The 250,026-nt window shown below is 45.2% G+C and overlaps 1 protein-coding gene across 1 annotated transcript; it reads left to right on the top strand.

Moving 5' to 3' along the window:
* Positions 1–54,339: 54,339 nt before the first annotated feature.
* On the top strand, positions 54,340–207,506 carry KIF5C (kinesin family member 5C). The gene is made up of 26 exons (XM_059704528.1): positions 54,340–54,845; positions 104,726–104,816; positions 112,538–112,611; positions 118,846–118,950; positions 123,163–123,211; positions 123,494–123,549; positions 124,260–124,347; positions 128,834–128,958; positions 132,098–132,202; positions 132,557–132,705; positions 142,269–142,417; positions 152,067–152,254; positions 157,028–157,096; positions 159,268–159,474; positions 161,825–161,971; positions 168,948–169,136; positions 172,959–173,076; positions 175,123–175,199; positions 176,210–176,319; positions 178,514–178,615; positions 178,853–178,913; positions 181,592–181,663; positions 183,976–184,080; positions 185,564–185,780; positions 186,906–187,016; positions 203,791–207,506. Exons 1-25 carry the CDS (start codon positions 54,720–54,722, stop codon positions 187,010–187,012), a joined length of 2,886 nt encoding a protein of 961 aa, XP_059560511.1. The 5' UTR covers positions 54,340–54,719; the 3' UTR covers positions 187,013–187,016; positions 203,791–207,506.
* The last annotated feature ends 42,520 nt before the right edge of the window (positions 207,507–250,026 follow it).

Here is a 250,026-nt window from a genome sequence, read left to right as displayed (position 1 = left end):
AATTTGCCTTATGTGATATACATGTTAAAAAATAATTTAAGTAAAACAAGAGAACTATCCATTTGTACAGTTTCTGGATATGTGACAAATCCAGAATTTATCAGACTGATAACCCAATTTATTTGTTCCTTTTGAAGTAAAATAGAAAAATAAGCCTTCATTATTTTGGTGGTTGTAACTATTTCATGGATGGCATTTCAGTTACTTGGACACACATTTCAAAAACTTTCATGACAGATATTTCTTTTCACCTTATTACATTGAAGAATAGTTTAGGTTTGCATGGCCCTCCACTGGGCAATCTCTCTCTCTCTCTCTCTCTCTCTCTCTCTCTCTCTCTCTCTCTCTCTCTCTCTCTCGGTTTTCTGAGGGAACTAGTGTTGGTACTTGTAATTCAGTAAGTTCCTAGAGTCCTTGGAGGATGTTTTTTTTTATGGAGTAGTAGGTCTGTTTGTTTGTTTATGTGTTTTTAAACAAAGGGGTAACTCCTGTGCTTGGGATATCTTGTAATTCAGTATAGACAAAAGTATTCATAAACTAGTCTCCCACCTTCCTAAACAGAGTACCCTTCCTTCCTAGGAATTGAAGACCATCATTATGCCCAGTGATTATGATGGTAGCTGTACGTATATTTCACCACATGTTGCATATCTTTTGCAAAAGTCTGGGGGGGGGGGGGGGAAATAACCTGGAGGGCACATTTAAAATTACTACACACACACACGCGCGCGCATCATTCATACAGATTCTTTTTTAAAAATAGGGAATACAGTATTTGCAACTATGCATAGTGTTTTTTATTGCCAAGGTGGTTTTTTGGCGGAGAAGGAGAGGGCAGTAAGGAGGACTACCATTTCAGAAACTTCTCCCTAGTATATACTGCTGTATTTGAGTATAGTGCTCTATTTTGATCAAATTTTGTTGATCAGTAGTAATACACTTTTGACTGAAATGTTTTGTTGTCCCTTAACGTGGCAAATTAAATTTCAAACGGCTAAGGATATCTCAAGTAATTGTGACTACTTTATCCTGTAAGACTAGTGATGTTTTAGTCACTAACCACAGCACAATAGCTAGCATCATGGAGCATGTGGAGTTCTCTCCCAGTGACTTTTTCATTTAGTCCTAACAACAGTTGTAGAAAATGAAGTTTAGAGAAGTTAGATAACTTGCCCCAGGTCACATAGCTGGTAAGTTACTGAGCCAGAAATTAAACTTAGGTAGTCAACACTCAAGACACTGCATCCATCTTTAATGTGAAAAGAAATGCTCTTCAAAGAAGTACTGACTGTATCTTTCAGTCCACTTATTGGCAGCATCTGTAGCAGGGTTTTAAAATTCATTTAGGAAACACCCTCCCCCACTTCCACCACCAGGCACTTAATGTTGGCTTTTTACTTCCCAGACTGAGTGCATTCAATCCAACTGGCTCCTAGCCATCTGCCCGGCAAACCCAAACTAATTAGTTTCTGTTCTGTCAGACCTGGCGGTAAGTGTTCAATTGACACAAGGCACTGGGAGCTGGGTCTGGGCCAGGACGTGGCCGAGTTTTGCCCTTTCTGGACCTTGGTGTCCCTATCTGTAAAATAAGCAAATTTTCCTGGAACTCCAGAAAGGAGGCCACATGGACAAGCTTGGTGGAGGGGGAGGTATGGCCCTCGTGTCACTGGTTTCTCACCAAGGAAGTAAATGATGTGGGATCGAAGACAGATACAGTCTTGACAACTTTTTTTAGCCATTAATGTCATCAAGGCTGACTAGTGTGTGGACAGTTGTCTACGTGTAATGCCGCTGGGCTTGGGCAGAACTAATAATTCTAACCAACTCCAGTGACGACAAGTCTCAGAAGGACGCAAGAATTAATATTTTTTGGAGAAGGCATCAACGGGGAACAAGACAGACAACACAGGGTGCTAGACTAGCAGAGAATTTCTTGAGCTGGGTTTTAACACCTCTGCCATTTAATTGCCTGGTGATTTTTATCGCCTTCCTATCTCCAAACTTGTATCGTAGGACAGGTGGGTGGAATTAGGTAACCTCCAACATCGCTGCCAGCTCCAGTGCTGCAGGAATCCAGTTTCCCCTCCCCCTCCCACTCCCCTGCTAGCTCCCTTTTCAGAAAAATCTTGAAATGGAATCTTTTATGTCATATCAAGATTAAGAGTTCATGAAATCTTCCTTGTCAGAGCATTGCATATTTGAACAAAACTCCTACTTCCCTGGCTGACTGATCAGAGGAACATGGCAGGTCAAGAAGATGACAAGATACCTCAGAGCATTGACGCTGCCTCAGAATGAACACCTGTTATTCTCAAGGAATGCTAGGATTCTGCAGTTATGTTTCACTGCCAGAGCAAGAGACCAACCCCAATCACAAAAAGGAAATTCTTTCACCTTCAAACTATCGGTTTGATCATAGAGTACTGACATTTTACATTTATCGATGTTGAAAACCTTTCATTAGTGTATACAATGACATTATGTTCTTCCTCTGCTCAGTCCCAGGGCGGGCCACTGAAGGGCGTGGGCACACACAGCTCCTTGTCTTACTAATGCCTGTCTTTTATGTGCTCTTCTCACTGTCATGAGTAGATTTTGATCAGCCTAAGTGAGCCCAAATTAGGGGAAACCAAGATGCAGGATTTCAGCTTTTACGTGTTTTTGTTGTTTTGTTTTTTAAGATTTTTAATTATTAATTTCTTGGGAGAGTAAGAAAGAGAAATATCGATGTGAGCATGGAACATCGATAGGCTGCCTCCTTCACACCCCCTCCTGGGGATCAACCTGGGCATATGCTCTGGGAATTGAACTGGCAACCTTTCAGTGCACTAGACAGTGCCCAACCAACTGAGCCCCACCAGCCAGGACCAGGATTTTGGCTTTTAACATAAAGCATTATTAGTTATCTGCTGCTGAGTACTAAATTGGTACAACTTGTAATGTGGGTGAAGAGTCTAGCACAGCACAAGGCAGAAATCCAGGTGGCATGGGCTCTGTTCTCATCTGGAGGCTCAAGTAGGGAAGGATTCACTTCTAAACTCCCTCCGGTTGTAGACAATTCACCTCCTGTGGCTGTAGAATTTGTAGCAATTTGCTTCTTCAAAGCTAGCCATGGGAGAATGTTTCCACTGTGTGTGAAGTCTCTTGCTTCAGGGAAGACCTGGACCTCTAAGAGGGCTTATCTGATTAGGTCGGGCCCATGCAGCCTGATCTGCTATGATTGATATAGTCAACTGATTGAGGACCTTACATCTGTGAAATCCTTTTCTTTTTGCCCTATTTTATTAGAAACAAGTCACAGGCCTTAAACTCAAAGGGAGGGAAGGCATAGATACTAAGAGATGGGAATACCAGGGTTACTCCAGGGTGTGTCTGCCACATGGCAATGATTGGATCAACTCCATCCCACTACCACTCACCGGTCTTGCCCTATAGAGAAACAATTGAAGGTACTCTGTATAGTGCAAACACTGTGCTCCTTTGTGCATCATAAATTCCACAGTCCTGGATGTCAGGGAGGAAGTCAGGTCCAGTCTGAAGATAAGCCTGCCCATCATTAGCAGAAAAGCCATGTGGAAAGGAATGGATGAGATCAGCTAGAGCAAGAGTAGACCGGAAGGAAACTGAGCAACAGAACCTCAGCATTGATGTGGCCAGGGGAAGGGGGAGCAGAGAAGAGACAGGGTAGCCATCCAGGGGGAATCTGGAAACCCAGGGAGTTTTCTAATTCCCTTTGGAAGAACTCTGCAGAAGTACAGTGCCAGTGGGTAGAAATGAGTGGTTTTGGTTGGGAAGGAAATACAGGTGATGAGGGGTTAGCAGTGAGGTAAAAGTGGAGAATGACCTGATCAGAAATTCTGGGTTAAAGTCCTGTTGGGTGCTTCTCGCCATCACAGGTACAGATGTGTGAGTCTCATCCCAGGCTGGTTGAATCTCCAAAAGTGAGATTTTTTTTTACTTCTTTAAGATTTTTTAATTATTAATTTTAAACATTATTCTTTGTTTGTATTAGTCCTTTTGTTTATTTGCTGTAGGGTTGGTTGATTGTGTTTTTAAGTTCACCAGATTGTGTTTGTTTACTGCAGCTAAGGTTGGGAATGACTAGTCTGATCTTTCTATTTACTGGTTGTGACAGTGGACGAGTAGCTGTAGTGAGAAGTTCAGAATTTATTTCCTTAGCTGCAAAATAAGGAGGGATAAATTATTTCCCTGAGTCCCATTACAGAGAATGCCTCTCACTGAGAAAGCCCCATGGCTCCGTAGTACTGACTTTGAAGAATTGCTTGTAACAGTGATTTCCAACCAGTTTGGCTAAAGAATTTTTAAATCATGCAACATCTGACTATATAGATACTTTCCCTTAGATTGTCAAATTAAAAAATGACAACAGCCAACACAACAATGGCTGTCTGGGGTGAATGAATCAAAATTATACCTATTTTTTTTTTTTGTCAGATTGGCAAAATAATTATTTTTTGGTGTGCTACAGGATTTTAGTAATTAGTTTTTGTATGCCATGAGTTAAAAAAAAAAAAAAGGTTGAAAATTGCTGCCATATAACAAATGCAGTTCCCTGCTCTTTTAAGGTTTTGAGATCATATGCTTTAAAAAATTTGTCGTGCGGTTCATCAAGATTGAAATTGTGGTTATTCAAATTCTCTACAGCAATTTGTAAATATACCTCACACCTTCCTATTTCAAGCAATCTAAGTTCCCAAATCAAACATCAATCAGCTGCCTCCTGCTAACCCCCTACTGGGGATCAAGCCCGCAACCCGGGCATGTGCCCTTGACCAGAATCAAACTGGGGACCCTTCAGTCCGCAGGCAGACGCTCTATGCACTGAGGCAAATCAGCTAGGGCAACCTAAGAGTCATCTTGATTCTTCCCTTCCTCGCCCCCACCTCTACCCATTGCAATCCATCAACAAGTCTTTTGACATGAGCTCCAAAATATATGTTAGGCCCATCCATTTTTTCCCTTGTTCAGACGACCACCACCTTGTCCACACCATGGCCATCCTTTGCACTACAACAGCCTCATGACACTCCCCCCACCCACTTCCATTCTTGCTCATTTCCATCCATTCACATGGGAGCAAATAGCCCTTAACCGTCAGACTGTCTCAATGGTCTCCTAAAACCTTTCCCATTGCTTCCCATTTGCACTAAAAATCTGAATTCCGACCATGACTGCAAGATCTTCTGTGTCTTGCTCTGGCTTCCTCTCCAAACGCATCCTGTATTACCTCCTCACCTCAGCACTGGCAAGCCTCATTGGAGGACCTCGGTCCTGACTTTAACAACTGATTTCCTGCCTTGGTGCTTTTGTACGTGGACATCCTTTCTGCGTAGAATTCTCCTCTCTGCCTATTTCAGGCCTTGAGGACCCCTCCAGAGAGCTGCGGGTTCCCTGGCCTTGCCCCTGTTATTCTCTGTCCCGGCCCCTTATCTGTCAATGATATGAAGGAAATAATTTTTTTTTAATATATTTTATTGATTTTCCACAGAGAGGAAGGGAGAGAGATAGAGAGCTAGAAACATCGATGAGAGAGAAACATCGATCAGCTGCCTCCCGCACATCCCCTACTGGGGATGTGCCCGCAACCCAGGCACATGCCCTTGACCCGAATCAAACCTGCGACCCTTCAGTCCGCAGGCCGACGCTCTATCCACTGAGCCAAACCGGCCTCGGCTAGGAAATAATTTTAATTGTTTGTTGACTACTCCCTTCATGAGCCTCATGGTGACAGGGACTGTGTTCTGTTGTGTCTCCTGAGCTGGGCACAGGCCCTGGCACGTGGCAGTTGCTGAAATATGTGTTGAATAAATAAGGGAACAAATAGCAATTAGAGCCGTCAGACAGAGTCACGGGATTTCCTTGTTACATTTCATTTTTATTGTTATTTTAAACCAAAACATGATGATCACTACACACAGTGCTTCATTTCTCTTGGACTTATTAACCAAACAGACTTGAAATCTAAAATAGTTCAATTATGCTTAAAATGATGGACCTGTCGCTTCAGAAACTCGTTTCCTGGTGAAGCGTTCTCGGGAGGTCGCTGTCATCTGCTCTGAGCTGTAGTCTAGCAGATGGCTGTGGGTGGGTAGTAGCAGAAAATAGGTTTCGTTTTAAGATTCCCTAAAAGCTATTTTTTCTGCTTATATTTATACAGAATTAGCAGTTGTGCTCGAGTATAAGAAAATCTGGGAGCAGACTGGCTGGCTGCTGGTTTTGTCATCGTGTTTGTGAGCTAGAAATACTGCTTCATCAAAGATGGCTGAAAGATTCGTATCTGCGGTTTGTGACTAATCAATATTTCCTTATGCATTATGCTTTCTGGGTGTATTTTTGTCAAAAAAAATATCAGATTTCAACACACTTACCAGGAATGTAGTGAACTGGTGAAGCTTTCCACTTAACATTCACCATCTTGGTCCAACAAAGCTTAAGCAGTTTTTAGCTCTTAGTTTTAAGTTCTAAGTTTGAAAATATCGGGTGGCCGTGTTACTGGTGAACATTTAGAGAGTTTAGTAAACACATTTCATGGGTTTAGGGGCCATTAAAAACTGCGTGCCTTGAAATGAGTATTTTAAATGTCCATTTGCATTTAGGGTAATATTTAAGATTATTACATGTAAGTAGAAATTTATCATATTAAACAAACGTTTTAATTGCCAGCCAACTTTTCAGAAATGTATATATTCATGAATTCAGCCTAATTTCATTGGATTAAAAATATTTGTTTGCAAGTATTTAAATTAGATATATCTTTCAAACTAGTAATTTCACTGGAAAATCATAAATTACTGGAGTAGTAAGCTCCTGCTAGTAATGCTCAAGAAATCTATAGCGATCGCATGGAAATCTGGATAAGGTGTCTTTTGATTTTAGTTACTAAGTTTTCAAAATATCTGAATTTATCATTTTAAGCAGCAACAACTGTTGACCACTCGCTTTCTTTAAGACACCCTTGGGCACTGTCGGGGATATAAAATGTAACGTTTTGGCCCCATGGGAAAAAATACATGCACATGTGCCAATGGGGAGGATGAGGATGGGAAACAGCCAGCGATGGGGGGGCTTGGTTCCAGCTCCTGCCTGGGCCAGAGGGGATGTTTAAATCCCCTAACAAACACGCTTGCCGGACTCCAGGGCTTCACCTTGCCCTTAAAGTAAAAATCCAGCTCTCTGCCCAGGCCTTCTCAGCCCTTCTTGACCCGCTGCCTGCTCAGCTCTTAGAGCGGGTTTGTCTCTGTCCTCTCCTGTGGCCACAATGGCCTCTGGTCTGCCGGGTCCCTCTCCAGCTGTTCCTGTCACAGCCTCGTGCTCTGCTTCCTCTGAAATTCTCTTCACACCGTCACCTGCCTGTAGCTCCTTCATACAGTTTCCAGCCGAAATACATCCCCAGGGGGCCTTTCCCGACCTTTTCTAAATTCTGCAGTGAAGCTCTCTATCACTGCACTTTTGTTGTACTTTTGTCGTAGCATATAATTCTACCTGAAATTATCAGTGTATTTGTCCATTTACTTGCTGGTTGCCTGCTTCTCCGCCTAGACTTCCAGTCTCATTAGAGCTGGAACAATGCCTGTCTTATTCCTGGCTCTGTCCTCCGTACCTCCTACAGCAGCCTGGAGTGTAAACAGAGGCTCAGTAAGTAGTCCTGAATAAATAAGTGAATGACTATGCCACGCTGATTCCATCAGGATTTCCTGAGAGCCTAAATAAATAAATAGATAGACTTCTAGCCATTCCTTCAGAGATACTAATTCATTCTAAATGAGTCCTGGAGATATGCTTTTTTGGGGGGTTTTATTTTTAAATGTTAGAAATTTATTATTGCTTATTAAGCACCAGCTTAATACTGCAGATAATTTCAAATCTGCTTTAAATTCTGCCCCCCCCAAAAAAAAAATCTGTCATATACCTTGGTTTAGGAATCAAAATACTAACAAGTGATCCCTTGGAATCTTCTACCGCCCGATGCAGTCTATTCCTGCTTTGACTGCTTTATTAGATTTTCCTGATGCTCTGCTCTTTAAGACCATACAGAATATGTCTCATTCATTCATTCATTCATTCATTCAATAAATATTCACTGAAGGCCTACCATTCATTCATTTAATAAGTATTCATTGAAGATCTATCAAATACCAGTGTTTTTAGGTGCAGGGATTGAGCAATTAAAACATTGCACAAAGTGGTTTCCCATGCTGTCCCCATCCACCTCTACAGATAGTCATATTCCCATATTTATTAGGTTCTGGTTTGTTCTCATAGTGTTTCTCAATGCAAATATAAGCAAAAAAACAAACAAAACAAAAGCCCACAAAACTCATTCTTTTTTATTATTAAATTTATCGGGGTACTATTGGTTATGATATGTTTCAAAAGTACAATATTATAATACATCATCTCTACGTTGCATTGTGTTGTCTGTGTCAATGAGTTTTTTGTTTGTTGCAATTTGAGTAGGTATTACCAGAATTCTGGAGGGGTTGGGATTTTTCACTCTCACTAGTCATGTCTGAGTGTCTATTTCCACTGAGCCTCACCAGTAGTGTTTTTAGACTTTGGGATTGACAATCTGAGAGTGAAAATACTATTTTATATGGAAAGAGATTATCTTTTCATAAACTTAAGGACCACTTATATGTTCCTTTACCATTTTTTTATTGGATTATTGGTCCTTTACTTAATTTCTAGCAACACTTTATAAAACAGAAAAAAATAGCACTTGATAGGTTTGCAAGTATATGTCTATGACTTGGCTTAATAAATTTATTATCACATAATTCTTTTTGTTTATGTAATCAAGTATATCAATTTTTAATGCCTTCGATTATTGAGGCATGGTTAAAAGGGCTTTTCCTACTCATAAATTATAAAGGATTTATCCCTTTGTTATCTTCTAAGACTTGTATGATTTCATTTTTTAAATATTTAAAGATTGATCCATTTGCAGTTTATCCTGGCAAAAGATATGAGATATAGGTTCAAGTTTATATTTATCCAAAGTTTTATCAAACTTTTATTAGTCAGTACACTTTTTTCTGCATTGATAATACCCTGCCTTTATCATATTCTAAATTCTTACATATATTTGGGTCTATTTCTGTTTGTTTTTTTCTGTTCTGTTGGTGTTATCTATTTATGTGCCAATATCTTATTGTTTTAATACTTGGGCTTTATAGTATTATAAATATCTGAGAGAGATATTGCTCCTCTTTTATAAATTACTCTATTTTTTCTATTTTATTTTTTAATATCAAGTTTAAATCATCTTAGTTAGGGTACCTTCCTTTGTCATGTTTAGTGATTTTTGGTCTAAATTCTGTCCCAACTGATATTAAGGCAGGACCTTTTCTTTTTTAATGTTTGGATTTTACAGACACACTTTTTTTTTTTTAGATAACATTCACATAACATAAAATTAATCATTTTAATGGGAACAATTCAGTGATATTTACTATACAATTCAGCGTTGTGCAACTACCACCTCTGTGTCGTTCAAAAACATTTCAAAATCCTAAAATGAAACCCCATAGCCATTAAACAGTTACTCACCATTTCCTTCTCCCTCCAGCCCCTGGCAACCATTAGTATGTTTCCTGTCTCTATGAATTTACCTATTCTGGATATTCTATATGACCTTTTGTGTTTGGCTTCTTTCACTTACCATAATGTTTTTTAAATATATTTGTATTGATTTCAGAAAGGAAGGGAGAGTGAGGGAGAGATAGAAACCTCAATGATGAGAGAGAATCATTGATCAGCTGCCTCCTGCCGGCCCCCTACTGAGGACTGAGCTCACAACCCAGGCATGTGCCCTTGTCTGGAATCAAACCCGGGACCCTTCAGTCTGCAGGCTGACGGTCTGTCCACTGAGCCAAACCCGCTAGGGCTACCATAATGTTTTTAATGTTTATCTATGTTGTGGTATATATACCAGTATTTCATTTCTTTTTGTGGCTGCATTAATACTGCATTGCATATATATACCACAGTGTATCCATTCACTCACTGATGTATTTATTTGGGGTTTTTCCTACTTTAGGCTATTATGAATAATGCTGCTATGAACATGTATTTGTTTAAGCACCTATTTTCAATGTTTTTGAGTATATAAGGAGTGAAATTGCTGGGTCACATGATAATTCTACACGTATTTAAGTTTTTGAGGAAGCCCCAAACTTTTTCACAGTGACTGAACCATTTACATTCCGACCAGCAAATTTCTCCAAATTCCTGCTAACATTTTTTTTTCTTTTTTTAAATTATAGCTATCCTAGTGTTTGTGAAGTGATATTTCATTGTTTTGATTTGCGTTTCCCTAACGACGAATGAAATTGAGCATATTTTCATGTGCTTTTTGGCCATTTGTATATTTGAAATGTCTATTCAAGTATTTTATTTATCTTTTAATTGAGTTCTTTGCCTTTTTATGTTGAGTTTTATGTTGAGCTTTATATCTTCTGGATACCAGACCCTTATAATTTACTAATTTTTTATTTGTGTTTTCGCTCTTTTATTCTTTGTCAATCTAGCTAAAGGTTTTTCAATTTTGTTGATCTTTTTATAGATCCAGCTTTTGGTTTCATTGATTCTCTCTATCATTTTTCTAGTCTGCATTTAATTTATCTCCATTCAAATCTTTATTTCCTTCCTTGCTAGCTTTGGGTTTAGTTTGATCTTTTTTTGTACTTCCTCAAAATGTAAAGTCAAAGTATTGATTTGACATCTTTATTCTTTTTTAATATAATATTTTATTGATAAAAATTTTGCTCTGAGAACTGCTTTTGCTACATCTGTAAGTTTTGGTGAATCGTATTTTTGTCTTCATTAATCTGAAAGTAGTTTCTAAATTCTTTTGTGATTTCTTTTTGAACCGTTGATTATTCATAAGTGTGTCATTCAATTTTCCCACATTTGTTAATTTTTCTGTTTTATTTCTGTTATTGACTTCTAGTTTCATTCTATTGTGGTCAGCAAAGAAACTGTATAATTTCAGTGTTTTTAAATTTATTGAAACTTGTTTTGTGACTTAACATATGGTCCATCCTGGTGAATGTTCATGTGCACTTCTGCTTTGGGGAGAGTGTCCCATAGGCGACTGTTAAATATAGTTGGTTTATAGTGTTGTTAAAGTCCTCTATTCCCTTATTGATCTTCTTTCTAGGTATTCTTTTTAAAAACAATATTTTTATTGAGTTTATTTCAGACAGGAAGGGAGAGGGAGGGAGAGAGAGAAACATCAATGATGAGAGAGAATCACTGATCGGCTACCTCCTGCACGCCCCACACTGGGGATCGAGCCCGCAACCCGGGCATGTGCCCTGACTGGGAATCAAACCCATGACCTCCAGGTTCATAGGTCGACATTCAACCACTGAGCCATGCCGGCCAGGCTCTAGGTATTCTTATAGAGAGAAAGGAGGGGGGAGGGAGAGAGAGATATATTGATGCAAGACTGACATATTGATGCTACCCCATCAGGGATAGAGCCCACAACCCAGGCTTGTGCCCTGACTAGGAATTGAACTGGCAACCCTTGAGCCACACCATCCAGAGCTCCCACATCAATTCTATCGATATTTGCTTTATATATTTTGGGGCTCTCTTGTTTGGTCTGTTCATGTTTATAATGTTACCAGTATATTTTTTTTTAACAAGTTGACCCTCTTATCAGTAAATATTCATCCTTGTTTCTTGTAACAGTTTTTGACTTCAAGTCTATTTTTTTTCTGATATTATCTTGCATTTTTCTCATATTTCTGATATAGCCAAGCCAGCATTCTTTTGGTGACCATTTGCTAAAAATTATTTTTTCCTTTCACTTTCAACCAATTTGTGTATTTAGATCTAAAGTGAGCCTCTTGCAGATAGCATATAGTTGAATTATTTGTTTTAATCCATTTTCCCAATCTCTGCCTTTTGATTGAAGAGCTCAATCCATTTATATTTAAAGTAATTACTGATATAGAAGGCCTAACTTCTGCTATTTTTCTGTTTTCTGTATGTAATACCTTTCCCCCTCCATTTTATCTATTACTGTCTTCATGTGTGTTTAACTGACTTTTTGTGGTTTACCATTTTGATTCCCTTTCCATTTACTTTTGTGTGTATCTTTTTAGAGGAGGCCTTCTGAGGAGCCTTCTCAGATGAAGCAACTTTCTCTTTACTTCCCTGGCACAACATTTGCACTTTAATCCACTGCAGCCTCCTCATCGGCCTCCCAGCTACTTTAGGGCAGGGAGGGACCTTGGTGCACATATTAGGCACAAAAAATAACTGTTGGATTGAATTGGATTGCTTCTTCTAATGCAGCGGTTCTCAACCTGTGGGTCGCGACCCCTTTGGCGGTGGAACGACCCTTTCACAGGGGTCGCCTAAGACCAGCCTGCATATCAGATATTTACATTACGATTCATAACAGTAGCAACATTACAGTTATGAAGTAGCAACAAAAATAATTTTATGGTTGGGTCACAACATGAGGAACTGTATTTAAAGGGCCAGAAGGTTGAGAACCACTGCTCTAATGGGAAAGAGCAAGTTGTCCCCTTTTCCAAGGTAGTCCTTACTTGGGCATCTGGGGTTCTCTTTCCCACCTGAGGAGAGCCCGTGTGGGTGCAGAGGGCTGCTGGCTGGGTACCTTGCCCTCTGGAGCTCTGTCAGGTCACCCTCTGTACCAGGCCCTGCTCAGACCAGGAGGGTGCCTATGGGTGAGCCTGGGAGCAACTCTGCCTCTGTCCTCGGCTCAGGAACCTTTGGCCCTGAACACCCATCCTCCACCACCCTCCCCACCCGCCTCCCAATTAGCTGAGAAGCTTTCTTGCAGCTGGCACAGGGCCAGGACTCCTGGATTCAGTGCCAAGAACCCTCTTGTACTAATTTATAACCGCAGTGCCCCCACGTCTAACCTTGAGGATGTCTGTGAGTCATGCTCTCTCCCCAGGGCTGGCAGCCAGGCAGCAACACCCAGGGCAGAGGCTGCTGGCAGTGTCACTTGGCACGGTGGGCAATGGCCATTCGAAATGCATAACCCGGTCCCTTCACTTGCTGTTCTTTGCTGTTTCCTTGCCTCTGCCAGACCGGCCATCCAGGGAGTGGTGAGCCTGGGGCGAGGAGGGGAGCTGGGGGCCTTAGAGAGGTTCTGGCAGCCCTCGTGCCTGTGCAGCCAGGATGGCTTCGGGCCTGAGGGCCATTGCTGGCTGCAGGAACTCGGGCGGATTCCTTTCTCTCTCTCAAGAAACTGCTTGTCAACATCCTGCCCACCCTACCGCTTCCCCCGAGCTTCTGGTGAGCCCAACAAGGGGAAGGCATGCACTGTGCTTGCTTGGTTAGCACCCACTGCTCAGGGAAAACCACTCTTTTCTTGTTGCTTTAGGATTTTGCTTCCAATCACTGATACGTGTACAGCAATGGCCGATAAACATCTAATGCAAGCCACAGCTGTAATGTAACGTGTCCTAGTAGCCACATTAAAAAATGTAAAAAGACACAGGTGGAATTAATTTTAATAGCATGTTTTATTTAACCCAATATGTTCTAGATATTCTCATTTCAACATGTAACCAATATTAAAATAGTTAGATATTTTACGCTCTTACTAAAGTTGTGTAATGGAAGACTATTTCGCATAGGCCACGGGAACAGAGTGGTGGGCTTGATAAGTGGGCGGGCTTTCTGGATCTTACTTTGCCATCCCTGTGCAGTAGCCATGTCTTTTATTTTCTGTGTTCTGAGGCTCTGACCCTGGAGGGACTTTCCCTCCCAGTTCCTGGAGATAGCAAGCAACTTGCTGCTAGCATGTCTTTCATACCCAAGCTACCCAACCCAGAACCCAGGGGCCACCACCTCCTCTGTGGGGCGCTCATACTCCAGCCATGATGGGCCCCGCCCACGAGGGACAGCCCGGGGCCCCAGAGCCCGCCAGAATGATTCAAACTAGCCCATTTCAGCCTGCGCACCCTGCTCACCAGTTCCTCCCCAGAAAACCACAATAAAGGCCTCACCTCACTCCCTCCACCTCCTGTACTCCAGGGCTTCTGGGCGAGGCTCTGTGTCTGGGCAGCATGGCCCTTCCTAGGGAACTGCGAGTGTAACACATGCTTCCCTCCCGACAGTCATTTCCGTGTCTGCACACCTTCCCACACCTAATGAAAACATGCAGGTACCCTGAAACCACCCTGTTCTGGGCTCAGCTTCCCTTCATTAGTTTCCTCCCCTCTCCAACTCTGGCACCCTTCTTCCTGTCTCTTCTTTGTCCTGAGCAAGAAACCCCTGCTTGTTAAGCTTTGTTTCCATAGCCAGCCGTGCAGGTTATAGACAGCGAGGAGCTAGGGCTGGTACCCAGCCTGCACTGGCGGGGCGAGGGGGCCCCTTTATCTGTGGACTGGAGAGACTGCCCCTGAGATCCTCCCTCCCTCTGTCCTACTCCCTAATGCACCCCTCCTGGAGCCCTTCCAGAGAGATTGCAGACCATGTGCCCCCTCAACTGCAGGGAGGATCCCACTCATGTGGCCGCTGTGTTGTTGCCGGGAGCATCCCCTCCCACAGGGAGAGTACCCCCCTCCACAGGGAGTCTGCAGGGAGAGGATCCCCTCCCACAGGGAGTCTGCAGGGAGAGTACCCCCCTCCACAGGGAGTCTGCAGGGAGAGGATCCCCTCCCACAGGGAGTCTGCAGGGAGAGTACCCCACTCCCACAGGGAGTCTGCAGGGAGAGGATCCCCTCCCACAGGGAGTCTGCAGGGAGAGTACCCCACTCCCACAGGGAGTCTGCTGGGAGAGTATCCCCCTCCACAGGGAGTATGCTGGGAGAGTACCCCCCTCCACAGGGAGTCTGCAGGGAGAGTACCCCCCTCCACAGGGAGTCTGCAGGGAGAGTACCCCCTCCACAGGGAGTCTGCAGGGAGAGTACCCCACTCCCACAGGGAGTCTGCAGGGAGAGGATCCCCTCCCACAGGGAGTCTGCAGGGAGAGTACCCCCCTCCACAGGGAGTCTGCAGGGAGAGTACCCCCTCCACAGGGAGTCTGCAGGGAGAGTACCCCCCTCCACAGGGAGTCTGCAGGGAGAGTACCCCACTCCCACAGGGAGTCTGCAGGGAGAGTACCCCACTCCCACAGGGAGTCTGCAGGGAGAGTACCCCCCTCCACAGGGAGTCTGCAGGGAGAGTACCCCCTCCACAGGGAGTCTGCAGGGAGAGTACCCCACTACACAGGGAGTCTGCAGGGAGAGTACCCCACTCCCACAGGGAGTCTGCAGGGAGAGTACCCCCCTCCACAGGGAGTCTGCAGGGAGAGTACCCCCTCCACAGGGAGTCTGCAGGGAGAGTACCCCCTCCACAGGGAGTCTGCAGGGAGAGTACCCCCTCCACAGGGAGTCTGCAGGGAGAGTACCCCCCTCCACAGGGAGTCTGCAGGGAGAGTACCCCCCTCCACAGGGAGTCTGCAGGGAGAGTACCCCACTCCCACAGGGAGTCTGCAGGGAGAGTACCCCCTCCCACAGGGAGTCTGCAGGGAGAGAACCCCCTCCACAGGGAGTCTGCAGGGAGAGTACCCCCCTCCCACAGGGAGTCTGCAGGGAGAGTACCCCCCTCCACAGGGAGTCTGCAGGGAGAGTATCCCCTCCACAGGGAGTCTGCAGGGAGAGTACCCCCCTCCACAGGGAGTCTGCAGGGAGAGTACCCCCTCCCACAGGGAGTCTGCAGGGAGAGAACCCCCTCCACAGGGAGTCTGCAGGGAGAGTACCCCCCTCCACAGGGAGTCTGCAGGGAGAGTACCCCCCTCCCACAGGGAGTCTGCAGGGAGCGTACCCCCCTCCACAGGGAGTCTGCAGGGAGAGTACCCCCCTCCACAGGGAGTCTGCAGGGAGAGTACCCCCTCCACAGGGAGTCTGCAGGGAGAGTACCCCCCTCCACAGGGAGTCTGCAGGGAGAGTATCCCCCTCCACAGGGAGTCTGCAGGGAGAGTACCCCCCTCCACAGGGAGTCTGCAGGAGAGTACCTTCTCCACAGGGAGTCTGCAGGGAGAGTACCCCCTCCCACAGGGAGTCTGCAGGGAGAGTACCCCCCTCCACAGGGAGTCTGCAGGGAGAGTATCCCCCTCCACAGGGAGTCTGCAGGAGAGTACCCCCTCCACAGGGAGTCTGCAGGGAGAGTATCCCCTCCACAGGGAGTCTGCAGGGAGAGTATCCCCCTCCACAGGGAGTCTGCAGGAGAGTACCCCCTCCACAGGGAGTCTGCAGGGAGAGTATCCCCTCCACAGGGAGTCTGCAGGAAGAGTACCCCCTCCACAGGGAGTCTGCAGGGAGAGTACCCCCCTCCACAGGGAGTCTGCAGGGAGAGTACTCCCTCCACAGGGAGTCTGCAGGGAGAGTACCCCCTCCACAGGGAGTCTGCAGGGAGAGTACCCCCTCCACAGGGAGTCTGCAGGGAGAGTACCCCCTCCACAGGGAGTCTGCAGGGAGAGTATCCCCTCCACAGGGAGTCTGCAGGGAGAGTACCCCCCTCCACAGGGAGTCTGCAGGAGAGTACCCCATCCACAGGGAGTCTGCAGGGAGAGTATCCCCTCCACAGGGAGTCTGCAGGGAGAGTACCCCCTCCACAGGGAGTCTGCAGGGAGAGTACCCCCCTCCCACAGGGAGTCTGCAGGGAGAGTACCCCCTCCCACAGGGAGTCTGCAGGAGAGTACCCCCTCCACAGGGAGTCTGCAGGAGAGTACCCCCTCCACAGGGAGTCTGCCGGGAGAGTATCCCCTCCACAGGGAGTCTGCAGGGAGAGTACCCCCTCCCACAGGGAGTCTGCAGGAGAGTACCCCCTCCACAGGGAGTCTGCAGGGAGAGTACCCCCCTCCACAGGGAGTCTGCAGGGAGAGTACCCCCTCCACAGGGAGTCTGCAGGGAGAGTACCCCCTCCCACAGGGAGTCTGCAGGAGAGTACCCCCTCCACAGGGAGTCTGCAGGGAGAGTACCCCCCTCCACAGGGAGTCTGCAGGGAGAGTACCCCCTCCACAGGGAGTCTGCAGGAGAGTACCCCCTCCACAGGGAGTCTGCAGGAGAGTACCCCCTCCACAGGGAGTCTGCCGGGAGAGTACCCCCTCCACAGGGAGTCTGCAGGGAGAGTACCCCCTCCACAGGGAGTCTGCAGGGAGAGTACCCCCTCCACAGGGAGTCTGCAGGGAGAGTACCCCCTCCACAGGGAGTCTGCAGGGAGAGTACCCCCTCCACAGGGAGTCTGCAGGGAGAGTACCCCCTCCACAGGGAGTCTGCAGGGAGAGTACCCCACTCCCACAGGGAGTCTGCAGGGAGAGTACCCCACTCCACAGGGAGTCTGCAGGGAGAGTACCCCCTCCACAGGGAGTCTGCAGGGAGAGTATCACCTCCACAGGGAGTCTGCAGGGAGAGTACCCCACTCCACAGGGAGTCTGCAGGGAGAGAACCCCCTCCACAGGGAGTCTGCAGGGAGAGTACCCCCCTCCCACAGGGAGTCTGCAGGGAGAGTACCCCCCTCCACAGGGAGTCTGCAGGGAGAGTATCCCCTCCACAGGGAGTCTGCAGGGAGAGTACCCCCCTCCCAAAGGGAGTCTGCAGGGAGAGTACCCCCTCCCACAGGGAGTCTGCAGGGAGAGAACCCCCTCCACAGGGAGTCGGCAGGGAGAGTACCCCCTCCACAGGGAGTCTGCAGGGAGAGTACCCCCCTCCACAGGGAGTCTGCAGGAGAGTACCTTCTCCACAGGGAGTCTGCAGGGAGAGTATCCCCTCCACAGGGAGTCTGCAGGGAGAGTACCCCCCTCCACAGGGAGTCTGCAGGGAGAGTACCCCCTCCACAGGGAGTCTGCAGGGAGAGTACCCCACTACACAGGGAGTGTGCAGGGAGAGTACCCCACTCCCACAGGGAGTCTGCAGGGAGAGTACCCCCCTCCACAGGGAGTCTGCAGGGAGAGTACCCCCTCCGCAGGGAGTCTGCAGGGAGAGTACCCCCCTCCACAGGGAGTCTGCAGGGAGAGTACCCCACTCCCACAGGGAGTCTGCAGGGAGAGTACCCCCCTCCCACAGGGAGTCTGCAGGGAGAGTACCCCCTCCACAGGGAGTCTGCAGGGAGAGTACCCCCTCCACAGGGAGTCTGCAGGGAGAGTACCCCACTCCCACAGGGAGTCTGCAGGGAGAGTATCCCCCTCCACAGGGATTCTGCAGGGAGAGTACCCCCTCCACAGGGAGTCTGCAGGGAGAGTACCCCCTCCACAGGGAGTCTGCAGGGAGAGTACCCCCTCCACAGGGAGTCTGCAGGGAGAGTACCCCCTCCACAGGGAGTCTGCAGGGAGAGTACCCCCTCCACAGGGAGTCTGCAGGGAGAGTACCCCCTCCACAGGGAGTCTGCAGGGAGAGTACCCCCCTCCACAGGGAGTCTGCAGGGAGAGTATCCCCTCCACAGGGAGTCTGCAGGGAGAGTACCCCCTCCACAGGGAGTCTGCAGGGAGAGTACCCCCCTCCACAGGGAGTCTGCAGGGAGAGTACCCCCCTCCACAGGGAGTCTGCAGGGAGAGTACCCCCCTCCACAGGGAGTCTGCAGGGAGAGTACCCCCCTCCACAGGGAGTTTGCAGGGAGCGTACCCCCCTCCCATAGGGAGTCTGCAGGGAGATTACCCCCCTCCACAGGGAGTTTGCAGGGAGAGTACCCCCTACACAGGGAGTCTGCAGGAGAGTACCCCCTCCACAGGGAGTCTGCAGGGAGAGTACCCCCCTCCCACAGGGATTCTGCAGGAGAGTACCCCCTCCACAGGGAGTCTGCAGGGAGAGTATCCCCTTCTACAAGAAGGGCACCCCCTTCCACTGCAGGGAAGTGGCCCCAGCTGCCCGAGGCCAGTGTGCAGGCAGGAAGGCTGCTCCTGGACCTCTAGGCCAGGCTGCTCTGCTTCTGCTTTTGTGTTCTCACCTCCAGCCACCCCACCCCCTCCCACCCCTCACCATGGAGCAGGCATGGAAAGCTGCTTGAAGCCGGCCATTCCCCACCTCTCCTGCCTGTACAGGAGGGCTCAGGTGTTCCAGGAATGGTTCTCAAGAGTCTGGGCTAGATGAACGGTTCTCAGACTTCAAGGTGCCTCAGAGCCGCTGGAGGGCTTGTTAAACGCTGATTGCCAGCCCCACCGCCTGAGTTTCTGACTCAGTAGGTCTGACAGGGGACCCATGACTGCCAACCAAGGCTGTTGGCCCCGGGGACCAACCTTGGAAAACCACTGCTCTGCATGTCGTCCTTCAGGTACCAGCCACCACCTGACACCGCCGGGAGCCAGTCTCCACTCCCCAACCTCAGCAATTCCTTGTTTTGCAAAGCAGGGCACCCGAGCTTTCTGGGAGAGAGTCTGTGCTGATGTGGGCCATTTTTGCTTCCCCTCAGTAAGTCTTAGATATTCTCTCAGAGAAAGCTTACTGGCCAGGGACAAATATCCAATATTGTTCCGCACACTCTGTTTTTCACACCCAATTTATGATAGTAATGTTAAAACTCCACAGAAGAATTATATTAAATGTCTTCTCTCCCTTACCCTCAGCTGAGTGACACCAGGGCTCTGATTCCAGGACAAATAAGGATTTCTGGGTTCGTTGCTCTGAGCTGTAAATATCACAGGGAGGAAAACCAAGAAGGGTCTTATTTTAGAGAAACCAATTTCTCCCTGACTCTCCTTTCCCAGGTGATTAAGATGTTGGCTTTTCAGGAATCCCACCTCGGCTTCTGAAAGCCACAGCAGCCATCAGTGGAATATTGAAAAGAAAAGCAGGGCCCCTCCCCCACTAACTACCAGCTTTCCTTGGAGAAGCAGGGAAGCCTCATTAAACGACAGCAAGTTGAAAATTGTCGGTTTGCATGCATCATTGAAACCCCTCTGCGATCGTCATTTCCGAGTTGTGATTGCCTGTCTGCAAGGACACCTTGGCTGCCTCCCCAGATGGCTGCAGCCTTCCAAATTGGACCTGGTTTTTGTGCACTGACGTCTGCATATGCTGCCTCCGGGGAAGGAGGGGGAGGAGGAGCGAGCAGGTTTTAAAGAGCTCCTTAAATTAAAACCCAAATCGTCTCCATTCTGCACAGCAGAAACCGCCTCAGCCGGGTATGCATTCTCTTTGCACTGCCTGTGAAGCCTGGAAATGAAGCAGAGAGATGGCTCCCACCACAGCCTGTCACTTAACTCTTTCCGCACTGGCGGGCAGGGCAGTCTTCAGGAGCCACACTGAGCAGCAGCAGGAAGCACAGAGCACATTTTGAGTGAGAGGTTCTGGAGAGTAGAATCACTTGGGGAAGCATTTTTTAAATACCCATGCCTGAGCTTCTTCCCAGACCAAATCAACCAAAATCCCTGAGGTTGGGGCCTGGACATCACTACCCACCTCCATCTCTAACGTGTAGCCAGCATAGAACACCATTGCTTTCAGGCCTTCCTGCCACTTCCTTCCTGGCTTGGTGATACTGAAAGGCTGTTCAAATTCATTTTCCCTAGGGATTCAGTGTGGTGGATGTTCTTCGCCTCCCAGAATTGTGGTCGGTAGCAGGGGAAGTCCATGGGCACAGAGAGTTCAGCAGAGTGAAGGGCTCAGTAAACGGTAAATTCTATTTTGAGCTTGGGTTAGCAATTGAGGAAAGATCCTGGAGTGTAGAGATGAAGTGAGAGATAAAATTAAAAACAAAATCTAAGGAAATGAAACAGCAAGCCATGGATTAGGAAAAAATTTTCATAATACGCATATCCAGTGGGGGACCCAGAATATCGAAAGAATCCCTACAAATCAGTAATAGGAAGATAACCCAATAGCAAAGGATCAAAAGACTTGAACAGACACTTCACAAAAAGAGATATAAGATCAACCAATAAGTGCATGAAAATATTCAACGCCATTTGTCATTAGGAAAATGCAGACTAAAATTGCAGTGAGAGATCACACCCATTGCAATAGCAGGAATTCAAAAGATTGATAACACCAAGTGTTGGTGAGGATGTGGAGCAATTGGAACATTGTGGGTAGGCATGTAAAATGGTACAATCATTTTGTACACCTGTTTGGTAGTAGTTCCTGAAGTTAAGCATATACTTACAATACAACTCCAATTCAAACCCAGGAGGAATGAAAAGATATGTCTACAACAAGACTTCCGCATGAATGTTGACTTCATTTATAGAAAAACACTGGGAACAACCCAGTGTCTACCAACTGGTGAAAGGATTGACAAACTGTGGTGTGCTACTCAGTCTTAAAAATGAATGAGCTACTGATACAACCTAGATAAAGTTCAAAATCATTATGTTGTGAGAAAGAATCCTGACACTGAAGATTTTATTCTGTTTGATTCCATTCATATGAAGTCCGAACCAAACAAATCTAAGCTATGTATGGTGATAGGAAACCAGTCGGTGGTTATGTCTGAGTGGATGGTTGGGAGTACCTAGAAAGAGGCATGATAAAATTTCTTGGGGATGGAAATGTTCTATTTCTCGTTGGGATGCTAGAGACATGAGATGGGCATTGGTCAACTTTTACAATTAAACCTGTGTGTTTTAATGTATGCAAGTTATACATCAATAAGAAAGAGTTGGAGGAAAAGAAACAATAAAATTTCATACCAGAGACCCTATGTGGATGGGTGCAAAGAATAAATACCGGAAGATAGATGAATGCGCGGCCAAGCTCACCACCAGCTGTTTTGCTTGAATCAGAGAAGGTGTCTGTGCCTAAGAGGAGGTGTAAAGCATATTTACTTTTCATATTAATCACGGATATGTGCCCTCCACAGAGGACTGTGATCTGCTTTCTATGCTTTCCATTCCCCAAGGGTTGTGTAAATAAAATCTTTGGACAAGGCCAAATGATTCCACATGGGTTTTCAACTTATATATTTACCAGAGGCTAACTATTAAAAAATGATGTCTTACCCCAGCCATCAAGTTAACTCACGAGCAAACCTGAAGAGATTCCAACTGGCCAAAGAATGGACAATTTGAGCCGCTGAGGATGATGACTACAGTGGACAGAAGCACATCAGCTCTGTGTAAATGCATGAGCACGCAATCATATTAATCCAGCAATGACAACAAAAGTAAATCTAATTGGTCACCATTGGAGGGTACTGGAAAACCAGACCATTATTTTGAAAAGTGTAAATAAAAAGAAGGAATTAATCATTTATCCTACCTTCTCTTTACTCACTGTACCACCACATAACACAAAGACAAGGAGACGTTTACTTTTAAAGAAATATTTCATGCCGAAACCGGTTTGGCTCAGTGGATAGAGCATCGGCTTGTGGACTGAAAGGTCCCAGGTTCGATTCCGGTCAAGGGCATGTACCTGGGTTGCGGGCACATCCCCAGTAGATGTGCAGGAGGCAGCTGATCGATGTTTCTCGCTCATCGATGTTTCTAACTCTCTATCTCTCTCCCTTCCTCTCTGTAAGAAATCAATAAAATATATTTTAAAAAAAAAAGAAGTATTTCAGCTAATAAATGAAGAAAGAATAGTGGATTTTGAATATCACAGTTTTGGACCTGAAAGCAGTGTTAGCTGTTAACATGACAAAAAGGACAACCAGACATCCTTTACCTCCTAATGGAAGCACACACTACCATCTAGCAGGTGCTCCTGCCAAAAATATCTAGCCTGAGCCTGATTAAATCTAGAGACCTAAGTACCCATACAGAAAAAGGAAGAACTTGTTAAATGACTCCCATGGGATGCAATCAGCATAATCCAGACTTGGAAAACTCTCGGACAATCTGTTTTTTTTTCAACAAACTAATTGTAAGAAAAAAACCTGGAAGGCAACTTATAGATTAAAAGAGATTGTAAACACATGTCAGCCAATTGCAATGTTTAAAATGTGGACTTTATTTGGAGTCCAATTCAAACAAGCTGTAGAAAAAAATGCCATTTATGAGACAATTGGAATTATGGATATTTATGAGATATTTGATAATATTAATCTATTGACATTGCAATTATATATAAAAGGAGTCCTTATATTTTTTGAGATTCATATTGAAAAATGTACAGATGAAATAATATTATATGTGGGATATGCTTCAACATAATATGGGAGGAGCAAGTGGATGGGGTTATAGATGAAATAAGATTGACCATGAGCTGGTACATACTCTTCATGTTTAAGTCGAGGTGGTCTACAGAGGAATTCATTATATCATTTGGCCAACTCTTGTCTGTATTGGAAATTCTCCTTAATAGACAGTTTTAAAAAGGGGTATGGGACAAAAGGTTTTGATAACAGTACTACCTTGTTTGAGTATAGTTGTTATGGATCCTGATTAATTCTCAGCATTGATAGGAAAAAATATGCTTAACTATCTCTGTCAAAATGTAAATGTAGCATTAGATACATAGAAATAAAATATATGGTTTTTAAGTAAGGGAGGCATTCTGCAGTCTGTTCTATGCTTCTTTGTCTCTGGATCTATTTTGTTCATTAGATTCCACATATGAGTGAGATCATGTGATAACTGAGGCAAAAGATATAGGATCCTTGAAAATCAAGTAAAAGAAAGAGGGAAATACAGGAACATCTCAGTGAGAAAGCTTTCTTGAGCTTAGTTAATTCCAGGTGATTATTTGTGTAAAGAGGACCCTGTATGTTTGTACATGCAAGAAAAATAGAAGCCCAGACTGTTGTCTCTGAGCAGGATTTCAGTGGGAATAAAGGCAGATTTCCATCTTATTTATTTGATCTCATTTGAATTTTTAATATAAATGTATTGGCTCATGGAACATTATTAAATATTTAAAAGACATGACAAATTTCAGCCATACATGGGGACTGGTGGGCCTTGAATTTTCTTTTTTTTTTTTTTTTTTTTTTTTTTTTTTTTTTATTGCTTAAAGTATTACAAAGGGTATTACATATGTATCCATTTTATCCCCCCGCCCTAGACAGTCCCCTAGCCTCCCCTATCACCCAGTGTCTTATGTCCATTGGTTATGCTTATATGCATGCATACAAGTCCTTTAGTTGATCTCTTACCCCCCTACCTCCTGCCCCCCAACCCTCCCCGGCCTTCCCGCTGCAGCTCGACAATCCGTTTGAGGCAGCTCTGCCTCTGTATCTATTATTGTTCAAAAGTTTATAATGGTCTCTATTGTCCACGAATGAGTGAGATCATGTGGTATTTTTCCTTTATTGACTGGCTTATTTCACTTAGCATAATGCTCTCCAGTTCCATCCATGACGTTGCAAATGGTAAGAGTTCCTTCCTTTTTATAGCAGCATAGTATTCCATCGTGTAGATGTACCACAGTTTTCTAATCCATTCATCTACTGATGGGCACTTAGGCTGTTTCCAGATCTTAGCTATGGTGAATTGTGCTGCTATGAACATAGGGGTGCATATATCCTTTCTGATTGGTGTTTCTGGTTTCTTGGGATATATTCCTAGAAGTGGGATCACAGGGTCAAATGGGAGTTCCATTTTCAGTTTTTTAAGGAAACTCCATACTGTCTTCCATAGTGGCTGCACCAGTCTGCATTCCCACCAGCAGTGCACAAGTGTTCCTTTTTCTCCACATCCTCTCCAGCACTTGTCGTTTGTTGATTTGTTGATGATAGCCAGTCTGACAGGTGTGAGATGGTACCTCATTGCTGTTTTGATTTGCATCTCTCGGATGATTAGTGACTTTGAGCATGTTTTCATATGTCTCTTGGCTTTCTGAATGTCCTCTTTTGAAAGGTGTCTATTTAGGTCCTTTGCCCATTTTTTGATTGGATTGTTTATCTTTCTTTTGTTAAGTTGTATGAGTTCCCTATAAATTTTGGAGATTAGGCCCTTATCAGATATGTCATTGGCAAATATGTTTTCCCACACAGTGGGTTTTCTCGTTGTTTTGTTGATGGTTTCTTTTGCTGTGCAGAAGCTTTTTATTTTGATGTAGTCCCATTTGTTCATTTTTTCTTTAGTTTCAAGTGCCCTAGGAGCTGTATCAGTGAAGAAATTGCTTCGGCATATGTCTGAGATTTTCTTGCCTTTGGATTCTTCTAGAATTTTTATGGTATCCTGTCGTACATTTAAGTCCTTTATCCATTTTGAGTTTATTTTTGTGTATGGTGTAAGTTGGTGGTCTAGTTTCATTTTCTTGCATATATCTGTCCAATTTTCCCAACACCATTTATTGAAGAGACTATCTTGGCTCCATTGTATGTTCTTGCCTCCTTTGTCAAATATTAATTGAGCATATTGGTTCGGGCCGATTTCTGGGCTCTCTATTCTATTCCATTGATCTATATGCCTATTCTTGTGCCAGTACCAGGCAGTTTTGAGAACAGTGGCTTTGTAATACAACTTGATATCTGGTATTGAGATCCCACCTACTTTGTTCTTTTTCAGGATTGCTGCAGCTATTCGGGGTCTTTTTTTATTCCAGATGAATTTTTGGAAAGTTCGTTCTAGATCTCTGAAGTATGCTGTTGGTACTTTAATGGGAAGTGCGTTGAATTTATAGATTGTTTTGGGTAGTATGGACATTTTGATGATGTTGATTCTACCAATCCATGAACACGGTATGTTCTTCCATCTGTTTATGTCTTCCTCTATGTCTTTTTTCAACGTCCTGTAGTTTTCTGAGTAGAGGTCTTTTACCTCTTTAGTTAAGTTTATTCCTAGGTAGCTTAGTTTTTTCGGTGCAATGGTAAACGGGATTGTTTTTATAATCTCTCTTTCTGAAAGTTCACTATTGGTGTATAGAAATGCCTCAGATTTCTTGGGGTTAATTTTGTATCCTGCTACATTGCCAAATTCATGTATTAAGTCTAGTAGCTTTTTGATGGACTCTCTAGGGTTTTGTATGTATAATATCATGTCGTCTGCAAATAAGGACAGTTTTACTTCCTCTTTTCCAATTTGGATGCCTTTTATTTCTTCTTCTTGCCGAATTGCAATGGCTAACACTTCCAGTACTATGTTGAACAGGAGTGGTGAGAGGGGGCATCCCTGTCTTGTTCCTGTTCTTAGGGGAAATGGTGTTAGTTTTTGTCCGTTGAGTATGATGTTGGCTGTGGGCCTGTCATATATGGCTTTTATTATGTTGAGGTATGATCCTTCTACTCCCACCTTGCTGAGAGTTTTTATCAAAAATGGGTGTTGAATTTTGTCAAATGCTTTTTCTGCATCAATTGATATGACCATGTGGTTTTTTTCTTTCAATTTGTTTATGTGATGTATCACGTTTATTGATTTGCGGATATTGTACCATCCTTGCATCCCTGGGATAAATCCTACTTGGTCATGGTGTATGATCTTTCTGATGTACTGCTGGATCCGATTTGCTAAGATTTTGTTGAGGATTTTGGCATCTATGTTCATGAGGGATATTGGCCTGTAATTCTCTTTCATTGTGTTGTCTTTACCTGGTTTTGGTATTAGGGTGATGCTGGCTTCATAGAATGAGCTTGGAAGTGTTCCTTCCTCTTGAATTTTTTGTAGTAGTCTGAGGAGGATAGGTTTTAGTTCTTCCTTGAATGTTTGGTAAAACTCCCCTGTGAAGCCGTCTGGTCCTGGGCTTTTGTTTGATGGAAGCTTTTTGATGACTGCTTCAATTTCTTCCATAGTTATTGGCCTGTTGAGATTTTTAGATTCTTCCTGATTGAGTTTTGGAATGCTGTATTTTTCTAGGAATTTGTCCATTTCCTCCAGGTTGTCTAGTTTGTTGGAGTAAAGCTGTCCATAGTATTTTTTAACAATCATTTGTATTTCTGTGGGGTCTGTTGTTATTTCGCCTCTATCGTTTCTGATTTTATTTATTTGGGTCCTCTCTCTCTGCTTCTTGGTGAGTCTGGCTAGAGGTTTATCAATCTTGTTTATCCTTTCAAAGAACCAGCTCTTGGTTTCATTGATTTTCTGTATTGTTTTTTTGGTCTCTACGTCATTTATTTCTGCTCTAATCTTTATTATCTCCTTCCTTCTGCTCACTCTGGGGTTTTCTTGTTGCTCTCTTTCTAATTCTTTGAGTTGTAGAGTTAGATGATTTACTACCATTTTTTCTTGTTTTTTGAGATAGGCCTGTAGAGCTATAAACTTCCCTCTCAGGACTGCTTTCAATGTGTCCCATAGGTTTTGGATTGTTGTGTTTTCATTGTCATTAGTTTCCAGGATGTTTTTAATTTCTTCTTTGATCTCATTGGTAACCCAATCAATATTTAATAGCATGCTATTCAGCTTCCAGGTGTTTGAGTATTTTGGGTTGTTTTTATTGTAGTTTATTTCTAATATTATGCCATCGTGGTCTGCGAAGACGCTTTTTATGATTTCAATCTTCTTGAATTTGGGGATACTTTGCTTGTGACCCAATATGTGGTCTATTTTTGAATATGTCCCATGAGCACCTGAGAAGAACGTATATTCTCTGGCTTTGGGGTGAAGTGTTCTGAAGATGTCTATTAAGTCCATCTGATCTAGTGAGTCATTTAGGATTGCTGTATCTTTGCTGATTGTTTGTCTATAGGACTTATCCAGTGCTGTCAATGGTGTATTAAAGTCCCCTACTATGATTGTATTGTTGTCGATCTCTCCTTTGATATTTTCCAGGAGTTTTTTTATGAATTTGGGTGCTCCTACATTGGGTGCATATATGTTTACCAGGGTTATATCTTCTTGTTGTATTGATCCCTTTAGTATTATGAAGTGGCCTTCCTTATCTCTTGTTAAGGCCTTCACTTTGAGGTCTATTTTGTCCGATATAAGTATTGCTACCCCAGCTTTCTTTTCCTTTCCATTTGCCTGAAAGATATTTTTCCATCCTTTCACTTTCAGTCTGTGTGAGTCCCTTCTAATGAGGTGGGTTTCTTGTAGACAGCAGATGTATGGGTCATGTTTTTTTATCCATTCAGCCACTCGATGTCTTTTGGTTGGAGCATTTAGTCCATTTACGTTTAAAGTTATTATTGAAAGGTACTTGTTTGTAGCCATTTCTTTTTGTGTGTGTGTGTGGCTGTTTTCTTTCTGAGCTTTTTATTTCTTCTTTTTATACCAGTCCCTTTAGCATTCCTTGCATTGCTGGCTTGGTGGTGACAAACTCCCTTAGTCTTTTTTTGTCTGTGAAGCTTCTTATTTCCCCTTCAAGTTTGAATGATAGCCTTGCTGGATAGAGTATTCTTGGATTCAGTCCTTTGCTTTGCATCACTTTGTAAATTTCAGTCCATTCTTTTCTGGCCTGATGTGTTTCTGTTGAGAAGTCATTTGACAATCTAATGGGAGATCCCTTGTATGTAACTTTCCGTCTCTCTCTTGCAGCCTGTAAGATTCTCTCTTTGTCCTGAACATTTGCCATGGTGATTATGATGTGTCTTGGTGTGGGTCTTTCCGGGTTCACCTTGTTTGGGACTCTCTGGGCTTGTGTGACTTTTTTCTTCCCCACCTCAGGAAAGTTTTCTGATATTATTTCTTCGAGTAGGTTTTCTAATCCTTGTTCATCTTTCTGTTGTTCTGGTACTCCTATTATTCGTATGTTGTTTCGTTTCATGTTGTCCCAAAGCTCCCTTAGGCTTTCCTCCTGTCTTTTAATTTTTTTCTCCAATTGCAGTACATTTTGGGTGTGTTTTGCTTCCTTGTCTTCTAATTCACTTATTCGGTCCTCCGCTTCTCCTAGTCTACTGTTGATACTTTCAATGGAGTTTTTCATTGCAGCTATATCACTCTTCATTTCTTCTTGGGTCTTACTTAGGTTGTTGATTTTTTCATCTGTTTCTTCTAGCTTCTTCCATATGTTATCGATTTTTTCATCTGTTTCTTCTAGCTTCTTCCATATGTTATCGATTTTTTCATCTGTTTCTTCTTGCTTCTTGAAGAGGTTGTCGATTTTTTCCTCCATCCGGTTTATGCACTCTAGGATCCTTATTCTGAATTCTTTATCTGTCATGTTGCATGCCTCTGTATTACTTAGCTGCTTTTCTGGAGAGTCCTCCTTCTCTTTCCTTTGGGGGTTTCTTTGTCTACCCATGTTTGATCTCACTGACATATCTAGATGTTGAGTTGTTCAGTGGTTGCTCCCTTGGTGGCAGTGACTCCTTGGTCTGTGGTTGCTCTTCGGGCGGTTGTGGTAGCAGCTGCTCTTCAGTTGGCAGCAGCTCCTCTGGTGGGTGCTGTTCACAGCTGTGGTGGCTCTTCCGGCTGGTGGGGCGAGGTTTCACGTACAGCTGCTGTTCCTCAGCAGAGGATGAGGTGCTCAGGAGGTTGCTGTTGCTTGGATCTGCTGCGTTGATTTAAAGGCACAAAATACAACACAACAAGGCACCACGTACCAGGCACTATACACAAATATATTCACGATATTGATAACCCCAATTAAAGGTGACCACCTGAATTAAGAGAATTAGGGGATAAGGAAGAAGGAAGAGAAAAAGATAAAAGAGAAAAAGGAAAAGAAAAGTAGGGACCAAAAAAAGGGAGTGCAAAAATGAAATTGGGAAAAAGGAAGGGGGAAAATAAAAGCGAGAAAAGAAAAGAAAAAAAAAAAAAGAGCGAAAAGAGAGAATGAAGTGGAAGAGGGAAGAGACTTTTTATATGAGGAGAATACTCCTATAGAACAGCCATTAATCCCAACAAATTCCAGCAACAGCTCCCTGGATATGAATGCAGACTAGAAACAACCAATAATATAACGATGAAAATAGAATGGTGAACACTAATCCCAAAATAAAATAAAGAAAAAATAAAATGGCACTTTAAAAAATGGTAAAATGGTAGCAGTAATAATACTGGTTAAAAATAAGAAGGTAGTAATTAAAAGGGTAAAATCAGGTGATGGAAAAAGAAGAAAAGAAAGAAAAAAAAAAAGAACAGAAAAAAAAAAGAATGAAAAAAAAAATTGGTTTCTTAGTTAAAAAGTGAAAAAAGAAAAAAAATTGCAGTAGTGAAGGTCCTTCGTTTCTTCTATTCTTCAGTGTGGCTCGCCTTAGACCTTCCAGGTATTCAGGAGAGTGTTGAGTTTCCCTGCGATATACTGTTCCTCTGTGTTGTAAACCACAGTCCTTATTTTAAAGCATGCCGCATTTATTTCCCAGACTGCCTTATTTTGTGTTTAGCAAAGAGTCAGTTTGTGGGTCAGCCTCTGGGTGGCAGTGTTCTGGGGTTGGCCTCTGAGGCTATAGGGCCTCTCTGTCCAGTGGAAGTTCACTGCCCAGAGCTGACTGCGTAATAGTTAGTTACCGGTGCTATGTTGTTGCTGGGATTGAAAATCCCTCTATAGGCCAGACCCTGTTAACTCCCAGGGACTGATCAGGTTATCTTAATCCTTGATCTCGTACAGGGTGGAATCTGGGTGTGGCTGTGCTCCTTGCCTGCGGGCTGGGGGGAGGAGACTCCCTCTCAGGAGCGGGTGGCTGCCCCAGTCCCGGGCTCTGGGGTGTCTCAGCACTCAATTCACTACCACCTCTCCCGGCTCCCCCTCTTTCCCCAGTCTCTCCCCAGATTCCACTCCCCAGCACACTCTCCCTCTCTTCAGCACAGGTGAGTGTCTGTATCCGAAATGTCCCATGAACAGGATTCAGTGAAAACAAACAAACAAATGCCGGCCGCGGAAACGGGGAAGGCTTGGTTTCTGTAAGCTTCTTCTCTTACCGGGACTGCATGGTCAGGTCAGCTCTTCAGGCTGCCCCCTTTAGGCTCAGTCCTCCGTAATCACAGAACCCAGCTCTCAATTTCCCTGGCGGCGCCAGGAATCCCGCGGTTCTCCTTTCCCCCGTCAGGGGCTGTGCCTGTCCCAAGGGACGCGGCTGTCTGCCACGCGGTCTCCCTCCGACTCTCTGGGCTCAGAGGTCTGGCAAACTTTCCTGCCCAAATCCCTGGTTTTTTTTTTACCTTACCAGGGGAGTTCTGCTCTTCCCGGCTGTAAACCCTCTCACCAGCTGAGCAATTTCGCCAATTCGGTGTGAGTGTTACTAGCTTCAGCTGCTCGTTCCATTTGCTCCGGGACACGACCTGGGACACGTCTGCCTATATCGCCGCCATCTTCTGAATTTTCAATTCCGTCCCCTGGGGCAGGGCCCAGCTGCCACCTGTTCACTTCTGCCCCAGGTGATTCCATGCAGGTAGATCAGGGATCACACTTGGGGAAACTGAGTCCCGGGGTTAGTGGGAAAGAGGGAGGAGCAAGGTGTCCGGATGACAGGCTATTGTCGGCAGAGAAGAATCTCCGGGCCCTCCGGCCCTGGGTCCCTGCCATCTCCTGGCTCAGCCTGGAACTTGGTAGATTCGACAGGCATTTCTTGCCGGTACAAATAAATGTGCAAGAGAACAAGTGGGTGGGAACTGGAGCAGTGGAAAGCGATTACAAGTTCCAGGATAAGGACAAGGAGGGCACTGCTGCGCGGAGTGCAGGGGAGTGTCCTGGAGTAGAGCAGATTCACATGGTGCAGGAATCACTGAGAAGACACAACCCCGCCAGCAGGATAGTCCTAAGCTTCCATTTCACCATCTCTGAAACACATAGGGACCAGATCCACATCATGGGCTTCATAAGGATAACACACGTGTTTCATACAGGGTCATGTATGTACTGCTCAGCAGGGTTAGCGCCCATTAACTTGCATTATTATTAATGTGTCGAATGGACTGTGCAGGCCCTCAGTAAATGTGCAGGAGCTCTGTAAGTGTTGGCAGTCAAGCAGGAAGAGGTGAGATCGCTGAATGACAACAGCTCAAAGATGAGGGATTTTAAATAAAGCCTGTCGACAGTGAGGGCCTGGAAGCCTCTGGGCAAAGTCAGGAGAAAGCCACCCACCTCCCAGCCCCAGAAACTCCTCAGGGAAGAACGCCCCTTCAGAGCATTCGGGGAAGTCAGGCTGGTTAGGCTTGGAGGTGGAGTCAGCGCTCTGGGAAAACAGAGACATGGTTCCCTTCCCCCTGCCCGTCTGCATCACCAATCTGACTCTCAGCGACACAGACGATCAAAATCCTCACTCTGGTCGTGCTTCCAGTGCTTGGAGAGCAGGATTATGGAGATTTGTTCTGGCCAGTGTGGCCCAGTTGGTTGGGCATTGTCCCATACACCAAAATGTAACAGGTTTGATTCCAGGTCAGGACACACATGTAGGTTACAGGTTCGATCCCTCGTTGGGACAAGTATGGGAGGTAACCAATCAATGTTTCTCTCTCTCTCTCTCTCTCTCTCTCTCTCTCTCTCTCTCTCTCTCTCTCTCATAAATAAACATATCTTTGGGTGAGGATTAAAATTTTTTTAATATTATGGAGATTTGCTGAAACCTATAATTTGGAATTTGAGATTCATACTCTGAGATGGCCAGTTTGGTTTTCATGAGAAAGACCCATGAGATGCTAAGGTTTGTCCGTTCATTTGATTTTTCCTTCAAAGAAATATTCCAAAGTCATAGTAATTTAGTTTACTTGCTTGGGCATCAAAATTTAGATTAGACTAACTTTTTTTAAAGCTTTACTAAGATATAATGGACAAGCAATAAACTGAACATATTCAAAGTGTACAATTTGGTACATTTTGACATACACATACTTGTGAAACTATTACAATAGCTAGGCTGACATTTTATAAAAAATTAAAGTGTAGTCATTGCCCCTTTAAACATATGCTCTCACACACACATAACACAGGCACACTCCAATGTTTTTATATGGTAGGAAGGACTACCCTGATAAGAATCCACCTTTAGGTACATAGGACACGCAGGACTCAAACTCTATTGGTTTACTGGTTTGTTTGTTTTTTAAATATATTTTTATTGATTTCAGAGAGGAAGGGAGAGTGGGAGAGAGAGATAGAAACATCAGTGATGAGAGAGAATCATTGATCATCTGCTTCCTGCACACCCCCTATTAGGGACCGAGTCTGCAACCCAGGCATGTGCCCTTGACTGGCATCAAACCCGGGACCTTTCAGTCTGCAGGCCGACGCTCTATCCACTGAGCCAGACCAGCTAGGGTGGTTGACTGGTTTTTGTTATAATAACTTTTACTCTTACAATGGTTTTAGATTTACTGAAAAGTTGCAAAGGCAGTGCAGAGTTCCTGTGTCCCCTGTTGGTAACATCTTATATTACTATGGTGTATTCGTCAGAGTTAATGAACCAGTACTTGAAACATTATTATTAACTAAAGTCCATATTCAGATGTCCTTAGTGTTCACCTCGTGTCGTTTTCTGTTTCAGGATCCCGTCAGGATACTGCATGATACTTGGGTAGCATGGTTTGTTAGACTCCTCTTGGCTTCTCTGTGTTGACCTTGACAGTTTGAGGAGTATTGATAAGTATTTTGTAAAATGTCCCATTATTTGGGCTTGTTTAGTGCTGTTTTCATGACTAGGCTGGGATTATAGGTCTTTGAGAGGCAGACCCTGGAGACGTGCCATTCTCATCACACCGTTTCAAGGGTACACACTATCAGCACAACTCATCGCAATGATGTTAAACTTGATTGTCAGTGGTGTTTCATATCATATAAAATGTCCAGAATATGTTTCCAAAAGAGATTCTTAAAAGTGTCTACTCGTAGAGGGTAGTGCCTTTTTACAAGACGCGATAAGGTAAATCAACATTTCATTAAGTCTGGTGGTTATGAGGCTTTGTGGCCTCCCTGAGCCTAGTAAGACACAGGAAAGCAAAGGGCCGCTGGGGTGGGAATTGTGCCCCTTAAATACCTGCACTGACCTAGCTACTTCCTGCACGTGGGCGTTCTCTTCTCCATTAGCTCACAGAATCCTCCAGAGTGGGGACTGTGTCTGTGGATTGGTTTGTCTGCACTCAGCACCAACCCTGAGCTGCTCAGTACTCCACACAGAAGGTGCCCATTTATGCTTGCGAAGTAGCTGAGCAGGTGCTAAATGGTTTGGGATGAGAGAGGACCTGTCTCCTGGCCTCACCTCCTCCTGGCCTTTCCTTCCTTTATGCTTCAGGCACATCTCTGCTGGCAGGAAGAAGGAGAGAATGAACCTGGGATAGATTGCCAGCAGCTTTCGTTGGGTTCTTCGGGGGAGGGTCAAGGGTCAACCATTTTTGTGGGGAAGGGAAGGAGGGAGAAGGACACAGGTAGGTGTTTAGTATTTTGTGGGTTGCACAGTGACCTTGTTTTGTCTCACTTTATCATAGTATCAGAGTGGCAGTGACTGCAATTGGTGTTCCATGAGATCATCCATGTCCTAATCTCGGTGTTCCATGAGATCATTCATGTCAACATCGGTGTTCCATGAGATCCTGCACGTCCTGACCTTGGTGTCCCATGAGATCCTGCATGTCCTGATGCTGGTGCTCTGAGATGGTTTCTGTCCAGCAGGATAACAAGGCGCCTTAACCATGAGCATCAGAAGAGCTCTGACAACCTGGAGGCCAGCCCTGAGAGTCAGACAAGAGCGCAGGAGTCAGGTGCTGCCTTTTTCTTTCTCAGTCACTTGGGTCTTCTTTTATTTCTCTTCCAAGAGCTTTGCATCGGTTTTCTCCTTTTGTCCTTACGGCCACCTCATGAGGAAGGCATCTGTCTCGGTTTGGCCTCTTTGGGATGCAGAGCCTGAGACCAGGAGGTGGCTGGAGCTTGTCGATAGGAAAGTTATCTCAGGAAGCAGGAGGGAGAAGGCAGGGACTAGAAGAGGAGGAGGAAAGTCGCCCCAGAGAATGTTATGGAGATTTCTGCTCTCGGCTAGAGAGCCTTTACTCCCAGGACCACCAGGAGCACACAAAACACTCCCTCCCCTCCCTGCCCAGATCTTCTGCCCAAGCCAGAGATGCTACTTGTCCCCCAGCGAGGCCATTGGCCCACTGGCTCCCAGCTGCCTTTGGTTGAGGGTTGCTGATGGGGACGTTGATTTCCCTGACTTCCAAAGCAGGGATCCTGCTTCTTCAGAGAAGGGCCTGAGGCACAGAGATGGAGGCCTGAGGCTGGGAAGCACCTGACCTGCTTCTCAACAGCAAAATGTTAGCAGGAGGGTAAGCCCCCAAAGAACCTTCGGCACCAGCTGGGGCTGAAACAGAGGCGGACACTGAAAGCATGAGCGAGAGACTTCATCACTGCTGATGTGCAGAGGAGGGAAGAGAGGCTTGGAGAGGTGAATTAACACGTCCAAGGGCACACAGCTACGATCACACAGGCAAGGTTGTCACTCAGGCCGTGTCTTTAATTCATCTTGTACCGTTTATGCTTTTCTGTCCCCGTTTGGCTGTGTCCTGCTCATGACTTATGGATTCCATTCAATACTCTCATCCTGATGCACTTGCTCCTGGCCCTGCGCCGGAACCCATCATTTTTCACTTGGCGAGGCCCTCAGGGTTCATTTCTCTCCCTTTCCCACTTTCCTCTGAGCCTCGTCATGACAGGCCCATGTCCTGAAGTGCTCCTTCCCACCACTCCTCCTCAGCCAGTTCTGTCTCCTAGCAGGTGAGTAATTGCTGATATTCCCGCTTGTGCTGTGAAGCTTGCCCGGATTGGGGGAGGGAGGGAGAATGTTGAGCCTGTGGTTGAGAGGAGCCATGGCTTTCCTCCACCCACATCACATTGCATATGGCGCTCCCGTGGCCTCACTTGTCGATGGTCCAGAGACTGGTCCGCACTGCGCCCCGCACACCCACTGACCTGTCTGTGGTGTCAGGCCTCATTAGCCACCTCGGTCTAATGGTTTCATCCAACTGGCCTTCATTAATCTTTCTATTTTAGGTCTCAAATCCCTAGAAGTCATGGACCATCTCTGTGCCTCTGTCTCAAGAGTCAAGTGGGAAGAAGTTTGCTGACTCTCCCTGCAGCTGCGTCAAATGTTCTGGGTCGGGTCAAGAATGAGTGGACAGAGGGGTACAGCAGCTGGGGCTGTGGTATTGTTGTGCCCAGATTTCAAAGTTCCCAAGACCTCCAGGGAGCCAGTCAGTCCGATGCAAAAGCAAAGAGTCATTTATTTTCAAACCCAGGTTTGGCTCCCCTGCCACTCTCACCGATGCAACGGTAAGCTCCAGTGGCCGAGAGAGAGAGAGGCCTGATGGGACAGGGGGTTTTATAGGGGGGTGGAATGAGGGCAGGAGAGGGGACTGTGGGCCGCGCCGATTGGCCAGGCGCGAGTCGGGTCACCTCTATGGCGCGCACGTACCTTGATTGTCATTGGTTAGTTTAAAGAAATCCTGGGCGTGGCCAGCAGGGGCCTGGGCTTCCGGGAAGAAGGCACTCTCCTGAGCACATGGCAGCCGCCCCAAAAATGGAGGACCCAGGGCAAGACGGAGGGCGAGCTGAGCCCGGGCTCCAGGGGCCAGCCCGGTTGCTGGGGGTCCAGTAGATCGACCAGTTCCAGCCCAGGCAGGAAGTCCACGTCCTCCGTCTCATTCCCGGGGGCGTCAACGATCGCCTCCTCCTCCATCTCCTCGGGCGAGGGCACGCGCCCCGCCCCGCCGCCGCTGCTGCCGCGTGGGTCCGGTCCGGGGGCGGCGGGCGGGTGGCAGCCTGCGCCGGGCTCCCACCGTGGGCTGGGGAGTCGGTGCCCCGAGACGACTCGCCCTTTCAGTATCAGATGATACACAGGACTGTCCCTGGTCCAGTGTCTATTTTACAGCTCCTTGAGCTGCATAACCATGGATGTGTTCTTTCCTTTCTGTCCCAAAGTGTGATTGCTGGTGAGGTCTGCATACATATGTGTCTGGGGACGTGTGGCAGCCTCCTGCGTCACTCACTGGCCGAGAAGGTGAACAGGGATGGATCATACCCACTGGGCTTGGACATGGGCAGTTAGTTAGTAAGGGGGACAACTGATGGCCTGAGTAATAAGGGTTGCTGTAGGAAAGCCTGGGAACTTAGACAATGATGGAGAAGCTCTGTAAGTCCAGGGAACTGAGTCCAGAATTTGAGATCAGAAAGGAGGCCACAGAAAAAAACCAGGGCTCCAGCCAGCAGCTGGAGTCAGCATCCAGAGCATTCTAGAGACAGCCAACAAGAGCAGCAATGAGGAATGGGGCTAGATCAGCCGTGGGCAAACTACGGCCTGCGGGCCGGATCCGGCCCGTTTGAAATGAATAAAACTAAAAAAAAAAAAAAGACCGTACCCTTTTATGTAATGATGTTTACTTTGAATTTATATTAGTTCACACAAACACTCCACCCATGCTTTTGTTCCGGCCCTCCGGTCCAGTTTAAGAACCCATTGTGGCCCTCGAGTCAAAAAGTTTGCCCACCCCTGGGCTAGATGCACGGGCAGAGCGCAAAGGGCCCTCATCATGGCTCCCTCCTCTGCAGGGGCGTGGAGGGGCTGGCCGGCACATGCCTGCAGCCAGAGACAGAGCTGGGGGACATTCCTGACTCAGGCAGAGAAGAGGGCGGCTGGGCCTGCGGCTCTGCAGGCCTTTGGGTCTTCTTGGCTTCTTCATCTCCTTGGACATCTTGGTCTGTCCTTCACTCCACGGAGACCTCTCCTGGGCAGCTCACTGTGTGCTGGCCGTGCTGTTTGTTGTCTGGAGGTGGGCAGAGTTTGCAAGGAGGCAGCTGGTAGGTGCCAGCAGCAGGTGGAAGCAGAGCCTGAGGTCAGGAGATGGAGAGGGCTGGACACTGGTGTCCAGCTGTGTCCAGAGAGAATTTTTGCTGATCCTCTAGGGCTCAGCTGCCCAATGTCCATTAGAGCTCAGAGCCAAAGTGCCTTGGCAGTTTCAGCAGAATTAATGGTACCGAAGAGAAAATGGGGTCAATGCAAGAGAGTAAAGTACTGGCACACTGACTAGCACTCCTGTTAAAGAATTTGGAAAAGTCCAAGCGTTGCTGAAGCAGTTTAATACTTTGTAATAAATATTGAAGGGAGGTCATTGGGAGAGTGAAAACTAGGGGAGGAAATGCCCCCGGGCAAATATGCAGGCTTCGTTTTCAGTTCACCACTTCTTGTTGGAGCCTCAATCCTTGCGTCAGTCTCCCACCCACGGGCGTCAGTGACATCAGCAAACATGGGTTGAGCACCTACTGTGTGCGCAGCATATAGGCGGGCACTTAAGATGCAAAGAAAGAAGTGAGAACATCCCTGCCCTCAAGGGACACAGGTGCGATAGGGAGGAGTCGATGTAACTCTTACAAGGGAGCCTAGACCAGGTCTAGGTGAGGGACTGGATGTTGTTGCTGCAGCTGCTGCCTTGTGTAACAGACGGAACAGTGTTTTGCCTTTCACTCCAGTATTGCTCTTGGCTGACCGCTTCCATCATGTGACTGCTTTTTCTGGCCACAGCAGCATGCTGGACAGGGTCCTTAGCGGCCCACACTGTCGTTAGAAGCGTCGAGGCAGGAACATTGGGCAACTTACTCATCCTCTCTGACCCTCAGTTTGCTCATCTGTAAAGCAAGACAGTTGGACTCTTGAGTGGATCTTATCAAAGGCCTTTTAAAGGCTAGGAGAGTGGTGCTTCTCATACTCTAACATGCAGTTGACTCACCTGGGGTTCATGTTAAAATGCAGGTTCTGCCCTGGCCAGTGGTGCTCAGTGGTTGGAGCATCTGCCCATGCACCAGAGGGTCGCAGGTTCAATCTCCAGCCCCAACTGGGGCGCTTGAGGGAGGCAACCAATGTGTCTCTCTCATCTCTCTCTCTCTCTCTCACTCTCTCTCTCTCTCCCTCCTTCCCCTTCTATTCTCTTTAAAACTCAATGGGAAAAAAATATCCTCAGGTGAGGATTAACAGAGAAAAGAAAAAGCAGTTTCTGACTCAGTAGGTCTGGTTGGGTCCGAGAGTCTGTGCTCTGGCTAAGGTCCCAGGCAATGCTGATGCTGCTGGTCCATGGACTGCACTTTGAGTAGCAGGAAAGATCACATCACACGATATAATGGGAAGATGCAGGGCTTTCCATTAAGCAGCCCTGAGTTTGAAGTCCAGTGCTGCTCTGTGTGGTCTTGGACACATTCGGAAACGTCTCTGAACCTCAGTTTTCTCATCTGTTAAATGGGGACAATACTACCCACCTGGTTGGAGCCTCATTCCTTGTGCAAATCTCTCCCACCCACCCTCCTGTGTGGTGGGATAAATTAGATCATGTTTGCAAAATGGGTCACATAATGTTCGTATGTAGAAAGCATCCAACAATCGACAGGCGCTCCCCGCCCCTCCCTCCCAGGAACCTCTCCACACCTTCACCACCACCACCATCACTGAACACACACAGCAACTATTCAGCTCTCAGGCCTCCCAGGGGAAGTCCCTGGGTCTGGGTGCATGGTGTTGACTTCGCATGTGTTTGGCTGCTACCGAGGAGCAGGATCTGCCCCGAGCTCTTTTGAATTAAACATCCCGATGGTGGCTCGGGCTGGCCTCGGGGAGAGTGTGGCTCGGGCTGGCCTCAGGTGAGTAAAATGCACAGGTTGCCCTTGCCCTGGCACTCCTGTAGGCGACCCTCCCAGCCTGTGACCCCTGCACCCCCAGGAGGCCTCCCACACTCCCTCACTTACTCCCTGACCCACACGCCCACACACCCTCACTCCCTGACCCACACGCCCACACACCCTCACTTACTCCCTGACCCAGCGTTTCCCAGTGGAGCTCCTGAGTGTCTGAAGACGAAGTGATGCTTGAGAGGCGAGTGTGTCAATGTGGTGTAGAGGCGAGTGTGTCAATGTGGTGTAAAGGTCGCCTGACCCTGACCCATTTCTTAGAGCTGCTTCACAGACACGGAGGCAAAGCACTGGGCCTCCGCTGCCCGCCTTGCTTATTCTTGTCTGCCCCCAAGTCCCCATGGCCATTGGGAAGTTTCACTGGTCCATCTGTTCCCTCCGAGATCCAGAATTTAAACACCATTGGTCTTGGCAGGCCTAGAAAACTGCTCCTCAAGTGTGTTTCTGGCCAACGAATTCCTCTCTTCTGCAACCGAGAGGATCAGCAAATCCTTGGCAGCTCTGCTGTCAGAACGTATCAGGAATCAGGTCCTCTCTCACACCTCCCCGCCCACGGGCCTGCCCCTCTCTCCTTCGGCCTCGGCACGGACCACCCAATCGGTTTCCCTGTGTGTGCGTTTGCTGGGGCTGCTGTAAGAAAGCAGCACAAACCGGTGGCTTCACGGCTCTGGAGGCGAGAAGGCTGGGATTCAGGGGTCAGCCCTGCTCCCTCTGAAAACTCCAGGGCAGGAGCCTTCTTTGCCAGTGTCACTGTCCGACAACCCAGGTGTGGACTGTGGCCTGGCAGCGAAATACCGTCTCTGCCTCCACCGTCACATGGCCGTCTTCCTCTGGGCATCGTGTCTTCACATCGCCCTTTCCCCGTGTGTCTCTGGACACATTTCTTTCCTTGCCTAAGGACACCCTAGTGACCTCACCATAACTTAATTATATTTGCAAAGACCCTATTTCCAAATAACGTCACAGGGGGTAGGACTTCTACATATCTTTTCTTTTTTTTGGGGGGGGGGGGCGGGTGGGGGAAGGGGTAGCACAATTCAAGCCATAACACCCTGCTTCCAGATTTACCTAATTCCTCTCATTTCCCACACATCGTTTTATAATTCGAATCAGATCATGTCGCTCCCTTGTTTAAACCTTCCATGGCTTCCCATTCCATTTAAAATAGACTCAACACTGAATACTTGTTACCCTAATGGCTAATGACCCTAAGGCGTGACCCTGCCCCTGCTGACCCCTTCAACTCCATCTCCTATGGCTCTCGGCCTGCTATCGCTCTGCGCCTAGCTCACCGCACCCCAGCTACTGGTCTTGCTGTTCCTCAAACTCCTGTGGTTGTTCCAGCCTCAAACAGCCTCTGAGCCTGAGGTGTTCTCCCTTCCCATAGCACAGGGCTCACACCTTTGCATCACTCAAGTCTCTAAACCTCAAGTGCCACTTCCTCAGAGTCATCTGCTTTATTTATACCGTCACTTACTTTCTTAACCGGCTTTTCCCCCACAGCACGCATCACTGGTTGATGGCATATATCACAGCTTTGTGCACTGCAGTCTGCTCCCCTACTGGACTGGGAGGGCGAGGTCTCAAGCATGTCTGTTTCCACAGAGCATGGATCATGGCAGATGCTCAGTCAGTACTTGGAGAATGGATTAACGAACACGCGCCTCAGTTGGTGATCTTCCTGTTTTCTTCAACAGGGCCATCTTTTCCTTTTCTTCATCCTGCTCCACCTCCCCCACTTTCCCCAGGGCCCTTCCAGTGTTGCCATGTGCCATGCAGTGAATTATTTTAAATGCATAGTGTGTGTGTGTATCCTTGACATTTTCTTCTATTTCCAACATGACTTTTGTGAAACAGTCTCCAGGAAGCTTCTTATACTTCCTTGACCTTTAAAATGCTGCCAGAGAAGGGTTTTAACTTCTGCCTTCTCAAGTATGCAGTGGTTCATCTTCTACTGCCCCAAGACCAGCATCTGGTCCCTCCTCTAGATTTCCATTCTCATTCTTCCCTCCAGTTCAGGTCTTCAGTCTCTTATTGGACCATTGCAATAGCCTCCCCACTTTCAGATTCTCCTTGCCAGGGGTCTTAATCCAGCATCTAGAAGGGTTCGGGAATCTGGAGAAGGCGCTGTGTGTACATTAATCAGAGTCCAGAGATGAAACATAATTTTAAAAGGCATTTTGGGGAGCCAGAGAAGACTTAGCTAAAGGAACTAAGTTCTCCTGAATCTCTGGACCCCTTGCTTTTTATTAACACAAATTATCCTAAAGCAAGGTAGATATACATATCAAAGGCCAGGGTTTAGTATACAGAATCTATTGTCAGATTGGGGAAAAACTGCCTACGGCTGTTCAAGTGTTTGACCAGTAGGAGGCAATAACATGTAGATTGAAATGCCCTCAGCTGTCTGGCAGCAAGCAATCATTTATGCATCCTTTTCAGGTTTGGGGAAATGCCCTCAGCCATTTCCAGATGATTCAGCTAGCTTCTGGCACTTGGGCAAAACCTCTGAGCCACGGCTCTGAGCATGGGTTGGTGTGGTAGCCTCTGGTCTTCTTGGCTTGCTTCTACCTTACAAATGAGCATGCTTGGGTGAAGGTAATTGAGGCCTCAGTGTTCTTGGTTTGTCATGCCTGGACTATAACTTCTATCCTATGCGTTAGGCTGGATGGAAGAAGAGAACTCGCCAGAAATGTAGCCTCTTTAGCTTGGAGGGAGCGGGGAGGAGAAATGCCGGTGGCCTGCCTCTCTTAGTGAGACGTAGTAACCATCGATGGGGAGGGGAGGTGAGGAAGCCCTGTCTTCCTGTCCACATCTGCTTGGAGTGTAGCTTCCCTGAAGCTGAGATGGGGTAAGGAGAGGGAGGAAGTGGGTCGTGGCTCAAATGCCACAGATGCTTGCTGTTCTTATCAAGTTTAATAGGTTTCCTTCAATAAATGTTTCTTCATCTGTTGTATGCCCTGAGAACAATTTCTAGAGACTTCAAATGCTTGTTTGTAAAATAGTTTCACCAGCTTTGCTTGTTTTATTGGGGAATGCACTGCAGAGAGCTCCTCATGCTACCATCTCGGAAGTGCAACTCCAGCCCAATTCATTTTTCACTGCACCGATCAGGTGGTTTTCTTCGGGGCATTTTAATTAATATCTTAATTGTTTAGAAACCTTCAAAATTCCCATGCGAGGGACCACTAGTTGAGATTTAATATCCACTATCCCCTTTCTCCTCAGGCACAGAACCCCAATGTTATTGCGGACAGCAATCCACCCAGCTAGAACACTGCAGCAATGAGGTGTGGTTGTGTGGTGAGTTCTGGTCAATGAGTTGTAAGTTGAAGTGTTACATAAAGGGAACTGTCTGGTCAGGACTGTGGCCCCTTGCCTTTCTTGTTTCCTAGAACATGGACTTGATGGCGGGCGTGCCAGCAGTCATCTTGGACAGTGAGGCGATCTCAAGAAGCCACACAGTGAGCATGGCAGAGTAGAAACAGAAAATCTTTTTGCTTTGGTTACTGGGTCTTTTGTCACATCCTGGAGCTGCCATAGCAGTTCTGGATTACCTTCTTACAAAGACTATAAATCCTGGTGTGTTTCAGCCACTGTTCTTTTTTTCTCAAGTGTCACCTCCCATGTCACCTCCCCTAGGAAGTCTTGCTTGACCTTTTGACAGCTAGAAATGGCTTCTCTTTCCTTTGAATTCTTTTTTTAAAAAATATATATTTTATTGATTTTTTTACAGCGAGGAAGGGAGAGGGATAGAGAGTTAGAAACATCAATGAGAGAGAAGCATCGATCAGATCAGCTGCCTCCTACACACCCCCTACTGGGGATGTGCCTGCAACCAAGGTACATGCCCTTGACTGGAATCGAACCTGGGACCCTTCAGTCCCCAGGCCGACACTCTATCCAGTGAGCCCAACCGGCTAGGGCTCCTTTGAATTCTTATAACACCTGCTTCTAACTCCCTGTGGCACTGAAACACGATGTAACCACACTCATTGTGCTAGTGTTATTTGGGTTCATTGTGAAAAGAACCAGATGGCTAGCCTAATGAAATCTAGCCCAGATTCTCTGAGGCTGGCAATGTGGGAGGGATCACCAGGTGAGGATTGCTGGCTGGACCTCAAAGCTTTCATTCCTGCTCTGAGATCCACTCCTCTCCTGGGGATCTCTCACTAATTGCTCCTCTCGCCCACAGGCTGACCTCGGGAACCTCTGCTTTACTTTTGAGAGTTCAGCCCACGTATGAGAACATACAAGATACAACGCTTCCCTTAATTCAGTGGTTCTCAACCTTCCTAATGCCGCGACCCTTTAATACAGTTCCTCTTGTTGTGGTGACCCCCAATTTCACTGTTACAAATTGAACATAATTAAAGCACAGTGATTAATCACAAAAACAATATGTAATTATATATGTGTTTTTCGATGGTCTTAGGCGACCCCGTGAAAGGGTCGTTCGACCCCCAAAGGGGTTGCGACCCACAGGTTGAGAACCGCTGCCTTAATTCCATTTAGCACAGCTAAAAACACAGGCTAGAAGATTTTTTAAAAAAGGTTCTTGAAAGCTGACAGTAACTAAGGGGAAATAAAGAAAAAGAGTAACATAACACTGGGTAATCTATCTTACTCCTCTGCAGCCTGGAGTCCCAGCTGCCTGCTTTGCTGCCTCCAGGTAGCAGATACTTTCAGTCCCTTATCATCTTTAGATCCAAGGCAAAACCATCCCACTCTATCCATTACATTATCTTAAAACCTTTGGAACATGAAGGTAAGTTGAACACTTGTATCTGGCATGCTCTAGCTGAGACCTGAATCCTAATATTTTTGGAACCTTGATAATTAAGAAGATAAAAAAAAAAAAAACAGCTCTTGCTATTTGTAAGCTGCTTTTTAGAGGCAATTCTTTTGGTCCTAGAGTTACTACCTCTGAGTAGAAATTTTAGTAATGCAAATATAAAGCAAAGATCCTCTTCTCAATGAGACCAGTTCCAAGGAGCTAAACATTTTTAGAATTTAAGATAGTAGAAATGTTGTCCTTGCTGGATGTTTAGTTGTATTTCTGCAGACTTCGATTGCTTTTGGACAAAATGCTGTTAGCTAAGGAGTGGTCATTAATCACGGGAAAGCTAACACAGTGCTTGAGTCTTGGACTTGCACCAAACCCCTATATTAATCAAAGAATGGAGGTTAGGAAATAATGGAATTGTTTTCATGGAAGAATATTTTAAATTTATTTTATTGATGAGAGAGAGAGAGAGAGAGAGAGAGAGAGAGAGAGAGAGAGAGAGAGAGAAAGGGAAAGACACACACACACACACACACACACACACACACACACACACAAAGAAACATCAAGTTGTTGTTCACTTATTTATGCTTTCATTGGTTGATACTTATATGACCCTGACTGGGGATCAAACCTGCAACCTTCCTATTTTGGGACAATGCTCTAACCAACTGAACCATCCAGCCAGGACTTCATGGAAGAATTTGTGAGATTCAGGGCTTAAGGCAAATTTTCAGGGCAAGTGACACAGTGTGACTAAGAGTTACTGATAATAAATTAAAACAATAGTAGCAAGCCCTTCTGTAGTGCTTATTCCATGCCAGACACTGTTCTACACTTTCTGTGTATTATCTCCTTAATCCACATATACCTCAGAGGCAATACAATCATCATCTCTATTTTGCCATTGAGAAAATTCAGGCCAGAGAGGTTAGGTAGCTTGTTCCAAATCCTTCAGGAATGAAAAAGTGGCCCTAGCTGGTTTGGTTCAGTGGATAGAGTGTTGGCCTGCGGACCAAAGGGTCCCAGGTTCGATTCTGGTCAAGGGCACGTACCTTGGTTGCAGGCTCCTACCCAGCTCAGGCTCTGGCTGGGGGCTCATGCAGGAGGCAACCAATGAATGTGCTTCTCTCACATCAAAGTTTCTCTTTGTCTTTCCGTCTCTCTTCCAGTCTCCCTAAAAATCAATGGAAAAATATCCTTGGGTGAGGATTAACAAAACAAACAAAAAAAGAATGAAAAAGTGAAATTGGGATGAAAACCCATGCAGTCCAGCTCTGCCATCCGGGCCTTTACTCTCCTCACTGTGCACTGAAAGAAAGTGTCCATTTCTCTCCACCTCTCCCTGAGCTCCTGCTCAGGGCCTTTCATCTCCCTATGAAGCTGAATGTTCCCGATGGACAGAAAAATGGGTGATTTCATCTATTTATTCTTCATCTGGTCACTTTACTGAACTGTCATAGTAAGTTTATTAGCTTTTTAGCTAACTGTTATGATTTAGGGCAGGGGTCCTCAAACTTTTTAAACAGGGGGCCAGTTCACTGTCCCTCAGACCGTTGGAGGGACAGACTATAGTTTTAAAAAAACTATGAACAAATTCCTATGCACACTGCACATATCTTATTTTGAAGTAAAAAAACAAAACGGGAACAAATACAATATTTGTATTTGCATGTGGCCCGCGGGCCGTAGTTTGAGGACCCCTGATTTAGGGGGATGGTAATCACCTTTCCTACAGTTATGTATAGTTTTGTTTCAAAGAAACAGGACACAAATGACAGAAATGGAGGAAAGCAAACTGCTGGATATAGAGTTCAAAACCACACTTTTAAGGTGTTTCAAGAACTGTCTAGAAGCCGCCCATAAATTCAGTAAGGCCCTCGAAAAGACTGGTGAGACCGCCGATAAATGTAGTGAGATCTTCAAGAAATCTAGTGAGACCCTCGATGTTGTGATAAAGGACCAACTAGAAATTAAGCATACACTGGCTGAAATAAAGAATATTATACAGACTCCCAACAGCAGACCAGAGGAGCGCAATAATCAAGTCAAAGATTTGAAATATGAAGAAGCAAAAAACACCCAACCGGAAAAGCAAAATGGAAAAAGAATCCAAAAATACGAAGATAGTGTAAGGAGCCTCTGGGACAGCTTCAAGCGTACCAACATCCACTTTTTTCCTACAGCTATGCCTCCCATTTCTGTTTCTGGCCTTCCCACATTGGCTATAGTTTGTGGAATAATACAAATGGAATTAGGTTTTAGAATGGCTATTGGAAAGATGAATACGAGATAAGAGTACATGGGGCAGAGTGAGCAGCTAAGAAGCTACTGCAGTAATTCAGGGGTGATGTCATAATGGCTTGGTCTAGAACGACATTAAGGACATGCAAAAAATATATATACAGGAACTATAGTTTAGACAAAGAATTCACTGGACTTAGTGAAGTGGGTGAGCAATAAAATAAATACTTCCTACCTGAAATCTCACGTTCTGCCTGCTGGTGACAGACGTTACTGTCTATTGGAGACACGTTTGACCACCTAAAAGGAGGTAAGAGGGAGGGAATGAGTTTCGCAAGAGCTTTTGTTTTTTAAATCTATTCCTAGAGCTGGCCTGACATTTGGAGATAGGGAGTGGGCTCCACTGAGAGTCCTCCAGGCGGAACCAGAATCTTTCACACAACAACGTGTTTTGTCCCAAGCGTGGAGAATCCCCACACCATTTCTATTTGTTTTCGGAAGAAAGTGAGCGGGTCCCACTCTCTACCTCCTCAATCCCAAGCCTCTTCACCTTCTTGACTGCCTTCTGCTCACAGATGGAGACTGCAGATAGTCACAACACACAATCCGCTTTCAGATGCAGGAGAGTGGAGTGTATTCAACAATCCACATTTTTAAAAATAGATAAACCTCTCTCTCTTCCTCCCTTCCTTCTTGTGGTAGTAAAAGGCCTCCATGTGCCCACACCTGCCTTGGCTTGGGCTTCCATAACAGAACACCACCAACTGGGAGGCTCACACAATAGAAATGTATTTCTCAGAGTTCTGGTAGCTGGAAAGTCCAAGATCCAGGTGCCAACAGGGGCAGGTTCTGATGGCAGCTCTCTACCTGGCTGCAGATGCAGCTGTCAGAGGGAGGGAATGGGGGTGGGGGATAGGGGGTGGGGGGGGGTGGAGGGGGGCTGAGGGCTGGGTGAAAAAGGTGAAGGGATTAAGCAAAAAACAACAACCCCCAAAACAAACCCATAGACAGACAACACTATGGTGATTACCAGAGGCAAAGGGGGTGGGGGAAGGTAGGAGAGGGTAAAGGGGGGATAAATGGTGATGGAAGGAGACTTGACTTGGAGTGGTGAACACACAATACAATATACAGATGATGTCTTGTAGAATTGTAACCCTGAAACCTATATAATTTCATTAATCAATGTCACCCCAATAAAGTCAATGAAAAAAAGAGAAGCACATGCACATTCTCACTTAATCTCTTGCACATTTGGGCTTGCTCATTCTCACACCTCTGCTTTGCCATGAGAATATGCCTGGGATTGTGCTGAGTCAGCCCTGAGAAGGGCAGGGGGCCTGCACCTCAGTACCCACCCACCCGGGCCTGGTGCCTGGAACCCACATGTTGCCCTGTGAATGCCAGTGCTCACTCACAGGTACCCCTTCCCCACCCCCAGAACAGAGTTCGGCTTTTCTTTTTCCTCTCTTCTCCCTCCTTAGACTCAGTTGTTCTCCGTCTTATTTGTCTAGAGCCTGGATATTTTTCCGTATTACCACTAAAGGTCCAATCCAGTAAAATGGATCTCAGCCCATGGGTCAGCTCTCCGAGAAAAGAAAGGGCTCCCTTGGTCAGACCAGCTAACGCCATGTCACAGGGCGTGACGGTCTTTGCCTCTCCCCACTGAGCTGGGTTACCTGGACATCTTGAACTGAGGAGATACATTTTAACAGACATCCAGATTTTCCATTCCATGGCACTAGATTATTTTTGCAAGTTTTAAAGGGATTTTTCAACATCTTTAAAAACATTTCGTCTGTTCATTTGGTTTTCAATCTTCACTAGAGCCAGATATTTTTTTGTTCTTATAGGAATGGAACTGCGCCCAGGCAATCAGAAATGATTAAACCCACACGGGACCTGCAGACCCCAGTGTTGGAGTTAAATGGCTATCCCAGTGACTGCTGAAGACGGGGAGCTGATGTGAAAATTGAAGCAATTACCTAGATCACTCAGGCAGAAGAATTTCTGAGGCTTTTTTCCTTGAACAATCCAGATAATTGCACCAATTTACACTTTTTACTGGCAGTAGAGACTGTGGCAGAAACTGCTCTCAAGGAGAGGGCTGAAGGGAGAGAAGCAGAGTGCTCAGAAAATGGTTCTGTTCGCTCAGGGGAGAAAATGGGATAATGGGGGGAAATGAACGTGCTTTGGCCCCGATTCCTGCCAGTCGCAAGCAAGTCAAAGTGAGACTGTTCATTGTTGGCTGAATGACCCAGATAATTGTCCATTTTCTCTCTCATCTCAACAATGAAGCCGCAGTGTTGCTCGCTGAAGCGTCAGAAGAAACCTTGGCCAGGGAAGTTGGCGTCTGTTTGAGGCCCTCACCCTGTGCTGGTGGGTAAATTCCTCAGTTCATTACTGATGACTGTCAGTTCCCGCTTGGAGAAGGCGCTGTCCTGGAAGAACCCACCACACCTGTTAGTTCAGCCGTGAGCAACGTGCTGGGCAGCAAATGACTCATTTCACATGGACCCTGGGGATTCATTTCCGGGACCGAAAATCCACAGTTGAACAAATGAATGAATGATGCATGAATGCATGAAACACATTTGTTGAGTTGCTATTTTGTGCCAGGCCTTGGAATAATTAACCCTATGATTTCTTTCTTTCTGTCATGCTTTTTTGGGAGGGGTGATTCCCTCCGTCTCTTCACAGCCTCTCCCAGATTTTATTTCCATAGTATTTTCTCACACGTTTCTCTTCCAATTCTCACTTATCTAGAATCCGTAATATTTTTAGCAACATTTCAACAGATGGGGTAAAAAGAAAATAGTTCAGAGAAGTTAAATAAATTTTCCGAAGTCACAGAACTTGTTAGCAGCAGAGCTGGGATGAAATATGTAGGATTCTGAGCCCAAGGCTCCATCGATAATGCAGTGTCATTATTTTCAGGTTCAAGTATTCACTGATTTGTTCTTGCCATTATTATGCTCATGATGGACTTGGATTGATCATGCAGAAAATACTTATCAAGAATGTAGATAATACAGGATCCCCACAACATAGAGAAAAGAGCAAGACATACACACAAGACAATCAGCATGAAGAAAAATACCATGATATGGAAAGCACTGGGGAACAGTACTGGACAACAATAGAAATGTCATTGCAAGGCAGCAAGTAGTCATGTGCCAAACCTGAAGGACCGTTAGTCTAAGAAGGCACAGAGAGCTGTGCAAGGAGGTGTTTTTTTAAATTCAGTTTCTTTTTCTTTCAATATTATATATTTTTACTTTATTTTATTTTTTAATATATATTTTATTGATTTTTTTACAGAGAGGAAGGGAGAGGGATAGAGAGTTAGAAACATCGATGAGAGAGAAACATCAATCAGCTGCCTCCTGCACACTCCCTACTGGGGATGTGCCCGCAACCAAGGTACATGCCCTTGACCGGAATCGAACCTGGGACCCTTGAGTCCACAGGCCAACGCTCTATCCACTGAGCCAAACCGGTTAGGGCCAATATTATATATTTTTAAAAATTGAGATATAATCGACATATAACATTGTATTAGTTTCAGATGTATAGCATAATGATTTGACATTTGTATATATTGTGAAGTGATGGATGTTAGTCAACATCCATCAACACACATGGTTACAAAATGCTTTTCTAATGATGAGAACTTCCAAATACTACTCTCTTTGCAATTTTCAAATATATAAAGTACTGTTATTAACTATAGTCACCACGCTGTTCATTACATCCCCATGGCTTATTTTTCTTATCGCTGGAAGTTTTTACCTTTAACCACCTAAACCCATTTTGCCCTAACTCGTCCCTGCCTCTTCCAAACACCAATCTGTATCTATAAGTTCTCTGTATCTATAAGTTCGGTTTGTATTTTTTTAGATTCCACATATATGAGATCATATGATATATGTTCTCTCTGTTTGACTTATTTCACTTAGCATACTGCCCTGAAGATCCATCCATGTTGTTGCAAATGATAGGATTTCATTCTTTTTTATGGCTTAATAATATTTATATGTATATATATATTCACATTATTATATAAGCATATATTATATATACTTAACAATATTCATATATATACATATCATTATATGAATATATATTAAGTATCACATTTTGTGTATTCACTCATCTGTCAGTGAATATGCAGGTTGTTTCCATGTCTTGGCTATTGTAAACAATGATGCAGTGAACATGGAGATGCAGATAATTCCATATTTTATTGTAGTAAAATACACATATAAAATTTTACTGTTTTAACCATCTTAATGTGTACAGTTCAGTGGGATTAAGTACATTCACAATGTTGTGCAACCATCACACTATCTAGTTTGAGAATTTTTTCATCACCAGAAATAGAAACCCTGTATTAGGAGGTTTTGTAGAAAGTCTTATAGACTCTTGAGGGATAGCTAGGATTTAAAGAGGCAGATGTGCCCTAGCCGGTTTGGCTCAGTAGATAGAGCATTGGCCTGCAGACTGAAGGGTCCTGGGTTTGATTCTGGTCAAGGGCATATGCCTGGGTTATGGGCTCAGTCCCAGTGGGGGGCATGCAGGAGGCAGCCAATCAATGATTCTCTCTCATCATTGGTGTTTCTATCTCTCTCTTCCCTCTCCCTTTCTTTCTGAAATCAACTATCTACACTAATAAAAGAGAAAAATGGTAATTGGCGCACAACGCTACCTTTTCATTGGCTAATCAGGGCTATATGCAAATTAACTGTCAACTAAGATTGGCGGTTAACTGCCAACAAGATGGCGTTTAATTTGCATATGTAGGCACAATGCAGGGAGGCGAAAGGGAAAGCAGGAAGAAGCCCCCTGCCACTGACAGTGATCGGAAACCCAGGGGGGAGCTAAGAGCTGGGGGGCAGGGCAAAGGCGGCCCCAGGGCCGCCTTTGCCCTGCCCCCCAGCCATGATCAGAGAATCAGGGTCCTTTGCCGCCCTGGCCAGTGATAGCAGGAAGTAGGGGTGGAGCCAGTGATGGGAGCTGGGCACGGTCGAAGCTGGCAGTCCCGGGAGCTAGGGGTCCCTTGCCTGGGCCTAAAGCGAAGCCCACGATCACGGGGCCGCTGCAGCTGCGGGTCTCCGCTGCCCGGGCCGGACGCCTAGGCCAGAGGCGTTAGGCCTGGGCAGGGGCGGAGCCTGCAACTGCGGGGAGCTGGGGGTCCCCTGCCCAGGCCTGACACCTCTGCCGGAGGCCTCAGGCCTGGTCAAGGGGCCGATCGGTGATTGGTGATCGGAGGGTGATGAGGGTCAACTCCTCTGGCCGAGGCATCAGGCCTGAGTGGGGGGCGGAGCCGGGGATTGGGGGGGATATGATGGTCCCCTTGCCCAGGCCTGAAGCCTGGGTCAGAGGCGTCAGGCTTGGGCGGGGGGTGGAGCAAGCGATCAGAGGGAGATGGGAGTCCCCTGCCCAGGCATGATTCCTGGGCCAGAGGCCTCAGGCCTGGGTGGGGGTCAGAGCCAGTGATTGGGGGGAGATGGGGATCCCCTGTCCAAGCCTGACACCTCTGGCGGAGGCGTAAGGCCTGGGCAAGGGGCAGAGCCAGCAATCGGAGGGGTCTGGGGGTCCCTTGCCCAGGCCTGACGCCTCTGATAGAGGCGTCAGGCCTGGGCAAGGGGCTGATCCTGCGATTGGAGGGTGATGGGGGTCAACGCCTGAGGGCTCCTAGTATGTGAGAGGGGGCAGGCTGGGCTGAGGGACACTCCCCCCCCCACACACACCCAGTGCACGAATTTCGTGCACTGGGCCCCTAGTGTATATATATATTTAAAGAGGCAGATGTGAGAGGAATCCACTGGGCATGTGTAAAGAGTCACAGCTGACAACGTGTCCAGTGCTTGGAGAATGGTGAGGAGTGGAGGTTTGTGAAGGACAGTACTGAGCTGAGCAGTAAGGTTGGGTGACTCGTGTGGCTCTTCCTTGTATAACAGCAGGATTTATCTTTCCCTTTTCCTTTTAGAGTCACCTTCCTCTAAGACCACCTTCCCTCAGTTGTTTCACTCCTAAGCTCCCTCTCAGCTCTGCTGTGGGGTCTCCACCCTCTCTGTTCTGGTCACCACCTGCATCTTCAGGATTCTGGTCCATCTGCAATGTGCTGCTGCAGCTGTTCCAGTCCGTGGGCCTCAGTCAGTAGCTGGCAGGGCAGGTGGCCCTTTTTGTGCCCACCCTGGGCTGCAATTCCTCCAAGCACCATTGACACAAGACTGTGGAGGGCAGAAACTTCACCGATGGAGATTACTGGAGGGAATGACATCCTCTTTATTTGGGAACCTTACAACCATGGATTCCCCTGATCTTACAGAGTTCCTGCCTCTGGTTGAGTGGTCTAGGGGGAAACACTAACCTAAGCCCAGGCCAATCACAGACTCCCTGGGATTTTAAAACTAAAACTCTGAAACAATATCTCTCCTTATGTAGTGGTGGAAATTGAAGAATGAAACCCAGAGGTTGTTGGCAGCTGGGTCTCCTGACATTTGGAATGGTGATCTAGAGCAGCGGTTCTCAACCTGTGGGTCGCGGCCCCTTTGGGGGTCGAACAACCCTTTCACAGGGGTCGCCTAAAACCATCGGAAAGCACATATATAATTGCATATTGTTTTTGTGATGAATCACTATGCTTTAATTATGTTCAATTTGTAACAATGAAAATACATCCTGCATATCAGATATTTACATTATGATTCATAACAGTAGCAAAATTACAGTTATGAAGTAGCGACGAAAATAATTTTATGGTTGGGGGTCACCACAACATGAGGAACTGTATTAAAGGGTGGCGGGATTAGGAAGGTTGAGAACCACTGATCTAGAGTTAGAATGAGTGAGGCCAACACAGAGAGAGAACAAGGACAAGAGAGAGAGAGAGGGAAACAGTGAGTCTAGGTAGCTTGCCCTTGCACTGACTCGGTTGTTTCATAGTTTTGTGAACATGCAAGATAAATCCGTATTCTTCTGATAAATACTCCTTTTGCCTCCATGGCTTCAGTTGGATTTCTAGCACTTTCACCATAAGAGCCCTAATATTTAGTAAGAAGCATGAATGGGTGACTCCAGGAGAACAAAGGGCTTAAATAAGATATCAGAAGCAAGCAGAGCAAGGGGTGAATGGAGGAAGCCACAAGTAATTTGGTATTTGTCAGAGTGTAAACATCCAGACAAGAAGTGGCAAGAGATGAGGCTAATAAGTAGGAAGAAATCTGATCACGGGACCTGAGTGTATTTTGTAACGGATTTTGGACTTCATTCTGTATGCATGCTGTACGTATTATAGGATTCTAAGTAGGCATTAGGCAGAGGTTCTTTAAACTGTACTATAATTAATAGTAATTAAGAGGTTCTTAACCTGGGAGTCACAGGCAGGCTCCCATTGTTCCCAACCCCTCTGAATGGTATGAAAAATCTGTGGGTGTGTATGAGGCTGTCTTCATGTTTTTGGTGTTTTTTTTTTTTTTGCAATGGAAAAGGTAGCTAACTTCATCAGATATTAAAGGAATCCCTGACCTCAAATCCAAAATATGTTACGAACCACTACTTATGTACAGGCATCTTCAGGAATAACTCGCTTAAAATACTCATCCAAATTTCATTTTCACCCTGAATTTCCTTTCAACTCTTGCACAATTGTTTAGCACAGAAAAATAATGTTCCATAACTGTTGTGTTGAGATGTAGAGATGATATAGACTTGGTTACTTATAGAGATTTTCACCGGGAGTAGTGGGTATGACCTCCATCCTGTGCTTGGCTTGGGCAGGCAGACCAGACCCGCAGGCTTTTGGAGATTGCACCGGGCACCCCAAAAGCCCACTCCAAGCATCCTTGTCCTTCCACCTGCGGGTGGAACGACTACAGGTCCCAGGATGCTCCGCGCTCAGAGCGGGCGGGTCTCAGCCTTGCGGCTCTCGCCCCGGGAGGGCCGGGGGAGGCGGGACCGGGCGGAGGGCGGGCCGGGAGCGCGCTGGTGCTGATGCGGGATGGCTGAGCGCGCAGGGGCCCGGGAGCTCTGAGCCGGGCGAGCCTCGCAGCCTGCGCATCGCCTGTCCGCCGGCCGCGTGGTCGCGGGCAGTCGGGCCGGGGCGCAGCGCGGGGCCGGCGCAGGGAGGTCTGCAGCCGGCGGGGCCGGAGGCTGAGAGGCTGCACCCACCCGGTCTCCGAGCGGCGGGAGCTGCCCATCCTCCGAATCCGCGATGACCTGCTGAGAAGCTCCGTGGCGGCTGCTGGAGGCGGCCTCGCTGCGGGCGGCGCGGTTCGCGGCCTCCTCCCTCGTCGCCGATCCCGGCCCCCCACCCTCCCCGCGCCCCCTCCCCGCCGCCGGCCGCGATGGCGGACCCAGCTGAATGCAGCATCAAAGTGATGTGCCGGTTCCGGCCCCTCAACGAAGCGGAGATCCTCCGCGGGGACAAATTCATCCCCAAATTTAAAGGCGACGAGACCGTGGTCATCGGGGTAAGTGGCCGGGGCGTCCGGTCTCCCCTCCTGCTTCGCGCCGCAGACCGGCTCCCCGACGCCCCAGACCGAGCCCAGAGGTGCTCGGGCAGCCCCTTCGGACACCCCCGCGGGCTGCCTTCTCGGGTGGACTAGACCGGAGACCCCCTGCCCTTGCACCGGAGTTCCCTCTTGGGCGGGTGGAGGGGCGTCGAGGCGGCGGGGCGGGCCCAGGTGGGGAGGATGGGGGTGGGGGGGGGGGGGAAGGGCTCGGCGTCGCCATTGTTAGCGGGGTGGGGGCCCGGGTGGGCCTTTTGTTCCCCTCCCTGTTCATGCCGCGTGGGGAGGGGAGGTCCAGGGTACCCCCAGGCCGGGATGTCCAGGCTCCCCTTCCAAGTATGAGCTCGGCAAACCCACAAATGATTCCAGGGGTCAGTTCGATTTATCGAACATTTTTTACCTTTTCTCACCATCTATGCAAAAGAAGGAGGAAAAAAGGTACTGGAAAAACCCGTGGCCTGGACGCGGAGCTCCCACGGCGTGTAGACGCGGCTCCCCGCGGCGTTTCACCTTGCTTTGCGCGCTGAAGGCGGGGTGCAGGGAACCCCGCGGCCTGGTGTCCTCGGGAGGCCTGCTGTGCCTCCTGCTTTTTCTCCAACCCGGCTGCCTCGGACGTGGAGCCCGGGTCTGACCCCTCCCTAAATGTGGCGACTCCCCTACACGGTGCCCACCTCCCCTCGGATGTGTTTGGTGCTGAGTGGAGAGGACTGTGTGCCCACATCTGTGGGGCGAGGCGGCCCAGGACGCAGGCCGGCAGCCCCACTGTGCGGAGAGCAGAAGTTACTTTGTGTGGCGAGGGCCCCCTCCCCTCTGGATCTCCCTCACTCTCCCCTTCCCCCGCCGACCCCCTCCCCTGCAGATGGGGCTGCTGGTGGGGGGAGGGAATACCCTGAGTTTTTAGTTCTTAGAGGAATATGTCAACTGAAATAAACTAGCTTTGTTTCTCACTCTTCTCCCCTCCCCCCGCCGCTCCCCTCCCCCCTCCCCGTCCCCAGCGTGTATAGCGGCGGGTGCCCTCTTTGTATGCGAGCCGCGTGGGGAGAGACCGAGTTAATGGGAGCCTCGCGATCCCCGCTGACACGCGTTCCTGGCAGCCCGCTCCGCTCGGGGCTGCTGATGCAGCCTTCCCGGCCAGGCATTGATTAAGTGATGTCATCCCGATCACTGAGCATGCTCCGACCAGCCCCCTCCCTGCCATTCCCCCAGTGGCTGGTGTATTTAGGTCAAGTGATGGACGGGTGACAATTTATAGAGGGTCTCAGGCAGAGTCAGCCAGGCCTTTCTCAAACCAGAGGCGACGCCTGCCTGCCTGCCCCGGCCCTTCCCTGCATCTTCGCCAAGGCTGCGGCGCCGCCCAGGGCCCCCTGGGACTGGCAGGTGCGAAGTGTACCAGGAGGCGGGCACTCTCCTCCGGAGGGTACCCCGGCAATGCTCTGACCTTGGCGCCTGGGCGTCATGTACCTCCCTGAGAAGGGCAGCTCCCCGGATGACCCTTTCTCAGTCCTCATTTTCAGTCACCAGGACACTGGCTGCTAACTAGTCGGTGGCCGGGGGTGCTTTCTGGGAAGTGACCTCTGAGGGTTGGAGAGAGGAATTTTCTCTGCTTCATGTTAAGCAGCTATGCTGCAGCTATGGATGAGGAGGAAAAGTCTGTAATTAACGGCAGATAGGGGATATTGATCTATCCATGGCCGGTGCATGGGGCAAATAGTAAGTTGTTTGGATTACACCCCTAAACTGGGATCAGCCTACAGTCTGGGCTTACAGTGGGAGTTACTGGGGACATCCAGTCCCTGCCCCTTGCCTTGTAACAATTTTTTAAAACAAATAATTGTGTAGCACTAGAACATGTCTGGTGACCCTTTTTTTTTCCCCTTTCTCAGAAGTTTTAAAGAATAGCTTGGAGAAGTTTCTTCTTTTTTTCCTCCTCCTCCTCCTCCTCCTCCTTCTCTTTGTTTCTGAAAGCGATAGACCAGGACTAAGAAAGTGGAGTAGTACAGGGCGGGGCAAAAATAGGTTTACAGTTGTGAGTACTCAAAACAAAGTTTATTCTTGTATTATTATTTTCCATACAAAAAATTGTAAATCTACTTTTGTCCCACACTGTATATCATCCTGTTTAATCTGTGTGCAAGCCAGAGATTAAACAGAGATCCTTAATTTTAGGGTTATATTTATTTAGTATTATGACATTACGGTGAGGGTGCATTTCCTATCTAAATGTATATGTTATTGACCAAATCAATGAAAGCAAATGATATAAAATAAATTTTACCATTAAAATGGTCACCATATAAAAGAAGTAATTTAAACAATTGTGTCTGTGAATACACATGTAGCTCTTCAACTATAAAGTTAAATTTTTGTATTAATCCTTTAATATAACAGTTTTCAGTTTTAAGATAAATTTCTTATTGAAGTAGCGCATTCCTATAGAAGGTGTAATCATAATTGTACAGCTTGATGAATTTTTATAAAATACACACTCCCTTGTAATCACCTCTCAAACTAAGAAACAGACATTTTCAGGACCCCAGAAGTCCCCCTCGTGTCCCTTCCTGGGCTACTTCCTCCTGCTTTAAGGCAACCACTGTTCTGATTTCTAATGCCATAGATTAGTTTTGCTTCCTTTTTTTAAAACTTTACATACATAAAACCAAACAATATGTTTGCTTTTGAGTGTGGCTTCTTGTGCTCAATGTTCTGCTTGTCAAATTCATCCATGCTGTGGCGTGTGGCAGTAGCTTGTTCATCCTCATTGTTCTGTAGTATCCCACATGAATGTAGCACAGTTTGTTTGTTCATTAACTGTTGGTAGCCATCTGGATAGTTTTCAATTTGGGGCTAATGTAGACAGAGCTGCTACGAACATTCTCTTACACACCTCTTTTGGTGAGTGTGGGTATAGAACAGAAAACTGCTGGATGCTGAAGGGTGTTGGGACTGGGGTTGCCACGTGCTAGGACCCTTGCCATTCCTCATTCATAACGTGTAACGAAGGGAAATGACAGTTCTGGCAGCCTGTGTCAGGTTTTGTACACCGAGTAGAGTAACGCCCCCATCAGTTCAGTTGGAACCAGCCCAGGTAGCTCAGTTTCAGGTGGAGACTGCCTAAGGTGGGTCTTCCCTTCCTTACTTGCAGGAGTGTAGTTTGTGGGGATGACCCAAGAAGCCCAGAACCATCCAGAAATGCCAGTAACCTTCACCCCCAACAGAGACCAGTAAATGAATTTCTGTGGAGTTAGCTGTTAGTCTAAATTCAGAATCCCAGAAATTTTTTGTTTTTGAAACTGGGGTAATTTGTTTTCCTCTTTAGAGTCCTTTTAAAATCTTAGGGAAATGTATGCTAACAGGGAGATTTTTGCAGGTAGAGTTTCTAGATTTCTCTTTTTGAGAAAAATGTCCTGTCTTGCAGGAATCATCTCTATTTTCCTGCATTTTTTTCAGCTCCTGTGCAAGGCTTTCTTCCCCTGATCTCCCCAGCCACTCTCTCTCCCCACTTTGAACTCCTGTGGCATTTATTTTGTATATGATCATGTAATCTTTTGCCTTAGGTTATTATTAATTTTGATCATCTGTCTGATGGCATTGTAAGCCATCTGCAGAGAGAAACAAGGACCTTCTGTGTGTTGCTTCTTTGTACTCCCAGAGCCTTCTCCATAGAAGACATTTAACAAATGTTTATTGATCTCTTTGTTGAGTCCAGCAGTCTTTACTTTGGCATATTTAACTTATTGTATGGACTTTTAATTAGCTGTAGACTGTGAGGAGTAGTTAAGAAACAATTTTAAAGAGAAGTGCTATTCCTTTGAGCAGGCCAGGTAAATAGCATCTACTATACTAAAAATGCTGTGAGAGAACTACGTTCAGCTTTGTTATAAAGTAGGAGACCTAAGGACACTGGCGGTGACCTAGATGTAGAGGGTGGGGTGGCCTAGTGATTAGCAAAGGGATGCCACGTTAATTCTCCAGAGAAATAGATTGGGTTTACGGCATTTCTCGGAGTACTCCTACATTATCTGCTGAAAATTCTGGCGAGTCATCCATTACTTTGGGCTCTGCCTGTTGGTTTTGATGCATCTTTGTTGATGGAAACGGTCTTGGAGAGTCCACGGTAAGGCTCTTTGAAATGGACTTGCTCACTTAAGTTTGGAGCTTTCCTTTCATTCTCTGGTTCCAAGTCCTGGGAAAGCGGGTCTTAAAGATGGGTGCTTCCTCCAGAGACCTGCACGTCCCCGCCTGTTTGAGAGCCAAAGCAAAGCATCAGCCACAGATCCTGAGCTGGTGAGTGGTGTGGAAAGGGGCCTCTGTCTGCAGGAGCTTCGCTTAGCTCTGGGCAGTGGATGGGCAAGGAAGGCAGGAGTTGGGACAGAGACAAAGTTCTAAACCTCAGTTACCTCTGTGGTGATTGAGGACTGAAGAAGTGAGGAAATATGGCTAGAACTTTTGTCTATAGTGATGGTCTTTAAAAGCAAGAGCATTAAAATTTTTTCTTTGTAAATTTATGCACCGTCAAATCTCTCTCTCTCTCTCTATCTCTATCTCTCTCTCTTTTGTAGGGAGTTTGACAAATACAGTGTTATGTAGTTATGCTGTATTAGTTTTCTGTTGCTGCTGTAACAAATTAACTTCACACTTGAAGCTTTAAACAACGTGAGTTTATTATCTACAGTTTCCATGGGTTAGAAGTGCATCAGCTCAGCTCTTTTCAGAGTATCATAAAGCCAAAGCCAAGGTGGTGTTGGCAGGGCTATGTTCTTTTCTGGGGGACTAAGGGAGAATCCATGCTTTTGCTCACTCAGGTTGGTGGCAGAATTCAGTTCTTAGGGTTGTAGCACTAAGGTCCCCATTTCCAAGCTGTCAGCCTGGGCTACTCTCAGGTTCTAGCCAATTTCTGCAACTTAAAAACCCAGCAACGGCTGAGTCCTTCTCATGCTTCACATTTCTCCTGTCTCTGCTTCCATGGCAAGTCTCTCTCATTAATTATTGCCTCCCTCTTCCACTTTTAAGGGCCCTTGTGATTATACTGAGCCTACACCGATAATCAGATAATCTCCCTATTTTAAGGTCAGCTGATTAGCAACCTTAATTCCATCTGCAAAGTACCTTTTACCCTTAATGTTCACATATTCACAGATTTCCAGGGTTTAGAGTATGAACGTGGTTTGGGCCCATTATTCTGTCTACCACATACCACCATTAAAAAAAAAAAAAAAAGTCCTCATGTAGTCAAACCTTCTCCTCTCTCTTAACCCCTGGCAACCACTTATCTGTTCTTCTGTAACTTTGCCTTTTCCAAATTGTCATGAAAATGGAATTATATATTAAGTATCTTTTTTAGTCTGGGTTCTTACACGTATCAACAGTTCTATTTTTTATTGCTTAGTGGTATTCCATTAGATTGGTGCACTACAGTTTGTTTATCCATTCATCTGTTGAAGGGCATTTGTGTTGTTTCCAGCGTGGGACGATGATACATAAAGCTGCTCTGTACCTATGTATATAGGTTTTTGTGTGAGAATGAAGTTTTGTATCTCTTGGATGAGTACTCAGGAGTGGGATTGCTAACTAGATCATACTTAACTCTATGTTTAATTCTAAGACAGTGCCAAACAGCTCTGGCCTGGTAGCTCAATTGGTTAGACTTAGAGCGTCATCCTGATCCTCCATTGTGGGTTGGATCCCGCCCTGGTCAGGGCACATACAAGAATTGAACCCATAAATAAGTAGAACAACAAATTAAGGTTTCTCTCTCTCTCTCTCAAATCAATCAATAAAAATTTAAAAAAAACCCCAACAAAACTGCCAAACAGTTTTCCAAGGTGGTTGTACCATTTTGCATTCCCATTTAAAAGCAGTAACATTTTAAGCTAGGGTTTAAAGAGTTTATTCAGTTGGCACTTTGAGTGAGTATTAATAGTGTTTAGTAGTGTTGAAATATATCAGTCCTTCACTCCTTGGTGCCCTAAATTCAGGGTTGTTTACATCACCTGAAACTGGATTAGTGGTTGCCTGTAAATATACCCTCTGAAACCCTGGAATGAGGGAACACATGAGAGTAGCCATAATCTGTCATGTGTCTCTGGAGGCTATTCACTGTGGTGCACACAGTCGGTGCTCCATAAATGAATGGAGTAGATGGAGGCATCAGGGAGAGTCAGACAGAAAGTATGGATTTACTAGCTGGCTGTAAGGCTTTTAAAAAGCTCCTTAGCTTCTCTGGGCTTCAACCCGCTCATTTAAAGTGGGGATAATTACTTTGGTCGTAGGGTCATTTGGATGAAATGAAATGAAGTGGTCAAAACGGAATCTGGCACAGAGAAAATGCTCAATACAGGCTAATTACCTCCCATGTTTCCTAATTCCCTCGTAATTTTCAGAGTTATCTTTGTCCCTCAAATTATTGGCTTTAACTCTGACTATCCCCTGAAAACCCTCGTACATCCTCATTTCTTAGGCATTTGTTCACCCAGCTCACTCAGAATAGACACTCTTCCGCTTATTTGTAGAATTTCTAACCATCCATGGGGGCAGAGCGCATCTCCCATTTCCTTATTTATAGACTTATCAGCTGTTCCTTTTATCTACAATGATCATATATAGGATTGTGTGTGTGGAGTGTGTGTGTGTGGAGTGTGTGTGTGTGGGTGGAGTGTGTGTGTGTGTGTGTGTGTGTGTGTCCATGTCCTCCTCATGTAAATTTTAAGTTTCTCAGGTACACAGAACTGTTTTGTGTTTTTTAAATATCTTTGTCTCCTTTATTGTAGTTGTTTAGTAAGTACAGTATATCTTGATTATTGAGGGTTCCTTTCCCTCCTGTTTCCTGCCTGGAATCAAGTCTCTGTAATTGCCAGTTTCTGAATTACCTTAAGTAACTTGGGCATCGCTGGGGAGTTCCCTCTGCCTCCACCTGTGCTTGTCTGGCCCAACTCCCCTGTTTAATGACTGTTTTCCACTCTCAGCTCTTCTCCCTCCTTCAAAATAGGAGGCCTCCTCCACCTTTGGGTCCCCTTTAGTCCCTGCCTCAGAATGATCACCTGTGTCTCCCTATTAAACAGACAAGGACAAAGCCACCTATCCCCTAATGCTTTCTCTCTAATTAAAGAAAAAGTAGCCCCTTGACAGATCCCATTTCACCTTATTTCTCTCAGGTTTTTCATGAAGTCCTATTTTTTTTTTTTTGGTGACGAAAGCTCCTCCTTTAACCCATTTGCTGCACATCAATCAAGTTCCTTTTAGTAGGAATTGAGTTGTTGAGTCTGTGGTTATTTGCAAATATTACATAGCCTGAGAGAAAGTGGAGTTTTAGATTCACTATAATGTACCTCCCCAGCACCCATCCTGGATACCAGTCAGGCAGCCCAAGACGAACTCCCAGCTCTGTGACTTCTTGGCTGTGTGAACATGGACAGATTGCTAACCCACACTGAGTTCCAGCTTCCTGGCCTGGGGAATGGGGAGAACAACACTCTCCGTGTCCTGGGGTTGTGGACGTTGACAGGAGATCCTGCTTGTAGAGTGCTGAGCACGGTGCTGGCACATCGCAGGCCTTCAGAAAATGTGCTGCTTGGGACCCACTAGTGGGGATTTCTCTGTACTCTTGTCAGACTTCCTAATCTGCGAAGGCCCAGACCCTTCACAGTTTCCCCGGTATCCTCAGGTTGTGTTAAGAGAAAATTATTGTGACAGTGGTAAACATAGTAAGGAGGTGATTGCCATTGGTGTCAACACTGTTGCAACAGGGGAGAGAAATCAGGCTCGACTCCAAATGCAAATACAAGTGGAGCAGGATGAGGGGTCGGTGGGTGGACAGTTAATCAGAGGGGACATATGGGGTGACGGGAATTCTTGCTGAACTGACCTAGCAGGATTCTTCCTGAAGGTAGGCCAGATAACCAAGGTATCAAGATGTTGGTACTGAGGTATCAAGGGTGATGAGATATTCGGGGTAAGGGTTCTCTCTACACTGCCTTAGCAGGGCTCTTGCTAAAACCAGACTCTGCACGGACAGACCTGGAAGTCCAAGGTTGAGGCCCAGTTGAGAAGAGATTCTCAGAGGAGCCTGACTCAAGTTTGATTAAGGAGCGAGTCTTTGTCAGAGGGAATCCAGATGCTTCTGTGGGGGGCATTCAAGGCCCTCCATATTCTGGGCCTGCCTATCTTACTAACTTCACCCAATGTTCCATCTGTACTGCCCTCTTCTGAAAAGATTAGGCATCTCAGTACCTCCCTACCAACAGCTGCTCACACCCCGCATGCCTAGGATGATGGTCCTCAGAGCGTACTGCATGGCAAGCATCCCTTTACCTTGAGAATCTCATCCCATGGTGCCCCCCTGATATTTTTCTGATCAGCCCCTCTTCCCTTCACCCCTGGCCAGGTTAGACCCTTCCTGCTGTGAACCCCTTGTACCATGCACAGCTCCTGGCTCAACTTCCCAAGAACTGCATTTCTTTGGGTGTGTCCTTTCCTCCAATTAGACTGAGAGCTAATGTGATTTTTAGCTATTATTTATTTAGTTCCATTTATTTCCATCTCCAATGCCTGGAACAGTGCCCGGAACAGAGTAGGTGCTCAGTACATGATGTCTTTTGAAAGAGATGGAAGAATGCTGTCTCTTCTAGGCTGTCAGATGTCAGAGCCTGGAGATATTTGGCATCTTTCCAGCTCTGGTAACTTGTTTTTCCTACTTGGGCATCTTCATGGCTTTATTGTTATTGCTTTAAAAATAATAGCTTTTTCAGGGGTCCTGATAGATTGCAAGCTCATTGGGGGGGGGGGGGGACTTAAACCATTCAGAAAGCATGAAGGCAAAAATCACTTTTAATTTTATGAGCTAGAAAACACCATTGTTAACATCCTATTGTTTATTCCAGCTCTTTTCTATTCATAAAACAACACATTTTGTTTTAAAACAAAGATATGACTTTACAAAATCTGTTTTGAAACCTACAGTATACTCAGACATCTGCATTTTTAAAGGTTACATGTCATTCCATCATATGTCTTGTCAGTACTTCATTGAATCATTCCCTACTGATAGCTATTTGGGTTTTTCTTTTCTGTTATAAACAAAAGGGTGATAAACATCAGTGCCCACATTTCTTTGTGCACTTGGCCCATTATTTTGTTAGAATACATTTGTAGAATTGGGGTGGCTGGTCAAAGGATACAGATGGTTTTAAGGCGTCCATTGTTTTTGAGAGGGAGCAGTTCAGAGATGATGAACTGTCTTCTGTTTTATACTCTCACTTCTTTGCTTATTACCCCATAGAATTGCTACCTTTTTGTCTCACAAGGCATCCCTCCCTTCATACCTGAGTTAAACTAAATTCTTACAGAAAGTGTGCGTCGTCACACACTTTAACCCACAGATAGAGAACATGGCAATGCCTTCAGACTTGTAATGTAAACCATAGGATTTTGTAGGCTGTTTCTTGTTCGTTTCAATATCCTGAAGGATGTTGTCTCTTGGTGGTGATCAAAAGCTAAATCTGTCTCTTGAGGCAGAGAGAGAGATAAGAGGCCAAGATTGTAATCTTCAAGAAAAGGAAGGTAGCTATGCCTTTCTTCTTGGCGCTGACATTGAATGGCCTGTGGTATCTTCTGGGCAGTGGTAAGTTGAGAAGGGATAAAATAGTCCCCCTCAAAAATGCCCTAAAAAGAGCTTTCCCCCTTGATTACTAGGTACTCTTTTAAAAAACTTATTATATAAAATTTTTAAATTATACCAAAAATAGAAAGAATAACAAAATATACCCCCCATGAGCTGGTTTTAACCATCATCAATAAATTGGCCAAACTTATTTTATTTTCCTAACCTTTCCCTCCAAAATCACTTGATTGTTTTAAAATGAAATCTCTTTTTAAAAATTGAATTTATTGGGGTGACATTGATTAGAGTGAAACATCTCAAATTATTTTATCCCTAAATTGTAATATGTATCTTTAAAAGATCAGGACTCTTAAGACCATACTAACATTATCAAATGAAAATATGAACAATTCCTTAATGCCAAATGTCCAAGTCCAACCCACCCCCCCCCCCTCATTGCCTCATAAATTCTTTTACATTTGGTTTGTTAACATCAGAATACCAGCTACTATTAATTGCAAGTGAGGAGAGGAAGGAATGCTCATACATTTACCTCTGGAAACAAGAAGGAGGCGTTGGTATAGACTCACAAACACACAAAGCAGTCAGGGCTAATGAAGATTTCCAGCCCATCTCCCTTAACCATGGGCACGTCCAGTTATCTTTTTAATAGACCAAGGCTGGCATTGCAGTGTCAGGCAGACAAGCTATTTAGAGAGCTTCATGTTTATAGCCTTTCTCCTGCTGCTGCTTTCCCTTGCTTTAGTCACCTTGCATCAGCTTCAGGAAAGCAGGCAGATACATCACTCATTTGTCTTCCAAGATCAGTGCCCACCCTTATTAGCTCGGTACCAACTACATTTAGAGCAATTCTTTTAGGTGTGTATGCGTATATTAGTATTTATTACCTTTTCAGTCAATGAATAAATGAATACCCATCCTCGATGTGAATTGAATACTAGAAAATAAGTTCACAGAGCTGACGGGAAAACATAGAGGTGAGTACAGAATTCAGTGTAACACAGCTCTTTAAGGAAGGAGGTTTGTAGTTCTGTTTTTATTTTTTCTTTCTTTACTCATAAAAAAAGAACAAACTTTTGCCCAGCTGGTGTGGCTCAAGTGGTTGAGCATCGAACTATGAGCCAAGCGGTCACAGGATCTATTCCTGATCAAGGCACATGCCCGGTTGCAGGATCGATCCCCAGTAGGGGACGTGCAGGAGGCAGCCTATCGATGTTTCTATCTCTATCCTTCTCCCTCCTCTCTTTAAAATAAATAAAAACATTTTCTTTTTTTAAAAAGAAAAAAAACTTTTGGAGGAGGATGTGAGTGTAGAAAAAGTGCAAACATCCCGATAATTTATGCTGTAACTTCCTTGACTGCAGGATATGGTATGGTCCGAAGAGCTGCAGATCAATAATATCATTTTAGAAGCATTTTATTTAAAGATCTTGGCCACACACTTTTGGGTTGACAAGTCCCAGGAACTCTTCCTTTCCCGGGATCTCTTTTAGAGCGATCTCTCCCATTCTTAACATCTCATTTTGCCTCATGAGGAAACGAAGAGCAGTCTGCTTCAATTGTCTGAGGAGGTCATATCATAGTTTTTTTTTCTGAACGAACTGTCTGGCACCTCACTCCTCAAAGGTTATTGATTTTCATCTGGGGACCTGGGGAAATAACTTCATCTGACATCAGAAACTTTGGCTTAGTCTTGGGGGTGGGGAGCTTGTATTTCCCTTTCATAGTCAGTCACCTCCTGCCCCACAGAGAGGAACAAATGCCAATCTGATTGGTCAGTGTCCAAACCTCTGTTGGTCCTGGTTGCTGGTGGGCGGGATCCCATGGGAGGCAGTTAGTTCCTTCCTGTGTCTGGCCTCTGTAAGCCAACCACAGCAGGATCTGGCTTCCTGGGCTGTCTTCCAGCGGCTGTTTTTTTGTTTTTTTCTTTTTAAGTCGCTCTGTCTGCTGCTGAGTGGACAAGTGAGGCTGGATGCACAGATTCAGGCCCAGGTGGGCTGGTCTGCAGGTTCAGAAGAGGATGGGCTGCAGGATGGTCTAGAGGTGAGGTGAGGAGAGTAGGAAGACCACATAAGCCTTTTTACCTGAGACGCTGGCCAGCTTCAGTATTGGGATGATATGGGCTGGCACCCTACCCAGGTGGGGCCTTATACCTGCTGTGCTGCGCCTGTGCAGAGCACACTTGCCCACCCAGTGAAGAGGAGGGGTGACTGTTAGGGGAGTCTGGGTTCCTGGCATTCTTGGGTCCCTGGTACTAGTGTCATCATGGTGGCATCAAAGCCTTCTCCTAACTACTAATAGTTTATTTACATATTTGTGAAAAGTAGACGTTAGAAGGAAAGTGTTTAGCTCTTCCGTAATAATTACTAAGCAACACAACCTACTAACTATCTGTTCAGACAAGTGGGAGAGTCATGTGTGGCAGTAGAAACACACAGAACAATCAAGGCTAATCAAGATTTCCAGCCCATCTCCCTTAACCATGGTCACCTACACCCAAAGTAGTATATGCAACTGGTGTGCTGTAAGAATTTTTAAAACGTGCAATATCTGACTATTTAGTCAGAGGTACTGACCATTCCCCCCTTAGATTGTCAAATAAAAAAATGATAACAGCCAACACAACAATAGCCATCCAATGTGAATGAATCAAAAGTATACCTTTTTTTTTTTTTTGGTTAGAGCGGCAAAAGATATATTTTGTGGTATGCCATAGAATTTTAGTAGTTTATGTGTGCCATAAGATGAAAAAAGTTGAAAATCACTCTTCTAGAGTAACGACGCTTGTTATGCGTGTTTGTTAAATGTTCCTTAATAAATATGGCTCTTGATAAAGATTGGCTTGAAGATGTATTTTAAGCAGTATTTTCTGGTCTAGACATTTATCCAAAAGAGCTTATAAAGGGGAAAATATACTCCTACTTAATACTTTGTTTCCTTAGTTCTATGGAACACAGATATGAAGAGGTAACATACAGATTAATGGAAAGCTTAAGTTAAACGAGTTCTTTATGACTAAGGAGTGGGCTTCACTGGAATAGTGTGCTGTAATACTGCCCAGAACAGTGGCCACTAGCCACCTGTGACTGTTACCCGGCACATTGTCTTTGAAAAATTAGTCCAAATTAGGATGTAAAGTAAATATAAAATGTACTCTGGTTTTTGAAGACAGTACAAAAGAAGGAATGTAAAGTATCTCAATGTTTTGTATTCATTGCATGTTGAAATGATAATACTTTGGATATATTGGGTTAAAAACATTAATAAAATGAGTTTTTCCCTTTTGAAAATTTAAAGTTACATGTGTGAGTTGCATTTTTGGCTGTTATTATTTTTTTATTGGACAGTGTTGCTTTTACATTAAGACGCTGGCATTCACATTGTTGTCGCATTTGTTAACTTCCATTCCATTTTGGTGTGTTGAGTGAGGGCTTATTAGGTGTTAAGCTCAGTGCTAAGCATTTTACTAGCGGACTTACTGTATGTGCTAATAAGATGAGATCCCTGCCATCAGTAACCATATACATAACTCAGTGGTAGAAAGCAAGTAAAAAAAGTATTATGCCGAGCGTCCAAAGAAAAGAGGAAACAAAGTCTTGTTGGAATTAAAAAGAGAGAGAGCAAGTCTAGTTGTGTCCATGGAAACAGACCTCAGGCAGAGGGGCCATTTGATCCTTACTTTGATGCACATTTAAAATTTGCTTTTTGATCTTCAGTCACTTTGCATTCCTAGGGAGCTGCTTTTGAATATTGTTGAGAAAAGATGTGAGAAGGGATGTGTGCCACAGCCTCCTCTGCCTCTCTTGTTGCTCCCCTCTCCCCCCTCAAATATTGTGACATTGAGGATTGCCACTGGGAGCTCCTGGGAGGAGCAGCCCGCCCCAGTCCTGTAATTAAGTACCAGCCATATGCGGCAGCCGGTTTGTGATGCATTTGTAGTGGTCGACATTGAAAACACCGAGAGGTGACGCTGTGCATTGTCTTTGAAAAATGTCAGGACGCCGCCCTGCTGCCTGAGTCCTACCGCAGCCCGCCTGGGGACAGGACACCAGGCCCGCGGGCACCTCCCTGCTCCCCACGCTTGGATCGGCCTCTCCGGGGCTGGTTGGTGGTTTTTCATTTTCAGGCAAGGAGCACCTCTGTGATTGCAAATCTGTCACTTACCTTCTGCCTCCATTCTGTCGCTAATGCTAGGAATGGCAACCCGCTAGTCCTGGGAATGCACTGCCTTTAGCACAGGCGCCTTCTACTGAGGTCCCTCCACCCTGCGCAACAAAGGCGCCCATTAGGAGGACCCGTGGTGGGAGGCGATGCCGTTGTGGGAAACCTAGGAAACGCTGCCTTTGTAGCTCGCAGGTGCCTTTGTCCTGGCTTCTGGGGGTGGGCTGCGGTGTGGGGAGGCTGCCTTGCAGGTGAAGGCCACACAGCCCTTTAGAGGAGTTGGTTCTGTGCTGGAAACTGCCTTCCACCCCCCACTCATGCCCCTGTTTGTGTTGATTGGCACAAAATTGATTTTTCCTCCTTTGCAAATGGCAAAAACGCCATGGTGCTAACATGAAAGCCCAGCAACATCAAAATCAGCCATAATCTCACCATCCTACATCATCCATTTTAATTTTTATACCCTCCCCTTTCCTCTCCTTTTTGATACAAAAATAATTTTTAAAAATTATTTATTGATTTTAGAGAGAGAGGAAGAGAGAGAAACATGGATTTGTTGTTCCATTTATTTATGCATTCATTGATTGGTTCTTGTATGTGCCCTGATAGGATGGAATCTGCAACCTTGGTGTATGGGGATGACACTCTAACCAGCTGAGCTACCCAGTCAGGGCCTGTTGGTTACTACTTAACTTTTTTTTTAAAAAAGTATAATTACAGACATACAGTTCTGCCTTTTTTCTTTCTCTTTACCTAAGTTTACTGTATATAAGCTCTTTAGTTCTGTGTTAGACCACCAACCAGGTTCAGCATCCTATGGGCATCACTGGCAAACCAAGGGCTAGGACAGAGAACCTGAATAAGATAAACTAAAAGAAAGACAACATGAAGAGGAAACCTGGGTCAAGCAGAAAAAAGAGAAAAGAGTGCTGTAGGTCCCCTTCCTTGATGTCTTTGTTCTCTTGACTTACTATAGAAAACATGACACATTTCCTTTCTTACACAATTTAATTTGAATACAAAGTACTGCTCTCTATTGCATAGTTTGTCACTCTTTTTTGATGCCTTAATTATTGTGTTGAGTACCATTTATTTAGGAAACTTATTGGTTTGTGAAAGTTTTACCTATGAGTCTGGTTAAATCATAGGTTTAAAAAATATGATAAACTTGTATACACTCATGGTATAAAAATTAAAGAACACAGAAAGAGATAAAGAGAAAAGGAAGGACGGGGTAGAATTTTTACCTGGGAGGAAAGATATGTAAGGTGATCACTGTGTGTTTGAGGGAGGGAGCAAGCCTGAGGGCCATGTTCAAGAGGCCTGAGTATAGAGGAGTAATAAGGTGGTCAGATTAGACTAGACAGGAAGGAATCAGATGTGGAGACTTTAAAGTGGACTAGAGGAATTGAAATTTGATTTGGTTGACTTCATACTCTAGCCTATAGCTGGTTCAGAAATGCTTCTACAATCATTTACCCTTAAGTGCACGTGACCCTTCCCCTCAAACAACCCTTTTCTGGGTCCCACAGAGGCAGGTACTATTGCAGTTTGCTTTTCACAGTTCTGGACCTGGTAGTTCAATATGCAGTTCTTGTCCATTCCAAACGATCCAACTGTTTTTGGCTCTTGATTTATCACCCAAAAGGGTTAATACCTTATATCTTATTTAACCCCAGTAGTTGGAAGAAGTTTTCCTTGCTACTGGTTATCATATATGATTCACCAAATTTTAAGGTATTTGATGCACAGTAAAGTAACATCACTTAAGCTGTATTTAACATAATGCTTTTTTTTTTTTTAACATAATGCTTTTCTGATGATATAGCTGTTTCTTGGAATTCTTTTGCATTACTGTTAACTGTCCAATTTTGAATATTGGGCATGTCCGAGGCCCCTCAGTGTACAATAGTAGTTTCATGTCTGTTGGTCTTGCTTATTTTATTTTATTTTTATTTTTTATTATTAGTTAAGGTATTACAAATGTGTCCTCATCCCCCCCATTAACCCCCAACCTCCCCGCCCCCCCGCCCCACACACTCATGCTCCCGGTCTTGCTTATTTTAAAGGTAGAGGTGATAGGAAACAACCATGTAGAGTGGCTTAATGCTGGGAGAAATTCTTTAGCACTAAATTTCCTTCCTGAAGATAGAATTTACTCTGGAAAGTGAGTGTGGGAAGTTGCAGACAGGTGCTTTTCAACTTAGATGCTTAGGAGGAGCATATTTGGAGAAAATGTATCAATTTTTTAAAATTATTATTTAAGATATTTAATATTGATTTTTTTGAGAGAGAGGAAGAGAGAGAGAGAGAGGAGAGAGAGAGAGAGAGAGAGAGAGAGAAGAAGAGGAGAGTAGAGGAGAGAGAGTCATCGAAGTGAGAACAAAACATCAATCGGCTACCTCTGACACCACCCTCTACTGGGGATTGAGCCCACAACCCAGCATGTGCCTGGATACCAGCAAACCTGTTGGTGCATGGGAGAACGCCCAACCAACCAAGTCACACTAGCCAGGCCTGTATTAATCTTTTTAAAGTTAAGGATAGCTTCTTCTTTATTTTCTATTTGCCTCACCACACCCCAAACACAACTCTAGGCATCAATGTGTTCAGTATAAATATTAGTTAATAGAGTGTCTTGATTAGCAGAACTACAGATAACATGTGTGTTACTGTTCTTCTCACAGACTATTTGATGAAGAGAAATTTTCTTCTCACACCAGTGAGGGTATATTCTTTCCTGATTGCTTGTAAAATATAATTCTAACGGAGTAGTGATAGCATCTAATGAAACCTGCTTGACTTAACATTTATGTAAGTGCTTTACATATATTCACCCATTTATTTTAATTATACCATCTGATGAGGTAGCTACTATTGTCACAACCCCTCTCCCCATTCCACAGATGAGGAATCTGGAGAACAGAAAGGTTAAGTAAATTTCCCAAAGTCACACAAAAGTAAGTTGTGGATCTGGGTTTCAAACGTAGGCAATGTAGCTCCAGAGTCCTGCTTTTAACTGTTTGCTATGTTGCATCTACATGTTTGTTAATGCCAGGAGTTGAGAATGTTCAGGTGCACCACATGTTCTAAATTAGAGTTCCTCTGGGCCACTAGTCTTTTGAGTTATTCCTTGATAAAAGGGTTTGATGTCAGTTTAATGTAGGGAGTGGCTCAGATTCCTTGCCTCTTGGAGACTCGCTCTGCGGCTGCATCAACAATCCTGCAGTAGATACGCACTTCTAGCATTGTTTAACTTGGTGTTTGCCATCAGCAACCCATTGTGCTGAGACGTAGTTTGGGAACTGCTGTAGGAGAAGGGAGCTGTAAACTTGGGCTACAGGAAATGGAGGATATTTTTCTCTCTGTTGATTGCTCTTGCATTGATTCCAAATTATGTACAAAGGTCAATTAGCTTCTCTTGTTGTTGCTATGATTTCCATATGAGAGACTCTTTAGGACACGGCATAGAACAGAATGCCAGTCCTCTCAGGGTGTGGTGCATTTGCTAGGGAACCTCTTAGGCTAGACTTCTGGATGTTTTAGTGCACTATAAACCTACCTGGATCTGTCCCCAGTGAAAAGGATTATGATGCTTTTCTTATAAAAACATGTGTTCACCCTGCTCTTCTGTGACTTAAAAGGGGAGAGGTTTATGTCTGCTTCTTGGATTTCTAAATCTATCTGTACATTCAATCATATTACTAAACTGTTTTCTAAAAATTGACAGATTTTAAAAGATACATCATGAAGATAATTTTTATCAACTTCAAATAATGACAGTTTTGTTTTCTTCTTTCCCAAAACATATACTTTTTATTTCTTATTTCTTTTCTTACTGTGTTGGATAGAACCTCCTGGACAATGTAAAATAACAAGGATGATAGCAGGAATCCTTGTCCTTTTCTTGCTCTTAAAGCAATGTTTGAGGTGCTTAGATATTCATTATCAAGGTAAGGGAAATACCATCTGTTTCTAGTTTTGTATGTTTTTTAAAATCATGAATAGGTGTTGAAGATATTGATTGCTTCTTGCTTTCATTGTAACTTGGAAAACATTCTCTGCTGGCTCTCCACTCCCTCTAGTCTCTTGAACACTTTAGCTAAAATCTTCCTTCTGAAGTGCTACTCAGGATATGTCAATTCTTTATTCACAAACTTTTAAGACACTCCTTTGCTCACTAAAATAAATTTGAAATTCTCAGCTTGGTTCCTGAGATTCAGTAAAACCCTCCACAATATATTCCCTTCAGTCTTTTGCCATGATCACTCTACTTCATTTCTCTACCTTTCTCAAGCCTAAATACATACTATATCCCAACATTAGTCTGTACCTTCATTCACTCTTTCAGCCTTTTGTTCATGAGGTTTCCACCTCTTGGCGTGCCATTCCCATTTGTCTCTGACTCCTGAAATGCTCACCCGTGAAACTCACTGTAAGGCATTTCCTTTTGCCTTAGCTCTTCCCTTTTTGGAATTGCCCCACTTAAGAGTATGAGTTCCTCTCTGGTAGGGGGTTTGATTTTCTTTCGTCCCTACCTCCCTTTTTCTTTCCTTCATAACTTTATTGAGCCATAATTGATATACATTATTTTTTTACGAAAATTTCTTCATTGTTGACAGTATTAAATGTCTTCCATTTTCTCCTTTTGCCTCCCCTCCACCCAACCCTGATATGCATTGTTTGATTTATTTGCATATTCTCACCATATGAATAATAATGGGTACACAATACATGATGGAATGAATGAGTGACTGAAAGAATATTTCTTGTGATACTTATTGCTCATTTTTGTAATTATTTTTTGTCCTATTGCCCCTCGCTTTCTCCCTCCTGTCAGTTCCACCTGAGGACTAAGGGAGCTGCTCACGCACATGTTTCTTTTGTGAAATTCATCATCATTGGACCAGATTGCATACAGGCATTCCTTATGGAGCACAATCCATTTATCCTATCCTCAGCCAACTCACTGTCTAGTGAGAGATAGACAGACACACACAAATAATGGCAATATAGCTGATAAGTGATTAAATAATACTGAAGACTTATTGAGCATAAACACATTTAAAGTTGGGGGAAATTTTATAAAGTGGCTCCATTTCCAAAGGATAAAATTTATTTTGTATTGATTATCCAAACTCTGTTTCATTCTACTCAGCTAGTCAGTTGGCAGCGCCAAAAAGGAAAGAAATTAGAGATTCATTAAGTATAGAAAATGGTTGTGTTGAAATGATTTCCTCTTCTACTAAATTGTAGAAGCCACACACAAAATACTTTTCTCTTGATTCACAACTTATAAAATTATTTTAATTTGAACTGAAAACCGGCATCACAAAGAAATTCAAAATTAAAGATATAAATATAAATGAACCACACTTAAAATTCTATTGATAGTCCTCATCTCTGAAAGGGAAATGTCTTTACATTTAAGCAGATGTAATTGCCTAAATTGCCTTGAAAGGAAAAGAAATAAGAGACTTCCTTCCTTGGATGTCTGTTTTCTGGTGTTTTCCTAATAACCAGGCTATATAGAGTGATTGAATTATTATAACCTGATAGCTATAATTTTCATTTCAAAAGAGTGTGGGTTAATTTTAGCTGAAGGTTACATGTCAAATACAGTAAGTAAGCATATGTGTAAAATATATAATAAATCAATACTGAGCCATCGGGTCTGAGGATCAAAATTATTTTAGATGAACCAATAAATTTGTCGTAAAGATGGTCAATTGTTCATCTGACTTTATTACTCAAGAAAATGAAACAGGGAAGGGATGATTAAAAAGACTGTGAAAGTAATCACAAATGTTCAGTAGCTTCTTTTTACTTCTTTTACTTTTTGACTTTTTTTTCTAAATATAACTATTATGTAGACACTTTAGGATAATCAATAAAATTTAAGGAGTTAACTTTGGAAAGTAGAAATGTCCCTCTCTCCAGAATAACCGCTGTTAAGTGATGGGTGTTCTATTACTCCAACACTTTATTTTTACAAATTCAATTGTAAATATTTAATACACATAAAATCCTATCTAATAAAAGAGAAACATGGTAATTAGCGTACAACCGCTACCCTTCCCATTGGCTAATCAGGGTGATATGCAAATTAACTGCCAGCCAAGATGGCGGCCGGCAGCCAGGCAGCTTAAACTGAACATGAGGCTTGCTTGCTTCAGTGACGGAGGACTGCAACGTTCCACACCTGCCTTGCCGGCCTCTGAGCCTGCAGTTTGAAACATTGTAACAAATATAGAAGCTAAACAAAACCCCAGAAACCAGCTTTCAGTGAGCTGGGATCTCAGAGCTGGAGTTGATACAGAGTTTCAATTATAGAACCTAAACAAACCAGATACTTGCTTTCAGCAGCTGAGGCCTCAGAGCTGGAGCCAGGCTAAAGCTGGCCCAGAATAAAAAATAGAAAAAGAAAAAAAGGAGCAGTTGGGAGCTTCAGTCCCAGCCTGAAAACAGCCCTCAGCCCCTCACCCAGACTGGCCAGGCACCCCAGTGGGGACCCCCACCCTAAAGGGTGTGTGACCAGCTACAAACAGCCATCATCCCCCCATCCAGGCTGGCCAGGCACCCCTGTGGGGACCCCCACCCTGATCCAGGACACCCTTCAGGGCAAACCAGCCAGCCCCCACCCATGCACCAGGCCTCTATTCTATATAGTAAAAGGGTAATATGCCTCCCAGCACCAGGATCAGCGGAGCCGCGAGGCCTCCTGGCACCAGGATCAGCATGACAGGGGGCAGCGTCCAAACCCCCTGACCGCCCTGCAGCTCTGTGTGTGACAGGGAGCGGGCCACAACCTCCCTATCTGCCCTGCGCTGTTCCTGACAGGGGAAGGCGCCCCAACCCCCTGATCAGCCCTGTTCTGTGCCTGATAGGGGAGAGCTCCCCAACCCCCTGATCGCCCTGCGGCTCTGTGTGTGACAGGGTGCAGCGCCCCAACACCCCCACCCCATGGGCCCTGCTCTGTGTGTGACGGGGTAGAGCCATAACCTCCCCATCGGCCCTGCCCTGAGTGTGAGAGTGGCGGCGCCCCAACCCCCTGATCGGCCCTGCTTTGTGTGTGACGGGGCAGTGCCCCAACTCCCCTATCGGCCCTGCTCTGTGTGTGACAGGGGGGAGCTCCCCTAACCCCTGATTGGCCCTGCTCTGTGCGTGACAGGGGGTGGCGCCGCAACCTCCCCATTGACCCTGCCTTGAGTGTGACAGGGGGCGGTGCCCCAACCCCCCAATCGGCCCTACCCTGAGCGTGACTGAGGGTGGCATCGCAACCTCCCAATCCGCCCTGCTCTGTGCATGACAGGGTGCGGCGCCCCAACTCCCCAATCAGCCCTGCTCTGAGCCCGACCAGGGGCTGCACCTAGGGATTGGGCCTGTCCTCTGCCACCCGGGAGCAGGCCTAAGCCAGCAGGTCGTTATCTCCCGAGGGGTCCCAGACTGAGAGAGAGCACAGGCCGGGCTGAGGGACCCCCCGCTCCCTCCCCCGAGTGCACAAATTTTTGTGCACTGGGCCTCTAGTAATATATATAACAAAATAAGTTGTGAGAGATGCTAAGAAAATGAATACTCTGAGGTCACTGTCCACCTGAAAGCACGTTACCTCTGTGTGACTCTCCCTTGGTCCCTGCAGTTACCCTCTCATTCCAGGAGGAGCCTCTAATATTCCTTAAGGTTTTACTGCAGATCTTTTTTTTAGTCCTAAATGATATATGGCTTAATTTTGCTCGGTCTTGAATCTATAAAATATTTATAAATATACTGTGTATATTTTTCTGTGACTAGCTCTTTTCTCGTAACATTTATATTTCAAAATAATTCCTTAAAGCTGCTGTGAATTCTGATGGTAGCAAAACATAGCTTGTTCAAATCCAATTTGGTATAGGTGGTGTATTAGTCTGCTTGGGTTGCCATAAGAAAATACCACACACAGAGTGGCTTAACCAACAGAAGTGCATTTTCTATAGTTGTAGAGGCTGGAAGTCCAAGATCAAGGTGCCAGCAGAGTTGGTTTCTGGTGAGGTCTCTCTTGCTGGCTTGTGTATGGCACCTTCTCACTGTATCTATCCTCATATGGCATTTTCTTGGTGCAAGCATGGAAGGAGAGATTTCTGGTTTCTCTCCTTTTTTCACAAGGACACCAGTCCTCTTGGATAAGGGCCCCACATTTATGACTTCATTTAACCTTCATGACTGCCTTGAAGGCCCTAGTTCCAAACGCTGCCACATTGGCGGTCAGAGCTTCAACCTATGAATTTGGGGGGGTGGGTAGATGTACTAAGGCCCTGTTCCACACTGCAGGGAGTTCAGGGATGACAACACTCAGACCTTTCCTCTGGAGGTTATAGCCTGTGGTGGGTTTCCTGGCTTTTTCCTAATTACAAGGCTAATATTCCCTAGAGCAGAGTTCTTGGGGGGGCCCTCCCAGAGAGTGAGCTTTGGGAGCATGAAGACAAGGGAATAGAGGGTCCAAGTATGAGGCATGCCAGCCTTTTGCAGTGGAGACTTTGTTGGGCTTTCAGTCCCGAGTACTGGATGTGGCTTCCCTGACAGCCAGGTGCTGCTGTCACAGTGAGGTGGATGGTTGTGTGAAGCGTTGCGTGGGATTCGGCGTTTGGATAATCAGAAACAGGAATCAGGTGAAGTAAAGCATATTAAAGGGATTTATTTTATTATCTTGAATGAAAACATCCTAGACATGCTTGTGTTTTGCATAAAAAGTGGCTGATTAATATTCTTCATTTACCTAGAGATTCCTTAAAAACTGGTTCAACAGATTAACACCACCAAGTAATAGGAATTTCTTCCTCCTGAATTCCGTGAGGTTGTGTCCCCACTTCCCCACTGTACCCTCATGTCCAGCTCCTGTGTTCATGGCTGAGGGTGAGATGGTCCTGGGGCTTGGAGGCAGCAGGATGAGCTCAGATCCCATAGAAAACTAGTGGTCCAACCAGGCCCTGCCTCAAGCTTGGCTGAGACCAGTACAGAAACAATTAAGGTTGGTAGCTGCCCCAGAATTTGGCTGCTCAGTCAGCTTTATTGAACCATTTTCCTGCTCTTCAGGTACCTTGTTTATTCCTTGGAAAGCTATTCTGCTGATTTGGTGATTTTTCCCATTTGCCTTCTCTGCAGCTCGATTTTCAGTATTCCCCAAAGTTCTCTATTTTGACAACACCTTCTACTTCTCAGGCCTCGAAGCAGATGGTTTTCCTGATAATTTATCTCCCCTCATTCCTACCCCACATTATTGTGGACACTCTATCCCAGCCGTGGGCAAACTACGGCCCGCGGGCCGGATCCTGCCCATTTGAAATGAATAAAACTAAAAAAAAAAAAAAAAAAAAAAGACCGTACCCTTTTATGTAATGATGTTTACTTTGAATTTATATTAGTTCACACAAACACTCCATCCATGCTTTTGTTCCGGCCCTCCAGTCCAGTTTAAGAACCCATTGTGGCCCTCGAGTCAAAAAGTTTGCCCACCCCTGCTCTATCCCATACCCCGCCTTGCCTCCCTTTTCTGTTTAAAATTTACAGTCCAGTGATGGGGGTGCAGGGAATGCCTTCTCTGTGAATATTTCATGCTAAGCCTAGTAAAGGCCTCTGATTTGTTTTCAAAATCTGGGAAATCAACTTTTAAATTGTCCCTCATTCTTTCCTTCATCAGCAAAGGCAGATAACTGACAGCAAGGCCTCTTCCCTGTCTGCTAACAAAATCCTGAGTGCCTCTTCTCCATCACAGGGCTGGCCTGCCTTTGCCTCATCACAAGCTTCCTGCCTCCTTTCTGACAGTCACTTTCATTGTGAAATGGAGTTTGCATTTAGTCACTTCCATAGCAACATGGGTCTGGGAATCGATACTTTAACTGTCTAATTACAAACTGCCTTGGGGAAAGGCTTTAACAAATATTTAGTTGGTGCTTTCTCAGTAGATACCAGAGTGTCACTGGTGACAAAGAATGAACCCCAGTCTTACGGACGGGGGAGAGAAAAATCTTTTCAGAGGCCATTGAGCAGTGTTGGAGGGAATACAGGTGTGGGACCACAGGGAGGGCACCTTGTCCAGAATGGGAGGTGGGGGGTGGGGGGGTGGGGTGGGGTGGGTGGTCAGGGAGCTGTATTGGAGGAGCCTTCCCGGAGGGGCGAAATATCTTGTGAAATTCATCACAAGTCTCTAACAGGAACAGGATATCATTATAGCCTTAGAACATGTATAAAAAAAATCATTCATCCTGGTGACAAATCAAAAGGGAGATTACTGAGGTGGGGTTGACAATGCAAATTTCTTATATATTATTTTAGGTCATGGTAACATAAGACTACATGATTTTCAAAATTATCTAGTAGAATACTTTATATTTATGTAAATAATATGTAAATTAAAGAAAACTTATGCAAAAGTTCTCTATGTAGTAATAGATGGAAAGATCATCAAGATATATTAAATGATGAAAGCAAGGTAGAGACAGGTGTGTATCACATGTCACTCTTTATGGCATAAAGGCGGAAACTAAGAGTCCGTGTCTGTCTGCTTCTGTGTGTACAAAGAACTCTGGAAAGATAGGCGTGGAACCAGCAGCAGTGGTTGGCTTGGGAGGTGGGGAGTAGCTGGCCGCTGGGGGAAGGGAGGACAGGGTTATAAGGGAGATTTCTCATTGTACACCCTTTTATGCTTTTGGTGTTGGAATCATATAAACATGTCTTATTCAAAAAATGAACAAGAAAACATTGAAATAGTACAAGGGAGGTTTTAAACTGAAGATATAAATGGTTTCATCCTTAATAGCAGGTTATTTACCAATTAAATGTTTTTAAAGCAACTTCCTCTCAGCACTGTCTGGCAACTAGCCAGGCATATGTGCCACCCCCGTGCCGTGCACACCCACAGCCGGCTCCGGCGCGCCTTCCCCCTGGGCCTTCCCAGCTCCCTCCTGCTCCTGGAAACCTCCTCCCATCCATCTCCTGGGCCATTCAGAGGAAACAGTATTTGTCCTGCCTTAGGAGTCTGGATAATGGCTTATGTGAGACATGGCCTCAGTCACAGCCTTTTTTTTAACGGGTCTGTTTCCTCTGTCTACAGAGACTAGAATACTTAGGACAAATGTGAACAAGGTATACTTTTAAAAAAACTTAGTTTTGTTTCAAATATCTTCACTGAGATATAATTGACATACAGTAAACTACACATATTTGAAGTGTACGATTTGGAAAGTTTTGATATATGCAACCATCATGACAGTTAAGATAATGAATAACATTTCCATCCCCCCAAAAAAGATTCCCAGTGTTCCTTTGTAATCATCCCCACTTCTCCCTCCCTCCCACCCTTACCCTACCCCCACCATTCTCAAACATACTAATCTGTCCTCTGTCACTAGAGACCAATTTGCTTTGTCTACAGTTTTACAAAAAATGAAATGCACATATCTTTTCAAATTAATGTTTTGAGTCTTTTTGGATATGTACACAGAATTAGGATTACTGAGTCCTCTGTCTTTTGTTATAGCTTTTGTTTTAAAGTCTATTTTATCTGGTATAAGTATTGATCCTGGCTATTTTTTTTCCTGTTTTCATTTTCATGAAACATCTTTTTCCTTCCCTTACTTTTAGTTTGTGTGTGTCTCTCCATCCGAAAAGTCTCTTATAGACAGCATATGTACTGGTCTTATTTTGTTATCCATTCAGCCACTAAATGTCTTTTGATTGGAGCATTTAAACTATTTACATTTAATGTAATTGCTGGTACATAAGCAGTTATTGCCATTTTATTATTCATGTTTTTTATCTTCTTAAGTATTTCTTGATTAACTTCTTTAACTTTTTCTTGTTTGGGAAGCTCTAGCTATCTGGTTCTAAATGATAGGTTTGCTGGGTAGTGTAATCTTGGTTGTAGGTCCTTGCTTTTCAACACTTTGAATATTTTGTGCCAAGCGAGGTATACTTTTAAACACTACTTTTTTACTTGAATTAAACAGGGTCTGTTACTTCTTGCCTCTTCAAAATGGGTGGACTGTACATAGAGGGGACCTACATCTTCACTGAGCTTACTCGCTCTTTCTTTAACAATATGTTTTTATTGATTTCATAGAGAGGGAGAGAGATGCTGCTATTTTTTCTGCTGGGATCTGGGGAGAATTAGAATGTTTCGGGAGTGCTTGTGTATTTTGACAAAGAGCCTTATAAAAAGAGCATCTCACATTGCTTATGTGTATTATCTCTTGGATGCTTTGAACCTTTCACTGCAGTACACATAAGATATATTTTGTATCCTTAGTGGTTTTAAATGCAACCATCTTATAAAAAGAATGTAAGTAAAAATAATTCTTGGCCTCCACTGAGTTTTAGTCCCGTGCGTCATTCTTGGGTGGCCTGCTTAAACCTTCATCCCCTAATACTCAATGCTTGTGTACTGGCAGTGGCTTTTGGAGCACCAGGTTAAGAAGAATTGTAAGGCTGTACTTGAGCTTTTTGGGCAAGTGTGCTGTGATGGATTAGTGATGTCTACCATGGTGTGCAAGAAAGAAGTGAGCGTAGTTCTAGGTATTTGCTAAGCTTGCCTTAGATATTGCTACCTAAATTTCTTTGTTTCTCATACAGCGTCTAGTGCTTTTTACAAAGTATATGCTCCATAAATATTTGCTCATGTTACTTTTTTTTGGTTTGTTTGCTCTTCTGGTCATGGTTATCCAAAGAACCAAGTCTACCCACAGGAGCATGGCTGCTGACACTGAAGCTCATTCCTGCAGTCGAAGAAGCACAGAGCAAGGCACTGAGGTTTAGTGCTTCTCCCTCCCTCCTGAGCCAAACTCCTTTGCTTCATTGTTTGAGCTTCCTGTAGGTATTGGAGATGAACTCTAACAGCTCCTCGGTAGATGAGAACACACACATATCACTGTTCTTAGCAGTGATTAGAACCTTGAAGTCCTTCCGAGGCTGTTGTCCATGTGTAGCTTACTGTTCAAATAAGAGTGTTTGTTAATGGCTAAATGTATTAATAAGATGCCAATATGCCCAGGTAGTGTTCTAAGTGTTTTATATATATTAACTCTTCTAAGCCTCATAAAACCCTATGTGATAATTACTATTTCCTGGCTCAAGCTCAGAGAGGTTAAGTACCTTGCCTAAGGTCTCACAGCTGCCAAGTGGTGAAGCCAGGTTTTCAGCTTTAGATCTTAACCTGTCTAATCAGTGAGTGAGGTACACTGAGCACTTGAGTGGGAGGCAGAGACTTGCATGTTCTTGGGAAATTACTACCCTGGGCCCTGATTTCCCATCTTTAAAATGCAGGATTGGGTAGAATTGCTAAAATCCCTCGATGCCCTAACTTACTTGATTCTAAGTTACATATTGAAGACATCTTCGAGCCACTCTAGTACTCACCAGTAATCTGTGCATGTGCTGGAGATGTACAGACTGAAACGAAGACTTGAACGTTCTCTTAGCTCACACCAGAATTATAGCTTGTCAACGGAGAGAAACTTATTTTCCTAAACAATTAGAGGACACCAGTAATTATGTTTAATCACATATTGAATGGTTTTCCTGTTGTGTCAACCCATTGTCTTAATTGTGCTTAAAAGCAGCAGGCTGTTATTTTGAGGTTCGTGAGGTTTAAAATTGCCTTGTGCCTCAGCATCGGTGAGCAGAAGAGTTAGGAGCACAAGTCTGGAGTCAGATAAGCTTGGTGCAGATCCTGGACCTGCTGCTTCCTGTACATCTTCAGCAGGTTACTTATCTTCCCTGAATGTTGGTTTCCTAACATTGGGAATAATAATGCCAGCACCTCATAAGAATATTGTGCAGATTGAAGAGCATGTCTGTGAGGTGTGTGGTGCAGCATTGGGCATGTAAACCTTTCAGATGTTGGCTGTCTTATTTTGTTACTGACTGATGAGACATACTGGGATGGGCAGTCTCTGGACGTGTTGCAGGCTCTAGCGTGGATGGGTAACTCCATCTGGGGTGGATGGCTGACGTTCTGCACCATTTCTGACATCTGGGTGTTTGTTGTCTATCTTGTTTCAATTTATGTCTATAATCTCATTTTCTAGGGACATGTGGGTTGGAAAGGAAGTATGGTTAGCCATCAAAGAAGTCACAATTGTAAGTCTCCTGAAGAGAGCCATAGGGGTATGAGAACTAATCCTAGTATTTAGTCGGAGAATTATTTTCATAGCTGATAATTTTAGGCAGTACACAGACATGGCCTTAGATAACATGGAGTCACACAATGAAAAGTTATTTTCTTTTCATTCCTTGTGATTCTGTCAGAGAAAGGCTCAGTTTGGTGCTAGTCTTTAATCTCTAATACTTTGGAATTTTTCTTTTAACAAAAGGAAAGAGGAGGTCTTAGGTTTGGAGCCCCTGGTGGGCTCTGGTATCCAGCTAGAATTCATTAATACTCATTGTATTTATTCTTACTGCCTTCTATTTATAATATGTAATTTTTTTATGAATAATAGTAATGTAAAAGATTTGTGGAAAGTATATTAAAGGAAAAATGAATTGATTTAAAGAAAAATGCTAAATTACAGGTTTGCAGATGGTACATGGCTATGGCAAAGATTGTGATGGTAGCACACAAATCTCTGAGTGGGGGAAACGATGGTTTAGAGAGGGCAGGGGGACAAAAACTCTATTGTAGGGAAGGCCAGTGTTCAGAAAGAAGAGAAGTGAGCGGAGCTGAAGGAGCACTGAGAGAATTTAGAGCAGCAGGAGCAATCTTTTTGGAAGAGGGAGGCAGGTGCAGGGGCAGATGCTGCAGAGAAGGCCATAAGGTGACCGAGGGAGGCAGCTGGGTTTGCTGATGGGACAACTGTGAGGTCTTTGCGGGTGCTGGTTTAGCAGACGGATCAGCATAGACTGAGGAGGGAGTTAGAGGAAGGAAGCAGGGAGCATGTTCTGCTTTTTTTCCTGAGAGGCTTGGTGTGTGACGATGGCACAGGAAGATGACGCAGAAACAAGGTGGATGGGAAGGGTTTTGTTTTTCAGAATAGCAAGAACATGGGCCTGTTTTTAGCTGATGGAGGAAGAATTGGAGAAGATGCGTGTGAGAGGGGATAGAGGGAGCCAGGGTCAGGATGCAGGAAGTTGGGTTCACCTAGGGTGGAGGGAGAAAGAGCAAGACTTCGCCCGTGCTGGAGGAAAGATGGAGGTGGAGGAGAGAGGGAGAAGTTGCCTCTCCTACCAGTACATTCTGCAAGTAAAATTGAGCCAATTCTTGATGTTTAAATAAGTCAACAGAAAAGAAGGGAAGAGATAAGTATAAGTGCTTAGAGGGCAGCAAATGGCTGCAGAAGTGGAGACTCAGGGAAGCTAGGCTAATACTGCCTCACTGAGCCTTTTGGCAGGCCCTGGGGAGGGAGGTGTTTGGAACTGACAGCTTTACTGCAGGAAGGGCTTGGTGTTCAGGAAAACCTGAAAACTGAGATGGACAATGACAGTAGCAGCTGCTTTTCCGACCCACTGAAGGGGAAGTAGCCTAAAGTCTCCCTTTTTGAGCCCTCTGGCTCTTGTGAGGTTTCTTTGTGGGGGCTTGTCTGCACTGTGAGGGGAGGAGGGGAAGTCCCCACCTGTGTCACACAGACCACCTTCTCCTCAGGTGTGGCCTGTGAGGACAGCCTGCTGTTGCTGCACTCATGGCATTGGCTGCCTGTTGTCAAGGTCTTGGGCTTCAGACACCGTGGCACTCCGGCACCCAGGTGTGGAACTGTGGGCACAGAAAGGGCCCACTCACTGCGTGATTGGGCCCCGAGCTTTGCCCATATTAGCTCAGGAGGCTGTGGCCTCTTGCATCCTTTTCCTGGGTGAGGGGGACCATGTGGCAGCAGAGTGACCACTGCAGCTGTAAGTCATTTAATCTATGGAGAACACATCTAATCAAGCAAGAAAAGCAAAGTCATTTTCTGCGTATGGCTCCACGCCCAGTGCTTCCTGATTTCATATCCAGGTCTGTGGGCATCCATGGAAGAACAGGGAGACCAAGGTGAGGAGTTAGCTGATGGGAGCTGGCCTTTGTGGCTCAGGTGGGCCTGAAGGAGGAAGGTGGGGAGGTAGGGAGAGGAGAGGCGCAAGAAATAGAGTCCAGTGAATCAGAAAAGAAAGGAAAGGAAAAGGTTTATTTCTGCATCCCCGGGAGACCCACGTACCCCCAGGACAGGGCACGTGGATTCACACCAACAAGGAGGGGGGCGCTTTTTTTATACTGCGGTTGGGTGAGGGGCGGGGACATGAGCTGAGGTATTCAGTTGAGGAAGTTTCAGCTGCAGGGGGTCATGGAGAAGCCTGTGTCTGGCACGTTGATCTGTGAGAAATTCCAGGGGAAGTCCATTGTCTCATCACATGTCTGCATGTATCCGAACCTGGGCTCTCTCCTGGGCTCTCTCCGACCTAACATGCCCCTCCCCTCCTGTCTCACTACGTGGCTCAAGGCAGTTGAAGTGGTTGGGGACCTAAGACGTAAAAGCAGCGACTGGGGCCTCAGGGTAAAAGCGATTTCCTGTCTTCTGGTTTGTTTGGAGATCTAGTCTGTAGTCTCCAGGTTAGAAGTCCCTGTGGGAGTCTCTTGGCCTGTTGTGGCTCAGATCTTTCCTATCTACTCAGCTGCTGTTGCTCTCATTTACATTGAAGTTGTGGCTGGCCTGGCGTTCTTTTATTTCAGCACTGCCCACAGTCACAGCTATGGAATTGGTCTGGAAAAGGCATTCCAGTGTTTACCAGGATCGAAAGCAGACCTTTCCAGATGCTCAGATGATTGCTTTCAGAATCACCGTCAATTTGCATTTCCCAGAGAAATGCATCAGAGACAGATGGGTAGGCAAGGCCTGGCTCCTCTCCAGAGAGTTGCCATTCAGCTGGGGAGAAGACATATTTTCTCCACCAAAAGAAGCTAACCAGAGGAAAAAGACTTCTCAGCAGGTGGGATTTGAAATGGTCCTTGCATTTGTGGCTTGGCAAACAGTTATGGGAGACAGCAGAGCTCCCCAGGGTCCAGCAAGACCCCCACTGTCTGTACACATTGTATCTCTGTCCTCACCTGCCAGGCTAAGGGTGAAAGCCTTTTCGTCTGCCCTGGGGGAGATGGGATGCAGCTGTCTCAATTTATTTAAAAAATACCCCCAAAATGCGATAATTAATCACCCTCCCCTCCAAACAAAATAAAGCTGGGTCCATCAGACCACTTTCTTGTTTCTGACACCTCAGCCATCTTAAAGGCCCACCCTGGCCTTAGCAGAACAGAAGAGGGGCTAACAACACAGGCCTTCGTTCCATCTGACACCTCTGGGTCACCTCGTGCAAGTCATTTAACTGCCCTAAGCCTCGGTTTCTCTACCATAAAAAAGGCATCCTGATTTTACCCACTTCATGGGGTCGCCCGAGGATTCAATGAGAGGATTTCTCCAGCACACTCCCCAGGGTGCCTGGTTCCGGCAGCCAAGGATTGTTCTCTGTTACTGTCGTTCCCCACCTTGCACTTAGATCCGCCTCAGCTCTCTGGTGCTGAGGTGCTGATTAGCACTGCTGCCTAAAATAGAAAAAAGTTATTTACTTTGCCTGAGACTTTGCATTTTTTAAGCTGACACATTTTTTTTATTAGACAGTACTCTCAGAGTATAATAAAATGGAATTTATCTGTGAAGCTATCTACATAATGAGGCCAGTGTGGCACTAAAGCAGCGAAGTCCTTGAAAATAGCGGCCAAATTTCCCGTGTCAGTTTAACCTTAGCATTTATTGAGCTTTAAAGGATCTAGGAGGGAAGAGCCACCTTCCTTCCTGCCTCTTTGCCTCCCCCATCAGACCCTGGGTTCTTGGTGCTTGGGGACGGTGTCCTCACTATTGGCTTCCTAGGATCTATCAGGTTGCCTGAAACAAGGAAGCATCAATAATTATATGCTAAATAAATGAAAGTATTCTTAGAAAAATTTGGGGAAAATAGGGGAAACTGAAGTTAAGAAGTAGAACCAGACTACTTTCAGGAGCGAGTGTGATCCGCTCACAGTACTGCAGCCTCTGCGGTTTACTCTCCCTCTGGTGGAGTCTCTTGTCTGCGGTTGAAGGAGCATGGGGTCAGACAGACCTGGACTTGATTGTGGATCTGCCAACTACCAGTTAAGTGACACTGGGAAGTCAGTGTGTTCTCCCTGTCATATCGGGTGGTGATAGCACCAAATCTGTGGGATTGTTGAGGGCACGCAAGATGTTGACATGAGGTACTTGGTACCTCGGGCTCTCTCTTTGCCTTGATTGTGGACCATTTGATGACTCCACAGTTGGATGCTTGAACTTGGAGGGCAAAGGAGGGAAGGCAATCTCTAAAGACTTTTTTGAGAATGAGCATGAATGGACCTTTCTGGCCTCGTGAGCCTTGAGGTGGGGCTGACTTCAGTAAGTAGTATGTGGCCTGTGACTGGCTTGCAGACCAGTTTATCAGACTCACGGGTATTTACAAGAGTTCTTCATGTGGTTCTTTTTCTTAAAAATTACATTTATTGGGGTGACATTGGTTAATAAGATCATATAGGTTTCAGTGTACATTTCTATGATATGTGATCTGTATATTGTATCGTGTGCCCACCACCAAAGTTAAATCATCTTCCATCACCAAATATTTGTCCTCCTTTACCCTCTGCTATCCACCCACCCCCTTCCCTCTGGTAGCCATCATACTGTTGTCTGTGTCTATGAGTTTCAGTTTTATATCCTATATATGAGTGAACTCATATGAATCTTAGCTTTTTCTATTTCACTTAGCATAATATTCTCAAGGTCCATCCATGTTGTCACAAATGGCAGCATTTTATCTTTCTTACGGCTGAGTAGTATATATGTGTAGTATATATGTACCACATCTTCTTTATCCAGTCCTCTATCGAGGGACACTGGTTGTCTCCACGTCTTGGCCACTGTGAATAATGCTGCAATAAATATTGCATATATTTTTGCAAATAAATGTTTTTGAGTTTTTCGTGTAGATATTCAGAAGAGGGATTGCTTCGTCATAGGGGGACTCTATTCTTAATTTTTTGAGAAACTGCCATACTGTTTTCCATAGTGGCTGGACCAGTTTATATTCCAACCAGCAGTGAATTGCGGGTTCTTTTCCTCCACAACTTCTCCAACACTTGTTATTACTTGTCTTGTTGATAATAGCCACTCTAATAGGTGTGAGGTGGTATCTCACTGTGGTTTTGATTTGCATTTCTCTAATAGCTAGTGAAGTTGAGCATCTTTTCATATGTCTGTTGGCCATTTATATGTCTTCTTGGGTAAAGTGTCTGTCCAGGCCCTCTGCCCATTGTTTAATTGGATTGCTTGCTTGGTGTTGAATTGTATGAGTTCTTTATGTTTTAGATATTACCCCTTGTCAGAGCTGTTGTTTGCAAATATCTTCTCTCATTCAGTTGCTTGCCTTTTTGTTTTGTTGTTGGTTTCTTTTGCTGTGCAGAAGCTTTTAGTTCATTTATTTATTTTTGTCTTTACTTCCCTTGCCTTTGGAATTAAATTCATAAAATGTTCTCCAAGTCCAAGGTCCATAAGTTTATTAGCCTATATGTTTTGTCCTATGTAATTTATTGTTTCAGATGTAAATATAACATCTGAATATAAGGACTTTAATCAATTTTGAATTAATTTTTGTACATGGGGACAAACTAATCTAGTTTCATTATTTTGCATGTGGCTTTCCAGTTTTCCAGCACCATTTTTTGAAGAGGCTTTCTTTTCTCCATTGTGTGTTTGGCTCCTTTATAAAGACTTATTTGCCCATCTACATGTGGTTTTATTTCTGGGCTCTCAATTCTGTTCTATTGGTCTGTCTGCCTGCTTTTCTGCCAGTATCATCCTGTTTTGATTATTGTAGCTTTGTAATATAATTTGAAGTCTGGTAGTGTGATACCTCTGGCTTTGTTCTTTTTTCTCAGGATTGCTTTGGCTATTCGGGGGTCTTTTGTAGTTCCATACAAATCTGATGATTTTTTGTTCTATTTCTTTAAAAAATGACATTGGGATTCTGATGAGGATTGCATTAAATCTGTATATTGCTTTGGGTAATATGGCCATTTTAACTATGTTGATTCTTCCAATCCATGAACATGGAGTATCTTTCCATTTTATTGTGTCATTTTTCAATCTTGTTTAATAATGCTTTGTAAGTTTTCAGTATATAGGTCCTTCACATCCTTTGTGAAGTTTTTTTCTTAGGTATTTTACCTGTGGTTCTTTTTCATTCCTGTTTGCAGCATGGGCCCACCTCCCAACTGTACCCCAAATCTGCCTCTTCTTTTCATCTCCCTTGCCCTCTCCTTAATCCAAGCTACCTCATATCTTTCTGGACTTCTGCATGGTCTCCTAATTGGTCTTCATGTTTGTCTTACCTCACATTCCCTCCCCAAATACCAAGTCCCCACAGAGCAGCCAGAGTACTATTTTAAAGCAGAAGCCCAATTAGGCCATTCCTTTGCTTAAAAGAACATTGCAAGGATTTTCCAGCACCAGGCCTCCGCCTGGCTTTCCTGCATCATCTCTTGCCGTCCAGCTCCTCGCTCTCTCCCATTACATCTGACCACGTTCCAGTACCCGCGAGCTTCCTAACCCGAGGCTGCACCTTTCTGGTGACCTCTCCCGGGAGCACTCTGCCCTCGCTCTTCCCATGGCTGGCGAACCTCCAAGCCTCTGCTCAGGTGTCATGTGCTCAGAGCCACCCTCCCCGACCCTCTTTATTTTCATCACATCCCAACACGAGGAGAAACCAGCTTTGTTATGATTTGGTTCCTTACTGCCTGTCTCCTCCTACTCCGTTGGAATGAAAGCTCCATAAAACAGGGCTCGTGTCTCATCAGTGCTGCATTCCCGGTGTCCGGAGCAGTGCCTGGCACGTGAAGGATCCCGTCAGCATTTGCTGAGTAAGGCAGGGAAGAGACATTCTCAGTCTGTAGATGCGTGAGGTCGCCCAGCTGTGTGGAGGGGGTGCTGACCATGCCAGGTTTGTGAGGATGTGGTGCTGCCGAGTGGAATCTGAGAGGGAGCGCGTAGTGCTCATAAGTGACAGGACTCGCCTCCAATGCAGGAACATTGTTGGATTCTGACAGCGTCTGGGAGAATTGGATCATTGCGGTGGGAGTCTACAGTGGTGGGACATCGTGAGCTTTGAAATTAGATCCTCCCGCCTCTGTGCCTCATTAGCTGTGTGACTGTTACTCACTGAACTCTTATTTCCCATATGTAACATGAGGACAGCGATACAAACCTTCCAGCATTGCGGTGGAGATCAGAGATCGTCTATGCCTGACACTTGCACCTGCAAAATAAATGGCAACTTTTATTTTGGTGTAAACATTTTCAAAAATCCTATTAATTCAGGACATGGCATCAGAAATCCAATTTAATTAAACAATGACTTCAACTTTTAATAATTATCACAAATGCTGCAGTGAATCCAAAGATGGGTAAGATAGAAAACATCTTCTTAACTAAATATTTATAAAAGGTTAATATAAGTTATAATGACAATAACAAATATGTGTAGAGTGCTTTGCAACTTGTAAAGCGATTTTTCTATGCCTTTTATTCTTTGGTTCTCATTACCACCCTGTTAAGCAAATACAATATGGGCCTTGTGACCCTGGACAAGTTAAAGGACCTCTCTGAACCTGACCTTGTCACTTGTAAAATGCCAAGAGTGATAGTTACATTATCAGAGAGTAGTTGTGAGACATCTATGACCCAGGCGCAGTGCAGAGTGTGGCAGGTGAGTCACTCAAATATGCTATCCCTCTCCCCTAGTTTCTGACCTCAGTGGTGCTTCAGATGACTGATCTGTATTATGTCATAGTTTGTGATCATAGCTCTCCTGGAATTGTATCAGAGTGCCTGTGAGCTCAAAGAAGCAGCAGGAAGGAGGCAGGGGGGTGGAGGAGGAAAAGGGGAAGGAGAGAGAGAGAGAGAGAGAGAGAGAGAGAGAGAGAGAGAGAGAAGAGAGAAAACCTGTGACAGCGAACATTTATCCAGAAAAGCTTCATTTTGGAAGAGATGGCATTTGGTATGAGTGTTAAAGAACAGGTAGTGATTTGACAGATAACAAGGTAAAGGTGTCAAGGTGCCATTCCAGTTGGAGAGAATAGTTAGACCAGTGAGGCAGCTGCCCGAAAGGTGCTGTGCCTGTGGTACTGGAGTGTTGGGTGGGGAGGGACCCGCTGCGGGGGTTGTTCTGCAGGTTTTGTATTGTTGAAGGCATCTAACTAGGGGGCTATATACAGTAGGGCATCCTAGCAAGTGACAGAGCCATCTTGTAGCAGGTGGGCCAAAGGAAGATGGATTTGGGAAAGGATGTAGAATGCACTGGAGGGAGGAGAGACAAGCAGATTACTTGCACAAAAAGTAATAAGGATGATTGAGGTGCAAAGCAAGAGATAGACCAGAGAACTGAACCACCACTCGTGGCAACTGACTGACAGTGGGGAGGGACTGTGGGCAAGGTGGCGCTGACCTTAGAGGACTGGGGACAGTGGTGGAAAAGGTGGAGGGGGAGGAGGAGAAAGGCTCCCTCTTCAACATACATTGTTTAGGGTTTTCGGGGACATCCAGTTAGAGACTTTAATCAGACAGTTGGTACCATGGGTTTGGGGCTCAGGGTTAGTGGTAGACTTGTGTGTGTCTTTGACACACAGCTATGGCTGAAACCAAAGGAGTGTTTGAGAGTACTGAAGAGGAAGGTGTGAAAGAGAAGAGGTATGGTGAGAGAGCTGGGATGTTCTATATTAGGAGTTGGCTGTAATAACTAGTGACAGGAAGGGAAAGAGGAGTCAAAAGAGGAAAGTCCTGAGCAGGATTGCAGCAGGATTGCAGGGAGACAGCAGGTCAGTTTCAAGAAGGTTGCTGGTGCACAGTTCTAAATGCTTTGTAAGTTTTGAGGACATTGAAGCCAGTCACAGGTCCTAGATTTGAGGACTAGGAGGCTCTGGAGCTCTTTAAGAAAGCAGCTGAATGAAGGCAAAAATTAAGTGGTGGGATATAAGGTAGAGGAGTGTGGAAGCAGAGGCAAGAGAAGACCAGACTTCCAAGTGGTTTGACCGAAGGCAGAGATGGGGCAGTGGTTTGAGGGAGGACAAAGAAAAAAAATAGAAGATAACACAGGCTTCTTCTTCCTTTTCTTAAACCATGCTATGAAAGGGAGATGCTGGAAGGAAGCGTGGGATAAGAACTGAAGAACACAGGGCTCCCTTCTCAAGAAGAAGGTACCAGCAAGCAGTCCTCAGGTATCTCTGAGTGTGGGTGTCTATTAAACACTTACTCCCCTCGATCTTGGGCCAAAAGTGCTGGAATAATAGGTTTAAACAATTGCCTGCTGGCCCATCCTAGGCTGGTTGTAAAGGAGATGGCATTTGCTTTTGACGCTCTCCTCCCCGCCTCACCCTGATGCTCCCTCTTGGCCTGGGGGAACACCCCTCCCCCCACTATCTACTCAGAAATGAACAATTGTTTTAAATCTCTGTTCTATTAACTAATGAATCTGAGAGGCTAATTGCTGTTCCTGGCAAGAGACTAGAGAACTATTTCTGATCATAGCCTTCTGAAACGTTAGGAGAGGGGCGGAAGAGTATTGGGAGATTTTTGCTTTTTAAATTCCACCTATTTGTGGCCACCCAACTCTTCCAGTATTTTAAGCACTAAACAATAGGATGCCATATCCTCCAAATAAAATTAAAAGTCTTTTTTTCTGATTACAAAATTGTGGCTGAATTTAGTAATACCAAATCTTTAAAGAATTTTTTTTGGTGGGCCCAGGTACTTCATCTGCCAGTGGGAAAGCCAGCTCTGCCTCTATGGGTCAAACTTCTCTTCTCCTGGATGAGGACAGAGTTTCCTCGGACTGGGGTGTATGAAGCCCATCCATCCTAGATTTAGTGGCTGCGGAAGAGCTGTTTAGATTTGCATCAACTGCTCCCCTTTTATAGCGCTAATGCGTCCTCATCGGATGGGGGAGCCACCTTTGTCACTAATCATGACATAGCTACCTCAGACTTAATGACCCTTGCTGGTTTTGGTTAATGTAATTACTCTATCTTGTGGGCCATCTTTTTCTGTAATTAATGGTAGCTCTTTTATCAGTAATATGTAGAAGCAAGTCATTGCACTCTGGGTTACACTGTGTCATGCTCTAAATGCAAATGCGTGGCATTCTTCTACAACCTGTAGCTGGGGGCTAAAAATGTTCCTGGAGGGTCAGTGATAAGATGCAATATGGTGTCAGGTTCAAGGCTCAGCTGGGAACCAGGAATTCTGGATCTCTCGTTGCCTTTCAGCTCAAATCTTTGCCTTTCACATGGCCATGAAGTTATTCTTCATTCCCAGGAAGGGAAGCTAATATTCCTGCCTAGCCTCTCCAGTCCTGAGAAACAAATGGAGACAAGGGGCCTGAATTTACCATAAAAGCAAAATTGCTATTCAATATATGGGAAAATTATAATTTTAAAAGCTCTTTCTGCAGAGTGAAAAAAAAGCCCCGGTATTTTTTCATTCTGTTTGTAGTAAATATTTGCAGCTTATCAGAAGCCTCTATACGTACCATACCTAGCCAAGTGAAGTTCTGGGCGAACGTTTTCCTATTTCATTTTTTAACTAAAGAGAAGAGAACTTTTATATGTGTGATCATGTGGCTTCTGTGTTGGAGGTGCCACCTGAGTCTCCGTGGGACTGGGAGAGGCTTGCAGAGCGACAGGGTGCCTGGATGGCACAGAGCGGAGCCAGGGACGCTGCCACGGGACGACATGCCCCAGAAACAGGCTCAGTGTTGTCTGTGCTGAATAAGTCCTAGTTCTCCCTTCAGTGAAACAGCTTTTCAGCCTCCCCTCCAGTGAGGAAGGTTTGATTTTTTTCTTCTTTCTTTTCAGCCTTGACTTGGCAGGAAACCAGATCTGCTGAAATCACATAGCAGCAATTTTCATTCATTTCTCTAAATATGTAGCACACGGGGCTCAGTCCAGTTTACCTTCTCTTGTGCTGTGTGTGGTCAAGATACTATAGAAGCCACTCTTAGGGGAACAGCCAGAACCTGTGTGCTGCACATTATTGCGGCACAGAAAGAGCCAATCCTTCACTTTACAAAGAGGGGAAAGCCCAGAAAATATAGGTAAATAGGCATGTGAGGGGTGAGGCTCTGGATTTGAACCAGTTCCCCTGACTGTATGCATCCCTGTATCTTGGTAGATTAAGGTAAAGAGCAGTTCAAGGGCAAAGATGGTGGGGGGGGAGGTGGAGAGAGTTCATTGTATTTTGATATGATATGAAAATCATATATAAATAAGAGTCGTATTTTTGAAACACAGATTCCATTAATTTCTTTAACACTTCTGTCTTCATGTTGCCTATTAGCCAGGCAGTAATTCTGAATTTCTTCATTATCACTTGGGCGGGGTGCCTTCCCAGAGTGGTTTTTCATAGCTGTCTGCTGTCTTGTCCCCACAGCAAGATTCTTGGCAGGAAGGAGAGAATTTTACCCTGGTTTCCTCCTGCAAGGTTCATTCTTCTGTGCTGCTTTTGTCCATTCTTGAGACTGCAGAGGTTGGCATTGCCGTGGCAACACCGTAAGAGCCAATTGCTGCTTTATGGACGTCAGTTTCTCTCCTGGGAGCAGCCTTGGCTTTGGCCAGACTGGTACCAGTGCCTTCCCTGGGGCACAGAGCCAGTGTGGGCAATGGGATGGGAATGTCTGGATCCAGCTCTGGCTTAGCATTTAGACCCAGTCACAGAGTCATCCCAGTGCAGTTGGGGGCAGGCAGTGGAGTGGTGAGAAGATGGAGCTGGAGAGGAGGGTTCAGCTGATGGGAAGAAGCAGGCTGCTTGGCCACATAGGGTTTCCTTGTACAGCTCCGTTTACAGATTGATGAACCTGGGAGAGGATGTCACAGTGACAGGAAAGAGCTGGTGGTCACTGTCAGGTCTGGAGTGCTTCCGCATGGTGGGCTCGGATTTGCAGGCCAGCTCCAGAGAAGTAGGAAGGTGGGTGTGGGGTAAATAGTTATGAAAGGATAAGAAGAGAGGGCAGCTCTGTGACTGCTAAAATCTTGGAGGTGGGGAAGAAACGGTCAGCTAGTAAAGTTTCTGACACACTGGAGAGAGACAGTGAGTATGGATTCTCTTCCTCCCCCCAGCACCCAGCACCAGTTCATGCTGTCCTGCGTCTGATCTCCCAGGTGCTCCTCTGGCAGGTGTGAGTCCTCATCACCATCCGCAGACTGTTACCGAGCACCTACCCCACCTGTACGTTGTGCGCAGGCACTCTGGTAGGCCAGGGCCTTCAGCAGCCAGTAGCAATCCTATGTAATCTGGGCAGGTGTGGCCCCCTCAGCCCAAGGGTTGGCAAGTGACAAGCACCCTTTTATGAAGGAAAAGGCACCCTTTTCTCTAGGCCAGTGTCCCAAGCTCACAGCTTGTTAAATTTGAACAAGGATTTCAATTTTCACTCAGCCCCTTCTCTGGACATCAGCCAAATGTGATGGCTCCATAAGTGATTCAACAGTCTGGAATCTCTTGGGACCTACTGAATGGAAGACTGAAAAACATGCCTTGGGTTTTGCCTTACTCTGGGCTTCCCAGAAGCAGATACTGAGACAGGGATTCAAGTGCAAGCTTCTTTGGGAGGTGGATCCAGGAAACAAGGATGAAGGGTGAAGTGAGGCAGGAGAGCGAAGGAACGAAGGCGGGGCGGGACATCACACAGGTTGCCGCCCCGAGCAATGGGAGTTTTTCCCTGGTGGGGAATTCTGGGAGCCAGAGTCACCCCTCCACTTCCACTCCTGGGTGAGGGAGCTAAAGTATTTCCCCCAACTCCTATCAGTCATTGGTTGAGGACTGCCAGGTCGGTGCTGGGAGGTCCTGGCCACCTGTAGGCCATAGACTGGGCTCCAGCAGCCAGCAGCCAGGCAAAGAGATGCAGGTGTTGGAGGTGGGGCCGGCCTGCGAAGAAATGGTGATGATTGTAAGGGTGTTATTGTCAGGACCCAGGAAGCATCTATTTTGGGTTTGTAGCTGTGGCCTATACGGACGCAGCTCCTTGTATTTCTTGAACAAGCTTTATGGCTGGATATAGATAGTTTATTTATTTTTCAAGCATGTATAGGATGGCCTTGGAGCCGACTAAGTTTTGCTCGGACCCTCAGAAATAAAATGGCCTCGTGCTCGGGGGAGCCCAGCTCATGAATCGCAGACCTGTGGGCCAGAAGATGCCTGAGGTGTGCTTTGGTACTTAGGCGTTGTAAGGGCACCAGCATGCCAACCTTCTGAGTTGGTTGATTATAATACAACTGCCTGGTATAAATTGGTCCAAATTTCTTACTGCAAAACAGTGCTGACCACATCTTGAGCATCTTCTGTAATACCAGGCACTGCCCAAGTCCTTCATTTGCATGAGCATATCTAATCCTCACAGGAGGCCTGCATTGTGGATATTATTGGCTCAATTTTACAGATGGAGAAGCAGCCTCTAAGAGATGGGAATGATACCCAAGTGCCTTTGAATTCATTTCTGCCTTCCTTGGGCAATACTCAGTATCGGTTACTGCAGTGAGGGGCACAGAAATCCTATCGGAAATCCCTTTTAAGTCCCCTCCTCCCGGTCCACTGTTCTCTTTCATAAAGCACATGAATGTGTATAACTTCTACTTTCCATAAGATGATTCTCTCATTTTGGACCATTTTATAAATGTTGAGATAATAGCACAACAGTGTGTTAAAATGGTTGGAGACATCTCTGCATCCATAATGTGTATGTAAAAATACATTTTATGGTATATTAAATATCAATTTAAAAAACTTCTCCCAAGATGTAAGTCAGCATCACAAAGAAATACCACTGCATACCCCAATAGGATGGTTATAATAAAGAAGACAGACAGTAACAAGTGTTGGCAAGGATGTGGAGGAATTGGAACCCTCATATACTGCTGGTGTCAACCTAAATTGGTACAGCCACTTTGGAAAACAATTTGTCAGTTCCTCAAAAAGTTAAACATAGAATTACCTCATGACCCCCCAATTCCAGTTCAAGATATAGGCCCGGAGAAATGACAACATGCACCCCCATATTAAAAACCTTTTATATGACTGCAGCATTCATAATAGCCCCAAAGTAGAAACAACCTAAATGTCCATCAGTTGATGAATGGATACATAATATGTAGTAAATACATACAATGGAATATTATTAAGTCATAAAAGGGAATGAAGTATTGATTCATGATACAATATGGATGAACTTTGAAAACAATATGCTAAGTGAAAAAAACCATTCACAAAAAACTATATATTATATAATTCAATTTATATGAAATGTCCAGTACAGGCAAATCTCTAAAGGCAAAAAGTAGATTAGGGCAACTGGGGGAATTGGGAGGATGGGGAGTCACTGTTTGTGGGTACAGAGTTTCTGTTTGGGGTGATGAAAATGCTCTGGAATTGGTGGTGACATTTGCACAACCTTGTGAATATTCTGAAAACCACTGAATTGAACACTTTTATTAAAGGGCTGAAATTTCAATAAAGAAAACAAAACTTCTGGCACGATACTTGTGTTGATAAAAAATGCGTATCAACATTAACCCAAGGACTTCTGCTTTTCAGTTAATGTTTTGGAAACTTTCTGTCAGCTTATTACCAAAAAGCCTTTCATGGTCTCTGCGTTTATCTTATTTAATTTCTTCTTGTGCAAACAAACATAATGCTTTACTGATGGCGTAACCTTGGACATCCTTGGAGTTCTTCAAGTCAAGACAAATCCATACAACTGTTAGGAAGGAAATGCATCTGTCTTTCTCTTTCTCTTTTAGGTAAAATAAATTTGGAGGCTGAAAACTTAGTTCCCCAAGTGAGACAAAGGTGCTATGTGGATGTAGGCAGGTCTTTGGCCCTGGGGTGTCTTGTTCTGGAGGACAATTCTAGGTCTCATGCTTCAGGGAGGCAGATTTAGAACCAACACAAGGACACAGCTCTCTGATAATCAGATCTCGTTGAGTTCTGAGCACATTCACCATCACCTGTCAGGCCATGGAGATAGGCGTTGTGCATTGAGAGGAGGTTGGATGGACTGACCCTAAACTTCCTATTAACTCTAGTAGCTGGGGTTCTAATTGTTCAGCTGTACTACTCCAGCTCTCATAGCAATGACTTCATTCATTGAATGAATCAGTTATATATTTGGAAATAATTCAGAATTGATTGGGAGGAAAGCAGAAAAAAAAAGACCGGAGACTTATGCTTGTTGTTTCCTTGATGTCTGGGGAGATTGCAACTGATTCTCAAGCCAGAACTTCTGGAAGCCCAGATAGGGAGTCAGGAGGTCGGGGTTCTAGGCACAGATTTGATAGCTACCTAATTGGCTGGGTGACTTTTTGCAAACCATCTACCCTCTCCAGATTTCATTTGTTTATTTGTAAAACATAATGTTGGTTTGGGATGGCCTTCAAGGACCTTTTGGCTCTGAAAAATTCTAGAATTTTTCTTAATAACTTCAACTTTTAAAAGTCCATGAGTCTTTCATCTGTTGCCAGGAAGGCTTGCCATGTGCATAGCCACCCTTTTTCTTGCCATCCTGGTTCTTCCCTGAGCTTAAATTAAGCCCTTCTTTCCTCACTGGTTTCATGTCAGCGCCACCTTCATCATGGTTAACACCTGCTTGGTTGCTATATAGGCTAGTAGGGTGTCTGTCTTTTGTTACCTCATGAATCACTTGCTTTAATCTTTCATATTAGTCTTAGCATCTGCTGTTCTGTATGCCTCTTTTACAATAAATCATAAGCTACTTAGGAAAACAGCAGAGTTTAAAGAAAGAACACTTGAAACCAGAGCCTTAAAGTTACTTCCCCAAAGTAATAGAACTGATCATGTGACTGGACCTTAGTTTTCCAGTTTGTGAAATGGGGGTAATAATAGCTACCTCACGCCCTGGCCGGTTTGGCTCAGTGGATAGAGCATCGGCCTGCGGACTCAAGGGTCCCGGGTTCGATTCCGGTCAAGGGCATGTGCCTTGGTTGCGGGTACGTCCCCAGTGGGGAGTGTGCAGGAGGCAGCTGATCGATGTTTCGCTCTCATCGATGTTTCTAACTCTCTATCCCTCTTCCTTCCTCTCTGTAAAAAATCAATAAAATATATTTTAAAAAAATAGCTACCTCACAGAGTTACTGTGAAAATTAAATTAAATTAAAACATAAAAGAGTTTGGGCCCACAGTGGTTGGTGATGGTGTTGGCGGACAGGTGGTGGTTAGAATAGGCTGAAAGAGCTTCATTTCAGGAATGAAGTCACATTAACACCTGGGCAGAGAGTTAACGATTATTCTCAGTAGTCAGTTCCTCTTCCTAATACTCCACAGGGTCTAAAGATAATTCCACAGAGTGAGTCTAAATCTTGCTGTGGAAATTTAAGGCTCTTTTTTTCTGTTTCTTTCTTAATAAAGATAGAAGTAAAGTCATTTAAATCATTGGCCACTTTTGGCCACAACCCTTGGTTGGTCTTAGAGATTGTTGTTAGGTTGCATCTTGATGATCTCTTCCTGGTGATAACTACTTTCCGCTTCCTCAACACCCCCCTGGTGCCCATCCTCTGAACCTTTAAGTGGGTCTTCTGCTTTCCTCCATCTCCCAGAGTAACCTTCTATCCTGGCAGGGGAACAGTTGTTGGCTAACAGGTCAAATGTATTAATAGACAGGCCATATGGTTCACAGACAGTTTGCTCTCAACAGCCCTGGTAGGAATTCTGGTGGTTTGATTTTTTTAAAAAAATTTTAACTATAAAAATGTGAGAACCATCTGCTGTTAGTTTTTGTATGTGGTAAGTTCTTAGTTGCTCTGCTCCTAGCAGTTCGCACTGCTCCACGTGGAGGCCTCATGGCAAAGCTGGCTTACTGTGTTTTCCATCGTGAAGTGTGTGTCCTATCCAGGTAAACTTCATAAACTGCAGCAGGTTTGCCTACATGTAATTAGGTCTTGGGGTTTATGTAGCTTGTCTTAGCTGGTAAAATGCTTTAATTGTAGTGGTTCATTTGATTGTTTGGGAATAGGTCACATACTAGTTGGAGCAAACCAAGTAGGGTAATGCGATAGAGAGTGATGCCAGGGTGGTGTGGGCTACTTTAGTTAGGATCATGGAAGCTGAAAAGGAAGAGAAAATTGGAGTTGAGATCTGAAGGGTGATAAAGAGCAGCCAAGTGAAGATCTGCAGTTTGAGAATGCTAAGGGAAAGGAAGAGTTAAGAGCAAGGTTTCTGAACCAAGGACTGCTCAAGGTACAGGAGGAAGTCCAGTGAGATGGAGGAGCATGCAGGAGCTGAGGGTGAAGAGGGTCTGGTTCACTGGTTCTCAACCTTCTGGCCCTTTAAATACAGTTCCTCATGTTGTGACCCAACCATAAAATTATTTTCGTTGCTACTTCATAACTGTAATGTTGCTACTGTTATGAATCATCATGTAAATATCTGATATGCAGGATGGTCTTAGGCGACCCCTGTGAAAGGGTCGTTCGACTGCCAAAGGGGTCGCTACCCACAGGTTGAGAACCGCTGGTCTAGTTAATATAACAGGAGCCGCCTGAGCTTTTTAAGGGAGGAGATACTGTCATCTGACTTACAGGTTTAGCGAGGTCATTTTGACAACTCAGTGGAAATTGGATTGTCAGGAGCAAGGATGGAGGCAGGAAGACCAGTGAGGAGGCTCTAGCTATTGTCCAGACGAGAAACAATGGTGGCTTGGACTAAGGGTGTGTGGAATAGATGGTGAGATGTGATAGAATTTGGGATATATTGTAGATGTGGGACCTATGGAACATACTGAATGATTTTATTCTGAGTAACTGGGTGATTGGTGGTGCAGTTCTTATTCAGATGTGGAGGGCTTGCTGGTTCCTTTTTAAGTTTGATATGGCCAATGGACATCCAAGTGAAATATGTCCAGCAGGCGATTGAGTGCATGAATCTGGAGCTTAGACGGATATGAAGGCTGAAATGTTAACGTTACTTGAAGGTCAACAATGTAGACAACAGGAGGCTGAGTGTAGGACACACCATTAGCTAGAAGTTGGAAGGAGATACCAGCAAAGGACTCTGAGAGAGAGTAGTCAGAGAGATCGGAGACAGCCCGTGCTGAATAGGCGGCTGGAATGGAGTGTTTCCTCATCATTCAGTGTCAAGTGTTAGCACCCAGCATTTGTATGCAAATGTCATTCCAAAGATTATTTCGTAGCTACAAACTTAGTGACACCGAGAGCTAGCAAGCCCTATGCCTGCCCACAGAAACCCTCAGCCACAGTGGAGTCAGACATGGGTCTTGTCGGTCAGGATCTGTGAGACTTTTAGACTGTTACCAAAGAGTGATCAGATTTTTGCTGCTCTTGTTTAATAGCAGTTCTCTATACAGCTGGCATGGCTATACCACAAATCAGTTCTTTGAAAATAATCATTCACTAAATTCTAATCCCAAGACTTTAAGACTCATCTAAAATAAAAGCATGTAGCCAACTCGGTGCACACACGAAAGGACGCATAAAAATTTGTATATTTTTAACTACTTCATGTGCTAATCCTGGCAAGATAAGTCTCATAATAAAGTATTTTCTAAATTTTATCTTTTCTTGATGGCAGCTTCTGTTGGGAGTTAATTTCAGTTCATGGAAGATTGTCATACTATCTATTTTTTACTTGAGAAATGACATCTAAGTGAGTAGAGATTTCTTGCCGTTTACCTCTCTTATAATGAAAGTATAATACACACCAATACCCTTTTTAAGTCTAAGGACAATATTGGGGAGTCCTATCTTTTTGTACCATATACTGTAATGTAATAGGTCATTTTTTCCTGCTGTATTCTGTGTGTTTTCTCTAAAGCCCAAAGCAGAGTCATGCTGTAAACAAGATGGTTTATTTGCTGATTGTAATCAGGTCTGGAGAAATAGTGGATTTGTTTTAAACTAAGCAAAGCTGCATTTCCTTTCCAGAAGGTTCCATGGATGACAAATACTTAGGTAAACTCTGTGAGTGTTTTATTCTCACCTTCTACTCCACTGACATTTAGTTTAATTTTACAAATAGATAAAGCTAATAAGAATGTAGTGGGCAGATAGTTGGCAATAGATTGTGGTGAGGAATAGTTTCTTGCTTATTCAACCAAGTACTAATTTAATGCAACTTCCTGGGAACAAAATATCAGAAAATGATCCCTTTTCATAATCTATATATATAAAAGCCTAAACAACCGTTCGACTGGTAACTATGATGCGCACTGACCACTAGGGGGCAGACGCTTAACACACAGGCATGGAAACATGGAACAGACTCATGAATCTCAGAGGGAAGGGAAAAGGGGGGAGGGCGGGAAGAGATTAACCAAAGATCTTGTATGAACACTAGAGGCCTGGTATGCATGTGGAGGGTGGGGGAGACCGCAGGAGGTTGGCTGGTGGGGGTGGGCGGAGGAGGGACCGCGGGATGTTGGCCACTGGCCCCCAAGGAGGGAGCCAGCCCACAGCGCCTGTGGGAAAGGGCCGTGTCCACTGCCACCCACCCCCAGTTCCCTGTCCCAGTCTAGGCCTGAAGGTCCCAGTGGGGTCGGGAGAGGAGGCGACGGTCGCCAGGCCGAGTGCAGAAGGAACGGATGCTGGACACTGCTGTCAGAACCCTGCCACCACGTGGTTCCCCTCCTCACCCCCTTCTCCTTCCCTCGCCACTGCACCACCACTGCCGCGGGCGGGCGGGCGGGCGGCCCCCAGGGAAGGGAGAGGAGGATTCAGTTTCCCTTCTCTCCCCCCTCCTCCTTCACCACCACAACCACGGCAGGCAGGCAGCCCCCAGGGAAGAGAGAGAAGGAGGCAGTTCCCGTCTCCTCCCCTCCCTTCCCTTGTCATCACCACCACTTTGGTGGGTGGGCAGCCCCTGGGGAAGGGAAAGGATGGGAGTAAGACAAACCCTTGTGTCGAGGGCTGACTTTCGATAGTTTTCAACAAGGGAGCTGCTCTGCTACATACGAAACCCCAACCCAGAGCAGGTCTCTACGAATGGTTTAGCAGCAGGGGCCAATGGGGGCTGGCCGGCCGGGGGGAGGGGCCGTGGGAGGTTGGCTGTGGCAGTGCATTGACCACCAGGGGGCCACTCCTGCATTGACCATCTGCCCCCTGGTGGTCAGTGCATGTCATAGTGACTGGTTGACACGTCGTTTGGTTGTAACGGTCGCTTAGGCTTTTATATAAATAGAGGCCCTGTGTATGGATTTGTGCACCGGTGGGGTCCCTCGCCCTGGCCTCTAGTTTTAACATAATAACTCCTGCTGCTTTGTATAAAAACAGCAGGAATTATTTGATGGCACCTTGAAATTCTTCATTTTTTAAAAAATATATCTTTATTGATTTCAGAGAGGAAGGTAGAGGGAAAGAGAGATAGAAACATCAAAGATGAGAGAAAATCATTGATTGGCTGCCTCCTGCACATCCCCTCCTGGGGATCAAGACCACAACCCAGGCATGTGCCATTGACTGGAATCGAACCTGGGACCCTTCAGTCAGCAGGCTGACGCTCTATCCACTAAGCCAAACCAGCTAGGGCGAAATTCTTCATTTTTTTTCTCCAGTTTGAAATAAGTTACTTCAAACTGGAAGTAGCTTATTTATCTGGTTGGCTCAGTCCTATTTTCTAAGACTATAGCTAAAGCATAACGCCTAAAGCCTAGGCCCTTACCTGCCCTTGTCATAAATAAGTAAAATGCTAAGCCAATCTGACAGCTGTGTGCTTAGTTTTGCGTGAAGGTTATAGGATGTAACAAGCCTTGTGCCTGGTCCCTCAGGAGCAGTTATCTTTTTGAGGTGTCAGACTTGTCCTTGGGTGTTCCTCCTTTCCAGAACCATGTGTAGGAGGCAGAGGGTGTGAGTGTGGAGGGGGGGAGGATGGCTCTGGGTGCTCGTCTTACCTCCTTTTTTGCCCTTCCCTCTGCCACCTGGGGAAAGTAAAGTTGAAGGGCCACCTGGTGGATCAGGCTGTGGGCAGCACTGGTGCAGAAAAGGCTGTGTCTGTCTTACCCACCTCCTGCCCTAGTGCCCAGCACGGTGCCTGGCATGTAAATGACAAGAACTCCTGTTGAACGTCGAGTGATGGGCGGCAGGGCTCATATAGTGCCACGCAGTGCTTCTCCCCTTCCCCTCACAGTTACCTCCTTGAATCGCACACAGTCCAGAGTCAAACCAAATCCCAAGACCCCACACCTGGGAAATCACTTGGTCAACTGTAAGGATGGCTTCCTTTGTCTCTGGAGCCTCTACCCAGTTAAGGCACGATTTAGGCGTGTGATGAAAACATTAGAGTTCTTTGGACACAAAGCAGTGATGTCTTGCTAAGAAGAGCAGCTTCTTAGATCTGGTCATGTCCTTTTCCCATTGGGTGAAATCCAAGCCCATCATCTTGGCTGGCAGTGCCCTGCAGGCACTGGGTCCAGCTTTCCTGTACCTGCCACCCTCCTGCTCCTCCAGCACACCAGGCCCTCCTGCTTGCTCCACCCTCTGTCTGGAATGTTCTTCCATAGCTCTTCACTTGCCGCAGTCTTTCTGATCCATTAACGGTCCGCTTAACAAGCACTTCTCAGTGAAGCCTTCTGTACCCTCTTTGTCATCCCTTTTGTCGCACACTTAGGCATTTTGCATTTTCCCGTGTGCTTGCTTGCTAGCTTGCGTATTAGTTGTCTGCCACACCTGATAGAGTGCTTTACACGGGCAGGACTGTTTTCTGGGCAGCATCTAGTCTAGTGCCTGGTTCAGTGGAAGGTCTCAATAAACCAATATTAGTTCAAACGAGTGAATGACGTGTCAACATCCTTTTTGTCAGAAAAAGTATTTCAAGTGAAAAACAGAACACCTTTTCTTCTCTCAGATTCAAAACATTGAACATATATTCCTTAGTCTTGGGAAAGAACTGCCTTAAAGATTAGGGTCAGTGACTTAGTGTCCGTTGTCTATACTAATATTAGTGCTTTTATTCCTAAACTTTTAATGTATTTTCTCCCCTCTTTTTTTTTTTCTTTTGTCTTTCCTTTTTAGCAAGGGAAGCCATATGTCTTCGACAGAGTGCTGCCTCCCAGCACGACCCAAGAGCAGGTTTACAGTGCGTGTGCAAAGCAAATTGTCAAAGGTAAGCACTATTCCTTTATTTCCTCCTGGGCCTTTCAGAGTAATTGAAAACATTAAGTGATATTTGCAGCTTAAGAATCAATGTGCTTTGACTGTAAGCAGAGGCCTACTAATTGGGCACACCGAATTACAGCCCGCGGTCTGGTCCTGATTTGCTGGGGATGTCATGCAAGTTATTTAACCTCCCGACACCCCCTTTCCGAGGATATTTCTTTATTTCTTCTGCCACCTTTCTGGTGGAGCTATTTTATCACTTAGAAGCTTCCAAGCTAGGTGAGCTAGGACCACACTTTTTTTCTAATGGCTTTAAAATACTGCTGCAGGTGGGGGAGTTCTGTTTTCCTTCCAAGGAGAAATATATATATTCCTGATGCTCCAATTGTACATTTTCAGTTGATCTATTTTGTGCATCGGTCTCTTCAGAAAGAAGCCTTAAATGTGGAAAATTCTTGAGCATCAAAGAATTTTTTCCCAGCATCATAAAATCACATTACCTTGCTGGTTATTGAGCTGTTTTTGCTATTCAGCATTCCTTAATTATACTTTCCTCTAACCCACTTTCAGTCATTTCACTCCGATCCCGGCATTGGTTCCTCCAGATAAGCAGCCTGAAGCCTACATTTGTGTCCTGGAGATCTGTCCTTTTCTCTGGGACTGGCCTTGGCCCTGAGTGATTTGTGTCACAATAACAGCAGGGAGATGAAGCATTTACAAGCCGCCCTCCCTCACCCTTTCCAATCGGGGGCAGGTTGGAGCTTGCCTTGCAGAGCTCACCATCTGCACTGAGCTAAGGGACATCTCCTGCTGCTTGCTTTTCATCATTAAATCCTTGCTTTCAAATTTGAATGCTTTGGCATTTGTGCTTTCAAATGTCTTGATGCTGCCACCTTTATAGGTAGCTCTGGATTTAAAGAGCAAAAAATAAAAACAAAGTAAGAAAAAAATACCTTGTCATGTTAGATCTTATTTTTAGCAGCAGAGATGACTAACCTAATACTTTGAACTCATGAAAATCAGCCCTGGGTACATCTGTTAGATTAATTCTGACCCTGGAAACCTGCGTGGGAGCCTGTCGGGATGTAATGTTCCTTGCTGAGGTGTATGGTTATTCACGTTCCTTTTGCAAATATCAATTAATTTTAAAGGTCTTCACAGTAACATTTTTAGAGAAAACTAAAAGGAAAAAATATGCCTGAATTTGAGCTCTCTTTGAATTAATAGTATGGGCCTCTACTGGTGCTAATTTTCATCTCCTCTTTACTTCTACTCTTTTGCTTCTCTTTCTATCTAAACATGTTTTTTGGAGCATATAGTTCTAGTTTGTCCCTAGTCAGACTTCCTTTCCCTCTTTTATTGCACTTGTTCATGTCTTTCTTAAAGTCTATTTAATCACATATGTGCCGGATTTTTCTTCTTTTTCTCTCCCCTTCATTATCAGAACCAAATAGTATTTACAACATGCTGTGCTAAGCATGAAGGCCATTTAAATACATCCCCACCCTCTCTAAGATGACATCGGAATTAGAGATAAACTCCATTGAAAAGAAATCCTGTGATTAACAAACAGCAATAATAATCTTTACGTCTTTATTTACTCGAGAAGCTTGTGTCCCTTTCAGTGTTTGGATTTTTCTACAGTATGAAATGTTAGAAATAGCCTGGGGAGCTCTTGAAGATGTGACCTAACTATGGATAATTTGAAACCCAATATATGGTGAGCCACAAAGAAAACCATTTAGAATAAAATTAGGCCTTGATATGATATAATAAACACACTTTTCAAGCACCATAAATATTACATAAACATAGTCATTTTGTAACAAGAAAGAGTACCGTAGTCTCCCTTGAAAGGAAATGAAGAGGGGAGTGATGAAGACCTGATTTAACTTTTTTAACCCCCACTGAGGCTAGCATGAGGGGAAGTAGTTCTGCATCAGCAAGCTCAAACATAGATATGTAGGAAAGAATTCCTTGGCTTAGATAGCAGTCACAGCTGAGGTAGCTCTTGCCATGACAAGCCTATTTAAGTCAGGAAAGGGAGGTGGTGTGTGGGGGCCTTTTTCTAAGAATTAAATCAGATGACTGTGAAGGTCACCATAGTCTCTGATTCATGATAAGGCGGTGGACTGTGAGCTTTCCTTTCAAGCCTGTCTAAACCCTTAATATTTTGAGATCAAGAAGACTCCTTTTAACTGGCAACTCTATGCTCTCTCAGATTTTCTCATTCCCTTCAACTTCACTGGGCTTTTAAGTGTTTCAAACATTTGATTCTAGAGTCCTGGCATCTCCCACACTCTCATCTTTGTCTGGAATGTGCTTTTCAAAATGTTGTCTGAGAGAATATGTGGAATTTGCTTCTAGAAGAGGTTATATATAGGGTTTGTGACTACCAGCCTGGTATCTAGGAAGGTTCCCATAAATACCGAGAAATTAAAAACCATGGTTAGTGGGTACTATTGTTGAAGCAGAGTATCTATGTCCCAGACTCCAGAAGTCACTCAGGGCATTTGCCTTTCAAATTATGCAGGCCCATAAGGAGCATTTAAATTTCTTTATTTGATTGATTTTTAGAGAGGAAGGAGGAGAGAAGGGAGAGAGAGAGAGAGAGAGAGAGAGAGAGAGAGAGAGAGAGAGATTGATTTGCTCCACCTATTTATGCATTCATTGGTTGATTATTGTATGTGCTCTGTCCGGGGATCGAACCACAAACTTGGGGTATCCAGACAATGCTCTAATCAACTGAGCTAAGCTATCAGGCCAGAGCAAATGAGCATTTAATAATAATAATTTTATGAGTTGTTCCTTTCTAGATGTAGACTCTCCAGTGCTGGAGAAGGTGGTTTTCTAGATCTAGTTTCTTTAAACTTCATTCATTTGGTTGTTTCTTTCACCCATTCCTTATGCAAGTACTGCATATTAAATATCCACCATGTGGTAGGTACTGCTAGGGACTGGAGTAACAAAGATATGTAAGACTCTGCAAGAAGTTTTGAGTAAAAGGATACAGACAGATGCAGCCATAATCATCATTCACATGGGTATTATGAGTTTTAAGGTGGGTGTGTGGAAATGCTATGGGAACACAGAAGAAAGTCACTGGATACCGATTTTGATGGGCATGGAAGGGAATTGGAGAATTAAGGAAGGCTTCTTGGACAGGTTGGGTCTCTAGGACAGGAGAAAGGCTATATAAGCAGGGGGAATAGCAACAGCATAAAGACACAGATTATATGGCATGTTGGGCCACTTAGAGTGGAACAGGGTGCAGGGGGATGAGACTTTAAAAAAAAGTTTGACAGGATCAGAGTTTGGTTGAAATTGGTGGGCTTTATCCTGTAGGCAATATAGACCCATAAAGAATTTCAGCTTAGAATATTTTCAGGTCTAGTTTACTATTATGTTATATATGACTCTTAAGGAGATATATTTACTTCTCCACTATTATCTATCAGGCACCCTCTATGCATTTTACATATGTTACTGTATTTTAAATCTTAACAGGTCTATGGGGTGTAAGCATTATTTTCCCCATTGTACCAAAGAGGAATTTGAGGTGAAGCAATTGGGCCAAGTCAATTAAGGGGTAGTGAGGCTGGGACTTGAGCCTGAGTTTGTCTACTTAATTGGATTTTTCTGCACTGTCCTCCTCACACTTTTCTGGCAGGTCTATAAGAAGAATTTAAATTTTTTTATTTGATTGGTTTTTAGAGAGGAAGGGGGAGAGAAGAGAGAGAGAGAGAGAGAGAGAGAGAGAGAGAGAGAGAGAGATATTTGCTCTACCTATTTATGCATTCATTGGTTGATTATTGTATGTGCTCTGTCCAGGGATGGAACCACAAACTTGGGGTATCCAGACAATGCTCTAATCAACTGAGCTAAGCTATCAGGCCAGGGCAAATGAGCATTTAATAATAATAATTTTATGAGTTGTTCCTTTCTATCAGCCATATGGACAGTTAACCCAGGCATTGAAATAAGATAGGGACAGGAATGGGGGTGGGAGGAAGGCAGAGGAGAGAGAATAGAGATTGCAGTTCTAGAACCTCCAGATGGCCCTGCCTGTCTGCCAATAATGCATTTCAGTTCTGAAGGTGCCGCAGGCCCTCACCTGGGTACAGTGTCGGCCCCGCAGACTGGCTGTTAGCCCAGCATTCTGGTTGGCCCTGGCATTCAGCACAATTACCTCTACATTCTCCGCACATGGGCTACTTGTGTGTTCTTTGGTTGACTGGAGAAAGCCTTAGGGTTCCAAGCTGGGATGACTTGTGTGTCAGCCACTATTGCCAGAGACCCTGGTGCCCCTGAGAGGCCATTTCACCTGGAAATCTGGGGGGAGGCCACGGCAGCCTCCTCAGGAACATTGATGTGTATGTGTAGGTATAGGGATGCCCTCCCCAAATTCTTACCTGACAGTCGAACTAGCTCTTCTGCTCCAGCAAGGCCTGGGCTCAGAATTAGCAAAACTAGGACAGAAAACTTGGCTTTTGAGGCTGCAGGAAGAGGCAACAAGTATTTTCAAGTGTCCCATCCCCATCCCCCCTCCTCCTGGGAGAGGAGAAGTCCCTTCCTGCCTGCAGTGGACTCTCTCTGGGGTTTGCTCGGCCCCCAGATGGACGTGTACTGTATTTGTGGGGTGCCGCCGACTGGGTCGTGTGAGCTGAGATCACATCACGCCAGACCCAGTCACAAAGAAAGGTTCTGTCTGGCTGAGCCGGTTCCCCGCGCTGTGGCTTTTGTCACGGTAGAGACTCTGAAACAAATGCTTTCCTCTGGCCCAGGAACTGTCACTCAACGTGATGAAAGTGCCTTTTGTGGACTGTTGCTGCTAGAGGCGGTGGGGTGGCTGTGTGGCTCCGTGTGGCGCTCGCACAGGCCTGCTAGCTCTTTCTTTGGTGGTTCTCCGGGCTCCCTCCATCTCCTGTCATCTCAGTGGTCCATCCCCAAATGCATTGTTTGTGCCCCCCCCCACCCCCTCCACCACCTCTCCTTTCCACGTAGAGGAAATAAACCACTCATAGAGTAAGCAAATAAACAAACAATGCTCCCTCCCCAACGCAGAGTTTGGGAGAAAATAGAGAACACTGGGTTCAGAGAGCTTTTTCTTTTCTTTTTAGATTACCTTCTAATTCAGAATTGAATTGATAGAGGGCAGCCATCACTCCGTTCAACCTTGAGCACTAGACGTAGTTCCTTCAACAATGAATTTATTGTAACATGATTGTAAAGACTTTAAAGGCCAAGTGGAGTTTGTTCTAATGGGGTTTTATTTGTTCTCTTTTTCCTAAAAAAAATAAAAAAAATAAAAGTAATTGCGCTCAGTGTTGAAACAGCAGCAGCAAGCAATCAGGGTTCTCTAAGTATATAGCTCTATGTGCTCCTCAGCTCCTCACTCCACAAGTTCACATACGTGTCCCAGTTCTTGCCCTGCAGGTGTTCAGTGAGCCACAGCTGCCTAGGGTCAGTGGGACTGCATTCTGCTGAGCGTGAGGGGGATTCAGAGAGGCGGGCTGGGCTGGGCTCTGGGAGGCCTATTCAGATGTCCCGGCCCCATTGCTTTTCTGCGAGGACAAGGCCCGCGCAGGTTTTCTCCCGTCAGGGCTCGGGCTCTGAGGTGAGTTTTCTTTAGGGTGTGGCAGGTTGCTCAGAGCCACCTCCTGGGAACATGGGCACTTGTAGGGTGGCCAGTGGCCCGATCCCGGGAGCAGAGACAGCTGGACCCTTGGCCTGGCTCCCTTAGCCCTGATCTAACGCCTGGGCTAATGGGTCCCAGAGTGCTTCCTACACGCGGGCTTAAGCTGAGGAAGCCCTTTCAGTCTGGGGGAGATGTTTAATTTCTATGAAATAGAAGCTGTAGTGCGGTGATGGGGGCTAGAATTCTGGTTGCCTGGAGGTGTTTGTGCCATGAATATAGAACTTTAAAAGTACGACCGAAGAAGCACGCCGTGAGCACACCCACGCCTTTCCCTGTCTCCCATTCTTCCCCCAGAGGCTCACCTCTCCTAAGCTCCGGGACCCCGCAAGGCGTGCAGCCAGGGGAGCAGCGGGCAGCGTCAGTTAGTCCTGGGCTTATCCCTGAAGCTGCTTTTCTTCTCTGACTCCCCAGGGAGATGACAGCAGCCCGGCCTTGACTCATTTTTTCCCAGGTTTCCAGAGACAAAGCAGCCCACCTCGGCTCTCCTGTCACTTCTTCTATCCGAGGCCTTCCTTGTTTCACTGTCCAGAGCTTTAGTAAATGCAATCTCAAAAAAAAAAAAAAAAAGTAAATGAAAGTACAGCCGAAACGTGGAACCTTTTTCCTGGGTCTTTCAAAGCATATCACATCCATGTACGTGTAGAGGCTCTCTGCTCTGTTTTCAGCCCTGAGGAATCTTTTCTCTGAAAAAGTTGGCATTTTCGTGAAAACTGAAGCTTGAACCTCCAACCCTTCCATCTTTTTCAAGTTTTTGCTTTCCCTGTTACCAGGGAAACCATTACCAGCAGTCTGATACGTGTGAACATTCTCTCAATATAGCTTGATGCAAACTCTTGAGGCTGCTGCTAGGATTTAAAAAATCCTGCCACTTAATTTTCCTTTCTTGAGTTTCCTAAAGGATATCCCACTTTCTTTGCTGGCCTCAGTTCAGACTTTAGTAACCTCAGATCAGTAAAATGTATATTAAATATTTTTTAGGAAATCCAACAAAACAACAAAAACCAACTGGCATCACACAATTCAGAGAGACCCACCCACCAACCAAACACACCTGGTCAGGACCTGAACTAGATGGAGCTGATTGCTGGGCTCCTGGCCCTGAAAGAGGACAGCTGGGTGTGAGGTCCTCTCCCTGCACCATCCCTTGGGGAATGAAGGCTCCTACCCGTATGTAGAGAGGGTGGTCAGGATATTAATTATGCACCATTCCCTTCCCATGAGGTTCATGTGGATGACGGAGGGTCGAGGGAAACAAGCACACAATGTATTTTGATGACCTCTGCTGCTTTGAAAGAATTCCCACAGATAATCTTCAGTGCATCACACCCTCCCCATCCCCATGGGAGCCGGCTGCCCTGTGCGGGCGCCCAGTGTGCTCACAGTGCGTTAAAGAAACCCCGGTGCTGATGGGTTCAGTCGCTAAAAACAGAGGCATTAACTTTGAGTCAGGGCCTTGGTGGCGTCTGGGCTGATGGATTGTTGCTGTTGGCTCAGTTTACAGAGCGGAGCCCTGCCCCACAGCTCTGGACCAGCTCCCTCTGAAGGGGCTCTGGTGTGTCTCCACAAGAAACCTCCCCAAGGAGCCCTCCTGGGCCAGGGTTCAAACCAACCCAAATCAGACCTTCAGGAAAGAAATTCTATTCTGCACCTCACCCCAGAGACGCAGGGCACGGATAATGGTTCTTCCCCTGGCAGGTCTCCAGAGATCAACTTAGAAAACTGTCTTTCTACTAAAAGGAAAGTATACGCTCCACATCTGTTGTAATTTTGATGTTACTGGGAGAAGTGTGTCTGCCTCCCTCTACACTAACAAGTTCTGTAGGAATGTGAGTCCATTCCTCTTTGTTTGTGGAGCAGGAGAGGCTCTCATTTCTGCCCTTTTCCTCACAATTCTACTTAAAATTTTAGCAAATGGAGTTGAAATATCAATTGTGTGAAAAATGAGATGGGCCATTTTGAAAATGTAATTTAAAAATATGCATATGATCAAAGTAATGGGTTAATTTCATTTGTTTTTTTCTTGCTTGCAGATGTCCTGGAAGGTTACAATGGGACAATCTTTGCTTATGGACAGACTTCATCAGGAAAAACGCACACCATGGAGGTAAGATTGCAGCCAGCTGCGATGTTAGGCTCTGAGACTGAACAGAACTTGAGGTGCATGTGGTTTTTTACTGGGCAATAGAGTTGGTTATGGGATGGTTATGTTTAGCCAGTTTATGGTATTTTTAAGAGTTTAAAAATAATGGTGAGTAATAAAATCTCAGGAGTTGAGTATTTAAAAAACTTCTTTGTGAATAGCTCTGTCAAAATAATGATAAATTTTATTAAAAATAATCATCAACAGGCTAAACAGTGGTGTGAGTATCCGTATGGGCTGGAGCTCCGTCTAACAGAAAATCTCTTGTGAAAATCATTTACCCGAAGGAGGACCCCTGGGGAGGCGTCTCCTCAGAAATATAAAAAACTGTAGGTCAGAGAAGAAAGAGGTTAGCTTGTGAACCAGCTTCAGCCCACAGACATATTTTTGTTTGGCCTGCCCATTGGTTATTTTTGTTGTTGTTGTTTTGTTTTTTTAATTTTAGGCAGTGTTTAAAATGAAATGATTTCACACAATTTTAACTGTCCAAATTTGGTTTGAAATTCTGAAGATCTAGCAACACTAGGTAAAATTTCACCCTAATATTAAGGGTAAGCTTCAAAGCAGGGATCTTCATTGTCTTGGTCACCTTTCTATTCACATGTCTAGTGTGTGAAACTAGGAGAGGTTTGATGCAGTATCTGTTAAAATGATACACTTGTGGGGGCCCTGGCTGGCCCATGTGAATGGGGCTGGGCTCTCTGGTCTACCCCAGCCCACTCCACGCACACCATGAGTATGAACTCATCGTCAGCATCCTTCCTCATTCACTTACACACCTGGCCCCTGTGGGCCCTTGAGGGTGTGACCCCAGCTTGATTGTGAGCCATGCAGCTCTGTGGCTCAGGCTGTCCTCCAGACAAAGCACATCTGCAGACAGACTGGCCCCAGAACCCCTTCTTTCCCTGCTTTCCCCCATGGACTCCTGCAAGGCCTTCAGGGCCAGATCTTTCTTCTGAAGGCCAGGCCCACCTGACCTAGGAAGAGAGGTGGAAGAGTGGTTATTATAAGAAACTGCACTGAAAAACTTGGGGGAATTCAGTTTCTAAGAGGGGTAAGATGAAGCCTTAATCCTTCAAGCTTAGGTTTTTCCATTTACGGTGCCCTCCTGGGAATATCACGGAGACGGCTGCTGCAGAATCAGTTTAGCTTATGAATCATTCCTATTGAAGAGGAGATTTCAAAGGCACGAGGCTAAAATCCTCGGGGCTCTGATGTTCTGCTCACACTGATTTCAAGTGTGGGGTATGACTCTGGGGATCTCATTTCTGTGGTGTTGACTCACTTTCACCATTTTGCTGGAGACAAAGTGGTTCAGAGGCTGCACAGATGAAAGGAAGCACGAGGCTTGTTTGCCACCTCCTCTAGGCAGGGCAGGACTGCCTCCTGACACCGGCCTCCTCCAGCAGCACAACTTGGCACGCAGGCCCAGGGTCCCGTGCTGCTGCCCCCGCCCCTCGTCTGCCCCTCGTACTGGGTCCCAGACCCTTACCCTTCTGGATTCTAGAAGAGTTGTGGTTATGCATTTTCCAAGTCCCACCCACTCCAGCAGCCCTGGACTGAAGCTCCTTCATAGGTCAGAAGGCATAGGAAAGAGAGAGGGCATCTCCTGAGGATATCAATCAGTCTTAGGTCTTTGGAAAATTACCAAATAATATACAAAACAGCAACAACCTCCCCCAAATGCATTATTTAAAATTCTACAAAATCTTAGAGAATGGTTACAAAAGCGACCTTTTTAGCTTAGGGATTAAGTCATTTTTGGAAAATGCAAGGTGTTCGCTAAATATCAGATATTTAAATTGTAAACCATGGAAGGAAAGACCTGACTCCAGAATAAAATCTGGGTTGTGTTTATGTGTGGGGAGAATAAGTGGGTGCACAATGCTAGCAAAGAGGTGTGTCAGCAATTTAAAACTAAAATTGGAGGCATTTCGTTAATGCGAGCACCTTCCGCCTTCTGTGTTTCACGGAGTGAACCCCACAATGGCTGCAGCAGTGCTGGGGACCCAGAGGGACTCAGGACCAAAAGGGAACTGGGTTCTGTGTAGATCACGCTCATAGCTGCCTAAATCCTGTGGCCCTTCTCCCCTTGTGGGTTTTAAAAGGCTGATTGCATTCGAGTGTGACTTTTGTAAATCACATCCTCATGCCTACAGGAGGAAGGAGTGGGGGACGTGAGGCCTTTCCTAGTGCCCTCGCCCCCATTTAATCTGGTTCTTTCTGGGGGGTGATTATAATTGGAGAAAAGGTAGGGGATATTTTAGAGGGAAAGGAGGAGTCCCAAGGTAAAGTCGTAGCGACTGCAGGAGACCAAGAAATCCAGGACCCTGGGATGCAATTAAATTTAAAGAAACCCTGTGGGGTTTGCACCACCTGAAAGGAGCCATGTGTCCCATTCGGAGTTACACATTGTGATCCTTCAGAGGCTGTGAGAGGGGAAGTTAACTCCCTGAATGGACGGAGCTGTCACATTTTAAAGCTGTTTTCATTTTAATCCCCCCATTTTTGTTCTGGCATCCAGTGGTGATTCCATTACCTTCTATTGAGGGGAACAAACAGATAAGCCTACATAAAATTGGAAAGATTAGCTTTTGAAGATGGAGCCATTCAAGGTGGATTTTCAGTAAAAATATGAAACCCTTGACAGTGCTGGTGCTGAGCTGCACGGCCTGGGCTGGGGGGCCTGCGCTGGAGGCGGTGCTGCGGGAGCTGGCTGAGTGGGAGGAGAGGGCTGCCTGTTGTTCAGCCTGTTGTTCAGCCTTACCTCGTGGCCTTCAGCAGGATGACATGGATGGATGGATGGATGGAGACACTGGTGTTTTTCCGTCTGCCCAAAGGGACACCTGGAGGCCATCGAATGGGTACAGGCTGCCCTGCTGCCGAGAGAGCCTGCCAAGTGGTTTTAATGAGCCTGCCTGAGTGCATTGCGCTGATGGTCGCCTGCTTTCCCATCTTAAGTGTTTCAGGAAATGTCCTCCTTGGGAGGCTGAGGAGGCCACGGGGCTGGAACAAAGGGAGTGTTGTTTTGTGGCCCCAGGCCTGGGTCTGGTTTCTTTTTTCATACTTGCTCCTAGAAGGCCATACTTAGAAGTGGGGAATGCTTTTGAAGAAGATTATACAGGATCAAATATTTAAAAAAATGTTTTTTGCTCTCTCGGAGAGGTGTGATGATGAAGTGGTACATTTCTTTGCTATTAAAGTCCATCCCTGATCCTCCAGCCAACGAAACTTGTTCTCTAAATGGGCATCATATTTTCTCGGTTCCTGTACCTTTTGCTATGTTATTCCCATCTCATCTTCTCTGCCTGCATCCTCTCTGCCCGCCCCTAATCTTACTCGTCCCTCAGGAGTCGGTTCCTCAAGGAAGCCATCCCATACCTCCCCACCTGAAGGAACTTTCTCTTCTCTGGCAGCTGTCTGCTTCTTTACCACCTTTGATTGCCCGAGGTTAATATTTGTGGTATGTGTGTACATATGTATTTCATTTGCAGGGTAATTAGCCTAGAAGCAGTGAAGGTCTTCTTAATGGAACACCTCTGTCTCATACCACCCCCCGCCCCCAACACACACACACCATCACCCCACACCACACATATCAACCAACACATGTACACACCACTCACACCCAGACTCTGCATACACACACAGTCCATACCACACATATACACCACACACTCAACACTTCACAAATCAATACACGCCCCCCCCCGCCACCCCTCCCACCACCCCACACACAGATTGTTTGAGCAGGCTCAATCCACTAGCATAAAGGCCCCCACCACACTTGGGCTTATGAGCTAGATCAGGCATCCCACTCCTTAAGCTTGTAGTAGATTGGGGATCACTTCTGTCTCCAAATGAACATGTGCTTCCCTCTCATGTGATGTTGGGGTGGAGGCTTCAGGGAAACAAAATGGGGAACGTCCCAGACGTACCGCTGGTTCTGCCTTGGTTCTTTCTCTGACAAAGGCAAGCAAAGGATGTCAGTACTGTATTAACGAGGAATCAATTGGAAGATGAATCTGTTGCAAGGGAAAGTGTCTAGGGAAACAGATTCCCGTCCATTATAGATGATATTTGGATTATCAATCATTCTTCTTTGGTTGTGGATACTGAAGAGAAGCTAAAGGATTGTGATGAATTATTAAAGAGCTCTGGAGAGAATGGGGGTTGGGGAGCTTTTAGACTCAGAGTCAAGACTGGCCCCATGGTGTGACAGTGTTTGACAGGAGAGATCTGTGTTTTCACCGCAGGTGTCATTTCTGCCACTGCTTCCACGGTCCCGGCCAAATGAGGTCCAGTATTGATTTGTTACATGTTTATGCAAATTAAAGTGACCAACATTTGAGCCGCTCAGTCTCTGTCATTTGATGTTGTTTCATAAGATACATATTAATGGTGTGGGGTAGAAATATGTTTCAGACCTCAGGTCAAATAAACTCCAACAACTGCTTAATGAGAGCCTGTTATGAACTGGATAATAGAATGCTAACGTTTATTGTCACTGAGCACATTATATATAACTGTTGCATTTCAATTCCACAATAATTCTTTGCAGTAGATACTGTACCAAGTATCATAAGCAGTGGGGATAAGCGCGTATGCATGGGCCACCTCTGCCTTTAGGGAGTGTACAAACTAAAAAGCAATCTAAACACATCAAATGATTTAAAATCTTAGCAGATGAGACATTCCAAGGAGTGCCCAATTTCCCAGGTAGGAGAGCTTTGCCGGAGACCAGAACCAGTGCCGGGCCACATGACTTCTTGCTTTTGGTAACTCAGCTGATGGCTTGGAAGTCAACCTGTCAGCCAGGCACTATAGGGCGAACCCCTGAAGGAAATAGAGGATTTGATTGAGAATAACAAAGCAGACTTTCCAGGTATTGGGCAGATTTGGAACAAGGATATGAGTCAAGATTGTAAAGGTTGTGGGGCTTCCCTGCAACACTAAAGAGCACACTGGGTTTTGTTCTAGGTCCATTTGTTCCTAGAGTTTTAAAACTTTCAAAGGGTCTGAAAAAATTCTCTGGGAATATAGTTGCCAGTGACCACTTAGATTGCAGGCTATTTGTGCACTGAAGGCTTGTTTAACATGTAAGGGAACGTGAGTATTCATTTCAGTGTGGGCATAAATCAAACTCTCTGGGCTCTGGCCGGTGGCTCACCGAAAGGTTTTGGGTTTGATTCCCTGTCAGGGCACATACCTGGTTTGCGAATTCAGTCCCCATTGGGGCATATACAGGATTGATATTTCTTTCTCACATTGATGTCTCTCTCTCTCTCTCAAATCAATGAACTTATCCTTGGGTGAGGATAAAGATCAATCAATCAGTCTCTCTGGGAATTGTCCACCCAGGTCCATGCTAAGGCTGTTCTTTAAATACTTGAGAACTCTTCTTTAGGAATTGCTTTCATATCCTACTAGTATCTTTTTGAAAGTCTGGATCTTAAAAATGGATTTAGTGATAGTTCACATAGCAGAAGAATCCATCTATTCCTCTATCCCTTAGATAAAATGAATAGAATTAGAAAAAAAGAGGTAAAGAATAAGAGAATATTTTACATTTGGATTTATGGATTAGAAACAGCCAAATATTATTTGAAACAATTCAGGCTGGGAATTACAGATTTTAAAAAAGAAATTAATAAAATGGATTTTCTTGATTGGGTTATAAAGTGATGAAGGTATTTTCTAACAAGGTTCTTAGGGATTTTTTAATAATGATGATATTGATAAATCTGTCAGCTCTCAAGGTGACTGCATTAAAGCAGGTTAACTTGGGTTTGTAGGTTCTGGTCAGGTTGTAAAAATTCAAAAACAAAACCCACATTTCAGTATGTTATAGTCACCCATATATTCTCAGCCATCCTCCTTCCTTCCCTTCCTCCTTCCTACCCACCGACTCACATGCACGCTGATTTGAGTGGCAGCAGGAAGGAGCACTGTGGGGCTTCGCAACCTCACAACCTCACAGAACAAGCTGTCCTCTGCTGGGAAAGAAAACCGACACATGGAGTTATTGGGCTAACTTTAGGTGAGCTGGCATGTCAGGTGGCTCCCAGGGAGTAGTCAGTCCCTGCGTGGGTGCTCCTGTTCCACAGAGTTCTGTTTAAGAAACCCAGGTGTGGTCTTTTCTCATCTCACGTGTTTTCCGGCGCTCTAACACCTGTGTTTGTGGTTTTCTCCCACTAGGGGAAGCTGCATGACCCTCAGCTCATGGGGATCATCCCAAGGATTGCACATGACATCTTTGACCATATATATTCCATGGATGAAAACCTGGAGTTTCACATCAAGGTAAGTGTCATTGATTGAGACCCGAGAAAAGAAACAGGGCCCAAAATTATGTTTCTTAGCTTTCTTCCTATTGTGTACACATGAAAAAGATGGTCTTCTCATTTAAATGACATTCCTGTGGTAAGCAGAGCCGTATTTTTTATTTAATAATTAAGGTAATGCTTAGCTGTCTGGATGGTTTACTGAGGTAATAAGTTAAAAGGCCTCTTTTGGATGGAATCACCTTCATAGCTGCCGGACTCCTGCCCTTTGCCCTGTGGGTTTCTACGATGTGATTGGAATGGGTCCACAAAGCGTGTTCCGTGGAACACAGCCCTCTTATTAATCATAGAAATATGAATACTTATGTTTACCAGGGAAAATACTTATGTGGCCATATAGGCTGCGAACATGCTTCATTGCACAGTGTTACATTTATCACATGCTTAGATATTCTATTGTGTGACGCGGTTCTGCAAAGGGGACCTGGAGACTGTTACATTTCCCAGCTTGGCTGGGCATGTTTTTCCTCCCTTGCACTAGTGTATTAAGGAGCACACACTGAGAAATGTTGGGGAAGGGAATTCTCTTTCTCTCCCTTGTTTTTTTGTTTGTGTGTTTAAACCAGAACTTATGTTTTTGCTTAAATTCATGTTGGTATTTGGGGTATATTCATTGGCACTTCTTTGTTTGCAAGTGACTGAAAGCCACTTGTTTAAATCAAACAGAGGAAGTGGTTCTAAGATAGAGAACCTGAGAGCAGCCCTGGAGGAGACGGGTTGTGGAAAAGCAAGAAATCCAGGTCCTACCTTTTCTTTTTAACTTAAACACATTGAGTTATAATTCACATACCATAACATTCACTCTTTTAAAGTATACAATTTGATAGTTTTTAGTCTCTTTCCAAAATTGTATAACCATGATCACTACCTAATTCTGGAGCATTTTATAACCACCCCCCCATACTCATTAGTCTCTGCATTTCTGCCTTCTTGCTTTCTTTGGTGTGTGTGTGTGTGTGTGTGTGTGTGTGTGTGGTGGGGGGTGGGGGGGAGGTGCACCATGGCAGCCCCTGCTCCACATTCCCTTATTGCTAATTCCCAATTCCCCAGGAAGCTGGCTCACTGGCCCAGCCTGCAGTAGGTGATCCCCCAGCTCCAGTTAGCTGTGTCCAGGATGCACATCACCGACTGGCCCCCACCATGGTGACTGGGGCAGAGTGGACAGGAGTGGGCAGTTCTAAGAAGATGTGAAGCTGAGCAGATCAGTCAAGAGGCTCATCATCCTTGAAAGCTGAGACCTTATTCCACTAGTCCCACCATTTTAGAGTCGAGGAGACGGAAGTTCAGAGCAGTAGATCCAGATGTCCAAAGTTACATATCAAGTCATTGGCAGAGTTGAGATTAAGCTCTTGATCTGACCAGCACATGCAGTAACTTTTCCATTATATTAAAATTCTACCCTTTTTATTTCTGCCACGTACCATTCATAAATTATGCAAAAACAAGGCAATGACTGCCCAATTATAAATTGCATCTGGCAAATCTTTTTCCTTATAGTTCCCTTCGTTGGCTAAAGCAGCTTCTTGCCAGGGTTCTTTATATCTAAGGACACAGAAGCTTGTTGCTTTGATGGGATCAAGATTTAGGAGCTTAGTGCATCTTTAAGGCTGTTTGCATTTAAATACCTCCAACTACTGTGGGGTTCTTAAGGGATAATCCTGGAATAAGATGTTAAACCAATTACTGCCCTCAAAATAGGGTCTCCCATTAGAATTTTATTAAGATAAAAACAGCCCCAGCATGAAGTGGGGGAGGAGAGGAGGAACAACATTCAAGTCTCTAGGGCTGAATTTGACTGCCTAGGTTCCTGTTCTCTGTTTTAGTTATGCTTACTTATTTCATAAATAAAAATTAGCTATGGAATACTCCATATTTTGGACTGAGTAGTGACAGGCCTAATAAGAAAAAGGGGCTTGATTAAGGCAGTATTAAAAATCTGTTCCTTAAGGTAGGCCCCACAGTGGTTTTAAACATTTCTGATTATGAGTTTTCTTAATGCCAAACAATGCCTATTTATTTTTCTTTTACCTGGCCTCACAAAGTATTTGAAATGACAAAACTGGCAAAATTAAAAGTGGTCATTACCTGTTGTGGTAAAAAGAAATGAATAACTCAGATTCTCTTTCTACGTATATTAAATGTAGACAGAGTTCTAATGACCAGATTTGCTAATATCTAGTTCTAACTGCATTTTAGAGGTACTTAATTTTATCTATACTAGTAATCTATGGAAATAAAGGCACATGTTTAAGATCTCAAAGATACCAAAAATGTCTTATTGAAAATCAGAGAATTCTGGAATACATAGAATGGGTTGGAGTTAGTTGCATTAAGGGCTGGGTTAGGGAGAGATATTTAAGATTAGAAGCCACAGGCCTATAGGATTCCAGGAACAGGAGCAGTGGGTCTCTCAAAGGTCAGGTAGATGTATCCATAGCAGACACAGCTCAGTAACAGGAGTTTGACAGACATTTGAGCAGGCAGAGATTGTTAAGGAGACAGACAACCTGGAGAGGATGCTCAGATAGAGATTCCAGGGTTTGAAGTTGGGACCCCAGATCTCAGAGATACTAGGAAGTCATGAGATGCAGATGAAAGATAATGAACCATTGCCAAGTAACAAAGTCTTTGCTTGTTGCCTGACTAGAGGCAAGACTGGTCCAGAGCTGGGATGTGGAGGTGAAACTTTATCTGTAGAATCACATCCCAATTTCACAACTATTTTTTTCAACTTTATTTTTTAAAATAATTAAAAAAAATCTTTATTGTTGAAAGTTTGACATATATCTCCTTTTCCCCCATTGACCTCTCCCCACCCGCTCCCGTCCCCCAACACATTCCCCCACTCTCCTATTGTCTGTGTCCATTGGTCATGCTCATATGCATGGTTTAAAATAATTTTTGTCCATTCCTTTGTTTAGATTCCCAAAAATACCCATGAACATTAAAGAGAACATTTGGCCTGGGAGGCAGAAGGCACGTGTAGGCAGAATGGAAAATCCTAGAGTAGTGGTTCTCAACTTTGGCTGCACATAGAATCACCTGGGAATCTTTTCAAAATCCTGATTTCTGGGCCTCATCCTCCGGAAATTCTGTTTCTTTGTTATAGGGTGAGGCTACAACATTAGTAACAAAGAAACAGAATTTCCAGAGGATGAGGCCCAGAAATCAGGATTTTGAAAAGATTCCCAGGTGATTCTAATGTGCAGCCAAGGTTGAGAACCACTGTCCTAGAGGGACTTTCTGAAATCATCAAGTCTAATGGCTTCGTTTAATAGATGGGAAAATTGAGGCCTAGGATCTTGGTTACATGTGAATTAAATTTTCAAGATCACATCTTGTTTTCAGACGTTAGCCATCGTATGAACAACCTGGGGAGTTGAGAAGCTGATTCCTGGGTCCTATTCTTTGAAATTCGGCTCCAGGAAGACTGCAGTAGGATTCAGGCCTTTGCAATTTAAACAAATGCTATGGGAGATGCTGATGTAGGTGGTGCTGGAGCTGTAATTCATTTGAGAGTAATTAATTGGAAGGCTTTCTTTCCCTCTTACAGGCTAGTTGTCTTTCATTAAATCAGATTTTGTTCAAATCCTTCCTGGACTCCCTAAACCTGTCACCATCATGATTTCTCTCCCAGTTACTTTTCTGAGCTCTTATAGTTCTAAGTAAACTGCCTTTACCACCCTCCCCACCTCCTTGAATGTTTCGGTCATGCTCCCACCCTAGTCAGATGAGGCTGTCAATATCAGGCATAAGCTAAGGCCTACTGATTTTTGGCAATTACTTGCAAAGAACGTTTTCTATTCCAGCTGTTGTCATCTCCAGAAGTTTGCTTGGTGCTCATCTAAAGTAAAAGCTAGAGTCCTCCCGTAAGTGGCTGTCTAGCACATGATGTAAATAACACCTGGCTCGAACCATAGGGAGCTGTGATGAGCGGGGATGGCGAGTGGCCACCCTGAGCTGGGACTCCTAGAGCAGGCTGGCAAAGCGGGAAGCAGGGGATACAGGAGAGAGGGCCGGGGCTCCGCACGCTGTGGCTCTGAATCTTCACTCTGGACCCCTTCCTACTCTTCTTAGCTGATGCATGAGAAAAGCTTTTGTAAGTTCTAATAATGATATTTTTGTAATATAGTGTGGCATTTCTATTTCAAACTTAATTTGCTTTTAACAGGTTTCCTATTTTGAGATCTACTTGGACAAAATCAGGGACTTACTCGATGGTAAGTAACGCAAATGCTTGTCCTTTATTTGTTCTGTAACTAAAATGTAGGGAGGTTGAACTGATGCATAGCATTTCTGCTTAAGGAATTAATGAAAGTGTATTAGAGGTGTTCTCTTGCCTTCAGACTGTCTGCTTATTCTCGTCCAAGGCTTAAACTTTTTCATTTATATTCCAAAGAGATAGGTTTGCCTATCTTTTGTAACAATTTCTGTTTTTCCACCAATACAGGGTCTTTAACTTTTCTTTTCTTCTTTGCATGTCATCCTTATTATCTCTATAGTATCCAAGACAAACTTGGCTGTTCATGAAGATAAAAACAGAGTCCCATATGTAAAGGTATGAGGAAAACGTGATTGATGTGCAATTAATTTATCTCCAGTCACTGTCATAATAATCAGTACATGAGATGCCCAGAATATTACATATATAAAGCACATACAGCTATTTAATCATGTTTCTTACATTTAAAATTCACCTGGTTAAAAAATAGACGTTTAATGTCTTCAATCATATCTCTCTATGTGAATGTATCACAGATGGCTAATCCCATGCTGAGAATTGCAGAGTGAACAAACATTTATTATTTACATTTAAAAGGGCTTTGGTATTGAGTATAGTTGTTATACTTTGCTGTTAAGGGAAGCCTATTATAGCATTATGTAGCACTTTAAAGTCTTTAATTAAAGTTGGGGCTAGGGTAATAAATAAAGATGGAAGACAAAGCAAAAGTTCATCTATTTCTTTTTCTGTCATTGATTTTCTTCTTTATTTCTGTCTTCACTGCTGTTGAGTTTGAATATGTACTCAGAAACCTAGGGAAGTTCGGCTTCTTTTCTGGTTTATTTCTGAGTTTCCTAGGGGTTGCTCAGCCTTCTTTTTAAATGTAAAATTCAACCCTTAGGCAAGGGGAGGAAAGTTGTTGGATCAGCCTTGCAGCCCTTCTCTTTCTCTGCACATCTCGAGGAGTAATGGGAATATATTTAGCTGTCTCAAGTATTGTTACTTTTCAGTATTTTAACAGTGAACCTGAACTGATTGTCTTGCAGGGATGCACTGAGCGGTTTGTATCCAGCCCCGAGGAAGTCATGGATGTGATAGATGAAGGCAAAGCAAACCGACACGTGGCTGTAACAAGTAAGCATGGTGTGGTGTTTCCTCCCCTCTCACTTTGGATACAAATGTTTGCCTACCCACCGGGAGGTCCATATGAAATAAAGGCGGTTGAAAGCAGTGACTGAGATGAAAACACAGGGAAGTGCAGTGTATCTAGGCAGGCTGTGGGAAACAGCGCCTCCTGCTGTCCAGGGTACTCTTGGCACTATTGGGTGGGACTCATTGGAACCTGGCAACAGCCTAAGCCTGAACCCTGGGGCAACCAACCAACCAACCAACCAACCAACCAACCAACTAACCAACTTACCAACCAAAGTGGGGGAAAAGTAAACTTCTAAGTTTACTTATTTTAGCTATGTTATTGTTCAGTTTATTTTTAAAAAATCCAAACTGACAAATTCTACAGGCATACACATGGGAAGAAACCATAATAGAGTCCTGCCCTCTGTGTAAAAGGAAAAGGAAGGAGGATCTCAGAAAGTGGAGAGCATTATTGAAACCTTTTCGATGTCGTGTTAATCACACATTCAGGCCAGCTTGGTTACTTGTCCTTTCCTTCCTTGCATGTGCACACACGTCAGGGAAGCAGGTCTACAGTGTTTGATGGCAGAGGTTCCATGAAAAATGGGGGCTGTCCGTCTTACTCAGAGGGATATGGATGAATGAGAGTGACTTCCTATGAAGACGAGCTGAAAGAGCTAAGGCTTTCTAGCTTAGAAGAGAGAAATAAATCTGGGGAGGACTATGGGCAGTGCACTATTTTTAACATATGTAAAGGACTGATATTAGGAGACAGTCACCTTGCTTTGTCTGATCTGCATGGCAGGACTGTTGAAGCTACAGGGCGGCAGGTTTTGGCCTAGCTACCACAGGAACTCTAACCCTGCCCCAGATAAAGCCTGCCATCCAGAAAAGGCGTGAGTTCCTGTATAGGTAGAAGAGAGACAGATATTGACTGATCTAGCCTCTATAAGTCTCTCCCACCCAAGGTTCTATTATTCTGTGATCCAGCACTGTAATTCTTTACCTATTCTCTACCCCAACAAACATATCAGGTGTTATTCATATATGTGGCAAATTTCATAGGGGAGCCTAGAATTGTGTACTTCTTTCTCTTCTGCTTACACACACACACACACACACACACACACAGACACACACACACACACACACCAACACTGATACACATACTAGTACATGAAAGAATGTAAGACTCATATTCTTATGGTACTAGCATCACTCATTTTTAAAGAAATTACTCACTTGGTTTCTTAAGCTGTTGTTAGTCATTCATGACAAGCCATGTTGGCCCCTTGGTTCAGAACTTTTGGTCCAGAACATTACTATTTTTCTTAACATTCTGGTAAAGTGGTTTTTAAAATTATTGTGATAAAATAAACATAACATAAAATTTACCATTTTAACCATTTTAAATGTACAGTGGCAGTAAGTACATTCACAATGTTGTGCAGCCATCACCACTATTTACAGAATTTTGGAACTCCATATGCCCATTGAATAATAACTCCCTACACTTTCTCCTCCCAATCCCTGGTAACTACCATTCTATTTTCTGTCTCAGTGAATTTGACAACGAGGTACCTCGTATAAGTGGAATGATACAAGTTCTTTTATGACTTGCTTCTTTCACTTAGCGTAATGTCTTCAAGATTCATTTATGTTGTGTCATGTTGGAATTCGTTCTTTTTAAGGCTGAATAACATTGCACTGCATGTATATACCACACTTTGTTTATCCGTTCATCCATAGATGGATACTTGTGTTGTTTCCAACTTTTGGCTACTGTGAATAGTGCTGCTTTGAACATGAATGTATAAATACCTGTCCAAGTTTCTGCTTTCCGTTCTTTTGGGTATAAACCCAGAAGTGGAATTGCTGAATCATATGGTAATTCTATTTTTAAGGTTTTAAGAAACTGCTATACTGTTTCCTATAGCAGCTGCATCATTTGCATTCATATCAACAGTACACAAGAGTTTCAGTTTCTCCACATCCTTGGTAACACTTATTATTTTCTGTTTTTGTTTGTTTGTTTGTTTTTGGTTTGCTTCAGTAGCCATCCTAATGGATGTGAAATGGTATCTCATTGTGGTTTTGATTAGTGATGTTGAGCATTTTTTCATTTGGTTACTGGCCATTTGTACATGTTTGGAGAAATGTTTATTCAAGTCCTTTGCCCATTTTAAATTGGGTTATTTTTTTGTTGTTGATCTGTAGGAGTTTTTTATACATTGTGAATATCAATCCCTTATCAGATATATGATTTGCAAGTATTTTTTCTCATTCTGTGAGTTGCCTTTTTACTCTGTTGATAATGTCCTTTGATGCATAAAAGTTTTGTTTTTTTAAATATATTTTTATTGATTTCAGAGAGGAAGGGAGAGGGGGAGAGAGAGATAGAAACATCAATCACTGATCGACTGCCTCCTGCACGCCCCCTATGGGGGATTGAGCCCGCCACCCAGGCACGTGCCCTTCACTAGAATCGAGCCCAGGACCCTTCAGTCCACAGGCCCATGCTCCATCCACTGAGCCAAACCAGCTAGCGATGCATAAAAGTTTTTAATTTTGATGAAGTCCAATTTATTTTTTTCTCTAGTTGCTTGCGTTTTTGTTGTCAGACCCAAGAAATTATTGCCTATCCAGTGTCATGAAGCGTTCCTCCTATGTTTTCTTCTAAGGGTTTATAGTTTTAGCTTTTACATTTGGGTCCTTGATCCTTTTTGACTTAATTTTTTGTGTGACCTAAGGTAAGAGTCCAACTTCATTTTTTTTTTTTTTTTGCATATGGATATCCAGTTTTCCAAGCACCATTTGGTAAAGAGATTGTACTTTCCCCATTGAGTGATCTTGACATTCTTGTTGAAAATTATTTGACTGTATTATGTGAGGGTTTATTTCTGGGCTCTCTGTTGCATTGGTTCATATGCCTGTCTTTATGCCAGTACCATACTGTTTTGATTATTGTAGTTTTGTAGTAAATTTTGAAATCAGTAAGTGAGAGACCTCCAACTTTGTTCCTTTTCAAGATTGTTTTGGCTCTTTGGGATACCTTGAGATTCCATATGAATTAGGATGGACCTTTCTATTTCTATAAAAAGCATCATTGATCCCAACTGGCGTGGCTCAGTGGTTGAGCGTTGTCCTAGAAACCAAGAGGTCGTGGTTTGATTTCTGGGGGTGTGCAGGAGGCAGCTGATCAATGATTCTCTTTCATCCCTGATGTTTCTATCTCTCTCTTCCTCTCCTTTCCTCTCTGAAATCAACAAAAATATATTTATATAAAAAAAAATCATTGAGATTTTGATAGAGATTACATTGAATCTGAAGATCACTTTTGATAGTATCGACAGCTTAATATTAAATATTCTAATCCAAGAACACAAATGTCTTGATTTTTGTCTTCTTTAATTTCTTTTAGCAACATTTTGTAGTTTTCAGTGTACAGGTCTTTTGCTTCCTTGGTTGTTTATTCCTAAGTATCTTTTTTATTGCTATTTTAAATAGAATTGTTTTCTTAATGTCGTTTTTGGAATGTTCATTGTTAGCATGTAGAAATGCAAACTTACTTTTATGTGTTGCTTTTGTATCCTGCTAGTTTGTTGAATTTATTCTAACATTTCTTTGTGTGTGGAATCTTCAGGGTTTTTCCCCATATAATGTGGTGAGGTGGTTTTAAGAAATGATTGTGAGTAGGGGTTGAATAAGACAGTCACTGGGGTCTCTGCTTGCCTGGTGAACAAAGACCAGGGAACAAAAAGATTTTTATTTCCAGTACTCAGTCCTAATGCAGCATATTTAATCTTTGCACCCAGCATGGGTTATAGAAGAGGTGTATGTTTTAATCCATAATACTTCCTGAAGAAAGTTTATGATACTACTGATAAGGCAACACTACGCACATGAAGAAGATGGAGTACGTCAGGGACTGATCATGATGATGAAGGCTGAGGGAGTTAGAGTGAGGCAGGGAAGGAGGCTGTGAGCTCCTCCGGCAGCGGGTCAGCTAGTGTGGGTGCTGGAGGCGGGTCTCTCGGCTGGAGCAGAGAATCTGTTATCTTAAACCAGTGGTTCTCAACCTGTGGGTTGCGACCCCTGAAAATACATCCTGCATAGCAGGTATTTACATTACGATTCATAACAGTAGCAAAATTACAGTTATGAAGTAGCAACGAAAATAATTTTATGGTTGGGGTCACCAGAACATGAGGAACTGTATTAAAGGGTCGTGGCATTAGGAAGGTTGAGAACCAGTGTCCCATCAGCTAAGATTTTAGATTAATTTCTTTGCCACTTAGAGGTATTTAAAATCTTTCCTTTCTGGAATGAGCATTGCTTTTAAGGAGAAATGGTGGTCTCAGATCATTTTTAAAATTGGCTTGACTTGAAGAAATGGAGCTATCAGATGACTTGTGCTTTTCAGATGAGTGGCTGGCTACCTAAATGTATGTGTTCTTTGTAGAACAGTAACTGTTTTCCTTTTTAGACATGAACGAACACAGCTCTAGAAGTCACAGTATCTTCCTGATTAATATTAAACAAGAGAATGTAGAGACCGAGAAAAAGCTCAGTGGGAAGCTTTATCTGGTTGATTTGGCCGGGAGCGAAAAGGTAATTGGTTCTTTATTTGTATTAGCTATAATTTCCCCTGTTATTTGCTTCACTGTGCAATGGTATAATTTTTATGCCTTTCTATTTCCTGGTTTTAAAGAGCTTTTAAAGTTTCTGATGTTGTGCCAAGATGTTATTAAATTTAACCTTTGCTTCCCTGCTCCTCTTTCCCGATCCTGAAGTCCCTGTTCACGTCGCGGGGTGCTTTGAATGCCAGCTCTGATTTATGCCTAATGGGCTCTGAAGATGACATTGGGCAAGTGTTGGGGTGAACTTAGCTTGGCAGTGAGCATTTGCAAATCTGCCTTTGCCAAGCCCTTCTGAGAAAAGAGAAGAGCTCCACGTTGTTCCAGACGCAAATAGGCCAGGGAAGGGCATTGCGTTGGAATGTGGCGGCCCTGCCTCGGCAGGTGTGTTGCTGGTGGAAGATCGGGAACCTGGGCTCTCCCCCTTCTCTGCTTCTCTCTGCAGTGGTGTGGAACGGCGCCTCACGTGGCAGCCTCACTTCTTCCTTCAGGCTACGGGGCTACGAGCCGCAGCCCTTTTCTAGTTTTGTCAGGGCTCTTTTTGGCATCTGTATCCTGTCCCATTCTCTCCCAGGCCCTGGCTGAGGCCATACTTCAGACCGAATAAGCTTCCAGAACCTTCTACCTGCCCCGACCAGCCTCACGTCCCTGGCAGCTCCAGACGCTCCTGCTGTCACACCCTGGCTTGGGGACTCTGCCCCCTTGGGGGACACCACGTGGCCTGTCCATCATCACTGCCATGTGCTGACTGTCCCCAATCAGGGCTCACCCTGGAGCTGTCAGTATCCTGGACTGTGTCATTGATCCCCACTTAACTGCACCCCACTGCTGAGGGGCCGGACGCCACCTTATGGCCACTAATATCCCCCTAAGTGATGGCTACTTGTGTTGCTCTCATGTCTGTCTTTGTAAAGCCGTGAGCAGAAAACCACCTGGATATTCCTGGTTGGAAATCTAAAATTTTACTGGCATGGGTTTGTACCTTTAAACAGGTGCACCAGAACGGGGATGCAGAGCAGCATTGCTTAGTTCCAAACTAACCATTGGCAGCCAGGCTCCACTTGGTTGCCACACCAACTGTCCGGGTCCCCACAAGGAGTGCAGTCACCCTTCGCTCTTCACAGGCTTGTCCTCTTTCCCTTTGGAGCACAGGGACGAGCACTTAGGGCCCAAGCACCGTCCTCTGCACAGGGCTGGCGGTTCTCACTCATTATGATACTTACGAGACATTTGAGAGTTGTGGTCCCACGCCCTTTCTCCTGCTCACACGTGTTTTCCTTTGCCCTGGATGCATCTACACGGATGTGTCAGTGTGATCTAGGAGAACAGAACTCTGAGCTTTAGTCCCCGATTCCTCTAAGTGGTGTTCTTCCCTTAGGCTGGCGATTGGACATCCCTGGAACTTAAATTTTTCTTGTCTGGAAGAGGAAGGAGTTGTACCTGTCTTTCATATTTCATGGAGTTAAGACGCTCTGATATGAAAGCGTGTTAAACAACGCCATGTGAATAGACTGTATTGTTTGTGGCCCATCAGCTGTATTAGTTCTCTATCTGTAAGCAGGGGTACCCCCACACACAATTCCCAGAGAGATGAGAATCTATCCTATTTGAAAAAATCTACCCCTGGACATGCATTCATTCATCTCTGTTGTTAGGAGTTTCTCCTTTATACATAATTGAAACCCGTCTTTGTGCAGTTAAAAATCACTTCCCCACTTTCCTTTCTGTAGACAGCAGCTGCTGACCTGGCATCGTCCGTCCAGTCAGCAGAGCTATGAATCATGTTGAGTTCCCCTTTTTTCTAGCATCTGTGAACTGCTCTCTCCCGACAGCAAATACTATAAATACTAAATTACCAGCAATAACAGCAGAGGAGGAACAGTGTGTGCTCCCTCTGGCTGCAGAGGAAAAAAGACAACTTCTCGATGTAATATACATTTTCTTGACTTTTCATACCTAAACTAAAAATGTTGATGACACAGTAGCCACTTTTGTAACGAGCTCTAGTTGAGTGTTTCGAAGATGGTGACTATTTTCAAGGCCACCGGAGGATTTGGAAGGCGGGATACATATTGCCTGGGGGTTTGTCCTCTGTGCTTGTCCTGGTCTCGCATGGCCCAGGTGTCACGCTGCCCCGGCCAGTGTATCCCATCCAAGTGCAATAATACGAGCTGCGCCTTTTTTTGGACTTCTGCTGGCCTGTTTTAATTCCTGTATGCAAATGTGATTTTTCAGAAGTTGATTTTAAACTCTTCTAATGCTCTTCATCTAAACTATTAATTCTAATTAATGTTGTGTTAATGACTAAAAAAATAGTGTTTTTCCTTATTTTAAAATTTTATTGATTCTTTTTTTTAGAGAGAGGACGGGGGAGAGAAAGAGTGAAAAGGAGAGAGAGAAACATCAATGTGAGAGAGGCACACCAGTCGGTTGCCTCTTGCACACATCCTGACCGGGGACGGAACCCACAACCTGGGTATGTGTCCTGACCAGGAATCGAACCTGCCACCTTTTGGTATATGGGAGGACTCTCCAACCAACTGAGCCACACTGGCCAGGGCAGTTTTTTTTTTTTCTTTTGGATAATTGTACCTTTTTTCCTTGCCATGGTTCAGTGAGGAAGGAACAGAGAGAGTATGGACAGCCATCCAGACCACCGCTTGTCCTTTGCCTGAAGTTGGAGCTCATGGTTTACACGTTCCCAACATGTCCTTTCACTGTGGCCCAGACAGCGTTTGCTCCTCCAGCTCCCCCCGGAGTGGAGGCTGCGGCTCAGTGTCCCAGGGCCAGGCCTTTTCCCAGTGACAGCACTTTCGGGCCTGCTTTTCCTGGAGGATGTCCCCGGGGAAGCATCCACAGCTCCACCACTGGAGGCCTTCCAGCCGTTCCCCTAAAGCTAATCGAGAGGAAAATGACAAGCGAGAGAGCAAATCCCCCGCCTCTGGCACAAGGGAAGGTTTTATCAGTGTGATCCTTACTTACTTTTCCTTCTCCTTGTCTTTCAGGAGCCAGGAGGATTCACCGCCCCCACCTGCCCCATTTGCCCTCCTGTGAATTGGAATTTTCGACTGTGCTTTGCTGTCCTGTGCAGCTCACTGCTCTCTCTTTCATAGGTCAGCAAAACTGGTGCCGAGGGAGCCGTTCTCGACGAAGCTAAAAATATCAATAAGTCTTTGTCTGCTCTTGGAAACGTGATCTCTGCCTTGGCAGAAGGGACAGTAAGTGATCCTGGCCCCATCTATTAAATGATATTATGAGAAGTCGCCTTTTTGGGTCCGTGTGCTCTTTGCCACACACTCCAGAGATTTGCTTGTTTTGGTTTGGAAGGGCCAGAGGGAATCTTGGTGGTGGGCACCTTGCTTGCTGGGGGATCTGATCCATTAAAATGTGTGAATGGAAATGCTAATTTCCCAGAATGGGCACGCTAAACTTTGGCAAGATCCAAAGACCGGCAACAAATTCTTATTTCACACGTGTTTTTAAGCCCAGTGTCCTCAAAACGAACTTGCTTGCCTCTGTGTTTTTTCTTTGAATGGGCTGTCACAACCAATGCTTTTTCTTTTCCTAAATAGAAAACACACGTGCCGTATCGGGACAGCAAGATGACTCGGATTCTTCAGGACTCTCTGGGTGGGAACTGTAGAACTACTATTGTTATTTGCTGTTCTCCTTCTGTCTTCAATGAAGCTGAGACCAAATCTACATTGATGTTTGGACAAAGGTGGGTGTGGTCTCGCTACTCATGCTGGGAGCTGGGTCAGAGGAGTGGCAAGGGGCTAGTGTCGGACAGGAAATAGAGTGAAGGGGGCAAGTAGCTTGTTAGTAAATTGCATCTAACAGGTGATCTGTAAACTTGAGGCATCACTTATTGAAGCCAAAGGCATAATCATGTTTTAAAATAATGGGCAGGAATATGCCAATCAAAGGTATGATGTTAAAAAACAACACTCTTAACTTACAATAGATGTGATTGTTGGTAATTCAGTGGAGTGTTGCTTTTGTTCTTCTTGGAATTAAGTCTGAATCCCAGGCTCTGGCCGGGTAGTTCAGTTTGTTAGAGGATCATCCTGACATGCCAAGGTTGTTGTGGTTTGATCTTCAATAAGGGCACATATAAGAAGCAATCAGTGAATGCATAAATAAGTGGAACAACAAAAATCCCTCTCTCTCTCTCTCTCTCTCTCTCTCTCTGTCTCTCTCCCTCTCTCCTCCTGCCCCTTCCCCTCTCTCTCTAAAATCAGTACTAAAAAGAAAAAAAATCTGCCTCTCGGGTTTACAGGTTTTCAAAGGTATACAACTCAAGACTGGTAACTAACTACCTTTAACTCCAATATTTGGAATTCATTGCAGAGGTGCTGATAGCACACCAGAAACTTAGATGAATGTAGAGTAGTTGCATAGGTATTAAAATGGGGGAAAGGAAGCCTCATGCTAACCCTGGGGTAGGAGGCACAGAATATGTTGAGGAAAGGGCAAAACAGCAGCCATCTTCTCACCTTCAAAATGTCCATGTGAGATTTCCTAGATGTCTGGGCAATGGTAATAGGCAGGCAACAGAGGCACCTCAGTAACCCTGAAACAACGGTCACGTGTGTGGATTAGTTCATACCATCCTTTCCTTTCTTGCCCCCCCACCCCACCCCGCACACCCCACCCCTGTTACCCAAGGCCTAACCTGCAGTCATGGTCCCTCCGTTCTAGGTGTCACCCCCATCCTCCCAGCCTGGTGACCTCAGGTGCTAGTTCCCAGAATGCTTGGATGCTATGGATTTGGGTGATCTGAGCATCTTTAGTGCTCACTGGGCTGAGCCCGGACCTCCGGTTGGGAGATGTGAATTCCACGGCTGGCATTCCCTTTAATTCGGAACACTTGTGTGATCTTTAGAGTAGTGACCAGCTCCCTGTGGGCTGTAGCAGCTTCATTTTTAGATGGATGTACAGAGCACTCCCTCTACCTTCCTCCTGGGAGTACGTTGTTTAGTTATACTCAAGAAATAGTTTAAGATCCCTAGAGACAGCACACATGGGGGTGGGCATTCTGTATGGGAAATTGTGGCTTGTTTAAACTGCATTAAACCCCAGTCATTTCCTGAGCCCTCAACAGAACATAGAATTACACAGAGATGGCACCTGTGGGATGTCTAAATAAATAATAATTACACTGAAATGTTGTAGAACTAATATATCTTTTAAACTGGATTTGGGTCCTGTACTTCCTCTCAGATCACTTCCTTGATTAGCCAAATGCTTAGCTCACTGGATTGCAGAAGGATAGCACTTTCTTTTATAAATGAGTATTTGCTATGGGCAACGTAGAATGCTATGCTGATCATCCTGCCTGCCCTGCTCCCCCAGCTTCTTAAACTTAAGCTTTAACAGTTTCCTCTGAAGACATGTGTGAGCAAACCAGCACCAACTGCATTTAGAAAGGAAACATCTCTTTAAAAGAAATTTTTACCTGCAAGGCAAAAATCACCTGAACCTTTGCAAGCCAGAGTCATGCTGGGGCATTGGGCTGTCTCTCTCAAGGTTGCTGCTGTCAGTGGGCACTTGCAGCTGTCGATAGGAAGAGTTTAAGGAGCAAGTCCAAATGGTTAGTTTCTTTCTTCTGTTCTTAGTGAGCCAGTCATTATCATAGTCCTCATCACCGGCACTTTTTATCAGGGCCTAGTATTGCCAGGCATGTCAGAATCCTCTTAGAAATTTTACTAGGTACGAGGAAATTGAGGCTGAGGTTCAGAGCCATTAGGTGTGGTACCTGAGGCCACTCAGCTGGTAAATGACTAACATGTCGGATATCATAGGGTGGAGACTGTATTATTTGACTCGCAGCCTCTTACATCCAGGGTGCTGATCAGGAACCTTGATGAGCATGGGCCCCCAGGATCAGTGACTCCAGGTTTGAAGCTAAGTTCTGCTCTGACCCATTCTCTGTCTCTCTCTCTCTCTCTCTCTCTCTCTCTCTCTCTCTCTTCCTCCTTCTCTTTCTCTCTCTCTCTCTTCTGTGTCAGCCTCGCCTGTAGGAAGAACTGTAATAACACCACTTCTGAGAATTGTTGGGAGGATTAAATGAGTTGCTTCAGGTTTTACTTAGCACAGGGCTGGCATGTAATTGGCATTCAGTGATCGCAATTTCCCCCTCCCCTCCGTCTAAACGGTCTGCGACAACCGGATGCGCTGAGGCTTGGGAAAGGCATGGTAATGGACGGGGTAGGACTGTAATGTGACAGACAGGACTGAATGATGTGGAATTAGAATTAAGTTTCCAGAATGGAGGATGAAGTAAATACTGCTGATAATTTGGGATTCCAGGCATGCCAATTATATTTTCAAATGAAATAGGTTGGCCTCTAGTCTTTTGTCAGGGTCATCTGGATACTGAGCTCCACGAAGGCAGGGACTAGGTTTATCATTGACCTCAGTTGTCCCAACAAGAGCCCGGCACCAGCAGCACGCACTAGATCAGTGGTTCTCCACCTTCTGGCCCTTTAAATACAGTTCCTCATGTTGTGACCCAATCATAAAATTATTTTCGTTGCTACTTCATAACTGTAATGTTGCTACTGTTATGAATCGTAATGTAAATATCTGATATGCAGGATGGTCTTAGGCGACCCCTGTGAAAGGGTCGTTCGACCGCCAAAGGGGTCGTGACCCACAGGTTGAGAACCGCTGCACTAGATGGTCAATGAATAGGTGCTTATCAAATGAATGAACAGATGAATCTAATGCGGACTGTGTAGGATTCATAGAACATGAGGGCACTTGCTGAACTGTGACACCATTGTGTCCAGAGGTTTGGCTGTGTTTAGATCTGGTTTGTTTTCCAGCCTATAATTAGAAATGTATGAGGTTTTGTTCCATGCCCTCTATCTCCGAGTTGCTTAATGGATTCTTCAAGGACATCTAACTTCTCTGTGGGGCCACTACCTGCTTTATTGTTAAATATATGCATTGAACCCAATTACACAGCAGACACGAGTCTGAACATCGGATTAGACATGGCATCTGATAACTAATGAGATTAAACACTTTGAACTCAGGAAAGACTGCCGGGCACATCTCAAATTCAGTGTAACGAGTGTTCATTATATTCTTGTTGCAGGGATGGCCAAACCTTAGGGCAGCATGAGATGCCACAGTTATTCCTCCGCAGTCTTTCAAGGACAGGAAGAAAGTCCATGTTTGTTGCTAGGCTATACTGTAGTGATGCTCTGAATAAAACAATAGTATATCCTTTGAAGCAGTAGGAACATGGTAGAGTCCACAGGGGCCCGAGAGCAGCCTACCAAGTCAGCACTCTCCAAGATTCTAGATTAGGTCCTGGAATTTAAAGGGAAAAATTCCCTGTGTCTGTTTCCTGCTTTCAGTGAGGAAGTCTGGCTCTCCTGTATGGTCAGGCCTGTCCCCTTCAGTCCCGGAACGCCCAGCATTGTGTTAGTTAAGCTGTAGAAGCCCTTCTTTGTGTCCTCAAAGAGCTTTGAATTTAGTGGAGGAGGCAACACGTGAATTTCCAGACAGCAGAGCGTCAAAAAGCTGGGCTCTGCGGGAAAGCTGAGCGTTCCTGCCTGAGGAATAGGGCACTCAAATTAGAGCACTTCCATTGATCTTTTATTCTTCTGGCTCCCAGCCTTTTATTTTTCAGTCTTTAATTACTCTTCCCAAGTACTTTTATAGCACTATTCGAAAAGGATATTGATAAGTTTTAGAAGTATGAGCTGAGGGGGAAAAAGGAGACATATGTAGTACTTTAAACAATAAAGAATAATAAAAAAAGAGAAGTGTGCACTGACATCACCCAATTATCTGGGAAGCCTGTTTAATGTACCTTGATTTGGGGTGGTAATGAGGGAAAAGGGAGCCCTGAGGGGACAGGCCAATCAGTTTGGAGAATTAGCACATCTTTGGCACCAAGAGTTTTGATTGATCCAGTATGAATAATTGAAAGGTTTATTTGTATGTGCAATGTGGAAGAATTGATAATTTAGGGGAAGTAATATTCTTCTTTTCCTGATGTGCTCTTTGTTTTTAATTGCATGCTCAGTTTAGTGGCAGCTGCATCAGGCAGAGCCAAAGCCTGAGTGGGGTGCATGCAAAATTCATGTCACCAGAGTTCAATAGCAGGTTCTCTGCCGGGCTGGAGCGAGCACTTTGGCCAATGTAGACACTTGAATACACTTTTGACATAAAGTGAAAAAAGACCCAAATCACGCCCTGTTGGGGCCCTGTTGCTGAAGCATTATTAGGGTTAATTAACGGCTCTTGAAGGGACAGACACTGTGGATGACAAGTTTAAGCAGAGACCAGATTCTCATCCAGGTTGGTCATTTCTTAATGTTTCTTGGAGACTAGAGCTTTTCAAAAGATATAAGTTAAAGCTTTTAATTTCTCCTGCCCTACGTCCCCCCTACTTACAAGCAGGGAAATGACCCTACCAGGAAATGGGAAGGCAACATGTGGCAGTCACATTTCCAGAAGAAGGTAGGAGTTTTATCTGGGAACTAGGACTCAGAGCAAACTGAAAGGTGTGACAGTTTTATGTGTCAACTCAGCCAGGCTGTAGTAGCCGGTTATTCAATCAAACGCTAACCTAGGTGCTGCTATGAAGCTATTTTGTAGATGTGGTTAACATCTGCCACCATCAGTTGACTAAGTAGAAGCACATTAGAAATCCTGCCATTTGCAACTAGATGGATGGACCTTGATGGTATTACGTCAGACAAAAATTAACAAAAATCATATGATTTCACTTATATGTGGAATATAAAACAAAAACAAAACGAATAAACAACAAAAAATAATAAAAAACAAACAGGCAGATAAAAGATTGGTGGTTATCGGTAAGGGGTCTGGAGTGAGGGTGAAATGGTAAAGGGAGTCAGCTGTGGTAACGGATGGAGACATTTGGTGTGGTGAGCACAGTACAGATGTCAAATTATGTTGCATGCCTGAAACTTAAATAATGCTATAAAACGATCTTACCTCAATTTAAAAAAAAACTTAAAAAGTAAAGCACATTACCCTCCATGTTTTACCCAATCAGTCAAAGGCCTTAAGGAAAAAAATGGGAGTTTCTTAGAGAAGAAATTTTGCCCTGAGACTGCAGCGTCAATTTCTGCCTGCATGTCCAGTCTGCTGGCCTGCCCTATGGCTTTCAGACTTGCCAGTTCCCACAATCATGTGAGCCCAGTTCTTTAGATAAGTAAATAAATGTAAGAAATGTAAGGTATAGCTTATGTATCATAGGGTATATGATAGGTATATGATATGTATATGATATCTATCTATCTATCATCTATCTATCTATCTATCTATCTATCTATCTATCTATCTATCCAGCCATCCATCATCTCTCTCTATATCTGTCCTGTTGGTTCTGTTTCTCTTGAGGACCCTGTCTGATAGAGAAGGCTGCTTCACCACCCTCTCCCACCCCACAGTGGGAGGCTCTCAGTCTCTCTCATACATACACCATTCACAGTGCAGAATCACACATTACGGATTTATCCTGTGTATTGCAGGTGTGGGCTTGTCTAGAGCTCCTTGTTGAAATGCCAGCACTGTCCTGAACACCTGGAGAGGGAAGGAGAATGCTGAGAACAAGAGGACAAGAAAGTACCAAGAACAAATGTCTTCCTGGCTCTTCCAGGACAAGATAATTAGAAGAAGCTCCAATGATACATAGTCAGTATATTGTTTAGGACTAACTATGGCCAGAAAGTACGAGTATAGGCAATTTTTGAGGAATTAGGTGGAGATGGGATAAATCAGGACGCAGAGGGATGCGAATCAAGTGGTTCTAGGACCTCCCTTCCTCTACAGGGTTGATTCAGGTGCCCAGCTATGAGGATGCCTGTAGAGGGCCGTCATGTAGGGGTCGTAACCTCGCTGGTGGCAGTGGACACGATCAGCAGTCTTAGAAGCCTGGCCATATGCTTCTGAACATGTAAACCACAAATTCAGTGAGAGAGGGACCCACAGGTGCTGGGGAGGAAATAGCAGGTGCTGCCCAAGGGCAGGGCGGCAAGGCCCCCTCCTCCTGTTCCTCAGTGATCACGTCCGCAGAGTCCTTTTCTGGCTTCACTGTCTCCGTATGGGGGTCTGGGTGGAAGATGTTCTGTGACCTCTGCCCTCTCTGCTGTGCTTGGCCTTCCTTCTCCAAAGGTTAACGTTCGTTAGCTTTGAGGTCTTTTAAAAACGGGGTCCTAGTTCCCTCCCTACTGGGAGAAGATATTTGGGGCAAACCTAGATTATCTATTATTTAAGTGGTATTTCTGACACATGTTGAAACAAAGAACACGACAAAACAGATCTCTGATAATTACACCTTTAAGAATTGGCTCATTTGTGCTAAGTCTTGCTGTTAGGTTAAAAACCTAAGATTAATTAAGGTTCTTTTCCTGAGTGGCCTTTGGTTAGGAGTTTACTCAGTGTCTGCTGTGGTTGTAACTGTGGAGCAGGCATTTATTTGTGCATCTTGGAGCCTCTGGTTGAAAACCTGAGGGTCTTTGGAACTGAATACCTAAGAAACTTTTGTGCTCCTTTGTGAGTGATCAGGTCACGTTGGATTAATCAAACGTCATAGTGAGACTGACCCAATGACGCATGAAGGGTATTAAATTTCCTCCCTCTTTCCATGCAGGGTCTCTTTGGGTGGCTGTGTCCCGAGACTAAAGACTGTCACTGCTCCCATTGGGCAGCCTGCTTCTCTTAGCGCCCTCCCGCCGGGCCCCCTCAGCCTACGGGTGGTAATGGCTCCCCATAACTAATGTGGGGTATGCATCATCTCTCATTATTTCCCAACACTCGCCCATACCTTTGTTAAACTCTTCCCAAATCATGCAATATTAGTGGGCCATCAGATTCTTACCAGGACCTTGACTACTGTAGGAGTGGGAGGAAAATAACTTAAAGGAACTTTGAAAATGAAGATCAGTGACACCAGGGATAGCCCTGCTGGGTCTGCTCACAGACATGCCCTTCGGCTGGACCTGTCTGAGTGTAGCTGCGAGGCTCTCCTCCTCTCCTTCTAGTGTCATTAGAAATCCTCAAGAGACTCTGTGATTTAAAAAGTGAGATTAGTGGCCTCACAGCGCACCCTTCAATGCCCACAAGCATTTTCAGCCACAGGTTACTTTTCACCTTCTGACTCACTAAGTGGATAATGGCTAATGGATGCTGCTGTGTGTGTGCTGTGTCTGAGGAACATCCACGGCACCGCCTGGGGGTGTTAGAGGGCGGGTGAGAGTGTGGCGGGCACAGACTTAATAGTAATACAACTGCTGTTTGAAAAATCAGTTGAATCATGACTGGGGACCACAGCCTCAAGCTACAGTGAATGCGAGAGAGAATTACACTAATTCTTAAGTGGAGTCTTTCATTGAAATTGCTTAACTCCTCTTTTGACAGTTGGGCTATTTAGTTGTCGCTTTAGGAATTAATCTTTGGGATGACATCGGTAGCGCTGGTGAGCACTGCTAAATTTCCTTCATGGAAATAGAAATCCTGTCCAAAATGTCATTTGATGACAACAGTAATTAACCTGAATCACATCAGCTTGTGCTAGCAAGTATGACAGTACTAGAACTAGTGGGAGATTAAAATGAAAAAGGCAATAGCAAATAAAACAGGATATCACATACTTTGAAATGAAGTTTTTACCTCCTTAAAAAGTAATTGTCTGCATGGACAATTTACCTTTTGATTAGACATGTCTGCTTATGTGTTAATTTTATTTTTTATTTCTTTTTTTACTAGAGGCCTGATGCACGAAATTTGTGCAAGGGTAGGCCTTCCTTCCCCTGGCTGCCAGCACCGGCTTCACTCTGGCACCCAGGACCCAATCTTCCCTTGCAGAGGGAGACCCCGCCCACCCACTGCAGCCTGCTGGTTGGTGGCCTGGGCCTCCATCTGTGGGCGATCATGGGGCAACGGCCGGCCCCTGCCCAATTGCATCACACCCGCCTTGGCTGGCCTGGTGCCAGTGGGTGTCATGGCATGGTCCCGGATGGTTGTCCAGATGGTCGTTCCACTGTTTGGCCGTTCAGTCGATTTGCATATTATGCTTTTATTATATAGGATTGATTTCAAGAGGAAGAGAGAGAGGGAGAGAAATATCAATGATGAGAGAGGATCAACGGTCAGCTGTCTCCTGCATACCCCTTACTGAGGATCGAGCCAGCAACCTGGGCATGTGCCCTGACTGGGATGCCAACCATGATCTCCTGGTTTATGGGTCAACACTCAACCACTGAGCCACACCGGCCGGCCTTATGTGTTCATTCTACATGTAGCTAATTGTCTGTTTGTTTGTTTGTTTGTTTGTTTGTGTATTCTTTAGTATAGGCTAGCGTTGCCATTGCCTTTGCTCTCCCCAGTTGCTCCCTTGAGTTATTGCCCAAACATCCACTGTGGCTTCCCTCCACCCCAACCCCAGCCATATGTCCTAGGAGGTCTCTATAGTAGAAATGGAAAATTGGTGGCTTTTAGATATGTTAGTTAGTCTCGCACATTATTTTGAAAAATAGTTACAAACTGAGAGACACAAATAAAAATCTCGATTTCTGACTTTTGAGAAATGGGATGACCTGGGAATAGTGGCCCTCCATTCCTCTGTGGCAAAAATTGGCTGTGATGGGGGCATGTGCCCTGCAGGGAGCCGTGGTTTCACCTGGCCAGCCGTGCTCGGTTAGTGACCCGCCTGGCCAGGGAGGTGTGTGTGACATGTGTTCAGCACATCAGGGGCGACTCCAGGTAGTGTGAGGAAGAGAAACAGTGAGTGTTATTTCGGTCTGTATATTATTGGTAAGAGAAAGTGCAAGCTCTAAGAGGCGAGAGGCCTGGTCTCATTTGTCTTGGTATGTGCCATGTTTCATACATGTTAATTGAATTGGAAGGAAACTCTACTTAGGAAGAGGAATCTGGCAGTGGTATGAAGGTGTTTAAAGGAGAATAGTGACTATTTGAAAAAGGCTTTAACCATAAGTCAGGGTTGAGAACACAGATCAAGATGGAGACAGGGACTAGAGAAAGGTGATCCTGAGAGATAATTCGATAAAAATCCATTGGGTTCAGAGACTGACAGGAGGTAATGAGGAAAAGGAAGAGGTGCGTTTGGAGCCTGAGGAGTAAGCAGTGCCATTAATACAGCCAGGTAAGAGGGTGGTAGGTGAAAGCCGCAGGTCCCTCCTGCTCCCCAGTCCCAGTCTTTTGCCGTGAAAGGGATATATGACTTAGCTGGTGCTGATGGCTGTGTTTAGCCTTCCCCTTATGTCTCTAACCCAGGGCCAAGACCATCAAGAACACGGTCTCTGTGAACCTGGAGCTGACCGCTGAGGAGTGGAAGAAGAAATATGAGAAAGAGAAAGAGAAAAACAAGACTTTGAAGAATGTTATCCAGCATCTGGAGGTGGAGCTAAACAGGTGGAGAAACGGTGAGGCGTGGAGCAGAGGAGCGAGGCACAGTGTGTGCTGCTTTTTCCACGGCCGTTGGCATCCAGGGCACTTGGGAGAGAGTGATGATGGGGGCTTGGGGTGGCGGCTTGTCCTGTCTTACGGCAACCCGCGTGACCGGCAGATGTTTTCTCGTTCCCAGAAGAGCTCCCCAGCCCACCCTGTCACTTGACTGATGTGCGTTCTTAGGGTGGGCAAGTGACTGTTTGCAAGGTTGCCTTAATCTGTTTCCAATGAGATGCCCCTCTGTCTGTTACTGTAATTCACCCTCTGGAAGCCGGGTCTGAGGGTCAGAGGGCAGCGCCTGAGACTTTGTGGCTCAGATTGCTTTCATTAATGACCACTGTCGTTCTCGCCTCTGCCAGTTCTATAATTGATTTGAGGTTAAAGTCGCCTCTGGTAAATATTTGCTTTTTTTCTTTGTCCTTTCCCCCCATTTCATTTTCATGCTCTGCCTCTTCAGAGCCACAAATAGAAGGCTCCTGAAAGCTTGGCGCAAAAATGGAGTCTTAAAGGCTTGTTTCGTGACTCGTTTTTCTTTTTCCTCAAAACATTCTCTTTGGTTCGTTCTGCTGGAAGAAAATATCTCAGGCAGCTGACGTGCAGTGGGTGGGTGGGTAGTGGGTGAGGCGTTGAAGAGGGGTTTTCAGATCTAACTGCAGACAGATTACTTCCACTGAAATGTTAGCATTGTGATGGAAGTTCAAAGGTAGAGGTTTATTATTTTTTTTAACTGCAATCAGGCAGGTTGGTGTGTGGGGGGGTAGTGGATAGTTGGATTTTTGCTGCTGTGTTCCATGTGTGTTCGGTGCTGCGGCAGACCTCAGTGTGGGTGACTCAGAGCGGGGGCTGTCGTGCAGGTTCTCGAGGTGACCTGTCTGTTTGCCACTGCAAAGTCAGCGGCGGATCGTCTTGCGATTATATGCCACTGCTTTCTGCTAGGGACGGTGGGGTGTCATTGAGCTGCTGTTCAATTGGAAAGCAAAGCAGGATTCAAGAGCGGTTCAAGAAATGACCCAGTAGCCTAAATAACATGATTCTTTTCTTTTTGGGAGATTTCCTAGCTGCACATGTGTTTTGAAAGCTGCTAGAATAATTGAATAATTCAGAACCTGGGCTGGTGGATGCTTCCTTGTGATTTGGCAGGAGCAGGAGAGTGGGAGGGGTGCTTGGCAGAACAGGGAGCGGCCACATGAAATTTGGTTCTATTTCTGGGATGCTCTTGGGTCAGCTCTCTGCTGGGCGACTGGGACTTCATCAAGCCTTTGGTACAGGGAGGGGGACTGGCCTCGGAAATACTGTGGAGCGGGCAACTAACCTTTTTCTGTTTTTTCCTGTCCCTTGCCAAGCTCTCACCTTTCAGTTTCTCACCCCTCAGTCAGCCTGTCCTCTGAGTCTGCCCGCTGCCCTGCTTACCTGACCCGCCTCATGCCTTGCCCGCTCTCCCCCTGCTCTTGGACTTTGCATGTGGCATCAGTTGAACAGTTTGTTCCACTACCTTGCGGGTCCACTCAGAAATTTACTGTTGTCCATGCTCTGTAGGGTGAAATCCTAGGTATGCCCTTAAGTTCCATAATTTGGGGAAATGAATGTATGACTGATTTCTGGCACATGGTGGACTTTTATAAATGTATGTCAAGTAAACATAATGCAGTGCTGGAGATTAAAGTTGAGTAGTCAGGCTCGGTCTCTGCCTTCACCTGCTTATAGTCTGAAGGGGGAGGTAGATTCCAGCCAGAATCAGTAAACGTGGGGTGGTTGGTAGTCCATGCCAAAAGGGAAAGTCTAAGGTGCTAAAAGTTATCACAACAAGAGGCCCTAACCTTGACTGAGAAGTCAGTGAAGGTGTCCCCCAATAAGCGACATAGGGAATCAGATCCAAGAGAGACAGAGCAGTCAGCCAGGTGCAAGGAGGTGCAAGGTGGAAGTTGGGGTGAAAGTGGAGGCAGCCACGGTTACAGTGTCCCTGAAGGGTGGGGCAGGAAGGCCAGTGTGGAGAGCTAAGGTGGGAGCACTGGCTTGAGCTGGGCAGGAGGAGTAGGCAGGCCTGTCCTGTGCAGGGCGGGGCAGCTCTTGTTCAGGATGTTGGTCATTATCTTGGAAGCAGCGAGAAGCCATTCAAGGATATTAAGCTTCAGATTATAGGGTGAGATTAGCCTTTTGAAGATCCATTGATTGTGTTGGAGAATGGACTGGAGAAGGTGGGAGGAGGGTCCGGAACCAGGGTGGTCATCCAGGGGGGAGATTTCAATAGCTGAATGGAGAGACAGGGCATTGGAAAGAGAGAGGTATTTGGGAGGTGAAATCACACAGCTTGGTGAAGAGTGGGCTGTGTAAAGAGCATGCCAAGTCTCTGGCTTGCTGAGTTTGGTGGAGGGCAGAACCGTGCACTGAGACAGGAAGCACCAGAGAACCAGGCTGTAGACCAGAGAGAGGAGTGGGGACTGAGGGTACCTGTGAAACATGCCAGGTTAAAATATCAAGTGAGAACTCAGGTCTGAGGGTCTGGAGCTGAGAGGAGCTGCCTGAACTAGGGGGAGAAATTGGAAGTAACTGAAGGTCCCCTGTGGACGAGGGAGAGAGGAGAGGGAAGAAGAGCAGCGGGAGGTAGTCTTGCGAGACTCCCGCCTCTTGTTACCATGGAATCCCTGAGTGGCTGTGCTGGGGGAAGGGAGCTCTGCAGAGCTCTCTTGTCCGTCAGAGCTCACACAGCATTTTAACGTGATTTTTCCGAAAGCAAAAGTTCTTGAATGTAGACAACCAGCTATAATAATATAACTTTCAGGCTGGTGGAGTAGTCCCTTGTCCAGCTGTGAGGGAAGGGCTATCTCAAGGATTAACTACATCACACATCAGCAAACCCCCAGGCTTGTTGTTACAGTCCTAGGCTGGGGTGTAATCCTCAGGTGGCCCTTGTGGTTTCAACAGGTTGAAAGACTCGCCCGAGGTGACTCTGTCCCTGGGAGAGCTGGGATCCGAGCAGAGGACCTTGTTTCCTAAGTTCATCCTCTTCCCACTGTGGTGCAGCCTGCACTCTCCTCGAGGTTCGTGTTTGAGCAGCTGGATGGACCACGCCAGAACGGAAGGGACTCCACGGTGTCCCGGGCACCGGCTCTAATGCCTCCTCATCATGAGGGCATGGTTGGTTTGTGTCAACTAGGGAACTGGGATTTTGAAAGTGGAGTGCTTTCCACTAAAACCAAAGTGATACGATAGTTCCAACATCCTTTTGAAATTTAACACACTCGTTGGTTCTAAACTTGTGGGAGCAGCCACCAGGCTCACCTCATCGATTCCTGATACTGACATTACACATTATGGTCTGAACAAGTTATGAGAGCATTGTCAGTAGCACTCGCCTTTCCCCGGAGAGGAGATTTCTTTCCTTGCGTGGTGTGTTTATAATTTAAAAGTTTGGCTGCCTTGCTGTCCTCCAGCTGTGGGAAAGCGAGAGAGATGGAGTGTAGCAGAAAAGAGTGTGCATGTGTGTGCGTGTGTGTGCGTGTGCTTTTTCTGTAGAGTGAGGTAGAAATACAAAGGAGCAGGAAAGGTAAAATACTCTGATGCCCCAACAGCAAACCAGGTCCAGGCAGATAATGGAAATAAGTGAAGGGAGGAAATAAGTTAGCAGTAATGGCACTGTGCTGTGCAAAGTCACTCAGGTTGAGAATTACTATCCTGTTACTGCCTATAGGCTGTCCCTTCCACCCCCATCCTTTACCCCCTTCAACTCCTCATAGCTGAATGGGCCACTTCGGAATGCAAGCCTGGCAGTCAGTTGCTCCTCTGGGCAGAGGAGAACATGGATTCTCCGAATATGGCCTGGAATTGCAAATGTATATACGAGTCATTTCTGCCATTGCCATCAAGGCAGATGGTTCAGGGCATGTGCATAGTGGCTTAAGGAGAGGCCACACCTTGTTTTTATAAAGAAGGAAGGGGCAAAGCCACCCACTCTCCTGGTGTCATTCCCCACTGTGCCAGTGAGGGTCCTGGGGTTGCAAGCCACAGGAATTGACCCTGGAGGTTTACACAGAAAGAGTGCATTAGAAGGCTCTGGGTGACCCCAGAACCAAACAACAGCCGAGGAACCAGCCTCACCCAGTGAAGCTGGGGCTGCTGCTGAGACACAGGCAACAGGGGAAAATCGACAGGTTCATAAAGGGGTGCATGCGGTGAATCCCCGGGAATGTCATCTCCTCCGTGCATTCTGTGATTCAGACCCAGGGGCCCAAGAGAGAAGGAGATAGAGGGCGTGGTGCTGTGCTTGCCTGGGGAAGGCAGGACGCATTCTGATGTGCTGTCTGACCCAGGCCGCCCGCCTTGGAGGGGCTCATTCCTCATGAGGAAGTTGAGGCCCTGTTATGAGAATGTCACTGTCTGCTAGTGACATCTTGTGGGCTGAAACCTAGTGACAGTCTTTCTTCGCATCTGGAGGCTCTGGTGGCAACTTTAGCCGCATGGAGATTTGTTCAGCTACTTGCTTAAGGACAGGTAGATAACGTGGGCAGCTATCAGAAATAAGATTTTGTTGTTTATTGATCATATGTATGGGAAGGACTCGAACAACCCTAGAAATGGGGATAGATTTAGGTAGTTGGGTTCAGAGTGAATTTCGGCTCCCACTCCCCCAACCCATCAAGAAGACCACGTAGGATGGGGAGGGGGGTGTTGAAGGACTGGGCGTGTGATGCTCAGAAGGGTTGGGTGGGTCTGTAGCTCTCCTATTGAGAGAATTGCCAGGTTAGTTTTCACACAGGCCCTCTCCTCAGGTACGACTTTGAATCTTGCCGTTTGAAAAATGATAACTTAGGGGCTTACGTCAGAAAAGGAGGCCCTGAAATCCAGGTGTCACAGGGCCAGGAAATGACCTGACAAGGTGGCATAACTGCAGCATCTCTTGAATAAAATATAATATTAAACAACAGAGCAGATGTAGACTTCCCCATCTGCTGACGTCATGCAAAAATCATGTCATCACAGGCTGAGAAAGCATGGAAAAATTGGCAGTCTCCTGAGCAGATTCCTCCAGGTTTAAAACCGGCCAGGCCAGCTGGCTTGGTTCCCTAACGAGCTAGGTCTGTAACTTTGGGTCTGACTGGGGCTTTGGGAAACTGTGCGGCCCCCATGGTTGGCACACATTTAGCATTAACTACGAGGAAGGTGCGGGCCCCCTGCCTGGGTTCCTGATTACCACAGTGGATGCTCAGAAATTAGCATTTCACTCGAGAGGTCTGCTTTGTTAGGCACAAGAGCTTGTAGGCACATGTTAGGCACAGTGTTTGCTTGTGCCTCTTGCTTCTTTTGGGCACAAGCAAACACTGACAGAAACCCTGACCACCAGGAGAATGTGTGGCCAATCAGGAGTCAGGACTGTAAAGAGGGTGCAGAGTCCTGGGTGACCAGCTTATTAGAAAATTTCTCTAGAAGGGATTAGAGACTGTCTTAAGCTGCTTACAATATTTTTAGGAACTAGGGTAAAAGATGGATGCTATTTGCGTGCAAAATAATCCCATAAAGGAATGATTTTTTTAAAAACCTCACATTTATGTAATGATATCTTGTGGCTAGCTGCTCTTACCTGTCTGGCAACTTAAAGATTTCCTTTCCTTTCTATATCAAAGTTTCTTTGATATAGAAATGTCCTACCACTAGGTCTGCCACTGGCCCTGTTGGTCTTAAAACACCCCCCCTTCCCCCCCCCCCCCCGCCCCCACCGCAGGTCTCTGTGGTTTCCGGGAGAAGCTGGGAGGGACCAGCTCGACCTGCCCTGGAGTTTAGTGAGAGTGCAGTTACCTTCCTGTGTCCTTACAGGCTTCAGGGACTCGACCTATGAAAAGGACAACTAGCTCGTTGCCATTTCACGTGTGAAATTTTAATGAATTACTGGCGGTCTAATGGCTCTCTCTCTCTCTCTCTCTCTCTCTCTCTCTCTCTCTCTCTCTCTCATAAACACAAAATCAAAAAGCCTGTTTTGGAGTTTTTAACTAATAGCCCTAACAGGAATTTTTGATTAGTCTGTTATTCTTGTTTATTGCAATTGATGGATTTCTACTTTTTGTAGAAATATTACCTGTACCCTCTGGGGGTTTTCATTTTATAATTAAAATGCTCTGCAAACCTCATAGGTGTGCTCCAAGTCAGTGCTCTGTGTACACACACATCTTTTTAGTCCTTAGAGGTAATTACAGCTGACAATAGGAAATGCCAGAGTGCTTCTTTAAAGAGGGACGGGCTAGGGGGAGGGGGAGGGGGAGGGGAGCTTTCATTCAAAAAGAATCAGGTGCTTTACACTATTACAAGCTCTTCCCTCTGGACAGGCATGAAGCCTCAGGGGATAAACTGAGAGAAATTTGCTTTTAATGCAAAGAGGAGAATAAAAATAAAATAGGTGCTAATCTTCATTTGGTAGTCCGTTTCTGTTCTCCCGCCACCAGATTTTAGGGCCTTATTTCTCGGGGTTTGTTCGCAGCTGTCTTCCTGTTACAATCAGTTACTCCTTAATCACCTCTCGGGGGCTTCTGGGGAGAGCCGGTCTGCAGTGCAGGGATCTTCTCGATGCCGGTGGTGAGATTGCCATGGAGACAGACTGCCTAGTGTCAGGCCGGCACAGAGTTGGGAATTTATAATCCCCAGACGTGTTTGTGAGCCGGACAGTGTAGTTACCAGAGACGCTTCTGGAAGTCATTTTCTCGGCCCTTTGAAGGGCGGTGGTGCTGGGAACACCAGCTCCGGGTCCTCTCTGGGCAGGAGCTGTGCTCTCCACCGATGCCTGCTGCTTTTGTTCCTGCGTGTTGCTTTGTTCTCCTTGGCCCGAACGGCTGCTGCAAAAAATAATTCCGACTGCCTGACCTTTAGAAGGGCTCGTTGTGTCGATGGAGCTTTGTGGGGGACGTGTTGATGCTTCGATTCACAGAATCCGTCAAGAGAAACCAGAAAGTCTGCTGTAGGTTTCAAATGTGTCTTAATAATAACAATGAAAGTAAACCTGAAAGAGGCTTGCATAGACATATTGCATTTTAATTTTGAAAATGAGCTCTAACCACAAAGGTATTGTGAAGAGCCCAGAAACACTAATCTCAGAATAACTAAAAATAGTAATTTATCTGCAAAGCCTAAAAGAGTTGACAATTTGTCAGGGAGAGGAGGGGTAAGAGATGGACTTTAAATAATAACATCTTTTGTGTTGTACAGATACTATTTTAATTAATCTTTAGAACAATGCTGTATTAGAGGCATTATCATTTCCTCTCCTTGGTAAAAAGCAAGCCAGGAGGTTAAGCAGGTGGTGGGCCTGCGATTAATTAGTCTGTGAAAGGAGCAGTGTGGCTCAGTGTCCCGACAAGCGCTGGAAACATTTATGCAGTGGCTGATCCCTTTCAGGGATCTGGTGTCGGCGTGGGTGAGCTTGAACCTCTCCCGCCTGGGACCACCTGGCACTTGGTGGTGTTCTGATTCCTCAGTGGGAGATGGGAGCACTCCAGGAGGAGGCGGGGTGAAACCTGTGGCTTTAGTTGGAGCAGGTGACTTGGTGCTAGGTTGTGGGGTTTCATTCTTGGCTCCTGCCTGCCCCAAGGAATTGAAACACACACAGGGCAGCTCCTTAGCTCACACCAGCCTTATAAGAGCACTGCCTCTATGGCCTTTTGGAACCAAATAACACAGGGATATGTGTCTCTTCCAGATATTTTTGTATCTCACTTCTGGACTTGGGGCGAGTGGCCTATGGGTAATATGACCAACATCCAACTGGTTTGAAGTCTAGCACAGTTAAGAATTCACCATCATTTTAAGCTGAAAGATCAAATTCCTACTGCACTAGGTTGCCATGTTCCCAAATTTCATAAGCTGGAACTGAAGAATTAGAGATACAGTCATGAGCCAAGCAGAGAAAGGACATTTACCAAAGTGTTAGTGGTGACTTCGTCTGGAGAGGGAGAAATTGGAAGGTAGGGGTGTCAAATTTTAGTGTATACACTGTGGTTAGAAATGATTGTGTGTATGTGTGTGTGTGTGTACAATTTTTTTAAAGCAAAAAACATCCTTAAGCACTAAAACATGGTACTGCTTTTATGGCCCGGGGTTTAGCAAGCTGTAGCGAATATAAGTCCTTTAATTGGGTGAAATTCAGTCAGCACACTAAGGTTGTTGGGGGATGTTTTAAACCAGGGTTGAAACTGAATGAAATATTGATCTGGTTCAGGTTCAGTTCAAAGGCTACTCCGATATTCTGGTTTTGCTTTTAGGTCAATAATTTTAGGAGAAGGTTTGGGTCTAGCTGAGCTTTAGGAGGAAAAAGGGTTGGCTCAGTTTTATATTCAACAAAGTAATAGTTGATTCTAGGTTTTGCTTCAAGTTGCTGCTTAAAACAGAACTGTGATACAAGTGAAATCATTTGGTGTTAATTTTATTTGGAATGAAGGCCATTTGTGATTATCAGTTTGATAATGGAATCTTCAGCAGCAAAACTTACACATCACAGAGTGCTTTGTTTATGTTGAGATACATGTATACAGTGTTCAGGTGGGTTCCTGGAGGCATGATTTATATTGTTTATGAATCTGCGGATTAGGATCTCAGTTCTGTAGTGTGTGTGTGTGTTTTTTAAGGACTTTCCTCTGGCGCAGAGCAGTTTTCCTGGGGAATTTCCACAAAATGCATTTTATGGGCTAAGTGGAGTGAGGCTTGGAACGTTGCAGACACTCACTGATGGTAGCAAACTGAGTGTGAAGTTGATGGTAAACATTGTGATGGGGAAAGTATGTTTGGTTTTGGTTTGCTTTCCAAGAAGGTATTTGAGAGACTCCGTTGGGCCACGTGGTTTTCATAGCATCCTTTTTATGCAGCGCATCTCTTGGTGGGGATAGCCATTGGCCAGCTTGAGAACTTCACCTTTTTCCTCAATTTGCATGGTCAGACTTGGTAATGCTTCTTTCGAAAGCCCAACAACACCATCTGCAGACTGAGAAGTAGTATGTAAGGTCTCTGCATGATACTCTAGATTGGCTGCTTTTTCTTTCCTGGGAAAACCTGGCATTGCAGGAAATTATTCTGTTTGAACTTTCCAGTGGAGCCAGTTAATTCCGACTTCCTGCAGGAGAGAGTGGCTGATGGTGGAATATGTGATTGTGTGGTGCCAGCCTGGGTCCCTGGGTCCCTGGGTACCTGCTTTGGATTCAGAGAGCTGAGAGTTAGGGAATTTGGGCCCAGCAATGTTCTTTTAAACAATGGCGAATTTGTTCCTTGATGTGGCTGTTTCCATTAATGAAACAGTAACCTAATTAGTTGGTAATTAGGATGCCTCAGAGGTCCGTTTCCCTTTGAGTCAGTCACTAGAGAGCGCATGATTCTAGTAAAGCCCCAGCATGTTCCTCAGAAGTAAAGTGTAGCTGACAGTTCTGGGCATTGCTGCTCGTTGGGTTAGTTAAGAGCTGCTGCGGTGGAACCAGTTTTGGTCAATTAATTATGACCTTTCTTGTCAAATGGAAAGAACGTGAACGGCCGCTCTATATAAGAGCTCTTCATTGTGTCCTTTAGTCTTGTTCATGGGAGTGACTGGCTTGGGAACTCCCCCTGGAGGGCTGCGTGCGAATTTCTTCAATCCCCACCCCTTTTGGCTGTGTTTGGCAGGAGAAGCGGTGCCTGAGGATGAGCAGATCAGTGCTAAGGACCAGAAGACCCTGGAGCCCTGCGATAACACCCCCATCATCGACAACATTGCTCCCGGGGTCGACGCTGTGGTCGCCAGCATCTCTGCTGAGGAGAAGGAGAAGTACGACGAGGAGCTCTCCAGTCTCTACAGGCAACTGGATGATAAGGTCTGTAGCCAGAGACTCTAGTCTTCGCTCTGGGGCACAGACTAACCATGGCAGGTCCCCGCACTGTTGACCAGAAGCCGCTTCCAGCCCTGTGTTCTGAGGTAGGGCTGCAGACTGATGTTTATGTCGAGCTTCCCAGTGTTTGCCCAGCTCTTGATTGGGCAGAGTTAGGGAACTTGACTCACATGGAATGGAACTTCCATGGAAATTTGATGGGAAGAGGGGAGTGTTGGCCTGTATACACAGACAGTCTTCACTTCTAGACACTGGACTGGGGCTGGTCATGCATGAGGAGGGATTAGGGGTGGAAGTGTACATGATCTTTGTTTAATTCTCTCTCCTTTTCTTCTCTGGGCATACGCCTCACCTCTGTGGAACTCCCACAGTGGTTCCAGCCATGGGGACCAGGGTGGGGGCTCCCAAACCTCAAGTGTGTGCTTTAATGGGGAAGCTCGTGGTGGTGGAGCGCACAGTGTGGCGTGTGGTCTGATTGCTCCTATGTTATTGGCAGAGCTCTTTCAGGGCATCCTCTTGAATGAAGTCGTTTGAACATGCTGATTTGGGGTGTCCTTTTTCATGGCAAACTTTTTGGGGCACAGTCAGGTCAGTGCACAAGTTGGAACAGAGGAAAAGAGAAGTCAGAGAACATTGTGTATCATTCATCCCAGTGGAGGTCAGGTTAGGAATCCCAGAGGCACAGGAAATTAAATTGATGTTTCACATGATCTTGGCATGCTGCCCTTGGAATATTCGAAATCCTTTCAGTTCATTTCATCAGGGTTGCTGATATTTTTAGTCTGATTTAATCTTTTCTGCTGTAGTTCAGCTCAGAGGGCTCAGGGACACCTCTGGCTTGAATGAAACAGCTTTGTTATGCCAACTTTGCCATTAATCTCACAGGCCTCTCTTTTGAGTAAAGCTCAGAGTCTGGTGTCACCTTTACAAGGAAAATGTGACTGGTTGCCTTAAGGAAGCTTGTTCTGCTTTGAGTTTGTGACTCTGGGAGTTGGCATTATAATGGCAGTGTTAAACTGGGGTCCCCCTACCCTTCTGGTGGCATGTTTAATAAGCGCTTCACACAGGTGAGAGCTGGGTTAATTGTCCTTTAGGCCCTTGACTTACTGCTACCCTTCCATTTATACCCAGGGATTTTGCACAAAACCTCAACGTAAAAAGGAGAAAAATGAGGACAATAAGTTACCAGTATAGGCAATTTCTTGATTTCTCCAAAGAAATGCTATTGTTTAAACATACTGTAGTGTTGTTTTTTTCTCATTTTAGAATTTTTGGTTTCATTTTAATAATTTCCAAATAATCTTAGATGAGGGATGATATGCTGGTTCTATCTTCTTTTCTCTATGAATAGACACCTGCCATGGTTGGAATTGGGATCATTTGCCTTTGCTGCTCGAGGTGCCTTCACTGATCTGAAAAAGAGTTTAGAGTTTTGAATGCAGTTTTCCGAAAGGGGATAATGAGAACCCAGCTCAGAGTGATGCAAATGCCACGCCTTGGGGCATTCAGCAGGCAGCTGGCAGAGCTGGCCCTGGAGTCTGCTTCCTGATGACCGGCCTGGCACATTTTCTGTCACATTATTTCCTTTTAGCTTGTGCCTTGAAAACCCTGTAGAGTACACATTTCAAGGTTAGCATTTGCAGTGCATCACAGGGTGACGCTGAGAGATCTTGGAGAGGCCTGAGCCCCAAAGCCCCAGCCTTAGATGGCACCATAGCTGGTGGTTTGACCTCCATGGACTGCCTTCAAGGTTTTAGAAAGTACTTCCTGCTTCTGATGGTGAAGGTGGCTTGGTACTTTTGAGAATTCGTGAGTTGGGATTACCAACAAAGATTATGGAGTAGTGGAACTGAAAGTATCTGGGTCCAGATGAGAAACTAGCCCAGCTTGTTTCCATGATTTACCCAAGTTGGCATCACCTATAGGTGGCAGAGCTGCAATGAGATTACACAACTTCTGACTCACCCCATGTTGACCTTACCCTTTAAGTGAGGAACATGCCAGCTCTAATGAACCCATGTAGATTGTGGTGGGAGAAAGGCTACACGGTCTCCTCCCAGCTGCCCACTCTGTCCCTCAGTGCTGTCCCTTCAGAGATCTGAGGACAGGTGCTCTCCCAAGGCAGTGCTGTGCGACGGCAATCTTGCTCTTCAGAGTTGGTCTGTGACTTAAAATCCTGAGACCTGCGCTGGTGATCAGGCCCGCCGAAGATGTTTTTCCCATCGGCAGCATGGGGCTCACATCTGTTACTTCAAAAGTTAGCGATGGGGAGAAAAGTTCCTAGTGCAGAGCAGATGCTTTTCTGGCTTCTCCCTTTCTGTTTGCTTAAGGGAGAAGCCACAGCATATGTGGTATCAGAGGGGTGATGGTTCACAGGTGGGCTGACCTCGGAGTTATGAGATGAGCAGACTGGGGTTGGCCCTGTCTCTCATCCCCCTTCACCACTCCAGTGCTGCTGTACTATTGGAGATACGTGAGGGGGAATAAAGTGTAAGTAGAAATATAAGTTGAACTTCTATTTCACTGTTTACCATTGCAACAAAGGCATCTTCATAAATGACCTGTTGACAGCTCACCTATTTCATGGATAAGAAAACTCAAGTACAAGACTATTTTCTAAAAAGTGCTTTAAAATCTCGTGGACGAGATCTTAATAGCATCAGAGAGAGCATGCATAAACATGGTGTGCGAGATGTATGTATGATAGATATAGATGACACGGCACATCTTATTCTGAAAGTTTTAAGACTTTTTTTTAACAGATCACAACAGACTGTGTTCCTTCCTTAGAGCAGTTGCCTTAATAAAGGGTAACTGTAGTTTTGGAAAAGTCTCTGGTACAGTGATTTCTGTCCTCATAATGTGATCCCTGTTCTCCATCCTTCCCAGACGGGGAGAGGGGCCCTTGGCTTCTCACTGCACCCCAAGAATCACTTCATCGTCCCACTTGTCACCTGTCAGGGAGGAAGCCCGAGTCTCCAGGCTCTGAAATGAACACAGGATAAGAACGAAGCGCTTGTTGACTATTTGTCTTCTCTTGTGATTTATATCACGTGTAGCTGGTGTTTATATGTCCCAGGGGAAGATGGCAACTCCTGATGTTAAACATCCTGAGTCTTTTATGGTGTTTAATATTTAGGTGCTGAGGAACATAACTCAACCTTGTTCGTGGTACCCAACATTCTAAGTTTATAAAGTAGAAGAGAAAAAAGGTCCTATAAAATTGTCTCCCAGTTGTGGACGTACCATTTTTAGCAGTTTCGCTTTGGTGTAATTTGCCTAATTCTCCTGCCAGAAATCTGGTTTGGGGAGGAAAGTCATGAGTATTTTGAAGAAGCATTAAAGAAACACCAATGTAAAAAGTTCAATAGAAAAGGGTCTCCTTGAGGAGAGAATTAAGGCCAAAAGATGTGCTACATGAAGGAAAAGGAGATGCAGATCCTGTAACATCGATTTCAGAGTTGTCTCGCTCCACGGAAAGCATTAGCTGTGACGAACAATGAGTTAATCCGGTTTAAATGTATGCACAGGCACGACCAAGAAGGCTGGAAATATCCCGTGGAAAACTGAGCTTTTGCTAATATGGTTCGCCAAAGAGGCCCTTGAATTTATCTCCCCTGCCCTCTAGAAAAGGTAGAGAGCACAGTGCAGTTTTCTCCCCTTCCCTTCCCTTCCCTGCCCTCCCCTCCCCTCCCCTCTCCTCCGGCAGTTGATGAAAACTCCTGGTAGCACCTGCAAGAAGAGGGACCCCAATACTGAACTAAATCTGTCTCTGCTTGGGGTCTCTACTTGGGGTTCAGACCCCAGAAGTGTCATCAGATAGGATTTCCTGCTGTTTCTGAGGGAGAGAGGCACAGGTGAAGCCACGGTGGCGTTCTCACAGGCTGTGCTTCAGATGTGCACTTGAACTCATGGACGCATTCACAGTGAACACCGAGCCTCCTGTAGCCGGGTGTCGTTGGCCAGCTGCATTGCCCACACTGGGTAGATGTGCCTAGGGAGAGGCAAAGACGACTGCATGGGCAGTGAGGCTGGCAGCCCTGGCTTTGTGCAGCAACACCTAGTGGCAGAACATGAGAGCGAGAACGAATTTGCCTGTGGGAAGACCCTTTCCCATGTCAATGACAGGCTGGAAAGTAAGAATTACTGTTGCTGCACTTTTGTGTTGTTTTTTTCAAACCGGTAAGAAAATTAACTTCCAGTCAAGAGGGAAATCTGCTCATGCTAAAGATTAATTCTCCAGTAAATATTTTTCCAATCTCTCTAAGTAAGAGGCTTGAAGTAGAAATACTGGTCTCTCCCACATATCACATGTCTGCATTCTTGGTCACTGATGTGTTTGACGAGATGTGGGACATGAATATATTACAGTGCAGATGGTCAGACATCCACTGCCTTGCTTTTTGAGCTAGGGATTCACTGTTAACATCTTTGCATTGTGGGAGAGAGCTCCCGGTCCCTTTCAGTTCCCACACCCTGGAGCTCTGATTTCTGGAAGAGCAAGGGTTGAGTTTAATGTGTAGGATATTATATTTTCCATAATATCCAGATGTTTCATCTGCTGACAAAAGTGGGTGAGATATATTTAACCAAATCAAGGTCCCAGAGCCAGTCTCTCTTCTGTGGGGAAGCACCACACCACGCCATTCCCTTCATTTTATTAGGAAGCTCACAGCTGGCATCCTGGTATCGGACTATCTCGAATATCAAAAATGCCATAACTAACTGAAAAGAATTAAACATGATGTTTCATTTCAGGATGATGAAATTAACCAGCAGAGCCAGCTGGCTGAAAAGCTAAAGCAACAGATGTTGGATCAGGATGAGGTAAAGTTCATAATAATAAATTTTTTCTTACAAAGTTCTTTTATTACTCTTTGTTGTTGATGTTTGTTCCAGAATTTTAATTTGCAAAGAATTTGTTCAAGATCACTGAATCATGTGGAAATTTCTTGGTAGATTTCTTTTAAAAGCTGGTTTTGCCCAAATTTAGAAGATAAATGTCTGACTTGGTAGAGCCCTGGGATTTGAGATGGAGTAGCTGGTTGCTACACTTGTGTTTAAAGAGCAGAGACAGGGGAGCTTGATAAGTGGACAAGGATGGTTTTAATTCCTCACACCCAGTGCTCAGCACTCTTGTTTTTTGCCATTTTAGCTTTTTTTCAGCTTTGCAAATCAGCTGGCTCAGGTATGTGATATACACCATGTTCTCATGCTATCTTGTAAGAGAAACAAACAAATGAAAATCAGAAAGTAGAGGAGGGAACCCAGAGTGGAAAGGGGTCCAAATGCTGCATTCATATACTAGTACATGTGATACAATAAAAAAGAGGCAAATTGTTTTCAGTCTCCCTGATGGCATTCAATTCTCCAGTAAGTGTCTTTATTGCATTGCGTTTTGCCAAGTATTTTACAAAACAGGGACCTAAGCAAAGAAGAGACAATCTATCAAGTATAGATGGTTCGTAATTCTCTTTTTGAGGACCATCTAAGTACTTTTTTTCTCTTTTGTGCTTTAGGGTGCTTTCCGCTTTGTTGCTAAAATGCTATGGATTGAATCAGGCAATGCAATTATAGCAGGTGCCATGGGTTCATGTCCCCAGTCCCAACTTCCCATAGATATAGCTCTCCATAGCCATTTCCTTCCTTTCCTCTTTGTTCCCCTTCATCTCTCCGGGACAAGGATTATACCCCTGCCCAAATGCTTCCCTTGGTAGGGAGATCATGCATGCCTTTGTCGTGAGATGGACCATATTTAATTGATTTTCCTCTGAGCTCTAGCTGAGCCTTCCATTTGCTTAGTGTTTCCTGCCTTCTTTCTCCCATTCTAGTCCTTTGCATTTCCAAGTTGGTACAACTGCCTGTGGTAAACGTTCTTTTTTGTTACAGTTAAAACTCCTTTTTTTGTTGTTGTTGTTAATCCTCACTTGAGGAATTTTTTCCCCATTGATTTTTAGAGAGAGTGGAAGGGAGGGGGAGAGACAGAGAGAGAAACATTGATGTGAGAGAGACACATCCATTGGTTGCCTTCTGTATGAGCCCCGACTGGGGCCAGGGATCAAGCCTGCAACTGAGGTATGTGCCCTTGACTGGAATTGAACCTGCGACCCTTCACTGGGCCAAACTGGCTAGGGCAGTTAAAGCTCTTAATATTTTACTTTCTCTGTAGCCGGGGTAGGGAAGGTCCTGCCGGTGAGCCATATAAGGCCTGCAGAATCATTTGGTCTAGCCCTGCCCAGGCATTAATGCTGAGTGAATTAGATGTTTGATCACATACAGCAGGCTAATTTTTAAGTTGATAATTGTGTATGGCCCACGAGTGATGTTATAAATATCCACGTGGCACTTGGCAGAAGGAAGGTTCCCCACCTCTCTCCTACAGTATTAAGGCAATATTTGTTTACTCCAGGAAAAAAACAACACAAGAGGCACACAGATAATGAAAGCATCTACATGCCCAGCCATTCACTTGTAAATCAATTAATGTTTGGGGTATATGCTTCTCTACGTCCATGATGACTATTAAGAAAAATTATTGGTTGTCCTTTTATTCTGTCTTGGTTGACTCTGAAATTTACCAGTTTACAATGTGAAATAATGATAATATTAAAAAGCCATATAAGTACTTATGTTCTCAGAAATGATTCCCCCCCCACCCCATACTTTTTTAGACAAGTGAGATAACCAGGCAGCTACAAAGTGTAGTGATTTTTTATGTGTAATCAATTCTTCGAGGTAAGCCTATGCAGTTTTAAACAAAAATGAATAAAGAAAAAAAAAAGTGAGAAAGAAAAGAAAGAGGAAGAAACAGGTTTTTGAAATAATATGCTATTTTTAAATTTAGCATCTGGATATACAGTAGGGGTTCTCGTCATCCCGCACTTTTCCAACTTGTTTTTTGTGTGTCTGTTTTTTAAAATTACTTTACTTTGGATAGAGAACAGAGCACAAACATTTAAACATTAGGTTCACCAGTCCTGTGCCAACTCATTTCCCAGCTTCTAGCTTCCACAAGAAGAGACTATGAGAAGATCCAAGAGGAGCTGACACGGCTCCAGATTGAAAACGAGGCGGCCAAAGACGAGGTGAAAGAAGTCCTGCAGGCCCTGGAGGAGCTGGCCGTCAATTACGACCAGAAGTCCCAGGAGGTGGAGGACAAGATGAGGGCCAATGAACAGCTGACTGATGAGCTGGCCCAGAAAACGGTGGGAGCGTTTGTCCAGGGGGGACGTCCTCGGTTGTCACTCTTGTATAATCCATGGTTGTTGATGGACTGTATAAAGGAAGGCAGTTGGCTGAATGGATTTTCAGTGTTAGACTTAGATGCATTCTCTGAAATCCTCCAATAATTGAAATATTTTGTGTGGCTCTCGTCCAGTCATCCTAGAACTGCGTAGCACAACTGTTTTCTATTCAGGAGATTTATAACGTTAGCAGGGGTGCCTTGTGGAATAGTCAAGAGAGTGCAGACTTTGGAGCCAGAAAAATCCTGGTTAAAAAGTTCTTTAAAAACTTAAAAAAAAATTTTTATTGATATTTATTTATTTTACAGAGAGGAAAAGGGGAGGGGAGAGGAAGAGAGAGAGAGAGATGTGAGAAACATCGATTGATTGCCTCCCACATGAACCCCAACTGGGGATTGAACCCGCAACCTGGTTATGTGCCCTCACCGGGAATTGAACCCACCACCTTTTGGTGTACGGGATGCCGCACCAGCCAGGACCCTGGTTACACTTTTGACTTTAGAACTGTTTAAGCCTTAGTCAAAACATTTAAATGTCTTGAGTATGCGTCTCCTTATTTGTAAAAATGGCAATAATAACATGCTTCTTTCAGGGTGTGAGAATGTGGCAGTTCACATAAAGCACTTAGCATGGACTGTGCATTTGCTATAGTTTCAAGCTGTTAAATCAGTAGGTGAGAGTGGGTGACCCTGGCAGGCAATGGGCTTCACTCTTCTTGTTATGTCCTCCTGAATGAAGTCCCTTCCCTCCCACAGCGCCCGTGCTAGCCCGGGCCTGCGCTGTTTGGTTTGTCTGTTGTCCTGCTTCCATCCAGTGCTGTAGTCTGCACATGTTCTCATTCTCAGATGCTCCCAGCGAAGGATGCTGCCGGCCCTGCACAGTGAGCTCATGGCATCAGGGCCAGTGAGCATTTGGCGAGGTGGCTGGTGGTGGGATGTGTCCATTTTGTCCTTTTCTATTTGGAAAATGGGTGGTAGGAAGCTGAATGGCTGCCCTTGGCACCTCAGCCCAATGGTCTGGTATTGTGAGATTGTGCCCAGACTGCTCTGTGGAAAGCATCCAGTCCTCCGGGCAAGGAGGAGCAGCAGATGGTACAGGGAAGCTCTAGGCTGCTGACCGCAAAGCTGATGGAAAAGGCTCCTCGCTCCATGCATTCAGCTGCATGAGGCGGACTTTTTAAATGGCCTCCCAAGATGGGATCTACTGCTCCTGTGGATTTTAAAACACAATGATACCAGTGGTGGTAATACCAAAACAAAGACAGAAACAGAAGGAAAGACAGACTGCAGTCACTTAGGGAAGGAGGAGACTTCGATTTCCTCTGCTTGTTTTCTTCTACAGGGTCCTTAACTAGTCCTTGGTATTTGCTTCTCAAAACAATGGAACATTTTTCACAATACAGTTCTTATTTTCTGTCAAACTGAAGGATTACTGGACTCATTTAGAGTACTATTTTTAGTAAGATCATTAAAAAGTGCTCTAATAAAATAGCTGCGTGTGGAAGAATTGAATAAATGTCTTTGTATTAGCCTCCAGAGCTCCGTAATTTAGGGAAATTATTTTTTGTTATTGGCTGAGTTAATACCAAGACACCAAAAGATGACTATTCTTTTGATGTTGAGAGTTTTAGTTAGTTAGTTAGTTGGTTAGTTAGTTAAAAATACATACCTCTTGGTAGCACACATGAAGGATGGAAAGGTATGGGTTTGTTAATGTTTGGCAATAAAATGGAGCTTCTGTTATATATTAAGAAGGCCGATCTTGTTGAACTTGATTACTTTGGAAAAGAGGTGAAGAATGTTCAGGTCAGCTTCACGGTGAAGATTAGAATTTCTCTAAGTTGTTTTCTAAACGCGTTAATGCCCCTCTGGGCCTTCCAGACTGGAGTCAGATGGGACTTTGGAAGTGGTCCAGGGAGCAGGTTTGTTTGGAGGTTGAGGTGGGGGTGCCTGCAGGTATGTTTAGACCCTTGAGGACGTGAACTGACACAACATCTGGTAGGTAGGAAGATGTGAGTACACGTTCTGAACCTCAGAGTTCCTTTGGGCTTTATTTATTTTTAATAACTTATTTCACTAACCTGGAGATGGTCATCTGATATGTAGACATAACATATCAGGCTAAGCTGACTTTCTCTTCTTGTCAAAGAATTCAGCGCTATGCTATTGTTTGACTTAAAGGAACCCTTATATGGAAATCACATGAAATGGTAACAGAACTCCACCGTACGTCATATTGTTATTCATTGCAGTGCCGAGTGCATAAAATCGATGGGCGAGCCTTTTAATCTGTTGTGGAAATGTGTTTTCAGACCACACTGACAACCACACAGCGCGAGCTGAGCCAGCTGCAAGAGCTCAGCAACCACCAGAAGAAGCGAGCCACCGAGATCCTGAATTTGCTGCTGAAGGACCTGGGGGAGATAGGCGGCATCATTGGCACCAACGACGTGAAGACTGTAAGTCAGCCCTGCATTCTCTCCTGCTCTTCTAACAGCGCGATCCGAGCGAGGGGGTCTGTGCTTGATTCTCCCGAGAATCCAATGCCTAGTGCAGTGCCTTGCCACTGCCACGTGCTTTGTAATATTCGAATAAGGATGATCAAAGAGCTGATGAATGACTAAGTGAACAATTGAGTAAGGAGAAGGAGGAAAATAATTACCTTCAGATGTAGGAAATGTCTTCAAATCTTGGTTGACCTGATGTAAATTGGTTTATTCCTCACACTTATATGGCATTGTCACAGAAATTTGGAATCAGATAGGTTAACCGACAGTTCTGGTCTCAGACTTGTGTTTCTCCTTTTTCTATGAGAACCCAGCAGAGTGAAAATTCCCCCACCAATCAGCATGAATTAGGAGAACTTTTAGCTGAAAGTAATAGGATTCTAACAGTGGCTTGAAAAACAAAGCCACATTTAATTATTCTCCGTGTGAGACGTCTAGAATTTTGCTATTCAGGTTATGATTTACGTCACCTTGGAGCTTGTTGGGAATATAGATCTCAGGCCTACCTCACACCCACTGAATCAGACTCTGCATTTTAACAAGATTCCTCAGGCCATTCTTTAGCTTATTAAAGTTTTAGAAGCAAGTCTTGGTTTGGTGCAATGCTTCAACAATGTCAAGTATCCAGGACTTTTCTCTATTTCCTTTATGTTTTCCTTAGCCTGTTACTTTTTCATGTCTGTAGGTTTTTGTCTCATGGGAGCAAGATAGCTGCTATAGCACCAGTCTGCACATCCTCACACAACTACATCCAAGGCAGGCTGCGCTGAAACGCAGCCAGCTTTCCTCCAGGAGGGAACTGTATCCCAAGAGTCCCCTTGACATCTCCCTGGACCTTATTGGCCAGAAGTGTGGTACATGATCACCCCAAACTGCAAGGGAAGCTAGGAGAGTAGAGAATCAGGATTACTATCATGGGCTTAAACCAACCATCAGTAATCCCCTGGGGCTGTGCACATTGGTGCCATTGGTGGCAAGGAGTAAGGGAGGGGGGAAGGAGGGGGGTGGTATACAGTTGTCCATGAGCTAGGAATGGCGGGGTGGGGCGAGAATAAACAAAGTTATCAGCCAAGAAAAATTAACAGCTTGCCACAATGTAGAGATGCCATTGAAAAATAAGATAGACATATTTTAAAAAATAGCTTTATTGAGGTATAATTGATATAAAGTTAGTCGTACTTAAAGTGCACAATTTGAGAAGTTTTGACATATGTATACACTTATGAAGCCACAGTAAGAGAACGAACACATCCACCACACACAAAGTGTGTGCACTGTTTCTGGTCTCCATTTTGTTCCATTGACTTTTATGCCAATAAAAGTCTGTTTTGATTGTAGTAGCTTTATCATAATACAGTACCTTCTACAGAGTAGCCACGATAAATGTGTGGGTTAGTCACGCCAGGGAATGTGCTGTATTGCTCAGCTTCCACCTCACAAGTCTCTGAAACAAAATCTTTGAATTTATCCATTTGACTTTTAAAAGGCTGAATTCTACATTAGCCTGCTAGTGGGAACTCTCAGCTTTTTAGTTGGGATTGTACTAGAAAAGGGTTCCCAAATAACATTGTTTATAGACATTTCTGAAAACGTAGAAAGCCCTTTTTGGATGATATTACAGCTCTGGGTTTAGAGCAGGGGTGGGCAAACTTTTTGACTCGAGGGCCACAATGGGTTCTTAAACTGGACCGGAGGGCCAGAACAAAAGCATGGGTGGAGTGTTTGTGTGAACTAATATAAATTCAAAGTAAACATCATTACATAAAAGGGTACCGCGGGCCATAGTTTGCCCACGGCTGGTTTAGAGTATATGAGCTCTTGTAAACCAATCATTCTTTCATTGAACCTCTATTGTAATTGAATATTGCATGAACTTTATGAATGAATCTAATTTTAGCTAGAATTCTCAGATACTATAGGATGAACCCTATTAAGTTCCAGTTTGGTGGTTTTATATTTGAGGATTGAGAAGAATTTTTAGAAGCATACACTGGGGTTGAGCTATAAACTTTTGACGTTTGGGTGATTGAATGGCCCTGGAAATATGAAGATGGAGTTGATTTATGGCAAGTTCACGCCTGCTGCTGATAACGATAAAGGAAGATATTTTTATGCTTAGTTCTAAAATAGAGCTGATGAAAAATGCTAATGAAATCAAGGAATGTCTGGGTGCTTCAGCATTTAAAAAAAGAGTCCTTACCTCTGGGAATCTGAAGTCTGAGATTATTTTAAAATAACTCTACTGGATGTTTTAAAGATATTTTTGGATTCCAGACATTGGATGCCCTGGTTAATTTCATTGATAACTCTCATTTGTAGAGCATCATACTCTTAATCATTCCATTCTTTTTCTTGTAATTCTGATTTAATTATTTGGACAGTAAGAGCTAAACAGAGGAGTGATGTGACTTTGGACAAGTCACTTTGCTTCTCTGTAAGATGACAAGATGAGCCAGGTTATCTCAAAGGTTGTCAGCTCAGAAATTACATGACGTATACAGATATTTATTAGATGTATCATTATGGAAGCAGATACTTTTGCCCCCTAGCTTTTTTGAGATACAGTGAACACATAACATTGTATAATTTAAGGTGTGCAGTATCTTGATTTGATGCATTTATATGTTGCAAAATAATTACCATCATAGTATTAGCTGCCACCTTCATTTTATCACAGTTAGCATTTATTTTTCCTGGTGAGAACGTTTAAGATCTACCTCTTAGCAGCATTCAAGTATATGATGCAGTATTACTAGCTATAATATTAGTCCCTGCTATGCATTAGCTCTCCAAAATTGTTCATGTTATAACTGGAAATTTGTACCCTTTGTCCAATAACTCCCCCATGTACCCACCCCCAACCCCTGGTAACCACTGTTCCTCTGAGTTTGACATTCTTAGATTTTCTAACTACCACATATATGTGATATCATATAGTATTTGTCTTTGTATGACTTATTTCACTTGAGGGATGAACCCTGAAGGTCCATCCATTTTATTGCAAATGGCAGGATTTCCTTTTTTCTCATGTCTGAATAACATTCCGTTGTATAACACACACACACACACACACACACACATATCTGTGTCCATTTATCTGTTGACAGACACTTAGGTTGTTTCCATTTTTTGGCTATTGTATGTAATGCAGCAATGAATGTGGGAATGCAGATATCCCTATGAGATTCTGATTTCACTTTCTTTGGTTATAGACCCAGAAGTAGGGTGGCTGGGCTATATGGTAGTTCTACTTTTAAGAAATTTCATTTTTGAGGAACCTCCATACTGTTTTCCATAGTGGCTACGCCAGTTTATATTCCAACCAACATGAGGGTTCCCTTTTCTCCACAGCCTTGCCAACATTTGTTATCTCTCATCTTTTTGATGACAGCCATTCTAACAGGTGTGAGGTGATTTTGATTTGCATTTCCCTGATGATTAGTGATGCGGAGCATCTTTTCATGTACCAGTTGGCCATCTGTATGTCTTTGGGAAAATGTTTGTTTAGATCCTCTGTCCGTTTTTTAATTAGATTCTTCAGGTTTGCTATTGAGTTGTATGAGTTCTTTATATATTTTGGATATTAACCCTTATTAGATATGTGACTTGCACATATTTTCTCCCATTCCATAGGTTGCATTTTGATGTTGTTGTGCAGAAGCTTTTTAGTTTGATTAGGTCCCACTTATTACAGACACTTTCCTTATTGTTAGGACTACTCAGTTGACATAGTTATTTTGCTCTAAGAAAATGAGCAAATCTAGGAAATTTTCAGTGATCTTGTATTTTTGTTCCTAAAGTTCCCACGAGGGAACTTTTGTTCTTTTAGTTCCCACGAGGTCCCTGTTGTAGTACTGGTGTGAGGGAAAGGATGGCTGTGGGAGTCTCCTGCATCACCTCCAGAATGCAGCAGGCCGGCACCATGTGTAAACGGGAGAACCCCCATTTCTCCAGCTCTGTCTTGTTTTGAAACAGAGTCCAGGCAATATTTTGTTTAGTCAACAAAACAAGATGAGAGCAGCTCCTGACAAGATGAGCCAGGTGTTGACTTTGTCAGGTTTATTCATGAGCTGCCTCTTTTTCTCATGTACCATGTCACTGGTTTTCCCTACAAAGATTTCCAGGAATACAACCACAAACAAATAAGATAGAGGTTAGAGTACATGAAGTGGATGGATTAGCTGCCTGACTTTTGTTGGACCCACACTGACTACTTCTTTTAGTCTCCTCTGACTTTATGTCTTAGCAGTGGTTCTCAACCTTCTGGCCCTTTAAATACAGTTCCTCATGTTGTGACCCAACCATAAAATGATTTTCGTTGCTACTTCATAACTGTAATGTTGCTACTGTTATGAACCGTAATGTAAATATCTTTTATGCAGGATGATCTTAGGTGACCCCTGTGAAAGGGTCGTTTGACCGCCAAAGGGGTTGCGACCTACAGGTTGAGAACCGCTGCACTAGAGGGTGAGCAGTCACCTTACTTACCTTTACTTGTCCTAGAAATGGCACCTTGCACAGCAGCCCATGCTCCTGGGGCAGGTGGTGGGTGTGTGAGTGACTCGTCCTCTGTAGGCAGAGCAGAGGGGCAGGCAGCATCTGTCTTCCAAGTGAAGGCAGCCCTTTTTCCTTGGATTAGTCATTTGTACTAGATCATACAGTCTAGTGTCTACGGTTGGAGTCGCTGTCAGACTCGGGAGAGTTATAAATAACATCTCAGCAGCAAACTCGGATTCTTCTTTTTGAAATAACAGTGTTCTAAAATTACTTATACCTTAGATTTATACGACTAAATATATGAATTCTTAAGGGGTAAGAAACCTTTCAGTTAAAGTCATCTGTTTGAGATCGTGTGTTTTTTCCACCTGACATGAACTCAAATCCCTTGTTAGATCTCCTAGGACAAGGGTAGGCTTCAGTGCTTCTGGTTCTGGTTTTGGGAGAAGAAATATCCAACTATCGTTTTGGAGGAAGCCCTTATTGTATATACATTTCTTATTCTCCCAGTACCCATGGGATCTGGGCACAGAGTAGAAAGCGTCCTTGTCTAAGGACAGACCTGGGGCGGAGGAGGGGTTTGTCTCCTCCCAGGATGTCCTGCCTGTTGGCTCAGCAATGTTTATCCACCAGGCACTGGTGCAGATCGTGAATTCCACATAGAAGATACGGATGTTCCTGTCCCTTTCTACTGAAACTGACAGTATGCAGGACACACCTGGTCAGGCTAAAGAATGAGTTTCTTATCTCTGTTCCACATTTGACCAGTCTTCAAAGGTAGAAGAACAAAACAATGTAAAGATTTCAGGCTTCTCTTACTCATTTTCTCCATGCTATAGGATGATAAAGGGAATATGTAAGGAGGAGGGGTGTTGGTAGACCTACTGTTGGCAGTCAGAAATATAACGGGCTTAAGCAAGAACCTCCATTAATTTAAAATGGAGTCAAAAGTTGATACTTGTAGATTTTCTTGCTGTTAATATAGATCCTAAGTTGTGTTGATTGACACTGATGTAACTAATACTGTTGGAGAATTCTTAGGGGAAGGTTGACACCAAGTTAAGTTACAGGTGCTCAGCCTGCTGTCTAGTTTGTGTCCTATCTGCTACCAATTTCAGGGCTGATAATTCCTTTCCTAACTCTTCAATGTTTACTGAAACAAGAGTCATATGTTGAATTAATGAAAACATCAGTGACAAAAGTGGGCTGTTAGAGTATACTGTGAACATCAAAAAAACATAGAATCATTGTCTTAAAACGAGCTGAAGCCTCTATTCATGGGCTGGTTCTGGACTGAGGTGCTAGACTGCCCTCTGGTGGTTAAACAGAATATGCACACAGTCACTTTGCTCATTTGGTCAACTTCCCTTCAAGAGCATGTTTGCATCTCTGCAAATGGGTTTCTATCCCGAGTACCTTGTGTCAATTTTTGTTTGGAGTAGAGCTCTGAAACCTAGAAACCAAACATGAGCTCATGCAGGAATGCTGGCTGTCAGACTCTTCTCTCCTAAAGGGGCACTTAGACTGTTATTCTCAGTGATCTTAAATAATAAGGTCGATGTGGGTCTGCCTGGAAGGGACAGGCAGGTAGAGGCAAGGAGATGTGGATTTGGTAATGGCAACTTCTTGTTCATTAGATTTTGTTGTTGTTTAATTGAGGAATATATAGAAAATCCTTTTTATTTTTCAATCCTTAGTTGTAGAAACATTCAAGCCTTTAGACGACTCCTCTTTCTGAATAGCAGACTCTAGAGAACATAATTGAAATTCTGGCTGGAGTTCTTATAGGGCAGTGATGGCGAACCTATGACCTGTGTGTCAGAGGTGACACGCGAACTCATTTTTTGGGTTGATTTTTCTTTGTTAAATGGCGTTTAAATATATAAAATAAATATAAAAAATAGGTCTTTGTTTTACTATGGTTGCAAATATCAAAAAATTTCTATATGTGACACAGCACGAGAGTTAAGTTAGGGTTTTTCAAAATGCTGACACGCTGAGCTCAAAAGGTTCGCCATCACTGCTATAGGGGCTCAGAGTCACCCTTTGAAGCACTGGGCCTCTGCTGGTCTAGGAATATAAGATATAAGACATTGAATGGAACACGTCTTAAAGTTATCTCTTGTTTTACTTTTTAGTGTATTTTTCTTTTGATATTATCTCTTTCACCCTAAAAATGAATTAGAAAGAAAAGCCTGGTTAATTGAGGATTACACTTAGTAGAGGTTTTCAGTTGAAAGTTTCACCTGAGGTTCCGAGATCGTGAGGTTGAACGTATAGTATGTTTTAGGACCATTTTCAGCTTGGGGTCCTGTAATTAGGGATTCTTAACCAGGAACCCAAGACCTCTTGAGGACCCATGAACGGGTTTCAGGGGCCCCAAGGACCTCTGGGAATTACAGGCAGTAGCTGTGTCCCCTCCTGTGCCCAGCTGGCAGACGTGAATGGCGTCATTGAGGAGGAGTTCACCATGGCCCGTCTGTACATCAGCAAGATGAAGTCAGAGGTCAAGTCCCTGGTGAACCGCAGCAAGCAGCTCGAGAGCGCCCAGATGGACTCCAACAGGAAGATGAATGCCAGTGAGCGGGAGCTGGCCGCCTGCCAGCTGCTCATCTCCCAGGTAGGCCACACCTTTCCTCTTCCCTTCACACCTGCGCTCTCGAAACCTGCTTCCTCCGTGCTCTAATCGGGGCTGATGGTGCGTAGGGGGGTATTGATGAGCTTTGCGTTGTGTAGTAGTTGTCGGTGGCCTCCCCAGGCAGTGGTGGTCCAGCCTTATTCTTAACCCAGGCAAGATTTTGTTGTGAGTTACTCGAATTACCTTCAGTCCCTTTTTAAAGGATGTGCCTATATATCTCTATCTTGCTATCTGTGGATAAGTAAATAGGCAGCTAGGTTGGTAGGTAGATAAATATATAATAAATGGATAAGATTAGAATCTAAATCTCCTATCAGTTAAGGCAATGGTTCTCAACCTTCTGGCCCTTTAAATAGAGTTCCTCATGTTGTGACCCAACCATAAAATTATTTTCGTTGCTACTTCATAACTGTAATGTTGCTACTGTTATGGATCGTAATGTAAATATCTGATATGCAGGATGGTCTTAGGCGGGACCCATAGGTTGAGAACCGCTGAGTTAAGGCAATATTCCTTCATCGTTTAATCTCTATCATAGAACCAATTTAATGGTTGAAAACAGAAACAACAGCTACCACTACTGTTATTAGTGACATTTTATTGAGTGTTGACAGTGTGCCATATGCTGTGCTAAGCAATTTAGATGCCTATCCCACTTGATCTTTAAAAAAATCCTGGTGGGCAGGTTTTATTTTTGTTTCTGTTTTTCCGATGAGGAAACTGAGACTTAATGATTAAACGTAGTGTCCAAAGTCATGGCGCCCGTGAAAGGCAGAGCTGGGACTCCCCGCAATGTGCACCTGAACCCGAAGCCGGGAAGGGGTGTCCAAGCCCCGGGCACATTCCATTCCTCAGGGAGTGGGGCTGCTCTGTTCCCACTGGAGTGGCGTTTTCATTTTAGCAAGGCGGTCTCAGAAAATGGCCTGGTTTCTGGCCTACCACTGTTAACCTGAGCTTGGTGTGAGGGTTTTGTGGCTGCTGGTGTGCGCCGCTGCCCCTGCCTCATGCCAGGCATTAAATCAGCTGGAGTCATTTGGGGGAAACAGATGCATGCCAGCATGAGTGATGCCGCAGATAACACTGAGAGACAGACAAACGCGTACCTCGCTCTGGTGTGCTTTTAAATGTGACAATAATACGTGATCATAGAACATCTCCAGCCTCCTTGTCTGCCACCACAATCATCTAACAGACGCAGTTAAAACATCAAGGTTCCATTTTATAACCAACATGATGAGCAAGAAGGTATTGAAAAGATTATTCCAGGCTAGTGTGTGATGGTGACATTTATATACATTGTTGAAAAAAGTATGATTTGGTCGTTCCTTTTGGAAAGCACTTTGGAAATCAAAAGCCATGAAAAATGTAAGTGTACTTTGGCCCAGTAATTTCACATATGGTATTTTTCATTGGTAATAAAAATGAAAAATTTTCATTTCATACAGCATTATCATTTCCTGATTAAAAATATTAAGGCCTTATATGGAAGTGGTTGAGTGCAATATTTCTTACATTAAGGTAAAATGCCCAAATATTTATTGATAGACTAATAACATAAAGTTATATGGAAGAGTGTTATGTAGCTCTTACCCAAAATATTATTAAATCTAGCCATTTGAAAAGTATAATTACATGAAGATAGTGAAAATGAAAATGCTATTAGCATTTGTGTTGTGCTTTGTAACTTTGTAAAATATGTGTTCATATAGATAAAACCAGGGATATAAGGGGGAAACAGTTGATAAGTTAGAGTGGTTTATGGGTGGAATTTATACCACTTCTTTCTGAGCTTGCTTTACAGTTTACCTTTTATAATTCCTAAAAATTGAGATAAGAAATGGTAAACATTAGGGCTCAGTGCCCCCCCCCCCCCCCAGTATGATTCCCAGATCCCCTGTGATACTGATGGCATGTGCTTTGGGGAGCCCTGAGCCTATTATTAGAGGTCAAAGCCAGAGTCCAAATAGAGGCCCCGCAGCCTGCAGCCCACTGTCTTCTCTTCCCATCTGGAGGTACCAGCCTCCACGCCTGAGTCCCTCCTGCACTCCCTGTGCACTGAGAGAGCTGTGTAACTGCATCTGTAATCGATTTAAATAAATGCTGGGAGTAGCAGCACTGGCCCTGGGAGTGGCCGTGGGGCTATTGGAGTAGAGAGGAACTGCTTCCCAGATAGAAGGGGACGTGGTCCAGGTGGGCACGCTCCCCTAGCCTGTGACCTCTGCTCACTGGAATGGGGCGCAGCCAGATCATTAGCTAAGTGGGGTGCTGTAAAGTTTGGAGCCCACGACCGGGGTCCAGGTACCCAGGTCTTAGAGAACACTGACTTTGGGAATATGAGATGGGAGTCAAGAATATTAGGGCCAGGCTGGTATGGCTCAGTGGTTGAACATCGACCCATGAACCAGGAGGTCATGGTTCGATTCTCAGTCAGGGCACATGCCTTGATTGTGGGCTCCATCCCCAGTAGGGGATGTGCAGGAGGCAGCCAATCACTGAGTTTCTCTTATCATTGATGTTTCTATCTCTCTGTCCCTCTCCTTCTCTTTGAAATTAATAAAAGCATATTGAAAAAAGAATATTAGGATTTTGGGGTTAAAGAATCCCTTTGTCAGGCAGGGTTTTCTACATTAGCAATAGTTTTCCATTAGGTGCTGTTTTGTACTCTGCTACAGTTTACACAGAGCTAAAGATTCAATCATCATATCCTGGGTTTCAAACATAAGAGAAATCTTGGTTGTCTGGTTTTCGACATGATCCAAGGAATCTGACAGAATATTGCCAGCTAAAATGCTATCTTCCTTGTTTACAATCATCCTCTTCACCACACGCTATGCTTATAAATTCATTGCTCCAGCTGAGTCCTTCCCCCAGAGGTCACTTCATTAGATCCGAGCTCAGTCTCCTGGGTCTTCTCGCCTAAATGGGATCCCTGTTGACCTGGAGGGGGAAGAGCCTGCCTATTTCCATCTGCTAGAAGTGACCGCTGGCCCTGTTCATCGGTGAACTCCCATTCATTCATTCATTCATTCATTCATCCCACTAATACAGTGGTCCTCAACCTTCCTAATGCCGCGACCCTTTAATACAGTTCCTCATGTTGTGGTGACCCCCAACCATAAAATTATTTTCGTTGCTACTTCATAACTGTAATGTTGCTACTGTTATGAATCGTCATGTAAATAGCTGATATGCAGGATGTATTTAGGCGACCCCTGTGAAAGGGTCGTTCGACCCCCAAAGGGGTCGCGACCCACAGGTTGAGAACCGCTGCACTAATAGTTACTAAGCATGTACCCTCATGAGCTAACAAGTAAGAAAGTGGCTGAGATAAGCCATGTAGAAATTCAGTGCCATAAGAAAATGATGGTCTGCGTGATAAGGTCCATGTCTGGGATGGGGGAGAGCTTACCAGGGAGAGGAACATGTAAAATGTAAAGTCCGTGAGACAGGAATTGGTGAGCCTGAGAGACAGAAAAAGAAAAGCCATAATATTTGATTTGTAAAGATGTGCAATCCACAGGTGCAGGTTCAAAGAACGAAGCCCTTAGCCCCAGACACTCCCCCACCCCTTGCTCTCCAGCGTTCTGTTCTCTGTGAGGAGAAAACCAGCCTGGGCTCTGGTGTCTCAGCACTGTGGATGGTGAGGAGGGGCGTGGCCCTGAGGGGTGTCTGTGAGAGGCAGAGAAGCACATGGGAAAACAGGACCCTGCTACTTAGTCCATGCATTTTCCCATTAGACAGTCCCGGGCAAGTGAGGTGACCACTTCTAGTCCTTCATTCTTTTTATCTACTTGCTGTTTCAAGCACGAGGCCAAGATCAAATCTCTGACGGACTACATGCAGAACATGGAACAGAAGAGGAGGCAGCTGGAAGAGTCCCAAGACTCGCTCAATGAGGAGCTGGCCAAGCTCCGAGCCCAAGGTAAATGAGTGACTACTTTGCTGGTGTCACACTCTCAGCCTAAGCAGGCACTGTCTGCATTGCTGAACTCAAGATGTCCACTTTTGCTCAATTAAAGCATTTCTCGGTCTATTGATGACAATGGCATCATTGGGGGGTGGGGATGGGAGGGCCGGAGAATAATCCAGAAGACTGCCTTCACTCTCTATCTGCTCCACTGCCCACTTTCCCGGAGCCCACCCTGCCGCCCACCTCAGAATCCCCTCTTCCCTACTCCTGCTTCCCGTCTATCAAAGGCCTGTCTGTTCCACCTCCTCATCTCCGTCTTCATTGTCGCTGCCTTAATCTAACTAAGAGTTGTGATGACATCCGTTTAGCGAGGGTCTGCTCCAAGCTGGCCTCTGGGCTGCAACCCAAGGGACTGTTCTAAAGTCAAATCTGCCTCGGGCCCAACCACATGCCTCTGACATTGTGGCTCTTAAGGTCAAGTCTGAACTTCCACCAGTGGCTCACTGTGCCCCCCTGCCCCCGTCCTCGAACAGGGCCCCCCCATTTGTCAGGCAGCCTCCCGCTGCCTTTGCTGAGGGAAGTACTGAGCCATAGGAAGCATTCAGTAATCTGAGTAAACAGGAGGAGATTGACTAGACATGCAGAGACCAGACAGGCTTAAAATATATGCACGGAGATGAAACGGAGCACACATATTATGGGTTGCAATGAAAATTGTTAGCGGCCTTTTGGAAAGCATTTTGAGAAACATATTAATAATCATAGCATTTTTCATACTTTTGATCCTTAAATCACAAATGCTCATTACAAAATTATATTAGTGAAAAAAAGGAAGTAACCTAAATGTCCAACATTAACTTTGGTATCTTGTTCAACAGAACATTATTTTCATATTGGAGATGAAGTAGACCAAGGCTACTCAATGCTTACAATGTAACCTTAGATTAAAAATCATAAAGTGTATCTTATTTTTACTGTGGTTATAACATTTAGAAATCAATGGATGCTTACATTCCAAGGCCTACACACTAATATTTGAAATGAAAATGGGTTTGCTTGCATAATAGGATTGGTGACAATATTATCCTTTTTTTATTTCCTTTATTATTATGTAGTTGTTTGTTCAGTAAGTACATCTTGTTTCAAAAGCCAAGGCAAATTTTAAAAAGAAAGAGAATATATCCACCCCCGCAGTGACCTTGTCATATTTTCTTTATGTGATAACGGATGAACGTTAGGAATAGAATGCTCCACCCAAAACCTGACACTGCAAAGAACGTTTCCCTCCTATAAAGGGCTTCTGCGGTGTTGCCTGAGTGGAAATAAAATAGAAGCCAGAGAACCTGAAGTAAGGGAAACAGACCAGAGAGGAAGCTTGATGGCTGAGTGTTGCTGTCTTAAATCACTTGCTCTCCCGACCCAACTCCAGCTGCCCATTGCACCATGTGCTCAGGGGCCACGGACCCAGAGGAGGCTGGGACCACCCCTCCCCACATACACACAGAGCAGCCCTTCCCAAATAGGGGGCCTTCCTATTTTATCTAGGGAGTATTTTATATTTCTAATGTCTTTGTTCTTGTCCTTAGATTGTTTTTCTACCCCAGAATCTTAGAGAATAGACAGCGTGCCCTTGGGAGGTAAATTGGATCTTCTGGACAGTGGCATCGGTTCAGACGCCACTCAGATTCGCAGAGTGCGGTGTAATCTACAGGGCGTGTTTATAACCCACAAAGCACGTTTTTCCCCGGGGGGTCACTCACGAGGCCAGGTTGGGGCCAGTACTCGGAGGCGTGAGGTGCAAGTCAGTGGTAGAGTGGCCTGCTCCAAATGAGCACCTTGCCCTGTACGACCCCCTCCCCCCAGGTAATGTCCCAAGAGCGGCCAGCCTGGCTTCAGCCAGTCCTCCCCTGACAGACGTCCCTCTGTGCCGTGCTTATAATTGGCGATATAGCTAATGTTCCTGCCATTGCCATTCTTCTGGTTTTGTTTTTTAATTTTTACTATTGGGTGCAAGACCTTCCAGTTAAATCTGAAACTATCGTTTAAAATTCAAAACAGAAAAAATGCACGAAGTCAGCTTCCAGGATAAGGAGAAGGAACACCTGACGCGGCTGCAGGATGCCGAGGAGATGAAGGTGAGCGCACACTTGGACTGGGCTGTCTTGTCCTGGGAAAACCTGTCTCCCTCAGAGATGCGGTGGCAGAGCAGGGTGAGGGGTGGGGGCACCCACGCTGGGCAGTCGGAGCCCATCGCAGAGTGTGGCCTGGTTAGAGATGAGCGGGAGGTGGAGGGGTCCAGCAGCCCTGAGCTGTCTGTAGATAGTTCTGTTGTATTCCTGCATTATTCTCCCCCCTTCCTGATGAAGAGGGAGAGCGCGGCCCCTCCCAGCCACTGCCTGGGCCACGCGGTCGGGTTAACCCCTGAAGAAATGCTTGTCCTTCCTCTGAACGGAAGAAAACATCTCCCCCCTCTACCTTTTTAAAGAAACACCCCGAGTTTGAATTTCCACCTTAAACATAGAGATCTTTATTTTGGGTCACATTTTAAACAGTAAAGAAAAATGCAGCAAATATGATTGGCAAATAAGATTTTTAGGTGAGTAAGATGAGATATGAGGAAATACATCATTTTGATTAGTTTTAGGCAACCCCTGAGCCCCACTGGGGATGAGCCCATAGTGAAAGCCATGTCCAAGGCAGGACCCTGCTCCAGCCAACAGCGCACCCTGCCTCACCGATGGCCCCTCTCCTGATTCTACATCGCTTTGCGGAAAAGGTCTCCTTTGAACATCACCATTAACTCGTGCTGGGGGCAGGGCGGGGGCAAGTATCTAAGCTGTACAGGGGAGGAAGTGTAGCTCACACAGGACACGGCTTGTCTGACATCACCCGGGTAGTAGGTCTGTGCCCTCCGACTGACCTGGCTAGAGACGCCATGTGGCTTGGGGGAGCTGGACTAAGACCCACTCAGTTTTGTAACAGATCCTTGGGTTTTGTTGTCTCAGTAAAGCAGGGCGGGTTCTGGGGCCCCAGCTTTGGGATCTGACAGCGAGGGGCAGGGGGGAGGGGTAGAAGGATCTAGGACCTGTCACGGTGCAGGCTGAGAGCCAGCGCAGATGACACACTCTCTCGGCCTGGCTTGCAGAAGGCGCTGGAGCAGCAGATGGAGAGCCACCGGGAGGCTCACCAGAAGCAGCTGTCCAGACTTCGCGATGAAATTGAGGAGAAGCAGAAAATCATTGATGAGATTCGGGAGTGAGTTGGCATGGGCTCGGGGATGTGGGGTGGGCCTGGTGCGTGGCCAGCCTGGAAGGACGTGGCTGTCAGCCAGGGCCTCTGCTCTCTTGGCCTGTGGCTCTGTGCCACTCTGGGCCACAGCGGCTAGACATGCTGCTCCCCAGGTCTGTTCCCCCAGCTGGAGCTGAGCCTCAGGGGGTGCTGGTGGGGCAGGTGGCAGGCGAGTCCCCCCGGAACAGGGTCATATTGGTCACTCATGCAGGCAGACACATGTGCCAGTAGGTGGGGATACTATGAAAGTAAAAAACAAAACAAAAAACAACAACAACAAAAACACACCCAAAACCCTAAATTGGTCTCAGGAGTTAACATAAGTTAAAAAATACTCCAGGCCCTGGCCAGTGTGGCTCATGTGGTTGGAGCATCATCCCGTGTACTGAAAGGGTGCCGGTTCTATTCTTGATCAGGGCACATACTTGGGTTTCAGGTTTGATCCCCAGTCGGGGCACGTATGGAAGGCAACCAATCAATGTTCTATCGATGTTCTCTCACATCGATGTCTCTCTCTCCCGACCCCTCTCTCTTGAATCAATAACCATATCCTTGGGTGAGGATTAAAAAACACCCCAGAGAAGGCAGCTCAGCTGCCTCCTCACCCCAGCACCTGCGTGCCCACAGCACAACTCCAAGGCCCCCAGTTGCACACGCACACCTCCCAGGGGCCCCTGGTGCCCGCGTCTGAGCTGTGGTTCCTTGGCGCTCGCCAGGATGGCATCACTGCAGCTCATCTTGGTAACGCCTCTCAAGGCCATTCTCCTGTCACGGCCCAGCCATTGACGAGCCCTGCTCCCTCCTGGCCTCTCCCTCCTCCTCGCTCACCGTCCACCTCCTCACACAGGTCACCACACTGGTGGGGCCTTCAGGATCCTCTCCTGGGAGTTCTTAACGTTTTTTTTGCACCGTGAACTCCTTGCTAATTTTTGAACTCTATAGAGTCATGTTTTTAAATGCCCCAAATAAAAAGCAAAGAAAACGAACTTTGTTGAAATAGTCCTCTCCACTGCCACCTCCCCTGCCCCCAGGTGTGGACCAGAGGTTCCGTCCCTCCCATCTCTGTAAACGAAGAACCGTTTCTATGTGGGAAGCTCAGGGAAATGATGGACTCAGGGTCACGCAGCCAAGTAGGAATCAAACTGGAGTTGGAGTTTAATTCTCCAGACCACTGATCCCAATCTCTTCTCAATGCGTGCGAGCTGCCCACACGCACATTTGCATTTTAGGAGGAGAGAGAGGTAACCCGAGCAAGTTTCAGTGGCGTGACGGCCACACACCTCCCCTAAGGAGCGCAGGTAGAGGGACCGCCGCTCCTCCGGGCCGCTGCCAGGCCAGCATTCATGCTGTGCGTCTCCCCCGGCGTGTCTCATGTTCATTATCCTGATTAGTCACCCTCACAATGTTCAGCGCGAGGGGAAAAGAGGGCGGGAAGGAAGGCGGGAAGGAAGGCGAGAAAGAGGGAGGGTTGGAGATTGAGTTAGCAGGTGGGAGCGTTTCCTGGGCCTGCTCCTTCCAGGGGGGCTCTGGGTCTTCCTCAGAGGGCGTATGATCTGCCTGTACAGTCCTGCGGCCACGTGAGAGGGTTTGCAAGTGCTGGGCTGCTGTCAGTGTCGACCAGATGCCCCAACCAGATGGCGAGCTTCTTTTTTGCAGAGACCCAAGACTTGATTTGTTTCCTCCCTCTGTCCCCCTCCGCGAGGACCTCACAGAGTGGAACTGCCACAGTGTGAGCCAGGAATTTGGATTTAGAAGATGTTTTCAGAACATGGGACCAGAGAGGAAGGGAAGGTCGAAACGGCCAAATAAAGTTCCCTGAGTGCTGCATGCTGTCTGTAGAATTCTGACAGGCGCTCTGTCTCTGTTTCAAAGGATCGGCCCTTTCCCCGTCTCATTATTTTCCCCTTGAAGCTCTCGCCCAAGCCAACTATAAATATATCCTCAAAGCTGAGTGTTTCCTGCCTCAGGCGCTCCCCAGAAATTCATGTTCACTTGGGCAGGGAGGGAGCTGTGAAATTGCTCTCCGGTCCCTCAAAGTCCTCCAGAATTGCCGCCTTGATTGCACAGAACTAATGGGGTTGGAACAGAACCATGTCTTTAGCTGGAGGACTCGGGGTTTCAGATTGATGGAGAACATATTGTTTTTTCCTGCCCATTTCAGTTTGAATCAGAAACTGCAACTGGAACAAGAGAAGCTCAGCTCTGATTATAACAAGCTGAAGATCGAGGACCGGGAGAGGGAGATGAAGCTGGAAAAGCTCCTGTGAGTGCGCTGTACACGTTTCCTCTGTTTCCTCTCTTCCCAGCACAGCCCTACGAAGTCTGCTTTTGTGATTCCGATACTCAAATATCCGGGCAAGGTCCGGCCAGTTTAAAGCAGACGATGGCTGTGTGTGAGTTGGTTCGTTTTGTTGATTTGTCTGCAGGTGCCGGTGGTGTCTACGGAGATCTCTGACTCCCCCTTGGTGGTTCATGCTTCCTTTTTGTTTTTGTTTTTTAGGTTGCTCAATGACAAAAGGGAGCAAGCCAGGGAGGACCTCAAAGGGCTGGAGGAGACAGTGGTATGTCAGCAAGTTTGCCAACTCATTTTCATCTTAAAGACCAGATTAGTTTATGATTTGTTGAATTATTTTATCCTACAGTTTTATCTGGGCATGCCTTTAGTGTATCATTTTAGACATAAAATATGCTGTGGAAAAGTGAGAGTTGTAGAATTTGTTCTCTGGCTCTTGACGGAGAATCCATCCATCCGTCCGTCTGTCTGTCCTCAGTACTGTAACCCTGGGACCCCTGTGTAAGAATTGAACTAAGTTGCAAATCACTGCCTGTAATTTATAGCTTCTGTGCCCTGTGGCTACATCCACTCAACCTCCAACAGGTACTTGTGGAGCACCTGCGAGGGCTGGCATTCTAGGGGCTTGGGCTGCATGATAAACAACAGATACGATCCTGGCTCTCGTGAAGCGGATGTTTATCTGGAGGAGACAGACAGCAAACAATAGGAAGTAAATGACGAACTCCACTGGATGGTTATAGAAAGCGCGGGGCATGGTTGGGGGGCGGGGGGCTCCAGGAGGAGGCCACGTTTGAGCAGGGACTTGAGGCAGTGGGCTTGGGGGTGACTGGACAGACAGCCTTCCAGGCAGAGGCAGCAGGGAGAGGAGTGGCTGTGGTCCAGTGGAAAAGGGGCAGGAGGTGGCATCCGGAGGTCAAGGCCCAGTTGCTCAAGGCCTGTCAGTCTCCCCGAGTGTTTGGGCCGGGCGGGGGATGGGACTGTGTCCAGGGTGGGACTCTGAAGCCCACTGCAGGGGATGACGCTGGACAGGCCGTCCCTGGCTCCCAGGCAGCCCTCTGGCTTTCATAGGACACTTTGTCTGAGCTTTGGGGCTGGACCCTCCTCCTGCCCCATCGATGGGCCTCCTGTTTCCACCTCACAGTCTCACCCTCACTGTCCACGGTGACAGGAAGCTGAGCTCTGAGCTTTCACACAGGGCAGTGGCCTGTAGGTGGGGAGTGGTCCTGAGGGGAGCAGGTCAGGGCAGGTGGGGAATGACGACGAATACCATAGAGGAAAAGCTGTTGCCAAGGGACTGAATGACAGTTGCCTAAGCATGCATGTGCGTAAGCATAACTTCTAAGTACTTTGAAGGTCCTTAGCTGCTCCCCCCAAACTGCTGCATTCGCCGAAAGACAAGCAGAGGGAACGTCACCACACTCTGGTTCTGTGACACTTGCACTTATGCCCATGGACATGCTCACCCGGCTCCAGGCCGTCCCTTCTCATTTCCCTTTGATGTGGTGGCAATTCTAATGGAAAATTTTTCTGTGATTACGGTTCAGTCAATAATAAAATCCCTGTAGTGGGAGGGAGAGTGTGCCTGGCGGGGCTGTGGGCTCGCTCCTCGGGCAGGAGTGGGGAGTTGTCTGCGCTCTGCACCTGCCGGGAGGTGGCTAAGCCTGGGACAGGTCTGATGTGCACAGTAGTCACCATGACAGACCCGTTAGCTTCCTGGGGAAAGCAATTCACTTCATCGGAGGAAGCAATTGACTTCAGTGCTTCTTATTCCCACCCAGAATGGCAGAGTCGGACCCAATAATAAGACCTAAATTAACGTAGAACCTTTATTCCAAGAAACTTAGTGTTTCCATAGCTTTTTAGCTTGTCTCCTCCTTTTTTTCTGTGAGCGTGAATGAGCTTCATCCCTTGACATTTTTGTCAAAGTAGGTCAACTTAGACAAACAGAAAAACATCAATGCAAGTTTATCTTTCTTCTCCCTCTGGGAAAATATTTTGCAAGGAACCAATCACAATACCTGGAGACTTGAATAGAAGGATTTTCTGATCTTAGCAAAGATCACCAGGTTCGACTCAGGCTCTTGTCTCAATCAAATTCCTAAGGGTTCATTTGTAGAAAATAATCCAAAATGAAGAAAAAATGCCCCTACGAAGTTAGTTACCCTGAAAATTATAAGAAGAACCAGCACAATGAAAGGAAGCAATGAGATCCTAATGAGGAAATGGCTGTCAAGTACGATGCATCAATAAATTAATACTAGCTACTGTTTACTGAGCACCTACTGTGTGCCAGAAGCTGTCCTAAGTTTTATAAAGATCATCTCATTTCATCTTGATCACAACAACTCTGAAGCAGCTACTGTTTTGTCCTCACATTACAAATAAGAAAACTGAGAAACTAAGGCACAGAGAGGTTAGATACGTTGCCTGGGCTCACCTGAGCAGAAAGTCTGCCTCATCCATACGCTCAGGGATGCAAAGCAAACGGACCAGGGTCAGGGTGGGGGGTGGGGGTGGGCGCAGAAACATGAAGACTGTCGGTAAGGGTGGGAGGATGTGTGACTAACTTCTCATTTAACCTTCTCGACATTATATATAATGTGCATGTGAGGATAAAACAGTGAGAAATTAGAGGGAAAAAAGGAATCCATTCTGGTCACATAGCCCCTAGGAATTTTGGTGAGAAAACTTTTGAATTTTTGTGGTTGAGGGGAATAAAGGTTCCAGTTAGAACATAGCAAGTGAGCTGGCATTGCTCTAGTTTGCAGTTCACTGTGCGAGTTCCCAGTCTCTGCACCGTGGGGTGCTGCGGAGATGACGCCAGGTCAGTGGGGTGGGCGTGTGTGGTGGGCGAGCCAGGGGGCTTGCGAGCGGGCGGCTGAGAGCCGGTGTGCTATACCTCAGTGCGTCCCCACTCACGCGGCTTCACAACTTCCCTTCTAGTCTCGGGAGCTGCAGACGCTGCATAACCTCCGCAAGCTCTTCGTCCAGGACCTGACTGCCCGGGTGAAAAAGGTGAGCCTGCTTCGTGTGAATGGGACCAAGTAGAACAGGTGCCGGAGAGGATCCTTTTCAGATGAAGTATCATTGCTTAAATCGAGCTGGCTGTCATGGCAGTGAATGTTATGAAAAGAATGTGCTAGAGGCAGAAATCACTCGGGAACGCTTTGCCATCTGATTTTTCCTCCTTAGTGACAGGCAGTTGTAATCCTTTCCCTGGCCTTCATTTCAAGCGAGTGCGTGTGTGTATCTGGCTGCAGTGGGAAAGCCAGAGTGCAGACTGCAGGGACAGCGCAGAGGGCCTCAGACGCCCGAGAAGGCAGAGGCCCCCGGGGGCGGGGTCAGAGTGTCTAAAGCACCGTAACCCCCGATGTCTTATGTGCTCTTCCCAGCAACCAGGTGTGTGGTGCTTAGTGTTCTGAGTTGCAGATGTGGAGATAGGCTCAGAGGTTAAATGCCTCACCCAAGATCGCACAGCTGGGGAGAGCCAGCCAGAGGCAGGACTGGAATGCACATCTGTGCGCCTTCTACACACTGATCTCGGGGAGTTGCCACATGGAGAACCCCAAGAGCAACTGGAAGAGGTTCAAGCAGGGAGGAGAGTGGAAGCAGCAATGGGGCTATTCTTTAAGATGTTTAAAAGCGATGGACAAGGGGCCATGGGCCATATCCAGAGGCTCATAGGATGGGAGGAAGCTATACTTAAGAAAGTGTGTGCATGTATGTGCCTGCGCAGGCACATGTGTGCGTGTATGTGTGCATGCATGTCTATGTGAAGGAGCCAAGGGAAAGAAGTGAAATACATAAATAAGAAGAGGTTATTGGTAGAGTCAGAATCTTAGCATAGATGGATGTGTTAAGGGGAAGGGGCACATTCTCCCAGAGAGAAGTGGAGAAGCCAAGGTGGAGACATTGGCAGGAAGTAGTAACAGTAGAAAGAGATGCACTGACAGTTTTGATCTCAGTTCACGTGGAGGCTCCGTCCTCAGTGTCAGTACAGAAGGAGGAGCGTGGGGAGGCCAGGAGACTAGGGAAGGCTCAGGCAGCTGCGGGGGGATTTGCTAGGGAGGAAGGACAGGACTGCTGAGCAGCGATGTGAGTGTCCAGCTGAGAGTCAGAGCAGGCGTTTGCCGTGGCCCTGACAGCATGGCTGTAGTGAGTTTGGAAGCCTGGAAATAAAAATAAAGAAAAGCGGGTAGAGGATGAAGGGAGATTTCAGGGCCTGAATGGCAGTGGTCAGGCAGGTAGGTAGAGACCACAGTCATCAGACTAGAAATGGCCATAGGACCTGGACCAGGTGTGGGAGAGAGGTCAGAGCAGAGGTGATGGAGAGGGAGACGAGAGGTTGCGACAAGAGCTGAAGAGGCTCAGTCTGAGGGAGGAGGTGGTCTGAGGGAGGGCGAAGAGCTTGAGATCAGACCTCCCTGATTTCATGCTATAAAACTCGAGGAAGGAGCAGAGGTTCTCCAAGTGTGGTCTTCGGCCAGCAGTGTCAGTTAGCATCGCCTGGGAACTTGCTGGATGAGCCGATTCTCAGACCCACCCAAGACTCGGTCCACTGAACCAGAGGCTGGGGTAGGGCCAGCAGTCTGGGTTCTAGCAAATCCTCCTTCAGTTTCAGACTGAGGACACCCAGGTTTGAGATGCGCTCAGGAGGAGAGGATGTGTAATCAGACGAAGCAAGCACGCTTTTCCGTTTCGTGTCTGCACGCTTTTCCTAACCTGCCTGGCTGCTCAGCTTGGCGCTGCCAGCAGGGCACTGTTTTTGCCGATCTCAAGTTCTGATCGTGTAAGAGCCCGGATGCAGTAGTGACTCGTTGGAGGTGAATTCATTAAGGCAGTTTATGGAGGTGGAAGCTGAAGGGACAGCCGAGGCCACTGAGACCTCCCGCTGGGCATGGACACTTGCCCAGGTGCGATGTTTGAAATCAGCGTTAGGTCTTGGGTTTATGTTTCCACATTGGTTCTTCTTAATGAGTCTCAGGGAGAATGCCATGCGAGGCACTTTTGAAAAGAAAAGTATTTATCTACCTGCAAGGGAGAAGTATATATATCACAGAGAGTTGATCTGTATCTTTCAAGAGCAGATTTGAAGTTTTTTTCCAGACCTCTAAAAAATAACACTTTGACATTTGACACCAACCAAAGAACTAATTTGAGAGGCTGTTGAGTCTAAACTTTTAGAACCTCTGCTTGTTTTCATTTCCAGAAGAGCCTTTAGGGACTGGGAGTTTTTAAAGGGAGATTTAGAAAGTCTGGCCTGCACTCAGCTGGGCAGAGGGTGGGCAGTGCCAGGCTCGTCTCGCTGACCCTTGGTGTTGATGCAGAGTGTGGAGCTGGACAGCGACGATGGCGGGGGCAGCGCTGCCCAGAAGCAGAAAATCTCCTTCCTGGAGAATAACCTGGAGCAGCTCACGAAGGTCCACAAACAGGTAGGAGAGCTGTGCGGTCCCTCTGCCGCCCTCTCTCCTGGGCGGGGCCCGCTGCATTGGCCACACTGCAGGCCGCGGCTCGGGCAGCTGGAGAGCCAGGAGGCCCGTGGAATCCTTCAGTCCTCCGTGGCTTCCCTTCTGTCTAAGATACTGATTTCATCAAAGCCAATGTGAGGAGTTGAGTTCGAGCTCTGGGTGTGGGGAGTGGGATGTTCAGTTCTGTCTTTTCCGGCCACCTGCAGCCCCAACCTTGGTCCCCAACGGGCTTTGGTGTCTCCCGGGAAGCCCCAGAGCTCCACAGAAGGCAGAGCGGGCACCGCCCAGCTGGTCCGGGCTGGCTGTTTTCACAGACAAGGAGGCAGACTGGCCCTGGGCGGGAGCTGGGAGCATCACCGGCCCCTCTGCTCTGTTGCTGTCCCTCGGGCACCCTCTCAGGTTCTTGCAATGCCCTGAGTCTGTCTGGAGTCGCAGAGAGCAGTGGTGATTTAGGGCTTAGCTGCCTCCTTTCTGTTGAATGCTGGAATGTTCATGCTGTTTTCCCTAAATCCTAAACACTGGGACATGATGGAAGTGCCAGATGGCCGAGGGGATGTCATTTCTCTTTGACTTGTTACGGCTCTTCACCATTACTGGTGCTGTCATTTTTCCTCAGAGGGAGGGCCGCAGATTCAGTGTGGCTGATGTTACTGAAGCAAGTTATTGACAGAAATACAAACGTAAACACTGATAGGGAGTAGGGCTCTGACATTCATGAACATTTTTACTATGGACTCAATGCATGTTTACTGCGCTCTGGCAGCCCCAGAACGGGCGCTGGGCATACACGGTGACAGCTTCTTTGAGCACATTCTGATTTTCAAAACTTTTCTTATCCACTTATATTCCAGCTTTGGTCCTATTATGTCCTTTGTTATAGATGAGAAACCGTGGTGGTCCAATGACTTACCCCCAGTTACACGGCCAGGGAAGGATAGAGCTTGGGCCCAGGGTGAGCCTGTTGCTTCTGAACTGAGTGTCTTCAGTGGTGAAAGAAAGAGCAGTCCCCCGGGTTGCCTGTTAGCCCGGGATGTGTTGCAGAGCAGGTCCCAGCCACACACTGCTGTGGACGGTGGGTCCTGGTGGGAGGAGGAAGCCTGCGAGGGCCTAACGCGCGCCCTGCACGGAGCCCTTTGCTGGGCATTTCTCAGCTTTCACACGCTGATGTCGGAGCATGCTTTCTCCCAGGAGAGAGGAAGCAAACCCTGCCCGAGCCTGAGTTTCCTGTGGCGGGACTGGCTTTACTTAGACCCTCGCACCTGTGGATCGTGTATTTAGTAATTCGATCGATCCCTTTGCTCTTCCCAGAGGTTATGGTCATGTGGACTTTGTGCTGGGCAGGGGTGGTCACTCAGCTGCAGAGTCTGCTTCTAGCTGTGTTCCTGTCACAGTCTTTGTCCCCCGAGGTGGGTGCTCCCTGGTAACTGCCCCTTCCCCTCCACCCCAGCTGGTCCGGGACAACGCTGACCTGCGCTGTGAGCTGCCGAAGCTGGAGAAGCGGCTGCGCGCCACGGCCGAGCGCGTCAAGGCCCTGGAGAGCGCGCTGAAGGAGGCCAAGGAGAACGCCATGCGGGACCGCAAGCGCTACCAGCAGGAGGTGGATCGCATCAAGGAGGCCGTGCGCGCCAAGAACATGGCCCGGAGGGCCCACTCGGCCCAGATTGGTAGGTGCCTCTCGCCTGGGCCCTTGCTAAAGGCGAGGTCTCCACCGGCCAGGAGCCCTGGTGCTCTGAGGCCACCTGGCGGTGGTTCTGGAACAGGTGGTCAGGCTTGCAGGACCCAGGCCGCTGCGCCCATCCCAGCACCTGCGCCCATCCCGGAGAAGGGGGTGTCCTTACACGGAGATCCCAGCGTACATTGTGGTCTTCAGAACTGCTGAGCTGAGAGGCCGGCTGGCCTGGGCTGTAGGCAGAAGTGTTGGGCTGTAAACGGATACCCTGTCAGATATACCAGAATATACAGCTATTTCTCAGCAAGGCCTGAAGGCCCCTGTCCTGGGTGGAACCACGAGGAGTGGGGAGCCAGGGCCTCAGGCAGAGCTGCTTGCAGATGCAGGTCTGGATGTCCTGGCTCCCGGGCCTGGTGTCAGTGAGCCCCCGGTTCTAAGTGCAAGGCCTGGGTTGGGGCATTCTCCCCACACAGGGAAGGAGTGTAGCTGCTAAGCCATGTTCCCAGGACAGAGCTGTAGGAATAAATGGGACTTAGGGGCGCTCTCTGGAGGGCTTTTTAGAAAACTGAAGCATCTCCAGCAGCATGTACTATTATTGCCCATCAGACAGTGCTGTGCAGAAGTTTTTAAACCAGCACCTTCATGTTTCTAGTTTTCAGGTTATACTTTAGATTAGTGGCTCATTGGATCTTTTCACCCTTTGCACTTACTGGATTTTATACCCTTAGAAAACCTACTGAAAACTGTGGACCCTCTCCCTACAAGAGGGATATCTGGCAGAATTCTACATCTAACTTAGGGGCTCACAGATGCCCTCGGAACCCATGGGGATCTGTGGGTCGGCCTCAGACCAAAACTGAAAGTCCTTTGTTTCTCATTTTCCTCGATCTGAATAAAAATGATTGCTACGTAAGTTCTTTCTGTCTCCTAAACATTGGTGTCCTGGGTTAGCTCCCTGTACTAATAGGAGGCAAAACTGCTTTCAGAGGCTCTGGTGGCTGAGAACGGTAATGCTGACAAGAATTCTGCCTTGGATTTCACCTGTGGCGTGAAGATACCTGGGCGTGGCTCTCTGAGTCCTTTCTGACGCCTCTTCTCTCCTTTCTGTTGGTTGACACAGCCAAGCCCATCCGGCCCGGACACTACCCAGCGTCATCTCCAACAGCCGTTCATGCCATCCGAGGGGGAGGAGGCGGCTCATCAAACTCCACTCATTACCAGAAATAAATAAGTAAGTCCCTGGTGCTGGGTGGCTTCTGTCTGGGGCAGAGCCCTGCCCCTGCCTGGCTTCCTCCCACGTGTGTGTGTGGACCTGCAGCAGACAGGAGACAGCTCTGCTCCCACAGGCCCTGGGGTTCAGGTGTCAGGGACCGAGGCCTATCCTCAACTCAATCTAGTGCCCCGGGGTCTTCTAGCTGGGCCACCTGGCGCCAGGTCCCCCAGAGACAGGCGAGGGTGTGGTGAATGAGTCACCTGAGCTTGCTTTTGTCTGTGGGACTCCCCGCCGGAGCTGGCATCCAAAAGGGCATTACCCGTTTGTCAACTGCTTTTACCCAGAACAGACAGACATGGGTGATTAAGTCTCAGGAACTGAATATAAAGCAAGAGCCAGATAATGACAGTCATATTTTTACAGTTACTATCTGAACTCAACAAATGGAGTGTTTAAGAACTATGCTAATCTACTAGTATATTTGGGTGGATCCAGGCCAGTTTTTCCTTTGAGATAGTGGGCTGTAAACGTCTCTTTCCACAACCCACATGCCCAATATGGTTCTACAGCAAAAAAGGGGGGAGAGGTAATAAACTTTGGAAGAGAGAGGAAAAGAGCACAAGCCTGTCCTTTTGTACTTCGAGGTGGAGAACAGGGACCGCTGGTTAGTAGAGCAGACAGACAATGGGGTGGCCAGAAAACTGACTTTGAACCAGTAACGTGTGGAAGGGAGGAGGTGGCTCCGGATGCTGGCCTTGACCTCTGAGCCCCCACGGAGGAAGCTAGTGTGCAAGGGGCCGGGTTTGCACAGCAAACCTCAGTGACCGGCCACTAGGAGAGCACCAGCTCCTCAGCCCTTTTTGCATCACGGTAAGGACGGGGAACGGAGGGAGGCTGGAGCCCTCACTCGGGAGATGACGGCATTGCTCAGGCTCAGACTAAAACTTCCGAGGGGAAGCTTGGCGGCCCCACCCAGGCACCATTCATTCGAGGAGCAGGGAAGGCTGAGGTAGCCGTGAGCAGGCTGCATGCCCACCGCCATCTGCCATGTCCGAGAAGGGTGGGTAGGACATGAACTTGGCAACAGCCCACCCCATTCAGATCTGACCTCCACTTCCAGTCGGAAGCAAATAAAATCAGATATTAGAAAATTGCTTTGCCTGCCATGTGGTCAGTGTCGGAGTTAACACTGGAATGGACCTGGAAGGTCAAGTTGGGCTGCTTAGCACAGAAAAGCCTATGGCACTGGTTCTTGAACTCCGGGGGTGTTGGCATCATCTGGCACCCAGGGACCCAGGCTCATTGAGGTAGCATAGGGACCTGGACCTTGGTATTTTCTTTTTTTAAAAAAAATTTTGTTTTATTGCTTAAAGTATTACAAAGAGTATTACATATGTCTCCTTTTATTTTCCCCTTGATATTCCCCCAGCCTCCCCTACCCCCCAGTGTCTGTGTCCATTGGTTATGCTTATATGCATGCATACAAGTCCTTTGGTTGATCTCTTACCCCTCCCCCCGCCCACCCCCCACCCCCGTCTACCCTCCCCGGGCTTCCCGCTGCAGTGGACCTTGGTATTTTCACCAAGCACCCCGGGTGTTTCATTTGCCACCAAAGCTTGAGAACTACTATCTTAAAGTTACTATGACTTACATAAGATGGATGTTTATTTCCGTTACATAAGGAATTTGAAGTGGTCTGTCACAACAGAAAGCTAGCCTCTTAAATTTAGACTCATTGTCCTCAGCAGATACCTTCCTCCCTTTCTCAAGGTCATCTCAAGGCCACCAAAATGACTGCTACAATTTACGTTCCAAGCGTAGGAAGCAGAAAGGAAGAAGAGACGAGGCAAAAGCAGCTCTCCCACTGAATCTGCTTCCTTACTTAAGCAGCCTTCCCAGAGTCCCATACAGTCCTGGCTCCCACATCCCTCTGGTAGAACTGAGGCACACGGCCATGCCTAGCTGCAAGGGAGGCTGGGAAAGGTGGTTGTTTAGCTGGGTGCATCACCGCCCCGAGTAAGAGTAGTGTTTCTTTGCCGAGGACAGGAAGATGAATGCTTGTGGGCACCCAGCACTCAGCATTTGCTGAACACCTCATGCAGCAGAGCTGTGCTGGATGTAGTACCTGCACTGCCCACTTGAGGTGAGCTTGCAGACAGGTGTCTGTGCTTGGCTCCCAGCAGGAGACTGTGCAGTGGTCACTTCACGAATGCTGTCCCACAGAGGCCTGCCAGGCCCACACTGTGTGGGAGGTACGCACAGCGCATGTTAGCCATTCATTGCCTGGATATCCTCTTCTCACCCTGAAGATGGAAAATCAGTAGGTCGGGTGAGACTTTCAAAGTAACAGAATGCCCTCACCCACCGTGGTGATTTGTTTCTTTACTCAAAGTGTTATGAGTGGTTTTGATGATTTTATCTGAAATTGGAAGCTCCTCGACCTACTTCAGACATACATACGACTCCTGGGCTGGGTGCGTTTCTCACCACGTCACGAACAGGCCCTTTCCTGCTGCCGGGAGGCGGTATGGCTGCAGGTCTGGCCTTAGACACCTGGTCAGTGTCGGGTCCTCTGCTTCTTTCAAGTTATTTCACCTCAGAGCTGGTGTCCTCTTCTGTGGAAGGGGGAGAGTCCTTTCCCTGGGCCATTGACATTGATGTCATGCTTCTAAGCTGCTTGGCGTATAACAGGTGCTCAGTTCAAACGCCAGCTTCTAATATTCATGAGCAGTGCAGTACTGGGTACATAGTAGGTAGTTGGGAAATGTTGGTTTATAATCTCCTTTATTTCACACAGTTGTTAATTTTCAGTCTCTGTAGTAGATCATAACCACTGAGTGCGGTGCGGAAGGCCCATGTCTGAGTAGCCTGTTCGCTGCTATGAGCAGATACAAGGGGTTTTAAAGATACTATCATTTATCTGAAAGTCATAAACAAGAACATTGACTTCATTTTTCTTTTTTAAAAAATATATTTTTATTAATTTCAGAGAGAGGAAGGGAGAGGGAGAGAGAGATAGAAACATCAATGACAAGAGAGAGTGTCATTGATCGGCCGCCTCCCGCTCACCCCCTCACCCCTCTTCCCTCACTGGGGATGGAGCCCACAACCCAGGCATGTGCCCTGACCTGGAATTGAACCATGACCTCCTGGTTGATGGGTCAACGCTCAACCACTGAGCCACATCAGCCGGGCAAGAACATTGACTATTTTTAAGGAAAGAACAATTGTAAGAAAAGACTGGCATTTGTCAGCAGAGGTTAAAAAAAAAAGGATAATATCCAATGGAGTGGAGAATTATAATTGGAAGTGAGGAAATGCTAAATCATTTTTACAGAAATAATTGGAAATGTGAAATCCATTGTTTAGATGAGCTCACATTGCAATGGCCTTTCCGAACCCTTGCGAGTCTTGCTCTGAAACGTGTGTGCGCTGGGTGGAGGGATTTCACCTGCTCCCTCTTCCCAGCCCTGTGGGGCCAGAACAGCACGCGGACGGCTCTAGATATCTCTGGGAATTTCTTCTGCTTCATGTTAAGGTTCAAGAACTAGAATCACAATAAGTATTTTGGTTTATTTTTAAGGTTTCGGAGGAACTGAAGATGTAGAAATTAAGGTATAGAAAACAAAAGAACCCAGTAATGCTGGCTCTTATCTAATCAAACTTAAATCTCGGGGGCGAGGAACTTCTTTTTCAGACCAAAAGCTGGACATGGGCAGTACATGCAACTAGTTAAGGACATGGGACATGGCTTTGGCCAGATGTGGCTTCCATGCCCGGCCTTGACTTTACTCCTATGTGACACTGAGGATGATTTTTTTCAGCCTCTGTTTCCTCATCCAAAGAATGAGAACGGGCATAGAGGTTGCTCTGTGCTTGGTTTAACAGTGAGTGAGACACAGAGGGCTCTGTTCCTGTGTAGTGATATGCTTGTTTGGAGAGACACAGCACATAAACAAGGAAACTTCAAATAGTGGTTATTGCACTGAAGAAAGTGAAGAACAGGGTCATGGAATAGAGACGGAGGATGCTTATGTGGAAAGAGGGGCTGACATTTGAGCTGAGAACTTAAATGATGAAAAGCCAGCCACCCAGTGGCCTGGGGCAGAGTGGCACAGACACGCGTGGAAGGTGGGCATCTCTGAGGAGCCAAGGAAGGCTGATCGGGCGAAAGCACAGAGAACAGGGGAGACCATCTTAATTCGGGCTGTTGGGAAGGGAGGTGGGGACTGGATAAGTGAGGCTTTGAGGCTCCGATGAGCAGTTTAGAGTGGAATCTAGGTGTGTGGGGCTTTGGGATGGAAATGGTGGGACCTGGTTCATGATAGGAAAGGGCCGCCCTGGGCTGGGCTTCGGAGAAAGGGTGGGGGCCTGAGAGTAGGAGCAGGGCCTTTCCTAGTGGCGGTTGCTGCTGTCCACTTGGAAGGGGTAGCATTGAGCTGACATGGTGGCAGCAAGTGCTTAGAGTCAGCCCGTGTGTGAGAGCTGAGGGTGGAGGGAGAGGGCTGTGTGGTGGAACTCAAAGGTGGTTCCTAGGTCTGGGCCCTAGCAACCAGGCAAGTGTTACCTTTAGCATGACGGGAAATTGGGTGAACTGCAAGTTTGGCTTTTATCATCCTGATTAGGAGATGCCTCTGAGACATCAGCCCAGCTCACCGTCCACGTGGGTGTGTTGAGTAGGCTGTGGGATTGGTGCGTCTGCCGCTGAGGAGAAAAGTCAGGGTTGAGGTGGTGGGGATTGTGTGTAAGGCAGAGGGTCTGGAGGAGGCAACCCGGAGGAAGCGTGGACAGAGGCAGAGGCCTGGGGGAGTTAGGCTCTGGGGACCTGTGGGAAAAGATAGGTGGCACCATCAAAGGAGAATGTGAGGTCAGGTGGACACCCAGTTTTTAGAAAAAGGTGGTCAGGTGTGTCAAAGGCTGCTCAGAGCTGGAGGAAGATGACGACGGAGACTGATGGTTGGTGAAAGTCAGAGGGTGGTGACCTTGAGCTGCTCAGCAGAAGGGGATGCGGCCCAATTAGCTGCAACTACAGAAGGGGGTTTTACTTTTTATTTTTTAAAAAAAATATTTTTATTTATTTCAGAGAGGGAGAGGGAGAGAGAGAGAGAGAGAGAGGGAGAGAGAGAGAGAGAGAGAGAGAGAAAGAGAAGCATCAGTGATGAGAATCATTGATCAGCTGCCTTCTGCTCACCCCACACTGGAGATTGAGCCTGAAATTCGGGCATATGCCCTGACCTGGAATCCTGTCAGGACCTCCTGGTTCATAGGTCAATGCTCAACCACTGAGCCATGCTGGCCAGACAAGTTTTATTTGACTGGGCAGAGGAATGGAGGATGTGGGGTTAAGAAGGGGTTTGCATTTCTTTTTTACGATGGGAGCTATTGCAGCTTATCTGTATGCGGATGGTGTTGATCCAGCTGCGAGGGGACATGGATAATATAGGAGAATTACAGGTACAGAGTATTGGGTCCAGAGCAGAGGTGACTGACACTGCACCCAAGGTGCTGGATAGGGCGCACCGGGAGGTAAAAGGGCTCTCTTAGTGCATGCCTTTTCTTGCAGGTAAGCCAGGATATCGGCTGAGAGGGAGGTGGGAGTTGTGAGCTGGAGATGAGGTGTGAGGTTGGCCTCTCAGGCATTATTCGAGGCCCCACATTTAACGTAGCAGCACTGGAATACTTGTCTAGCTCCCTGGTTCTGAGGGCCCTGCTGTTGTCTTCCTTTCCTGGCCACACTTTAGCAAGCCAGTGGGCACTTGTTCAAATGTGTCCACCAGATGGCGCCAGTGGGGCATTGCTGAAACCGCTGTTTTCTGAAAGGTTTTGTGGCAGAATGGTGTTTTGGTTTTCCTGTGTTTGGACCATTATTTCTCAAACTTGAATAGTAAGTAGAGTACTTTTAAAGAAATAAAATTCTCACACAGTCCCAGAGTTTAAGTTATTTTAGTACGCCATGTAAATATTTGAAAATTTAAAACACTATACACTCCTTATACTTACAGATCTTACACAACTGTCAAGTCAATACAAATTTAGAAGTTATATTTAAAATGAAGCCACAAATCAAAACCCTAAATCACCAAAGTTAATATAATTGGAAGGAAGATGATCCTGCCGAGCATGAAGAGCCAGGTGCACTGCGGTGACTTTGAGTGTGTGGCACGCCTGTACTGCTTCCGTGTGTCATGACGTGACTCAACTCTTCCACCCCCCTTCACCGTTAAAGCCACCGCAGAATCAGAGCATGCCTGCAGGTCATTCTGTCTTCCGGGGCTGGAACACATCATTTTCCTACAGAGTGCAGCTCCCCCCCTTTAGATGAAGACAGTTGAAGTCGTGAGGAGTAGCACCAACTTGGGCAGAGCAGAGGGCGAGTGTGGGCTTGCACAGGATGCCAGCCACAAGGCGGTTGGTGGGACCATCTGCAGTAGCACATAGTGATGCTTCAGATTTCTGTGGTAAGATAAACATAGAAGTGGAAATATTATAAAATTAACCAAAGACCCAGGATGCCTCTCATGGTGCTGATATAGAGGAAGAGCCTGATTTGAGGACTGCACTTTTATTAAAACCATACATATTAAGTCTAGAAACCATGTCCTATTTAATAAAGTTTTGATAAACTTTTATCAACGTTTATTTGGTAAAATCACAGCAGTAGAGTCAGAAGGGACCCAACTGGGGCTCTTCTAGGACATTTGAAGAAGCAATTTGCATTTGTAGACGGTGTTTTTCATGTTTTGAAGCATAAAGAAAACAGCCCTGGAAAAGGACTTCTGCGGTTTATGGCAGGGCCACCCAAGGGGTGTGACTACGAAGAGCCATTGGAGGAGCCTGGGTGCGCCTTTCCCAGGACCAGTGATAGTCACTGCAGGTGGCTCTGTCTGCTTCAGGTGTCACTGCTTCAAGCCTTTATTATGAACTAATGGCCCAGTGCACAGTTTCATGCACATTGAAAGGAAATTAATTGGAAGAAATATTTTAGTATCACTACCTGCCCTTCCTTTATAATAGAAGTGTCAACCAAATTCATGATCAACAATGACCGTGGAAACACATGTGTGCAATTGGCGCCAGCAAGAGCTTTATATGTATCATGCATGCGTGAGTCAACTTAGCCTTTTATGTATATAGAACTAGAGGCCTGGTGCACGAAATTCGCACACCGGGGCCTCCCTTCCCCTGGCTGTCTGGCAACACTGCGGCCTCCCTCCCTTCCCCCAGCCGGCCCCGCCCCCTGGTCAAACTCTCAGATGTACTGCCAGTTGAGGGGACAATTTGCATACTATGCTTTTATTATATAGGATAAACTTGCTTAATTAGACCTACTTTATGATTTAGCTAAACTTTTTTCAGCCCAGTGAAGCACCCCAACTTCTCTTTCAGGTAATTGTGAGCAACACAGCAGTAAATATCAACATGAATCAGATTATTATTGTAGATCACACAGGGAGAACAAAGGGTAAAATATTTAACTGCAGCAATGTTTGACTATTTCTGCACAGTGAGAAAACCTAAAGTCATTTTCAAGGTCCACCATTTCTTACTTCTTTTTAGTTGGGTCAAGTTTCTAAGCTTTCTAAATCTCTGTTTTCCGGCTAATGAAAAGAAAATAGGATTCTACCGAGTCTCCTATCGACCTACCCCAGGACTTCTGTGAGGATCAAATGAGATGAGGCACGGGAAAATGCTTCACAGACATTTGGTTAAAGTGTAAAATGTTTGCACCTGGCTATAAAGCAAGTCATATTCCTGGGCTGAAGAAACTGCAAGAAGGCTAGTCACTAGGGAGAAGAAGCTGGGTGTTGCTACATGATGTCATTACCCGGCGGCCACAGCCACCGTTGCTGGGCTGGGCTGGGCTGTGGGCTGCATTTTGCGCCATGGGGTCTCGGCAGTGTCACCCGTGATTTGGTGGGCTGTCGCTCCTAGGTGGTGGCGGGACCTGTGTCTCACTTGGGGGAAGCTGAGGGTTGCTTTGTTGGTGCCAGGTCTGCAGTGCCATTTCTCTGTAAATGGCCAGTGTGCATCATGCAGCTCCTGCATTGAGCATCTGCCCCCTGGTGGTCAGTGCGTGTCATAGTGACCAGTTGGACAATTGGACACTTAGCATATTAGCCTTTTATATATGTAGACTAGAGGCCCGGTGCACAAAAATTTGTGCACTTGGGGGAAAGGGGGGTCCCTCAGCCCGGCCTGTGCCCTCTCGCAGTCTGGGACCCCTCGGGAGATAACGACCTGCTGGCTTAGGCCTGCTCCCAGGTGGCAGAGGGCAGGCCCAATCCCTAGTTGCAGCCCCTTGTCGGGCTCAGAGCAGGGCCGATTGGGGAGTTGGGACACCGCCCCCTGTCATGCACAGAGCAGGGCGGATTGGGAGGTTGCGATGCCACCCTCAGTCACGCTCAGGGTAGGGCCGATTGGGGGGTTGGGGCACCACCCCCTGTCACACTCAAGGCAGGGTCGATGGGGATGTTGCGGTGCCACCCCCTGTCATGCACAGAGCAGGGCCGATCAGGGGGTTGGGGAGCTCCCCCCTGTCACTCACAGAGTAGGGCCGATAGGGGAGTTGGTGCACTGCCCCGTCACACACAGAGTAGGGAGGATCAGGGGGTTGGGGCGCCGCCCTCTATCACCCACAGAGCAGGGCCGATCAGGGGGTTGGGGCGCCGCCCTCTATCACCCACAGAGCAGGGCCGATCAGGGGGTTGGGACGCCGCCACTGTCACAATCAGGGCAGGGTCGATGGGGAGGTTATGGTGCCACCCCCTGTCATGCACAGAGCAGGGCCCATCAGGGGGTTGAGGAGCTCCCCCCTGTCACTCACAGAGTAGGGCCGATAGGGGGGTTGGGGCTCCTTCCACTGTCATGAACAGAGCAGGGCAGATAGGGAGGTTGTGGCCCCGCCCCCTGTCACACACACAGCTGCAGGGCGATCGGGGTTTGGGCGCTGCCCCCTGTCACGCTGATCCTGGTGCCGGGAGGCCTCGCAGCTCCGCTGATCCCGGTGCTGGGAGGCATATTACCCTTTTACTATATAGAATAGAGGCCTAGTGCATGGGTGGGGGCTGGCTGGTTTGCCCTGAAGGGTGTCCTGGATCAGGGTGGGGGTCCCCACTAGGTTGCCTGGCCAGCCTGGATGAGGGGATGATGGCTGTTTGCAGCTGGTCACACACCCTTCAAGGTGGGGGTCCCCACTTGGGTGCCTGGCCAGTCTGGGTGAGGGGCTGAGGGCTGTTTTCAGGCTGGGACTGAAGCTCCCAACTGCTCCTTTTTTTCTTTTTCTTTTTTATTCTGGGCCAGCTTTAGCTTTGAGGCTTGGCTCCAGCTCTGAGGCCTCAGCTGCTGAAAGAAGGTATCTGGTTTGTTTAGGTTCTGTAATTGAAACTCTGTATCAACTTCAGCTCTGAGATCCCAGCCCGCTGAAAGCTGGTTTCTGGGGTTTTGTTTAGCTTCTATTTTTGTAACTATGTTTCAAACTGCAGGCTCAGAGGCCGGCAGCGGCAGGCGGGGAATGTTGGAGTCCTCCATCACTGAAGCAAGCAAGCCTCATGTTAGTTTCAAGCTGCCTGGCTGCCGGCCGCCATCTTGGCTGGCAGTTAATTTGCATATTGCCCTGATTAGCCAATGGGAAGGGTAGCGGTCGTACGCCAATTACCATGTTTCTCTTTTATTAGATAGGATGTACAGTTTTGTTAATAAAAGTAATGTCTTTAACTTCTTACATGATGGGATGAAGCAGACACATAGCCAAGATCTGTGGGCTTTTGCTGCCCCACCAGTCAGCTGTGTCCAAGGGCCTGAGATCTTGGACCCTGTGTTGCCTGTGTGCCTGCTCCAGGATCTTTAGCCTGTCACACTTGGCCCAGACTTGAGAATGTGCAGATGACTTTCTACTACAAGAAGTCTTGTCACAGTGTGCTGTACCCTTAGAGGGAAATTCTAAGGGTACATTTTCTAGCCTCGCATTAAACCTCAGATTTCCTGTGCTTTGAATGCCCCCCGCCATTTCCCCACTTTTACTACCCACTACTAAAGTCCACTTGGGCCTCTGGCTCTCCTTTCTTTGAACTGAGAAAGTTCCAATTTCTCTGGACCCCCACTCCACAGGCAGAATGGGGTTCTCTTTAAGCTCCTGACTGCTGGAGCAGCAAGGCCCTTCTTATTTGGACCTTGGTAAATCCTCAGGTTCAGGGCGAGCTTCCCAAGCTGGCACTTACTCACTTACACTCTATTGACTTCTCTGACTCAATCTGTCTTTTCTTGTTACTCTTGTCTCTGTTCAGGATACCTGGATCCAACCTATCTTGTGCCGTTGTTAGGGTTCACCTTGACCTTTCTCCTGGTTTTGACACTCAATCACAAATTAAAATTATTATATATGAATATTAGATGCACCAGGTTCACTCCACGTATGCAGGGTAGGCAGGGACATGCTTTCAGATTTAGCCCAACAAAGTAGTGAAGCCAAGAAGCCTCATCCATAGCAGGTCCCATGGTGTCCTTAAGTCACACACAACCTACATCTAATCCACTGGGCCATTCACTTTGCTGCTGCTGCAGCCCTAGCAGTTAAAGACTGAGTCACGAGATTGTGCGCACGCAGGGCTCCTCTTTGCTACAGGCAGGGCAGCGGGGTGGTTGTGGGCTCAGGGACTGGAGGTGCACTGACTGGGGTTGCATCCCAGCGTGGCCACACACCGGGCAAGTTACTTCATCTCTGTGTTTCTCAGTGTCCTCTGTAGAAAGCGACCTGTGTCACTGCCTACCGACAGGAGGCTGTGAGGACTAAATGCGTGGATGCGCGCTACAGAGCGCTTAGATGGAGGCCTGGCACAGAGCGAGCACCGCGTTCACCGCATCATCGTCGTTGTCTGGTCCGGTCTCATCCTACCTTGTGTCTCCTGATGAGCAGAGTGAGCCGCCAAGATCGCACAGCTTGTTGGGGGCAGATCCTGGACTGAGGCCTCTAATCTGCTGTGCAGCAGTTCTCAAACTTGCTGCCTTGGGACCCTTTATGTTCTTAAAGAGTATCAATGACATCAAAGAGCTTTTATATTTGTAGGTTATATCTATTGATATGTTTTATATTGGAAATTAAAACAAAAATTTTAGCCCAGCCAGTGTGGCTCAGTGGTTGAGTGTAGATCTATAGACGAGGAGGTCACGGTTCGATTCCCAGTCAGGGCACATGCCCGGGTTGCGAGCTCCATCCATAGTGTGGGGCGTGCAGGAGGCAGCCAATCAATGATTCTCTCTCATCATTGATGTTTCTGTCTCTCTCCTTTCTCTCTGAAATAAGACAAACAACAACAAAAAGAACACCCAAAATTTGAAATGTTACTATTGTTAACAAAAATGCCATTTTTAATGAAAAATAATTCTTTTCCAAAACAAAAAAACTCAGCAGAATGGCACTGTTTTACAAATCTCTACAATTTGGCTTAAGAAATGGCAGCTGGGTGCTCTGTCTGCTTCTGCGTCCTGTCTGCTGCAGTGTTGTTTTGGTTGAATTACATGAAGAAAACGCAGCCTTGTCACTGCAGACAAGATTCTTGGCCATTTAACAACTAGGAAAACTATGACCCAGGAGAATTTTGCTCATAGTCCTGTCCTCACAGGTTTGCTCTGGGAATTGAATGAGATGGAGTGGAGGAAGAGGGAAAGTTTCAGAGTCCCTGGCACAAGGTACCCGTCACAATAGGAGCCAGTGTTTGGTTGTGGGGCAGGCCTGGAGAGAATAGAGGAGGCAGGACTGCTGAGGGGAGGACAGAAGTAGCTGCAGGGGCACTGCTGCGGCGCCTGAGTCTGACGCTGCGGATTCGGAGGCCTCAGGAGGACCGGGGAGAGAAGTCCTCGTTTCATCCGCAGGGCAGTGGGCTGCTCTACTTGAATTCTTCCCAATGCCGTGTTCTCAGTTATAAATTCGGAGCAACGGAAATTGTTCCTCCCCAGTAGATTGCACTAGTGCTCCTGTGAGATGAATCCACTTGTATTCAGTCGTGATGCGGAAAGTACGGTCGGTAATTCTTATACCGTGGGATCGAATTGTAGAAAGGCAAAAGAGAATTTAAGACTATGTACTGTTTGGATTAAGTGTAAATCCACTGCGAGCAATTGCAAAAGCCAAAGTGGGGGGGGGGCATGTCTCTAAATACTTCTTGCAAAATCCTTATATAATTAGCTTCTTTCTTCAGCCCTCCCCACCTCTTCTAAAGGAGGTGGTTTCATTTCCTTCTAAATCTGGCCAGATGTTGCCGTTCTGAATCACCATCTCTAGTTTGGCAGAGAACCAGGGACAGTCCACTCTGGTCACTTGGTCCAGTATGCTGCTGTGAATGAATGCATGAGTGAATGCATGCATGTGAGTGGCTGACGATCTGAACCATCTCAGAGTTGGCAGAACTGGGTTTTAAATGGCCTCAGGGTTCACCAGCCTGCCTTAATGGCCCCTCTCTGATGACAACAGTCAGAAACACCTTCCCCTGAGACTAACCGTTTACCTTTATAAGTTATATCCATTTTTCTCCTAAATTTCCCCGAGGACCTGAGCATCCAGCTAGTTGGGAGGAGATGGGAGTATCCTAGCGGAGGATGTTTTTCTTGGGCCTGCTGGAAAGGCTGCCTAACGAGCTTTAACTCAGGGCAAAGAGCAGCCTCTTCCTAATAAAGGGCCTTTTCTTGGTTGAGGGCCTGTGTTCTCCTTTTGGCCACCTGTCACAGTCTCAGTTCTCTCTCGCCCTCCTGGAGGTGACTGGACTGCGCAGGTCAGGCCTCCTCTGTGCCCGCCCCCCCCCCCCCCCCCATTCCTTCTGAGCTATTAACTAAACGTGCTGAGTCTTGCACGTGGTGGGGAGCGGGGATTTCATGAAAGGCCTCGTGGAAACCGTGCCCCTTCATGGTCTGCTGCAGTTACTGAGGCGCCCCGTTGAGTCTGTGTGTCTAACGTTTGGCTCTGTCAACATGGCTTGCCTGCGATCGTCACGTTAAGCCATAATCCTACAGTTTAAGGTATGTGCTCGTCACCTCCCTGCCTCCAGGCACGCAGGAAGACCATCTCACCTGACGGGGACCCATCAGTGGTTCTGGGATAGTTTTGGAGAAAGGAACAGGGGTGGGGGTGGGGAGCGTTCAGTGTGGTGCTCAGAAAGCATGCCAGGGCTACTGGTTTTCAGCTCAATGGGTTTTAGTGACAACTATGACCGTGCTTTCAGAGGTTTCCCATTTCTGGTCCTAACATGAGGGAGCACACATCTCAGCAGAAAGGCTAGCCATTGAAGATGCTCTTCCCTAAGAAAAACCTTTCTGATTCTAAACACGGTGTGAGCATCACCCCACAAGGCTGTTCAAACCACTTTTATTTATTTATTTATTTATTTGTTTTGTTTTGTTTTTTTTTAATTAAATCTTTATTGTTCAGATTATTACATTTGTTCCTCTTTTTTTTTCCCCCGATAAGTCCCCTCCTCCCAGTTCCCGCCCCACCCTCCGCCCTCACTCCCCACCCACTGTCCTCATCCATAGGTGCACGATTTTTGTCCAGTCTCTTCCCACATCTCCCACACCCCTTTCCCCCCCAAGAATAGTCAGTCCATTCCCTTTCTATGTCCCTGATTCTATTATAATCAACAGTTCATTCTGTTCATCAGATTATTTATTCACTTGATTCTTAGATTCACTTGTTGATAGATGCATATTTGTTGTTCATAATTTGTATCTTTACCTTTTTCTTCCTCTTCCTCTTCTTAAAGGATACCTTTCAGCATTTCATATAATCCTGGTTTGGTGGTGATGAACTCCTTTAGCTTTTCCTTATCTGTGAAGCTCTTTATCTGACCTTCAATTCTGAATGATAGCTTTGCTGGATAAAGTAATCTTGGTTGTAGGTTCTTGGTATTCATCACTTTGAATATTTCTTGCCACTCCCTTCTGGCCTGCAAAGTTTCTGTTGAGAAATCAGCTGACAGTCGTATGGGTATTCCCTTGTAGGTAACTGAGTTTCTTTCTCTTGCTGTTTTTAAGATTCTCTCTTTATCTTTTGCTCTTGGCATTTTAATGATGATGTGTCTTGGTGTGGTCCTCTTTGGATTCCTTTTGTTTGGGGTTCTCCACGCTTCTTGGACCTGTAAGTCCATTTCTTTCACCAGGTGGGGGAAGTTTTCTGTCATTATTTCTTCAAATAGGTTTTCAATATCTTGCTCTCTCTCATCTTCTGGCACCCCTATAATTCTGATGTTGGTACGCTTGAAGCTGTCCCAGAGGCTCCTTACACTATCCTCGCATTTTTGGATTCTTTTTTCATTTTGCTTTTCTGGTTGGATGTTTTTTGCTTCCTCGCATTTCAAATCATTGACTTGATTCTTGCGCTCCTCTGGTCTGCTGTCAGGCGTCTGTATAATATTCGTTATTTCAGTCCGTGTATGCTTAATTTCTAGTTGGTTCCCCAATATAAGATCGAGGGTCTTATTAGTTTTCGTGTAGATCTCATTAAGTTTATCGGCAGCTTCTAAACAGTTCTTGAGAGACCTTAAAAGTGTGGTTCTGAACTCTATATCTTCCATTGACAATTTTGTCCTGTTTCTTTGTCTCCGCATTTTGTTATGCTTCCTTGGTGCACCCCCTAGTGGTCTTTGTTCGCAGTCTTATAGTTAAATCTTGATTGTTGTAGCTAATTCCAGGGAGGGTTTGACCTCCAGGCCAAGTGGCTATGAGAATCAGCTGTGTCAGCAGTGAGAGAACTTCTGTCCTCTAGGGAGGTGCTAATCTAGCCTTTGCCTGAGGCTATCCGGCAAATGCCTCTGTGCAGGGCTTGGGCAGGGCGGGTCGCACAGGATCAACAGGGTGGGCCGGAGAGAGCAGTTATGGCGGCTCTCAGTCCTGTCCCCAGGGACTCTGCCTCTCTGAGTCCCAGCACCCGCTGCAAAGCTCAGAGAGAAAGCTGCACTCGCTCTGACCGAAGCCAGACAGTCCCGCTTCTCCCGTTTGAGTCTGGGTCCCTAAAGACTCGCCTGGATCTGGTGCTCAGAGTCTGCGACTCCCTCCCGATTGAAAACAACAACCGTGCCCTCCGTCGCCAGCCCACTCCGCGCACTCCGCACCTCAGAATTTGACTTCAGCACTGCGCCTCCTCTGAGTGTCCGTGTGCGTTTCTCTTTCCTCCTAGTTGTAGGACTTCCACTCAGCCAGCGTTCCTGTGGTTCTGGGTGATGTCCCTTTCACTTTTGAAGTCTCAAACCACTTTTAATTGGGAGCTTTGTAATCACTCTGATTATACTGTTGGAGCAAGAGAGGTACTTAACAGGTAAGCTCCCCGGTGTCTTCTGTGTCAGCGAGGAGGGGATCTTCTTAAAAGGAATCTGTGTTCTCTCTCTCTCTCTCTCTCTCTCTCTCTCTCTCTCTCTCTCTTTTTCCTATTCAGTTTTTGTTCTATATTTCTCGCAGGGTTTTTTCCTATGCACTTTGATCTTATCTGCTTTTATAATCCCTTTCCATGCCCTGATTTTTCCTCTTATTTATAATTTATATCCTGCTTATTTATACAAAATATGTGAGGTTGCTTACATTATTATAACTTATAAATCAGGAGAGAGGAGAGAAAAAGGTTAGCGAAGAAGAGAGCATTGTCGCAGGAATCCGAGATGCTTACCACAGTTGAGCACTAAATCTGGTTACAGCATTCTAGAGGCAAAAACAGAAAGCAGTGTTTGTTTGGCTGTGGAGTTCTTCTTAAGTCTTTTCCCCCTTCTACACGATTTCCATTTTCTTCTGCTCTTGCTTATCCTAAGAGCCGTTGGGTTTTCTTAGTGTCTGATATTTCCTGTGCCAGGGAGTTCCCACAGGGATGAGGCTCCCATCCCTCTCCCTCTCCCCTCCCGACCCTCCCAACATCCACCATGAGTTCTGCCCAAAACTCATAGGCAAGATCACAGACAGTCCGGGGCTTCCAGCCGGGGTGAGGAAGCCGCCCTTCAGTTTCTTCTTGAAAGCTGAGCTCATGGGCGTTGGCGCTGGCCTCTGGGTCGGGACCAGCTCAGACTTTCATCCTGGGCTGAAAGAGACCTGACGAGCATCCGGTGGCGAGTGGAGTGAAATCACGGATGCTCCACTGCGTAACCATCACCCCAGGCAGGGGAAGCATCCCTCTCAGGACTGGGAACCCCTGTCTTGGCGAGAGCGCCTGAGGTTGGGGCTGTGTCTGACCTGCTTTGGGATCCCAGATGCTGGCAGGTGAGAAGTGGTGTGTGAGCTCCCCCCGGGAATGAGGAATTGCGTCCTGTTTCTCTGAATATCTATAGTTTCAATAGACGGTGGCTTTTGGGAGAGGATGTTTTAGGGCTGCACACTTAAATCTAGGGCAGTAAGTAGGAGGCTGTGCTGTCCAATCCACGCGTGACTGAGCACCTGCAATGTGGTCAAGTGCAAGCTGAGGTGTGCTGAAGGGGTCAGGTATACAGAGGATTGCAAACACTGGGAGAAGGACTGTGAAACATCTCAGTAATAATACCGTCATGTACAACATCGCCACGGAATGCTACTTACATATTGAAAGGATAATATATTGAATTATTGGGTTAAAGGAAATCTTACATTATTAAAATTAATTTTACCTGTTTCTCTTTACTTTTTAATGTGGCCACTCAAAAACTAAAATTAAGTGGCTCGCATGGTATTTCTATTAGACATCTCTGGTCGAAATGTCTAGAACTATAAACAATTTTATTTTTTTTTTGCTGAGGAGTGAATTTCCATTGTGTCTTCTAACACCTGTGTTCTCTCTTTTGTTCTCTTTCAACAGATCTGACTCTCCACGTAGCATGTCAAGGACGAAATTAATCACCAATTCCTTCCCCCGCCCCTCCACCCCAACCCCTCTCCTACGCACTTTTCTTTCCCACTTGCTTACCCAGCCATCTGCAGTACACCCGTTTCAGGCATTTGAGCTGTGTAGAAGTTCTGTGTGCAGACGTGTGCTTGGACCGCTCTCTTCCTGAGGAATCTGAAGGGGTGATCACAGAAGATCCGCTCACTCCTGGGAACCACCGCTGCAGACTTGGCCTCGGGCCTCAGGCGGTCTCGGGCGGCCCCTGCACTGTCCAGCAAACGCCCTAACTTGCCATTCAGGGGGTGCGGGGGGGACAACCAAGTGCCGTGGAGGCAGGTGATCACACTCTGCTGAAACTGTCTGGTTTCCTGTAAAATAGACACTTTATATTTTTAGGGAACAAACAAAGTGCTGCTATAGGGATCAAAATTTTCATTCTGAACACTTTTCCAAAACAAATTACTCCTAGGAAGCATTTTGACTACCCTGGTCACATCTTTGGATCTGTAAAGTACACCTTTTAGTATGACATCCGTTAAAATGCAAAGCAAATTTCTTCAAGGCAGAAAAACAATCTGACAGCAGCAATGTAGAATTTGTTCATTCAAACACATCTCTGTGAACGTGAAAAGTCATAAAATTCACCTCTGAGTTGTTTGCTATTGAAACGGCAGCGACGAGTCTCAGCCAGCCCGGTGTGAGCATCACTCCTTCAGAAGTGCTGGAGATGCCGCAGAGTTGGATGAGTGGAAGTCGGGTTGCCCCTTCGCCCTGGTCCGCCTGGAGTGGCATCTCGATGGCCTCTTTCTCTAGGGAACCATCTGAAGCCTCCAGGGGGTATTGCTGCCAGAACCCAGGATCATTCTGCAGTTGAAAGAGGAAGCCCCCGGGAGAGTGTAATGGACAAATTTTTGTGCCTATGAATAAGTTGCCACAAATAAGTTATTTTAACTCATCATTCTGACTGTTTGGGTCCTCTTTTTGGCATCAAATATAGGTTTTATCTTCTTAGGCAGAATTAGAAGAAATCAATATGGATGGATTTTAAGAAATATATATACCTGTTGCTATATTCAGATACATGAATCTAAACTGAATCAACTCTCCCTGGTGTGCATATGAACATGGATTTCCAAGTAGTAAAGTTTTCAGGGAAAATGACAAGGATTCAATTAAGTTTTTCTTCTGTGCTGCTACTGTTTTGACACATTTGAGGATAAGTCCATGACAACCAACCAAACTCGGTGAAGGCACCCGTCCTCCTGCTACTGTGCCTGCCCAACAGGAGCGAGCTGGCACTGCCCCGCTGCTATCACCCCGGAATGAAATGTGTTGGGGAGACGTTGGGCTTTCTAGTGGCTGTGTGGACAGAAGATTGTTCAAGGCGCGTGTGCGTGTGCGTGTGCGTGTGTATGTGTATGTGAGAGAGAGAGAGAGAGAGAGGAGAAAGCACTAAGGACTGAATTCACCTCCAAAATCCTGTATAAAATTTCCTAACAAAGCAAAGCTGCTTTATTTGTTTGTTCAATGTTGCTTTTGTTTGTGTGTGTTTTGTTTTGGGGGGTGAGAGGAGTAAGGAGAGAAGAGGATGAATTCTACCTGAAGTATTTATTTGAAAAAGATGACAATTTTGCATTTTTAAAATTCTTCTGTTTCATTTTCTTATGTTGTTGTCAGCACTCGTGCAGTATAAACTGCCCAATTGCTATTTGCAATCTGATAGAAGGGTCCTTGTAGGACAGGTTTTGCAGCCCTTACCAGGTGATATATGCCATATTTATAACCTTGCCTCTGATCTTAGATGCTAAAACATTGGTCTTTGAGAAGATTACCAATTACTAATTGTCATACCACTACTGTCTGTTATGCAACTGTATTACTTTGTGTTTGGAAATTAAACCAAGGTCAATAATTTATTTTTGGCTCTCTTGTTATAGATTATTTTGGTTTTTTTCCAAGGTAATTTTTTCCTGGGTACCCCTTTTCTACTTGTAAAGAATTGCATGGCCCTTTCATGTTTCAAAGAAACAGTCACTTGTAGTTCCGTATTTCTTGATCTCCACAAGGGACTCACAGAATTCACTTCAGCTTTATTCACAGAGAAAGTTGGCTTTGATGTCTCTTAAAGGTACTTCCGCTAGTTGCTGATCAGCCAGTCAGTTCACCTAGCTTTGATCTTTATAGGACCTCGAAACTAAGTTTCCTCACTGTGACCAACAGGCAGATTATTGGAATGGATCATACAGTACGTTCAAGCAGATTCTTAAGTATTACTTTAATAATAAGCTAATTTTGAGATCATATATTCTGTAGGCCACTTGTTTAGAAAGCCACATGTATGCAACTTTAATTTTTTTATACTATTGCTCCATTACACTTGGATTCTAAATGTAAAAAGCCACACTTCTGAAGGCCAGTATATATGGTTATATATTGGTTGTATGCTGCTTTTTGCTCGTGTGTGTGTGTGTGTGTGTAAGTGGTGTGTTTGTGCAGTGTGTGTGTGTACATGTGCACATGCGCTTTTCTTTAAATAATTTTATATTTCATGCTACTTCTTGAATGTTTACTCTGATTCTTGAAGAGAATACTAGGTGGTTTATTCAGATAAACTCTACCTACAGGATAGTGGATTGTTAATTTAGAGGAATGCTGTTGGGGATATCAGATGTATGGTTGGAGACTAAACTATATTAATGCCAAATGAGTTCTGGTCACTTACCAGAGACTTCTGTACAAGCGCATCGTCTCTTTAAACACTGTACAGTTGGCTCTTGTTGAATGGCGAGGGGTAAGGAGAACATTAAGTGCAGATTAAGGGTTTTAAAGAAATACTATCATATGATTAAATTAGGCTTTTTAGAAATATTGGGATAAATGGAGAAATAAGGATGTCTGTCTAGAACGTAGCATCTAATGTATTTTGAAGCCCTAAGTTCACACAAGAAACTGATACTCCTGCCCAAGGCCAGACCAAGCCATCACCAGGACTCAAGGAGGAGCTATGGGTTCTCCTTTCCTGCAGGAGCAACTGAAAGCAGATCAAAGCTCTCAACAGTCCCCTCTTTGCAGTGCATGTTTTTAGCAGCACAGAAGACACGTTGGGGAAGTTTTTCATTGGCGAGGCAGGGGGCGTGTTCACTTCATTCCCTTCGTTGGCTCACCCTGCATATCTTGAACAAGTTGAAGGAACCATCATAGACTACAACAGCTTCATTTAACATTCAACTTAGACTTTTTAGAAATATTACGGGCAAGGGCCAGGGAGCACTGCTCTGTGGAGTCGGACTGTACATGGCAGGTTCTGTATCCGTTTTAACCAGTTTCCATTGGGTGTGGCGGTGAGGGGACGAGGGCATCAGTAGAATTACTCATGTCTAGTTTGTAAAGTATGTAGTGTGTACTGCAGATGTATGATTGCTGGGCTCTGTGTATCTGTACAGTAGCTTTCATTTTAAAAATTGTGGGCAAACTTGGTGGTTTGAAGGGGAGAATGCAGTTTATATCAAGTAACGATGCTGTAATATAGTACATGTAACAAAAAATCTGGAAGTAACCCTCCCCTGGCCCATGGAAAGTGTTGGTTTCTTCTGGGTTCAAAAATGAAGACGTATGGATACTCTGGCAGACTGCATGTTGTATAATTTGAAAAATACTAAAAGTGGAAAATAAACTTGACTTAAACTTTGGCTGGTCTGTTTTCCTTTATTTGAGTCCAATGCCAGTGTTTGTGTGAGCCATTTTCTGGCTTCAGAGGAATTCATTTCAGTGACCTGGAGCTCAAGTTCAGCGCACGACCAAAGTCAACCTTGGCCTTTTTGCCTTTTGCTTAGGCTGAATATCTGGCTTTAATTTTTTTTTTCATTGAAAAACCAAGAAAACCTGACACTTGTCCCTTCAGCACTCAAGCAATAGCGACTGATGTAAACGTGTTAACTGAGTTAAAGCAGGATTGAGTTAAAGCTCAGGAGACACACAGGTGTCTTAGCCAAACTTCTTCTTGCCCGAGAAGGGCACTTACTCTAATAATATGTTTTGGAGCATTGGCATTCTTCAGCTAATGCAGTGGAGCCCTGTGTATGTTGAAAGATCACTGGCATCTTTGGAGAAGGGTTGGGTGTTTGTATTTCTGTTTAACCTACTGATTATTAGTATTAATGTGCAGTGCTGAGATCTCGAGGGGATGCTGGGAGCCTCTCGTTCTTGATTTGGTTAATGTTGCATGCAAGCCAGGCAGTATACTGCTTTAATCAATTACAAGTGGGAAGGATGGTGAACATTTGAACAAATGAACATTTTATAAGTGGGATTGAGGGCAATGTGCATAATGTGCTTTTATGATGTTTTACCCATCTTCCAAATGCTAAAGCACTTGGAAGAGTCAGTTCCCAGATACCAAGTTGTTAAAGGTGACTTATGTAGTAAACCTACAAATGGGATGGATGAGTTTTTAGGCCCAAGCTGCTTATTTAAAACGGGAAGGCAGTACCCTGCCAGAACCCAATTACAAGGCAGAGTTCAATGTCATGGGAAATGCCCACAGGCCCCAGATCTGCAGGCTTGCGCTGTTCCCAGGGCTCCGTCAGCCCAGCCGCACGCTGCACAGGGTGGGGGCTGTGTCTCGGAAGTCCAGGGCTGGGGCCTCTGGGAGAAGGTGGAACTGAAGCTGTAATCTGCTAAGGCAATTACCGGTGACATGTGCATTGGCAGGTTTAATTCTCGCACTTGTGACAGGTTTCATCTTGTATCTTATGTACATAATAAAATAACAGGAGGAGGAGGAATCTCTTGGGTGACACATCAGATGAAAATGTGGGCTCATTTGGCAAAAGGCACCCTGAGCCACGGGATTTTTACTTTCCCTTTGGCACAGAAAACACCATTTTCTGTGCAGTTCGTCGGGCTCAAAATCACAGGAGACTTGCAGGTCTCCTCCCTGCTCAGCACCCTCCAAACCCTTCCCTTCTCCATGCTCAGACCGAAAGTGATTCCTGCAGCCGTGCGTTACGCCTTCAGAACGTACACATGAAATTAGAGCCATTGGCAAACTTGTTTTGGACGACATGTAGCAGCACCAGAACCGCCTCATGCTCAGAAAGCGGCAACCAACAATTCATGCGAGCCTGTTCTGGCTGGGTGCCAGACACTGTTTTAAGTGCTTTACATGCATTAATCCAGCTAATCCTCCTAATAAACCCACGAGGTCGGCACCATTATCTCCGCTTTGCCCGGGAGGAAACAGGCACAGAGAAGTTAAGTAGCTTGCCCAAGGTCTCACAGCTAGGAGGAGGAGGGGGAGGCAAGACTCAAAACCAGGTGGTCTGGTCCCAAGGTGTGTGCTCTCTGCAGGTAGTAACCACTTCAGAATGATGCGTGTGTGTGTGTGTGTGTGTGTGTGTGTGTAATGCCTCAAAAAACCCTTTTGTGAAGAATTGATAAAAAGTTTTATAGCTTCACAACTTTTCTGTTTCCTCCTTTGATTGGACTCTGAGACATCATTGTGTGAGCCATCAGCTGTATCGAGGCAAGAATCATGGAACCGGTAATGAAAGAGGATGCCTCATAGTGGGGGGTGGGGGACTCCTAAAGCAAGACTGAGTAGCCGCACAGTTGTCAGAAGCTTTTCCATAAAGTAACAGACACTTAGACATGAGGCAGACACTTCAGACTGTGTAGTGAGAATTCAACTGACCATGATCCATGTCGACTTTTTGCTCTTTAGGACACTATCTCTGGTTGCTTGTTTGAGTACAAAGCCTGTATCCCCCTACTTCTTAAGTGAAAAATAAAGCAGGGTTCTCTTGCCCCATCTCACCTCGCTCCACCGGGGGTCTGAGCGGCACTGGTTGGGTTCTCTCATCCCCAGGTCTGTGTGAGGCGGTGGAGGAGGCTGTTCAGGGAGCCCTGCTGGTAATCACTGCCCCTCCCCCCGCTCCCCCCATTGTGAAGATGAATAGGGTCTCATTTTAGTGCTGTGGGTTTAGAACAAGTAAACATGCCAGTCATACCACACCTGCACATGCAAGTCCAGCTGCAGGAGGGATGGGAACAACGCAGGCGGCTTCTCCTAGGAGCCCTGCTTCATCAGACTCCAGCGGTACCTCTCCTGTCCGAGGGTGCCGCTGATGCAGGCTTGGAGGGACAGGTTGATGGCAGAGTTTTCTAGGCCAAGGGATGCTAACCTTCAGCCGTGCCAACAGGTTCCTCCCCGCCCCCAACCCAGATGACCCAGGTGTCCTTGCTGCCCTGCAAAGCCCCCTCCTGGGACACCCCTGCACACTGGCTATCAGGCCATGACCCCGCTGAGTACGGATGCTCCTCGACCTCTTTACTAGGGATCAGGTCCCAACGAACACATCCTAAGTTGGAAATACCATAAGTCAAAAATACGCTTACACACCTAACCTGCTGAACAGGAACTTTGACGTGCCCAGAGCACAGGGCACTGCAGGTACCGGTGCTCATCCTCCGGGCTCTGTGCCTGCCCAGCATCAGGGGAGAGCAGGTGCCCCGCGTCGCCAGCCCAGGAAAAGATCACGGCACGGCGTTCGCACCATCCTAAAGTCGAAAGATCCTAGAGTTCAACCTCTGTAAGTCGGAAACAGTCTATGATTCTGTAGAGGTAAGAAATGTCCAAACAGTCAATTGGGGGGAAGCAAAATCTCAGCGTATGGAGAAAACGCCCCGGAACATGGCAGTTTTACCATTTATTTAACACACCGGAATGAAGATGATGTAATGGGGTTACTTGAAATCCATTGGTGATAGATTAGGGAGGCAGAGAAAGCAAAGTGAGGAAACCCCTGGGATTGGATAAAAAGTAAAACGGAAGGACACACACTGCTTTTACACTGGTGGGTACAGGAGAGTTAACAATTAACATTTACAGCACAGAGAGATGGTATGTGGGAGAACAAGGTGACAGTGAGGGATTCTTGGGTCTCATGCTCTGGTGGGAGTTGTGCCCTGGGGGGTCTGGGAAAAGGGGATTACTCCGACATTCCAAGGAATGTTATTGTAGATGCAGCAGACAGGCTCAGTTACGATGAGGATTGACCTTCGTCAAGGAAAACACCAGCTTAGGCCATGACTGCCTGCCATGACTCATTTTTGGTTAGGCAGTTTTCCTCTCAGGCCAGCCTGTGTGGGTACTTGAGGCCTCTGCGTGGGTAAGGCCTGCCATGCAGGCCTCCCCTGAGCTTGTAAGGTGTACTTATGTCCACAATTCCAAAGTGGGAAGAATGATGACGCTGGAACCTGGGTTCGCCTGTAATTCCCGTCGAGCGGCTGTGGGAGGCTGGTGGAGGGCTAACTGCCCCGCATCCCAGGGCCTCTCTGTGCTGTGGAGAGCGCTGGCCCACTGCCTGCTGCTGCTGCTCACCTTTGTGATGAGGATCAGCTGGGAAACTGTGCAAAGTGCTACTCACGTGTCAGGGACCGAATCATCAGCAACGTCCCAGAGAAGATGTTTTCGCCTCAGACCCGGGCTGTGCCTTCCTGTCAGCAGCTTTGCTTCCAGTAGGAGGAGCAAGAACGTGCGGAGACAGGATCGCCTGCTCCTGGCCCTGAGGTCAAACCTTGTCGGAGCTCGCCATTTAGGGTTCTTCCTTTCCCACTCCTCCACCCCCCTTCCTCTTGGGGAAAAGCCGTCTTAGGCTATTTCAGGGGTTGACCGCAGAATCCCTCATTGTTACCTTGTGCTCCACATACATACCCTGCTCTCCCAGTAACCCCACTGAGGGGCTTTGGGGGCAGTGCCCATACTGTGTGCCCGGGGCTGTTCATACCGGGGCTCCTGCAAGGCCCTGTGTGGGATCGTGGGATCCTGAGTCGGGTCCATTGGCTTCCCAGTAGCCACCGCTGTGGCAGAGCCCGCTCCCCACCGCATCCTTGCAGCCGCTTAACAAGTTCCCCACAGAGAGATTAGAGGAGCTCACGGAATCACTTAGCCAAGCTGCTACACAAAAGCACCCTTGGCTCGTGCCAGCGTCTGGAAACAAGCTGTCTGCTTCCTCTGCTGAAGAGCCTGTGTGAAGGCCCCTCCTGGTGCCGCACCCTGGAGGCAGGTCTGTCCTCTGCACGGGGGCTGGCTGCTCCTAAACATGAAAGAACCGTGATCATGGCCTCTGCTTGGTGCTCAACTCTTTTCAGACCTTAGGCCAGGAGAAAACCAAAGTCCAAAGAGGTGAGGTACTGTGTCCAAGGTCCCGCCCGGGGCTGTGTTGCCTCTAGAGCTCAGGTTCTTTCCGTGACAGCCCTCGGCTTGCCCGTCTCAGTTTTTGCCATTCCCTGTCCCCCCCCTAAGAGTTGTTGTAGATAAATAGTGCCCTTTAAGGTGGTTTTCGCTTCACTATATTGAGCCAATACACTGGGGCATTCTTGAAGACATAACGTGTATGCCACCAATCCTCGGAGTAGCAGAGAAAGGTGCAGAAGCACTGGGAATTGTCTGAATGTTAAGTGACCATCCTTATGTCACATGGAGAGACTGAGTCCAGACCTTGCTCAAGTCAGGGTTCTCTCCGCTGCACCACCCCTCCGCCTGCAAACAACCGTAACTGATAGCAGCGGGAGCCTCTCTGACCCGCGGTCAAGCACTGCTGGTTATGAGTTGGGTGGACATGTTTTGCCACAGCCATTTGTTGTGTGTGTACTATGTGCCAGGGCCCTGGTGATCCAGGGTGGACAGTCGCAGTTTATAGACTGGAGTTCCAGTAGTTCCCACTCCTCCCCGTGGTAATGGGGGCCTCCAACAAGTTATCTGGCCTCTGCAGCTGAAATCTCCATGTGATGAACTCCAAGCGTTCTGCAAAAATATTAGCATTCATTTATTCTCCCCACAAATACAGGGTGTCCCCAAAATGTATACACAAGATATCTGTAGAGTCTATTACATTTTGAAAATGAAATGTATTTTAATAAACACTGCCTTTATAACTATTCAAAGTGTGTGTACACCCTGTACTTGAGCACCTCCTTTGTATTCAGCATTGCTTCAGAGCTGGAGAGCAGGGTAAACAGACAAGACAAAGTCTTCATTTTCTTAGAGGCAAATTATAAGCCAGTGAACACCACTTTCTGAGAGGATTCAGTACATTCAAGTGGTGGGAAGAGAAAACAGGACGCAGTGATAGCAAGTGTCATGGATCTTCTTCAACTTGGTGGTCAGGAGAGGCCTCTCTGAATGATGGAAGGAACCGGCCGTGCAAAGATCTGGAGACAGTTCCAGACAGAAGAACCAGCAAGTGTGAAGGTCCTGAGGAAGCTTTCGCTTGGTGGGTTAACGGTAACAGAACTCTGATTTCCTGCAAAGAACTTTCTCCACACGGGTCTGTCGGCTCCTTTGTGACCTTGCAGATGAAAGAGATGATGAGTATGTTTGGGTTACCTTCAAAAGTAAGAAGTAAATTTGGGAGCATTAAGATCTTTCCTGGGGTTAGAAATACATCAGCAAAGCCATGTGGACATTTTTGTAGCCAGTAATTTTGTAAGCAGACCCACAGAATGTAGTCCCTGCTTCAGTGCTTGCTATGAAACCCAAGTGAAGGGGGCAAGCAACTGCCCAGCGGATGTCTTAGACTGCCCGGCAAACTCACCACGGTGTTCGAGAGTGTGGAGGATACTGAGGGATAAATGCAGAAAAGCTGACGTGCTGCCTGACTTCAGGGTCAAGCACAGGCCTAAGGGGCCATCTGCATCTTTTCATGGTCCTCTTTTCAGGAAAACAAAACTGCGGCAGGCAGTGTGTCTCCTTGGAAATTTTGCTTGCTGGCCTGGTGTGTGAGACGTGAGCTGAACACACTCTGGGCTATTTCCACTTTTGCTACATCAGGACTCTGTGATTGGTGAGCATCAAAGTCCCAAGGAAACACATACTTCCTTGGCTGCCCTTGGTCAGCGTGGAGAGAATGTCCCCAGTCCAAAAGAGAGGATTCTGGATTTGCCTGGTAATGCTTGAGCTGACACTTCTGGGTGCCCCTGAAACATGACTTTGCTAACCACTCTGGCTGCAGCCGCTGCCTCCCTGGTCTTGCCTCAGCCTCCATTCTTGCCGAGATCTGCCAGGAGCGGAGCGCTTCCCACTGTGGGCCTCACACAACTAGATGGCATCAGGCTGAAGCAGGCTGTTCAGTTCCTAATTAGCCTGTGGCTTCAGGAAGTAGAACAAAACCTCTACATGTTTGAAAGATGTCGCTTGAACGTGTTAGCTGAATAGCCTCAGCTGTTCAAACAGCAAAGCGAGACGCAGGTGGGGTGTGGAGGGGGTGGGTGCTGGAGTGAGGTGTCAGGAGTCCTGGCAAGGAAGGTCTCATCTTCTTTGGGACTTAAAGGGCTAACACAAAGGTGGCCTCACATTTTATTTTCCTCTTTGCAAAGCCTGACTTTGTCTTTCGAGTGCCCCTCATGGGAACTTGGGTTGTGGAAGGAACAACATTTTTCCTTTGTTCAGGTGGGGTGAGGGCTTCACATAGAGGGGAGGGGGGCTCCTTGTAGATGTGGGATGGCAGCTGTTTCAAATGGAACCATCTCTGGGCCTGTTTCTTCACCCGAGCAAGTAGAAGGAAGGATAAGGTCGGTCTTCAGGCGGTCTGGAGGCAAGTGGCATCTGGGGTGCTTATTCTAAAACCTCCCGCCCTCCTGAGCCTGAATTCTCAGGAGGAGAGGGATCTGTCTGGAGCGAGCTTCCCAGGTGCCCCTCCTCCCCAGAGGTGCCGGGGGACAGTGGTCTGCCTGATCTCTAGCCTTCCAGCTCAGAAACCCTTGGCTAAGTCTGGGAGGCAGTGAATTCTAATTATGTTCGAGACCCAAACCTCTTTGCAAATCTGAGGACAGCTGTGGATGCTCTCTTTAGGAAAAATGTATGCATACACAAAATATTAAATCCAGTTTCGGGGTCTCTGGCCCTTGATTAAGAATTCCTACTCTAAAGTCAGTTGGCAAAAGAGAGGCTAAGATGCCCAACCAGTGTGGCTCAGTGGTTGAGCATCTACCTATGGACCAGGAGGTCACGGTTTGATTCCCAGTCAGGCATATGTCTGGGTTGTGGGCTTGATCCCCAGTGTGGGGCATGCAGGAGGCAGCCAATCAATGATTCTTTCTCATCATTCATGTTTCTATCTCTCTCTCCCTCTCCCTTTCTCTCTGAAATCAATAAAAACATATTTTAAAAAAGAATCTAAGAACTTAGGACTATGACTATTGCAAAGTAGCTGCTCACTGAAGGTTATTCTATTGTGTCTCTTAGCTTTCCTATGATATACTAGTATTCTTTTCATTTTACAGATGAGCCAAGTGGGACATAGAGAGATTAACATACCTTGTGAGTGGTGGCTGGATTTAAGCCCAAATAGTCTTATTTCAGAGCCAGTGAACTTAAATTTTTGGGTAACCTAATCACACAATTATCATATTTGCCTACCGGAAGTCATAGCTCTTTCTGACTTTGATATTTATGGCCATTGTCCTACATTTCCCCCATATCAGTTATAATTAGTTGAGAAGTTATGTGCCAGGAATGATTCTAGGAACTTTATATGCAATGTTTTATTAAAAGATATGCTCAGAAAGGGAAATACAGTATTATTGTACACACTGAGTCCTAAGTAAATGTAGAAAAAATTAGGGAGGGAAGTATTTCCTGAAGCTTAGAAATTTTCTGGATTATTTCCTCTTTGGATAATTTCTCTTTCATGATATTATCAGAGAACTAGAAATAGACAAGAAACTGAAGATTTTCCAGATCAAATGTTTTCTTAGGGGCCAACAGAGAATAGTAAGACAGTTATTTGCAAGGATCAATTCATTCTAGATCCCTGTGAGTCCAGCAATGGGTTTGTCTCCATGTTCCACACTTTAGTGTCTATCAGCCACCAGCTGTCTCTCTGTGTGCTGCAGTCAGAGCCACGTTAACAACAGGGAGAGCATCGTTTGGTGCACAGGTGCTTTCCGCTGGTGCTGCGCTCAAGCACCGCACGTGCTTCATTCCACCGAACCTCACAGTGGTATCAGACCCTCATGCTCAGATGCCCCTTTCAAGCAAAGACCTTCGGGCAGAGATCTTGCCCAATTTGATGCCTGCACATTTCCCAAGTGGCAAAAATGCATAATTGAAGTGCACAGCCAGGGATATTCAGGAAGCACAGATTGGGGAGATTGGGGGACGGGGGAAAGAGAGAGAGAGAGAGAGAGAGAGTCCATGTGTATGCCAGGGTGGAACTTGTGGCTTCCTGATGATTCCCAGGCCAGCCTGGGTGGCATCACTTACCCACTTACCAGGCTGGCCCAGCCCAGGTCACATACAGCAGGAGGATCCTAAATCACCGAGGATCACATGCTCCACTGACTGAAACCAACACACAACAAGGGCTGGGCCGCTTCACGTGGGTGAGACTCAGAGCAGCTCCCAAACTCAGCCCCACCTGCTGCGCAAGTGGCTGTCCCGTGGGCAGGCCCTCCCACAGCCCCACCCAGGGACACCAGCCTCCCCCCCCCCCCCCCCCGCCACAGAGGACGAGCGGAGTAGGGCACACCTAGGTGGGGCACCCACTGCCACTCTTTTCCAGGTTGGCCTGGCCCAGTGTGACGTGCCCAGCCAGGCACTACCAGTTCTTAAACACACATCCACGCAGGACTCACTGAGGGAGGGGGATGGGGGCTCCAGGCCTGAGCGTACCGCTGGGGAAAGGAAGGAGTAAGCCACTTGACCATGACCTCACCTCGGCAGTCTCTAATCATGGCCTTTGAGGTTTAACACATGCAGTCATAGACGTCTACTGCAGTAGCTATAAGAGTGCCCTCCACTGCAGCTTTAAAGATACACAGCATTCCCTGCACTGCTCTTGAAATGGGTTTCTTTAATGAATCTTGACATTAGCAGCATCACACATTACCTTGTGTGTGTATGTGTGTGAAGCCCATTTATTTGTTCAATGGGACACACACACACCAACATCCCATACTCTTTTATCCTATTTTGGTATGTCTTTCCTTCTTTTTATTAAAAAACAACAACAACTTATTTTTATTGGTTTTTGAGAGAGCGAGGAAGGCAGAGAGAGAGAGAGAGAGAGAGAGAGAGAGAGAGAGAGAGAGAGAGAAACATTTATGTGAGAGAGGAACATCAGATGGAGCCTGAAACCCAGGCATGTGCCCTAACTGGGAACCGAAACAGTGACCTTTTGGTGCATGGGACGATGTTCAACCAACTGAGCCGCACCAGCCAGGGCTGATGTGTCTTTATTTTTGAAACTGTCGGGGACTCAGTAAATGTAAGTGATTTGGGTCAAAGGACTCTGAGAGACTTGGAAAGACCACAGGTTAGAGATCTCCGCAGAGGACCAAAGCCAAGCAGAATTTCTGCACCAGTTCTGTCCCCACCAATTCTTCCCAGCCACAGTCGCACCAGCACCTCATACTACCAGCTCTGGGATTTGGGGTCAGTAGCCGCAATGTTTCCACAGCAGGGCTGGCAGGATGGCATTGTCATTCAGAGCCCTGTCTGTGACACTCAGAAGTTAAAGATCTGCTGGACAGCTGACAAAATTGCCCTGGGAGGTAGACCTCCCCAGGCGGCTTGCTGCTGGGGGAGGGATGTCACTGCTGAAGTGGGAGTGAGCCTCTGGCCTGACGTGAATGACCAGCATAAGGCTGGACGCAAAAGACCCGGCCACACCTTGTTTGTTTATTCGGTATTAATGGAGCACCTGCTCGGTACTGGGTTTGTTCAAGGTTCAGGTGATTGAACAGTGGACAGGCAAGGTCCCTGCTCAACTGGGGCTTACAGTCTAGGGGTGGGAGGATAGCACCCTCGGGAATGAATTTATTTGCAGCCGAATGCCGTTATTAAAACGGGGGGATGGGTGAGGTGGCATGGGGTAGGGTGGAATGGTTGCAAAGGCCTTCTGAGTCCTTCTGAACTAACTCGCCTGTGCCCTTGGCCCAGTCATTTTCACCACGAGGGTCTCGGTTTCCATGTTCTACAAAGAAAGGGGTGGCCTCCCCCTCCACTGCGTCCAGCTCCCTCCCTCCGAGTTCATTTCCTGAGCGGCCAGGCGGGGGTGGGAGCAGCCGGGCCCTGGCTCCCCGCCGCCTCCCAGGCACTGAGCGTCCCAGGTGTCACCTAACGCGGTCGCCCGGCCTCCCTTCCGCCCGCAGAGGATCTGCGAGGTTTGCCCGCGGAGCTGGAGCCGGCTGCCCCCGGCCCGCGGGGACCCACGGGTCCGGCCTCGGCCCCCTCCGGGTGTTCCAGGTGTCGCAGGGCGGGAGGAGCCGCGCCCCGCCCCGCCCCGTGCGCCGCAGCCAACAGCGGGCCCCCGGCGGGCGCTGGAGCCAAGGCGGGAGGCGGGAGCCCGGAGCGCGGGCGGCGCAGGTGAGCGGGCGGCGCTGCGGGCCCGGGAGGGTGGTCGGATGGGGCGGAGGGGTGGGGGTGGGGGGGGGGACTGCGGAGCCCGCGCCGGGGTTCTGCGGGGCGGGGGGCTGTGCGGCGCGCCCCTCTCCGGCGCGCGGGGGGAGCGAGGCGCGCGGGGCCGGGGCACAGCCTTGGGGTCCGGTCCTGCCGCTGGCGTACGGCGAACAGCTGCGAACATCTGGACGGGGCCGGAGCGGGGGCGGCGCAAGCACCCCAGCGGGTGGGAGGGGGCGGGGTGCGCGGGCTGCTGCTGGGAGAGCGGAGCTGGCGCGGGGGTTCAGGACGCTGGAGCCGGGGAGCTCAGCCTCGGTCTGCGGCGCTTCCCAGGCCCCGCGCCGGCGCTGCTGCCCCTCCGCCCGGCTCTTTACTCTTGGAGTTGGTGTTGAGTAGCCGACCGGCACCGTGTTACCGTGTTACCTGGGGCTTCCGAGCGAAGCTGCTCCGACCCCGGGGGCCTTAGGTGGTAAGCTGCGGGTCTCTGCGCCCTGGGCAGCGTGAGAGATGGAGGTGTGCTCACCATTTCCCGGGGCCTAAAGTGGAAAAAGTCCCGAGTAGTACTTAAATTCCAGTTACTAGCTGTGTTGCTTTGAGCAAGTTACTTAGCTTCGCAGATCCCCACTTTCCTCACGGGTACAATGGGTATTAGTTTTTAGAAGAGCCCTAAGCTATATGCTGTTCCTGAAGTGCACAGCACAGTGCTCGGTGAAGAAGTTCCCTCCACTCTCTAGGTGTTGGTGCAACACTCTACACCTTCCAGAGGCCCCCACACATTTCTGCACAGAAGGCAGAGCCAGGAGGCTTAGATTACCCTCTCTTAGGGGGCGCCCTGGGGGTGCTGGCGGTGTGTTTTTTGAGGGGAGTGGGCATTTTTCTTTCTTTTTATTTATTAATTTATTTTTTCTCACCTAGGATATTTTTTTTTCCCATTGATTTTTTAGAGAGAGTGGAGGGGAGGGGAGAGGAGGAGGAGGAGGAGGAGGGGGAGGAGGATTGGTAGCCTCAGGGATTGAACTTGCAACCCAGAGGTATGTGCCCTTGACCAGGAATTGAACCCTCGACCGTTCGTTCTACCCTTGGGTCTGTGGGCTGACACTCTCACCATTGAGCAAGCAGGCCAGGGCTCGCTCTTTCTTTTCTCTTTTTGCACCACTCTGACTTGTTCATGGCTAGGCCTCCTCCCAGCTGCCTTACTTCTGACACCAATCCTGAGGCCGAGATGGAGAGGTGCGGGTGCGCAGGCCCTGCGGACAGAAGGTGTTATCAGCCTGCTCATTACATTTGCCAGAATTCTTTGAGTTGTTTTCTTCACTTGGAAATTGCCTTATGCAACATAGAAATTGACTGGCTCACGTGAATGAAAAGGCTGAGGGTTTTCGCTTCAGGCACAGTTAGATCCAGGAGCTCCTATCAGGTTGCAGGGCTGCTCCTCTCTCATTTGTATCTTGGCTCTTTCCCCTCCTGTGTTGCTGGGTTCTTACGGTGGAGTGATAAATAGCATGGCACCTTCAGGCTTACCTGTTTCTTCAGAGAGAGGGTGGGGGTGGGGGCAGTCTCTTCCATCTCCTCTGTTATTAAGCATGTCTTATATACTAGCCCAGTGGTCAGCAAACTCATTAGTCAACAGAGCCAAATATCAACAGTACAACGATTGAAATTTCTTTTGAGAGCCAAATTTTTTAAACTTGAACTATATAGGTAGGTACAGTGTTATTAACTTAATTAGGGTCTCCTAAGGCTTAGGAAGAGCCACACTCAAGGGGACAAAGAGCCACATGTGGCTCGCGAGCCGCAGTTTGCCGACCACGGTGCTAGACCAAAGCAGGCCAGGCCATCTCAGTGGACAGGGAGCAGGTTTCCACCATAGAAGTGGTACTTTACCCAGGTCCCACCCGTGTTTGGGGAGATTAGTTTAGCTACTAGGATAGTGCCACCCCGGCTGCTGGGGTTTGGGGAGGGGCAGTCCCCAATGAGAAGCTCATCCTGGGCAGGTAATCATAGGGCATGCCCATTGTCCCATCCCAGCCTTTGCTCACCACCATCTGAAGATGTCTGTAGCAGAGTGCACACTGCCTGGAGGCCCTATTCTGTCTGTCAGTCATCAGGTCTTTATCGAAGGCTCGAAGGCATCTTGCATGCTCATCCTTTCATTCATTGTTTTGTTCATTCATTCATTCATTCAGCATTTAATTAGTGCCCAACATATGATAAGGCCTCTGCCAAGGGTGAAGTTGCTTGCTTTTGAGCTTAGAGTCTAGCTGGAAAGGCAGTGTCTGGCACTGTTTTCCTGGGGATAGAGTGAAGACTTCCCAAGGACATTGTAATTGTCCTTTAAATTGGAGATGAGTAGGAGAAAAAGTTGGAGGGACTTCTCAGGCCATGTGGTAGGGTATCATATAGAGCTTTCTATTGTAACATTATTTAGGTGACTTTACCCTCTTGTGTAAGAAGTCTGGAGGCAGGCAGTTCAAAGTAGTAGCAGCTCTAGGTTGGCTCCTGGAAGATTCCCTTGGTTTCCTCTGCCCTGTCACAGGGGGACTGGAGCTCCATGCTGCCTTCATGGGGTCGCATCCAGAGCAGAAAGGAAGGGTTGCTTCTCGTGTTTCTCTAGATAACAAAGGACAACATTTCCTAGAAGTTCCATGTGCCATTGGCAAGAAGAGTCACATGGCCACCCTAAACCAGTGGCTATGAATGTTTGGGCAAGCAATTTGGGGCTGGGGGTGGGCTCACCTCCCCTGAACACATCGATGCTCCAGACTTAAACAAAATCGGAATTCTGTTAGCAAGGAAGAAAGCGAGACTGCCCAGCCGGCTATTAGGTAGGCAGTCCACTGTGTCTCCCACCGGTGGGGACAGACGGTGAAAGGCATGGCCTCTGTGGGCAATCAGAAGTTCAGTCCTATAGCAGGATACGGTGTGGCTGCTGGGAAGAAAGGAGCTGCGGTTGGAGACACAGGTAGAGACAGGAGTCCCCAATGTTAGGTACCACTCTGGGTGTCACTAAGAAGCATACATCTTGGTCCCACTCTTCAAATAACTTACGCTCAAAACCTGGGGAAGTTTTTCTGAATTTTTTGAGACTTTCATTAGTAACAGCAACAGTGACTCGCTCTGTGGGGGTAACTCTCCAGGGTGGGACTAGGGTGGAGGGCTTTAGGGATGGGCCCTTGTGTAGTTTGAAAAAGCTTCACAGAGGGTTCTGCTGTGCCTCCCACTCCCCAGCCCACCCCGGTGCCTCCGCCTCACCTCCCCCCTGCCCGCTTGTGTCGTGTCTTCAGTATTGTTTCCTGCCTTTTAAAGGCTGGGACGTGCTGAAGATGCAGTTAGTGGTAGATCCTGGACTAGAGAAAGATTTTGCAGGCAGCAAGTCCAGCGAGTGAATACTCCATAGGTGTGTTTAATAGGAAACCAGCCCGTCTATTGCTTTGAAAGTATTCAGCCTGTTTTCATTTGAAGTATGAGGTGAGTGCTGCTTTTTGTTACCATTTGATAAGGTGGACACTGGTGGACATTTGGGGTTAGATTGGATAACCAGGGGGGCTACTGCTCATGAGCCTCCATCCTCAGTATCTAGGTAGCACAGAAACTGGCAGAAAGACCTGTCACTAATCCTCATAGAAAGGAGGGAGTGACAGGGAGCATGTTGTGTTGTTTCCATCAGCAGTTCTGCCATGGGTTGGCCAGGATCATTGGAAGACTGTGAGGGAATGAGGTAGAGAGATACCTTGGGTAGTCATTCATTCCAGAAATATTTATTGAGCATCTACTGTGTGCCACACACAGTTCTTTCTGGGTGCTGGTGATAAAAGAGTATATAAGAAAGACAAAGTCTCTTCTCATGGAGCTTACAATTTACTGCAATGAGACATTTGTTTATGTTTTATTTCATATGTCAGGTGGTGTGAAATACTATAATGAAAAATAAAACAGATTAAGAGAAGAAACTCGCTGGGCATAGTGGGATAATCTTTAAGGTTTATTGTCTCTCTGGTTGCCAGCAGGGAAATATAGTAGTCTGAGCAGGTATGGCATTGGGGGGAAAAAAAAGACAAAAAGACACATGTTCACTTAGAAAAAGAGGGTTACATATTGGATAACTTGATCTTAAAGGATTTCTTTCATGCAGAATCTGTTTGTTATACCTGACATTGTTCCCAAACATGATTTACAATGAAAACATGGTACCAGGTGATGAGAAATAAGTGAAGAAATATGAGCAAAGGGATAATAAGGGTCATTTCTTTCATCATTGTGTTCCAGAATTGTTTAGTTTTCATAGCAGGGGAAGGAGGAAGTATGGTGATTAAAAATGTGGTGATTCATGCTCAGGGTTCATTATTTAAAAAGTGAGAAAATAAATTTTGATGACTCAGAAAGTTATAACTTTTTTTGTTGTTGTTTAAAGCAGCGGTCACCAACCTGTCAGACCTCACGAACCACCAGTGTTCCGCAGACCACTGGTTGGCGACCGCTGGTTTAAAGAACCAAATTTATTTGATAGGAAAAGTATTCTCTTTACTAAAAACTTATATAAAATTTATCTCCTGAGTTAAAAAATATAGCAACAAACTAATAGTGTTTTTTTTAGATTAATCTAAACTACATCAAGGTTAACAGAGAACAAAGCCTTGTTTTCTTTTCAAATAATATGGTACAAATGAAAATTGGTGAGAAGTTTGGACCTATAACTGACTGGAAAAAATGTACAAATTCAAATAAAAACTTATAGCATAGAAATATTATGAGGGATAATATTGATTAGTTATTTTTTGGGGGGTTGTTTCTTATTGTCAAGTTTTGAGAGTTCTTTACATAATCTGGATATATATCCTTTGTCAGAAATGTGAATTACAAATTAATTCTCCCAGTCTGTGCCTTATCTTTTTATTCCTGTAACAGTATCTTTCCTTAGGGCAGAATTTTTTAAACGTTGATAAACCAATTTATCAATCATTTTGTCAGTCAAACTCTTGTTTTATCTAAGAATACTTTGCCTAACCAAAAGTCTTTAAAATTTTCTATATTTTCTTCTAGAAGTTCATAGATTTATATTTAAGTCTATGGCCCATTTGGGGCTAATTTTTATATAAGGAGTAAGATATGAGTCAAGGAAATGTTTTGTTTTGTTTTTTGGTATGTGGAAATTTAATTGTTTCAGCACCATTTATTTACTTATTTATGTATTTATTATTGTTATTATTATTTTCTTTATTGATTAAGGTATTACATATGTGTCCTATTCCCCCATTGTCCCCCCAACCCCCCACTCATGCCCTCACCCCCCTGGTGTCTGTGTCCATTGGTTAGGCCTATATGTTTGCATATAAGTCCTTTGGTTGATCTCTCCCCCTTACCCTATCTTCCCTTACCTTCCCTCTGAGGTTTGACGGTCTCGATCTATTTTTGTTCATCAGTTTATGTTGTTCATTATACTCCACAAATGAGTGAGATCATGTGATATTTATCTTTCTCTGACTGGCTTATTTCGCTTAGCATAATGCTCTCTAGTTTCATTCATGCTGTTGCAAATGGTAAGAATTCCTTCTTTTTTATTGCAGCGTAGTATTCCATTGTATAGATATACCACAGTTTTTTAATCCACTCATCTGCTGGTGGGCACTTAGGCTGTTTCCAAATCTTAGCTATGGTAAATTGTGCTGCTATGGACATAGGGGTGCATATATCCTTTCTGACTGGTGTTTCTAGTTTTTTGGGATATATTCCTAGAAGTGGGATCACTGGGTCAAATGGGAGTTCCATTTTTAGTTTTTTTTTTTTTTTTTTTAATATATTTTACTGGTTTTTTTTACAGAGAGGAAGGGAGAGAGATAGAGAGTTAGAAACATCGATGAGAGAGAAACATCGATCAGCTGCCTCCTGCACATCTCCCACTGGGGATATGCACACAACCAAGGTACATGCCTTTGACCGGAATCGAACCCGGGACCCTTCAGTCCGCAGGCCGTCGCTCTATCCACTGAGCCAAACCGGTTTTGGCCCATTTTTAGTTTTTTGAGGAAACTCCATACTGTTCTCCACAGTGGCTGCACCAGTCTGCATTCCCACCAGCAGTGCACGAGGGTTTCTTTTTCTTCACATCCTCACCAGCACTTGTCATTTGTTGATTTGCTGATGATAGCCATTCTGACAGGTGTGAGATGGTACCGCATTGTCGTTTTGATTTGCATCTCTCAGATGATTAGTGACTTTGAGCATGTTTTCATATGTCTCTTGGCCTTCCTTATGTCCTCTTTCGAAAAGTATCTATTTAGGTCCATTGCCCATTTTTTGATTGTGTTGTTTATCTACCTTTTGTTAACTTGTATGAGTTCCCTGTAAATGTTGGAGATTACACCCTTATTGGTGATAACATTGGCAAATATGTTCTCCTATGCAGTGGGCTTTTTTGTTGTTTTGTTGATGGTTTCTTTTGCTGTGCAGAAGCTTTTTATTTTGATGTAGTCCCATTTGTTTATTTTCTCTTTAGTTTCCATTGCCCTAGGACAGTGATGGTGAACCTTTTGAGCTCGGCGTGTCAGCATTTTGAAAAACCCTAACTTAACTCTGATGCCGTGTCACATATAGAAATTTTTTGATACTTGCAACCATAGTAAAACAAAGACTTATACTTTTTATATTTATTTTATATATTTAAATGCCATTTTAACAAAGAAAAATCAACCAAAAAAAATGAGTTCGCGTGTCACCTCTGACACGCGTGTCATAGGTTCGCCATCACTGCCATAGGAGCTGTATCAGTGAAGCTATTGCTTCGGCATATGTCTGAGATTTTGCTGCCTGTGGGTTCCTCTAATATTTTTATGGTTTCCCGTCTTATGTTTAAGTCCTTTCTCCATTTTGAGTTTATTTTTGTGTATGGTGTAAGTTGGTGGTCTAGTTTCATTTTTTTTTGCATGTATCTGTCCAATTTTCCCAACACCATTTATTGACGAGACTGTCTTGACTCCATTATTTGAAGGAACACTTCCAAGCTCATTCTATGAAGCCAGAATTACCCTAATACCAAATCCAGATAAAGACAACACAATGAAAGAGAAGTACAGGCCAATATCCCTCATGACATAGATGCCAAAATCCTCAACAAAATTCTAGCAAATTGGATCCAACAGTACATCAGGAAGATCATACACCATGACCAAGTAGGATTTATCCTGGGCATGCAAGGATGGTACAATATCTGCAAGTCAATAAATGTGATACATCACATAAACAAATTGAGAAATAAAAATCACATAGTCAAATCAATCGATGCAGAAAAAGCATTTGACAAAATCCAACACCCTTTCTTGATAAAAACCCTCAACAAAATGGGAATAGAAAGATCATACCTCAACATAATAAAAGCCTTATATGACAAACCTACAGCCAACATTATACTCAATGGGCAAAAACTTAAACCATTTCACCTGAGAACAGGAAGGAGACAGGGATGTCCACTTTCACCATGCTGTTTGACATAGTACTGGAAGTGCTAGTCTTAGCAGTTAGACAAGAAGAAGAAATAAAAGGTATCCAAATTGAAAAAGAAGACTTAAAACTGTCATTGTTCACAGATGACATGATACTGTACACAGAAAACCCTGAAGACTCCATCAAAAAACTATTAGACTTAATAAATGAATTTGGCAACGTAGCAGGATACAAAATTAATGCCAAGAAATCTATGGCATTTTTATACACCAATAATGAACTTACAGAAAGAGAGACTAAAAAAGCAATTCCATTTACCATCGCACCAAAAAAATTAAGATGCCTAGGAGTAAACTTGACTAAGGAGGTAAAAGACCTATATGCAGAAAACTACAGGACACTGAAAAAGGAGATAGAGGAAGACATAAACAGATGGAAGAACATACCATGTTCATGGATTGGTAGAATCAACATCATTAAAATGTCCATACTACCCAAAGCAATCTATAGATTTAATGCACTCCCCATTAAAATACCAACGGCATATTTCACAGACCCAAAACGAACTCTCCAAAAATTCATCTGCAATAATAAAAGACCCCAAATAGCTGCAGCAATACTGAGAAAGAAAAACAAAGTAGGAGGGATCTCAATACTAGATATCAAGCTATATAACAAAGCCATGGTTCTCAAAACTGCCTGATACTGACACAAGAACAGACATATAGACCAATGGAATAGAATATAGAACCCAGAAATCAAACCACTATGCTCAATTAATATTTGACAAAGGAGGCAAGAGCGCCATTTGTTTAAAAGACTATCCTTTCTTTATAGAATTGTCTGGACACTTTTGTTGAAAATCAGTTGGCCATAAATGTATGTATTTTATTCCATTAATCTATATGCTTACTTTGTGCCAACACTACATTGTCTTGATTACTATGTCTTTATAGTAAATTTTGAAAGTAGATAGTTTAAGTCCTCCAACTTTATTATTTTTCAAAATTGTTTTGGCTCTTCTAGTTCTTTTGCCTTTCCTTCTAAATTATAGAAACAGCTTGTCAATATGTATAAAAACTCCTGCTGGGACTTTTAATAGGATTGTATTGAATTTATAGATTAATTTAAGAAGAATAGACATCTTTACAATGTTGAGTCTTTCAATCCATGAATACAATATATCTTATTTTTCCATTTATTTCAGTTTTTTCCCCTTATTTTTCTATCAGCATAGTAGTTTTAGGATAAAGGTTTTGCATATGATTTATTATATTTATACTTAAATATTTCATTTTTTGGGGGTTTCTATTGTTGCTAGCATGTAGATATGCAATTGATTTTTGTATATTGACAGTGTGTTCTGTTACCTTGCTAAAGTTACTTATTCTAGGAGGTTTATTTGTATATTTTTTGGGATTTTCTACAGATTAAATGATGTCATCTGTGAATAAAGACAATATTATTTCTTCCTTTCCAATCCGGATGCCTTTTATTTCTTGTCTTGATTTACTGTACTGACTAAGATTTCTAATACAATGTTGAATAAGAGTGGTGAGTGAAAATATCTTGTCTTGTTTTTTTATCATGGGGGGCAACAATCTTTTACTATTAATTATGATGATGGCTGAGGTTTTTATAGTAGATGTCATTGTATTTCTAGTTTACTAAGTTTTTATTATGGATGGGTTTTGAATTTTGTTGAAAGCTTTTTCTCCATCTGTTGACAGGATCATGTGATTTTTCTTTATATTTAATATGGTGAATTGCACTGATTGATTTTCAAATGTTGAACCAGCCTTGTATTCCTGGGATGAACTCCACTTGGTTGTGATGTATTTTTGGAAGAGAATGTATAGGATTGGTATTTTTTTGTTCCTTCAGTATTTGGTAGGACCAATTAGTGAAACCAATGGGCCTGGAGTTTTCTTTGATGGAAGGTTTTCAACTACAAATTTAATTTTTTTACTATATATAGGTTTTTTTACAACTCAGGTTACCTATTTTTTTTTTATATATGTTTTGGGAGTTTATATCTTTCAAGGAAATCATTTACTTCACTTAAGTTGCCAACTTTTTGGATATAGACTTGTTTGTAAGTAGTGTTATATTATCCAGTTAATGTCTGTGGAGTCTATTATGATGTTTCCCATTTCATTCCTGATATTGGTAATTTGCGTCTGCAATCTTTTTCTTAGTCTGTCTAGCAATTTATCAATTTTATTGATCTTTTCAAAGATCCATATTTTGGTTTTATTAATTTTGTCTTATTTTTCTTTTTTTAACTTACTTGATTTGTGTTATTTTTTACTTCCTTTTCCTTGCTTTGTGTTTAATTCACTCTTCAGTTTTCTTAAGGTGTAAGCTTATATTACTAATATGAGATTTTTCTTATTTTATATAAGCATTTAATGCTGTAAATTTCCCTTTTAAACACTGCTTTAGTCATGTTCCACAATTTTGATGTGTATTTTTATTTAGAATTAAAATATTTTAAAATGTTCATTGAGACTTTCTCTTGACTCATGTATTATTTGAAAGTATGTAATTTAATTTTTACATATTTGGGAATTTCCCAAAAGTCTTTCTGTTATTAATTTCTAGTTTAATTCTATTGTTATCTCACAGTATAATTTGCATAATTTCTATTCTTTAAAATTTGTTCACCTTTGTTTTATGGCCCAGAATATGGTCTATCTTGGTAAATGTACTGAAAAGAATGTGTATTCTGCTATTGTTGGGTAGAATGTTCCAGAAATATTAGCTTAAGATGCTTGATAGAATTGTTCAGGCCTTTTGTGTTCTTTCTTATTTTCTTCCTACTTGTTTTTATCAGTAACAGGAATGCTAGAGTCTCCAGCTAAAATTATAGATTTTTTTCTGCTTATCACTTTTTGCTTCACATATTTTAACCATCTGTTCTTAAGTGCATATACATTTAGGACTGTTATGTCCTAAGAAAGGGAGAATTGATCCCTTTCTCAGTGTATAATATTCTCTTTATCCTTGTTAATAGTCCTTATTCTGGAGTCTACTTTGTGTGTTAATAGTGTAGGTATTCCAGCTTTCATTTGGTTAGTGTTTGCATCCTATATTTTTTCTGTTCTTTTACTTTTCAGCTCTCTACACCTATAGTTTTAAGGTGGGTTTCTTGTAGACCTTATATAGTTGGGTCTTGCTATTTTAACCAATCTGACAATATCTGTCTTTTAATTGATGTGTTGATCACTCATACTTACTATGATATTGGTGTGGTTGAATTAAGCCTATCATTTTTCCATGCTGTTTTATTTTGTTCCATATGCCCTTTTTAAAAAATCCTCACCTGAGGATATTTTTAGAGAGAAAAGAAGAGAGGAAAAGAGAAGAGAAGAGAGGAGAGGAGAGGAGAGGAGAGGGGAGAGGAGGGGAGAGGAGAGGAGAGGGGAGGGGAGGGGAGGGGAGGGGCGAAGAGAAGAGAAGAGAAGAGAAGAGAAGAGAAGAGAAGAGAAGAAACATTGGCTACCTCCTGTACGTGCCCTGACTGGGGATCAAATCTGCAAATTCTGCAACATTTTGGTGTATGGGATGTCGTCTAACCAACTGAGCCACTGGCCAGGGCTTGATTTTTTTTTCTATTTCTTGAGAATTTTTTATGATTCCCTTTTATCTTTACTATGGACTTCTTAATTATGCTTCTTTAACATTTTTTAGTGAGACATAGCTGTAGATATATATATAAACTCTGATATATATATATATATATATATACACCAGAGTTTATTTTCAAGTAAATTACTATTTCATGTGTAAAGGACCTTTGCAGTATGTTCCCAAATACTTCTTTTTCATCCTTTGTGCTGTTGTTATCATGTTTCCTTTACACATACTGTGAAAAAAACTTACTATTGTTGTTGTTGCTTTAGACCAGGGGTCAGCAAACTTTTTCTGTAAAGGGTCAGAAAATAGTGTAGTCTTTGAGGCCACATATGGTCTCTGTTGTGCATTTTCATTTTAAAAACATTTTAAAAACATTTTAAAAACATAAAACCATTCTTATCACATAGATCATACTAAAGTAGACTATGGGGCTGGATTTGGCTGACTCTTGCTTTAAACATTTAATTAACTTATAGAGCAATTAAAGTAAGAAAAAGATGAATTCTGTTTGACTTTTATTTATTCCATTTCTAGCACTTTTTGTCTTTGTATTGATCCATGTTCCTGTCTGGCATTATATTTTGCCTGAATAACTTCATTTGACATTTCTTATAGTGTAGGTTTCCTGGCAATGAACTCTCTCAATTTTTGTTTGCCTATGACAGTCCTTATTTCTCCTTCATTTTAAGAATATGTTTTCACTGGATATAGAATTCTGGGTTGGCAGAAAAAAGACTACTAAGATATTGTTTTATTGTTTTCTTATTTGCCTGCAGTCTGATAAGTTTTTTTGTAATTCTTATCTTTGTTTTATTGGTATTTGACCTGCTTGGTATTATGGTTTGGTATTGAGCTTGGATCTGTGGTTTGGTATCTGTCATAAATTTTGATAAATTCTGAGGTTATTTCTTTAGATGTTTCTTCTGTCTCTATTTTTTTTTCTTCTTCTGCAATTTTGATTACACCTAGGTTAGAATTTCTGGTATTATTCCACAGCTCGTGGACACTTTTTAAATTTGTTTGCTTTGTTTCACCCTTTTATTCCTTCTTGTTTTTGTTTGGGTAATTTCTACTGATGTATTTTTTAAGTTCACTGATTCTTTCCTTGGCTTGTAAAATCTACTGAAGAATATCTGTTGAAAGTATTCTTAATTACTATTACTGTGTTTAGCCTTTCAAGCATTTCCATTTTATTTTTATGGTTTCTATTTCTCTTAAAATTATACATTTAATCTTTTATGTTAGTCACCTTTTCTGTTAGGATCTTTTGCAATTAAGTATGCTTATTTTAATTTTTGTGTCGGATAGCTTCAACATCTGAGTCATACCTGAGTCTGGTTCTGTTAATTGCTATGTTTTGGGGCAGTGTAGGGTTTTTTTTCTTTATTTTTTGGTATGCCCTGCCATTATTTTGTTGAGAATTGGACATTTTGTGTAGAACATTAGAGACTGAGAGAAATAGTTTTATGCCTAGAAATGGGTAAGCCTTTCTGTTTCTGTTAGGCCATAGTGTGCAGGTTGATCAGTCTAGTCCGGAACTGAACTGGATTTGAAGTTTGTTGTTGCTATGGTTACCCTCAGTGCACCACGGCTCCAAACTCCTCTTGAGTTACCTTGAATTCAGAGTTGGGGCTGGATTGCTGAAGGGCTTTTCTCAGTATCTGTTGCAGTGCCAGCTTTAGGTTTTCCCTTTGCACTGTGCCTCTGAGTGGTCTGCCTCCACGCGCTTTCGACTTTTCCAGAAACATCACGTTATTATTTGTTACTTGATGCTGTTAGGCAGCGTCCGGGTGTATTTGCCTCAGGTAAACAGTGCTTATGTCTTGTCTCTTCCTGCAGGTGCCTGGTTCTCTTAGATTTGGGGCTGATGTGTTCCTCTGTGACCTTGGATGTCTGAGGGATTTAAGAAAGTTGTGAACTGGCAGTTTATCTGGCTTTTTATTTGGTGTAAGCATGGGAGTGATGCTCTTTTCAGCCCTGAGCGGAATTCAGCAGCCTTGATTTGATGTTTTCTAGCTCTTTCTTTTTATGATCTACTTGTAAAATCCTTGTGCTGTTTTCCTTCCCTGTGTGCTTTGTACAATGTTATTTATACATTTTATGCATATAAATCAGTGATTCTCAACTCTTACCTGGGGAACATTAAACAAAATAAAAATTTGGGGCTCCAGTGTTTCAATTGATATATGTTGGGATCCAGGCCTGGGTGTCTTTTAAAAGCTCCCCAGGCGATTCTGATGTATACATCGAGGAGACTGAGAACTCCGGTTTAAGTATCACTTACAACCTTTCCTTTCACCGGGGTGCTATTCCAACATAAACGACTAAATAAAATTCTAGGCTGTATGCATTCACCCTTGTGACTTTGTGGAGTTATTTCCCTCCTAATTATGCGTTCAGTGGTAATTACCTGCAATTGGCTGATAGTCTCACAGAACAGTGAGGAACTTGGAGTTCTCATTTAACTTGCCATGACTTACGTGAATACCCTCCACGAAAGGCTATGGCTTTGGCACTGCTTGGCCATCTTTCAGATGCTGGAAACTCTCTGCCATTCAAAATAACACACCCCATTGTGAGATAGTTTTACTTGCTGGAGGTGTTTTTCTTCCATTGAATTGAAATGTGTCCTTCTATAATCTACCGAGTAACTTGTCTACCTTGCAAACTGTTTTGAGAGAAAGCCATTTGTATGAGCTAGTGCACATGTGTGCACATAAGTGTGTGTGCATGTGCGAACATAAACACACTCTCTCATACCCATAGCAAGCATTTTATGAAACGGCATTTATTGTGAGTCTTGTACTTCTAAATTGATTTTACAACCCACGAATGGGTTGTTTCTTGCAGTATAAAAATGCTTCCCCAGCCTGTATTCCACTAGACAAGCTTTCAAAGGTTTAAAGACAGCACCTCTGGCACCTCCAAGTATTCTTGGGTTGCTGCAGTGCTGGTTTTTTCAGCGATTTCAGCTTCCTCACGGCTCTGGCCAGTGTCCTGCACAAGGTGAACTTCAGTCCTGCATATGAATGGCTTAAGCCAGAGCTGTGCAGGCGGGCAGATCCATTCAGAGTAGAGGAAGGGTTCCTTGTCTTTTTCTAGACACCATTTCTAGTCCTGGCCCAAATTCAGAGGGATGTAACTTGAAACCATCTTTTGAGGAACATTGTTGATGGCTTTTTGGGGGCAATTTTTAAGTGTCCCACTTTTTTCAAATTAATAACATGTTTTCCTAATTAGCTACATATTCATATTCATTTACCAAGAGACTGTGAAGTCCTTAGATGTCCAGAAGAATAGTTCATTCTTTTTCTTCATAGTGGTCAGTGCAAAAATATTAACTTGTTGAATTAATCTTAGAAAACTGTGTTCCCAGTCAAGAAACTTCGGCCTTTAGCATGATTGCTTTTCTAACAGTTGTGCTTCTACATTCTCTATAACTTACCAACACAAGAGCTTGATAGCCCTGCATTAACTTTGGGAAGTGGACAAGCAGGATAATCTAGATGTCCTTGTCACCGTAGTACTCATGCACAAGACACTGTGGCAGGTTCTGTGTGAGGTGCCAGTATTTCATAGCTTGCAACCTGCTTGGGAGCACATGGCATGCAAGATGAATGTCAATGACTCGTGTAGTGGGTATGTGTTCTTAGAGGTCACACAAGCGGTCAGGAAATAATTGATTTTGACTTTGAAGGTCAGCATCAGACATGGAGTGGAAGGTATTTGTGGGTGAGGAAGATTTGGAAGGAGAAGAAAGCTATTTTCGGAGTCTCCCAAGTTGAATGAAATTGCAAGTTCTGCTATCTCTAGGAGTGACTTGGATCCATAGGATCTGAGAGAAAATAAGATACAGAGGGAAATCGAATTTAAATTCTTTCTATAGCAGGATAGATATCCACAGAAGGTAATAAGCTCAGTTACCCCCCACCTGCTCCCCCCTCCCCCAACATCTGTGCCTTCGGAGACTTTGACTCTGACAGGTGTAGTTTGTGTGCTGTTCTGGAAGCTACTTCTTGTCATGGGTTCAGCTGGCCAGGACCATTTCAAGGCTGGTAGCTCTGGCTCCGCCTCTTTGTGACTTCCATCAGGTTTTAGAGCAGCCATGCATAGCCATTGACCTACATTTTATTTCCTTATTATACATATATATATTTTTTGTTGATGTCAGAGAGGAAGGGAGAGAGAGAGAGATAGAAACATCAGTGATGAGAGAGAATCACGGATTGGCTGCCTCCTGCACGTTCCCTACTGGGGATTGAGTCTGCAACCCGGGCATGTGCCCTTGACTGGAATTGAATCCGGGATCCTTCAGTCCGCAGGCTGACGCTCTATCCACTGAGTCAAACCAGCTAGGGCCCTAATTTTTCTACTTTTTCTTCTCAGAGGGCTCTTAATCAGATGCATTATTAATAAATATACATTCTCAAAGTGTACCTCCTTGACCACTCTTCATGATCCACTTCATCTGTGAGACCATCTTCTGAGTGAGACAGTGACATCATAAAAATATTGCATCATTGATGTCTTACTGAAAACAAATCATTTTTTTCGGGGCTCTCTTGCTAAATAGGGGTGGGAGTGCTCTATGAAAAAAAAAAAAGGCACCCTGTGTGTGGTATTTGTCCGTTAGCAAGGTATGAGGACCAGAGTTCTTAAAGGCAGCTACAAGAATAGCTGAAACAAAGATGAGAGCTGTGCCACCCTACAGGAGAGGTGTTAGTGTTACTGAGAAACATACATCATGCTTTTCTCTTAGAATCTAGGGCCACAATGGCCACTGATCTTCCGGGAGACCTATATAATTGTTTATATTTCTCTTTGTGCCTTGGCAACCAGGAAGCCCAGAGCAAAATGTAAAAATACTCAACTGTAGTGATAATTTTATTTCAAGTTCTAAGTACAAAGATTCCCTTTCTTAAATCATATGCTTTCATCTTTTAAGAACAATAACTTTTACTTTTTTCTTATTACCACAGTGATACATGTTCATTATAGCAAATGTGGAAAAGAAGATATTATACCTCCCCCATCAGACATTTTCCCATTACAGAGATAGTCACTGTTTATGTTTTAATTGTTCTCATTTATTCTAGGCATAGATGTGTTTATGTGTGTGTGTGTGTATACGTATTTTACAAAAGTGAAATGATACTTTTTACACTGTATTAAAACTCTTTTAAAAATATTTTTATTCATTTCAGAAAGGAAGGGAGAGGGTGAGATAGAAACATCAATGATGAGAGAGAATCATTGATTGGCTGCCTCCTGCATACCCCCTACTGGGGATTGAGTCCACAACCTGTGCATGTGTCCTGACTGGGAATCGAGCCATGACCTCCTGGTTCATAGGTTGATGCTCAACCATTGAGCCACACCAGCTGGGCTAAATCTCTTAAAAAAAAAAAAATCCTCACCTGAGGACATGCTTACAAAGAGGAAGGAGAGGGGAGGAGAGGAAAGGAGAGGAGAGGAGAGGAGAGAGAGAGAGAGAGAGAGAGAGAGAGAGAGAGAGAGAGAGAGAGGAGAGAGAGAGAGAGATTGGTTGTCTTCTGTATGCTCTCCAACTGGGGATCAAACCCGCAATCCAGATATGTATCCTGACTGGGATTTGAACTGGCAACCTTTCAGTGCACTGGACAATACTCAACCAACTGAGCCACTCCAACTGGGCTAAAGCTCTTTTTCCAACTTAGCCTTTACAGACATTTTCCATGTCATTAAATATTATCTTTAGTGGTTGGTATAATATTTCATCATGAAGGTGTATCTTATTCTTTGAGCTTGAATTCAGCTCTTGCTGTCATAAACAATGCTGTCATGTGTGTATATGCTTGTAGCTAAGTCTCTGAAGCACATCCTCAATTATTTCCTTACAAGAGAGTTTCTAGAAGTGACATAATTGAGTAAAGGGCTATAGTATTTTCAAGGCTGTAGATATACACTTCATTTTTGTCCACCAGAAAGCATGAACTAATCTATTTTATAGAGCTTGAGAGTGCCTCTTTCCCAAGCCTCCTACAGCACCAAGATTATTTTTTCTTAAAATCTGTATTAGGAGGCTTCTGGCTGTGGCCAAGTAAGGAGGCTGAAAATCCTTTCCCCAGAAAGCAGCTATAAGTCTGGACAAAATGAGCAGAAACCGTCATTTCATCACTCTGGTAATCCATCAAAGGCATACAACAAACTGCAAAGCATTATTCTTGAAAAAGTGCTGCACTTTGCCAAAGCACAGGGGGAGTCTGTGGGTGCTCCCGCCCCTCGCCTCCCCCAGCTCAGTGGTGTAGAGGAGTGGTCCCAGCAAGGGAGGCTCTCAGAACCAGCCCTTGGCTGCCAAGGTCAAAGGGATTCACTCCATTTGCAGAGGTGGGCGGGGCCTGCACCCAGGGAGTGTTTTCCCAGATCCCTCCTCCCTCGTTTTGGTTTACTCTGAATCTTTAAAAGATATAAAATATTCTTCATTATCAGCATTGATATTTATTGTATAAAAAGGGGAAAATAAACATAAAGAGAAGAAAATTGCAGCCCACTGGGTGTGTGTTCTTCTGTGTCAGCTCCTTTCATAGAACTTGCTGTGATGATGGAAATGTATGTGCTGTTGGTACAGTAGCCTCTGCCCTCATGTGTTTATTGAGCACTTGGACATGTGGCCAGTGCAACTGAGGATCTGAAGTTTTACTAATTCTTATTTAAGTTTAAATATACACATGTGGCAAGTGCTATAGTGTTAGCCTAGTTTACTTCTATAATATGGAGGCTTACATACATACCTAATTAAAAAAAAACAAAGATGTGAGCATGTCACATATCATATTTTATTTCCTTTTTTTCTGGTGAACAATATATCACAAACATAATTTTAATAGCTGAATGATGCATTTTCCATTGATTGAATGTACTATAATTTGTTTGATAAAATCTCTGTTGTGCCTTCAGGGTATTTTCAATATTTTGATATTATAAATGACAGATAATCTTTATAGCTAAAGTTGTGACATTCATAGTTATTTACGGAGGATAAATTCTTAGAATTTGAATGATCGAGTCAACTTTGATACCCATTTCCAAACTTCTCTTCCAAGAGGTCCTTCCTGTGAGCAGGGTTGAAAGTATCTCACCGTTATTATCGTTATTTAAAAGTTTGGATAAACGCACATGCCATAAGAATTATCCTTTTAAAGTTTAGAATTCAGTGGTTTTTAGTATATTCACAACGTTGAGCAACCATCATCACTATCTAATTCCAGAACGTTTTCATGACTCCACAAAGAAATTTTACACTCATTGGCAATCACTTCCCTTTCCCTCCTTCCCTCAGCCCCTGGCAGCAACGAATCTACTTTCTATCTTTACGGATTTGCCTAGTCTGGACATGTCATATAAATGGAATTATTCATCATGCAACCTTTTGCGTCTAGCTTCTTTCACTTAACATAATGATTTCAAAATTTAAGGTTCATACTGGTTTCAAGGTTATAGCATAAACCAGTACTTCATTTACTTTTATGTCTGGAAAATATTCTATTGATCAATATACCATATTCTGTTTATCCATTCATCTTGGTAGAGATTTGGGTCGTTTTCATTTTTTGGCTATGATGAATAATGCTTATGTGAACATTTATGTACAAGTCTTTTTTGTGGACCTATTTTCTATTCTCTTGGGTACATACCTAGGGATGGGATTGCTGGATCACATGGTGAGTCTGTTTTTGAGGAACGGCCAAAGTGTTTGTGGATTATAGAGAACAACATAGACTGATGAAAAGGGACAGACCCAAAGACTGAGAAACAACGATCAGGCTATCAATCCCCAGAAGGAAAGTAGGGGAGGGCGGGGGTAAGGGGAAGAGATCAACCGAAGGACTTGTATACATGTATATAAGCCAAACCAATGGACATGGACAACGGGGGGATGGGAGCATGAGTTTGTGTGTGGGGGGGGAGGTTGGGGGTTAATGGGGGGGATGAGGACACATTTGTAATACCTTAACTAATAATAAAAAAAAAAAAAAAGAAAAGCAGCTGTGCCTCTTTGCATTCCCACAGCGAGCTCGGAGGGCTGCGGTTTCTCTCCATCCTCACCAACACTTTTTACTGTCCATCTTTTTGTCTATAGTTATTCTAGTGGGAATGGCATAATATCTCTATGTGGTTTTGATTGGCATTTTCCTAACAACTAATGATGTTAAGCATCTTTTATGCACATATTGGCCATTTGTATATATTCTTTGGAGAAATGTCTATTCAATTTATTTGTCCTTTTAAAAATTGGGTTATTTGTCTTTTTATTGTAGAGTTGTTAGAGTTTGTATGTATTCTGGATACTAGATCCTTATCAGATACATGATTTGCAAATGTTTTTTCTTATTCTAAAGGTCGTCTTTTTATTCCCTTGATAGTATTCTTTGAAACACAGAAGTTTTAATTTTGATATATTTTTAAAATATATTTTTATTGATTTTTTACAGAGAGGAAGGGAGAGGGATAGAGAGTTAGAAACATCGATGAGAGAGAAACATCGATCAGCTGCCTCCTGCACATCTCCTACTGGGGATGTGCCCACAACCCAGGTACATGCCCTTGACCGGAATCGAACCCGGGACCTTTGAGTCCGCAGGCCGACGCTCTATCCACTGAGCCAAACCGGTTTCGGCTGATATCTTATTAATCTAATTTTTTTACTTGTGCTTTTGGTGTCATGTCTGAGAAACCATTGACTAATCTAAGGTCACAAAGGTTGACATCGATGGTTTTCCTAGGAGTTTTATAGTTTTAGCTCTTCCATTTCGATATTTATTTGATGAGTTAATTTTTGTATATGGTATGATTTAGGGCTCCAAATTTATTTCTTTTGCACATACTTATCCAGTTATACCAGCACCATTTGTTGAAAGAGTATTATTTCCCCCGTTGATTGTCATAGCACCCTTGTCAAAAACCAATTGACCATTAATATGTAGTTTACTTCTGTATTCTCAGTTTTATTCATGGGGCTATGTCTATCCTTTTGCCAGTACCAAACAATTTTGATTATTGTTCTTTTGTAGCAATTTTGAAATTTGGAATTATAAGTCTTTCAACTTTGTTCTTCTTTTTCAAGATTGTTTTGGCTATTCTGGGTCTCTTATATAGCCATACAAATTTTAGGATTAGTTTACTAATTTCTACAAAAGAACCAGCTGGGATTTTGGTAGGGATTTTAATGAATCTGTAGATCAATTTGAGAATTATTAATTTGAGAGGTATTTCTTCAGTTATTTAGGTCTTTAATTTTTTTCAATGATGTTTGATAATTTTTAGTGTTCAAGTCTTGTTTTATTGAAAAAAGATTAAAGTTAATTTTTAAAAGTTAAATTTATTAATAATCATATAATTTCTGATGTAGTGTAAATAAAATTGTCTTAATTTCATTTTTGGACTATTGATAGTGCATAGCAGTGTTATTGATTATTGTGCTTTGATTGTGTATCCTGGAACCTTTCTGAACTCAGCTTTGGTCATTTTTGTAGTGAATTCAATAGGATTTTCTGTATTCGTGATCATGACATCTACACATGAAGAGAGTTTTACTTTTTTTTCTTTTTTCTCCAATATGGATGTCTTTTATTTCTTTTTTGGCGAATTGCTTTGACAGTACAATGTGGGATAAAAGTGGTGAGAGCCCACATCCTTGTCTTGCTCCTCTCTGATGTTCCTGATTAACGAGATGACCAGTATAATTTGCGCTATTTTTGATGACTGTTTTTGTACTCTAAGAATCTGAGTGACAGAGCAGGAGTTGCTGACTGGCTCCTCCTGGAAAGGGTCAATCAAACAATAAAAATTCCCTTTGTCTTGTGCATTGGGAGGAGGCTTGGCGTCGTAGTGACCAGAAAAGGAGAATTTTAACGGAAGACTCTATTCAGGTGACATCTAGGTGCCAAGGAGTTGGATGAGCATTTTCTAAGATATAAGCATTCATTATTTAGAAATAAAACTTCAATTTTCCCTACTTGTTTTCCATCCTGCCTTTCCACATTTCTGATTGCCCACTGCATGCTGCAGGTACCGTGCCGGACTCAGAGAGATTAAATGCAAGCCTTGTCCTCAGGGTGCTCATGGAGAAGTCTTCCGGGAAGACAGACGGGAGCAGGAAGTTTACTACTCTGGCAGGTGGCTCCCAGCAAAGGGTGATCCGTCAGAAGAGAACCGGTGCCAGATGTGGGCTTCACCCTTGGAGTTTTGGGGCCTCAGTTTGCTGATGGTACATTCACTTTCTACCCCACGAACCAAAGAATTTTAGAAATGAAGGCTTGGAAATCCTTTATCCAATCTCACATTTTTTGATAGCAGGAACCTCTTACCTTGTGCAACAATTCCTGTTCTATCTCATTAGGAACTCTTCTTTCTCTGAAATGTTTTATATGTTACACACACACGCACACACACATGCACGCACACACACACACACACGCACACGCACACGCACACGCACACGCACACACGGCCTTTTCCATAGGGAGGTTACCCACATTTAGCCCACTTCCTGGCTCCATTTGTTGTATCTGGTTGGGGTGCTATAACACCGGCCCCATGTTCATCTTCAGTGCGACTCCTGTGGGGTTCCTGCCTCACCTGCCTGTGAAGGCGACTCAGCATTGTCCTGCCCGTTGGTGCTTTTTGATGTGAACCTGACAAGGACTGCATGTCACCCAACCCCAATCTGAGTTACCCAGAAAGCTTGTGGGAGGCTTTCTGTTCTGGCTTACTGGACAACTTTGTTCTTTTTGTCAATCCTCACCTGAAGATATTTTTTTCTATTGCTTTTTCAGAGAGAGTGGAAGGGAGGGAGGGAGGGAAAGGAGGGGAAGGAGAGAGAGAGAGAGAGAGAGAGAGAGAGAGAGAGAGAGAGAGAAAGAGAGAGAGAGATGAGAGAGCCACATTGACTGGCTACCTCCTGCAACCCAGGTACATGCCTTTGACTGGGAATTGAAACCGAGACCCTTCGATGCAGGGGGCGATGCTCCAACCACTTAGCAACACTGGCTAGGGCTATACAGTCAACTTTGTTTGTAAAGAGCGTACTCATTCCAGTTTAATCTTGTCAGTTCAGAGGATTAATTAGTCTTCACATAAAGTCATACCTGTGTGCTTACTGTAGTCATCTGTCTAGAAAAGAATGAAAGTGGTATTAACAAAAGCAATTAAATTATTGTATATCTCAAATGAGTGATAGAGTGTTTTTTTAAATAAGTCAATTCAGAATTGTATGGTATGTGTTTCCATTTTTTACTTTTCTACTTAAAAAGAAACCATAGATTCTGGCTTTATTATATGTTATTTATTATTATGATTAAAATAACATCAGGTTACTGTTACTTTTTTATCATTTCACTGGTAAATGGAACCGAAACCTTATGGCCTTGGGCTATAAAAGAAAATGAATTGTCCCCACAAACCTTTCAAGTTTAATTAACTTTTAAACAAATATGAAGTTCTGGTTTCCTTTCCTCTTTTTTATTACACTGCATTTTTTTCCCTTGGATTATGTGAGGGGCCAGATAAGGATGCAGAGCCGCTTTCTGGTTCACACTGTTTACTGCATATGATACAGCCGCCGATTCAATCAAAGGGAAATGGGAAAATAGCTACTCTATTTGTGCCTTGCAGGCTCTTTGAAAAGTCCCCTCTAGTCCCTGTGATTTAATGTTGCCTCCTCTCCTTGCAGACTTCTAAAATGAAATTAAAAAGTGGCACAAACAGCATTTTAAAAGCAACCACAAACACTGTGTGGGGACCAACCCAGCAAATGGAAGAATCACAGCATGGCAGGCAGTCCTTTGATGCAATGTTGCTCAGAATGCAACAGAGAAGGAAAGGGGGTGCGGAGGGGACCCTGAGAAAGTTCTAGGCCATTTAAAAGCCTCCGGTGGTTTACCCATTTTGGGGGCCAGTTGGGGTGGGGAGTGGAGAGAATGCGTTGGTGTTTGTAGCAGAGCTTTCCCGAGTATGTGTGATAAATGCATTACTAAAGCATCGTCACTGAGTTACTCTTCCCCTCTGTCTAAGCCCAGAGTGGCCCTGGGACCTGACAGCCAGGAACCTAAGTCCTGTTCTTGGGCCTTCTGCCCCTCGGACCCTGCAGCCTTCGATGAGTCACCTTGCCGCCTGCACTATGGGTTCCGTACTGCAAAATACAGGTTTGGACTGAATCTGATTTCCCAGCCAAATTCCCAAGCCTCCATTAAGCCACCTCAGAGGTTGTCCCTGCACACACACTTGTGGTTCCTGGCCCCTGGCCCCCAAAGGGAGCAGCCTCAGTTTTCTGACCCTTACACTTCTGCAAGCTGCTGTTTGACCAGAGCAGTCACTAGCAAGTGTTTGGGAACTACTAGAAGGCCTGACCTCAGAGATCTTCTGGCTCTGACATTCCAGTTGTCTATAACGCTGACACCCAGTCCTTGCCGAAGGTGAGAGGGATCAAGGAACACCATGGTCCCGCCTCTCTGTCTTTCTCAGGAAACACCAGAGATGCGTGTCTTCAGCGTCAGAAATGTGCTCACTTGTGAACTCAAAGCTGCAGCAGGGAAAGGAGTCTGTGTGTGTAGGATTTCAACCTCCGACTCCAGGAACTTCTCCCTCTGAGTGGATGTAGTTTCTCTTGGCTCCGAGGTTAGGACCTGGCCATTGCCAGTGGCCTGGGAGCCATGTGGATGGCAGGGCCCTGTAGCCCTTGTCTGCTGTCCGGTGGCCGAGTCCCACACCTGCACCGTGTGTCTCTGAGGTCAAGGCCATAATCACCCCTTGTCATCTGCACGTGGGCGTTCTGAGAGCCGGGCCTTCCCAGGAGTCGCTTGCTAGTTCCTATTAAATAAGGAGTTATCTCCTATCTGTGCCCTGTCTTGGGAGTCTTTCTTTTCCTCCTTAATAATATGCCTTCCTCTGCCACAGACTTTCCTCCATCTCTTTTGAAATCATAGTGCACATACTTTTGTGTTGTCAGGAGTGAACATTTAGGGAGTAGGCCTTCAATTTCCCTGCTGTTGCAAGCAGAGAGAATGCCTTTTGTTACTCGTCCCAGGATGCTCTGGTGAACACATAAGCCTGCGAGGAAAGGTTTGGCACAGGAAACCGTCATGAAAGAACTATTTTAATTGAAGAATATATAGCTGGAGACTCGGGTGTTGAGCAGTTTAATTAATGTTTATTAGAAATGAAGACTTGCCATTTAAAAATGAAAATTCAAACAAACCTCCTGTCTCCATATCCATTTCTCCATCATGTCATTGTTCCCTTTGCCCGCTTTTTAATTTAGCAAACTTTTATTGCGTTCCCACGAGGAGACCAGACACCTTGTGAATCACTGGGCTGACAAAGATGAATAAGACTTGGGCCTGGCCCTCAAGGGGCTGGTGGCCGGGCTCAGGGAAAGCTCAGCAGATGGTAATTGTCCAAAGCGCCCTCCCGAGCGGGGCCTGGAAGCGAGGGGATACCCCGGACGAGCAGCCGGGCGCTCTTGGCTGGGTCAGGAAGTAGTTCTTGCAGGAGGTACCCCAGGGCCTGTGACCTGAGGATGACCTCGAAGTGGCCCAAAAAGGAGGGGTGGGCATCCTGGGTGGAGGGAGCGGTGGGTTCACTGGGGAGAGGGAGTTGATGGGTTTGGTCAAGTGTAGGAGCTCAGTGTGGTTGGAGCGAACCATGAGGCAGGGTTGGGGATGCGGGAGCAGAGGCCTTGGCAGGGATGGGGCTGTGAAGGGCCTTGGGTGTGTGATCAGTTGGGATTTCCCCCCGAAGGTACGGGAACCCACAGCAGAATTTTTGGCTGCCTGGGCTAGGTTTGTAAGGCTGTTAAGCATCGTAGCCAGGGCCTCTGGATCCAGGTGACTGGGGTTGAATCCTGCTGTGGGCAAGTTACTTACCTGGGCTGCCTCATCTTTAAAATAGGAATAAAAGTCCTATTGGGATTCCTGTGAAGAATAAATATGTAAAATTACCTAAGGCTCTTACAAAAATAGGTTCATAGGAAGCACTTATTAAAAGGTAGTTATCCTTTTTGGGGATGGGGCATATTCTATTTTCCATGAGCAATCTCCTTAGACTTCGGATCAGTTATTGCCATAAAATGTCCAGTCCGGGGTGAAGGCTGGCAGCCGGTAATGTGAGGTGCCACAGGCTGCGCTGGTGTCTCCTAAATGCAACTTTGTTGCTCCTAAGAGAAAGCTTCCGGGAGGGGCAAAGTCAGCATTCATCTTGCCATGCCTAAACCCCCGGCGTCTGGCCTCAATTAGTGACCTTCCTGCACTTGTCCCAGTGTTGACCTTGAGACCTTGCAAATGCTTCTTCTACTGCTTCTCAGAGTCTTTGGGGGAGACCGCACATTTTAGGGGGAAATCTAGACTCTGGAATGAAATGGGGCAATACCCTCAGATACTACTTATGGGGAAGATTGGAGAGGAGCAGGGGCCATGGCTGCAGGATGCTCGGTGGCCTCCCTCTCACACTTACCAGGCTGCAGTGACATTCTTGAACATGGTTTGTAGCAGGCGTGAACTGCTGCAATAAGACTTGCTGTTTAAACACAAGGGTAAAGTATGTGTGTGTTTACATGTGTTTCTAGATGCCTCTCCCAATACAGTGGAAGGAATTGCATTTTTTAATGCACCCCCCTTCCCCCGCCCCGCATTTGCTCTCTACTCCCTGACCTCCTGCGCCTGACTCTCCAGTGGACACCTCTGAGCAAGTGCTGGGAGAGAGGGGTGGGAGAGGCAGCCTGGATGGTATTTACTGGTATGTAACTCTACTCTCCTTCTCCCAGACTCCTCTGGGCTTGGGAGTAGGATGCAGACGGCGATGGGAGGAGTCAAATACAGTCGCTTTGCCAGCATGTAAGATAATCTCTCTCTTCTTCCCTGGCCACTTTATGCTGCTGACAAACGTAGCCATTCTTCTCCAACGGAGAACAGAGAGCAGGGACAGGGAGGACATTCTTATAAGTTAGACTTTTCTACTTTATGTATGAGACTAGAACTATATTATGAAATTAAATATCAGCTTTCTTAACATGCTAGTCATTTATTAGATTAAAAAATTAAGCAAGAGCTCTAAAATTACACTTAATAATTAAGTATAATATTAAATTGAGCAATTGTTTTGGAGATGGGAAGGGAATACATTCTAGAATTTTTTTGGTAACAAACACAGCACTGGAAATAACAAGTAAAACATGTTTACAAGCTGCTCAGGAAGTTGTAGCATTGATGATGGTAGTGCTTTCTCTGGCTCATTTATTGGTGCAGGGGATTAAACACAGGGATTACAAGGCCAGGACTCCCTCAGCTGCCTCGCCCCAGAGGACCCTCCCTCAGCCATTCCCTCCCCACACGGAAAGCAACAGGAAAGTGAGCCTGGGAAGCTCAGATTCTAAAAGCAAGCCAAGGATATACCTAAGGAGTTACAATTCTTTTTTTTTCTTTCTGCAAGTGGTTGCTTCTAAAAGGCACAATTCAAAATAGTCGCTGCAAGAATAGACATGCTGAAGTCCTAATGGTGCAATTCTACTTTGTTGAGTCAAAAAATAGGGCTGGGTAATGACGAGTGGTAGCTATGCAAATGCAGAGATAGATCATCCCATCTTGTGCTTCAGGGTGTGAGTTGATGGCAGAAACCTGTCCATATGACTTAGTAGGAAAGATGAATTCAGATGAAAGCTTTCAGTGATATATGTTCTTTTTCTTTTTCCTTAAGCATCCTTTATGGCTGAAATGCTAAGTAGTTGATCCATTGGCAGCCTTTCCTGAGTGTTCACTGTGGGCAGGGCTTAGCCAGAAGGTTTGCAGATGGGTCGTTCCTTCCGTCCTTCCTTTCTCCCTTCCTTGCTCTCTCTCTCTCTCTCTCTCTCTCTCTCTCTCTCTCTCTCTCCCAACTCCTTCCCTTCCTTGATAAACACAGCCTTTGTTTTTCGGGAGCCTAAATCTTATTTTTAATTCTCACAGGAGGATATTTTTCCCATTGCTTTCCAGAGAGAGTGGAAGGGAGGGAGTTGGGAGAGAGAGAGAGAGAGAGAGAGAGAGAGAAAGAGAGAGAGAAACATCAATGTGAGCACCCAAACGGGGGCGGGGAGTGAACCCACAACCCAGGTACATGCCTTTGAATGGAAATCCAACCCAAGACCCTTTGGTGTGTGGGAGAGTGATCTAATCACTGAGCCACATTAGCCAAGGCAGGAGACTAAATCTTAATGGGAATGGCAGGATGCACACATTAGAATCTGAAACTCACACACACACACACACACACACACACACACACGTGCACATTTATATAGTACATATTGTGTGTGGTAGAGTTCTAGTATATCTGAAGGGGGGAAAATAGAGTAAAAATGATGGTTCTAAAATTGATTAAATTAAACAATGAATTCTTCAACTTCTTTTACATTCTTCAGACTGAGTGGTGCTATTTCCAGGTGTGTCAGGGTTAGAATAACATTGCCACCCAAGAAGAACCCCTCCCCATGAAATGAGCAGAGAATTCAAATAGCAGTTGGTGACTCAGCTACCATATACTTATATACCCTACAATTACTTTCTCAAAGCCTTCTCCTGAATAGGAAGACTGATTTTAAACAGGAATTATCGCTTACCTGCCTGGTGCCCCGCTGAAGGTGAAATGGCTTGAGGAGGAGGATTTTATTTGTTCCATGGTTTCTTACTGAGATTTCTTACAGAACTATTATGTTTATTTGGGTTTTACTTTGAGGTTCTTGTACTTTATATTACAAAAGGGAATTGGAATAATTTCCTAATTACATATAACACAAAGGTGCTAAAGTTTCCAGGATAAGACAATGTGGAAGAATGATTTAATAGATATTTAAATAAAAATTTTTTGGACATAATATCAATTGGATCCCAACAAACATATCATAGCTCAAAAATAACCTCCAGAGAATTAAATATTGCAAATTAAATTACAGAAAAACTAGTAGAAAATATTTATTAGGTCAGCATGGGAATGAGAATTTGTATGGCTTTAAAACAAAGCAGCAGCCAATGAAGAAAAAAATGAACAGATTTAAATATGTTAAAATTTAATATTTCTATACAAATGAAGAGACAACAGACTGGGAAAATTTGCATTAACTTGTGACACAAATTATTAATATGAGCTATAAGTTCAATGTATAGCCTACTCAAATATATAAGGAAAGGGCTGAACCCTAATAGGTAGATGTAAAGTATAATAGCTACCATTTATTGAATATTTTGCTGTGCCCACATAGATTTACAAAAGCAGATTATACTGGTTGTTTTGTATATAGAATGTTTTATAACCAATTTTTCTCACATGTCCAGAATATGTTACTAACTAGTCTTCTAAAACATGGTTGCAAAATATTTCATGGGTAAGGAAGTACAGCCCACTTTTACTTACCTAAGTTCTCAGTGCTGGAGGTTAAGGTTATAGAAATGTAATTTAAAGTGATTTCTTAAGCCAGGGTCTTTTGTTAGAGATATGGGTATGGAAAAATACATCCCATTGAATGAAACTGAATGATTTACAAAGAAGCACACTTGATACTATTTTTTTCTTTATTTTTAGTGTTGACACTATTACAGATGTCCCCATTTCTCCCCCCTTCAATTTGCCCTCTCGCCCCCAGCCCCCACCTCCTCTTCCCTCTGGCCACACTCTTGTCTGTGTCCATGCATTATGCACTTCCTTTCACCCAGTCCCCATCCCTCCTCCTCATACTGTTTTTTATCAGCAACTTTATAGGTAGCAATTGCCACTGAAACCTGTTTTAGCAAAAGAGGAAATATCATTTGAGATCCCATGCTTTTCACAACATGTCATCAGTTATCTTTAAAGGCCTTAGTAGAGAGACATGTTAATTAGCATCCCCGGAAGCATCTTTAGGATAGGGATGACTATGGTATTATATTAGGGCACTTTGTCAAGCATGTCATTCCCTTATCTTGCTTTTATGGCAGAGGACATACAGGCACTACAGAAATATCTTTGAGGTCGCACAACAAGTTAACAGCTGATAAACATTGGAACTGGCAGCTCCAGAATTCCCACTGTGTGTAATTAGTTCACTGTGGGCAGGAAATGACAGCATTGGGGATAAATGGCAAATGTGGTGTTTGGGGACCCGGAGGCTGGTGGGATTCTGTGTTTTCTGAATGCTTAATTAAGTTAGTTATGAGTGTTCTCACTGCATAGACTTGGAGGCCTTTCGGCCAGGTACCTTCTTCCTTAGGAAACACACCATCACCTGCAGTGTTTTGATGGGCTATGGAGGTGGAGGAGATTGGGTGTGGCCTGTGCAGTGTCTTACGGAGGTTCTGTGGAGTTTCTGAGTGTGGGTTTTGTCTTTAGCTCCCGATGGACCCTGAGGAGACTGGGAGTGTGAGGTTGAGAGTGAAAGGGCGGCAACTGTTTTGACTCTTTACAAGTTCACGCCCCTTCCCCGCACTCCTGTGTTCTCAGAGTCACCTGGTGGTGCTTGGTCAGCTCACCTTTTGTTTTTGTCCCCTTATGACTGGAAGATACTGAGTGCACGGACTGCCTCCTGTTTTTAGGCACCTAAAAAAATCATTGTAGCAAAAACAAAAAATATGGTCTTTGAAAAGTACTGCCAGGAGGTTGGATGTGTTTATGGAAAATTCTAGGGAGTCCAGAAGAGCTTCCCAAGGCTGGTTCCGTCAGATGCGCTAACAAACTCAGTAGGTCCTGGAATCTCGATTATCTTCATTTCTTCGACCCCCTAGTAAGGACAGGACCACGTCTTTAATCACCAAGGGTTAACTAGAGAGATATGGGTGGGTGCCCCTACTTTAGAACGTTGAAGGAAGGTGGAATTCTGAGTTCACTTTCTCTGCTGCCCAGTCTACATGACGTAGACATGCTTCCTGGGAGAACACAAGCTGGACCCAACTCATTCTCCGTGGCATCAAGCCTGGCTACTCATACTGGGGCCGTGGCTTGGCAGCATCACTGTCACCTGAGAGCTGTTTAGAAGAGCAGCTGCGCTGGTCCCAGCACCTGGGTTCTAACCCCCCCCCCCCCAGGTGGTTCCCATGCATGCTCAGGAGAAGCACTGGTGTGTGACATGTAAGTTCTTTGCCTGTGAAAGGAACTCAGTCCGTGGTAAACGCTTCTTCCTGATCCTATTTTGAAGTTATACACTTATGACCCTTGACAAAAAAATTTTAGTCCCCTGACATTTTCATAGTTTAAAACATCTTTTTAAAAGTTGTTTTTTAAGTATAAATTACTACATTATCATTATAAAAGCTTCAGAAAATACAGTGAAAAGTAAAGAGCAATTTACCCCATTAAGTATACTTAATGGTAACATTTTAAAGGTACATTTTTCTTTTTTTTTTCTGTGTATAATTTAAAAAATGTCTTTTTTCTTGGCTTGGAGAAATTATATATTATTTTTTAGGAAATCAAGAAAAAGCATAAAACAGAGAATGGAAACCATCCTATATAATTAGGTTGGGAGTTTTAGAGAGTGCTATAAAATGGGACTTCATGGTCTTTGCTTGTAGAGGATCCTTTCAGATAGTCTTTGTCTTTAGTTTTTATGCTACTTGAAGTCCTGTTTCTCCTTTATTTTATGCAATTTAAAAAGATTCCTGGTATAATCATCAGTGTCTCAAATAGTTATGTACAGTCAGAATGGAGACTTTATTAACTTCTCTGTGAAACTGAAAAATTAATTGCCCACTCACCAGTGGGACAGATTCTATGTTATGTATGAATCCTCTTTGACCAGAACCTTCCTGGAGGTAGAAAGCCTTTACTTTTGAAGGGTGCATGACCACGCTTCTTTTAAATTGTCTTCTGGAAGGTGAAGGGGGAGACTGATTAGATTGAGGGTCCCTGGAGAAAGTCCCTGAGGTCAGTTGCTTCTAGATGATTGGGGAACACCATGTCAGGAAGCTGGTTTTGTTTCTTGAGCTCTTTGCTGAGACTGGGAAAATGCAAGGCAGAATAAATCTTTCCCCGAATCTCTGCTTGTTAGGTAGTTTGGGGGGGTGGGGTGGGGGGAACTGGCATGTGATCTTTAACATCCATAGAATGGCGGGCTCCGATGTTTGAGGCAGGGCAGGGACAGCTGGGTGATTGCCCTGCCACATCTCCGCCAGGCTTTGTTCTGGAATACATCATCGTCCTCCATGATGGACTGTGCCATGTCAAGTGCAGGATTCCGTGCATGTCTGTGTCATGGACGAGGCTCCCCACTTCCAGTTGTCCCAAGAGGACTTGTTGCATTTTACCAGTCAGGGGAACACAGCTCAGAATCTCAAGTAACTAACGTCTACTTCCCATATTTCAAATTTGATTTGTCTCTTTTAGAGAAAATGAAGAGGGATTCAATGTACATTTCTAAACATTCTAAGTAATCTCTCTAGAAATTCTCTCCTGCTTCACACTGTTCTGGATCTCCTCTCCTCAAAACATACTTTTACTCTTCCAATTCATACCTCTCTGAAGTTCCAGGCACTTCTCCCCCACAAAGTTCTTCCTGTGTAAATCACTTTAGCCCCATTGACTTCTTTTAGTTTTTTTAAAAAATAATTTCCAACCCAGGAGAGCCATGAAATGACCCAGCAACAGCAATTCATTCATTTTTGTAGGAGGGGCAGTGGGAGTAGCCCCAGTAGTAACTGATGGTCAAAGATTATCACTCCTTGGTCATTAATAATAATAGCTGTTTTTTGTTACACAACCTT

This window comes from Myotis daubentonii, chromosome 7, assembly GCF_963259705.1.
Source record: "Myotis daubentonii chromosome 7, mMyoDau2.1, whole genome shotgun sequence".
In the NCBI taxonomy this organism is placed as follows: Eukaryota; Metazoa; Chordata; class Mammalia; order Chiroptera; family Vespertilionidae; genus Myotis; species Myotis daubentonii.
Note: the sequence above shows the minus strand (reverse complement) of the source record. Positions and strands in the feature narration are given on the sequence as shown.

Excerpts from the sequence above, each read along its gene's own strand:
- KIF5C (XM_059704528.1), top strand. The coding sequence starts at position 54,720 with ATGGCGGACCCAGCTGAATGCAGCATCAAAGTGATGTGCCGGTTCCGG. Across the intron at positions 132,203-132,556 it reads CTGCCTTGGCAGAAGGGACA|AAAACACACGTGCCGTATCG; the intron begins GTAAGTGATCCT and ends TTTCCTAAATAG. Across the intron at positions 185,781-186,905 it reads GGCCCACTCGGCCCAGATTG|CCAAGCCCATCCGGCCCGGA; the intron begins GTAGGTGCCTCT and ends TGGTTGACACAG.